We start from the raw sequence: 238,931 nt of genomic DNA on the forward strand, positions 1-238,931 counted from the left end.
CCACAACTCATCTCAGCAATCTCCCAGCACAGTGCTTAACAGCTTAGTAATAGCCGACCTGCAAAGAATTCCTTCTAGAGATCTGCCCTCATTCCCTCCCCAATAGCCTTAAGAGGAAGTTCAAACTCCTTTGCAGGCTGGTGACCATTCTTCTCCAGCTGTGTGGTTATGCTGTCCCTCCCTTAAACTCCCAAAGCTTCCACGTCTGGCCTTCCTCCTCCTGTACTAAGACGCACTGGGCCCTGCCATATAGTAGGAGCTCAGTGAACACTGCTGGATGGACTATGGTCTCCTTCCAGAGTCTGCGATCTTGATCACTGAACAAACCTCCACTCTGCCAGGCCATGAGCTCTTGTGATGCAGGACACATCTAACCCATGCTGGAGTGGGAGTGGCTGGCAGCAGGACCTTTAAAGTCGTTGTTAAATGAGGGACATTTGTAGGCCCCTCAAGAGAAGTCCATGGGCCATGGCGACAGTCAGGTGCCGTTAGAAGGGCAGATGCCCACCTTCACTATGGATGGAGGGAAGGACCCCTTACTTGGCTTGGTGGACGCTGGCCTTCCTCCAGGACAAGGCCCTCGGTTTTAAACTTGGCCTGTGCATTGTTTCTTAGGCTGTTCTTGCAGAATAAGAACCCAGGCATTCTCCCGTGGGTTCTTATAACCATGGAGGATGCCTTCCAACGGAGAGGCCACCCCTGTGCGCACCTGGTGTGCCCAAAGCGCAGCAAGTGTCAGGACAGGAAGCGCCTGCAGGCTACCCGAGCCTGGAGGGACACTCGGGCTGCAGTGACTCAGGGTGACCCTGGCGAACCCCCGCTGCCGCCGCCGGCTGGGCCTGCCGGTCGGTCTGTCTGTGGGGTCGGAACTCGGGAGTCGGTGGAACCTTCCGGCCTTCCTCAGCCCCCTGCGACCTTCCCTCCCCCTCCCCGCCCATGCCCGCCCCTTCCGGGCGCTAATCCCGCCGCACCACGTGGGCATTCTTCGCAACGCCTGGACGAGCGATGCCTTGACGGTCAATCCCGGTCCCGCCCCCTCATGGATCGCCCCGCCCCTCTGGGCGCTAAGTCCCGCCCCATGCTCTACCTCCCTCCGCCGCGTGATTGGCAGCGCGAAGCCGCGCCGCTGGCCTACTCTCGCGGGTCGGCGTGGACTTGTGGGCTGTGGCTGTGGCTTCCTTGGAGTCGCCAAGGACGCCTTCCTGGGGCTTCAGGGCCCTCGCACCGTCTTTCCTATGAGGCCGGCCGCCTGGTCGTGGGCGCTTGCGGGTGGCAGGGACCTCGGTTGTCCCATGCGCTCGCAGTCTCCGCGGGCTGGGGGCGCGTAGACCTACCTGCTCTGCCCCTGCGGGGCCGGCCAGGGCCGCTGGAAACTGCATTTGTTTTTAATTTAAATACTCTGCAGTTATTGGAAAACTTTTAAGTCTATTTAGAACAGCTTGGGCGCGTGAGTCCACTCTTCCAACTGTGAATTTCATGAAATCTAAATAAAGATCAAGTATTTCCATGAACATTTGTAGCAGGCGCCAAATTGAGATTTGCTGTAAGTGTAACACATACACGGGTATGCTCAGTGTTAGTACTTAGTGATGATTATGGTGATGACGGTGGTGAGAAAAAGTGAAATAGCTCATTAATAAAGTTTATATTGATTACTTGTTGAAATAACATTTTGGATATAATGAGTAAAATAAATATTTTTAAAAGTTCCGATTCTTTTTTTTTAATTCTTTTTTTTCAGCTATTAGAAAATTTAAAATTTCACTTGTGGCTCCCACTCCATGCATGTTGGACAGCGCTGCTCTAGACGCTCATGTATAAATCAAGACAGTGCGTCCTCTCCTGCCCTGATACTCTCTGAAACCAAGGGTGTGGTGATGGCATCTGTCATGATCACCTGGGAGTTAGAGGTTTAGCTAGCTTTCCAGGACTCTCGCAGCAGTCCTACTAGGAGCAGGTTCCATTTAGGTCCCCTGACACAGAGGAGAAAAGCAAGGCTTGGGGAGGAGAGACTTCCAGTGTCAGTCTGTGGGCCGCAGCAGGATGTCCACCCTCTCGCTTTGTCCTTCTGTAATGGATTCCAAAGTTATCTGGTGGACAGTGAGCCAAGTGCACATTGATCCTGGCTGAGACCCAAATGCCTTCATTGAAGGTGAAAGCCGCCTCCAGATTTGGCCAGGGAGTTTGCATTATAAGCCAAGACCATAAAAAGTTCCCTCGTGGCTGTAGGTGACAGGCTCTCTGCAGGGCCTGGGGGATCCCCAAAAGCCTGAATTCCACCTTTAGTCTCTGGCTCCTGTCTGTCCTCTTGGGGAAGGAATAGGAGCCGACTGAGGCAGAGGAGGGGATGCAGAACTGGCTCCTTGGTGCACAAGCTCTGTGAAGAAACTGTGCAAGTCTCAGTTTCTTCATCCACAAATGGGTTACCACTTGTAGGTTCACTTTGAGGGTGAGACAGATAAGGCATTCCAATCACAGGGAACAGGGCCTGCACACAGCATACCTCAAAAGAGGCTCACTATTATTTTGTGAAATTGCTTGAAAAACTGTAAGGTGCTGCACACCCCTGGGTGGTTGCTGTTATCGGCAAACGGCACCAGGATAGAGCAGTTGAGCGGCTAGCCATTCATTCACGCCACACATGTATTGAGATGGCAAACTGGCAGGAGCAGGACCCATGGGATGGGATGGGTTCTAGGGAAGTTAGGGAAGGTCAGATATGGCTGTGGTCCAAACTCAGAACCTATTGCAACTCGAATCACTTTTCGGAGTGTGGTGAAAATGGTGATGATGATGGTGGTGATGATAAAGGTGATGGTGATTATGGTGATGATGGCAAGTCCCATCTATTTTCATTGACTGTGGTCCCAGCATTGTGCTAAGCATTTGACCTACATTTAATCCTCATAAGCTCCCTATGAGCCAAGTATTATCATTATCATCCCTTGTTATAGGTCAGAAGACTGAAGTTCAGGGAGGTGCAACCAGATCCACACAGCCAGATTCCACTTGGGCAGTTTGACTGCAGGTCCTGGAGTTTACCCATAATCCTCTCCTCATTATAAGTTAGGTCTAGAATCCAGACCCCAGCTCTGCTCCATGGGCCATACACTCCTAAAAATTACCGAGGACTCCTAAGGGCTTTTGTTGATGTGGGTTATATCTATCAATATTTCCCATACTAGAAATTAAAACTGTAAAGGCTTTTAAAAAAACATTTATGTATGAAGTCATTAAAAACAACAATAAACCCATAACATATTTTTTTGATGAAAACAAATTGTATTTTCCAAAACAAACAAAAAAATGTAGTGAAAAGAGTAGCATTCTTTTATTTTTTGCCAATCTCTTTAATGTCTGACTTCATAGGGGACAGCTGGATTCTCACAGCTGCTCCCCATCCAGTCTGCTGTGATGAGCTGCTTTGGTCAAAACACATGAGGAAAATCCGGCCTCACGTAGGAGAGTGGCTGGAAAAAGAAGGAATATTTCAATAGCCTCTCCAGAAAATTGAAGACATTCTTCTTTGATAAGTTTATGAAAACATTTTGGACCCCATGGGCCCACTTTTGAGATCTACTCAACTGTACATATGTGCCTCTGTGTTTACACACACATGTGAGGGTAGCAAACACTCATGGTAGCTCGCCCCAATCTCCTTGGTGAGTAATCTGAGGGTTACTGGCAGGAAGTTTCCCTCCATGCGGATAGCTTCCTGGGTCTCTGCCTAAAGGTGGAGCCGTTCAGACGCCAGTGGTGGGCATGAGGGGATGGCTAAGGACGCTGGAAGCAGCCCTCGTTCCGTGAGGGTGAGATTGGTGTGCAAACACTCAGCTTCATCGGTCCCAGGTGGGGCAATGCTTAGAGCGTTCTCTAGCCTCTCCTGGAGGTCTCAAAGGAACAGAACTGCAGTCCTCCTTGGGGGTTGCCCTTGGGAATACACCTTGTTTGGGTTCCTTCTCTGTCTCACTTCCCCACCCCCTACTTCCTGGGACCATCTGCCAAATAAATGATTTGCCCCCAAATCCTTGAGTCAGGGTCTGCATCTGGGGGCACGCAAACGAAGACTGAGAACTATCCTGTGTGTGTATGTCACAATGATGAAACTTCAGTAAGTGCTCTCTAAAACTACAGATTTTCTAATTAAGGGCTGAGCCCAGCAAGGTGGACACAGGGACACGGTGAGGAGCAACGGCAGCCGTCCAAGTGAGAGAAGACACCGGTTAGAACCAGGGCTCAGCGACAGAGCAAGTGAGAAGCACCAGCTTCCCTAGGTCTTTAAGGTACAGCTGCACGATGATGTAAGACCGAATATGGGGTGAGGAACTCTGCAAGAAAAGCAAACTGGAGACCATGAAGTCTTCTAGGCCAACCTCTAGGTTCACAGTTTAGGTCATGCTACAATGACTGAATGCCAGACCCAAAACAGGCCCTGCTGGCAAAGCAATGAAGCTGACAAGCCTTTTAGGGAGCTGGTAGAGGAAAGACCCAGGCCACTCTAGCCCAGGATGGGGACCACCTGGGTAGGAAGAAGAGCTCTGGTTCAGCCCACAGGGGCCACCCAGCCAGGTGGGGCCTGGGTTTGAATGTCAGCTCTGCCACTTGTAGGCTGTATGGCCTGAAGAAAATGGCTCAATCTCTCTGGCCTTGATTTCCTCATCCATGAAATGGGCATATTTGTAGCATCCACATCCTAGGTGGCTGTGTGAATTAGACATGTCAATATATGTAAAGTTCTCAGGACTATACCCAGCATGCAGGAGGCTTCCATGCTTTGACAGTTAACATTCAGTGCTTGAATCTCTTCTCCCGGTCGAGCGTCATCGCCAAAGCTCACTACCTCACCTCCAGACAGTTCTTCCTGAAATGTGACCACAATCTTGCTCCATCAAGAGGCGGGGCCTAGGACACCTCCCCTGGAGGCTGGGTGAACCTTTGTAACCCTTTCAACCCTCAGGAGGGGCAGAAACCGTGCTGCAGGACTTCCGGGGCTCAGTTGTAAAAGGGGATACGGCCTGCATGCTCTCTCATGGCCTCAATTGGGAAGTCCCAACTCTCAGGGAGTCATGCTGGAGACCTGGAAGAGACACCCATGGAGGGAGAGAGAGAGAGGGAGAGAGAGAGGAGGCCCACACAGTCCCCACTGTTCCAGCCCTGGGTGCTGGACTCTTCCCATGTGCCACACACGGGAGGGAGGGAGCTCCCAGGCATCCCCAGCCCCAGATGCCATCTGACTAGCAACAGGAGACCTTGACTCAGAACCACCCAGCAAAGCCTCTCCTGAATTTCTGACCCACAGAAACCATGCAACATAACACATGATTATTTTAAGCTGCTAAGTCTGGGGCAATTTGTTATGCAGGAGTAGAGAACCAGTGCACCTTCTTTGGGGCCACAGATATTCAACACATATTTGGGTGCCTGCTACATGCCAGAAATGAGTTAAATCAAGGCATAACCCTGATTCTTCATTCACTGGTTTAATATTTTGTACTGTGTGTTCAGCACTATGAACTAAAATCGTACTCCTCTCTGTGTACGGATACACACATGATGGAAGTTCGCTGCCCTACTCCATCTCACTTCTTGCAATCAGAGGAATCAGACTGGTGATTCCAGCTCCAGAGTCTCGGGTCGTAGGAGAAGATCTGATTGGCTGGCTGCGTTCCTCTTGTCCAATCAGCTGTGACTGTGAGGCAGGGGTCACACAATGCGAATTCCATCATCGGTGGATGGGCAATTTTCTGAGAAGGTGCCACCCCCAAAAGATCTACTCCCCAGGGGTGACACTAAAAATGTGTAACAGTGGCCCAGCCAGACCTTGCGCCAGGGAGAGGTTGCTGAGGCCCCTGCTGTGCAGTACAACCCCTTTCAGCTGGCTGGTGATTGCAGACCACAATGTGAAGTCCCCAGACTACCAGTGCTTCTTGTCACTCGGCCCACATGGGCAGACTCATTTTATATTCACGTTCTAGACTCTACAAGACCCCTCTGGATGGGCCTTCTAGGATTCAGCTCATCCCCAGAGCCATTGGGGCTGTCAGGACCTACTTATACCTCCAGGCTCATGTCCCAACGCTAGCCAAAATGACAGCAGCGCTGTGTAAGACTTTCCTTCCCAGGAGTTCCCTTAAGGTGGACGCGCTTGGCAGTTCATGCCTGTCACACAGCCGTGTGGTGGCCCGGTGGGGAGTCACCCTCTTGAGGTGGTCTCCCTGGATTTTTCACAACCCTGGGGCCTGCCTCTAGCCCCTTCACAGAGCAGTGGGAGGGCATGAGCCCAGCGCAGCACTCAATGGTTCCAGGCTGGCTGGTGGGCAGGTGACAAATGAAATGCTGGGGGAGCCTGCTCAGCGTTTTGGAGGCCCTGGGGAGGCCTCCTGGCCACACCCTGCCCATCAACCAACTTATCTATAGAGTGCAGGGCTGGGCCAAACTGTCAGCAGCCAGATATTGACAGGTCACTTGTGGTTAGGTCCAGCTGCCTCTGCCTCTCCTAGACCAGGTGCTTCTTTAATTTTCCAAATGTGAAATAGAGAGTAGGGAACCACCATGTTGCTGGGAGAGAAGACAGCTTCTGCTGAGAAGCTGTCAGCTAAAAGATTATGCTCCCATTACAGTTCTGGAATCCTGCAAACTTTCCCTCTTCAATGCACAGCAGGCTTAATCTGTTTGATCTAGGGCAATTCCTGCCTCCAATCCCCAACCACTGTTTTATTTTAATTTGATTTTTTATAAATTTTATTGGGGAATGTTAGGGGACAGTGTGCCTCTCCAGGGTCAATCAGCTCCAAGTCGTTGTCTCTCAATCTAGTTGTGGAGGGTGCAGCTGAGCTCCAAGTCCAGTTGCCGTTTTCAATCTTTAGTTGCAAGGGGTGCAGCTCACCGGTCCATGCGGGACTCGAACCAGCAACCCTGTTGTTCAGAGCTCACACTCTAACCAACTAAGCCATCTGGCCGCCCCATCTACCACTGTTTTAAGAAATACATTTTAAGTGGTGGCTCACAGCACATATACCAAAACAAAACTGTATAAAAATGTAACCTTAAAAATGCTGATTGCAACCTTCTATGTTGATTCTCATCCTAATAACTTGCTACTGGCTGTTTACAAAATATGGGTCTAGTTGCCACTCCCTTTATACATATGGGAAACTCCATGCTTCACCCATCTGTTGCATCAACCTCCAACTTTCTCTTGTCATTTTGCAAGAACCAATGGCATCACCCAACTGACATTTCTGTGTTTTTTAAATATGGGCACAATTCATGCTCTTTACAGAAAACGTGGAAAAGTAAAGCCCCTCTCTCAGCCTTCACCCCTCCCAAAGACAACCTTTGTGATTTTTTTTCCTCCCAGACCTGTAGACATACTCGTACTTCAGGACCGGAGGAATAGCATTTTTCTGTGATGGGAATTCCACCAGCGGTGAACCTTGCTTACCTGGCATTAGGGTCTCAAGTTTTACAGAAAATCTAAGCTTTAGGTTTTAAGAACATTTCAACTCAGCCACTTTGAAAGCAACGTTTTTAATAGCTTGAGATGTAATTCACATATCAAAAGCTCACCCTTAAAAAAAAGCGTACAATTCCGTGGTTTCAGTACGTTCCTCTAATTCCAGAACATTTTTCTTTCTGAGGTGTCTCCCCTCAAGTTCACTCCCCAGCTGGGGGACCTTGGACAAGTCGCCCAAGCCCCAGGTTGTCTAAGGACACGCTGAGCTCCGACAGAGCCCCGCCGCGGTGGCGTGCACAGTCGGGTCAGGTGCGTGGCACCTCCCCCTAGTCCACCGGCCCCGCACAACACGTTACCGTTCGATTACACTGTAATTAAACTTAAGCTTGTAGCATTTTTCTGTTAAACACACTGTAGTTTTCCTGGACTGCACTGGCTTGATGTCCACCTAGAGCCGCATTGTTCCCCGCAAACTGCTCGGGGACCCTGAGACCGTACAAACAAACAGGCGAACACACCCCAAACCCGCCCAAAGGGCCGCGCTGCAGCGCAGACGCAGCCTGAGAGCGTCAGCGCGCATGCGCCCAGGCGCATCCATTTCCTATCCCACCCCCGCCGTCGCGTCGATGGTTTCGTCCGCGGCGGAGGTGGGGCCACGCGTGGCGCGAAAATCGGCGCGAAGCGCAGCCCCACTTCCGTCGGTGGCTCCGCTCCCGCTCTCGCCCTCGCCATGGCGCAGCGCCGTCTCACCGACTTCTTCGCGCGTCGCCGTCCCGGAACTCGCGCCGCCTCGTCGCGGGCCAAGCCGATCTGGCGCACCCCTAGCCCCGCCAAGCCCTCGCCCCGCGCCTCGGCCCTCACCATGGGCGGCAGCCGCAAGCGCGCCCGCCCGCCAGCAGAGCCCGTGCACGATAAGCCCTCGCCGCCCGCACGCAGGAAGCTGAGGCTGCCCGCCGACGCGGTGAGAGCGAGGGGCGGCCGGGACCGTGTGTGCGTGGTGGGGGGGCAGGCTGGGGAGGGGCTTCTGCAGAGACACGTCCCAGAGGAAGGGCACAGATGGGGGGCTTGGATGCAGAGTGTAAACCGAGGTCCCAAGTGGGAGTTCTGGACTGTGGCTTGGGGGTAGAGAACTGGCCGGGAGTGTCTGCAGGAGCTCAGTTCCAGCTGTCAGGCTGTGTCCTCTGGCCACCGTAGACTCCGCTTGGAGAGGACTTGCAGTGAGTGGGGAGAAACTTGGAGCAAGGGAGCTGGTGGATCTGACTGATAATTGGGAAAGCCAGAGCTGGGCACTCTGGTAAATGCTAAACCTGTCTGCAAGGCTGTTTTAGGGCTCAGGCCTGAGTAGCCGTCTTGAGAAGAACCAACAGATGGGTGGGCCAGGTCCCTCTATTAACGCAGTGCCCCCAAGAGGCTGGATTGTGGGAAGCAGAAAATCCTCTTTCTGCAGAGCCAGTGTATGGCAAGGTCTTGTCATTCATTCACCTTTGGGGTCCTTTCCCTCAGGTCTGTGGTCCTGGCTCCCCAGCTGCCCCTGGCTCCCCGTCTGCTCCTGGCTCCCCAGCTGCCCCTGGCTCCCCGGCTGCCCCTGGCTCCCCAGCTGCCCCTGGCTCCCCGGCTGCCCCTGGCTCCCCGGCTGCCCCTGGCTCCCCAGAGCACTCCTCTCCAAGGAAGAAGACAAAGAAAGCTGCTCTCTCAGCTGGTCAGCTGCCCAGACTGACACCCCAGGAGGAGAAGGTAAGGAGGCTGGATCAGGGGTGGGTGAGGAGGGCATGGGGGTGACTGGCCAGCTGACAGCAGCCTGTGTCCACAGGTCCCCTCGAAAGTCACCTTCTCTGAGCTCAAGTCGTGCCTGCAGCGGGCCCGGGAGCTGGGGGCACGGGTCCAGGAGCTGAGGGCAAGTGCCCAAAGGAATGAAGCTGGGGAACCAAATGTGCCGGAAGCCGAGAGACACCCAGCAGAGACATGGTGAGTCCTGAGTGGGCAGTCAGGTACCTCAGGAAAGGGTAAGCCTGGTAGGGCCAGGGTTGGACAGAGGGCAGGAGCTGCTCCTTCAGGGAGCCAGTACAGTCGAAAGGGCTCTCAGATCCCAGCACTGTCCCTCACTAGCCCCGAACCCTCCTCTGTCCGTAGGAGGGTACCAGTTCCTGCTTCAGTGGGCCCTTGTGAATTTCAAATTATATTGACAGCCAGCGGTTATTGGGTATTTGTGTCCTATTGCCGTGTCAGTCCTCCCCAGGTCCTGTGGTCATCATGTGCCTCTTAGAGGTAAGGAAACCAGGGCTGGGGGTAGCCAAGGACCTCCCTCAGTGACCAGGCAGGACATGGCAGAGCTGGTTTTGATGCCACACTTTTCTGTCACTATCTCCAATAGTACTTGTGACGGGGAGGTGGGCATACAGGGAATTTGTAAATTGGTAGCCATGTGTCATGGGGGCAGTTTTGTAAGCCCCAACTCTGAGGTCTCCCTAGCCATTTTCCTAGCTATTGGGTGCTGGGCAGGGTGTGGATCTGGCACTTCTCTCAAGGCCTGGCTTCCTCCCCTGGCAGTGGAGAGAAAGCGCCTGCGTACCAGCGCTTCCACGCCCTGGCCCAGCCCGGCCTCCCCGGCCTCGTGCTGCCCTACAAGTACCAGGTGTTGGCCGAGATGTTCCACAGCATGGACACCATCGTGGGCATGCTCTATAACCGCTCTGAGACTGTGACCTTCGCCAAAGTCAAGCGGGGTGTCCAGGACATGATTCGCAAGTGAGCAGGGCCCTTGAAGGGTTGGGGGTCTCATCCTGCCGATGGAGGCTGACCTGTGCCCTGCTTTGCTCTCTTAACCCCTGGCACCCTCATCCCATAGGCGCTTTGAGGAGCGCAACGTGGGCCAGATCAAAACGGTGTATCCCACGTCCTACCGCTTCCGCCAAGAGCGCAACGTCCCCACCTTCAAGGACGGCATCAAGAGGTCTGATTATCAGCTCACCATTGAGCCACTGTTTGACCAGGGTGAGTGGCTGTGGCCGAGTCCACTCATCTCTGAGCCTCAGTTTCCCCACCTGTGGTACAGTGTGGCTTTAAGCATGGGTGTGAGGCATCGGGCACTGGGCCTCATTTGAGACCTGTGGTTTTGGGGCTGGGCGACTGGGTGGGTTTGGCGCCGGGGCTCAGGCCTGGACTTGTCCCGCAGAGGCTGGCAACATGGCCCCCCAGCTCACGGCCTCACGACTACTGCGGCGGCGGCAGGTGTTTAGCCAAAATCTGGTGGAACGCGTCCGAGAGCACCACAGGGTGAGCTGGCGACCCCAAGGTGACCAAGTCAGCCCTTGTATGAGGTGTTTCCCCTGTGGTGGGCCATGTGCTGTCCTATCCTTTAGTACTTACTTGTCCCCACTGTCACAGCGCCGTCTTACCCAGCAGGAGCCGGGCTCTCTGGAGAGGCTGAGTTCTAGAATTATCAGCCACTCTCTGAGCCTGGACCGTCATCTCATACGGAAGGGGTAGGCGTGGTCAGATGGGGATCCTGGTCCCGGCTCCCAGCTGAGGCGTGGGGAAAGGGTTGGGGGGGTCTGCCCTGAACAGAGGAGTGGGGAGCTCAGTATTGTAGCCTCAGACTTTGCGAGGCTTGTGATGACTTCAGTGGGTGCTTTACTCCATGCCCTCAGCCCAGCTGAGCACCTAGGACCCAGAGAGGAAGTAGCTTGCCTGAGGGCACCCAGCTGGGATAGGAACCAGGACAGGCAGATGTGCCCAGGATCACCTGGCACCCCTCCTTTCTTGGACAGGCCTTCCTGGCCTCCCTGAACCCCCCCATGGTGGTGCCTGAGGACCAGCTGACGCGCTGGCACCCCCGCTTCAATGTGGATGAAGTGCCTGACATCAAGCCTGCTGAGCTGCCCCAGCCACCCACTACCGAGAAGGTGGCCACTGCCCAGGAGGTGCTGGCTCGTGCCCACAGCCTGATGTCGCCCAGGGTGAGGCTGGCTCTGGTCTCCCGGGGCGGGGGGGGGGGCGGCAGTCTGACCCCCACGTGGGTACCTGACAAGCTCCATGCTCTGCCATGTGTTGGGGGTGGTGGGACATGCCCTCCCCACATTCAGAGCACTGCCACCAGCAGGCTCTGCTGTGGGGTGCCCAGCACAGGTCCCCAATGTGCTGGGATGAACTTGGGCTGGACAGACAGGGCCTCCTGGGCAGTGGGTCCATGCAGACGGGCTTGGAGGGGCCTCCCCTGTGGCTGGGCCAGGGGAGGCTTCTTTTGACTTCTCCTTCTCCCTCGCTCCAGATGAAGAAGGCCTTGAGTGATCTGGCCCTGCGCACAGCCGAGCCCAGCAGCCCAGGGTTCCCTAGCCCTGTACTGCCGGCCACCCCCCCAGCTACTCCACCTGCCCCCCTGAAGGGGGTGTCCCAGGACTTGCTGGAGCGGGTGAGTGTTTGAGGTCCCGGGGGGAGTGGGGCTGGACTAGCCGTCCACTGACCACTCCCCCTGCCCACTGCAGATCCGGGCCAAGGAGGCACAGAAGCAGCTGGCCCAGATGACACGGCGCCCTGAGCAGGAGCAGCGGCTGGAGCGGCTAGAGCGGCTGCCTGAGCTGGCCCGGGTGCTGCGTAGTATCTTTGTGTCTGAGCGCAAGCCGGCACTCACCCTGGATGTGGCCTGTGCCAAGATGGTGGACAGTTACCACGTGGCCATGAGCCCAGGTGCGTGCAGGGGCAGGGGCCCGTCCCCCGTCCCAGATGAGGGTGGTCACCATGAATTTAAACTATCCCCCACACATGCTCTGGGCACCTGTTATATGTACTGGGTGAGCACCGCTCCCTGGAGCTCACCTCCTGAGCCTCTATCTGGCCCCTTCACTCCTGTAGCTTCTTGAGGCTCCCTCCCCTTCACAAATCTGGCCTTTGCCCTTGCAGTCCCTCAGTTGGCTGAGATCCCATAGTATTGCCCGTTCCCCCTGAGGTCTCTGGTCCCTTAGAGCTGCAGGACACCTCTGCTGCGGGGTTTTCAAATGCTGGGACCCGCGACAGGCTCCGTGGGAGGGCTACCTCGTTGGGCAGGCTGTGCAGTCACTGCACTGGCTCCAGCCCTTCTGTGTTCAGTTTATTCCTTTGCTCCTGGAGACAACATGTGTCTGGCCTGGGGAGAGGTTGGGGAGCAAGGGCTGGCACTAAGGAAGGCCTCTTAACAGGGCCCTGAGGTGGGAGCAGCACCCCCTTACCGATGTGCACACAGGCCTACAGATTTGGGGGGCCAGGCCCTCCAGCTCATGTGTCTCCCTCTTTTCAGGGGAGATGGAGAAGCACGTAGAGCTGCTGTCTGAGCTGCTGCCTGACTGGCTCAGTCTCCACCGCATCCGCACTGACACCTATGTGAAGCTGGATAAGGCCGCTGACCTGGCGGGTGTCACTGCACAGCTGGCCCGCCTTGCACGTGCTGAGGCACTGTGAGCCTGCCAGCTGCGCAGCAAACACCATCGTGGGCTGAGGCCCTGGCCGGGCCCGCTGGGCCTGTTTTATTCCCTTTACGAACACGCACTTCTGCTCTCGCCTCCGAGTGGCCCTGAGCATCAGAGGCTGGGCTGGGCTCTGGCGGCAGGGCCTGCGGGTCTCTGGCCAGGGTGGGTGGTACGCCCACCTCGTACAGCACATTGTAATTAAACTAGTTTCTCTTGGCTTTGTCTTGGCTACACTGGAGGTGCAGGGATGTGGGGTGTTGGGGTGGGGAGGATGGCTTTGCTGCCATCGGGTCATGCAGTGTGGTTGACAGGATAACATGCCTCCCAGATCGATACCCACGAAGGGATCTTGAGACGGGAGTTGATCCTGGATTATCCGGTTGGCCCAGTGTCATCAGAGGGCCGTCGTAAGAGGGAGAAAGGAGCAGAGATTGGAGGGTGGTGTACCGTTGGCTTTGAAGATGGGATGTGGGGTCATGAGCCACAGAATGTGGGAGGCCTTTAGACTGGGAAAGGCATGGAATGGATTCTCCATGGGGCCTCCAGAAGGCACCAGCCCCGTCTATACCTTGATGTTTTAGTATAGTTGGCATACTGTATCTGGATTCAACTGATCGAAAATTCAAAGGGAAAAAAGTTACGTTGTTGCTGACATGTACAGTGGTACCTCGGTTTTCGAACATAATCCGTTTCAGAAGACCATTCGAGTTCTGAAACGGTTGAAAATAGGCATGGTTTCCCCATAGAAAGCAATACAAAAGGGATTAATCCGTTCCAGACCTTTAAAATCAACCCCTAAAACTGCAAATTTAGCATGAATTTTACTATCTAATGATACCATAGATCGATAAAATTTATGGCATTCGTAAACCGAAACGTTCATCAACGGAGACGTTCGAAAACAGGTACCACTATACTACGTAGTTGGGCCCAGAATGTTTGGTCTGTAGTGAACACATAGGGACTTGTCATTATTCCCTAAACATATTTACATTGTATTTATGTTGTATTAGGTATGTTATGTATAGGTTACACATAACACCATTTTATACAATACTTGAGCATCCTGGTATTTTGGACACCAAGAGAAAACTAACTGTACTTCTGACCTCTAAGATAAACTTATTTTAAGCCACCAAATTTGTGTCATTTTTTATAGCACCAATGTGAAACCAATTTGGGTAGCATCTGCTTCCTAAGCTTGTCTGCCCCCCGACCAGAGAACCACAAACTGCTGCAAATGCTCTGAAAGCACCATGCAAGCACACCCAGCATGGGATCCCAGCATCTTCCTCCTACTTCCAGGCTCCATGTCCCAGATCCCCCCCTAGGCACCTGAAGAAACACCACTCTCGCAAAGTTGATTATTCATGTCATTTCACTGTAAAAAGTCAAGTAGCTGGACTTGGCTTTTCCCTGGGCCATCAGCTCCAGCCCTTTTCACTTCCAGAATTTGCGGGAAGGGCTCCAGATACTGGAGAGAATCACTCAACCATAAAAAATTTTAAAAAGCCTAGGTGGGCAGTCAGTGCCCCCTGGCGGCCAGTGGAGGTCACTAGCCACTTAGGCCGGACCTTTCCTTTTACCAGTTGGTGTGGGGCAAGGTGCCTGGGTCACTCGTACTGCAAGAGGGAAAAAAAGGGCACGGCCCCTAGCTTCTCCCTGCCCTTCAGCGAGGTCAGCTCCACCAGGCTCACACATTCCAGCACCTCGGCACGCAGTTGGACCAGCAGATCACAGGCTGTGCGCATGGTTCCTAGGGTGGGGAGGGGCAGAATGAGGCCCCCATGCAGCCTGGGTCACCCAGGTGGTTGGGGGAAGAAAGAATTGGCATTGCAACCAGGCTCCCATCTGGCACACAGGTAAACTACAGTGACGAGGCCCTAGTCCACTTCACACACACAAATGGCGAGGTACTTTCTCCCACCCCCACCAGCTCCCTGGTGCCAGGCCCTTTTCACTCGGGGGAGACGCTCACCGCCAGTGGCCAGCAGATCATCCACGATGACCACCTTCTGCCCCGGCTCCAGGGCATCTTTCTGGATTTCCAGCTCAGCCTGTGGATAGGAAGCGGGCGTTGGTGTGTGGCGCTCAGGAGCTGACAAGGGGTCACCACCTGGGCCCTGGTTTCAACCCACCCCATTGTTTCCTGGCTATGTGAACCTGGCCCAGTGTCTTAGCCTTTCTGAGCTCACATCCACTCCAACCACAGCAGCTCTACTTGACTCCACAACTCTCCCTTGGGGAATGGAGGGTCCATGGCAACAGCCCACAGCTCTCTCACCTTCCCGTATTCCAGTGTGTAGGAGGCAGACACGGTGGGACCCGGCAACTTCCCTCGCTTTCGGATGAGCACGAAGCCCAAACCAAGCTCCTGGGCCAGGGAGGGGCCAAACAGAAAGCCTCGCGAGTCTAGGCCTGTTGGCAAGAGTTGGGATGTTTTGGGGGCAGCTGTGTGGCATGGCAGCATGGGCGTCCCCCCACAGGCCAGGGCTGGATAACGACAAGTAGTCACCATAGTGACACACAGTGCCTGGCTTTGCTGGCTCCAGCTAAAAGGCCAATGACATCCATCCATTCAAGGAGTGTTGACTGAGCACCTACCACGTGCAGGGACTGCTGGGTGCTGGGGAATAGGAGGTTAGGAGCTAGGGCCAGGGACAGGTCCGTCCTACAAGGCTGAGTAAATAGCCAGAGCAGCGTGGCCTTGGGGTAAGTCACCTGACCTCTTCCCAGCTTGTCTCTAACTGGGCTGGTAGTAACTATGAAATACCATCAGCAAACGGCTCTTTTCTTCAAGAAGCTGCCCCAAGGAGCTTCTTGTCCAGGAGAGGCAGTGACCGGGCACTCGCCACCTGTTGCAGTATACTGGGAGGGGAACAGCAGGGCTGTGCTCTCAAGGCAGCAGGGAGTCATGAGAGCATCAAAGTTGGGGCTCTTCCAGATCTCTGCTGGCCTTCTGGAAGCCCCACAATGGGTCAAGGGCCTGGCACAGAGCAGGGGCTCAAGACTCACTTGTAGAAGGGAACAAGATAGCTTGCCTGGCCCAGTGGACTCCGGTCCGACATTCCTCATGGAAATTCCCTAGTGCTGCAGACTAAGAACTGGGTGGCGCAAGCCTTTTCTCTGCTGGTACCCACCCAGCAGAGGCCATTTCCCAGGCAGCTGGAGAGGCCTGTGCCCCTCTCAGAGCTGCAAAGTAGGGAGGCAGCGGATCTATCCCTACAGCTCAGGCAAGAGTTATTACTCAAGCAGTTGGCGGCTCCCCTAAACAGAGGTGGGGCCGTCCCTCTCTCCGTCTGCTTGGCTCAGGGGAAAAGAACCCCACCCAACCGGCCTCCTGGCCCCTGGCCCAGACCCAGTAACCTCTCCACCCCACGGCCTCCCAGGTGAGGACGTGGAGGCAGAAAGTGCTGGCCCTGGAGATCCCGCGGCGGCCAGGGTCCCGTCGGCCCTGGTGCCCCCACTTGCCCACAATGTAGTCGATCTTGTCGCCGTGGGTCTTCTTCAGGTGGTTCGCCAGGAGACTGATGGAAGCGCGGAAGGAGTCAGGGTCCTTCAAGAGGGGCGAGATGTCCCTGGTGCGCAAGGACAGGCATGGTGACCTCGGGGTCCGGCACGGAGTGGGGGCGGCAGTCCTCCGGGGCAGAGCCCACGGGCACGCCGATAACCCCACTCTACCGGCGGGACAACGGCCCGGGGCCGGCGCCGGCGCGGCCCAACTCCCCACGTGGCCCACCCGCGCCCGCACCTGAACAGCACGCCCGGGATGGGGAAGTCCGGGAAGCTGCGGATGCCCCGCGCCACCAGCTGCAGCTCGGAGTCCACCATTGCTGCGTCCGCGCGTGTCTACGGGCGAGTGGAGAGCTCGGAGGCTCGGCGCCTGCGCGGGGCGGGGCGTAGCCCGGCAGAAACGACGAGCGGGGCGCGCAGTCTCCCGCAGGAAGTCCGGTGTTTCATCTCTTACGTGCCCTCGAGTTTAAGACGCCTGCTTATTTCTTGTACCCTGAACTGATGGCGTCCCTGCCTCAAGGACACTCGGCAGGGGCCGAGGTGCGAGTTACGGCCGACGGAATGTGGCGTCTACGCAAGCCCCGCCGGGCTCTCCGGGGTATCGTCGCGCCGTTTGGGCCTCCCCGAGAGCTCCGGCAGGTCCTCAGGACAATTCTGGCTAGGACCCCAGGCCGAGGCGGGTGCTCGCTGGCCCTGCCAAGCTCCCGGCACGCACCGGCCTCGGCCCCCTTCCCGGAGGGTCTCGCCCGATCTGCGGCACCGCACGAGGGGGCGTAGGCGCACGTAGACGAGTGCGGCCCAGGCCTTCCCGCCGGGGAATGAAGGTGTTCCTGGCAGGAGTCAAGTGCAACCTGGAGGGGTGGAGCAGCCGAGGGAGGGGCCCAACCGGGGGTGGCGGCCCTTAGTGACGGGTTTCTCGGGGGCCTGCGGTGGGAGGAAGCTCCTCCCAGCCCTGCGGACCGGGCAGTTGGGGAGAGGGAGTGCTGGACTGCTTGGCCGGTGGGAAAGCACAGCGCCCTGTGTCTGCAGAGGAGGCTGAGGGGCACACCATTGCAGACCCCTATTATGGTACCCAGGGGTGGACGACTCCTCTAAAATGATCTTTTAAAAAAGCTGAAATGCCTGTTACTTTATTTTAAAACTGTTTTCTTCATAATTTCCCAATCTGAATACAATTTTGGCAAGACTATCACTGCAGACTTGAAAACCCCATTCAGTGGAAGGAGCTCCTTGTAGCTTCAGGGCGGGGACCTTGGATTGTTCGGGCTCTTGTGATGTGGGCCAAAGGGCTTATGCTCATGCTTTGCCACACCAGGTGCCGTGGGGAGGAGGGTGGGCGGGGGTGTGAGGAGCAGACACACCTCATAGTGTGCTGGGGGTAGGGGTCTAGATCCCTAAGCAAGGTGGAAAATCGAGGGTGCTCTGTTCCCTCCTGTCCTCAGGGAAGCAGCGGCATCAGCTGTCCCCACTGGGTGGGGGATGTGTTAGCTGTTGAGAATCTGGATTAGGGAAGCCCTTTGCCTCCTCCCCCTCCATGTGGGGTGGTGCAGGGAGGTGGAGCTGGGGTGCCCCCTCTGTGCAGCACCAAGGGGCTCAACACAGGATTGGCATAGCCTCCCTTGACACTGGGCAGAAGTGCTGGAGGGGCAGCTGGGGGCAGCTGTGGTGAGTCACGCCCCCTGCACCTGGGAATGGAGGCCAGGCCCCGGACAAGGCCAGCCGGGAGGTGGCAGGAGTTGAGTGGGAGGATGGGAGCCAGGTAGGAGTACTGAGACCTGAAGGCAGCAGCTGATGTGGGGTGTCACGGTCAGGCAGCCAGGAGGAGGGCTGAGGAATGACTCCAGGGCCAGGTGCTGTAGCCTTGCAGGTTCCGCTCCACGGTTGCAGGTGACGTCTCTCCGGTGGTGGGCAGGGCAGAGGGCAGTTGGGGCTTCTCCAGTGTGGGAGCCCTGAGGCCAGACCCTTCCTACCCCCCAGGCACTTGCAGGGCCAGTGGGAGGCACCGGGCCTGTTCTGACCCTAAGCAGGTGCTAGTGGGGCCAGGAGCACTTCTTGGGGACAGATTCTGGTGGCGTCAGGCACTTTCCCAACTTTTCACAGCCTGGGGGTGCCCAGTTCTGGAAGTGAAAATTCAGAAAGAGAATGTGCAGTTATTCCAAGCACTTCTGGACTCAGCAGTTTCCAGACTCCTGACCTGGCCAGGCCCATCCAACTGGCTGTGGTGTGGAAGCCACTGTCTCCACTGCAGCCCAGGTCAGACCAGCACAGGAGACACCTGGGCTCCCCAAGGCTAGTGATGGGCAAGAGGGTGAGGCCTTAGGGTGTGGGTGGCCATGGAGTGGGGCCTGCGCCTGACCCCTCTGTTATCCAAGGGGACTGCGTGCTAACTGCCCCAACCCCTGGCCACATTCCAAGTGGAGGCAACTCGGGGGCCTGCACACGCCCCACTGTGATAGAGAAGGAGCTTCACGTTCCAGGCAGGGCTGACTGAGAGGCTTCATACACCGCCTCATGATTTCCCACAGAAAGCTCTGTCAGGAACCCTTTCTCCAGGGGGGAGCCGGCCTGTTTCAGTGCAACCCTCGCCCAGCTGTGCACTTTGATGTGCAGACTTCCTGGCAACAGAAAGGGATACCCATGCCCCTAAGAGGGAGCTTTCCTGGTTTTGCCATGTTCCCCCAGTGCCCAGGGGGTGTCCCTATATGCCACAGTTGGGAGACTCAGAATCACTCTGGGGGCACTCACCCACGACAGGACCTCAGAGTACGCATGTTACTGAATCAGAGCATCAGCGACAGGGAAAGCCCTCTCCCGCCCTGGACCACATCTCTTGGCTCCTGTGGTCATGTGGGTCCTGGGTGCCCACATGGAGAGGAGCCAGGCATCTGGGCAGGACCGGGTTTTGATAAGGTACCTGTTCCCGACTTGAGGCAAAGCAGGGAGAGCCGCAGGCGCGTGCAGGACACAGATTCTGGGCCCAGCCTTCAAATCGGGGGGTTTGGGGAGGGCCAGTGCCTCAGTGTCTGATGCTCAGGAGGATAGCCAACTACTGTGAGGCCTACAAGGTGCACGGGACTGGGCTTGTCAGAGACCAGAGGACACCACACCGAGTCCTCGCCAGGGCTGAGCTAGGGGGTGGACGTATGTGTGTGGGGTTCAGGGCTGAGCTGGGGGGCTGGAAGTATGGGGGCCAGGGCTGAGCTGGGGGGTGTGTTTGAAGGAGGGCTGAGGGCTAATAGTGGAACTTTCCCTCCATCTAGGGATCAGGGAAACCCAGGGGTGTAGAGAGAATGAGTGGGGGGACCCTCCGGCTTTGCACACACACATGCCCACACCCCTCTCCAGTGAAAGCGCTCACGTTAAGTCTAGGGGCTAACCCACACTGTTCCCACTTGTCTTCAGTTCATTTTTGGGGTTTGCGGGGGTGGGTGTCCCCCACGTTCTTCCATTCAAGCGGCAGCCAGACTGGCAGTTCCTGCGGCGCTCAGGAGATGGTGGCAGTGCCCTGGCCAGGTCAGCCGCCTCTCCTCTCCCCTACCCACCCCTCCCCTTCCTGAGACCCTCTTCGTCTCTAAGAAGCTGGGACTCTGCTTGCACCGTAGCGCAGGTGCCACTGGGGGAAGGGAGACATTGTGTTGGGGTCGGGCACAGCATTGCTTTCACAGAAGGACAAGATGGGGTCTGGAGCAGGCACCAGGGGTTCTTCCCCAGGTAGGGTGCTCTGAGGCTCCTGGGACCTGACGGACCTTGGGGTCCCTGACTCTTCTACTTTACTGCTGAGTTTACAGGCCAGCATACCAGCCTGGCACCCCTCTAAGAAGCGGGGGGCCTGCTGGTGCCCGCCCTGAATGTCTTCCTGTGGTGAGCCCCAGATGTGGGCAACAGTGACGAGCCCGTCCCCTCTGGCCCTGGTGGCTTCGTCCAGCTCAGTCCCCGCAGCCACTGCCAAGGCTCTCCCCCCGCTAATAATCCTCACTGCTAGGAAAATGCTTCTAATATCCCGACTCCATTTTCCCTGCAGTTTCCTCCCATCGCACCCCCTCTGCACGCTGACTGCTCACACAATCACTTCCCTCATGGGGGCAGGCACCCTGGGCTCCATTTGGCCCGGCTGCACTTCAGGGTGCTTAGCTGCCCTCACAACGGCCTCATGGGTCCAGGGAGTGGGGTGCTTGGGGAGAGGGGCTGACAGGCTGGGAAGCCAGGCTAAGCCATCCAGCTTTGCTCTGTGGGATTTGAGGTGCCACCGGAGCTTCTGACACTGAGACACGTGAATTGCCTGTCTTTGTGGAGATGGGTGCCAGACACTTCCAGTTACCAGGTGGGCCCCCCACGTGCTTCAAGGAGGTCTGTCCCTGCAGGGACCTGCGTCTGCTGTGCTGAGAGGTGGGCCCCATGGGCAGGCCATATACCCAGGCCATGTCCACACCCCACAGGTCTGGCTTGTCCTGCATCTGTAGAGGGGTCAAGTGGCCCCTCACACCTGTGAGACCTAAGACAGAAACAGGAGGGAAGCGGGGTTCTGGCCGGCAGCCCCAGCAGCCTCTGGAAGCGTGCTCTCTGCTGGTGTCCAACACACTGCCCAGTGGTCACCCTGCATCCAAGAGGCTGCCAGACTCGCCGCAAACCTCTGGGGCTTGTGTCCAGGATGAAGGTGCAGTGCTGGGCGTACAGCCCCACGGCACTCACATCGCACCCTCCCAGCACTGACAGCCACGTAGAAACCACTTACCATGACCGCCTGGTTGCACACGTTGAGCTGGGGCTGTCCAGGGACCAAGGCCTCCTGGTGCTGCTCAACGACTGGGGTGATCCTGCGAAGGACGTCCAGGTACTCGGTGCTGGCAAAGCTAGAGGTGAGAGTGCATCAGATCACTGAGGTGGGGAGGAGAGGAGTAAGGTGGGTGGGGTAGGACGCCCAGGTAGGCCAGGAAGGGGCCTGCGGACCAGAGGACCCTTCCCAGATGGTGCCACCATCCAGCCGCCTCCTGGGAAGAGATAGCTGAGAGGGGCCGGGGCCTCCACCTCTGCCCCACTTGTCCTTCCCTATAAATAAGGTGTCAGGCAGAGCCATGGGACAGGGACAGCAACCGTGACTCTTCAGTCTTCCTGTTTAGGGCCTTGGCCGATGGGTGGACCAGAAGAGCATCCTGCATCCCTGCTGGCCCCAGGCTGTACCAGATCCTGGCAGGTTCCCAGAGGCCTTTTCCCCACTTTCACGGTCCCTCTTTAATCTCTTTGGCCCAGGTTTCCTCCTCTCAGGAGTGACAGGCCCTGCCCCCATTGCTGCTGTCTCGGAGCACGTCTGACACTGTCACCCCCAGGTCAGCCCTGCTCCTCAGACCTCCACACCAGTCTGACACTGCCTGCTCTGTTGGCTACACTCTCTCCACACAGCCCCCATGCTTCTCAAAGCAGGTCTCAGGCGTATTTTCTTTCTTTCGAGGATTCTGTGGCCAAATGCACTGGGAAGGACTGGCTTCACCAAGTTCAGCAGTTTTGGGGACAAGGCTTCTCACACCGCTGTGGGAGTGCAGGCGGGAGACTCCAGGAGGCGCCACACTCAGCCCTGGACCCTTCTGAATAAGGCGGCGGCTCCAGGAGCTTCTTGCCCACAGCTGTGTCCCCCAGGGGACCCTGGGCAAGTCATGTCCCTACCCAGGTCCCCGCCTCCTCTTCTGTAGCCCAGACATGAGGTGTTGCAGGCTTCTGAGGGAGCAGGGGGTGTAGGTGGGTGCCCAAGGGAGCCTCCAATTGGGGCAATAACCCTGAATGCCACAGCACCCCCAAACAGTGGTGACATGAATCTAACGAGGGCACTCTCGGGAGGGCGTGTTCCACACATCTTCGCCCTATGACCTTGAATTTTGGGGGCTGCTAAGGTGGGGAAGTGGTGATATCTGGCCACATTCACAGCCAGTGAGGGGGAGAGGCAGGATTCGAACCAAGCCTCTTCCACCTTAGCTACCTCACTGTGTCAACCTTCTGCACGTTGCCACTGGGAGGGGGTGCTCAGCGGTCGTCTCTGTCCTTATGATCTACCTCGATGGAGCCTGCGCCCAGGTCCCCAGGTTGGCTCTAGCCATGGAGGCACCAGCGAGACGGGCTAAAGGCCTGGGGCTGCAGGGGCAGGGCTGTGTGCCCTGACTACAGCCTGGCAGTCTCCAGGCCTCCCTGCGCCCCGCTCACCTGAGGGGATACCTCTCCCCTGGGTCTCGTCCCAGATGGAAGACCAGGGGCAGCTTCGTGTGCTCTTCCTGCGTGTGGGTGGTGACTCCTGAGATGTTCTGCCCAGGGCAGAAATCAATGCCCTGCAACAAGAAGCAGGGAGGACAGGTGAGCACTGTCTGTGTGAGTGTGTGAGATCCAGCCACGAGGCTGGCCAGTCCATCCTGAACGAGTCTGAGCGGTCAAGGCCCGAGCAGGCCTGAGGATGGGATCCTACAGGGTGGAGCCTTCCCACCCTCCTGGGCCCCACGGCTGCTGAGCGGTCATGCCCTGTGTACTATCTCCTAGTTTTTTGGAACCTCCCCCCCTTTTCTGGGTGTGTGTGTGTGTGTGGGTGTGTGTGTGTGAATCTCTTTAAACTATTCAAGCCCATTTCACATCTTGACTGCCTCTAATTTCCAGAGCAAAGCTTTACACCCTCACTCTAACCACATCAATGCATGGTGCTCAACAGTCCTTCAAGACCCTTCACTGGTGAGGAGGGACCTTGGGCCTGAAAGCCAGAAAAACACAAACACAGGAACGGCCCAGAGGGGACCCAGATGACCAAGTTAACAGGCAGGGACCCTACAATGACTATGGTTAATATAGTCAAGGAAACAGGAAAAGATAGAGAGTGCAGATAATGCCAGGCTCCCCCAAGGCTCAGGTGTGGCCCCCACGGCCCCACGGGCGAGCCCCGCTCAGGCCTCCTCCGCCTCCTGGGTTCTTTACAATGTGGCCTCTGATGTGTGTCTAGAACGGGCTTCCTAGATCAGAGTGTGTTCTGAGCTTTGTCCAGGTCCTGGGCAGCCCTGAAGCCTGAATGTGGCCTCAGGCCAGATGCTCCCTCAAAGCTGTGGCCTGCAGTCTGGAGCTCTGGGCCGCCAAGGCCTGAAGGCTGCCTTTGGGGCTCCCTGACTTGGGAAAAGGAAAAGCTCCCTACCATCCAGGGGGAATCAGATGAGGCCAGGGGGACCCCAGTCTCCAGCTAACACAGGGCAGTGTTGACAGACAAGTCTGGAGAGGTGGCTGTGATCCGTGCCCTGTGAAAGGCTTTCTGTAGGTGTTAGTGCCACCTGACAGGCAAACCATTTCTAACCCCTATGTGTCTGTAATGGACAGCTGGGCAGTGGAGCACTTAATATTCTGCTTTTCAATAAAGCAGGGAAGTTAGGAGCCCGTGAAATTCCATTTATCTGCACTGAGCAGTCGAGTCCCGAGTCAGGGGCTGTAGTCTAAGTTACTGAGCACGGCCAACAGTGGACACGCAGGGCTTCCAAAGGAGGTGACCCTTTGACCTTCTAGGAGAACTGCCAGAGAACAAATACGAATTTAACAGTGGGAGAGAAACAACCACATTTAGCATAAAAATGCTGAGCGGTTAATGGAGAAGTAGCTCAGTCTAGACAGAAGACAAATTATAATTTGGATGCAAATCAAATAAGCTATTTAATTAAGATCCTGCTAATTAGTATAGGAGTTTTCTCTTACAACTGTTGTCATGTGAGTCTCACCCTGGGGGCACTGCAGCTGAGCCAGCCCCCTCACCATGCAGCTTTCCTTCTCCCCTCTTCCCCTGGAGTGGGAGCAGGCGCACCTGCAGGTCACAGCAGGCTTTTTGGAGGGTGGGAGGGAGGAGGGGGATGAGCGTGCACTGTGGCTAACGCCTGGCATTGAGTCCAGAAGTGCAGGTCACATGGGTACATGTACCTCCCTCTGCCCTCTTTCCCATGGCCTCAGGCAGCCTCCATGGTGGGAGGTCGTGGACTTGTCCGGGACAGTGACCCCAGGTTCGGCAGGGAAAGATGCTCACTCCCTCCTCCTCCTCCTCTAACATCCACCAGTTGTGAGTGGATGGAAGACCTGGGGCTCAGGCAGGTGGGGCACCACACAGCAGGACCCCAGGACTGGGGAGGGGGTACCTAGAGAGAGTGAGACACCCCAGGACAAGTGTACAGCCAGGTCCACTCACGTGACCCCCAAACCTGGGAACCGCAGACAGTCACACACCCAGCTGAGTTGTACCCCAGGCCTCTCCCGGAGCTGGGCTCCATGTGGCCTCTGAACAAAGCTGTCCCTAATGTGGTAACTGTCTGGAAGGGACGGGAGGAGGATCAAAGTCTCCCCTGGTGCTCAGGGGAGCTGTTGATGGCCGCGGGGTCCTTTCTTTCTGACTTCACGCGCCCCGAGCTTTATTGATCCCTGGGGGGAGAAGGGCCATCAAACGGCAGTGTGGCAGTCCCCGTGGCATTTAAATCAAATTGTGACTGCTGAGATGCAATGTAGTGAACCCACAGCTGATTCTGTGTCCACCAGCTGCCCTAGGGCCTCCCCTAGTCTCTACACACATTGGAGAAGGGAGTGTTTTGTGCTTCACCTACCAAGAAAACAGAAGCCATGCAGACTAGAGCAGCCCAGGTGCTCTCACAAACAACCCTCAGAAAATGGAAGACATGCATCCGCTGGACACTGGGTGGGGGCTGGGCAGTGAGGGGAGTACCAGCCGACTGTTCTGGGGTGGCCTTTCCTGACACATCCTAACCCCACCATAAACATGGTCGAGTCAGGACAGGCTGTACAGGTGCTGGACTTTTTTGGCGCTCTTTCTGGAAACGCTCTCCCAGTCCTTCTGAGTTCTGGGTGAGTAGAAGCTGGGCTGTGTCTCACTTGGCCCAGGGCTGACAGGACCCTGCCCCAAAAGGCCCTGAGAGCTCACAGGACAGGGAGCTGCAGGGAGGGCTGAGGGGTGGTTCTCAGAACACCAGCCACACCTGCCAGCTGGGCCACCTGGATTCTTAAGCAGCAAACAGTGGGGACCCCAGAGGCCCCGGGCAGTCCCTGTGTGGATGGCAGGGAAAGAAGGGAGAAGCGAGGCCACATGGCTGTCCCTTAAGGTCCCCACACTGCCAGCCTCTGGGTGCCTTTTGGGTGCTGCTACAGCTTCTTAGCCCCTGGGTGTCTAAAGGGCAAGCCAGGCGTGGCCCCGGCAGTTGGGGGATGGGGAGAGGAGGTGGTGGCCATAAGTCAGGAGGGCCGAGTGGGGTCTGGGAAGACCAGAGACAAGAGCACAGGCCAGGCCATGCCGCTCACTGAGGGAGAGTTCCAGAAGAGGCCCGATTGGGGGTTGTTGTCACAGAGTCTGAGGGGCCCATAGAAGGCAGAAGAGAAGCAAAGGCTCGCTGGGTCCGTCTGAGCCCGCCCGCTGCCTCGCCATGCTTCTGATCACCATCGGGAAGTTCACGGGCACTGGCCGCGTGGCGGAAGCACACATTGTGCTCGGCTCTGCCCGAGTGCCTGGGGTCCCCGCGGTCGGGCATTGCACAGGTAGCCCCTGGGCCCAGCCCAGGACCAGACAGACCAGTGATCCACTAAGTCTGCAATCTGCATCCCAAGTGGTGCAGAGTGTTCTAGTATTTAGATTTTTCATTAACTTAAATTGCTTTTCCTCCCAATTAAGGCACATTAGCAAGTTTTTCCTGTGTCTAAAGACCCAGACGCTGGGAGGGGTGGGGGCTGAGAGACCTGGGGGTGGGAGGGGGTGTAGGAGGAGGCAGCAGAGAGAAGATGCAGGAAGACGGAAGGGTAGGCAGGATGGCAGTGGAGAGAAAATGCCCTGAGGGGCAGCAGGAATCTGAGACCATGTGCTAAGCACTCTGGGGTCCATAAGCCCTCGGGGCAGACACTGTGATGCAGACACTATGACAGCCCTTCACAGAGCACCTGGCCAGGCCTCGGAGGGGGAAAGTGGGGCGCGGGGAACATGGAGAGGGAGTCGGGGGAAGGTACCCTGGGTTCATCTGGGCCCTGAGGCGACTGGCCTGGGTCTGGGTCTGAGCCTGCCCTGAGGCCTCCTTTCCCCAGGCTCTGGGTGGCCTCAGAGAGGGTGGAGCATCCAAGTCCCGAGGTGATGTCCTTATAACTACACCATGGCGACCCCAACCCCTTATGGCGGGAAGCATGCGACCTGTGAGGCCGACAGCACTCGGCAGAAGCCTCCTGCCGACCTCCTCTGCTCAGATGCACCCTTAAGGATAAGGTGGGGGGTGGCGGTGCAGAGTCCACAGCCCCAAGTCCCCTTACCTGTCTGAACTCCTCCCATGAGTTGGTCCAGGTCCAGAAGTGGGCCTTGTACTGGCCCAGGGTGACCGCCATCAGCGTGTTGCCACGGTAATAGAATATGGGCCTGTTAGGGAGGGAGGGGAAGGCTCAGGTGACTGAAGAGACCCAGGCGCATGGTTCGGGCTGAGATGTTACAGACACGACCGTGCTGAAATCACATGGGCACAGGTGCAGAGGTCCCCCAAGCTGCGGGGTGAGCCCACAGTCACCCATCGTTCTTGGCCTTGTGAGGCTAGGTGGGGAGGGAAGCTAGTAGCAGATGGCTGCCAGACAGAGGCTCTGGCCCCACTGAGGGGAAGACAGCTCACGGAGCCTGTGGCCTCAGGCACCTTCCCTCCTCCACAGTCAACAGGCTTTTGTGTCAGGTTTCAAGGGAGAAAAAAATAAGCAATATTGAAAACAAAACCAAAAACAAAACACAAGCCTGTCTAATCCCTGCCCTAAACCCCGAGATGGGTAGCTGGAGAGAAACTGACTCTGGACACAAAGCATTTTAGTGCAGAGGGGGAAGGTAGGACCTGGCTCCAGAGGTTTGGGGTGGCTGGTGACTTGGGCAGAGGGACCCATGGCCAAGACAGAAGGGATGGACCCTGCAGGGAGGATGCATTTTGTATTGGAAGGTCCCAAGGGTCTCGCCTTCCTTTGCCCTGAGCCAGCTGGGTGAGGAAACCTGCTTTGTCAGCCAGTTCCGGCTCTGTCACCTGGTGCTGGGGGGAGGGGCAGGGGTGCGTGCCGTCTAGAACTAACCTGTCCATCAGCTTGCCCTGCAGCATGGCAGGGAGGAGGTTGAGGCCATCAATCACCCTGTCGCTGGGCGGCTCCAGGCCCGCGAGGGACAGGCTGGTGGTGAAGAGGTCCATGACGCTGCCCAGCTGGTGGCTCACCTGAAATGAACACGGGCAGACACGTACTCAGGATGACGACCTGCCCTGACCAGAAGGTGGTCAGGGGCCAGGGGCCAGGGGCCAGGGCTGTGTGTTCTGCTGCTGCCTGGCTGGGTCTACAGAGGCATGCGGGCTCACACACACATGGCCACGCAGCCGCAACCTGTACAGTGTGTTCATACACGAGAACACGACGTACACACGTGTTTGCACACGCCCGGCCCTAGCTTGGTCCCAGTCCCACCCAACCCCAGGTTCTTCTGGAACTCCACATGTCCGTGAGCATCTGGCTGACTGAATGTGGCGACCACACAACTCTCCCACCTCAGGGCCTGAGAAGGCGGGACAGGCCCTGTCACCAGGAGTGGCCTCGGGGAGATCAGGGGCTAAGTGGGGATCAAACCGGCTGTCTGACCACAGCACAGGCAGGGCCCCGCCCCCTCCCCAGCGCCTTCAAATGGGAACCAGACAGAAGGGAGAAGACGTGCCCTCCCAGGGAGCCACCTGCGGGGTCCCACCTCAGGAGGCCCTCCCTGAAACGACTGTTAAAACGACTGTCATGTCATTTTAACACTGTCACTGTGAATTGCCAAGTCAGGTTCAAGTGCAGGTGGAAGAAAGACCCTTGAGACCCAGAGTAACATGGAGAGCAAGGGGAAGAGAGGTGGGAGGGGGAGGGAGGGCAGACGGACTGGACTGGGGGGTGAGGACTGGCTGGCCTTTTCTCCAGAGGCTGCGCCTGCTCACATGTAATGGTCCAACTCCACAGAGCCAGCAGGAGGTGGCCCTTTGGACAGGCCTAAGGAGTTGTGGCTGGGGGCTGCCCACTCGTCTCCTCGGACACACATCTGTTCCCTACACACAGCTCTGCCTTGTCTGGAGCCCCCCCAGTTCCTTCACTCCTGAACGCTGGATCTGGCGGCAAGGGCCTTGTTAGTGGGGAGAACCCTAGAGGGCCTGTGGGCAGGTTTGGCAGAGCAAGCATCCTCCTGGGCCACTGCCCAACTTCAGGATTCCCACGCCCCAGGGCACTCTCGCCTCCATTCCTCTCCACAAGGAAACGGAGCACACTCGTCAGGGCCACTTGCATCATCTGTTTTTGCAGCCCAGTGCAGGGGGGGCATGAAGGTCAACGTTCGGTTTAAAGATTCTTTAAAGCAGAGGGGAGGAGAAACATTCCAGCGGCTCCCCTCCCTTCTCACTATTTTTTTTTTTTTTAAGGACAAAAGAGAGAAAAGAAAAAAAAAGAAAGAAATCCAGATACTTTAACCGTCTGGAAAAATAAATAAGGAGAAGAGATTGCAGTGCCAGGTGGGGGTGGTGCGGGAAGGAGCGGATATCTAAAGTCCTCATATCAGCACAGAACAGCTGGGCGCACTCATGGAAGATGCTCTTTTTGAAAAATAGACACTCACGACGTGCACATAATGTCTTTAAGAAAACGCAATTTGTCTGCCATGGGCCCGTGGCAGAAGTCACCAAGGCTGTTATCAGCACTTTCAAGACTTAACTCTGAATCAAAGGCTACAATTAATAAAGTCACCCCGCCAGGCATGAAGGGGAGAGCTAAATATTTGAAACTGGTTGGACAAATGGCAGGGAGTGTTTAAATAAAATCCTCTCCCAGTTATCACAGAGTACAGTCCTGATAGCCCCGCCTAATTCAATTTCAGTGTGTGTCATGGGATGTGGTGGAGAGAAGGCAGCCGCATAGCTCTGTGCGATCTGTTCTTTCTCCTCCAGGGAGCAGGACCCAGAGGGCCTGGGAGACAGGCAGGCAAAGGGCAGAGGATCCCAAAGGCTGGAGCCTCCCACAGGCAGAGGGGGTGGGGAGAGGGGTCTCCACAGGACCGTCCCAGGAGGGAGAGGCTGTGCGCGTGTGTGGAGGAGGAAGGTGGGCTCCATGCCCTATGCCTGCGGGTCTGCCCCAGCTCTGCCACCTGCCAGGTGGTAGGTCCCAACAAGTGACTGCCTCTGCTGGGTCTCAGTTTGCTGACATGAGGAATGGGGACGATGATGATGATGATGATGGTGATGGTGACGGCGACAGGCTGAACAAAAACGCCCAGGGACCTCCACGCCCAATTCTGTGAATGTTTCCTTACACTGCGAAGGAGAATCAGGCTGTCAATCAGCTGACCTTAGAAGAGGCGGCTCCTGGGTCCCTGGGCAGGCCCAGGGTAATCATAGGGTCCTAACACTGGGAGAGGGGCGGGAGGGCCTGAGTCAGGGTGCTGGCCTAGATGATGGAGGGAGGAGCTGAGGGCCAAGAAGCCGGAAAAAGACCAGGAAACGTGTTCTCCCCTGGAGCCTCCAGGAGGAACCAGCCCTGTGACACCTGATTCTAGCCCCGGGAGACAGGGCAGGACGTCTGACCTTCAGACATGTGATAACAAACATGTGTGGTTCCAGCCCCTCATGTGGCGATTGCTTCAGCAGCCACAGGACACTCAGAGGCCCCCAAGGCGCTGCTGTGAGGGCTGAGGTGACACCAGTGCTGAGAACAGTGTTCTCCGGAGAAGCTCACAAGGGAAGAAAGACCAGCTGAGACAATGAGTGACACACACGCCTACAAATAGCCGTCTTGACACCCTGAGGGCGTCTGAACCAAGGTGCCCAGCTAGAGAAAACCCCAAGTTCTCAGCCAAGTCAGGAGTAGAGCAAGGGCTCTGAGGAGCATGACACACACCGTGCTCAGCCAGAGGACCAGGTCACCCAGCCCTGCAATCTGCACCTGTGCGCTGTAGACAGCTACCAGCCATGTGGTCCAGCTGCTGCTATCTCTAGGAATGTGTCCACAGAGCAGTGGACTGGGAGACGCACTTTGGAAAAACAGGTTCTATGACCAAACAAGATTTTAAAAACTCAGCTTGCTCTATGCCCCTGCCAGAAGTCCATGATACTCATTAGCACACTCAAGGCTCTGACAAGTCCTGCAGGAAAGAAACTGTTCTAGTCAGTTGCACTCAGGACTGCCACATTAATTAACTATAGATGCCTCCTTGCCCCATGGCAGCTACGAACATCCCATGCCATGTCTGTGGGGGATTTCCAATGCCCAACCCATGTATCCTTCACCAGCTGCCTCCTCTGGGAGGGGCCCTGTTTGGAGGAGAGCAGTGAGTGTGACTCCAGCGTTTCCTGGGCAAGGCAGAATGAATAGAGGGAGGAGGCCCACGGGGGGACTGAGTCTCCACACCCCATGATGACCACAGGCCTGGCCACCTGGCCAACCTCTGACTCACCTGGCCTGCAGGGATGCGTCCGGGCCACCACACGATTGCAGGCTCCCTCATTCCACCTTCAAATGTGGTCTGCTTCCCGCACAGAAAGGGGCCATTACTACCGCCTGGGGAGGGAGAGGTGTCACGCATCAGTGGTCTATCCTGAGTCCCCAGGGCCGCACATGCCCTGCTGGGCACTCGCCCACACCTGGCTCCCGACCAGCTATTCAAAGGTGCCACTGATGAAACACTGAGGCACCGAGACCGTCATGAAGACAAAGGACCAGCCATGAGGTCAGGATGCCTTGAGATGGCTCTGACCCAGGTGACTGTCCCAGAAGCTGTGGTTGTAACATTGTGCCCCTAAGGAAGAGTGACTGCTCAGAAACGGAGAACGTGACCACGCTTGTTAGACAAGGCGCAGATGCTCTTCAAGCAGTCATACAGCAGATCCCAATAGCAGGCCTATGGGATTCCTTGTCGCTTTTCAGGTACAGCATTTCTTAAATGCTTGCGTTCACAAGTGTCTCTGCACTTGGGGTTGGGGAGTCAGTCCCTGGGCCTCACGGGGGTGTCCCATCAGGGATGGGACAAAGACTCATTTCTGACAAGCATCGCTCTGAACAGGTGGTCCCTGAACCACGCTTGAGAAAGTGTCAGAGGGCAGAGCCCCCAGCCCTGACTGGTCACATGTCCTGCTCAATCCCAGAACACAGAGGAAGGTTCCTGAGAACAAACAGGGTGTCTGCTGCTGCAGCATGAGCTGCCCAGGGCTCACCTGAAAAATGCCCCCTGATGCCCCCTGAAAAATGAGGAAAACAAAACAGAGCAGTGTTTTGCTAGCAGGAAGCCACAGCTTGTCCCTGGCACCGGAAGCTGAACTCCACCTCCAAGCATCACTGCAGGCCAGTCTTGAGGGAAGAGCAGCGATGAACACAGAGGGACAACATGGGAGGGCAGACAGATTCCGTGTCACGAGTCTGAACGCAGGGACCATGAGGAGACGAGATGCGCCACTCCGAGGATGGGCTCCTCCTGGGGGTCAGGGCTCAGGGCGCTAAGGAAGGCCCACTTCCTTTCTCTTTCTATTTCTCAGGCGGGGTGGTGGGTACATGGATTTTCACCATATTGCCATTTGCACCTTATAGGTACGCACAGATGTTTCTGTCCATATGAACTATTCCACAGTGCAGAAACAAAGACTGGGGTGATTAAGCCCAAGCCCGGCTGGAAGGTTGGTGGTTCCGATGAGGCATGGCTGTCAGGGAAAGGCTCTCCTGGGCACCCCATTTGGGAGCCAACAGAGACATTGATATCCAGTGGGGCCCTGGACTTTTGCTAGGAAGGTCCACCCATGCTCCGGGACCATCAGCTGTATGATGAGAGCCTGTGTGAGAACGAAACCTCTCCAGGAGTGGGGCTGGGCCATGGATGGCACCGCACAGCACCCTTGGGGACCTGGACGCTGAACTGCTGGTCCGTTGTCAACAGGATTCCCTCCTGGCTTGGGCCAGCTGTGATGTTCCTGTCACTTAAGATCCCGAAGCCCCTTCTGCCCCCGGACTATAGGTTCACCCAGAGCCTCCTCATGCAGGCCTGTCCCCATGGGGTTTCCTGCTGTCTGTGGCCTTCCATCCAGAGCTGTCTGAGTGACTCAGGACCCTGCTGAGGCACCGGAATTTTTAAGAATGGGATGAAAAGATATGCTACCACTAGGGTGAAACTCTTACAGGTTAACGAAACAGCAGGGTATGGCCACCTCACACAAGCCGGGAACCAGAGCTTAATGAAGGACCTGGGGTCATGGTCCCCAGGAGGCCCACAGGCCCAGCTCAGGCACAGAAGCACAGAGCGCGTCTGGAGCGGGTGTGGGGTGAGGGCTTGTCCCTTCCCTCCTGGACACCTACCCCCACGAGGCCTTGTGAGGGAGCTTCGGGAGTAGGGGGTGCCCTCAGCCTGGGCCTGGTTGCTGGGGAGGCTGGGAAGTGCGTCTCCTGCATTGTTAGCTCCCAGGGGAGGTGGTCATTGCCCTCACCATGAAGGGAGGCTCCCTCATCTCAGAAAAAGGTGCAAATGTGGCTGGGCAGACACGTGACAATGGCCACCATGTTAGATCTAAGTTTAGAATAAAAACGCTGATGGAGAATGTCAGAGCTTTAGAGGGAAAAGCCCAGAAGTGACCTCATTCTGCCCGTGAATGTGCAGGAGGCAGAAGTTACCTGCTTTCAGGGCCGGTCAGTGGCAGAGCTGGGACAGGATGAAGACCCTGGCCGTGGTCTCCACCCTCCCCCACCAAGCTCTCCCTCCTAACCAGGCACCTCCAGGAGACCTAGAATCACCAAACAAGTTGAGAGAGGGGTGTCAGGCAGTCACTATTTCACACACTGACACATCCCTCATGCGCCAGAAAAGGCCAAGTTACTCCAGCTTTTCAGGGGAGGAGAGCGCATCATGGAATGTGGCCCTGCCGGTCTTGTGTGTGACCACCCCACAGAGCAGCTCTTGGGTCTCCTCATGTCTGTTCCCACTGGATGGGGTCCCAGGAGGAGAGCCGGTGTCTCCCTCAACTGGATGGGGCCCTGGGCTGAGCCCCCTCCATGCTCTGTCCCAAGAGTGGCTGAGGGGACCCTGAGTGAGTCTCAGGGGTCCAGCCTTCCAGAATGGAGCCTTGTTTGAGGATGTGATGATAGGAACACTCTGAACACCTGCCTTGTTTGGGAGCAGAAATGAGGGCAGCACCGTTGTCAGAGGTGAAGAAAACAAACGTGTTCTCTGTGATCCTCAGGTCCTGAAGAAGGCTCAGGATTTTCCCCACACTGTCATCGATCTCCCGGACAGCGTCCCCATACCTATGGGAAAGATGGCCAAGGGCATCGGTGTGATCAAAGAGCAGTTAAATCATAACTTCAGGGATGGACAACAAAACAGACTGGCTAAATTCACAGAAGAGGAGGAGGAAAGTTCAAGTTCCCAGAGTTAATCCGAACAGAGCTGACCACACCGCTATAGTACTCCCCCTACTAATCTTGGGGTGACGGATAGCTTCAGAGGCACAGATGCTTCAGTCTTGTTCTACAATTGATCATTAAAAACACAATGGTACTGAGCACCCTGTCCGTGGAGGTAATCAAGCACAGCTGAATCCCCCGCCCCCAGGTAAGGGTCTATGTCTCTACGATCAAGGACTCACCGCCCTCGCTGACTGGTGCCCAAGAAAGGCTTAGAAGCATAAACAGGTGCATGTGTGGCGTCGATGGCCCAGTAGAGAAAGAAGGGGCGCTGAGCTGCCTGCTGCCTCTTAATGAAATCCAGGGCTTCCTGAGGAGAAGAACATACCATCTGCCTCTGCCTGAAGGCTGACTTCCCCCCACCATAAAGCCTGCCCAGCACAGGCTTCTATTACCTGTAAATAGATCTGGGTTAGGTTGGCTTCTCCAGTCTTCTGGTTAATCGGAAATTCTTCGTAAAATCTGAAAATAATCCAGATCCAGGCAGAAATCAGATTTCAGGCCAAGAAAGCCCCATCTCCCTGATTTCAGAGGCAACGTCATGGGCCTCATTTAAAACAACGATGGAAATGTTCAATTTATAAACAAATGAAACTGGAAGCTCACACTGCTCCTGAGGGTCTCAGTCTCCTCAAGGACGAAGTGGGGCTAAGACTGGGGGCCACGGTCACCATTTGGGAGAAGGATAAGGAGCAACGTGTAAGGACAGAGAGGGCAGTGAAAGAGAGGACAACAAGAAGGGGATCCCCATTGCTCAGGGCTGGGGTGACGGCTGATGAGATGGGGTTTCTTTTTGAGGCAGTGGAAATGTTCTGAAACTGGCGATGGCTGCACAGTGCTGTTCGCATACGAGAAAGCGATGAACTGTGCACTTCAAAATGGATGCCCTGTCTGGGATGTGAAGGCTCTCAACAAAGCTGCTATTAAAAAACGCGACGAGTTGGCTCGGCTTCTTGGTCCGTTGATATATAATGAGCTTCAACCCCAAATTAATGGTAATAAAAAAGGAAGAAAAAAAAGAAAGGTTAAGCCAAACAAAAATCAAGAAAGACCAGGGCCCTGCCTGGCGTGGCCACGCTGCAGGCGCCCTGCTGCCAGGGCATGGACAGGACCAGGGCAATCCTGGGGCTCCTGGGAGACTCACAAGCAGGGTTCATCCCATCACGTCCTCTGTGATGCTGCCGATTTCCTCAGTGCCTAGTGTGCAGCCCACCTGCTAGCTTGGTGCAGGCAGATGGCCTCTGAAGCTGGAGCCCAGCATCTGCCAACGGGCTGCAGGAGTCTGAGCCCAGAGACCGTGTGAATGGCTACTGTGTGAATACACCTTGTTCTGGAAAGCATCTTTGGCTCTCATATTTTTGAAAAGGTGAGAGACCTCGTAGGTGTGGCTGAAGCGGTGGCCTAGGCCAAGTCCTGTAAGGCTCTAGGCAGGACAATGAGCTGGCAAAGCAGGGCCTGGCCAACTGGGATGCCAGCACTGGTGGGAAGGTGCTCCTAGAACTTCCATCCAGCTCCCGGGCAGCCCCGAGGGCAGGGACTGGGCTCAGCGTCACAGGGTGGGAAGGGAAGGGACTGTTACCTGCCAACCATCTCCCAGTCCCGGTACACGGGGATGTTAGGCCTGGCCCTGTTGTCATAAGGTCCAAAGTGACAGTTGGGGGATCCAAACCACTCATCAAATCCATGCTTCAGGGGGTGGAACTGAGGCCTATGGCCCAGATGCCTAGAAACAGGAACCCAGGACACTTCAGGGAGCCCCGCAGGGGGACACTCCAAAGTTCTGTGCAGCAACACCCCAACACCTTCACAGAACATTTCATGAAACAAGCATCCCTCAGCACCCAAAGTGTGCTAAGCCTGGACACAGGAAGACCTTGCCCTCCAGGAGATGTCAGGACCTGCCACGCTCTCCCAGCGACGCTGCCACACATCACGGGCTGGAACAGCACCAGGACCAGTGCTCACCGACCCAGCACCCTGGTCAGGAGTGGGGATGGGCCTGATAGAAGAAAACATGGCAATGTGCACATAGGCTGACAACTGCCAAGCTGTTTGGAAACCCCGGTGCTCTGCAAGGTCCTACCATACACTGCGGGTGTCATCTGAAGCCGAGAGGGCCTCTTGCCTTGTGCTCCGGCACCCACATGCCCCTTCCCCTTGCAGGCACCTAATGTTGGGTCCTCCAGCCAATGGGAGGTACTGACAGGCTCCCATCCAAATCAGGTTCCAGTGGTCCTGGAGCATGGCCCCATCCGTTCTTTGGAACGTGGGGCTTACAGAGGTGGTTCTGGAGTGCAGTGGCTCTGGATCTCAATCCCTGTGGAGTGAGCTGACTCCATCCTGGGAAGTGGATGGGTTCCTTAGGTTTTCATTTGCAGAAAGCCTCTCGCAGTGATGCGGTTTGGAAAGCCGTGTCCCTGGAGCAGAGGGTCCTGTTCCTCTTCTGCCCCTGGGCAGGCCCCACCCTGACCGCTCAGAGGCCCTGCAACGGGTCATACAAAGCCCAGATTCCTGTGAGCTCACTGTACTGCTCTGCCACTTGATCAGAGAGAATGCAGTGGGGCAGCGGGGGTGCCAGCATCTGAATCTGGGTGACACTAAGTGCATCTCTTGGGGCCTCGGTTCCCCACTGCTCTGCCTCCAGATAGCTGCCTGGCGCCCACCTTGGGCCTTTCTGGTCTCTCTGACAGGTGTGTGAGTGACGGCTCTGCTGTGACCTCTGTTTGTGCTTCCTGTTTTGTGGCTCGTGTCTTCTCTGGGCTGTTCCTACATGTCTAGTCCCTTCTCAACACCTCGTTCCAGCACTGGCTGTGTGTGACTCTTGTGTACCCACATCCGTCAGCTCAAATGGCCTTTGCTTAACAGAAACACTAGCCGAGGTCCTGCTCATGTGAAACTGTCAATTCAAAATGCTTGTTCCGAAATAGCAGCGGGGCCAGCCCTGCCTGAAGGTGAGCTGGAGCGGCAGGGCGTCGCAGGCTCCTGGGACTCAGGGCAGATGGAGCAGCCTCTCACCGTCCAGGTTCCGTCCACCCCAGGCGTTGGTCAGGCTGAGGAAATCCAGGTCCGTGGTGCTGGGGCCCAGACGCAGGACGTCAGGGCAGTCATAGCCATATCAGCCAGCACTCCCCACCAGTGCTATGAGGGGACCTCGCTGAGACTGGGACCTCCACCTGGCTGAGGAGAAGCCGAGCTCTCTGCCCCAGGCCCCCAGAGCCTGTCCTTGCTCTAGCCATGGCTGCCATGGCCCTGGTGTGTCCACTGGCAGTGTATCCACCTCTCTGAGTCCATGCAGAGCTGCCTCTCTGGGCCCTGTCCTCCTCCTGCACCAGTGTCCACCTCTGTCCTCATGGAGACATGCTCCCATTCCAGCTCTGGCTGCCCCAAGTCAAGGACTATGAACGGGAAGCTGCCAGACCCCGGGCAGAGCTGCCAGGCTGGGCACAGAGAGCTCTGATCTTCGGGTGCTCTTCCTGCTTCTGGTTCAGCCCTGACACGGCTCTGGCAGGCCTTACAGCCAGCCTCTGTCCATCTCCCTAGGCCTTCCCGGCTCTGCTTGGGACCATGCAGGCAAGGAGGGCTCTCTTGGTTCAATGCGTCCCCACCAGCTCTGCTCTGCAGCCACCACCACCACCTCTGAGCTCATCTGCTTGGCAGGTGCCTCCCAACTTGTCTCTCCTGGTTTCTGTGCATGGAGCAGCAGTTCCCAAGGGGTGCAGACAAGGCACTCATCCTTGAGAAAGAAGTGCCAGTGAGTGCCAGAGGGGCTAAGGGCACAGGGGCCACGGCACGTTGAAGGAGAGACAATTAGAGCTGGAAAATCATGGAAGGCTTCCTTTAGGAAGTAGGCTTGCTGCTCTCCCAGGGCCCCAATACTCAGGAAAGAAAAGAGGACACTGAGCTTTACACCAACCCTCCAGGGCTGTGCACTTGGACGACCCCAGGGAGTAAGAGACAGAAACTGCATAACATGCTTAAAACAGCATAAACAGCACGCACAGTAACGTGAGCTTCTACAGTCATGATCATTTGAGCCCAATGACTCCACACTGCATGACTATCCTGTACTTCCTGTTTCTTCATTTCACCCCCAGACAAAGCCCTTGTGCTTGCTGACAAAGTGTCATCTGCTATGGCAATAATGTGGCTCCTTTGTGACGCTGTGGCAGCAGGCAGCACAGGCAGAAGAATGGAGAGAAGGGCAGGTGGCTGGGACGTGCGACATACAAGGAGAGCGATGGGCTCTCAGACGATGCCCAGCCGCAAACAGGAGGTCCCACCAGCACGGCCATGCCGGCTTTTAAAGGAATGCTTCAGACACCTACGGATCTGGAATTCAAAGACTCCACTTCCCACCCAAGAAGTTTCCCCCATGTGGAAATGTTTAGCAATGACTCTGTGCAGATGTGCCCGGCCAGACGAGTGTCAGGACTCACCACTTGCCCACGATCTTGCTGACGTAGCCGGCCCCCTTCAGCAGCTCAGGCAGGAGGAGCTCGGTGTCTGGGATGCCGCCCACGACCTCCTGGGGCGTGTAGGCTAGAAGGACACCGCATTGCATGAACTACTCACACACGGGGCAGCCTGTGCTGCAGAAGGTAACAGATTTGAACACTGGCCCTTCAGGGTCAAAAGGCAAAGCCCTGGGGAAGAGCTGGCATTGCCACACATTTTTGGGGTCTTCCAGGCACCTGCCCTCTGGAACATGTCATCTGTTACTATGAGGGTCCCACTCACACCAGGTTCCCTGGTGCTTTCTATTAGGTTGGTGCAAAAGTAATTATGGTTTAACAGGTTAAAGATAATTGCAAAAACCGCAATTACTTTTGTACCACCCTAATATACTGCCTTTCTCTGAGGGCAGTTCCCTGCTGAACTCACAGCAACTGGCTCCCTCGGGTCTCTTTGTGGGTGTATAGCTCGCCCGCACAAATGGGCAGCAGCTCCTTGGGGTGGAGGGAGGGGGTATATCCAACTCGCCAGGCCGTGCTGGGCAGTCCCAGGACAGGACACGGCAGGGAAGGAGCAGTGATCAGTGCCTGTTGGCCTTGGTGTCGTCCTCAAAGCTGGAGGGGGGAGGGCGCTGGGCTGTGCCCTGAACCCCTGAGACGACACGCTAAACTCACCATCCTCTCTACTTGCCTAAAATGCGTAGTTTTTGATGGAAGCACTGTATCAAAATGGCATGTTATAACCCAAACAAGGCCCTTGACCTTGAGGAATGAGTGCCACACTGGAGCAGGAAGGTCACATGTAAGGATGAGTGACAGATGCCCCTCCTTTGCCCTCTCTGGTCCTCGGCCTCCCAAGCCTGCGGCACAGCCCACACGCACACATACCATTCCGGGCCTGCCCGTTGGTGGTGTAGAAGCCATTGCGGATGGGCAGACGGCCAGTGAGCAGGGCCGCCCTTGCTGCATGGAGGAGAAAAACCAGAAACACCATGAAAATGCGTCATACATCAGGCCCCGCCAGCCTCCTAAACCTGGGTGGGCAGACCGCCCCTGTACTGACGGACTCAGAGATGGGTCACTGGGGAGCGCTGGCCAGGCCCCGCAGCTCAGCATCGTCCAGCCCCCCAGTCGCTCTTCCTGGCTCCCAGGACAGCCACCAAGATGTGGGGCTCACCCGGCCCCTCATGCACTCCCGCACCCAGCATTCCTTCTCTTTAAGACCAGCATTTATGCAGGAGGCCCTCAGCAGCAGTGATTCTCATGGGGGTGGGGGGTGGGGGGCTGGCTCACGCCTGCAACCCCGACACCCACCCTCATGGCCAAGAACCACTTCCCAGCCAAGTGCTTCTGAACCAGCTACAGCACTCGTGCCTGGACATCAGAGCCACCACATGCAGCAACTTTGGCCTCAGATCCTTACAGGGGAGAAGCCCACGGTAGCTTGATGGCCCCGCGCCCCATACAGCACAGAGCCAGGGACCCAATGTGCCCGGCAGCCGACAGAAAGGCCGCCCAGTCCTGGGCGGAAATATGAAGCTTAGGCCTCCGTCAGGGCTGCCTGCTCCCCGTGCCCCTGGTCCCCACCCCCTACCTACTCCCTGGTGGCCAAGGGCCAGCCCTGATTTACATGGTGAGCACAGCGGGTTGGCTGTGTAGAAGTTCGGGAAAAGCATGCCCTCGGCGGCCATCCGGTCCAAATTCGGGGTCTCTCTGGAAGGCTCTCCGTATACTCCTAGGTCGCCCCACCCCATCTGCAGGAAAGAGCATGGAGAGGTAGCTGAAACCTCCTTCCGTCTCGGGGGCCCGTGCCACAGAGCTCCTTCTTGACTCAGTCCTGGCTTGGACACGGGGAGTGTGGGCAGTGGCTGGGCTTCGAGGACCAATTAGTGGAGACGTCGTGTGCTCACCTGCACCCTGGCCTTGACATAGAGAAGCCCTCATAAGTCTGCTGTGCAGACTGAGATTTAACAGCAAGTGAAAGGATCCCCACAAAGCTAAATGGAGCGTGGCCATGTGACCCAGCTGTTCAATTTCTGAAACGAATGTCATACAAAACTACCCGCATGTCCACAGCAGCGTGGGTAACGATGGCCCAAAGGGAAGACCCCAGAGTCCATCAAGTTGATCAGTGGATAAACACAACATGGTCTACCCACCCAGCACTGGGTTGAATAGCAGCCTCCAAAATTTATGTCCATGCAGAACCTGGGAATGTAACCTTATTTGGAAATGCAGTTGTAATTAGCTAAGATGAGGTCATTCCGGAGTAGCCTGGGCCCTACTCCAGTGACTGGTGTCCTTCTCAGAGGAGGAGACACACAGACACACAGGAGAGAAGGCTTTGAGACGAGGGAGGCAGAGACTGGAGTGATGCATCTAAGCCAAGGACACCCGGAGCCTCCTGGGAGATGGAGGGGAGGCAGGGAGGGTCCTCCCTCTAATTCTCGGGAGGAACCAGCTCTGCTGACAACTTGGTTTCAGACTCTGGCATCCAGAGCTGGGAGAGAAAATATTTCTATTGTTTTAAGGCACCAAATTTGTGGTAATTTGCTGTGCTCCAGGAAAGTAATACACACATGATAGAATATTACCACAACCTGGATGAACTGTGACAAGGTCCTTCCAAGCTGGGTCTCCTTAGACGTTCTCAGCATGAGACCCCAGGTTGTCACTTCTACAGTGACTAACTGCCGTCCCCTCTTCTCCTGAACAAGGGGTGGGGGCAGAAAAGGGCTCTAGCTGTGGAGCAGGGCCCAGCGAGCCAAGGTTGCTCCAGCTCCCAGACCCATGCTGCGGCCCCTTACGAGTCAGACCTTCCCTTGGGGAGTGACACATTACTCTCTCCTGATATAGTATCTGAGATGATATAGTATCACCAAACCTGAGACGACCATCTGACCTAATGATTCCACTCATGGGTGTCTCCCCACCAGAGTCTAAAACAGACGTCCACGTGAGACCGTGCACACGACATCCACAGCAGTGCTATTCCCAGTCACCAAAATGTGCAGGCAACCAAGTGTCCAGGTGATGATGTGTCCATCCACACCCTGGAATATTACTCAGCCATAAGAAGGAGTGAAGTATCGGGTGGCCGGTTAGCTCAGTTGGTTAGAGAGCAGTGCTCTTAACAATAAGGTTGCGGGTTCGATACCCACATGGGCCACTGTGAGCTGCACCCTCCACAACTAGATTGAAACAACTACTTGACTTAGAGCTGATGGGTCCTGGAAAAACATGCTTAAAATAAATAAAAGTTTTTAAAAAAATTCTGATTACTGTAAGATAACTATTAAAAAAAAAAAAAGGAGGGAAGTATCGACACACGCTCCAACGTGGATGAGCCTCAAACACACGATGCTACACGAGAGCAGCCAGTCACAAAAGGACAAATGTGTTTGATTCCATTTTTACGAAATGTCCAGAACAGGCAAATCCACAGAGACAGAAAGCAGACTGCTATCTGCCAGGGGCTGAGGGAGGAGAACAGGCAGTGACTGCCAGTGATAACGGGACTTCTTTTTGGGGTGATGAGAATGGTCTAAAGCTGACCGTGGTGAGGCTGCACTGTGCTGTGACTATACTAGAAACCGCTGAACTCTCACTGTGTGAACTGCAGGTATGGTGAACTACATCTCAACGGAGCAGTTAGCACAGAGAAGTGCAGGTACCCGCTTTTCTGCTGAGCCCTGGGAGGACTTTGGCAGTTCCTGTTTCCAGGAGCCCCTTCAAGCCCTTCTGACTCACTGGGCTCTGGTGAGTCAGCCAACAAGAAGTCTCAGGCCTGTATGAAAGGACAAGGGTCTGAACTGAGAGGAACGTGCCTGCCTGGTCAGCACGCGCTGACCTGGAAAACTCCAAAGACGCTGGGTTGATTCTGTAGACGTTTCAGTTGGGCCTGTTGATCACGAAGAGATCTGGCAACTCTAGGCCATATGTGGTGGTGGTAGGCCCAGGACAGTCTCATTTAGGTCTATGGTCTGTTGTTGTTGTTATTATCTTATTATTATTATTAAACATTACTCTTTTTAATAAAAATTTTAAAAATTTTTAATTGGGGAATATTGGGGACCAGTGTGTTCCTCCAGGGCCCATCAGCTCCAAGTCTAGTTGTGGAGGGCACAGCTCAGCTCCAAGTCCAGTTGCTGTTTTCAACCTTTAGTCGCAGGGAGTGCAGCCCACCATCCTATACAGGAATTGAACAGGCAACCTTGTTATTAAGAGCTCACACTCTAACCAACTGAGCCATCCAGCTGCCCCTCTGGAAGCTCAGTGGCAGCTCGTTGTTTTCAGTCTAGTTGTGGAGGGCACAGCTCACTGGCCCATGTGGGAATCGAACCGGCAACCATGTTGTTAAGAGCTCACGCTCTAACCAACTGAGCCATCCGGCCATCCCTATTATCTGTAATTATTAATGCTCCTTCTCTCTTCTCTGCAAGATAGTTTATACAGCCACCCTCCCCATAAGTGTGAGCCCAGGAGGGTGACACTGCCTCTGGTGAGATTCGGCCTCCATGCTTCTCCCAGGCACTGACTTCTCCCCTTGTTCTTGTCTCCCAGCTTTAGGCTGGTTGAGACATAAGAGGGTCCGAGAGCCCACTTAGGGCTTTTGCCTTTGGATCGTGTAGTCTGCTCTCAAAGGCCCTTCTGGCCATAGGGTCCTAGGTTTGGCCCTTTCCGCTTTGGATTCTTTTGGAGATGGTTTATTTTGAAGTCACTGAAATGGCTTTTCCATTCAGTGACAATAGGAGCTGGAATGAAAAAAGCGCCTGGAGAGAGGTGTGGCTGACAGAAGAAAGGAAGGTAGGGTGCTCGTGGGTCGAGAAGGGACAACGTGCCTCAGAGTCTGCCAAGGCCCGCATGAAGTTTGCATGTCCAGGGACAGGGCTACATGTCTAAGTTGGGGGCAGGAGAGAGGGGCAGGGGAGCATTCTCAGAAGCATCTGCTGACCTAGCAGGAGCCCCAGTGCAGGCTGAGATGGCACAACTTGCTTGAAGCCTGGCCTGGAGAAGGCTCCCAGGCTCCTGCCCTCACCCTACTCTGCCCCGAGTGTGGATTTGTCCTCACAGGTACCAATGGGCTGTTGTCCCTCTAAGCAGGGCACGTCCCAGGTCAGAGGAGCAGAGAGAGACCAAAGGGCTTGTCACGTAGCACCCTTTGCCTGCCACCCACCACAGTTCTAGCCTCCCACGAGGAAGGCAGGTGTCCAACATAAATCACAATGTTTGCATAAACAAAGTGGGTGCAGGGAGCCCCTCTTGTTGGCAATGGTGGGACACTCTCTAAATCCCAGGTCCCAGATGCTGACCCAGGGACCAGCCTGCTTACAGGTGGGCCTTTCTGAGGCCAGCAATCCCTGGCCCACTGTGTTGCTTGTCTGCTCAAGACCATTCTATTATTACCTGTTGATTAGCTTTCTTAGCTACAAAAATAGGAATATTAACATCTATTTTGCAGAGTTACTAGGGGTTAAAGGGAATCATCATCTCACACATCATATTTAGTATCTTTTCCCCTCTCCTACGTCACTGCCCACATGCACAGAAGGCAAAAGCCACTGGGCCCCGGGGATGACGGGCCTCTTCCCACCCGTGACCTTGCCTTCACTTAGAATCTCAAGACGGTGGAGCAACGTAAGCATCACACACTGCTGGCTACAAGGGATTCTTATAGACACACACACATTGAAAGACCTGCAGGGTCTGCTGACTGGCTCTGGAGGCTCAGGTTGGGGGCGCCCACTTGCTGGGCCCACCGTGGTCACACTGGAGCTGGCCGCTGTGCAGCTCACCTTTAAACTTCCTGGGTCAGGGCAGTTCTGCTTAGTCCTGTTTTACAAATAAGGGACCCTGACACAGAGAGCGCTAGGGCCCCTGGAAGTGGTCTTGGGCCCAGTTAGGCTGGGATGCCCTGGGAGGGAGCTCTGTCTCCCCAGCCCCATCAGCCTTGGAGAACATAATTGAATCAGCTCCACTGACGAAATGGTTCTCAACATCTTCTAAACTCATGCAATGCATGTCTACCCGGGCCAGCCCTGGGTCTGAGGACATACTGGGGGAAAAAGGAGGGAGACGCCATCCCTACCCTCACCAGGTGCCACCCTGGACGAAGGCGTCTGCACACCCTGCCACAAATGCCCCATCCCGCTCCCCGACTGGTCCTCTGGTGGGGCGGGGCATTGGCCAGACCCCTCCCCAACCAGTAAGCCTGGCTCAGGGGTATGGACTAAATCTTCAGCGCACCCTCACACTGGGCCTGCCGACTGTCAGGGCAGGTCAGGACACAGAGCAAGGGAGCCTCTGGATCCTGCCACCTGAAGCCACTGCCGCCCTAGCCTGTCTAGTCAGGAGAACTGGGTTTCCCATTTTTGCTTAAGTCACTTTGAATGCATTTTCTGTTATTTGCCACCCCAAAGTCCTAACTTATCCACGTTTGCTGACCAGGACAAAGATCTTGCAGACTTCTCTAGTTTCAGCTGCCAGAGAACCCGAAAGCCACAAGAAGGAACCTGCACCAGAGGGGCCTGGCACTGGGGCTCCTGGCCGCAGTTCCGGTTCCTGCTGCCCCACCCCACGTCAGCGCCCCTTGAGAAAAAACACTACCAGCACTGGTCATGCTCCACCATTCAGAACCTCCAGGGCCTAAAATGACACTTCCAACAGAAATACACAGGAGCCACCTGTGTAAGTACATTTTCTAGTAGCCCCATTAAAAAGGCAAAAAGAAATAGATGAATGAGGGCTAAGTTATTTGATTTAACCTAAATACGTACAGGCATCCCTCGTTTCATTGCACTTCGCTTTATTGTGCTTCACAGGTGTTGCGTTTTTACAAACTGAAGACAAGATCCTCCAGCAGCAAAAAGATCACAACTCGTTTTATTGCGATATTCGCTCTATGGCAGTGGTCTGGAACCAGATCTGCAATGTCTCCAAGGTATGCCTGTATGTATGTCCAAAAATATTATCATTTCAACAAACCTTCAGTGCACAGTCAGGAAGGCACATGACTTGCTTCACACACCCACTGCCACCCTGGAGAGAAGGGGAAGGGGCAGAAACCCGAAAAAGCACTCAGCTAGAGGCTTGCCATCCAAGAGACTGCTTGAACGAGCCTTGATGGGGACCCCAGTTTGGAGAAGACTGAGTATTGAAACAGGAAGCAAGCATTTCCAAGACTGACATATTCATTAAGGAGTAGTTTCCCTACTGGTCATCAGAATGGGGCTGGCTAAGGGGCTGCAGAGCCTGCTTTTGAAGCAGTCATCGTGTGAGTAAGTCTATGAGACCAAAAAGAAGCATGTCCAGGGTTATCTCTGGGTGGTGGAATGATGGCTGGGTTTCTATGATCTTTGCAGGGTCATCTGAATGTTGTTAATTTTTTATATAAAGAATCCTTATTTTAACAATAAAAAAATGACTAAACGAGATTGTTTTACATTTTTTTTTCTCGTACTAAGTCTTCAAAATCCAAGTGTATTTTACACATACAGCAGCTTTCAATTCCTGCCCGCCAGGACCGTCTAACAGCCACACGAGGCTCCTGGCCTTGGTCCAATGGTTCCTGTGATGTCTCTGCTGGCCTTTTGGGGAACTCTGATCTATATTTACTCACTTCTGACACCAAATGTGGGGATGTTTCCACACCAGCCTCTTCTCCAACTCTCCGGTCAACAGTTGGGAGTACAACAATTCGGGTCAGTTCTTCCACTATATACCTGGAGCTAGCCTCAAATCCCACAGGTCACGGGCTCAGTCCCACAAGATGGCCCCCCTTCAGCTAGCCACAACTCCCGGGCCTCCCGTACTTCTGACCAACTTGCTCAAGTTCTATGATTTGCTAGGATGGCTCACAGTACCCAGGGAAGTGCTGTATTTACTATTACCAGTTCATTATGAAGGATACAACTCAGGAACAGCAGATGGAAGAAGCGCCTAGAGCAAGGTACGGATAAGGGAGCTCCCAGCCCTCCCCCCGCTCTCCCAGCACCTCCATGCAGCACCTCCATTGTTTAGGGTTTTTGACGGAGGTCTCGTGACACAGGCATGATGGATAAAATCATTGACTCGATGGTGATGGAACTCAAACTCCAGCCGTTCTCCCCTCCTGAGGTCAGGGGCTGGGATGAAAGTTTCAACCATCTATTCACATCTTGGCCTTCTGGGGACCCCATCCTGAAACTTTCCAGGGCTCCAGCCACCAGTCGCCTCATGAGCACACCACAGACACCCCTTTCCCTCCAAGAGTTTTAGGAGCTGTATACAGGTCACTGACTTTTGTCAGATCACTGGACCTGACAGTACCGAGCACCACGGCCTGCCATCTGCCCTGCCTCAGTCCTTTCATCACTATGAGGAGAGCTGGATGGGGAGGAGGTGAGGCCCAAAGAGCTTCCATAACTTCCCCTGGCTCGGAGGGGAGGAAGATCCTCGAATCCAGAACCCAGGTTTGTCTGCATCCCCACTTTGCCCCCATACCTCACAATAGCTAATTTCAGAATCTCCATTTCACTCCTGGCTTCCTCAGGAAAGGAGCACATGGGACAAGGCTGCAGAGAAACAAGTGAATGGCTCAGCTCTAATCTTCACAGGGCTGGACCACCAGTGTGACGATGTGACCTGGCCTGGGCTGCACACAGACCTGACGGGATATTCCTTCTGCTTCAGTTAAAGACCTGACATTTGGCCAGAAATCTCAAGAGGGCAGGAGCATCCTGCCCAGGTGGTGCAGTGCAGTAAGGCAGGTGCAGTAAGCCAAAGGCAGGGGAAAGCGACTTTCTAGGCAGGCAGGGACTGGATATTGGTCAGCTTGGCACCCCCTTCCGTGCCTGGATACCCTGGGCACTGGGTGGGAGGGCAGGAGTGAGCAGGCCCTGTCAGGGAGCTGGACCTCCCCAGGCCAGGGCCGCTGCTGGTCTGGGCTGCCCCTCCATCCTTCCAGAGCCCGAGGGACAAGAAAGGCAACAGTGCAGGAGGGGTCTTCTCCAGGCCTGGACACCACTACCTCGCTTCAGCTTCACCCCTCTGCGAGGCTGTAGCCGTCAGGGTCAGGCGCTACCCTCACGTCAGCTGAACGCTCCCACGGCCCTCCTTGCACAAGTCTCCCCCCACTCACAATCCAACCCCCACGGGCTTTCTCCACCCACGGTCGCCCCCCCGCCCCGAGCGCGCTCCCCAGGAGCCCGGCCCACACTCACGTCGTCCATGAGCAGGAGCAGGATGTTGGGGGGCTGTGGGACGCCCGTGGCCCCCAGCCCCACTGCACTCAGCACCAGTAGCAGCCGCCACCTCATGGCCGCATCAGCCGGCGTCATGGCAACCCGCCGGGCGCCGCCGAGTCCCGGCCTGCAGCGGGAACAGGACGACTGCCTTTCCGGCCCGGCGGCGGGGCGGGGCGGGGCCCGGCCGGCTGAATGACAGAAGGGGCGGGGCCCCGGGGGATGCGTGACTGGCGGGGGTCACGTGACGCCGCTGGCCGGGCCTCCCAAGATGGCGGTGTGCGTGGCAGTGATCGCCAAGGAGGTGCGTACGCGGGTGGGCGGTCGGCCCTGCTCTGCTCTGGCGTTCGCCCTCGCCCTCCGCCTCCCCGCTTCCCTGCCCCTGGGACCCCGGAGGGATGAACCCGCAGGCTTGGAGGAGCCGAGGGGTCAGGGCAGTTCCGGGAGGCGCCGCCCACACCCTCCCGTGTACCTGCGGGAGCGTCAACGCCGGGTCCCCACAGGCCAGGACCTCCTTTCCTGTCTTGCTCCCGAGTCAGCTGCCCACTTCATCCTGCCGCACCGTGCACTTCCGTGGGCCAAGCCATCGCCCACCCGGACTAGCGACGCAGCACACAGTAGTCAAAATGCTGCTTTAAAAACAAACTAGATTGTGTCACGCCCCTGCCTAAAATCTCTCCAGTTCCGTTTCATTGCCTAAGGATAAGTCGGAATAACGTGGTCGCCTCATCTCCTTTCCCTATACCATTAGCTTCCTTCACTCCAACCCAGCGGAATTACTTGCCAGCTCCCCACTGGCTCGGCTCTCTCACCTTCGGCCTTTGCACCTGGAAGCCCTCTCTCCCTCTCCCATTCCCTTTGTTGGCCACCATAGATTTTATTTCCTGTAGAAAGCTGTTTCTGAATCCTGAGACTGAGTGGCCGTCCGCATACTCCTATGACACAAAGCCTGGGTGCCCTTTCTGTCTTTCATAAGACCAGGCTTATGAGGCATCCATGCTTGGAAGCTCCTGGGTGCTTCCCTCTTAGCACTATGTGCCAACACATTCTTTGTTGGCAGTTTTGCTGACTGTCTCTGTCATCAGATGTTTGTTAGCCCCATTAGGGTAGGGACAGTGTAGTGTTCACTATATCTGGGCAGCGCCAGGAACAGGACAGAAGCAGTAAATTGTGACATGTGGGAGCCCCAGGAAGATGCTGTTAACTAACTCCAGGGTTAGATGGTTGGGAATGGATCTGCTGAAATGAAGGGAGGTGTGAGCCATGCCTTGCAGGATTTAGTGAGAGGGCGTGCCAGTGCGTCTGCGAAAGTGAAGACATTATAGGGGGTGCTGGGTCAGGAAACAAGCAGTATTGTTGGGCCAGAGGAGAGCATGTGCTGGGACTGTGCCCCACACACAAGGTGAGTGACCTGTCCAGATGGCAGGATTAGTTGTCACGCTGTGCTCAAACCCATTTTTCTGAGCCATCTTTTTTCTGCCCACCCTGGTGATGCCCCTTTGCAGACAATGTGTAAACTTCCTCAAAATAGGTTGGGTCCTCTGAAGGCAGCAGTCTGGTGGATGGGGCTATTGGTTTTAGAGAAGGAGAGCATGTTCCCGTGGCTAGTTAGCTCTGAGGCCTTTTATTCAGAGTTGGCGCACACAGTGGATTGTCATCACTTCAGTTGCTGTCACCCTTTCTTGCAGAATTACCCTCTTTACATCCGCAGCGTCCCCATGGAGAACGAGCTGAAGTTCCACTATATGGTACACACGTCCCTGGATGTGGTGGACGAGAAGGTCTCTGCAATGGGGAAGGCCCTGGTGGACCAGAGGGAGCTCTACCTGGGTCTGCTGTACCCCACAGAGGACTACAAGGTGTATCCTTCACACCCAGTGGGGGCCTGTCAGAGGGCCTCTCCCCGCAGGGGATTCTGCCTACAGTTGTGCCATGTACTGTAGAATCAGATAACCCTGAAAGGCATTTTGTACTGTCAACGTAAGAAACGTCCAAACGTGCAGAGAATTTTTATAAGAGTTTATTTGAACCAGACTGACAACATATGCCAGGAGCAAGATCTCAAATGCTCAAGAGAATAACAGTTTTGCAGCTTTTTTTATGCATTTAACATTAAGTGGGGAATGTAAGGAAGATTATGTGGAGGGGGGGGAAAGCAAAGCGGGGATTGGATTACAGGATAGTTAAGAATATGGGCTCTCTTGAGGGCGGTTATTCCAAAGGTGTGTTAACCTAATGCATAGATACGATGGACAGGGCTTGCTTAAAGCAAAGAGAAACCTCTTACTAAAAAGTTATATGCCTGGAGTGTGTGACTACACTCCACCGTGACCTGCCCAGTTAGGTGTTTATGATCAGATCACCCTGTTACTTTCCATGGAATGGAGGTTACTTGCTTATAGAATTAGGAGGTTACTTGGTTATAGAATGCTTTTTTTTTTCCCCCATCCACAGTACCAACACTTGGAAAGAAAAAAAGGTGAGGGCTTTTAGCCGTGGGGGGAGTTAGGGCAGCTTGAAGCTAATTAAGACCTTATGTACTTTTTCCCTTTAATCAGGAGGATGTGGGAAAATCCAGGCTTGAATTACATGGAGAATTGTGACAGTCTACACATGTCCCTCGTCTGGTTTGTAGAAAAACGGGTGAAGCTCCTGCTTCATTACTGCAGGGATTCCTTTCTCAGGAGGGCCATCCACTCTGAGCAAGGCATAATTGGTTCACTCATTTCCTTATCAGGCTCAGCCCGAGTCACTCTAAAACCTTGACCACTCCCTTGGGACAAATGGCTTGAAATCCATGGAGTTCAATGATGTTCCCACAAGCAGTAATGTAGCTTGTCCAAACCTGTAGAAAATTTTTAGGAGAGTTTATTTGAGCCAAACTGACAACATATGCTGGGAGCAAGCTCTCAAATATGTTTTGCCCAGGAGCTGCTGTTCTACCAGGTGAAGTGGCCGGTAGAGGTGTTGATACCACAGGCAGGATTGGCCATATTTGTGAGACCTCTGGTTTTGTAGTTAATACTCTCAGGCTAGGCATTGATTCTTAAAGAAGGCAAGGGGCCCCAGGCCCTGGGCAGGGCAGCCCTGGCGTTTGAATCAGGATGGGGTTTAGCTGCCTGCCCTTTGCTCCTCCAGTAAACACCAGAAGCTGCCCCAAGGAAATGTCCAGTCACATCCAACGAGGTCCAAATGGTCTGGCATTGCTGGATGGGCCCAGCTTGGGGCACTTCCTGTGATGAGAGGTGGTCATGTTTCTCCAAAGCAGCTTTGGAGTAAGGGCATGTGCACAGATGGCCCTCTATTCACACACTCACCACAGCGAGGCCGTGTTTCATGCTGCCACCGAGTCCCTGTGTTGTCAGCATGTTCTTTAACCAGTTGTGCAGATACGGCTATGTGACTAACTCCAAGGTGAAGTTTGTCATGGTGGTGGATTCCTCTAACACAGCACTTCGAGACAACGAGATTCGCAGTGTAAGGGCAGGGTGTCTGCGACCGGTGCCTGGGCCTGTTTCCCCATTTTCACTTGTTTTGAAATGATTAGAAGCCATAAATCTTGTGCCCCTCTAGCTCTGCTCTGGGCACAGGAGGCTCTACATACCACCCCACCTGGTTGACTATGTGTACATGTGAATTAAAAATGTGGGTTCTTGTTTCAGATGTTCCGGAAGCTACACAACTCCTACACGGATGTGATGTGCAACCCCTTCTATAACCCGGGGGACCGCATTCAGTCCAGGTGGGTGGCTGCTCTCGGGTCTGCCACCTTCAGCAAGGCCCTGCTTGCTGAAAGGCAATGATTCTGAAAGGGAGGGAAGGTCTTTGTAAGCAATGAACACTGTTCCCCTAAGGCAGCAATTCTGAAGGAGCAGAACCCTGTTTTATCAAACAAACTCTTGCGCAGATTTCCAACATATAAAAGGGTTGGGGGGCAGGGTGTGGGGCAGAGCCTGCCCGTTTGGTTTCCCAGGTGTGCCCAGCAGGCACATGTGCAGGCCTTCTGGCAGGACATCCTCCCATCCCTGCCTGAGTCTGTCTTTGATGTTGAACTTGGATGGTGAGGAAATTGGATCGCAGATGTCTTCAGATAGTCTTCAAAATAAACAGTCAACATCGGAATGTCATGAAGATGCTTCATAAAGAAGGATTCCTGTGTACACACCCCAAGTCTGCTCCTAGGAATTCCCGACGTTTCTAGACACGTTTCCCAAAGGCTCCTGGTAGCCGGCAGGGGAAAGGATACTGCACTGACCGGAGCCAGGCCTTTCCCATGGTGCCTTCTCTCAGCTGTGACACTGTGCTTTGGGTCATCCTGGGTTCCAGAGGGGAGAAGCTGGCAGCATTATGCTGACCCCTTGTCTCCTGGGCTGTTCATGGCAGGGACAGCCACTGTTCTCACTGTACCACAGCCCGGCAGTGCCCACATTGCAGCTCCTCCTCCTCTGCCTGGAGACCCAGCCAGGGCAAGGTTGAATCTAGTGAGCAGGACCTCGGGAACCTGTGTAGGGAACCAGGAGGCAGGAAACCTAGATTCTAATTGCTGAGTGTGGCAGGACACACATCCTGGCCTCTCAGCCACGTTTACTTACTTGGATGTTGGAGACTGATGCCTGGGGCGTCCTTGGAGTCAGGCAGTGCCACAGCGCCTGTCTGCGGGCAACGGGTAGAGGGCCGCGTCTCCTCTGCATCGGTCTGTTTCTGTTTGCAGGGCCTTCGACAGCATGGTGACGTCTATGATGATCCAAGTCTGTTGAGCAAGAACACTGCTGCCTGTGGCTTGAAGAGAAGCATTTTGTATATAGCCGTGTTGTGTAGACGTGTATTTATTATCATTTGTCTTTTCCTGAGTGTCACAGACGTGCTGCGTGGGGGCAAGGCCTGGTTTGGTGCATGTCTACTAAAGGTCCGTGACATCAGGTTTGGCATTTTCTTTTTGTGTCACCAGAGGGTTTAACTAAAGAGTTTAATGCAAGACTTCAGGGACTGGGGCAGAGGTCAGGGACTAGACAGCTGGGAGCCACTGTGCCCACTAGGCACAAAGGGGCAGGGCGAGCAGGGTGGCCGGAGCCCACAGTGCGAGGGGCCCTGGAGAGGCTGCCCTGGAGAGGCTGCAGCCGTGAGCTGCTGACAGGCCCCAGTGGGACTCAGGTGCTGGCCTCTGCTCCACCTGCTACTCCTACTGTGCCCTCCAGAGGCTGCCCAGGTGGGGTGGGGTGTAGTGCCTCCTGTGCCTAGAGCGCCACAAGGGACAGCCCACACACCTTCCTCTACAGGGATAAGTCCTCTTGTCTCGCATCCGGCCCCACATCTGCACTTGTCCCAGCCTTGGGTGGCAGCCCTCACGAGATCTAGGACACCGCGTGTGACTGCAGCGTCTCATCTGTGGCTGCTTGCTTTGTGACCGTGAACGAGTCCTCTTCCACCTGTTAGTGCAGGGAGCTCCTAATGGCCAGAGGGCCAGATGGGGTTAGGAGCTGAGTCCCCTGCTGCCCCAAGCTGCCTGGGTGGTTGGGGCAGGGGGGGCTTACGTAGGAGGAGCTGATGTAATCATTATGTTTGCATTTTGCTTTCCCGGAAGCCTGCTCAGCTAAGTCCAGAGGACAGTCCTAATAGTTGACATGACTGAAGTGACGGCCCCTTTTGGGGTCAGGCATCCCAGGTTCTAGTACCCTTTGTCATTTGGGAACATGGCCCATGAAGTGGGAGAGGTGCCAAGGACCTGCTGGGCCTGAGCCCCACCTGCAGTCTGCTCTGCATTGTTTTCAGGCTAGTGCCCCAAGACAGTCGTGAGTGCCCCCCTGTCTCCCTCAAACGCTGGGGAGGGGGTCTCTGACCAGGAGGAAGGTGGCGCAGTTCCCTCTGGGGAGTGGGGAAGGCTGTAGCATCAGTCAGCCTGGGGCTAGAATTGGGATATGAACTCTACTCTGCATTCCTTTGGATGGCCTTCCCTTCTAACAAGCACAGGATTAATTTTTTAAATTACAAAAGTAAAAAAATAATCAGGAGGATGTTAAAAACACAAGTGCAGGTGGAATTGGAAAACCTAGAGTAGGGCTGAGAAGTACCAACCAGCAGGTGTTGGTTGTGATGCTAGTGGGCCGTGGGCCGCTCTCACACAGGACTTCTTCCCTGCAGTCCATGGTCGAGGTTTTAGTAGTGATCTCTGCTGCCTGACTAGTGACTCTGCAAATTAAGTAGGGACTGCAAGTTGGGACTCCCAACATCCACTGGATTCAGGTGGCAGGTGGCGTACTCTTCCTTGTTCATCTTTTTCCTTCTTCTTGCCTGGAACTTGGATGTGATGGCTGGAGCTCAGACAGCCATATTGAGAACATGAGGATATGATTTATCCACTACGGACGGGGAGCAAAAAGCTAGCAGGAGCCTGGATCTTTGCTGTCATACCAGCCCTGAGCTATTTGTGTTCAGCAATTTTTTAATGTGAGAAAAATAAATCCCTATCTTGTGGAAGTCATTGCTACCTGGGTTTTTCTGCAGGTACAGCCGGACCAAACCATACATGTTTTTTCTACATTAGGGAGTTTTCACACACATTGTTAGGTAGCATCCTATTTTCAGCCGGAGGAAATAAAGGATTACAAGTAATCTGCTAGCCTTTGTGCTGTCAGAACTGTCAGCAGTTTCAGGTTATCTTTTTGCAGCTCTGTACATGAGGCTGGCCTCATTGAGGGCTGCCTGCCTGCCTGTCCCTTGCCACTCCAGGACTGAGCCCCTTGGGTGCTGCACCTAGTCAGCCCTTGGCTGTTGTTCTGGGTGATTTCTCCTGCTTAAGTTCACCACCAGCAGTTCAGTCTTCCCTTGGGCATCAGCACCTCTCCCTCTCCTGCCCCAGATCAGACGGGGGCAAAGGGAGCCGTGCGTCTCAGCCTTCTTAGGCACAGCCACTCAGAGCCCTCGCCAACCCTTGTGGTGGCCACATCCAGGAGTGCTTTCCATCCTCCCTCCACTTTAGCCTGCTCAGGTCTGAAATCCACGGGAAAGGAGCGAGTCCTGGGCCCAGTCTCTCCTTGAAGTGGCCACACAGAAGGGATCAAGAAAATGCTTTCCAAAAGGAACTACTTGGGGTAGAAGACGCAGTGGGGCCTTACAGAAAAGCCAGCATGCACAATGAGTCCATCAAGAGCAACACATGACTCCCCTTACTGAGGAGGGGAACAGCTAAGGTGTTGAGCAGGTAGGAGCTGGTGGCATCTGCCTGGTGCTATATAACCTGCAGCTCAGGGAACTACCCCTGGTGGCACGCCTCCCCTGCAGCCCCCCGGCTCATGGTGCTGACCACGCACAGAGACCCCACGGCCAAGCCTGGCTCTGCCCTGAGCTGCTGGGTGGCCTTGGCAAGGTTCCCTACCAGCCCTTCTACCCACCTTTTCACTAGGAAGGAGGGCTTAAAACAACAGAAGTTGAGTCGCTCACAGTTCTGGAGGCCAGAATCAGGAATCCAGGTACAGCAGAGCAGGCTCCTGGAGGTTCTGAGGCCTCTTCCCAGGCCTCTTCCCAGCTTCTGGTGGCTGCCAGGGCTCCTTAGCTTGTAGACACATCACCCCAACCTCTGCCTTTATCTCCGTTTCCACGTCATCTTCTCTGTGTGTCAGTGTCTCAGCTCCAGTGCTTGTCGTTTGATTGAGGGCCTACTCAGATGATCCAGGATGATCTCATTCCAACTTAATCACATTTGCAAAGACCCTTTTCCAAATAAGGTCCCATTCACAGGTCCTGGAGATTAGGATGTGGACATATTTTAGGGGAGGGCCATCATTCACCCTACCATGAGAGCCAACCAGGTCACAAGGGGAGTGTGAACCTGGCCTGAGGGAGGAAGTCAAAGACGCATGTAGGTAGAGCGCAAAGAGGTGACCCATCCTCCCCAAAGAATGTTGTCGTCGCAGGTGCTGGAGAAGGGGGACCAGGGACAGAGACAGGGACCAACCCACGTGTGGGCTAACTGGGTGGCCACCAACCTATCTGTAAATTGAAGCACTGAGCAGCTCTGTTAGAAGCTTAAGGAACCAATAATCAAATAAGCATAACAAGGCAGAGTTCCTTTAGAAAAGTGCAGGGAGGGTTCTTTAGTAGTTATTTAACACTAGAACACAGTGTGTTTGCACTTGGCCCCAGGCTTCTTTCCCAGCTCTGAGTGCAGTTAGGGGATAGACTACATACTGCAGCTTCAGGGAGAAAGCCAGGTGTGCCTGCTTCGGAGAGGATGGCAGTCAGAGTACCCAGTATGGAAAACTCCCCTCTGCTTCCTGAACTTCTGAGGAGGCCAGGCCTTTGCCCGGGGCCCCAGTGCCCGTCCTCCTGCAGTGCCTCACACCACAGTGCCTCACAGGTGAGGACAGACGGAGGCAGGTGTCTGAGTCACTTGCTGTGGGGGAAGCGTGTGCCCTGAAGGCCCGCAGACCTAGGTGAAGACACCGTTAGCCTCTAGTACTCTGTAGCACAGGGCCAGTGGTGACACTGCCACACAAGCCCTAACACTGCCCGCTGGTTGTTAGCTGTGAAATGAGGTAGAAGCGAGTCTCGGCCCCACAGCCACCTCCTATCACCCGCCTTTCTCTGTAGAATCTGCACCTGAGAAAGACACAATGAACGCGTGTCCGAGAGAGACGAATAAAGGGAGGTCTATTGTCACGTGCTTTTAAAAAATATTCAAATTTAATAATTTATGCTTTACCATTAAAACACACAGTGCTATTTTTCTTTAAAAGGAGTTAGTCAGTGAGCCCCGAGTATGCCAACCCCGAGCTGAAGCAGCACTATGTGGGCCTCACCTGCCTGAAGCTTTGCCCAGTGCCCTCCAAAGCCTCAGTAGCGTCTCCTGCCAGGCCCACACCTGTACCCTGCTTCGTGACGTGGTTTTAGCCGTGGGGTCTGGGCCATTGTGCGAGGCCCTGGTGGGCCATCCTCCTGTCCGAGTGAAGAGGGGAGGAGTGGTTCTTACAGATGTGGGGGCAGCTTTCCACTGGCCCCGAATGTCTCCTCTGGCTTCATGCTCTCCTGTCCACCATGCCGTAGGACCCCACAGCACTCCAGACCCGCCCCCGTGGAGTAAACGGTCCCATGTGGAGCACAGCTGTATGTTCCGGATCCAGCCCTTCTTTCAGTATGGTGAACACCATGGTGAGACTCTGCCACATCCCCTGTGCAAAGAGAGAATGGGAGATGAGTGCCCACCCAGGGCTGCGCCCTTCCCACCTGCACTCACCTGTTCCGCCTTCGTGGTCTGAAGTGGGCCCTGCCCTGGAGACTGCTGTGGGGGAAGGGTGCTCCCCTGGCACCTGGGTGTCCCCGCAGGCCCCCTCGGTCCGTGGAGCTGATCCCTGGTAAGTTGGTCCTTTTGGGCAGCACCTGAAACCAAAGGCCAAGTGGCCCAAGACTCCTGTTCTCCCATCCTCCTCCCCCATGCAGCCTAAATCCCCTCCCTAGGGTAGAGCCCAGGGCGAAAGCTGCCTCCAGGAAGGCTTCCTGGGTTTCTTTGCTGGAGGCTCACAGTCAGGTGTGCTCAGTCCCTAGAGCCCACCAGGCTCTCGAGGCCCCAGGGCATGGGGCCTCCCAAGGCATCAGACCCTAACCTTGTTCTGGACCTTCTCAAGATCCCCACTTAGGCCTAAACTGTCCAGCCACATCTTTGGTCTTGTAATATGCCCCTGAGAGCCAACATCTCCCCCTACAGGGGCTGGGGTCCAGCTCCGGAGGGGAGCCTCCTCAGAGCCACACCCAGGCCAAACCCCTTGGGGTCTGAGTGCTTCCACCCAGCCCCTGCTGCCCAGCAGGTGTGCCCAAAGACGCTGGGAGATTGGAGAAGGGTCAGGCTAGGCAACTCCCTGTGCCTGCATTTCCTGGCATCTCGGGGATTAATGGGTTAATATAGAGAAGCTCAGAACAGAGTCCACACACCACAGTGCCCCACCTAGAGGTGCCCTGGTGACTCATGGGGGACAAGCACCTTGATGACCCGGCCTCGGAAGATGCTCTCATCCAGATCCACAGCAGCCTGGGCTGAACTCTCAGTGGCAAACTCTATGTAGGCATAGCTGGGGTGGGGCAGGGACTGGTAAGGGCCAGCCCAGGTCGCCCATGCCGGGCACCCGGTCCCCTCCCCTGAGGGGACCCTTCCCCTCGGCCCTGCACTGACCCTTTGGGGTGTCCGGAGAACTTGTCGCACAGGATGGTGACACGCTGCACCTCCCCGCAATGGTTGAAGTAAGCCTCCAGCTCCTCAGCGGTGCCCCCGTAGTCCACCTGACACAGGCATGGCCCTGGTGTTGGGGGCTCCTGCAGAGGCCTCAACTTCCCGGGGCCTCCTGTACCATGCTTTCTTGGTAGAGAGAGGTTGACTGGCCCCCAGTGTGTGGGTGGTAGTGGAGTCTTCTGATTCCACCCCTGCTGGGGGTGGACTGGGGACTGAGACAAACATGAACACCCCCACGTGTTAGGGGACCCCGCCCCCATGTTTATGTGGTCTGTGCAGACTATGTGGCTTTTTCAAGTGGAATTCGTTGCCAAAGATTGACCAACTGGGAGATGTCGTGTGTTAATCCTGGCTCCTAGCTCATGTTGGGAAATCAGAACACTTGCTGACACAGGCCCGAGGTCCCGTCCTACCTCTTCAGACCCCACCCTCCTGCTTCTCTCCTCTGGCCTCTGTGGCTTTGAGTTTGCCCCCCATTCATGTCCCTTCCTTTAATCCTCATAGCCAGGAGGAGGCAGCAGACCCAGGGTGCCCCCTGAAGGGACCCCATCTTCCTTCTGCACTCACGTTGCCCACATAGATGGATCTGTGGTCCACTTCCACCTTCTCCACGGGAGTCCCAGGGCAGGGGCAGTCTGCAGAGAGAGCAGCCTCAGGAGGTGAGGGGCGGGGGGCTTGCCTTGGGCTCGGGGCTCTCAGCAGCTGCTAAGGGTAGGTACCTCACATTTGTGGCTCATTCCTCACTCCTGGAGGAAGAGGTCATCCTTTGGGCCTATTCTAGAAGGACTTACAGCCGCCTGCCCGGCCAATGCTAGGGAGCATTGCCCATCCTGATTTACAGAGGAAGACTCAGGGCTCAGAGCCGTGTGTCCGAGGACTCGGGGGCCCACCAGCCCAGGGAAGGGGGCCTGCTGGCTCCTACCTGTCTTGGGACTCAGCAGCTGCCGGGCCAGTATGGCCCCAGCGCCCTCCTCTTTTCCTGCGTGGCCCTGCATCCTAGGTAGCTCTGGCCGCTGGGCCTGCTCCATGGCCCACAGCTTCAGTTTGATGGCCTCCAGCTCCTGTCAGCACGCAGCCCCACGCTGAGCCCCAAGGAAGGACATTCCTAGGCTCCTCTTGAGGGAGGGCAGAGGGGGGCTAACCTGACCCCTGCTGTCCTCAGGGACGTGCTGGGGGCTTCTCCAAGCGGAAAGGGAAGGTCACATGGACTGGGGCTACAGAGAAGTCCCTGCAATACTTCCCCAACACAAAGGCCCCTCCAGCCCGTGCAGGGGTGGGCATCCACACTACCCTCCTCCAGGCAGGGGACAGTGGCTCTCTCACCTCCAAGGTCAAAGCTTAGCAATTTGTTTCCTGTCCCTCCGCCCACCCCCAGGCACAGGGGCCCTGAATTCCCTGGCCAGCCTCCGCCCAATGCTCCGCCACTGGGATCCATGAGGCTGTTACCTGGTTAGGTACTGGCTGCCCGCTCATGTCCTCACTCTCCAGTAGAGACAGAGGGAAGCCTGCATCTTCCTTATCTTCCTCAGTGTCCTCTGCTTCCCAGGGCTCCTCCTCCTCCTTCCTGTCCCCACACCCTGGCCCCAGAGGGGTCTTCTCGGTCCAGCTGCAGGCCCCCCAGCCCTGGGCCTCAGGGTCTGAGGAAGCCCTCTGGAGCCAGGCCTCGGTGGGGGGTGGGAAGAGAGCACGGCTGAGGAAAGGCCACATGGTAGATGAGCGGGTAGGAAGGAGAGACCTCCAGCACTCACCTGCACACCAGCACCTACTGGTGCTCTCCTGGGGTTTTAAGCCCTCCCCCAGGTCAGCTGCTCCCACTAAGCACTTAAAAGGCTTCCAGCTGCAGCCAAGCTTCCAGTCCTGGCTTCTGGGCCCTGAGGGTCAAAGGCCGTTTCTTTACCCCTGGCCCTGTCCCCTTCCTCACGGGGTAGGCACCTCCAGGACACTCAAGGTGGGGAGAGAGGAGTGCGGCTGGGCTGCAGGGAAGCCTGGGAGAGCCTCCCCTATGCGTCAGCTCAGCTAGGCCTGCCTTGAGGACTGAGCTAGGTGTGGTGACAACCCAGGAAGCTCACTGGAGTCACCATTCCACACACCTTGCTCAGTATTATATCTTGCTGAGTGGTAGACAACTGTTAGGATGACATGGGCACAAGCAAATTATCCAAGTGTGCAGAAGCCAGAAGGAGGCATGTGGGTTCAGAGCAGGCTTCCTGGAGGAGGTGGCATTTGAGCCAGCCTTGATGGACTGGGTCAGGCAGAGCTGTGGCCAGGACAGCCTGAGCAGAGGGAACAGCTTGGGCAAAGGTCTGGAAGGGATGAGGACCAGATGGGTGCCTGGGGAGCAGAGGTCTACCTCTGTCCCTCCTCCTGACCCCCAGGGACTCACCAGGAGACCTGCCCTCGCCCACTCCCATTTTGGACCCTCTCTTAGGTGAGAGCCATTTAGTGAAGCCAGAATCCTGCCCTGGCCACAGGGCCAAATGGTTGAAGTTGAATTATGTGAAGAGCAGGCGGTGCATACTGGGGGGCCTGACGGTAATTTGCAAAGCCTGCCTCTGTTGTCTCCACTGCTCTTCACTTGCTGCCCACAGAGGGCAACTGAAGACCTGTGTCCCTGTGTGCCCTGGTCTCCTGCATCTGTCTTTGCCTGGCTCAGTCTTGGTGGAGATCCTGTTGTGCCTTTTCTGTTGTGCCCCCTGACATGTTTACGGGGAACCTCTCTAGCGTGTTTGCCCACCCCAGCCCAGAGCCCACCTCCAGGACACAGCAGGTAAGTCAAAGTTGGGCCAACTGGGGTCTCTTCCCTGGAAACTTGGAATTGGGGGCTCAGGGGTGGGGAGAGTTGCAGGCCACAGTAGAGCTGGACTATGAGCCCGGAGCTGGAGCAGCATTCCTCTCCTGGGACTGTGGGTGTAGGAGGATGAGGCATGTGTCCTGGAAATGGGGAGACTTGTGGCTGCTACTCCAGCTTTGGGTAACTGAGGTCCCCTGCCTCTTTGCCTGGCTCCCCCTTCCCTTACCCCACTCGGCTCTGTTATCACCTCCATGGAGACTGTGCTGAATACTGCATGGTGTCCCCTTGGCCCCTGAGGGATGGTGGTCTCCAGGCAGAGTCTCATGGCCCCAGTTGTCTGTGCCCCTTTATGTGCAGGCCTCCCAGCTCAAATGCAGGTCGTCCTTCTCTCTTCCCTTTCCATCCCACACTTACATGTAAGGACTCCAGAGGGCGCTATTGCCCCTGTGCCACTGCTTCCAGGGAAACTCCCTGATTGCTCCTCCTCCTTCTTGTGGTGACTGCGCCGTGGCCTCGCCCTCTGCCTGTCCCGTGTAAATTACACATCCCCAGGTCTCCCCTGGCAGGCCAGAGTGCCTTCAGGGCAGCGTCCATGTCTGCACGGAGGACAAGGCCATGGTCCCAGGCTGGCTGGACAAGGATGGATGTGCAGCCACAGTCTGTCTTTCTCCCCCAACACAAGGCAGTTGGTACGCTCCCTACTGTGGTTCTGAGGCCCCAGGGAGGGTCTCTGGGCCTGGGCCCTTCCCTCTACTTCCATGTGGGAGGCAGGGCACTAAGTTGAGAGCCGCTGGACTCAGGCCCGGCCTCCGGCAGCCTCCCTCTGAGCTCAGACTTCTGCAATGGAAAAACGTTGTCATCCCACTCTATGCCGAGATTGCTGACACACCAGGCCCAGCTGGGGCTCCCGCCAGCCGCCTGGCATGGGGACAGCCTCGCCCCCACACTGGCCTTTCCAATGACGCCTTTCAAAATACACCATGTTCCAAGCCTGGGCCTGAGTATTAATAACACCCCTCCCCCAGGGGCCACCAGCGAACCAGGAGCTCTGAGTCCTGGGCACCCAACCCTGGACGGGACCCGCCCTGGGAGCAGGGACACTATGGCTAATATCCTGGCGACTTCTGGCCAAGGTGTCCCTTCCCTTGGTGTGCACCCTCAGGTCCCATGTCCACCCTCAGGGTCTTGTGGGAGGTGCCTAGCACTGCCAGAGGCAGTGGGGCTTGGAGCCCATGGGTGCCATCTGGGGTCCAAGGTTGCCCAGATCACCTTGAGGACACAACCTTTGCAAGTTGACCCCACTTGGCAAGAACATAAGAAGCTGTGGGTGGACTGAACCCACATCTGCCCACATCCCAGTCACAAGCCAACGTATGTCACATGGTTGTTCACCCCCTTGGGGCAGGGCCCTGTCTTTCTTGCCTGGAATTGAGAAAGCCCCCAGTACGTATTTGGTGAATCAGTGTGTGAAACGGGGCTCAGCCGGAGTTACCTGGAACCCAAGGAGAGGCAGAGCCGTGATGGCAAACGTTGGTTTTATTACACGACACAGAGGTAACTGGTGACCTGAACTGTAACGTCTTACAGCATTTAGGTCAAACAGAGTACATCAGAGGACACACGACGGGGACAGCATGCCATGGATGCTACACAGCTTCGAGGAAAACCCGTTACAGGAAAACGACCCAACACTCAAGGTCCAACTCCTTTGGGGGAATTTGAAAAAAAAAAAAAAAAGGGAAGAAAGAGAAAGTGGCAAATCAATGCGTTCCCCACGAGGTTGCGCGAGGCTGTGTCTGGGCTCTGTTCCCACAGCCCGACCCCCTCGGCCTGAGGACACAGTGGGTGAGCCAGCGGCCGGCATGACTGGGCCCCTTGTCCAGATTGCAAACAATGGCGCCCAATGCCTTCATTCTAACATTTAAACACCAGGATCCAGTTTGAGGTCCAACATCGCATTACTGCTAGGGGTCTTTGGGGTGGCACTCTAGGGGCCGGATGAATTGAAACAAAAGGAACAGAAGCATGCAAGGTGGAGTTTTCTAGAACTTTGAGGGACCAGTACAGGTTGCTGTCACAGACACCCAGTTCCCCCAGGCCTTATCTATGAGGTGTCCTGGGAGAAGATGGATCCCCAAGGTCCAGCTCCTATACCAACACTGCTTTCCTTGTCTTGCTCCTCTCCTGCTAGCATGGCTGTAAGCCGGGGCCTTGATTCCAGCCCCAGTTTTGGAAAATGCTCTGTGTGGTGAGAGAGCCTGGAGGCCCAGGGAAGTGGGCCGTTGGGGCTAGGGAAAGCCTCTAGGGTCCCAGGAATACCCACCACCATAAGCCCAATTCAGCCTGGGAATGGCCTAGTCCTGCATCATCCAGAACTCTCCAGTGCTAATTTCCAGTTGTCTAGAACCCCAGGATGGAATGTGAGAATGGGAGTGAGGCAGCGTGACCACGAGCATCCCGGGGGAAGGGGGGCTCCAGATGCTGGTGTCTGAGAGACCAACATTGGGTTCTTTCTTCCCCTCCCCCTCCTTCCCTGGGGACACTTCCTCCCAGCAGTGACCCCTGGAGACAAGGAGGGGAGAAGGCAGCCCTGCCCCACAATATCAGGGTTTTGCCAGGGAATGTGCTCACCCTGACTGGTGGCTCTGGTCACAGGGCCCTGAGTAGGTGTGTGGGCTACCTCCCAACTCGTACTTCTGGCCCACGGCCATCGCACTTGCCAGGTGGTCCCAGACTGGCCGGAGCTGTTGCTAGGACATTGGTATAATATGCACATAATGCCTGCAGCAGAACCTTATCTGTCCCTAGAGCAGGCCTGGACCAATGGCTGGAGCACTGGGAGGGGGGTGGCCGAGCCCACAGGCAGATTCCTTTAGGGCAGCCAAGGTCATGGGAAGATCCAAAGCGCCCGAGGCAGCTTTGGAATATTGCGGGGGCTGATGGTGTGACTCTGTGTTCAGTGGGTGGAGAGATGGTTGGGTGGATGGGCTGAGGCATGGTTGTGTGGGTTGGATTGGAGGATGGATTGATACACACATGTGTGGTGTGTACAGGGGTGGGCGGTAGAGAGACAGGTGGATGGATACAAGGTAAGAGGATGAGTAGGGGAGTGTGGGATCAAGTGATAGTTGGGGTAGAGTGATGGATGATGGATGGATGGATGGGTGAGTCAGTGGGGGAATCAGTGGGTGGGTGAAAGGCAGACAGACGACTGGATTGGTCAGAAGGATGAACTGATGAAAGGAAAGAATCAATGAATAATGGTAGGTGGGTTGAGGGGATGGGCAGAAGGATGGCTGGACCTGCTAACTAGAGTGGGCTGGGACAGGCAAGATGGGTGTATGACAGAGACAAGGCTTTGGTGTCATTTTGAGGACATATTTGGAAAAATTGGCAAACAGGAAGAAAGTTAGGGCCTGAGCCAATCCCTTTTCATGTCATTGGGATGAAACCAAAAACAACACCCCTTGCCCCTGTCCCGTTTATCTCCTTCTGCCACTGAACTTCTTGGGGCTCTGACGAACGACCCCACCTGCCCAGCCCACAGCAAAGGGCAGTCCCCTGCCGCTTCCCGTAGGTCGGCTCCCCTTATCCTACAGCCCTTACCCTGCCGGACCCCAGAGGCTTTCTCTAGCTCTCCTCTTTGCACCTGGTAACCCAAGGCTTCTCTGCGTTCTGGTGAGCCATGGGGATGGGGACCCTCTCTATTCAGATGGAGTCTGAGGTGTGTTCACACATGGAATGGGAGGCACATGGTATTCTTTGCCAGCAGAATACCCCCTAGACACCACCTGGGGATGGTGACACATCCTAAGAGAAAGGCCAGCCTGGGTCCAGGCTGGGAAACAAGGAAACGAGAGGAGGGAGTGGGAAAGGTTGATGCTTTCCACATGGGAGTGAAAGAGAGGGGCCTGGGTGCCAGCACTTATCCTGCTGTCCCCACCTGTGGCTTTGGACTCTGGCTGCTGCCTTCCTGTCATAGTTTTGGCCTCAGAACGGGAGAGGTAAAGCTGCTGTTTTGGTTTGATTTGGGGGGAGGGAGGCTCTGAGAGCAGCCACATCTCACAGAGCTTTTGGGCCACCTGCATGTTTGATTTTGGCTGCGGCCTGTGGAGAGGAGACCCTCACACACGCACTGGTGGTCAATGGTGTGTAAGCTCAGGAGGTACCCGGGCAGGACGGCCTCTGAGCAGACAGTAGGAGGCGAGATCCCCTCTTTGCAAAAGAAAGGCAGGTGCTTCAGGTACAGATACCGGTGCTACACAGACACTCATATTTAGCACCACCAGTCTAGCTCCCAACGCAAAAGCTCTGCTCGCACCCCCTGCCCCCCCAAAGCTATTGATTCTGTGTTTGGTTCTGCTGTGAGGTCATTAGCCAAATGGGGCCTGAGCACAGTGATTGACAGAAATACCAGCTCCCAAAGCATGGAAGGAGCTCCAGCACCTTTCTCAGGCCTCCCTGGGCCGGAGGAGCTGCCTGCTCTGGCTGATGCAGCCCTCACCAGACTCTGGATCTGGCTTCCTCATTGCAACCCCTCCACCCCACCTTGCTGCCGTCCCCTCATCCCGAGGATACTCTCAGCCAGTGGGGGCTCCGTCCATGGGACTGTAGGTAGCCCCTCATGTCAGGTTTCTGCAGCTCCCACTAGTGGTGGCTTCTTGGTGTATGGGATCTGGATGTGGGAACCATGCTGGGAGGACTTTTATAATTCGCTTGAGGGGGCCATCTTCTCAACAGCCGGGGTGGGAAGGGCTGCCCCACCTCAGACCCTCAGCCTATAGTCCTTTCCTGGAGGTTGGTCTGGCCTGGGTGCTGCCTGCAGGCCAACAAGCTAGTGTCCCTGGAATACTTGCTTGTCCCCAAAGGGGAACCAGGAGAGGAGAAGGGAAACAGAGGCTGGCAAGACAAACCCGCGGGTCTTCAGGTGAGGGTTTCCTCCACGACTCACTTCAGACCATCGGCCTCAGCCCCAAGTCCTGACAGCAGGGACGTGAGTGATCAGAGGCCTTAGCCCTCCTCCCCCAAACCCTCAGCATACCCAGGGTAGATGCTCTCCAGACACCCCCGTTCACCAGCACAACCTTGTGGGAAGAGTCCAAAGGGGAGGCAGGCCCATTTCACTGCACATCCAAAACTGCCGTTTTTATAGGTTCAACGCTTGCAACAGAGGAAGACAGCAGGCTGGAAACACGACAGGCAGGCATCCGCTGTCTCGACAGCCCAGATCCCAAACTGGTCCTTGCTTTTCTGAAACCCACAAAAGTAAACCTCTGAGAGGCTGATGGACCCACAGCACTGGGCAACGGAGAAGGTGGCTGGAACGGGGAATTTTCTGGAGGATAAAATAGATCTATCTCGACTTTCAGAATTAGGTTTCCACTGTCAGGCGTGGTTCGGGATGGCACCTGGTATGTGTCAACCAGATGGGATCCTTCCTTTCAATACTCAAAGAATGAATTCTTACAACTCTGAAAAAATAACAGCAAACAAACCCATTGCTCCCCGTAGGACCACAGTTCAGATTTCTTTGAAAATCGATTTCCTAAACTTTACATACTTTTGCAGTTTCTCTTAATTTTTTTTTTATTTGGCAAACATTTCTTCTTTATTATCATCATGAATATCATTATTTGGACCTCTGCAAGGACTATATACATTCACATTAACGTACACTATTGACTTCTTGCCTCTCGGCGGGGTGCCCCGGGAACCCCGGTTTCAGTAGCTGGTCACTGCCCATATTGCACTCCAGTCCTGGGAACTTCTCACAGCGATGCAAGAAAATGCCAAATCATGGACCATGTCTGCTGTTTGTTCTTCCATTGAGTACAGGTGAGAATTTCCTTACTCCTTTATTTCCTCCTTGAGATCGCTGGGGGAGTTGAGTGGGGTAGGGGTACAGAGCTAGAGTGGGGGGACCTCCCCCCTGAGGATCAGCTGGACAGAAACGCAGGGTTATCCACAGCTGACCACATCTCCAAAAGGTGTGGTGAGGGCGGACTGTTCTTGTTTGTAGTTTTTTTGTTTTGTTTTGTTTTTGTTTTTTTCTTTTTCTGCAAAAGTGTGAAGGAGAGTAGGTGCAAGGAATACTGGGGGTGGGTGGTGACGGGGCAAAGACGAGTCGGGTAGGGGGGCATTGAGGAGGGGGAGAAGAGGTAGAGGAGGAAAAACGGAGAAGCAGTTCATTAAAGGCGCAGTTGCTGTCTCCTTGTGCTTTGAAAAGCACTCAAGAATCAACCCGAAAGATTGTCACAGTTTTGTTTCGGAATTATGCTCTCTCTGGGAAGGACATGTTAGCACTTTTTTTCACAAGTGGAAGAAATGAAATGTGATGAAAATTCACAGAGGGCGTGAGGACAGACGGAGTTATCTTCTGCACACGCTTACCACACGGCTGGGCATGCCCCGTGCGCACACGCAGACACTCTCACGTACACGGCAGGTGGGGTGCTGAGGGCTGCATTGCCCACCACTCTGTGCCCAGTGAAGGCGCTGCCATCTCGTCGAAAAGAAACAAAAGTCGCTTTTTGTTGGGCAAAACCCTTCAAACCCCAATATCCCAAACTCCAAAAACAGAATCAAAAGGAAAGACCGACATCTGAACAAACCCAAGAGTGGAGGAAAACAGTGAAAAAAATACTTTGGCAGTGACAAACAAATTTTGGATTTTGACTTTTCGTGTTTGCTTTTTGGATTTCCTTTGGAACAGAGGTGTGTGCGGCGTCCTTGGCTGGCTAGCTGGCAAGGTAGTTTACAGGTATGTTTCCTTTATTTAAAAAAAAAAAAAAAACCTTTTTGGATTTCTACTTAAAGCCAAAGAGTTTGACATTAAAGGGAAAAAAAATCTGAAACCAAAAAATGCTTCTTGGGTCAGAAACTGAAGTCTTTCTTACCGTCTTTACCCAATCGGCCACATACCCTTGGGGTAGTTTCTGTGACACAGCGGCTCAGATCTCCGGCTATAAAATAACAGTTTTCTTTCTCCCTTTTTAATGAGGAAGGGGAACAAAAACCCATAGTTTTCTTTGTCCATTTCTGAATAGCTCTTTTTGCCATAAAACCTCCCAAAATTCTTCACTGAAAATATAAGCCACCAAACAATTAGTTTTTTTCATTAAAGAGAAAGTGTGTAAAAGTCATAAAGACAGAAGAAAGGAGAGGGAGAGGGAGAAGAAAAGGAAGAAGGAGAAGGAGAAAGAGAGGGAGAGGGAGGGAGGGAGAGGAAGAGAGAGAGAGAGAGAGAGAGAGAGAGAGAGAGAGAGAAGGAAGGGCAGTGGACCAGCCGGTGGTGCTCAGGCCAGCGGCCAGCGTCCTCTCCGTTGTCTAAAGCTCAGTGGGAGGTTCTGAGGATGCTTGAAGAGGTTGTTGCGTGAGATCGTCAGGTAGCTGAGGAAGTTGCGTTGAATGCAGTTTTTGTTGGTTTTGTGTTTTCTTTTGGAGAGAAGCAGTAGCAGCAGTGACTCCAATGGTTGGGCTCCCAGGGCCGGGCGCAGTGTCCGGTGGCTGGGGCCTAGCGGGGTCGGTGGATGCGTGTCCGTGGGCTGAGCAGCGGGTCTGGGAGGGGTCAGCGGGGTGCGGCATCCAGTGGGCCAGGGGAGCCGGGGCGAGAAGGCCCCGTGGAGCCAGCTTCACTGGGGCTGGCGGCGCCCGTGGGCAGGCAGGAGCCCAGGCTGGCAGTGGCATCGGGCTGTCCAGGCACCGGGTCGGCCACCACGGCCGTGGAGCCCTGCAGGCTCTGGCCACACACGTGGTGGTGCTTTTCCCAGTCCTTGTGCTGGCAGAAGGAGCCGCAGTAGCGCGCTGCATTGCAGCCGCTGCATGTCTCGCTGGCCTTGCGCCCACAGTTCCAGCAGCTCTGGATTGGGGTGGGGGGAGGAGAAGGTCGGGGTGGTTCAGGGCTAGGCCACCCCAAATCCCCAAAGTACCCAGCCCAGCTGCAGAATGGGAAGTGTATACTCTAAATAAACCAGCTCAGACCCAGCCAGGGCGTCAAGTAAGACAGAAAGACCCGAAATGGTGACAGCCTGTGGGGGGACGCTTGGTGGACACAGCCCTTCAGCTGGGCTATTTTGGGAGGATGGGCTCCCACTACTGTGCTGCACAACTCTAGCCCCCCCCAGACAGATTCATGCGGGGCGGGGCTTATAGGACCACAGGGTCCTCAGGAGGGCAAGGAGCCACAGCCCCTTCCCTCTCTGCCAGGAAGCCCTCCTGACTCACCGGGGCTCCAATACAGAAGGTGGGGGCCCCCGACAGACTAAAGACTGCCACGCTCTGACCTGGGGTGCATGGCAGGCCTTCCCCTACCATGGGGCTTCTCCTCCCTTTCCATGGAACTAGCCTAACCCAGCTGGCCATGTGAGCAGGGACACTGGTGAAGGCCCCAGGCTGTGGGACAGGGAAGCCCAAACCTGCCCTGGAGAAGGGCCCAGGTGCCCATTAGCCTCCAAGGCCTCTAGGATCCCAAGATCTCCTGCTGTCCCCTGCTCACTATGCTGGACCACACTGGCTTGCTCGGTCGTCTGCCAGGCATGCCCCGCCCCCACCCAGCCTTTGTCCCTGCTGTTCCTCCTGGGATGGCACTGCTCCCCTGATTCCTGTATGCTGGCTCACTTCCTCCAGAACTGCTTAGACATTACTGCTAGCGAGCTCTGCCTGACACCCTCGCCCTCCTTCCTACACACGTCCACAGCTTGAAATGCCCCAGGCTTCATGTCCACCCATCAGCATGAAAGCAATCTCACATTCTTCCCAATTGCGTGTATGTACCAGGAGCTGAGGGGGTGCTTTCAATGTCACCTGGGGTCTTCATATCCTCCTCCTGCTGCCTGCTCTCACAGGTTAGAGACAGCCTGAGCTTTGGCATCTGCCAGCCTGGGTGTGAATAATGCCCCCCACCCCACTTCCTAGGGAGTGACTGGGGCAAGCCTCCTCCCCCTTGGAGCCCTCAGTTTCCACATCTGTACAATGGGGACATCCACAGGACCTGCCTCACCAGTCCATGGGGGGTCAAGAGAGTTCACTAGGCTGCCAAGGTCAGAGCTGGGAGGAGGCAGAGGGGCTCAGGACCTGGAGGTGGGGTGGGCTGTGGGGCGGGCACCTACCTCACTGGAGTCCTCCTGCTGGTTGATGACGGTGAGGGCATCCTCTGAGGCCTGCCGTCTGGCCTCAGCCAGGGCCCGCTCCATCTTGGCGCGCTCTGTGCTGATGAGCTCGTGGGCCTTCCGCTCGGCATCCGACACGGCTTTCTGCAGCTCAGACATCGCCTGCCGCTTCACTTCATTCACCGCCTCCTCTGGAAAGGACACTCGGCTGGGGTCACGTGGGCCAGCCTAGGTGGGTCTCCCGGGCCTCCCTGTCCAGGACTTGCGTACAAAGGACCTTGTGCATCCCTGCACTCGTGTGCAAACATGGTCATGGGGGAGATCTCCAAACTCACCCTCCCCTGCAGGGTTCTCAAACGCTAGCGTGCTGTGGCACCTCGAAAGGGTAGGGGCCAGGCCCACCCCCAGATTCTCATTCAGGAGGCCTGGAGAGGGCCTGAGAATCTGCATTGCTAACAAGTTCCAAGTGACGCTGCTGGACTTGGCACCCACTTTGAGAACCACAGCTGTACTGGTTTGCCCCAAGGACTGTGTGTCTTCCCCTGCGGCCCCTCCAGAATCCGTCCAGAACGCCTGGGTTAGGGCTCTGCATTGCTATTTCCCCCCAAAGCCCTCTATTATGTCCTCCACACTCAACACCTCACGTCTGAGGATTCAGAGCACTTACTGTTCTTGCTGTGGCCAGAGCATCTGCTCAGATTACATTGCACCCTCCAACACTGGAAACATCACGGCCCCCAGCCCCCACTGAACCATCCCCAATGGCCTTTCAGACCTGCTTCAGTTTACCTGGCAGTGCCGTTCTTGCAGCATTGTGTGAGGGAGGCTGGGCTGGGCTCAGCAGGGCTCCCATTGAAGAGGCTGAGACAGACCTCGAGCCTCCCATCCAGTGTTTGCACACTGTGTGCTGGCAGCGCCAGCTGCAGCGCCTGCCCCCATGTCAACTGTCTGAGCTCCACATGGTTGGCACCAAAGTTCCCATAAGGCCCTGCCACAGGCCAGAGAGAGGCAAAGGGGACAGGCCCAGGGAAATAAGGGTCTCTGTCCTCCTGTCTAGGCCTGCCCCCTGCATCGCTCTAAGCAGCTGCTGTCTGTGGTCCCTCAGCCTCCAGCTATGGGCTGGGACCCTCCCTTCTCTGTGCTTTCAAATTCCTGAGATGGCCTCCCTCTAGCTCACCCTGCACACTGAATCCATCCGCAAAGCCAAAGACATCTGGGACCCCACCTCTTTTCTGCACTGCCACCACCCCTTCTGAGCTCCTGCCTGTCTCTCTCGCTGCCCCCTGGCTCTGGCTTCTGCCCAGCCCATCCCTAAAGTCCGTTCCCACGATGCAATAAATGTCCCCCACAGCAGTCCCCTGTTGCCGTGTTCAATGCTATGCCCAGAAGGCCACATGAACTCCAGCTCTAAGTGCCTGTCTTATGTGTGTGTGTGTCTTGTGCACATGCGTGTGCATGCTGGGCCTGAGGCCCTGCTTGCTCTACTGAGACATGGTGCCCCAGGAGGTGCTGGGTGGCAGTCGTCCTACCCTGGATACTGAAAGCACTATAACCCCGCTGGGAGCCCCGTCTGCGAAGCCCTGTGAGCTTTGCCCTGAGCCGGGGGCCCAGCTGAGCAACCCACCAGACGGAAGCTCCTTGCAGACAGACAGGGCCAGAGGGTCTGGGTCCCAGCCCCCAGCTCCCTCTCCCACCACCCTCACTCACCAGCTTTCCTCCAGATCTCCTCGGGCATGTAGCTGGAGAGGGTCCTAGGCATGAACTCCCGGTGCACGTCTGAAACACAAGGGCTAGCATCACACACAGGACGGGGTCACATTCCGCTGGGCCACTGGACCATGGCACGAGTGTGCTCTTGGTGGGGGTCCCAAGAAACCCATAAGTGGAAACGTTGTATCATTTCTGGGATGAGGGCAGGGCAGCATCAGGAAGGGGAAGGCTCTGGAGCTGAAGACCTTGGACTCAGCTGGGAGCTGGGCCCAGCCTGAGCCTCTTTTGGTTTCCACGGTCATCATCCAGGGGATGAGTGGAAAGCATCGGGTCCTCCCAGCTCTGAGCCCCTGGCCCACCAGAACTGTGCGTCTGGGCTTCCTAGTGGGTCAGGTGGTATCCTTGTGCAGAGCAAAAAAGGCACCTCTTTTTCAAGTGAAACTGTTTTGGGTGCTATTTTATTGCAGCGCCTCTATAAGGGGCCTGCTCTCATGGGCACTGGCTCAGTCCTGTACCCCAGCTTCATGTGCCCCACAGGCTCCCTGCACTCCCCCTGTGCGACTCCCAGCATTGCTCCCACTGCCCCTGCCCCAGCCAGCACGCACCTAGCTGAGACCCCTCTGTGCCGGCAGAGCTGCTGAGAGGCCGGGTGGGGGTGGGCGCAGGGCCCTTCTTGGTGTCCTCAGCGTCGCTGTAGCGCCTGACCCAGTGGTTGAGCTCCTCCCGGTCAGCCTCCTGGCACCGGCGCAGCACCGTGAGTGACCGCCGTGTCTTCTCAGCCATGTCCATGATACAGTTCAGGAGCTGCCGGTGAGTGGTCGGGTAGCCTGAGTGTGGGGCTGGGGAGGCCCCTGTCCCACACTCTGGGCCTTGGCCAGCCTGCTGTCCAAGAGGGCCGGCCCTGGGGGACTCAAGACAGGGGTATGAAAACCCAGCTCCACTGCCTGGAAAGATCCCTGAACAACTGAGGTGGCGCTGGAGATGGCCAACTGGTCTCTCCCCGGAACCCCCAGCATTGAGGGCACTTCATTTGAATGCAGGGGGCTCAGGGACCTCCTTTCCAAACTCGAGGTAAGGTCTGTCCCGCAGAACACACCCGGCCATCACCACCCTGAAGACCACACCTTCTGCCTGGGCTTCCTCCCAAAAAGGGAGCAGGGGTGAGCATGACCCTGGAAATGGTAGTGAAGGGTTCCCACCCCCATGCCAAGTGACCTTCCCCTGGGAGACTCTCTGCAGGGGCAGAGAAGGGAAGGTTCTGAGGGGCTGACCAGAAGTGGAAGGCGGGCTGAGATGGTGCTCCCCCAGGCCCCGCCCCATGCCCCCCAGGGTGGGCACAGAGCAAAGGGGAGCCCACGTGAGCCCTGCCCCTGCAGCCCCACAGGTCACCATGGCGCGCCCGTGTCCCTGGCCTGGACACTCACGTTGTTGAGGTGCTTCCATTCCTCAGCCCATTCTCGCTCTGTAAGCCTGTGGTCAATCACTTCCTCTGGCCGAGACCCGTGGACTGCTGCAGGAGGGGAGTGGATGTTCATGCCCCACCCCACACTCCCCCAAACCCTGCCCGTGCTCCCCAGCCCCCTCCACAGGTTGTGCCCACCCAGGTAAGACGGAGAGGGTAAAGAAGGGGACCCTGGGTACTGACCCTCTGCCCACTGCCCTACAAGTGTCAGGAACAGGCCTGGCCTCTACTCAAGGCTCGGGAGGAAGAGGCCCTTGTCCCCATTCCTTGCTCTGGCTTTGGCCATCCTTCCCCCACCTCCCTGTCTCCAAATCCTGTTGCTCTCACTCTGTCTGGCCCCTGCTGCCAACCGAGCCTGCCTCAGACCTCACTTCTGGAGCGTCACCACTGCGCAGAAGCCCTCAGGGCCTCCATGTGACTGCCTAGCTCCAGCCCAAGCTTTACCACTTCCTCTTAGCCAGCTGGACTCCTGTGTGTCTGTCAAAGCCCGAGTCACAGGCCCTCTCCTTCTCAGAACTGGGCCCTTAGAATTTCTTGAACCCCGCGTATCTCTAGTTGTTTAGTAATGGTAGGTGTTTCCTTGTTTATTCTTGGTCCCCATCCTCCAACAGGCTGTGTCAGTACACAGGCATATCCCGTTCTCCTCAGTGTCCACTGGGCTAAGCTCTTAGCCCGGCAAGTGTTCCAGCTTATCTGCTGGGTCTCAAGTGAGCCGGTTCAAGTGTGGTCTTCTGGGAGACAGGGGGTGTTGGGGAAACCAGCAGTCTTGATGCTATTCCCCATGGGACCTGGGACCCCCATCTCACCTCTCCAGGCTTCAGTTTCCCTACCCTGCCTACCTCTGGGGGTGTGAGATGACTTTTAAGAAGGCACGTTGGTGGGGAGAGCCCGAATACAAACAGGCTTTGTGCCAAGTCCTTTATCCCTTTCATCCCTGTGTTGACCTCCAAGGGAGGGTCTGCTATCATTTCCAATTTATAGATGAGGGAACTGAGACTGTTTAAGGGGAAATGTTTGCCCAAGGTCAGCCTGAACAGAGCTGTGCCCTCCACCACTGGCTGGTGCAATGGGGTGTCCTCCACCCAATCAGAAACAAAACCACCGTGAGCTGTGAAATAAGCACAAGTGCAGCAGCGTCTGTTCCCACCAGGGCTCCTATGGTTTTTGACCCACGGAATGCTCTCACTGCTGCTGTTTTGGGTGCCCCTGCTTGTACTGGGGGACCCAGTACCCATCGATGCTTTTGGGTTGTGGTCTCTCTATTTAGCCTTTTTCAGCCCCTAAGGGTCTTTTAGCCCCCGGAAGCCAAAATACCTCCCAGATTGCAGCAGGGGTGGGAGGTGGTGGCCACAGTCCACTGTCCACGACCCTGCCCTGCTGCCTGCAGAACCACGGCCTGCGCCAACGCCCCAACCAAAATAGTGGCTGAGATCTGCCCAACAGCTGGTGTCTATTTTTGCATTAGCAGAAGCGGGTGGGAATAGCACCTGCCTGACTCGGCCACAGGGAGCCAGACGCTGTCACCTGCTGCCTGGGCCCGGGCCCTGGAAGCTTCCGCAGGGTGGGGGCAAGGAGGCCTCCTTGTAGGGAGCGAGGCCTCTGCTGACCCTGCCTCTCGGCCCCCCATTGGTGCTCTGGGCCTCTGTCTCAGGGGCGGCTGTTTCTAGGTACACTGGGGGATGGGGGCGACCCTGGGGGAGGGGCTGATCTGTTCATCTCTTTGCAGTCAGGCAGATGTGGCTAGAAGACTTTGGGCATGTCAGTTATGCTCTCTGAGCCTCAGTCTCCTCATCTGTGATGTGAGCGTGCCCACATGTCACACACATATCAGAACACATCAGGGCCCGCTGCCTTCAAGAACTGAGTAATGGATATAATGCAAGTAAGAGGCGGGTGCTGCCCAACCAGCCTTGTTGCCACTATTATTAATAACAGCTGGGTGTCACAGCACCCACTGTGCACTGGGTTAACTTCCTCCATCCTCACACAACCCTGAGGGGTGAGACTCCTGAGAGACCCAGCCGACAGAGGAGGAAACTGAGGCACAGAGGTCACGTGACCCGCCCAAGGGTGTACTGTGGGGGAGTTATGGGAGCTAAAAGGACCAGGCAGTCCCAAGGCCTTGCTCTCACCATGAGACCTCCCTTCAGTGGCTGGGAAGCGCGACGCCCAGCGTTCCTGGGGCCTCCCTCATCTCCTCTCACACCGCAGGGCTCACCCAGTGACCATGCTCTTACGGATCTGGTGTTCATTTTTGTCCAGTTCCAAGAGCAGGACGGGCATGTGTGATCAGTGGGGCTCAGTGAGAGCTCACGAGTCCTAGAGGGTGCCCATTTTCCCTCATGGTGCCCAGACACACCTACGGGAGTGCCTTGGGGGCAGCAGGGGCTGCAGCTCCTGTGACCTGGGGACCCCACATGCCAGAACTCGCCCACCCACCCTGCCCATAAATGGGCTCTTTCTGGCTGGCCTGTGCATACCACCTGCGATTTTGCGACTTATAGGAAATGAACATTTGGTCATTCCGATGACCTAAATGTATTTCTTATATATGGTCTTCATCCAGGGCTCCTGGCTCACAGCTCCCCAAACCCTTGGAATTTCCTAAGTGTAGAGAGTAATAAAGGTGTCTTTTGTTAACGTTAATGAGGTGACTTTGGAACAGGATGGAGGCTGGTTGCCCAGAGAACCAACCACGTGAGCAGAGGGTTGGAAGTCTCAGCCCCAGCCCTCACCTCCAGGCTGAGGAGAGGAGCTGCAGGTTCAATAACCTACGGCCAACGATTTAACCCATCGCGCCGAGGCAGTGAAGCCTTCGCGAACCCTCAAAAGTATGGGGTTTGGAGAGCTTCCGGGCTGAGGAACACGGAGATTTGGAGAGAGTGACTCACTCAGCGTGGGCCTGGACACTTCACACCCTTCCCCCATATCTGTCCCTATGCATCTCCTCCATCAGGCTGTTCCTGGCTTATAACCTTTTATCATAAACAGGTAACCTAGTCAGTAAGTGTTCCTCTGAGTTCTGGGAGCTATTCTAGCAAATTAATTGGACCCCAGGGGAATCTCTGATTCACAGTTGGTCGGTCAGAAGCACAGGTGACACCTGGGCTTGTGACTATCCTCTGAAGGGGGGAAGGCAGTCCTGTAGGGCTGAGCCCTTACCCGTGGGCCCTGCTGCCATCTCCAGGTAGATAGTGTCAGAATTGAATTCGATTGGAGGACACTATTCTGGCGTCCAATTGCTTGGTGGTATGTGGTAAGCACATGTGGAAACTGGGCCCAGGACGTAATTTACTGCCCTTTCCCTGCGCTAACCGCAGAGCTCGTCAGCCTCCCCTTTCTTGTCTCTATAAGGAGATGAACACTTTTGTGCAGAAGCTGCAGGCGACTGAAGGCTGTGTGCCTGCAGACAGCCAGAGCCCTCAAATTGACTGGCTCCAGGTCCCCCACACCCCATACCTGCCCGTACCTGCCTCTGTCCAGCTGGAGGCCCCAGGACCAGGCACATCTACAACCCTGTCCCTGGGGAGGGAGGGGCCCTCCTGAGCCCTCAGGGTGGGCATGTCAAGCTGCCTGCCCCCCAGATGGATGTTCAGGAAAGATGGCTCTTCCTCAGCTGCTTCCCAGGGCAGCCCAGCCAGGGTAGGGCTCCCCTCTGGGCCCTGGGGCCAGCTCCCCACTCAAATCCTTTCTCTACACCCATTTCCTCTGCGTCCTTCCTGGACAGACACATGTACACAATAGCACTCAGATGTCCTCCCCCCGCCACAGGCACACAAGTGCTCCTGCCAACATGCATACTCGTGCCCCCCCCCCGCCCGCCCCTGCCCCCCAGCACACTGCTCACTGAGTTGTCGGTGGCGCTCCCGCAGCTCCCGCGGGTCAGGGTGGCGGTAGGAGTCCCGGGAATGGTGGGCCAAGGCCATGTCCTCGAGGCGGTAGTGTGGAGGCGGTGTAGGGTGGGGCAGCCCATTGCTGGGGCTGAAGCGCTGGGCGGGGCTCAGGGTGCATGGTCGTTTGCTGAGGTGGTCAGGGTGCATTGGGTCGCGGTCTGACCCATTCTCTTTGGTCCTGGCCCAGAGAGCAGGTAAGGAGCCAGTGGTCACGGGACCAGGAGCCATGGGCAGAGGTCCAAGCAGGAGGGGTGAGAGGGAGACAGAGGTGGTGGGCAGAGAGAGAGGGAGAGACAGAGACAGAGCGAGATTAGACCAGTCCGCTGGGGGCCCAGCCTTGACTCCGCCCCTGGTGTGGAGGCTTCGGGGCCCAGTGGTCAATAAGCCTGAGCTTCTGTCAAGAGAATGGGGAGAGGGAGACACCTTCTCCTAGCAGCAGGACAAGCACCTATTTCTGTCACCCAGCAGTGAGGGCCAGCCCAGGTGCCTGGGGACCTCAGGCTGCTGGATGATCAGAGTACATATCTAGCACAAAGGGAATAGCCCATAGGATTTCCTCCGGACAGACTCCTTCCTGCTTCTTTTCTTGTCCTCAGGAGGCCTCACCACAGCCCAGCAGGCAGCCTCTCGGAGATTCAGCCTGTGCAGTGGCCTCGCAGGTAAGGCTGAGCTCTACCAGCCTGCTCACTAGCTGCAGGCGACGGTATTGACCTGAATGCTCTCAGGCCTAAAATGAGGGCGCCAGCTGAGCTGTGGCACCAGAAGCGGCTCTGGACCCGGTCCCTCCACTGTCTCCCTCCCCAGCCGTAGGAAGCCCCTGCGGTACCTGTCAGGTGTCCTCCTCTTGCCGTTCTCATTCACTTCCAGCAGGAGCTCCGAGGAGTCAATGGGGGAAGAGGCATTGGCATCCAGCAGGAGCTGCTCGTGCTGGGCCAGGTACTGGGCAGGGGTCTGCTTGGCCAGGCGGGCGCAGTGCAGGAGTTCCCGCTGCAGCAAGGGCAGGTTTGCCTGTGGTGGGGAGAGAGGGGGGCTTCTATTTGCTGCTGATGGAGTTCAGAGCACGAGCTCCGCTCTGATGCCAGGCAGGGAGGCCGATGGCCAGCCTCGCTGTGTGACTTTGGGCAAGTTGCACGACCTCTCTGGATCTCAAGTTCCTCCACTACAACCTGGGAATGAGGGCAGGAAGGCAGGCTAGGCAGGACTATGCCCCCTAGGGCACACAGTGATTTGGGGCGCAATGGGATTCAAGACTCGAGCCCAGATCCTGGTCTCCCAGGCTGGGCCTCTTCCACTTTACCGAGCTCCCTCCCACGGTGGCATCTGGGGAGTGTGAGGAGGGAACCATGATGAGGATTCCTTGCCTGCACCCCATGTAAACCGTGTGGAGGAAGAAACTGAGGTTCCAAGAGAGGAAGTGGGCAGCCCCCCACACAGCTAACTGTAGATGGAGCAGCAGGGAGCAGGACTCCAGCATGTCTGCTCCAGACCCCCATGTGTGCTGGTGGGAAGCCCCTGCTCTCCCACTTCCTGGAAGTTCCCAGCCTGGCCTTGAATGAAGCTTGGAGTTCAGACTACGCACATTAGCATGCCCGTATCCTTCTGAGCAGTCACACAAGTCACCGCCTGTGGCTGTACCACCCATGATTCTTATAACCATCGGGGATGGACATTGCCACTTGGTTTCACATTTATGGCTAAGGACACTAGGGCACAAGGGGTGAAATGCTATGTGGGGTCGGGTGGGGCATAGGATTCCAACGCAGACCCTGCCTGTAACAACCGTGTGTAATGGCTACGCCCTCTTGCCTGTGCCCTGTCCTGGTTCCAGGGCCTCCCAGAAGGCACTGCTGAGGGTGGCGAGTGGGCTCCTCACGCGCCTTCCAAAGAGCCTTCCGAGAGCCACTGTGGGGGTGTGTGTGTGTGTGTGTGGGGGGGGGAGGCTGGCTGGGGGCCCAGCGGCAGGCCGCTTGGGAGAGCCAGAGTTCTAAGTATTTGTAAATAAATACAATTCTCCAACTTTCTCATGGCGTTTTCAAAGCTGCCACATAGCCCTCTCCTGCCTCTGCCTCCCCAGAACTCATTAGCGCATCCACCCGGACCCGATCAAGCAGCCAATGCAGTTTTGTGCAGCAGCACCGGCTGCCAGGCCTGTTTTTCTATTTGGATAGCTGAATGAGGGCCAGCCCGCCATCTGTCGAACACGTTAGGAGCATGAGCTGGGAAAGGAGGTCCCGGGAGGTCTGCAGACGCCAAACATCCTCCTCTCCCTCGATGGCCCCTCCTCTCCCATGCTGTGTCCCCTCGGCTGGCCCAGCAGGGCGGGGACAGCACAGGCACCGGCTGGGCGCTGTTAGGGCGGTAGAAACATCTGGATTCCTGGCCGGCTGGAGCCAGCTGGGAGCCGGGACCACGGGTGGAGGCTGGCCGGGTGGGGCCGCCTCTCCCAGCTTCTGGAAAGCCCCACCACTCAGCTATGCACAACGTTGGGCTCAGAAGAGGGTGCTGGGGACCCAGGGTCCCTGGGTGGGGGGAACAGGGACTCCAACCCAGAAGGAATGAGTGGAGACTGTGGAGAGCCGTGTCTCACAGATTCCCGTGGTGCAGCAGTCTCCACTGTGTCCCCAAAGGCCCAGGATGCCAGGAAGGCCTTGTCACTTCTGTGCTAAACAGACTAAACTGGTCTCAAAAAGCTCTCTGGATCCCAATTCTGCCATCTGAAGGTTCTGATGATGCAGGAAAGACCGGAACTACCCTCTTCACAGATGGGAACTCTGGAGAGAGGGAAATTGGTGTTTGCAGAAACAACCACAGTGGTAGTTGAGCTGACGACTCCCACGTAACAAGGTTTTACGATGTTTCTGCTGCTTCACCAAGCACTTCATCTATTGCCCACACAGCCTGCGTGACTGTGGGCCCTGTGGCCAGCCCACTCTATTCTGCTGTGTGATCTTGGGCAGGTCACTTTAACGCCTCGGACTTCTGCCTCATCTGCGACTGGAACTGTGAAAAGCACCCGCTCCTCCCGCCCTGGGTGTAAGAGGCTCCTGTGAGCTTCGTGCGAAGGAACACATGCATTCCCACCCGTGTGAGGCGGGTTGTCACATCCCGGTGATCGGGCAGAGGACTGAGGCTGGAGTTTTGCAGAAGCCTACCGTTGGAGCTGAGGTTTGAGCCAGGTGGTTAGCCCAAGCTGCCCTCTCAGCCACAGTGCCTGCCTCTGTACAATGGGACAGCTCCAAGGGCTGCTGTGAGAGTGCGTGGCTGCTGCCCACACTGCGGGCCTGGTGCACTGTGAGTCCTTAGGAAGACGCCAGCACCATGCTAGCAAAGGTCACAGAGGGGAAACCAAGTTGGCCCTGTGGGCTGAGCAGGGGGCACTTCTGCTGGGTTCCCCCACAGTGCTCTGCATTTTACAGCAGCCAGGGCTTCTGCAATGAGGTGGTGGGGGCCGTTCCCCAGGCAGGACCATGGGGCCAGCCTAAGCCTCGTCAACAAGCCCTGGAAACAGAACTGGCTGCACCCCAGGAGCTCCACGTCACTGAGAGGAATGGACTCTGTGACCTTGACAGTCCCACGGCCCAGGGCCCTGGGTGGGATCCCCGGCTCCAGGCATGGCGGGCAGGCCCCTTACCCTATTCCCCTTGCCCTATTGGGAGAACAACTGAGGCATGAAAGCCCTAATAGCATGTGAGAGACACTATGGACAGAGGGGAAACCGAGGCAGAGAGGTACCTGGGCAGGCAGTGCTAGGCTGGGCGTGTCCTGTCTGGTGCCTCTTTGGGGTGTATCTGGAAGGATGCTAGGGTGTGACGCGTCGTGGGCAGGGGGCTGCAGACCTGGCTGGGGCGAGCAGGGGACTCAGATGTTGGCCCTGCCTCTGCTCCTCGGATAAACAAGGGCAGCTGACGCGGGCGGGCGGGACATCTGCTGTAAATATTTGATCCGACAGAATAAGCAGGCGCACTGTGTCCCCAAAGATGGGGAGCGGTGGAGTCAGCAGTAAGTTGAAAAGAGGAGAGAGAAGGGAAGGGCTCCTAATGAATTGCAAATGACTGCCAGATGGGCCCAAACCCTGCTCCATGCCAGCAGCCTCTTTGTCACCACCTCAGGAGTGTGAGCACAGTGGGGTGTGGGCAGGAGGGCAGGAAGGAGGGAGGGAGGGAGGGAGCAGATGTGGGGGCACGACGTGGGGTCCCCTTGGTGAGAGACTGCAGGGAACAAGGTGCCGGTCTGTGGCGTGGCCTGTGAAGGCCGGGGCAGGGGTGGGGTGGGGGTGGGGGTGGAGTCTGATAAATCCAGGTTCCAGCCTCAGCTCCACCAGCGGGGCAAGACCTCACGGCCTCAGTTTCCCTGCCTGTTCATTGGGAATGGTGCCTGCTGGGGGTCAGCAGGGGCAGCTTTGAAAGAGTTTTGCGAAGCATACCTCGTCTGCAGAACATTTTTAATTCCCCCGATGAGGATAACCCACATGAATTGAGCCTGTGCCCAATTCTTCACGTGCATTTTCTCAACAGCCTCAGAATGATTCCTACTTTACAGCTGCAGACACTGAGTACAGAGGAGTGAACCAGCCTGACCCAGGCCACCAGGGTGTTTCAGTGGCAGGGGCAGGGCTCAAACCTGGGAGCGTTTGCTCTGGTCTGTCCTCAAGATCCTCTGGAAGGCAGCCCCACCAGGCCTGGCCATGCAGTGAATAGGCCCGGGCTGGAAGCATCTCGCAGGCTCGGGCAATGGGAGCCCCGAGGAGAGTCCAGCAGCACTCACTGTGGGCGTCTCCCAAGTGCGACCCCTGACACTGACCTTGGGAGGTACACAGCAGCAAAGGGTCAGGGGGTCAAACACATTTGGGAAGCATTTCATCTCGGCCCCTCTGAGATGTGTGTGACCTTTGTTTGGGGAAGTGAAGACCCTGAAAAGCACCACAGTGAAGACGCTGAGCTAACATGGTCTAGACCTGTGCTTCTGCTCGTTAACAGGTTCTGAGTCAGTGGGCCGGGAGCCGAGCCCAGGAACCTGCACTGCTCACAAGCCCCTGGTGCTGCTGCTACCCCAGTGCCAGCTATTCCCACTGACAGGCCTTGGGGCATTGTTTGCCTCCCGTGTTTGGCCACACGACCTTCTTTTCATCTGATAGCCATTCATCTATCCACGTTTCCATCCACACACCCACCCACCGTCTGTCTGTCCAGCCATCTATCCCTCCATCTGCCCACTGTCCCTCTCCTCCTCACTGTTTCAGCCACACGGCCCCCTTGCTGTCCCTCGAACACAGTGGGAACCCCCTGCCTCAGGGCCTTTGCACATGCCTGGAAAAGGAAGGCTCTGTGCTCCGCTATCCACCTGGCTCCCTCCCTCCCCTCCTCAGCCCTTATCATTTGTCCCCTCCTTGTGGTTGGGCACAGAATTTATAGCCATTCCTGGTTACCTGCCTCTTCTCCCACCAGCCATTGGCTCCAGGAGGGATTGTGCCTGCTTTGCTCACAGCTATATCCCCAGGCCTCGCACAATACCTGGCACATGGTAGGTGCTCAAAAAATAGCAGTTCAGTGGACGAGTTGCTTTAGCCAAAAATAACAGGACTGACTGGGGAGTTCTGTCTTAGAGCAGTGGGGGAGGTGGCTGACTAATCCAGTCTGGCAACTAGTTTGCAGCCTTAACTAGTAGGAATCGGTCCTGACTGGTCCCGGGTGGGCTTAGCATGATGCCTGGTCAGAACTGGCAGGGAATGGACTCAGGGCTCCTGGGGGAGGCCCCGGTGTGAGGGAGCAGGGTTTGCCATTACCTTCAGGAAGGGGATGACGAATGGGCGTAGTGGGAAGTTGGTAGCCTCCTGGAGCTTGGAATGAAACTCCTCAATGGTCAGCGTGGAGTTCTGAAAGGAGAAAAGCACTATGCATCAGCCCAAGCCCCGTCCGTCCAGCCTGGGGAGGGCGGGAGGCCTGAAGGCACGGCACGGCCCAGTGTCACCGCGACCTCGCTTAGCAGCACATGGCCTCCTTGGCCGTGCTGCCTGGACTCACCACAAGCCCCAGCACTAGCGTGCGCACGCGCTCCCCGATCTCTGGGGAGATGTCGCTGCCGAACTGCTGCAGGGTGGTGAGGAAACGCTTGAGTTTGCTGAGCTGCCGTGCCCCGCAGGCTGGGGGCAGGTGCTGTGTGGACAGCGAAGCCGTGGATGAGGTGGCTGGGCCATTGCTGAAGCCATTGGGCGTGGATGGGGTGCCATTGATGGCCGTCGGTGAGTGGCTGCTGCCGTTCATCACTGTCGGGGGGAGAAGCGGGTGTGAGAAGCACAGCAGAGAGCTGCCGTTGCCCCCCACCGCCCCACCCCAGCTAGAGCCACAGGGATGCCCCATGGGTACTGACACCCTTCACAGATTTGCAAACTGGGCCTGGAAAGGTGTGGCTTTGCCCCAGGGCCGCAGCAGGTGGTGGGCTTCGCGGTCAGGCCCTTCACACCCCAGGGAGATGCCAGGGTGCTCACACCATCTGGCAGAGGCCCACCAGGCTGCTCAGTGTCCGCTGCAAACAGGCAGAGGGACTTCTCTACTATTAGAGATCTGTCAGCCCACTTCCCCTCTTCTTGGGGAAGAATCCTAAGAATTACCCTAAGAATCTGGTGATCCCACCTCCACGACGATGGCCCTGAGAGCTACCCACTCCCACACAGGCACCATTGCCTGTACAAGAGCCCCAACGCCCGGGCCGATGGGGCTGGGGTGGGGCAGCGGGACCCGGATGCCCCAGGACAAGTGGAGATGGATCCTGGAGTGGGACGCACTACGCTGATGCTGTCTGAGGCCGCTACACTCATGGATATGTGTGCATGTGGGTCCCAGACTGCGTGGAGGACAAGCAAGTGACCTAAGGGACACACGATGAACACAATGCAGGGGCTCCGGGAGCAGCATCCCAGGGCTAGGAGATGCTGGGGGCGCTGTGAAAGGTCCCAGGGCAGGACCTCCTCCTTCAGCCTCAGGGGACAGACCCGTCACACTGGAGGCTGGGGAGCCCTCCATGCCTGGCCACCTGCATCTGGTCCCTAGGCCTCAGAATCCTGACAGGTGATCACAAGGGTCTACAGAGAGGTCAGAGGCCACAGGTTCCCGGGGAATTTGGTGACAGGGGAGGGGCTCCAGATGCAGGGGGTGGGGGCAGAATGCCTCTGGGAGGCCTGAGGCTCAATTGCTAAACCTGGCGGCCACTCACATCTCACATCCTCGGCCACTGCACAGGCACCTGCTCCAGGGAGGTCGCTCACGTTCACACACTCAACCCTCCGCATGCTCACCTGCCTGCTCCCTCATTCTGCAGGGTAGGCACTCCCTGCGTGGGGGTTGGAAGACACATGGCACCCACGGGTGCCTACACTAGCTCAGACAGGCTGTATGTGTATGAGACTAGGGGCCTGGTCTGTTTCTTCATCTGCAAATGGCCCTTGGCCCAAACCAGAGGTGGATGGTTCTCCACTCCACACATGCCTGGCCCCTCTGCTCCAGGTTTCCCTGGCTTACAGAACTCAGGTTGTCCTTCCACCACCGGAAGGAGTTCAAAATGCTTCACCCTGATTGCTTTTACATGTGCGTGATCACTCATCAATAATTGGCCCCCACTTAGCAGAAGTCTGGAAACCATTGATTGAAGGCCAGCGCTGACAAAAACAGATGTGCTGCCTCCCTCGAGGGAAGGGACAGGCATAGCAATGGAACCTAGCGCCCTGCTCCTGGGGCCCAAGTCCTTCTCAGCATGGCCTTCCCTCCCCCAGGGATGGAGATGCAATGCAAGCTGAAACCTGTTTGCCCCTCTGGTCTTGAAGATCTTAGAAATGCTTTCTGGGCTGCAGAAGTGACACACCAGCTCTGGAAAAGTCGCACAAGAGAGGTGTGCCTCGCTTGGGCCTTCCTTCTCACTCTGGGATGGAGAGTGAACGCCAGACACAGGACAGGAAGAGGACTTGCCCCTCACCCTGTCTGAGGCATTGTCCAGAGGACGCTTAGAGAGACCAGAAGACCCTGCTGTTGTGCTAATTTTCTGTCTCACCAGTGAGCTTCTGCCAACCCCGCGGCGAACGCTGACACACACACACCCTGGTCAACACTGATGACAGCCACTGGCGGTTACTCCAGCTGGGCCAAGAGATGGCCTGCTGCCACGGGAGACCTCACCGCAGCGGGGGGCTCACTCCTCCAGGTGGAGCTAGGCTATCACCTGGGGTCTGTACCTTCCAGAGGCTTCTAAGACGTGCGGCTGTCCACGCTGTCTGGGCCCCCACCCACCGGCCCCTGGCCTGGCCTGGGCCTGGCCTTCCTGCAGCTCCCTTACCAGCCTGCCCTCGGTGCCTGGGTCCTCCCGGAGGCCTGCTTGCCCTCGCTGGCCCGTGCTCCCTCCCGCAGGCTGCTGGGCAGTCTCAGCAGCTTGCTAAAGAGACGCCGAAAATAACCCCCTGCCACAAGTGCTTTCATTCCACAACAGGTGTGTTACTAAGTTAGACCACACACGTGTCCCCAGCTGAGGTTTGGGGGCACACACTAGCACCCCCACGGCTCTCCCAGCCCTGGGCCTGGGCGAGGGTCAGGCTGAGATGAGGAGCCAACAAACAGCCCCCCGCCCCCACCTCCGCTACTAGCCCCTCTCCCGGCTGCAGGGGTGGCTTAGGGGCTGGGAGTTACACAAGCCTGATAGCGTTGCAGCTCAGCAGATGAGCCGGACACAAGAGCGAGGCCAGGCATCACAGAATGGCAGGAGGACCACAGCATCACAGGACATAAATAATGCATAACCGTTATGTCACCTCCTCTCAGAGCCCAGAGCTACATGGCGGCAATGCCTGGGCTGCGCAGCGCAACTGGCTTGAAGTGGGGGCCTGTCCTGACACTGGCTGACAAACACTCTGACCGTCACCCCATAAGAACTTCCTGTTATGGACACCGGCTGTGGCCCAGCACTTTGATGGAAATGTCCACTAGTGACTAATGTCCACTGAGCACCCAATGTGTGCTAGGCCTCGTGCTGACTCCATCAGCAACATCTTATGGTCCCTTGTAGTTGCCCTGGCACCAGAGGCAGTGATGACTTCCGGGGGGGAAACGGAGGAACAGGTGGTACCTACCCAAGGTCACCCCACTGGGAAGAGGAGGCACTGGGACTTGACTTAGGCTGAGGTTTGCCCTTCAGATGCCAAATCTGGACTTGCATTGACAATGTACCTTCTCTCAATGCTGGGGTCTGTCACGCTTGCCCTGTTTTTGTGGATTGGGACAAAGGAGTACAGAGAGGGTGTCCACCTGCCTAAGATCACACAGCTTACAAGCAGCGGGGCTCGGGTGTGAACGTGGGTCTGAGACTTGGGGACCTCAACTGCCCTGCTCTCCTAAGCTTGCCCCTTGAGCCCCTCTCCTCTACATGGGAGGAAGGCCGCAGGGACACAGCAGGTGCAATAGTGGGTTGTGTAGTCAGTGGCGTCATTGCCAGGGCAGAGTGTGCAGGCGAAGCCCTCCTGGGAGGCCCGTGGTTTTTGTTATTTTACTTACAAAGACAGACCATAGACCATTTTAAGCAGCCATGAAAACGGCCATGGGGCAGAGACATCGCAGGCCCATCCTCTCGATCTGTAAGCAAAATAAGAAAAACACGCTGTCAGGAAAGGGGCCACGGGCAGGTGGCTCTGCCCTGTGGGATGTCTACAGTTGACCCCTCCCCTCTCTGCCTCTTGACAGCAGTTTTGGGGATCAGGACCGTCACCACCTTTGGCCAGTCATTTCCTTCTTTGGGCCTCAGTTTCTTCTGTAAAATGACGGAGCTGGATTGGGGGATCTCTTAGGATCACTTCTGGTAGGACTTTCTGGGGGCCTACAAGAATTTTGGTATCTTCACCGGCATAGGTGGGACACCCTGGTTTTTAAAAAGCTCTCTTCCTGGAATGTGCCTTGTGACCCCCACTCAGCGCCATCCTCAAGGGATCTGGAGCTCAAGCGGAATTGCGATTCAGGGCTTGGTGTCTATTGACAGACAACCCCATTGTGGTTCCAAAATGAAGCCCAGGACTGAGCTGCCACGAGGGGAGGAAGCACCAAACAGGAAAGGAGATTTGATTTGTCTGAGCTGGAGTTAGTGGGTGGAAGCCACAGGGAGACAGGCTGGATGGCTGTAATCAGAGAGTGAGCCCCCCATCACAGGGGGGTAATCAAGGGCAGGATAGCGTGTTAGCTCTTGGAGGGTCCTCCCAGCTGCAGAGTAGTTCCTTACATTCCTTTCCACAGTTCTCTCAGCCCCCCTGTGCACCTCCCTGGCCAGACTTCAGCTTCAATTCCAAAATGAATTTGTGCCCAGGGCAGTCAGTGGGCAAAGAAAACCACAGCCCTCTAGCCATGGTTCAAGGTCAGCCTCTGGTAGCTTGGCTCACAGGCTGGTGCCGGGGAAGCCAGGGAAGCTCTTGGCAGGAATCCGTGGCTGAGTGCAGAGGCTCCATCCATTTGGGCTGCCACCAGCCAGGTGCACAGACGTGGTTCACCACCTTGCTTTCAGGGAATTCATTGGGTTAGGGAACAAATCCCAGGTCACCTTGGAGGTGGCCTGACACTCAGATGGCCCCAGCATCCTGATAGAACTAAAGCATTGGCTTAGAAAAGAAAGAACCACTCGTCTCTTATGACCTCTGTGCTCTAAATAGAGCCGGGACCTTGAATCTAGGAGCCTGAGCCTGAGGTGGGTAGGGGCACGTGGGGACGGGAAAGGCACGAGGGGAGGACCCTGAGCCACACGCAGGCTAGCTGCCCACATGCACATCTGTTCACAGGCCTCATGAAAGCACACGCGGACAGTATCAGCTGACCCAGCCCCGTCCCCAACCTAGAACATCTGGTTTCCAGACCAGTGCTTTCTGGATCATGGACTCCTGGACCAAGAAGAAAAGTAGGCTGAGGAAGACGTGCCCATGAGGGTCGGGGACCCGGCTCAGAGACCCTCGGCCAGATCATCAAGTGTCTGCTGGTTTCTCCTGCTTGGAACCAAACACAGGAGGTGGGTTGTTGCTTTAAGTGGAGGTCCATGGCCTTGTTTCCTGGGAGCTGCTGCCATCCTGTCATGAGTAATTCTTTTTCTCCCCGGCCGAGGTAGAGGCTGGTGAAGTTAAACGTAGTCTAAGCCTCCCCACTCGACCTACGGGGCCCAGACGGGGCAGCAACTGTTTAGTGGACGGAGATTCTGCCTGTGTTTCAGTCAGAGGTGAGGACTGACTCTTCCAGAAGAGAGGGAGGGGTGGCCTGACGGTCACAGTGGCCATGAGAATGGAGTCTGGGAGAAAGCCCAGTCAGCCTCTAGCCCCTTCTAGTGCGGCTGACATAGGCAGACCAGGACCTGTGGGCTAAGAACTGTGGAGTGAGTGCCCTGCTGCCTTGGGCCCCATCCCAGTGCAGGAGGCAGGGCCGGGGGCCTGGTCCATTCTCTGTTACACATGGGGACTCTGGCTCAGACCCGGCAGGAAGGGGGAGCTGAAACCTTCTGTGCCAAGTGAAAGTGCAGGGAGGGGTATTTGGTAACTAAGCTCCTACTGTGTGTTGGGACATCCCTGCTTTCAGGCAGTCACACCTGGGAGCAGTGATATCACCCCATTTATCAAACTGAAGCTCAGAGGGGTCAGGAGACTGGCTTGAAGGCAGCACCCTACAAACAAGGGGCCGAGCCTGACCCCACAGCCAGCATCTTTTTCCAGAGGGAGGCTGGGTCATGATGAAGCTGGGACTGGCTTTGGGTGGCAGAACCAACACCCTTCACATCCAGGGATAAAGGGAGCCAGGCTGTGTCCTGCGGTCCACCCCGGGCTCTGGGCAGAGCTGTGGGCCCTGGCTGGAGGCAGCAGCTTTTACTTCTCAACTTAGTGGGGACCAGGGGCCACCAGCTGAGGAGTCTGAGGTTCCTGCCACACAGAGGGATTTCTCTTGTGTTTCAAAACCTGCAGAACGGTCCCTGGGTATGGAGCTTCTGGCCTCTGAACATGGGGGTGGGGTGGCATGTGCATCCTCTCCAACACCCACCAGAAACCCTTTAGGACGCACTGCTAAGCCTTGAGGTTAGGGAACACTGGCCCCCACAACAGCCCAAGCCTGAGGGTTTCCTTGCCAACTGCTCAGGACCCAAAGTCACTGAGTCCCCAACTTCTCCAACTCAAAGGAACAGGGCTCTAGCCGTGGTTGTGGACTCTGGAGGCTTAACCAGAGCTGCTGTGAATTCCGAATCCCTCATTGTGGATATGCCCAGGGCTGGCGAGACACTGCCTGAAAGTCTGGTCTACCCACCATGTCACCGGCAGCTCAAGCCCTGCTGACCCAGTTCCTGGCTGACCCTCACATCCCACGGAGGCCTGGCAAGAGAGCCCCTGGTATCTGAGCCAGTGTGGAGCTCCTTCAAAGGCAGAGTCACCTCTAATGGGCTCTGGCCTGATGGTCTCTAGCAGGGCACAGGCCTGACTGAATTCACCTGCACTATAGTAACCTGCTGTGTGACTGTGGGAAAGTCCCTGTCCCTCTCTGAGATCCAAATGTAACAGCTAACTTTGATGGAACACTCACAATGTGCCAGCCTAGGTAAGAACTTCTATTAACTCAGTTGTCTTCATAGCAGCTCCGTAAGGCAGGGACTATGGCCAGCCCTGCATTATAGATGAGGCGTACCAGGCCCAGAGAGGTTAAGTAACTTGCCCAAGGCCACACAGCTACAAAGTGGAAGAGCTGGGATTTGAACTTCAAAGGTTGGACTCTGAGGCATGATGAAATCCTCCCTCTCCAGGGCCCAACGGTGAGTGTTTGAGGGTTCAGGGCAGAGGGCCCACAGCACTGGTTTGATTCACATGCAATGACGTTTGGAGACTCAGACAACTCGAGAGGCGCCAGAGGCACCTCTCTGCTATGACCCACTCAGTGCCCAGCCCTAGGGTTACTCACTTGTGTGGGGCGTGAAGGAAGGGTGCCGCGTGGTGCCCTGGGATGCAGTGGGTGGAGGGGGCGGCATGCTGGGGGGCGTGGACTGGGGCTGTGTCTTCACCTCAGCGGGGGAGTCAGGCATCGCTGCGGCCTTCTTCTCCTTCCTGTCCGCTGCTGCAGCCCGGGGGAGGGGAGAAAAAGAGAGCCAGTGAGGCAAGTTGAGAGGGGAGGGGGCCAGCGCCACCCCAGTACACCTGGTGCCCAGACAAGGCCCCAGGCCAGCAGCTGTTTGGGCCTGTGGGGGACACCCAGCTGGACCCCAGGTGGCTCCTGGCTCTGCCCACAGAGCCAGGCCTAGTGCCAGGGCCCAGTCCACCTCAGATAAGCCCTAGGTATGCTCACAGGTGGCTGACATCCCACCCACCTGGGACCAGAGGGCAGGCTTGGGTCTGCCCATGTCAGTTGGGCTGAAGGGTGTGGCTGCAGGAGCCCTGAGCTGGCCAGACTGGGACGGGGGTCCTCACTGGGGGAGTGGTCCTGGACCTGCAGACCAGGGAGCTGCCAGCACCCCTGAGGCAGCCTCCACCAGCACCTCCTGAAGGGCCTGTTCAGACATACACGCCGGCCTGCCCACCCTCATTTCTGGTTCAGCAGATGTGAAGTGAGTCCGAGAATCTGCATTTCCATCAGAGTCCCAGGTGAGGCTGCTGCAGCAGGTTGGGGCCCCAATAAGGCTGGTCTGGGGGGGGCGGTATTCAAGGAGAGACGAGGTGGCAGGAACCTCTGTTTTAACCATCTCTGACCCTAGGTCATTCCTGGCAGCTGCCAGGCTGAGGACGCAGTTGAGTTTAGACGGTTCCAGGCCTGGCCACTCCAAGTATGATCTGTAGACCGGCGGGTTTTGTCCCTAGGCACTATGGCAAGAGTCCCAAGTGGTCTGACGCTCTGCTAGGGGTCAGATGTGAAGAGAGGGTGGAAGTGGCAAAACTAAGCCTAGGGGGCCTAAGCCCCTGGCCCCATAAAGCAGGACCCCGAGGAAAAGGCCCTCCAGGTGGATCTGACCAGCTGCACATACCCCGGGCCAGTCGCTGTCTGGGCATTCTTTGCAGGTGGAGAGGGGCGAACCCTGGGCCTCCCCCTGCACCTTAATGCAGGGTCAGCCAACGCCCCAGTAAACCATGAAGATCTGGGCACAGTGGCTGGGAGTTTGGGGGGCCCAGCTGCCTGGGGCCTTCGAGGTGGACGTCCTCTACCTGTTCCGTACAGAGCTGCAGCCCACGCTGCCGCAGCCACTGCCCTGAGTTCGTCCTGCTAAAGCTGATGGGGTCTCAGCCAGTGCCGGGGGAAGGTGGGTGAAGCCTCTGTCAGGGCTCAATGACCCTTAGCTGTCACTATGTGACGACAGTTCTTGTCCCCTCCGGCCCCCATTCTCCCCTCCTAAGGGCCCCACATGGTCAGGGCAGACACAGAGACACACGTGCACCCAGAGCGGTCCGCCTCTGGGGAGGGCGATGAACAATGCGAAAAAACGGCATTACCATTGTCTCGTGCCCCATACTGTGGAGAGCTCCCTTCATCTCCCCCCATGTCCCCCTTCACAGAGTGGAGATGCCCACCCACCTGCAGCACCGGGGTGGGGCTCTCACAGCCCTCCACAGCCCAGGGCCCTGGGGGGTGACAGCAAAGCCCCCTCGTCGCTGGGCCCCACGGAGGGGAAGCAGCCGGAATCCGCAGCCACCAGGCCTCGCAGCACCTGCTGTCCACTCAGCTGTAGCCGCTGGCCGCCCTCCCGCTGGGTGCCCTGCCCCCTGCAGCCTGCCTGTCAGGAGGCTGACGGTTGGGCACACGTGCACTGCAGCTGTGGGGCCCGTCAACACTGTGCCTGGCTGCAGGGCCAGTGGTCAGTCCCCGGTGACAACCAAAGAAGGCAAGCGTGGCCGGTCACTGTGGGCCTCAGGCCACCCCTGAGTGCAGTCCGTCCTGGCCAGCCCTTCATCTGACCAGGCCACCCCAGGGCAGGCAGTCCCACCAGCACGCCTGGGAGGGCATTTCGGATGCCAGGCTGGCCACGGGATGCAGGACCTGTTCCGACTTTCCAAAGCCCTTCCACACTGGGGCTTGGTGGGAGCCTCAGCGATTGCACATAGCAGAAAGGCAGATAAAGGAAAACCCCGATGGGGAGGAGCTGGGGGACCCTGCCAGGGCCACCCCAATGGACCAGTACTCCTCACATGGCGCTTGTTTAACAACCTCACCGTTGGGGAGGCAGACACAGGGGCCGGGCATGGCCAACTCCATGCATCACACGTCTCCACAGCCCTTGAGGGACAGGTTCTGGACATACTCATCCCACGATGCCCACTGGGTGGGCACTGAGGATGGAGCAGGCAGTGCTCTGTTGGTGCCCTACCTCCTTTGGCAGAAAAGGAAAGGTAGGCAGGCCCGAAGCTGTCCGTTTACTTAGGAGAGGAGGCAGAATCATTGTATGTAGGCCCTGCTCTCAGCACTGGACAGTCATTGCTCCTTTTATTCTCACCAAAACCCTGTTTTATAGGCACAGAGAGGTGCAGTGATCCACCCAAGGGCACACAGCAAGTATGGGTGGGTCCTTGTAGGGTCACATGGATCTGTAGGGTTTCAAAGTCCCTGGCTGTCACCAACAGGCATCCTTCTTCTAGAAGAGGCATCAGGTCTGAGATTCAAACCCAGGTTGACTGAGGCTGCAGGGGGAAGGGGATTCTTCTGTTGTCCCACGCATGGGTCCCAGGGGCTTCACATGGATCCCAGGGGATCACAGGTGCACCATACAGGGCCTCATGAATCTTTCTTGAATCTTGAGTCCCAGCTCTATTGCCTCCTGACTGTGTGACCTAGGGCAAGTCACCTCACCTCTCTGAGCCTCTCTACTCTGTAAATGAGGCAAGGATGACCTCCTTCTATCAGGCAGTCAGGAGGTTAGATGAGATAAGGTAAAGGGTCTGCACATGAGAGCACTCAGTGAAATTTAGCAAAGGTTTATGGAGAAACTCGTGTGCTGGGACCCTCCTCTTGAGGCTGCCCTCAGCACAGACCCCGCCCCAGAATGCAGAAAATGACAAGGGCTCTCAGGGAAGAGCAGAGGTGGTGTAGAGATAGTGAGGAACAGCATTTGTGGTCATGGAACAGAAAACGCAAAAGCCAGTGTGTTCAGGGCCTCTGGTTGTGTAGGAAAAAGGAAGGTCAGCTAGGACTGGGCTGGCTAGTACCGGGTTTCCCCGAAAATAAGACCTAGCCAGACAATCAGCTCTAAGGCGTCTTTTGGAGCAAAAATTAATATAAGACCTGGTATTATTAAGACCTGGTATTATTATATTATACCATATTGTATCATATTATATTATATTATTACCATATTATATTATATTATATTATATTATATTATATTATATTATATTATATTATAAAGACCCGGTCTTATGTTATAGTAAAATAAGATCGGGTCTTATATTAATGTTTGCTCCAAAAGATGCATTAGAGCTGATTGTCTGGCTAGGTCTTATTTTCGGGGAAACACTGCATGCAATGGGGAGCCACTGAAGGCTTTGCACAGCAGCTGAAGCGGGTCTCGAACATGCACATTTTCTCTCCTGCTTAAATCCCTTCAGCAGCTTCCCTGCACGTGGGGCTTCAACAGGCCTTACCAGGCTTCTGTGGCCAGAGGGCAAATTGCAGGTGCCTCTCCAGGATGTTAGGAGCCACCAGATAGGGGCAGCCCTGTTCTCTCTGTGCAGGCTTCCTGCCCTGTCCCTGCTTCAAGGCCTTTTACTGAGCCAAGCCTGCTTGTGGGCCTCCCAGACTCACTGGGAGGCTTAAAGCCCTGGAGGCTCTCACATGACCTCACTGCCCTGGGCACCCAGCATAGGGCATCCAGGCAGAACCCTGTGCCCATAAGCAAGTGAGACTAGGAGCTGGCCAGGGCAATTGGGGTGTGTGGTATGGAAGGGTGCAGGGGAGGAGACCGACCATTGGATGCTGAATGCCGGTGAGGGGGGACAGCTCCTGCTTCCCACCAAGGCTGCGGAGGGTACCAGCAGGCGCCGGCTCAGCTGGCACAGATCACAGCAAGTCCAGACCACCACCACCAGGAAAATCTGGACCTGCCCTGTGAGATACTCCCTCCCCTTTCTTAGATTCCCACACCCCAGTGTCCACTCCCAGGCGTCCTCAAACCCATGTGGAGCTGGGCCCGTGCCCTGCATGTCCACATAACATCTCGTTGACTCCTCACTCCCTTCCCAGAAAGCAGTCAGGGCCCACGTGTCGGATGTCCAAGGTCACCTGCCCATGAGAGGCAGACTAGGCCTGACCTGTCCATTGAACCTTGAGCTTGCACTGTCTCCTCTGCTTACCAGGGCCTCCGTTTCCCTGGCTTCGATCCTGGGGTCATCTTGGGGCTCTCAGCATCCACAGACCCTCCACCCAAAGGTGGGGGTCTCAGTGAACATGCCCTCCCTTTAGGAGGTTCTGATTTGGCGGGTCTGGGGTGGGACCCAGGCAGCTAGATGAATGTCTTTTCACTTTTTTCTTTTAAGATTAACATATAATAATACCAGCCACCCTCACGTAGGGCTCACCAGGTGCCCTACACGCATCAACTCCCCCATCCCTTACGTCAGGAGAAACGAAGCGACCCCCATGACTGGCTTTTATTAGGAACCCCATATTCCAGCTGCTGGACGCACTGTACCTTCACAGCAGGAGACAGGTCCTGTTATCACGCCCATTTTATAGCTGGGGAAACAGGCTCAAAGAGGGCAAGTGACTTGCTCAGGGTCCCAGAGCCAGAAGCACGAGCCTGACGGGCAGTAGGGCCCGAGCCCAAGGGAGTCCACAGACCCTCAATCTCCATCCTTAGGCACCACAGTTGCTGGGGAGATGAGAAAGTTCTCTTGCCAGACCAGCCGGGCTCGGATCCAGTACTGCCCAGGATGCCATGTGGGCTGACACAGACACGGCAGGGGCAGCTGCCTGAGGTTGGGGGTGGCAGGCCCATCATTGGTCTGAGTCAGTGGGGCATGTCCTGATGCTCTAAGTGAGCAGGTGAGCATGAGGACCATCTTTCCAAGTCCACGGGAAGATGAGCTGTGCTGACGCAGATCTTAGAGTGTTTTCAGACCTCTAGGTCTTAGAGCGCCTGGGAAGAAGAAATGAGACCCGGCCACCTGCGTCCCCGTGCCTCTCCCAGCCCCGTTAGAAGCCAGGGGCTAAGCCAGTGTTGGCAGCAGTCCTGGGACCCTGACCACCTCGGGCACCCTGGTTCTTTCTTTCCAAACAGCCCACCGGGCCCAGCTCTGCAAGTGCAGAAACCTGCCTTAGTGGAATGAGGGCCCAACCTTGCAGGAGCTTGAAATCTGAAGAAACACCTGAGCCTTGTCACTCAACGCTGGGGGGCTCCTCAGCCCTCCTGGGGTCCTGTACGGTGTCACAGCCAGAACCATGGCTTCGTGCTGGTAAAGGGGGGGCACAACTCTGGGAGTGCCAGGACCCTTACCTCATGGTTCTGGCTTAGAGGAAGACAGCAGGAGGTGAGGGGCCCACAGTGCCAGGGAGCCCCAATGTGCATGTAGCCTGCCCACATCCCTTGGAGGCAGACAGTGCTCCTCTCCTTCTTACAGATGAGGAAACTGAGGCACAGAGAGCCTCGGAGGCCTGCCCAGCTCACACAGCTTAGAAGGAGGCTGGCCGTGGACCTGGTGTCTCACCCACCTGCTACAAGGCCTACTACTCGAGGCACCTTCCCTCCCTCATTTGCTTTTGCCTGTCCCCCCTACCCACCACAGGGGCTTTCTTTGTTGTGTTTCCCACCCTGAGTCCACGAGGGATGGGGGCCTGCTGGCCTCCAAGTGGCTGGGGTCTTGATGTGAGTCTGAGCGTGCAGGAGCTGATTCATGACGTCCTAGTGAGCGAGAGGGGAGAGAGGGGAGGGTGGGCAGAAGGACTGTCCTTTCCAGCCCCAGGGATCTGGGCTTCCTCCTCTAGCCCATTGTCGCAGCTGCCCCCCCGCCACGCTGCTCTCAGTCCTCAAGAACATTCCCAGACCCTGTGTTCCCAGGGCCCAGGGGACACCCTGAGTCTTTCCCAGACGGCGTATCCAGTTCCCAGCTAAATGTCACTAATCCATTGACAGAGGAAGCAGCTCTCCAAGGCCAGTTGGAGTTGGTGGGAAAGAACACGGAATGTGCCGGAACAAGCCACCCCATCCATCACTGTCCCTGTCCGCCTCTGGTTCCCAGCCCGCCTTGCCCGGCTAAGCATTGGCCACAGCCCAGTGCTCCCAGCCCTGGGGTTCTAGAACCTTCTGCAGGAGGAGGACCTGCTAGCTAGCTAGCATCAACACAACTCACCTTCCCGGCTTTGCCCTCCTGGAATCCACATGGCCACAGGAAATCACAAGACCCTGCTTTGATCTTTTACAGTCTGATTTCTGCTGTTACTTCGTTGGACCCGCACAAAAGTCATGGGATGTAGAAAGGTGGCAGGTAACGACAAGCAACCTGCTTCAGGTCCTTTGCACAGGCACCGATAGGTACTGACAGGTAACAAAGCAATGGCCCTGACCTGAGCATTCTGCATGAACCACCTCATCTCGTCTATACAGCAAGCCTATGAGGTGTGCAGACGAGGCAACAGAGGCTACTCTTTCTGTGGGATCTTGGGAAGCACTCCCACATGGCTGCAGCCAGGCCCCAGGAGCAGCAAGGCAGGTGCTGCTCCTGGGGCCTGGCTGGGTGCAGTCCCACCTCAGATCCCTTTCCTGGAGCTGACCTGCAGGCAAGGGTTCCTGAGGCCCATAGGAGGGTGAGGAGGGGCCCCAAAGGTCGCAGGTCCCCCTGGTGTTCCCAAGATGATGGAGAGGCTGGTCTCAGAAATAGCGAATGTATGAGCAGAAGTCTTTCCTGGGGCTGCTGAGCAGGCAGGGAGCTCGATGTGTGGTGTGCCTCAGTTTCCTCCTCTGTAAACGGGCAGAACAGGGGGTTTGGCAGGGATTCTGGGCACACTGCCCCCAGCTTCAGTTTCCACATTAAGTAGGAGTAAGGAGAGATCACTAAACATGTGCAGGAATAGTCACCGATGGTGGTGAGAACAAAAGGAAACCAACGCTGTAACAGTTGTCCAATTATTTTCCTTTTGCATCTTGCAAATATTGCATCTTCCTTGTAGGGAAAGTGCAGATGAGCAAAAGGAAGGGAAGCCCCACTGTGAGGTCATCTGGCCAAGACCACCCTCATAGCATCCTCCACAACTGGGGGAGATGGACGAGCCTGTCCTCACTGTCCCCCGAGAGGTGAGGGCTCTGCAGGTGGGTGCAGAGAGAGCCGCAACTGGGCCCCAGTCTCTGAATTGCCAGCTTCTGCCTTGGTGGGCAGCAGGCCACTATCCTGAAACTCCTGCCAAGGTAAACCCATCTGCTTGACTTTCTTGGGAAACAGAGGGGTAAGCCGCCCTCTCAGGCATATTTCCTACGATGGGTAAAGGTGGCTGCCCTGTGCCTCAGCCAGTACCCTGAGAGTCCACGGGGTCCTTTGTGACTGGCTGTCCCCTCTGCCAGAAGTTCCTTCCCCTGGATACCTGGAGATCTGCTCTCATCCTCCACATCTTTGCCCAAACGCAAAGCTGAGAGTCCAGGACCGTGCCAGGCACACGGTAGGTACTCAATAAATACTTGTTGAATGATGACCAAGAGGACCCAGGGAGACAGTCCATCGTCATAGATATTGTTCCAGCCGTCCTGACCCCCCAGGCTCCCTTTTAGCAAAGTGAGTCCTGACCCCTCTGCCTCAAAGTCCACCCCTAAATACCGACCCCTTCCTTGGCTACCTTCTCTGTGGCAAAGTGCAGGTTTAGGCGGGCGTCTGGGGTGGGGAGGTCAGGGGTTCATCCAAGACCACAGCACAATGAGGCTGCCTGTCTCGTAGTTCTGACTTCTTGACACCGCTGTGCCCCCCCAGGATTTTCATCCATTTGCTCATTCATTCATTCATTCATTCATTCATTCGTAGACCTCCTATTACAATGGCTCTTGACCCACTCAGGCCCAAAGCCGCCTTCTAATCACAAATAACCCCTGGCCCCTGCCACAAGTCTAACACCAAATGACTGGAGGAGATAGAAAGTGTGTGTGTTTGAAGAGAAATCAGGCCAAGCATTGCACAGTGAGGTCACCTGTGCATCAGGGTACCCCTCACAGGTAGGACCCTCTAGAGGACATAACGGGGCCCGTGGACACCAATGTCACACAGTGAGCACGGGGTTGCCGGATTGGGGACAGCCATCGGGGAGCCCATCTTCGGAGCAGTGAGCAGTTATGAGAGGTGGAGCCAGGTCCCCCGGTTCACGGAGCAGCCCTCCTGAGAGCTTGGTGTCCACGGGGTCCCTTTGTGTCCATGTGAAGAATGGACATCCGTTTTGGCTCGTGACGTCCCAGGCAGATTTTCTGGCTTCATAACTGGGGGACCTTGAAATCTGTGAGAGATGCAGGGCAAGTCCTTACAATGAAGGCCTGGCTGCTCTGAATGCCAGCGGGGCCCTATCTCTGAGGTGACCCCAAGCACCCCTTGGTGACAGAGTCACCTCCTTTGAAGCCCCTGACCACCTTGGACTGGCCGCTGTGTGGGGCCTGGGAGGAATGAGACGTGCTGTATTACCAGTTCATCGAGGGGCCCCTGTCCCCAGAGTGGCTAGAATTCAAGATTCAAAGCGGGCGGGGCGGGGGGGGAGTTGGCGAGAAAGTGGGGGCCAGATCTGTCTCTTGAAGGAGGAGGCATTTGAGCCGCTAAACGTTTGCTTAGGCAGTTCTGGCCCCTAGAATGCCCACCCTCATTCCTTCAAGAGTGGGTGGGGGGCTTCTCTCCTGGACTCTGTGGTCTAGCCACAGCTCTTGGACCCTTGCAGTCTTGAGTAAGCCAGGTGATCTCTCCACTGAGAGCAAACATCCTGGCGGGGGTGGGGCATCTCAACTCTTCTGGACCCTCTCGATGGGAATAAATGGAGGAAAAAGTTAGGCCCAAACCCCTAGGAAATAGCCATGTCTCAGGGGAGTCTGTGACCAGAGATGGTTGGGGGCTCTCAGGCTGGGACAATGGTGAAAGGACGTGGGTGTGGGGGTGCTGCTTGCATTCAGGGAAAACCCAGGATATCAGCGACCCCCACATCCAGATGGGACGGTCTGACCAGGAGGGACCTCTCCCCTACCACCAAGGCCAATGTCAGGGGACTCTCATCTTTGATCCCAAACCTCTGCAAAGCAGGGGATTTGGTGTGTTTGTGTGTGGGGGGGAGGGAGGGGGGTGGGTGGGCGCAGCCTAATGAGTCCCAGGCGCTGGAACTTGAGTCACTTCCCACATCTGGTTTCTATTAAGGCCTCTGCCGTCCGATGAATAAGTAATAATATAAAAACACAAGGATTAGTATTTTCCCTTCCATTGGTCCAGGCGGGCCTCCCACCCAGCCTTTCCCGGTCCTTGGGGCCTGACCTGGGTGGGCTGTTCTCTGCCTGCCACTGCCCTTCCTGCAGCATAGCACTGAGCCACCCCTGGCTGCCTGCCCCCAGGGACCCTGACCCCCAGGCCTGTGGGTGATGACTATGAAGGTCACAGGGAGCCATGGCAATAGCGCTGGGTCGGGAATCAGGAAACCTGAGTTCCAATCGTGCTCTGCGACCGGCTAACTGTGATTTAGGGGAAATCACCCCAGTTTGCCTCTGAGCCATGGTTTACCCATCGGTAAAATGGGGCCTGTAACTTCCACTTCTCGGGGTGGATGTGGTGTTAGACAAGAAACCCAGAAGGGCTTTGTGAGCTAGAAGCCCGTGTGGCTCTGGCCATTAGTCTCTCGGCAGAAAGGTCAGAGGCTTTTCTACTCGGGGCCTCACCTGTGAAATGGGGATGAGAACAGACGGTCTCTCCCCCCACCAACTCCACAGAATCAAGGAAGGGTGAAACTCACTAACCCACAGAAAGCATACAGCATGCATGGGGCAGGGCGGGAACCCTGCTGCAGGGTCCCAGAAGGAAGGTTCCGTCCTCGGTATGCGTGCACAACTTCGGTTTTAAATAGCCTCTCTTTTGCTGAGAACTATTTCTGTGCCTAGTGTGGGGACAGAGCCCCAAAAAGCAGTTTCCAGGCTCTCAGCCTCACATAGAAAGGTGCTGGCTCAGGTAGTAAATGGCCATCGACTGATCAAATGGCCATCAGCTGTGGCTAGTTGGCCGTCAGCTGTAACCAATGAGCCATTGGCCACTAATATAACTGCCGTGGCTGGGCTAGCAGCGAAGAGGCTAGCAGAGAAAAAAGAGAAAAGGGGGGAGCTAGCAAGAAGATGGTGGCTGATTCTGCAAGCGGCACAATGAGGGTTGAGAATTGTGTTGCTCCGGGTTCCTGTGTCTCCAACCCAGCCGCCAGTGAGAGTATAGTGGTGTGACTCCCCTACCTATGGCTCCGTGGGTGTTCCTTTTTGGCCTCACCATGTCCTGCGTTTTTGTGTGGGGAGTGGGACCAGAGACCCCGCCGGACGCCCTGCACGACACTTGGCGTAGTCGGCAGGATGCCCCGCAGGATACCCCACCTGACACCCCGCATGACGCCCCGCGTGACACTTGGCGTAGTCCGCAGGATCCCCTGCACGACACCTGGGCTCAGAAACTCCTCTCTCATTTGACTCCTGACAAAGCCGTGAGGTGTTAGAGCTACAGATGGGGAAACTGAGGCACAGATTGGTGACATCACTTGCCTCGGTCACATGGCTATCACGCAGATCCCATGTGTGTCCAGCTTTAAGGTTGACGTCACCAGCTGGTCAGTGGCAGAGCTAGTCTCTCACTGTGGATGTGTTCCGAGCCCTCCCAGAGGGGTATCAGTGAGCCTCTGTCCAAGGGTCAGGGGGTCCACAAGAGAATGTCCAGGGGCACAGTGAAGCCCCCTCACTGATACAGGGGGCACACTTTGCAGTGGCCGGGCTGCCCTTCGATCATAAGCAGGAGCTCATGACTTCCCGTCAGCGGTGAAGGGAGCCGGTGTTCCCGGGTGGAAAGGTCCCTTCTACCACCAAGATGACACAAAACTGGATCAGACACAATCTCACCAGAGCTCCCTGCCGGCTGGGCCCACACACCCCTTCTGAACTGGAAAAGCACAGCCCATGTTACACCTATAAAGGAGCCTGGGGCTCATCAAAGAAGCTGGGAAGACGGGGCAAAACTGCCTGGTGGGCGGCAGATGGACCGAGCGCCTCTTCCACGCCTCCCATGCTGTGTGCCTTTCACTCCCTCCTACTCACCACGCACTGTTGTCCTGCATGGAGCTTCTGCACCTGCTGAAATGCTTCCCCACATCTTCACAAGGCTGTCTCCTCGTCATTCAGGTGGGGGCTCAACTGTCCCTTCTCAGAGCAGCCTTCCCTACCTACCCAAGTCAAAACGGCCCCCCACCCCTGCGCTTCCTACTACATCAGCCAACGTTATCTTGTGGGGGGCACTTGTCAGCACTGGCAATCATCAACTAATGTTGGTCCTTGTGTCCACTGCCTGTCTCACGGATGACATGGTCTTGATTTTCTGTGCACTGTCCCCAGACAGAGCCTAGAACAGTGCCTGACGTTTAGTAGGTGCTCCTTGAAGGTTTGCTGGCTGACCGCTGACAAAGAGCCGGCGTCTCACCTGCCCTCTGCTGCCCTGGACCCTGCTATGCATGTTCGAGAGTTTGGCTCCCTGTGGTGGGAGAGAGCCTGCGCTAGGCTTGGGTCAGGACCTACGCCCCTGCCAGCGGCCCCAGCAAGCAGCTCCCCTGTGTGTAAATGGGAAGGACCACGCTTTGTGGTGTGTCTGAGTTGTTAGAGCCCATCCCACAGCAATGAAGCTTGGTTATGGCTACTAAGACCCCCTCCACCGGTGAGGTGAATGCATCGCAAAATGGCCTCAATTCTTTGCTCTTCCTGACCCAGGCCCTTGTAATGTCACTGCAGCTCTTCCCATCCAGAGATGGAGCTGCTTTCCCACCCTTGGGTCTGGGCTGGCCCTGGTCCATGCTCTTGCCAATACGATGTGGTGGAAGTGATGTCAGCCAACTGTGAACCTGGACACAGAGGCCATCAGCTCCACTCGTTCCCTTCTTGACCCACTCTGCTGGGGTTGGGGGTGAGACCCAGGTGGGGCAATTGGGTCAGCTGTCACAGCTCAGTCCCAGTTATATGAGGGAGTGGTCAGCCATAATCAGCAGAGCTGCTGACCATGAACCCACGGCTGACCACAGACCCAAGCAAGCCCAGCCGGGACCAGAGTTGCCCAGGTGAGCCTGCCTAAACAGCCAGCCTAAAGAACTGTGAGCCAAATAATGGTGATTGTTTGAAGCCACTAAGTTTTGGGGTAGCTTGTTACACAGCAGTAGCTAACTGATACATTTTTGTATTTAGGACTACATATCGGAGGTGGAAGAAACCTTAGATACCAACCAATTGGATTTTACAGATGGCCAACTGATTGAATCAGGGCCTCCTATCCTCTTTGCTCCCACTCCTCCTGTGGTGGCTGCTTGGCGTGGACAAGCAGGTCTACCTTAGCGAATGTGTTCAAAGAACATCAGGGTGCCTGCTGACAGTTACCTACAAAGATGTTCATCACAGCATTGTTTATGAGAATGACAAACAAGGAACAAATAAGATGACCCCAATAGAGGGTTGGTTAAATAAACTCTATGGTCAATGCAATACCATGCAGCCTTAAAAACCGCACTGCAGGTACATTCACTTTGGAAACTGTTTCTCAGTACCGACTAGCCTGAACCATCACACACCCCATTGCACAGCAATTTTACTCCTAGGCACAGAACCAACAGAAGTGCAAACACATGGGCATCAGTGGCAAGGAACAGGAGTGTTCATCAGCCACCTTGTCACAGAGGCCCAAAGGTAAGCTATCCAAATGCCCATCCAGACTCAAAGGGGCGCAAGTCATGGCAGATCCACAGGGCAGAATATTGTACAGCAAGGAAAAAGGACAGATAGAACCATGTGCACCAACACGGACGCATCTCACAAACGTGCAGCTGACTGGATGACGCCAGACCCCAGAGAGCATATGCCATGTGCTTCCATTTATATGAAGTTCAGAGACAGGCAAACTGGTCTATGGCGTCAGAGTCAGGATGGGGGTTCCCCGGACAGGGAGTGACTAGGGGCACACGGCCTGGGGACAGGGCGGGTAACGTTTGTTATCTGGCACACTTGGTGAAAACTCAAGTTGTACACTTTTCCGTGTGTTGTAGTGCAAATACCCCCTTCCTAGCAAAAATGATACCATGATAGATGGAATGCTATTTAATGATACGAAAAAGTGGCCCACGAGTGAGAATCAAAAGAGGTGACAAAATCATGTAATTCCATCTTGTACGTAAACATATTACACAGAAAAATGACCAGAAACCCAATCTGTGACCGAGGTTCCTGGTAAGAAAGCAGGTCAGAGCCATGATGTTCTTACTTGTGTCTTCAGAAGAGTCTGAGGTTTTGGCTGGGCCGTGGAGCCCAGAGCGCCAACTAACCACAGATGCCCCAACCCCTCAGACCTCAGCCCTGCGGATGGTTCTGGAGTCTGGTCTATAGCATCCTGGCATTGAGCAAAGAGTTAAAAGGCGGGGGAGGGTGGAGAGCTCAAAGCTCTGGAATGAAAACCTTCCCTGCTCTCCAAAGGGCAGCAAACACGATCCAGATGTCAGGCCTGCTCACCCTGTAGCCGCCACACAAAGGAAGCACATTCTTCACCCAGCTGCTGGGGCTGAGAGCTGAGGGGGAGGCGCCCCGACATCTGGGCTCCTGCTGCTGAGGAAGGGGGCTGCCAGGCTGGGGGAAGGGCAGCAAAAGCAAGGGGCGCCCTCCTCTCCCAGCACCGGTCCTGGCACTCTGGGAGTCCCTTCCTATTTTTCCATGCACAGCTGCCTGCCACCAAGGGGAAGTGGCCCATCTGCAGGCTGGTGTACCTAGTTGAGTGTGAATGGGCTGTGACGATAAATGTGGTGGTGTGGTTGCCTGGGTGGGTGGGCACCAGGGAGTGTGTGTATATATAGAGAGATGAGTGGGTAAGCAGGAAGTGGATGGACGGGTAGAGGGTGGGTGAATCGTGCAATGGTGGAAAGATGGACAGATGCCGGGTGGATGGATGGATGGGTCGGTGGATGGGCAGATGAGTACATGTGTGGGTGAGTAGATGGATGGCACTGTAACCTAAGTGTGATGGACATGAGTCCCTCCGGGGTACTCACAGGACACTACACAGTCATACAGTGGTGGGAAAAGCCCACTTTGGGATCAGGCAGGCCCAAGTTCAGCTCCTGGCCTCATCTCTTGGGTGGCTGTGGGCAAGCTTCCTTGTTTCTCTGAGCCTCGGTGTCCTTATCTGTACACTGGGGGCAATGTTGTGAGGATTAAGTAGGTATCTGTTAAGGGAACCTCCACAACTGCTTTGCTCACACACACACCCCTAGCTAGGATGTTGGCTGGGGGGGGGGGGACTCCAGGAGGGTGCCTCTCCTGACTAGGGGGAAGTCAGCAAAGGCCTCCTGGAGTAAAGGACACCTACGTTGAGATCTGAACAGAAGAGTCCAATGGGAGAGTTTATCCCCCACCCCCCACCCCTGCTCATGATGAGCTGTGACAGAACCCAGGGCAGAGGGAGAGGAAGAGAGAGAGAGAGAAAGAGAGAGAGAGAGAGAGAGAGAGAGAGAGAGAGAAAGAGAGAGAGAGAGAGAGAGAGAGAGAAAGAGAGAGAGAGAGAAGTGTGTGTCCTATAAGGAGGGGGGCATGACCCCAAGAAAGGTTGGAAAATGCTTCTGGGAAATTTAAAAGATGATCTGATACGTACACGGTATCTCTATAAGGAAACAGAAACTGCCCCTGGGGAAAAGACTTCCTTCTCTCTGCATTCCCTTCTGTATCAGACCCTTCCTTTTCAACCATGTCCTTGATTTATTTTAAACTGCCGGCTCACCAACACTGTGCCCCCGCAAGAAGCAGACAGTAACAATAAGTAACAGGTAATTACAAGCTGTCACATAAGTTAATAAACGGATCATTAGTATAGTTATTTTTAAAGAAGGAATTGATGAAATCCAAGGAACTCATGGGGCCATGGACGTGAGTGAGCGTGGGCCCGTCCTCCGAGCTCATAGTTGGGATAAAGTGGGAAGTCCTATAGACAGCTGCAGGCACACCCTGGGCTAGGGGATAGAATGTCAGAGAAGATTCTAAGAAGAGGTGATGCTGCAGCTGTGTCCCGAAGGCTGTAGAATTTGCACACCTAAAGGAAGGTGGAGAGGAAGGGCGTCCCCAGCCGAGGGCACAGCTCAGCCACAGGCACGGCATGGAACTCAGGAACAAACAAGAAGTATCAAGTTCCGCCCGCAGACGAAGGTGGGTAGTGGGCAGGAAAGCCGAATGGAAGGTCAGGTCAGTCTGTGGAGGGTCTGGAAAACCAGGCTAAGCAGTGAGGATGTCCCTCTGCCAGCAATGAGGCGCCACTGAAGGCTTTCCTGATCCCGAAAGTGTTTTCATTGTTAAAAAACGTGCAAATTGCCTGCACATCACCTTGAACTCTCCGGAGGAATGCTGCCAAAATTTAAAATAATAACGCTGCTCACATGAATGCTAAATAATAATTAGGGACTGGCGCATTATCCTGCACGTGTTTCTCCTGAGTGCCAGATGATTCTCCCGCCAACCCCCAGGCACAGAACGGCCACCCTTGTCTGCATGACCTGTGGGGACCCAGTTCGCCCGTGACACGTACATGCAAGGCATAAAACACTGACGAGGGGTTGTGGCATCCAAGACGCAGCGACTTCTCTGAGCTTTATGCCCCGAGGGTCCCCAGGTCATGTATGATGTACATACACACCCTCCAGTATGAGCGGCTGAAGCGGGATTTTATAGAAATAAGCTCCTGGGAGAGGCAGAGATATGAGGAGGTGGCTTAGGCTGGCTTTGCTCCTGGGATCGTCCCTAACCTTTCACCTCCCTACTTTCACAAGGATGACCCTCGAGCTGGTGTGACAGAGCTGTGGCGAGAGTCGGCCACCTTGATGTCCCCCCGCAGGGAGCACCATGTGGATCCAGGACCTGGGAAGGAGGAAGCCTGGGGCTCTGTCTTGCCCTCACCCAGAGGCACACGCAGACCCAACTGTCCCTCTGTGTCCTCTCAGTTCCTGGACATTGAAGACACCAACCAGAGCCTTCCTTGCCCCTGCACACCGAAGGACGAAGCCAAGCCCACGAGAAGAGCCCACCACGGCTCTCTACCCCTGGCATCACACGGTGGTCCTCCTGCCTCTGCCTTCATGGGAGAGGCTGGGGTCTGCTGGGAAAGCTCACTCTTCCTCTTGCAGAGAATGGGTACACGCAGGAGGGCAGGCCCTCCAGGGGCCAGCCCCACGCTGGGGGCTTTTCAGCGAAATCATTATTGACGTCAAAGCCATTACCATCCTCACTTTCCAGATGTTCAGAGAGGCGCAGGTCCTCACCGAAGTCACACAGCACTAGCCCGGGGCTTGAGTTCCCAAGGACACCACAGGCATTGCTGGCCGCAGTGTGCTGTTCACCTCCTCAGATATCCATGGCTGCAGTTGATTTTATGATTTAACCCCAGCAGCACCCTAGAGCCTGGAGTCAGGGTGGCCTTACACCACCTCCAGGAGGGAGGGAACTGAGCCCCTGCCTCCGGGCGGCTGCTGACATTGGGCATTCTGAGCTCAGAACTCTGGGGTGCTGTCTTCTCAGGGCCCTGCTCTCTGATGGATTCCAGAATGTTCCATCTTCTTGCCCAAAGAACTATTGAGATGTCTTAGAAATTCCACTCGTACTTCACCCAAAGGGCATAGCCCAGACTCCTCCATCGCAGGTGGTACCAAGAGCCTCAGGGGCACCACACATCCCCAGTTTTCGGTGCAGAGCTTTTTGTGCGTTTGCTGCAAACCTCGGGCCAAGCTTTTCATCTGCATCACCTCTCACATGGTCACATGAACCCCATTAGTTACCTATTTTCAGAGAAGTCAGCAACGTGCCCGTGGTGAACCTGGCAGCCTGGCCCCGACAGGAACTGTCATCACTCCCGCAGCAAAGAAAGAAACAGGGGGCAAGGAAAAGGGCCCCCACTCCTGGGCCCGCCCACCCGAAGTCCCCTCTGTTGACAGTTCTCCCGCATCCTTCCAGACATTTCTGTGTAAATACAATCCTGGTTATGTTTACCCTTTAAGAAAAGGCAAACACAGGTGCTACAAGTCAGACACTTCTGTTATCGGGGTTTTTCTGCTTGATGCTGATGACCTGGAGGCCAAGTTTAGTCTGCAGGTCTCAGTGTCCTCACCTGGACAATGGAGATAATTATCTCCTCCCTCGGGCGAGCATTAACAGGAGAACCAAAGTAATACCACATACGCCCAACGCTTGCCGCAGCAGCCAGGCATACAGCAAGGGCTAAGTTAATGCCAATCTCTAAACAGGCAACTCCCTGAGCACTTGCTTCCTCAAGGCCCTTCACTGAGCTCTCCACGCAAAAGGGCTCGTCTGCCTACTCCTGAACCCAGGTGGCAAAAGGCTCAGACCCTGCGAGCACAAGGCAGGGGGTGGGGGGACAGGCCCGCAGTTCTTGCCCAGCACACGCTGGACCCACAACGCACCTCCTTGGTCATTGAGAAGCTACGACCCAGCACTGATAGTGTCTGATGGTGGACAGTCTAGGTCTGCACTATGCGTCAAGGTCACCATGAGAAAGTGGCCTTGTATGTGACAGAGGAACATGGGGGTGACTGTCTGAAGATGTGGCCCCACTGTGCACCACCGGGCCACCAAATATGCAGGTGGAAAAGGGAAGCCTTCCCTTCCCCACTCAGAGGGGCACCAAAGTTGGCAAGACAGGGTCCTCTGCCCTTTCCCGGCCCTGCTGGCACCCCCACAACCTGGGAACAACATCTCCTTTCTCTGAATTTAAGGAAAACAGCCTCCTCTGGAAGAAAAGCTTTTAACCAGATGTTTCCTCTTGGCCTGAACCTCCCGCACCTCCCTTAGCCGGGCCTCCCCCCCGGCGGGCGGGCCTGCTTGGCTCCCACACTAGGCAAGGCGCAGGGGAGACCAAGTGATTTCAATTCTTCTTTTTCAGAAGGGGGAGGAAAATATTAAAAAAACGTGTTTTACAAGCCTGCCTTTGCCATTGTTTATGTAAACAGGTAAATTGTTTCCTGCCTCAATTAAAAACATCTGCCACATAAATGAATACCAATTAACTCATCCTGTTTTTAATTACTCTGTTAATTACACGCAGGCAGCAGAAAGGATGGCTGGAGTAGGGAAGCTGAGTGCCATCCCTCCCCCTGCTTGGCAAGGATCCTGAATGTGTCTGGCTCCTGGAGGATGAGGGTGGCAGGGAGGTGGTGGCACGGTGCCAGCCGGGATTCCCCGATCAGGACTGCTGAGTGGGCACCTCCTCACAGGGTCTCCCTGGGTGGGGGGCCAGCGGGGAGGGGGTCCTGGCTCACACCAGGGAGGGTGGAGCCCCCCTTCGGCATGCCCTTTCTGCCTTCACCCCCTTCCTGCATCCCAGCCTACTCCAGTCCCAAGGCTCCACCTCTAGGCCCTGTTGTCACTGCAGAGGGAGGAGGGGCCTTAAGGGCACTGCACTTATGTCCTGGCCGCGTCTTGTTGGGACAGGTAGGCGGCCAGAGGGATGGAGGCCTGGTCTCATCCAGAAAGGCCCACCTTGGGGTGAGGGAGATCAGAGACCCCTAAAGGGCACCTCTGCTCACTGGACACCCACTGACACCCTCATCCCCCTCCCACGCCCGCCACCAGCGTTTCATTTGGCTTGTCCTCCTCCTCAGCCTTCATTGGGTTTAGTTGATAAAGACACATCCTCCTTTGCCAGGTCCAGGGCATTCTGTCTGGAGGTGCTCAGCACATGCTTACCGAGTGAACCAGGAAACCTCACCTATGAACACTCACTAAGGATGCATTATTATTCCTATTTACATGGGAGGCCGGGAAGGCAATGACCTGTCCAGGGTCATACCACCTATGCCTGCCAGAGTAGCATTTGAAACCAGGGCTCCTATTCCAGGGCTTGTGGTGAATACACCATCTATATCACAGTGAGCCAAACTCACATGTCGATGTTGTCCCAGGCAGCTGGGAGTGGGGTGGACCCTCAAGTCTGCGTGTCTGACAGGTCCCAGGGGGGGCTCCACCTCCACGCCCCAGGTCTCTCCTTCCAGGGGCATCTCCTGGTCCTTGCTCCACCCGGGACAGTACATCCCGCCTCCCGTGGAAAAGTGTGGTTGTCAGACTCTCTCCCCATCTTTGCCCCCAGGTTTCCATGGCTTATAGATACCGAGATGGTCAGAGCTGGCTGGCCCTCGGAGCCCATCCAGCCAGAGTGGCCAATAGGTTGCCACTTGCATGCAAGTTCATTCAAGCGGGGGCACCAGAACAACTCCAGGGGAAGGACGCTGCTGTCTCAGGCCGGCTCAAAGGGAAAGGAATGCCACAATCGATTGGTGATGTCTGCCACTGGCATCAGACTGAGCAGATTGATTAGCCATGTCTGCCACAGGCATCAGAATGAACAGAAGGAAAAGGTACCTTATGGGTTGGTGCATTACAATCCAGTCCACCCCTCACTTCACAGATGAGAAACCTAAGGCTTACAGTGTTCTAGAACAGTCTGCCTCTCCTACTATCCATGGGTGTCTGCTCAGTGGGGTGTCTGCACCAATGGTCTTCTCTGAGGGATGAGTCAACAATACATAAATGGACAGATCAGAGTCCAACCCATATCTGTCCCTAGGGGCAAATCCCTTCCACAGACTGCTTGTAGTTCTTAGACACCAGCTGCGAGCCCCTACTTGAAATGCTGTCCCAACTTTGGAAAGAGGAGAGGGAACAGCCAACACTAAGTGTCCAACAAAATATTAACTCATTTCATCCTCCCAAAAGCCCTGTGAGGTCGTTCTGTTACATAATAATAGAGATGAAAAAGTAAAACATATTACACTCCAGTTTTACAGGTGAGACAACTGAGGCACAGAGAGGTTAAGTAACTGGCCAAGGTACGTAGCTAGAAAGGGCAGAGTTGGGGTTCTGACCGTCAGTGCAGCTCTGCAGAGGCCCTAGCTTGAGCTGACACAGCTGCCTGGATCCAACATGTATCCAAATATCCAGTCTCCCCAATTTGGCAAATGGGGAGGGAGAGACCAAGAGGAGCCCTAGATGGTGAGGGCTGTCTGCAGGCTAGCGAGGGGTGGGCACAACTTTTGAGTTTGAAATCAGGTGTCTCTTCACTGTCTGGCCACGGGCTGTGAATGGGTCCCTTTACCTGGCTGGGCCTGAGTTCTCCCTGTGACATGTGGGGACGTTTGCCTCTGCCTCCCAGAGTGGGCATAAAGATTCTGGGGCTTTCTTGCAGTTCTCTCTGCCCACTGCTCCCCTGCCTCTCCTTCCAGGCAGGCTACCTGACTGAACTCCTGCATGTTGCCTGGTTATTTCCTGAGCCACTGGGGGCCTGCCTTACATGCAGCTGGGGGACTTGTACCTGAGACCTCACCAGGGAGGGAACCTCTTTCAGACCTTCTGTAATGTATGTTTCCATCCAACACCCCCAGCTATTGTAAGGACCGGGGGGGGGGGGCATTTCTCTGGGGTCTCTTCACCAATTTGAGCAATAAAGCAACCTTGTAGCAGTAAAGCCATTAAGGGGTGAGAGCTCCCCACAGCACAGTGTGGCCCTGGGCTTGTTGGAGCGGGAGTCCTAAGCCAGCTCTCCCTGACACAGGCAGAGCCACACCCACACCCGAGAGGCTCTGTGAGGAGCAGCCGGGAAGTAGAATCCATCCCCAAGGCCTGTCCTTCAGCAAGAGACACCCCACTGGCAGTCCTACAGCCCTGGGTGGTCCAGACAGCAGGGAGGTCTCCCTGCTTGTGGGAAGGAGCCCAGAGACTCGCTGGTTGGGACTTCAAATTGGAGATGGCCACAGGGAAAGGACTGCAGGGAGGTCGGGTCCATCACCACCCCACTCGGGGATCTGAGTACCGAGGGGTGAAGGGCCAGGCAGGGGCTTATGAGGGTGGACCCAGAGTCGAGACCCGGGACCCCTTGCTGTGGAGAGAGCTGCACCGCTGGGTTTAAACTCCAGTGACCTCAAGCAAAGAGTTAACCTCTCTGTGTGAATGAGGGAATGAACCAGCTCAGGGAATCGCCTGAATGAATGAATGCAGGGGGCTGACCTCGGAAAATCTCCTCCCACCCCACGAAACATTTTTCCTCCAAAGTCGCAAAATGACGATCTGCATCCCCTTCATGGGTGACATGGGCAATGGGGTGGACAGTTATAACAGAGGGGCAGTCCTGGGAGAAACTAGAAGCCACCAATCAATGAGTGTTCACTGTGGTCAAGCCCAGCGTTCAGAGTGTCCACACGCCGCATCAGCCCCCTGAGCTGATTCCAAGGAGCACAGAGAGGGCAGGCGCCTGCCTGGGGGCACACAGCATGGCCCCATCCATGAGCCCTCACTCCCCTGAGTCCTCACTCCCCTGACCCTGGAACAATAGACCATGTCCGCAGAGGCATGGTCTGTTTCCAGCAATGCCCAGGCCCCCTCCCCCCAGCCTTGGGAAGGTGCCAGGCAGGCAGATGGGCCTGGCGCTGGTGCAGCCGTGGTGGCAGCTGCTTTTGGGTACATGAGCAAGGAGCCAGGCCCCACTGCTTCTCTCCCGAGCGCGGGAACCTTCTGGATGTTTCGACTCTTTCCACCAAATGGTGTCGGAACTTTGAGATCTGGGTGGGGCCCTGCTGAGTCCAAACAGCACTCGAGGGGTTTTCTGTGGAGGTGTCAGGGTACCTTCCTCCTGCTGGCATCCTGAGGGGAGGCTCGGAGGCTGGTGGACAGCAGGGAAAACTGAGGCTCAGAGAGGGTAGAGACATGCCTGAGGTCACACCCCTGGCCCCAGGGTTTCCCCTCTGAATGCTGGCAGGTTGGGCCAAGGCATGTCCGTGAGCCCCTGTGGCACATACAGAATTGGGCCATGCATTTTTTTCTGGGGGTTCCAGACCTACATCAACTTCTCGGGGCCACTGCATCCCCATGTCCTGTGTACCCCTCAGGATGGACTTTATGAGGCTGAGAAGTGGGGGTCCCTGACTGCCATCGAGGCTGTGGGGTGCACACGCTCCCCACCTGGGTAGTGTGAAAGCTTCCATGATGACTGTTTTTAAGAGAGAGGCTGAGGAGGATAGTGGGCAAAGACAAAGTTCCCTGTCATATTCCAAAGGGTCCTCACGCCTGGACTGCCCCTGCCAGTCCAGGGGCGGGAGGCAGGAGAAGCATCTCTGGCTGCAGAGTGGCCTCTGCCAAGATGAGTGCTCCAAGAGTATTTGTAGGACTCACTTTCTCCTTCTGTGAAATGGGGACAAACCTATCATTGTGGCAAGCTGCAGTGAGGGAGTTAGCTCAGAACTGATATACCAACCAGAACACAGAGCTTCCTGAAGCTGAAGCCAGCGGTCTGATCAGAGAAGTAACATGCCTGATGCCCAAGAGGCGAGGAGCGGATGTCGGCTCAGGTCAGGGTTATTCTGGCTCCTAAAAGGGATAATGAATTCCTCTTCTGATTGCTAGCTGGACAAGCCTCTCCCTCACTACCAAACTCCTTCGGAATGTCCGGGGCCCAGCCTCGTCTCCAAAATGTCTGTCTTTGGACCCTCGTTGCACAGGACAGGTTTCAGGGGATAAGCAACTGTCCCTCCATCTCCTCCCGCTTGGTGGTGGTCACAGGCCAAGCGGTGGGAAAAGCTTTGACACCGAGGTTCGCCAGATGTCATACCAACACAGATAACCTGTGATCACCCAAGGGCTTTCTTCAGGAAGGACATGGGTGAGCACTGAACCTGCCACACGCGGACCCACAGACAGACCAGGGGGACTGTCCCAGGTGCCTGTGGGGCCTCACACTCAGCAGGATTCAGTGACCCTGGAGTCCCCTTGGGGCCTACCAGCTGGAGATGCTCTACGGTAGGCCTGCAGGCCTGGGACGGTACAGCTCCAAGTGGGAATCTTGCTCAGGGACAAAGTGGCTGCTCCTGTGTGAGGAGTCAGGTAGACCCCACAGGAGGACAAAACCTCACGGCTGGATCAGCGCAAAGCTGGGCTCAGGAAACAGTCTTTTCATGCCTTAGTATTCATGCCAGCACCTCGGATTAGACAAAGTCCTCAGCGCCCACAGTGCGGCTCCCATCCTGGCCTTCTGTCACCTCCCTGGACCTTCCCACCTATACGGCCTGCTCGTTGGTCCTCAGATATGCCTCAGGACCTCTGCGCTACTGTCATCTATGCCAGACAGGCTGTGCACCGACGGCCACCTCTTCCAGGCCTTAGCTCACTGACTTTATCAGCGAGGCCTGACCTCGCCAGACAGCGACCTCCCACCTACTAAGACCCTCCCTGTGGCCCTCCTGGTCTCCTTCATTTATGGTCTGACTCTCTCCAGAGGAGCAGCCCCTTAAGGGCAGTGGTCTGTCTACTTGATTCTGGAACAGTGGCCACGAGCAGCAGGCGCTCAATGGTTATCTGTGAAAGGAGTAAATATGCACCCAAATCAATTACATTATAATGGAGACATGTCTCAGTTAAATGTCACCTAGCTCTGTGCCAGTGTCTCCTGGGCTGGGCAGCAGTGACCCCCACCCCAGGCCAGCCTCTTGAGCCTCGTCTAGGGAGAAGATAATAGACGGAAACAGGGCGACGGTGGTCCATTCGTCGCGCCACTCCCACCACAGGGGTGGTCCGAGGAAGGAGGGACTGAATTTTTGCTGCACATAGAGAGCTACATTGTCTTCTGATTTGGAGAGAAATGAAAAATAATCATCTCATGCACCCTAGCCAGGATCTGGGTGTCTTGATTTTGCCCTGTATCCAGACAGGCTGGGTCCTTCTCCAGGGATCTCCCCACCGGCCTCCTGCCTGGTGTGGGGTCAGCCCGGGTTCCCAGAGGGACAACAGCTGCATCAGCTGATGGGGGCCACACCACTACGGTCCTGTCCTGACGTCACATCTGACACCTTCCATACTTCTCTGGGCATCTCCCTGCAGGAGGTAGGCTCTGGTCCCCTCCCACCCACGCCACATGGGCTCCTTATTGTGTGAGGACTCCCCTGTCCTTGGCAGCCAGAGGGAGGGCCACGTGGAGGTTCTCTGTCAACAGTCGGTCATACCTGGCACCAACACTGGCCCAGGACACCCTGCAGAGCCGGGCTTTCTGTGGCAATACGCCCAACCGCCAAGGCCACTGGCCAAGGCCCTGGACATCCGGAGGCAGAGACACAGCGTCCCCTTCAGGCCCTGTCCTAACTCCTGACCCAAGCAACCCAGAGCACGGTGTGTACGTGGTTGTTCTGAGCCATTGAGCTTGAGGTAGGCTGTTCCACAGCGGTCAGAACTGGATGACTTCCCCATGAGCACGCAGGGCCCGTTCTAGTGAGTGATCCTGGGATGACTTGCTGTGCGGATGTGCCTTCTCCTGCCTCGGAGTGAAGACTGGCCTGCAGTGAGCCCTCAAGAAACGTTTGTTTGAGGGTGAACAATGTCAGGTGTGCCAACTGCCCAGGTTGGCCCCAAGCTGCCTCCCTCTGTGGGCCCGTGCAGGCAAGTCTCAGGGCTGGGAAGCAGACTCGGTGATGAGATAACTCTTGGTGGAATCAAATACAGTGACAGCTTGCAGGCAGACGAGCTGCTGCTGTTCAAACAAGCCTCTCCAAGTACCCGGCAAGGGCGTCCCCAGCAGCCAAGGACCCTAGGCATCAGTGCCTGTGAGATGTAGTGGGCGGCCCCCAGGTGGTACGTGTTCCTGTTCCCCAGGGCCTCCTGCCTCAAGTTCTTGGCTGGACTCTGGAGGTCAACAGGGAACACACAGACAAAAGTCCTGCCCTCACAGAGCTGACCTTCTAGGAGGGAGATGAGCAGTGACGTGTAGACGAAAAGGCACGGCATAGGGACGGTGGGGGAGCTGTAGAAAAACAGCAGGTGTTGGGGGCAGGGCACTGCAGCAGAGGGTCTGCCAGTGCAAAGGCCCTGGGGTGGGAACATGCCTGCGCTTGAGACATAGCAAGGAAGGTGGATTTCAGTGAACAATTGTGGGGCAGGCTTGTGCGGCCTCAAAGCCACCCTGAAAATCTGGTCTGTCCCTGGAGGGGCCACATCTGACTGGCTTTGAAGGGGCTCTCTCTGGATGCGATGTGAGGAGAGCCCAAGCTACCTCCCCCATAGAATAGGATAGAAGCTGGGAGACCAGGTGCAGAATCCTGTTCATGTTGTGAAGGTTAGACACAGGTGCCGGGGAGATTTAGTAACTGTTTGTGGAACCAAATACAGTGACAGCTTGCAGGCAGACGAGCTGCTGCTGTTCAAACAATCCTCTCCAAGCACCCGGAGAGGGCGTCCCCATCAGCCGGTGACCCTAGGCAACTTCATTCACCTCCCCAGTCCACGATGTCACCTGTGGAAAGGGGATGGTGGTGGCCACCCTCACAGACTTGTGGGAAGACCCGGTGACATATGCAGGGAAGCCCAGGCCACCAGGGCAGGTGGCCCTTCTTAATTCATCGCTTGGAACCCAGTGGACAATGAATTAAACCTAGAGTGACCACATGACCCAGCAGTCCCTTTCCTAGGTATACACCAAAGAGAACTGAAAACACATGTCCACACAAAACCTTGCACATTAATGTTCACAACCGATTATTCACAATTGCCAAAGGGTCGAAATAACCCAGATATCCATCAGCTGATGATGGATACACAAAATGTGCCTATCCGAGCAGTCAAACATTCAGTCATTAAAAAGGGGTGAGGTACTGACGACACATGCAACATCACGGACAAACCTCAAAAACATTACGTTAAACGAAAAAAGTCACAAAAGGCCACATATTGTATGGTTCTAGTTATATGAAAGGTCCAGACTAGGCAAATCTATAGAGACAGAAAGATGAGTGGCTGCCAGAGGCTGGAGGTCGGGGGATGGGGAATGAATACTAACGGGTATGAAGTCTCTTTTTGGGGCGATGACAATTTGGGGGATGGCGAGGGATGGTTGTACAACGTTGTGAATGAGCTAAATGCCACTGAATCGCACACTTAAAAATGGTTAAAATGGTGGTATGGAAGTTCCTCAAAAAATTCAAAATAGAACTATCATATGACCCAGCAATTCCACTTCTGGGTACACATCCAGGAGAAATGAAAGCAGGATTTCGAAGAGATATTTGTACGCTCGTGTTCATAGCAGCATTATTTACAATAGCCGAAGGGTGGGGCGCCTCAAATGTCCATCGATAGAAGGGAGAAACCAGATGTAGTCTCTCCATACAACGTAATATCATTCAGCCTTAAAGAGGAAGGACATTCTGACACCTGCTACAACGTGGACGAACCTTGGCGACATCATGCTAAATCACAAAAAGACAAATACGACATGATTCCACTCATATAAGGTCCTTAGAGGAGTCAAATCCACAGACAGAAAGTAGAACGGAGGTCAGCAGGGGCCGGGGAGTTAGGACTTAATGGGGACAGAGTGGCAGTTTAAGAAGTTCTGGAGATGGTGGATGGCAATGGTTGCACAATGTGAACGTACTTAATGTCACCGAATTGTACACTTAAAAGTGGTTAAGATGGTAAATTTTATGTTCTGTGTTATTTTAGCACAATTAAAAAACACCCAGTGGGGAGACTGAGGCCAGGCAGGTTGGGACCTCTCCATCCCGTCCCTCCAGGAGCCTGTTTGCGTTGCTAACAGCACAGGATTGGGGAGCCTGAGCTCAGTGTGAGGGACACAGGTGTGTGATGGGGCCAGGCTGACCTTTCTCCCTTGGCGGCTGGGGCCCGACCTGCGGGCAGCACTAATGTGGGAAGACCATAGCTTCCCTTTTCCCAGGCTCTGTGCTCTTCTCCACCTGGGGGACTGAGCAGGTGGGCAGGGAGGGTGGCTGCCCTGGGGCTGCTGGTTCTGGGAAGGAGGAGGACAAACCAGGCCCCAGCAGGCTGGTGATGTGAGGGCCTTATTATCTCTACTTCAAAATACACACCCGTATACGTAGGGACCCCATCTACAGGAGGGACCCTAAGGGAAAGTCTGACCAAATAACCTTCTAAACCAAGAGGGCTAATTAGGCGGAAGGCCACTGTGGTGTGAGGAATGCCACACAGGAAAGGGGTCCAGGTGGCACCTGGAGGAGGTCTCAGGCTCTATTAAAATCAGATAAAAGCCCTCCGTATACATGACAGTAACACAACTCAAGTCCAGGATCTCACAGCTATCCTGACCTATCTTCTCAACCTTGAAGCTCCCAGGGCCAGAACAAGCTCTGACTTTGACTCAGAAAGGGAAATCGAGTCACCCCAACCAGACGGTGCCGGGTACTATGGTGGGTCCCTTGACCAGCTCTGTAATGACCATGATTGTTGAAATTCCAATCGTGGACAGAAAGGTTTCACATGGACAGAAAGAAAATGAAGCCCCAAGAAGCCACAAAAATGCCGAAGCGAAGGGCTAGCACGTGGGCTGCTTTGGAATTTGGGAGTCTGATCCCCAGAACTGGGCTCTCCTGTGACTGATCCATGCACACGGAGAGTCACAGGCATCCCGGGACAGTGAATGTAGACGTATAGTGACAGGCGCCATGGGACAGTCCACATAGATATGTAGTGACAGGTGTCCTGGGACAGTTCCTATAGATGTATAATGACAGGTGTCCTGAACAGTCCATATAGGTGTGTTGTGACAGGTATCCATCCTGGGACAGTCCATGTGTATGTGTAGTGACAAGTGTCCTGGGGACGGTCCATGTTGATGTGTAGTGACAGGCATCCTAGGACAGTCCTTGTAGGTATGTAGTGACAGGTATCCTGGGACAGTCCATTAGGTGTGTTGTGACAGGTATCCTGGGACAACCCATGTGTATGTGTAGTGACAGGTGTCCTGGGACAGTCCAAATAGGTGTAGAGTGACAGGTGTCCTGGGGACAGTCCATGCAGATGTGTAGTGACAGACGACCTGGGACAGTCCATTAGGTGTGTTGTGACAGGTATCCTGGGACAGCCCATGTGTATGTGTAGTGACAGGTGTCCTGGGACAGTCCAAATAGGTGTAGAGTGACAGGTGTCCTGGGAACAGTCCATGCAGATGTGTAGTGACAGACGACCTGGGACAGTCCATTAGGTGTGTTGTGACAGGTATCCTGGGACAGCCCATGTGTATGTGTAGTGACAGGTGTCCTGGGAATAGGTGTAGAGTGACAGGTGTCCCGGGGACAGTCCATGTAGGTGTGTTGTGACAGATATCCTGGGACAGTCCATGTTGATGTACAGTGACAGGTGTCCTGGGACAGCCCATTAGGTGTGTAGTGACAGGTGTCCTGGCACAGTCCATGTAATAGTGTAGTGACAGGTGTCCTGGGAACAGTCCACATAGCTCTGTAGTGACAGGCATCTAGGGACAGCCCATGTAGCTGGTAACAGGCGTCCTTGGACAGTCCATGTAGGTATGTAGTGACAGATGATCTGAGACAGTCCATGCCAATGTATAGTGACAGGTATCCTAGGACAGTCCTTGTGGTGTGTGGTGTCAGGCATCCTGGGGGTAAAGTTCCATCTCTGAGGCCATTGCTGGGGACCTTAGTGGACTCCGACTTCAGTCTCCAGGGTGTGGGGTCCTGGGTGGGGCAGGTCTGTTCTAATTCTGTGCTGGGCCCCACCTGAGCCCTGGTCATACTTAGACAATGTTCCCCTATTGTCACAATGCAGCGGGGCCCAGATGGGTGGGTGGGGCTTAGAACCTGGCATGCACACTTCAGCTGTTACCAGCTCTGGCCACCTAGACTGGCCATGGACTCTCCTACGAGTGTTCCAGGGCACTCAGGTGGAGGTCACACTTCCTTCTTCTGCCTGTTTTTCACACCTGCACACATATACATTATATGCTCCCATTTACATATACCCCCACTTGTGCAGTCACACACACAAGGACCCCTGAGGCCAGGTGACAGTCCAGCCATGGTCCACAGAGGGAGCTGCTGACCCTCTGGCAAGAGGCAAGGGCCTTGGAACCCCAAGGACTGGTGGAAAGTCCCTGCCATCTGTTTGGAGACCTGGTGTGGCAGAAACACAGAGGCTGTGGAGTTAGATGACGGGGTTCCTGAGTTGAAATCCCACCTCTACCACCAAATAGCTATGGGACACGATGAGCCCAGCCTCAGTTTCCCCTCCGTGAGATGGGAGGGGAATGAAGCGTGTGTCCCCAGGTGGCACAGAGCACACAGAGCTTGGCTCTGCACGTGCTGTCTCCCCGGGTGTGAGGAGGTAGGTCAGTAGGCATGGGGGCTTGGACTGCGCAGGACACAGGCACAGGGACAGGAAGCCCCCCGCACAGGGCGGACTGGGAGGGAGAAACAGGATTTGAGTGCAGAGCCAGCTGATGCCCTACCCACCAATGAACCCCAGGATGGCACTTGATATCCTCCCAGAGAGACGTGACAGCCATGTCCACAGGCCAGACACATATGGACCTTTCACACCTCATCACAACCCGAAAAGACAGGAGCCCGGTGACTGCATTTTGCTTTTGAAACCAGAGACACAGAGAGGGTGAGTGATTTGTTGATGGTCACACAGCTACTGGGAGCGGAGTAGGGGCTCAAATCCAATCAGGGGGGCTCAAAGAAGCCAGCGTGCTGCCCATCCCCCCTCCACACTGCTTCAGTGAACGGGGTCGAGGCTCCTCAAGCCGGGCAGGGGACTGTGGCCTCCTCTGGTCCTGATGATCTTCCCTGCCTCTCAACACCACCCCTCCCTGCCTGTAAGAGCGGCCCAAGTAGCTGGAGGACTTCCCTTTCCTGGCTGCTCCCAGGTCAGGCCCACCAGAAGAGGGCTTCCTTGTGAGTCCCACACGTGGCCCAGGGCCACTGGGGCACGAGGAACCTTCCTGCCCTGCCCCTGGGAGGTCCAGGAGTGTCTCCAGCCCGTTTTCCTCCTGCCCTGCCCCCATTGTGGACTTTTCTCTGCCTAAGTAAACAGAAGAATGCCTCAGTGCCCAGACATCTTCCCCAAACCTCCTCCTGCCACGTTCACCACACTCAGCCTCAGGGGCAGCCTGAGAGGCTCTGAGCACCTGACTCTGGGAGGCTGACAGTGTGTGTGGACAGTGAAAGGGACAGACACAGGCGGCCGAGAGTGTGAGGCTGAGCCGCAGAGGGGGCGCTGGCGTCTCGGCAAAGAGACATCGTCCTTATTACGCATCTTTGTTTTCCTTCCAGTGACATCTGGCTCACCGTGAGGTCCCACGAATTACGAAAAGCAGAAGTCTTAACTTCTGTTTTATTGCTGCAGGAAGCCGTGCTGCAAACAGCAAGGCGGGAAGCACGTTCTGGTTCTCGCACGTCTGAGGCTCCAGCCCAATCCTACACCCCGCTCCCCGGGTCTGGCTGTGAACTCAGAAGTGGGAACCAGGCACCAATTATTTATCACTTTCATCATCGTAAGTTTCCATCCCGAATGCCAGGTCTCCGCCTGGGTCTTTCCACCCAGTGATGCTGCAAGGGCGCTTCCACTCCAGGAATTTGCTTCCAGACAGCAGAGCCCTGCTTGCATTAGCGTTCTTGGCTAAAGGTGGCCCTCAGAGGCACTTGGGGGCTGGGCCTTCCCCTGCAGCCCCTGTCCATCACAAGCCTTTATCTGGGCCCCGTGTAAAGGGGGGACTCAGTCTCAGGGAACTGTAAAAGCAGAATCAGGCCTGCTAGTTTTGTTAAAAAATCTGGGGGCATGACCCCAAGGAAGGATGTGGAGGTGTGATTCATTGTCCCAAACAGTCTTGGGAAAACCAAGAGCTGTAAGAATAAGCAAGAATAAGCCAGCAACGACTGATTTCTTGGAATACACAGAATGGTGCCCGTCCAGCCTGGCCCGGATCTGGGAGACCCAGTCCCCCAAAAGCTGTGACACAGTTCAGAAAAGAGCCTCAGTCAACCCCTGTGAACTGGTCCCAGGGAGCCCGGGCCCTCAAAGACCACACCCCAGATGGACACCCAGCAATCAGGAGTTTCCAGCCTCTTCCTGCCCCTCCCTCGGGCACAGTGGTTCCTGATGTGATTGATGTACTTGGGATTTGCAGGAACTCTGAGGAAGCCTGTGCTTGCAGGCCCCACACTGTCCCTCCAGATTCAGAACATGGGGAAAGCGCCAGGGGCCTGCCCACCTGCCTCTGACGGAACTCTCTGGGCCTCAGCATCTCTGTCTGGAAAACGGAACAGCAGCGGTGCCCACCTTCAGGGTTGTTGTAAGGTCAAATGAAAGGCAGCAGCATGCCAGCGAGCAGCCTGGCACAGTGTAAGCTTTTGTTGGTACTCATTAATACTCCTCTACCCCCTGCCTGGCACAACATAGGACTTCATTCACTATCTGCCCAGTGGATGACGGACACTTATCATGGCCAGTGCAATAAGTGAAGTCATGCCAAGGCCATACTCTTGCATTTACAAGTGACAGAACTCAGGATGCCGCCTTCCCCCAAAGCCTGGGAGGTGACACCAGCTGCCCAGATATGGATTCCTACCAATGTTATGCTATGTTTGGATGCCCTGTTATAGTAGCCAGACAGTGTCCAGTGGCTCTTAGAGGGTCTTGAACAACAATGATCTGTTCCCAGCTCTCCCCCTCCCCCACCTGGAGTAGTGGGAGAGGATGGGGCTGGTCAGAGCCCAAGGAGAACTGGGAACAGATGGGATAGGGCTGGCCTTGGGCCTCCGTGATCCAGACAGGGCAGAGGTGTTCTCCCCCCCTCCTGGCCCCAGCTAGCTCCTGATGTCAGTTACAGCTGTGTCCCACTTGCCTGAGGCCAGTCCAGGTGAGAGTTCTGACATCTGGGGCATTAACCCCTGTCAGCACCAAGCAGCCAGCCACCTGTCCCTGCAGGTGTGGGAGGAATGCTGACATGTAGGCCAGAGATGAGGACAGGAGGGCCTTGGGCAAAGGAAGGCCAGTGCAGAGGCTGGGGCCAAAGGCCAGGTGGCCACTGTCATGCAGTGTGGGGCAAGGGGGAGGGCAGTCAGACCCGGCTCCCTTCTTGAGCTTGATGGACATGCACCTCTCTGGGCATCTGTGAAATAGAGAAAGTTCCAGCAGCCTCACAGGTGTCACACACATTCAGACAGTGAGTGTGAGTGCTGAGTGGGGCTTGGCCAACAGTAACTGCTCAACAAGATGCTGACACTCGGACTGTTCACGGGGACAGACACACGCACAGGTGAGTACAGCGGGTGGCATGAGTGCAGGAGGCAACAAGCACGACAGAGTTCTCCCACGGCAATGCCAGTTCCCTCCCTGAGAGTGCCACTAATTAAGAACCTACTATGAGCATTTCTTCACCTTACCCCAGGGAGATGGGTCACAGAGCCTCTTCCATGTTTTGGATTCTAAACACATTGATGTGTGCGCACACGCACACAATGAGAGATTTCAGATCAGTTAAATTCAGCCACCATCCTGGATATCCTGGTGCCACGGGAAGCTAAGGATGAATCAGACGACCCCACACTCAACCCACTTACGGAGCCACAGGGGAAGGGGAGGTCGGACAGGAGCCCCACAATGGTTTCAAGCGGTAGGGAAATGCCTCGCCCAGACCCCACCCTTCCTGCCACCCCTGGGGAGCAGCGGCTGGCTGGCCCTCTGAGAGGTGCCAGCCCTGCTGGCTTGAATCTTGCGGATTAGTGACCCAGCCTTCCGGCGTCTCCAGATCCTTGCGTAGGAAGGAAAATTAATTTCTTCCAGTCATGCAGAAATGAAAATATGTGGAGCCAAATCAGAGAGATTTCCTGGAGGTGGTAACTCAATTATGAGGATAACCCGGTGACAGTGGAAGAGCTTGTGGACCCGAAAAGGCTGGTGGGCAGCCGAAGACGTTCTGCTGAAATCCTCCAGCCCACCAGCCCTGGCTGGGCTTGTGAGCAAGCGGGTACCATGCGCACGTGACTGTCCCTTCCTCCCATCACACATAGATCAAGGCACCGCCAGAGAGAGCCGGATTCCGCCAGAACACTGGTCCTGATGTGATGTTCTCCTCTGCCCTGCATCTGTCTAGCTATCGGGGAATACAGAATGCCACATCTGTCCCCAAGGCTCAAGTTTGTCCTCGTTCTCCCCTTTTCCTTTTCAACATACAAGAGTGGCTTGGCAACATAGCCCCAGACAGCGTGGCTCTTTAGGCACAGTGTGCTTGGCTGCACAGAACAGAACCCTCTGTCTCCTGGGCCCAACTAGAGTTTTCGGGTTTCCCCCATCCAAAGGACAGACGGTCAGGGTGGGGCAAATGACACAGCTCCATTCCAGTGCATGTCACAGTGCAGCTCTCTACTACCATGCCCAGGAACTGTGGGCAAGACATGCCCCTGCCCCTGTTGGAGAAAGGATGCCAGGGCCTGCCTTGCTTTTGGGACAGGTGAGGGCTAGGCCCGACAGGGTCCAGCCCACCTCTCCTCTTGGGGTCCCAACCTCAAGAAGTTTCTCAAACCTTGCAGCAACTTGCAAGAGCAATGCTAGGACACAGAATAGCTAGCCCCCTTTGTCCCCAGCCAAACCCTGTCCTCTGAGGGTGGCCGCCCTGGGAACCTCCTGTTTCTGGGTCCAGGGGAGGAAACACACGCCCATGTAGACATAATGAAGCAGCATCCTGGCCACAGGGTCAAAGACGGGACCTGACAGTTATTCAGATCACCCTACACAGGAGCATACGGTCTCCTCTGTTCTCAAAGAAAATATTTTTCTCCCTGGCCTCTCGAACAGACCTAATGCCTTGGACCTAACAGTGGAGAATACAGGCTTTTTGGGGGGTTTTCGGCAGGGGGAAGCAGGGATCCCCATACCTACAGGGATCTACCTACTACGCTGTGGCTGCTGGGTCCAGCACACAGTTCCCAGGGGCCAGAAGGAGGGACAGCCTGGGGCTGTGTGTTCAGAGCCCAGTGGCTCACAGTGTGGCTTTCCACCAGCCCCACTGCCTTCTGTTCCACGTAAGCCCGTCTAGGGCTGAATTTCCAGCCATCTGTCCCTCTACATCGGCTCACACCTCCCTCCCTGCCATTCCCACAGCCTGGCTCTCAGCCTGCCCTACACGCAGATGGACGGTTCCCAAAGGGTGTGAGCATAATCGCTGCCACGGGGCTGCACCGGCGGCACCAGGGATGTCAGGACCCCAGGGAAGGTCTTTCCAGCCCCTCTCCCCACGCATGGGCCCCCTGGGGGTGTCTGAGAAGACTTCACCCCAAGACCGCTGAACCCCTGACCACCACTCGCCTGGGTGGCAGGACCAGGAACCAAAACAAGAGGGGGAGGGGCTGGACGGAGCTTTGGTTCCCCTCTCCAGCCAGGCCACTGGCACCTCCATCTCTCCTAGGGTGACTCTCTTCGCCCCCTCCCAGTCTCCTGTCACTTGGTCCAGGGCCTTTGTCAGGAAGCCCAGACACCCCAGGGGAGCCTGCGGAACTCCCCACCCTTCCAATGCAGTTCCCACCTTAAGTTTGACCACATGTCTGGGCAGATCAAGCTCTTGGCTCACCTGGGGTGGGGGGACATTCAGCCCAAGTGGGTGGGTGCTGAGTGGGCTCCAACTTTGCAAAGTGGGGAGGGGGTGTCGCGGCGGCCGGTGCACTCGGTGCGGCTGCGAGAAGACCCCGGGACGGCAGCCACGGGCAAAGTCGGGGTGAGAACGACAGCGGCGCGCGGGACAGACGGGGCACTTACGGTCCTGAGGTCCGGCGGACGGAGACGATCGCACTCTCGCGACCTGGCTCCTGAAGTGGCTTTTCCTTCGAACTCGGTCCCCGCCTCCGTAACTTGGGGGCGATCCGCGCGCTGTCTTCTCCCGCCGCACCAGGCTCAGGCGCGCGGCGGGGCCGGGGCGCGCGGGGCGGCCGCCTGGGCCATTCCCGGGCTCGGCTCCGGCCGCTCGCTCCGCCCGCCCGGCCGCCCGCGCGGGAACAAAGCGCGAGCACCGCCCCGGGCGGTCTCCGGCCTCCCCGGCCCGCGCCCGGTCCAGCCGCCGCGCCTTTGGCTCGCGGGCGCCAGGCTCCGGCTGCCGCGCGCTCACCCGAGTGTCTCACGGGGCCCCGCGGCCCCCGCCCCGCGCGCTCCGCCTCCGCCTCCTGCCCCCCGCCGCCGCCGCCGCTGCGCCACCTGCCTCCAGCTCGGCGCCCATCGCGCTCGGCTCCGCCCCGGGGCGCCGGCCGCTGGAGAGGGGCTGGGGCTCCGTGCGGGGCCGGCTCTGGAGAGGGGCTCCGCGAGCCGCCGCCCCCGTCCCCGCCCTGGGGCAGCCGTGGACCCTAGGGCGCGCCCTGCGAACTCGGCTGGGGGATCTAGGGCGCAGCCAGTGGCCCTGAACGCGGGTGCGAGTGTGGAGGGCTGATCCAGCGGGTGGGAGTGGGGTGTGTGTGCTGATCCGTGGAGTGCCGTGCGGGGGGGGAGCGCTCTTCTGTAGTGGGGGAGCGCAGGGTGCCTCAGAGAGAGAGATGCGCGCTGCTCTGTGGGGGAGGGTGCCCGCTAGAGTAGCGCCGGGTGCGGCGGAGTGGGGAGCGCTGAGAGAGTGTGCGGGAGCGCGGGGTGCTGTGGGGGTGGGGGGACGCGGGGGTCTTGTGGGTAGCAGTATGGGTGCAGTGCAGGGAGCGCGGGTGCCGTGCGTGGCGGGCCCCTCGCTCGCGCCCACCCCCGCCGGCTTGGCAGGCCGCGCCCCGGGCGGGCGGGCGGGGGCCTGGAGCTGAGTGCGCCGCTGCACACACCCACCTCGAGCAGTCCGCCGCGGCCCGCCTCACAGTTTTAGGAGTCGCGGCGTCTGGCGTCCAGGCGGGAGGCTAGAGGCAGGCGCCCCTCCTCCCGCCACCCGGCCGCCCGCCGCGTGGCCCGGGAAGGGCCAGGTCGCCTCCTCGCTCGGCCGGCAGGGGGCGACCTCCCCCGCCACCCGTCCCGGCAGGCCCGCCCTGGCCGGCGCGCCCAGCGCGCCGGGTCCTGCCTGGAGTTAACCCAAGCGAAAATACAGAACGCGCAAGATCCCGCGCTTCTGGGCCGCTGCGGGCCCAGGCAACTGCTTGTGCTTTGCGCTCATTTGCATATCATTCATTTACTGTCAAGCCGCAGAAATGCCCCAGGTCTCTCTTTGCCCCGGCCTATCCTCACCCCACTTGGCTCCCCCCACCAGCCGATTTACCTCTTTCCCTGAAGTGCTTTGAGGCATATCTGACCCATTTGCCCGATTACAGCATTTTAGTAAAATTGGTGTCTTTTCCTTCCTCCCCCAACTCACACTCACTTTATTTCTTAGAGACAAGCTGGGGTCCGAGTGTCACAGTCTTAGGAGACAGAAGGAACTTCAGAACAGCAGGACCCTGATTTGCATCTCATTTGGCATAAATCTGCATGCGAAGGTCCAAGGTCCCCAATTCTCAAGTATAAAAATACAGCAATGTGCTAAAAACTGTCCTCTTTCCTGGTTTACTCCACGGACCTGTTTCTCCCTAACCCTTGGCCTCTTTTTGACTGAGCTCTGTCCACCAGAACAGCTGGGTAGAGGAAGCCATCAGAAATACAGACTGAGGGGCTTTGGGGAAGGACCTCATCTTCCCGTGGCTACCCCCAGGGGCCTTGAGCTGGGATCTGGTCAGCTGAGTCACCAAGTAGCTGTGTAGCGTCCCTCACGGGGCCTCTGTCCTCTTAGAAATAAGAGGGGGTGTGGTGAATGATTTAATTGTAACACAAATGTCCAGTATCTACATTCCCCTGGATTTCAGAATGTGCTTCAGTGTAAGCTCAGTCCAGTCCCTGAGGAAGAGCAGAGGGTCCTGAGCCCCTCTTCACAGAAGAATGAGGATCTAAAAGCAGCACGTATGTTGCTTAAGCCCCAGTCTTTATGCACCAATATTTATCGATACTGATTCCCTTATTTCATGGACTCTGAGACAGCATTGATTTTAAGATGCACCATTGTTTTAGGTGCTACTAAGAAAGAACATGCTCCTTGCTATCATCCTTAGATGCCTTTAGATTTTGGAGATGTTAACGTGCAAAAAAGTGGGCCAGGTGGGGTGATTTAACAGCAAACAGACAGCTTGGAGCAGCCTCAGGGGCTCTCAGCTGGATAGGGAGGTAAGTGCTGCCCCAAACAACCACTGAATTCAGGTGGAGCATTAGCTGAAGCTGGACCCGACTTGGGCCTGGGGTCCCCTGCAGCTCCACCCCTACACACAACACATTATTTCAGTTCTTTGTGCTAAATTACCAACCGCAACTTCGCTGGTTGAAGCAGGGTGCTGTAAACCGTTTGAGACATCATGGATCCCTAAACACTGAGAATAAAACTGCAATCATCGGAGGCCACGCTCCGGGCCTGTGTCAGTTCAAAAGGCTTCTTTGTTCCCACCTGAGAGAACTGTGGCGGGTGGGACGAAAGAAGCCAGCAGAGGCAGGGCTTCTTCCTGTGCTGTGACTGGGTCAGACTGACAGCGAGTCCAGCCCAGCCGCATCGCAGTCACAGGGAGTCACCACAGTAGCTGTCAGCATGGAGGAGGGTTTGCTAGGGGCAGGCGCTGAGCTGAGTACCATCTCTGCATTCTCCTACTTTTCCTCCACTTGCCAGGAAGATGTTAGTGGAACCCTGTCATGCAGGGTCTCTGGTCCCACTCCCCGCACAAGAACGCAGGATATGGAGAGGCCAAAAAGGAACAACAATGGAGCCATAGATAGGGGAGTTCATACCACTATATTCTCGATGGTATTGCGGCTGGTCGAGACACAAAAGCAAACATCCGCCAGTACCTCAACAGGGGGTCTTCCTGAACCCCAGTCTCCCTGGCTGCCAGCGAGATACAGGAAGTAGGATCAACACAATCTGCACTCCGCCCTCCGCTTCTCTGTCGACCAACCAACCCAGCCCCACTTGCTAGCTGCAATCCGCTCTCTGCCCACCAACCAACCCCCTTGCCAGCATAGCCACAACAGTTATATTAGTGGCTAATGGCTAACTGGTAACAGCTGATGGCCACCGAGCCACAGCGGGTGGCCATGTGATTACAGCTGATGGCCATCTAATACCCGAGTCAGCACCTTTCCACATGAGGCCAAGAGCCTGGAACCTGCTCTCTGGGACTCTGTCCCCACAAACCCCTATTTTACAGGTAGAGGGACTGAGACTAACAATTTGCACGTTTCATCCACAGCCACACGGCCCACACAGGTGGAGGCTGAATGTCCATGCCGCCCTCTCACACACTTGGTCTCCCTATTGCCTCCCATGGATTGGTTTCTCACGTTGGAAACGACCCAGTCACAACTCCTGGGCACTGTGAGATGACATTGAAGTAGAATCCCATCCCTGCCCAAAAGATATATGCAGTCTGGTGGGCAAGGCAAAACTCACTGACCAGGAGACCCAATCATGTGCAAGTGAGCACCAAGGCAAGGAGCCACCCTGAAGTGCTGGATGGAGGGGTCCAGAGCAGGATAGCCACAGCAGAGAGCTGTGGAGCTGGGAGTCAGGGTGCCCACCCCTGTGCAGCCCCAATGTGTCAGTGTCTATAGAGGCAGGAGTCCAAGTCACTTAAAAGTCACTGTCAGGGGGGCTGGATGGCTAGAGCGCGAGCTCTGAACAATAAGGTTGTCGGTTCGATTCCCACATGGGCCAGTGAGCTGTGCCCTCCACAACTAGATTGAAGACAACGAGCTGCCGCTGAGCTTCTGGAGGGGCAGCTGGATGGCTCAGTTGGTTAGAGTGTGAGCTCTTAACAACAAGGTTGCCAGTTCAATTTCCACATGGGATGGTGGGCTGCACCCCCTGAAACTAAGATTGAAAAAAATGGCGACTGGACTTGGAGCTGAGATGCGCCTTCCATAACTAGATTGAAGGATAACAACTTGGAGCTGATGGGCCCTGGAGAAGCACACTTCCCCAATGTTCCCCAGTGAAATTGGAAAAAAAAAAAAGTCATTGTCCTTCTTCCTGGATTGTGGCCTCCCCAGGTGAAGCCAGCTCTTCCTCAGCTTCTAGTTCCCCCAACCCTCATCCCCCAAAAGCAAACATGTTCTGCCTGAGGACAAAGCTGGGCCAGCACCCAGATTTTCTGACTTGAAGCTGGGTGCTCCTGAGGCCCTGCCCCTGAAGTATCTTAGAAAACAACCCCTGTCTGGTCTTCTCCAACTGCAATTTCTATTGCTTCCACACATGCTGTTCCTCCTGGATGGGGAACCCTAAAAAGCTGCACCCACATCTAATCTCTTTCCCAAACCCTGCAGTTCCCAGCTCAGGGTTTTCACAAAGACACAACTTAGAAACATCCCTGTGCAGTAAAGGCCCTTTCTTCCCCCTGACACTGGCAGGAACTGCCATACAGAGCCCTAGCCAGGTGCACCAAGCTTCACCTGCCATTTCCATGTGGCCCTCACCACCATCCTGGGAGTGGGTCTTGCCACCAGCCCCGTTTGCCTGATGAGGACACTGGGGCCCAGCGTGCTTGGGTACTCAAATGTAATAGGCTGGCCTTCGGCAGAGCTGGGCTCTGACCAGGCCACCCTGGCACAGGAGTCCATGCCATCAGCCACTGCAGACCCACCGGTCTCTAAAATTAATTTTGAGTGACTACACACTCCCTCAGATATGTTTTTGTTACATCTAAAACACCTCAACAGAAGTTTAATAGCTACCAACAGTAGAAAATCTGACATACTGCAAATATGGGTATTTTAAAATAAAACGGTGGCTGATGAAACCATAGTGATTTGATAGCCACCATTATCTACTTAAAAATGCATGAATAAACTCTTCTTTAACACCTAAATTTTCACACAGCTCCTTAGCTGAAACAATGAGCTTTTAGATACAACACCAAGAGCACAACCCATGAAAGAAAAATTGGGTAAGTTGGACTTTGTTAAATTTTTACACTTCTGCTTTGCAAAAGACATTCTGTGTTTCCCTAAAAATAAGACCTAGCTGGACAATCAGCTCGAATGCGTCTTTTGGAGCAAAAATTAATATAAGACCCAGTCTTATATTATGTTAGATAAGACCCGGTCTTACAGTAAAATAAGACCGGGTCTTATATTAATTTTTGCTCCAAAAGACGCATTAGAACTGATTGTCCGGCTAGGTCTTATTTTCAGGGAAACACGGTACTAAGAGAATGAAAAGACAAGCTACAGGGTGGGAGAAAATATTTGCAAAATACATTATCTGATAAAGGACTGTTATACAAACAACCCTTAAAACTCAACAGTAAGAAAACAAACAAGCCAGTTAAAAAATGGGCCGGAGGTCTGAGCAGACACCTCACCAAAGAAGATATAGAGATGGCAAATAAATACATGAAAAGACGCTCATCATCCTATGTCATCAGGGAAATGCAAATTGAGATACCACTACACACCTCTTAGAAATGGCCAAAATCTAGAACACTGATAACACCAAATGCTGATGAGGATGTGGAGCAACAGGAACTCTCATGCACTGCTGGTGGCAATGCACAATGGCACAACCACTTTGGAAGAGTTTGGCAGTTTCTTACAAAATGAAACGCGTTCCTGCCATATGAGCCAGCAATCATATTCCTTGTTATTTACCCAAAGGATTAAAAACTTATGTCCACACATAAATCTGCACAGAGATATTTATAGCAGCTTTCTTGCCCACACTTGGAAGAAACGGAAATGTCCTTCAAAAAGTGAAGAGGTAAACAAACTGTGGTCCATCCAGACAATGGAATATTATTCATCCATAAAGAGAAATGAGCTATCAAGCCATGAAAAGACCTGGAGGAAACTTACGTGCATATTGCAAGTAAAGAAGCCAGTCTGAAAAGGCTACATACTGCATGATTCCATCTCTATGAAATTCTGGAAAAGGCAAAACTACAGAGACAGTAAAAAAATCAGTGGTTGCCGGAAGTTGTGGGGGGAGGCATGAATAGACAGAGCATAGAGGCTTTTTAGGGCCGTGAAACTACTCTGTATGATACTATAATGGTGGATACATGTTATTATATATGTGTCCAAATCCATAGAATGTACACCAAGAGTGGGCCCTAGTGTAAACTGTGGACTTTTTTTTTTAATGTTTATTTTTATTTTTATTTATTGTTCTTTTTTTTTACATTTATTGGGGTGACAATTGTTAGTAAAATTACATAGATTTCAGGTGTACAATTCTGTATTACATCATCTATAAGTCCCATTGTGTGTTCACCACCCAGAGTCAGTTCTCCTTCCATCACCATATATTTGATCCCCCTTACCCTCATCTCCCACCCCCCACCCCCAAACTGTGGACTTTAATTAATAATCATATATCAGTACTGGCTCATTAATTGTAACAAATTGTCACACCAATGAAAGATGTTAATAATATGGGGAACTGGGGGGATGGTGATATTTGGGAACTCTCCATGATTTCTGCTCAATTTTTCTGGAAACCCAAACTAATCAGAAAAATAAATTACATTAATTTAGAAAAACAGCAGATCAAAGAAAAAAAGCGATATCAATGACATTTTAAAGGGTATGTGCAATAGTCAAAACATACACGAATTGCCTCTTCTTTAACACCTGGATTTTTACACAGCTCCTTTTTCCCTCTTAATGCATATTTCCATTTCACCTGACAGAATCTTATCCTAAGATATGTTCAGTTTGCAAGCCTTTTGATTCCCCTATCACACTATGTAAATAAACCCAAATGTCAAGATTTAAATATTTTCTTGTGTTAAAATTTGTTTGTCTTCTGGTTTGGGTTATCATCGTAATTATCAGTAGTATGTAACTGATACAAACAATGGGAGCTTCATACACATTTTGAGATTAAACACAGAAGTATATTTTTATTGAAAATACCTCTTCTAAAAAGAGGGATGAAGCAGAGTGTTTTTTTTTTGAGTAGTTTGTGTATTTGTGCATGAACATTACTTAGTGCCAGGAAAAGACAGGGTTCAATATTAATTCCATTCCTATTGTGGGTTTTTAAAGTGAAAGCCCAAGAAACCTCAATCATATAAATAGATCAGGATGAAAGGCTGCTGTGCTCTAGTGACATCACTGTGGCCTTCTTCCCACAGTTAGATACCTTGAATAACTATCAGCTGACAACTCCATCGGCCTCCTTCAGTTTTGTTGCAAGCAGAACTTGGAAACCGCCAGAATTGTTAACAGATGTGTTTGCTGCAAATGTGGAGACTATGGGACCAGACCTTCTTTTGGGAAACGAGAGAGGGGTGACTAAACAAGGGAAGCTGAGAATAAGGATAACATTTGGGGCCAAGCCTGTGGCGTCCTATCCTGGCCATCAGCTGAGGTTGCTGTGGGCATCAGATTCCAGGGCTTTACGTTGACCATGAAGGGAAAGAAACCTAAAGCAGAGAAAGTCCTGGCTCCAGCCAGGAAGCTTCCTGCCCCTGCAGAGCCTCTCTTGGCTTTCTTCCCTGGACCCTCACCCAAGACTGGCCCAACCCAGCCAGCTCCAGGGATGGCTCCTTTTCGCAGAAGGGGAGGTTCACCCAGAGCCCATGCACAGACACACCAGGAAGGCCAAGAGGAGGCTGTGGGATCATTTTATCCACCTGGCATTGGGACAGCTGTATAAAGTTGTGCAGGGAACGCACTGCGCCAGCCAACAGGCAAGGGAGGCAGGTATAGCAGCCTCAGGGGCAATGGCCCTTTCTCCATCCGCACAAAGGTGGCTCTGCCTGTCAGCAAGGAACTCACTGTCAGATTCATCTGAAACACCTTCTTGGAATCTCCACCGGCAACCCTATGTGCCTGAACCCCTGGCCCACCACCTTACTCTGCACTATCCCCCTCTTCTTTCTTGTAAGCACAACCCCCACTTAGTTTAAATCTCCATCCCTTTCAACTCCAGCCATTCCTGGGCCTGGTCTTGCACTGGACCCAGCCTGGCCAGCTCCCAGCCCTCTGCCTCTTCAGAAAGAACCTATTCCCTTGCTGGTGATTGGCTCAGGTGTAGCCATGTGATCCAACCCCAGCCACTGAGACATGAGGGGAGGGGCTTCTGGGGACTTCCCTGGCTCCCACATGCAGGGAGGAAACTCTCTCCACTGCAGTGTCTGGAGGTGACCCTGAAATTGCCACTGCCTTATGGCTACCACCCTGAGGATGACGCTGACATTGGGGGACACAAATGGATGGAAAGGATGGGGTCCCTCAGAGCACTGTTGAGCTGCTGAATCAATCAACCTTGAAACCCACCCTACTTCTGGACTATTTGATAATAAATTTCCTTATTATTTAAGCCAGTTGTAGCTGAGGTTTCTGTTTCTTGCAACAAAAAGCACCCAGACTATATGCTTTCCTTGATCTCAGCCATTTGAGGTCTGCTGTGACTTATTAATCATCACCATTGATGCAGAGGGTCTCCAACTTTAATATATATCAGAATTACCTGGAGCGACTGTGAAAAAGAAGACTTGCGTGATCAGGAGTAGGGTGGCAAGTGCTTAGGCACAAAATGTAAGGGGGGGCACCAAAGAACTCAGTATTCAAGATAAATCATTTTAACCCAATATTGAAAATATTAGAATCAATGACAAAAATCCATAATGAGCAAAATATCAAAACTTTAAATGAAGACAGATTTCTATTACAGATTTCTCCCTTTGGGTCAGGCTCCCCACATGGCTCAGCCAGACCCTGCCAGCTTCTTCCCCTGGGATGAAATGGGATTAAAAGGACGGCAGGACCAGGAACCTCTTATAATCATCAGTCTGCCCTTTCCTGGAGATGATTCTGGGTAGTCTAAGGCGACAATTTGGGAAACAGCGCCCCAAAGCCTCAAGCCATTCACAGGCAGTCTCCCCGTCCTGATCACATCAGCCTTGCAGGTGGGCTAAACTCCTACCTGGATTCTGAGAATGGAAAACAGGCTCTGGGAGGTGGAATGACTTGTCCGGGAGCAAGAGGCACATGAGTGGCCAGGTGCTATCTTCCTTGCTTCGCCCAGAGGTAGACACAAACAAGGCCAGAAGTTGCCTAGGGGTGGCTGCTAGGAGGCCCAAGCAGGAGAGTAGGAGTGAGGCCAGAAGGGAGGGAACCAACAAAAGTAGCCTATCCACCTATGGCTGCTGGAGCTCCATCCTCTGGAAACCCCAGGAGACCCTACGAGCCCCGGGAAAGGCCCTCAGAGCCATCTCTAGAGAGGCTGGAGGACATGTATTTATGCAGCAGCTCCTGTCCCTTCTGGATGAGGGCTGTTCCAGACCCTCACCCCCTGCCTGAGACCTCCTGTATGGTGGCCAAGGAGAGTCATAGAGTAGGGCACAGGGACAGGTGGCCGGGAGTCAGAGGGTGTGCGCAGAGGTCGGGCATGGTGTGTGGGTGGGGACTAAGGATGTGGGCACCAGCAGTACCTAGACAGACCCTGCCAGACAAGACCCCGTCTTCCTCCGTGGGGCTCCCTCCACTTAGCTCAGTGTGCCTCAGAATCCTGGAGTCCTGAGAGATGCTTCTGGGGTTCCCAACCATTTGATTCCAGATCATTTGTTTTTACTGTGTCAAAGCTTTAGTTAGGAACACCCAACAAAGAATCAGGATGGCGGTCACGTTGAGAGAACTGTGAAGTTCTCTGGGCAGAGTCATTAATTATTGTGTGTGCAAAGCCAGGCAGCTAAAATCCCAGTTCCAGGCTGGGCCAAATGCAGCCTCCAGACAGACGGCCTCAGAGAAGCTTTCCCGTGCAGAGCAGCTGCCTGCTGTCTCCCACCTGTGCAGGTGCAGTGCTACCATGTTTCCCTGAAAATAAGACCAGGTCTTATATTAAGTTTTGCTCCAAAAGACGCATTAGGGCTTATGTTCAGGGGATGTCCTCCTGAAAAATCATGCTAGGGCTTATTTTCTGGTTAGGTCTGATTTTCAGGGAAACATGGTAGGTGATTTCAAACGCCCTCTCATTCAAACCCCAGAACAAGCCCTGTGGCAGGTTACAAACAGATAAGGAACAAAGACCCAGGAGACCCAGGACTTGCAGGGATGGAGGCTGCTCGGCCCAGGGCCCCCGCCCACACCTCTTTATGCTGCACTGCTGCCTGCTCTCCCCTGCTTCTTCCTCTTATTATCTGGCCAGTGACCCCTGCCCCCCGGCCCCCGGTCTGCCTGTCCGCCAGCCTGTCCATACCATGAGGGACGGTCATAGGAAGGAGCCGTGGAAGGGCTGCTGATCTCCCTTCCAGATTGCAGGGAGGAGCCAAGCATGAGCAGCCCAGGAGGAGGCAGCTCTCGAAGGGTCTGGGGGCTGCTGGGAGGGGCTGCAAGACCCATATGTGGCCTCAGTGCTCTGGGCGGAAAACCTGCCACCGTCTTAGGAGGCTCCTACCTGCAGGACTGGAAACTTTCCAGCAGTTGGTTCTCTACACCCCTGCACTTCTGGCGGCATTCTCACCTCCAGTTCTCCTGAGGGATTCTGGATGAAGTTAGAGAAAGGTTTCCACAGACTTCTCACCTAAGAAGTGCCCAGAACCACAAGGTGTGGGGAAACAGTGAACCTCTCTGTTCAAAGGACCATGGGCTAAATAATCTGATAGTGTTTCTCACTTATAAAAAAAGGCCAGATTTAAAAATGGAGATATCCAGGGGCGGCCAGATGGCTCCGTTGGTGAGAGTGCGAGCTCTGAACAACAGGGTTGCCGGTTTGATTCCCACATGGGATGGTGGGCTGCGCCCCCTGCAACTAAAGATTGAAAATGGTGACTGGACTTGGAGCTGAGCTGTGCCCTCTACAACTAGACTGAAGGACAACTGCTTGGAGCTGATGGGCCCTGGAGAAACACACTGTCCCCCAATATTCCCCAATAAAATTTATAAAAAACAAAAAAAGAGATATCCAGTGTGGGTGACGGTGCAGGCTACGGGAATATTCACTGATAATATTCCCTCACGGGGCATTCCGGCAATAGTTATCAAGAGCTGTACATCAATCCAGCAATTTCTACACTCAGACTTACCTACAGAAGATGTGTATTATATCAACAGCACTGTGTAACAATGAAAGTTAGAAGTGATGTCAACGTCCTCCTGAAAGCTGTAGTTAAATTAAAGACTAGTATTAGGTTGGTGCAAAAGTTATTGCAGTTTTTGCAATTATTCTTAACCTTTTAAACCACAATTACTTTTGCACCAACTTAATACCTCGTGTGGACTACCATCCCTCTATTTAACAAGGGAACACGGCAAGACAGCCATGTTCTGTCATCAAATGACGAGTAAGGAAGAAATCGGTGTGGAGGCGGAGGCCTAGGAACTGTCAGGAGGGGACCCCCGCTACCCAAGGGCTCTGTGCGTGGCCAACTTTGCCCCCACCTTCCCGCTTCTGTCATTCTTTGGTTTTTCATGCTGTTGTTTCTGCAGCACGAGGCAGTCTTCGCTGTAAAGCAGGCTCATTCACTTATCTCTTCTTCCTTTCCTTCACTCTCCCATCCTGACTGGAGGTAAGGTACTGAAACTCTCTAAGCCTCCGTGTCCTCACATGAGAAGGATAGTTGCTGACTGGCTCCCACATTTGTGGTGTGGCCCAAAGACGAGTTCTGAGTTCCCTCGCATCTGTTTTTGTTCAATTTCAGTGGGAAACATCCTGCAGGAAAACTGGCCACTGTGTACACGTAAAAGAGAATGTCAGTGGGACCAAGGTGGCATTTAAAATCCCCAGAGAAGCGTGCACTGTCCAACAGATGCTGTCAGGGCAATTTGCCATCTCATTTTGGGGAAAACACTTATATATTCCCCACTTCATTTGGGAAAATGTGAAAAGCAAAACAGTGAAAGTATTAAAAGAAAATATAAGTCATCGTATAATATTCGTCTATAATAAAGGAAACCCAGAAACCTGGAAAAAAACCTTGGAATGACTTGACTACATAAGTGTAACTACTGTGAACCAAAAGAGGCCATAAATAATCCTACAAGGGAATAGAATATTAGCAATATGTACAACAAAGGACTAATAGTGCTGTATGCAAAAATGCTTTGAAGAATTAATAAAAATATAAACATACGAGATAAAAATAGGCAAAGTATATGAATAGGTACCACAAGAAGAAATACAAAAGAGACAATAAACTCTTTCACTTTTAGGGTTTTCCTCCTAAAGTTCCCCTGAGGGCCAGTGATTGGAATTGGATTACATTTCTGTGGGTCTCACGATCATGAAACAATAATAGCAGGTACTGTTCTGGAGCGCTCAGCTTGTGCTGGGATGTGGCCTGCCTGATGGCCCACCTGCGTTTCCCTCAGCGCCTTTGCACAGGTTATGCCCTCCACCAAGAACACGCTCTGGGCCCTTTGCTGCAGCCTCAGAGAGGCCAGGGCCCTCCCATTGAGCTGGATGGTGGGACCTGTTCTTCCTTCATCGCACTCCTAGCATATTTATCTGTGGTTTATTTGTTTACTATTTCTCTCTTCCCCAGGCAGGGGCATGCCATCGTGTCCTGAGTATTTGTTGAGTGACTGCATGATCTCATGCAATCTTCACGTAACTCTCTCTGAGAGGTATCACTATTCTCATTTTAATTTTCACCTTCTTAAATCTTATTTGCATATTTGGATTTTTATCAGTATTTTTTGTTTTATTTTTTGGTTTATTAAATAAGAAAAACAACAGTTTCAAAAGCACCGTTGCAGTATGTAACTGGGATGGCTGTCCCCTCTTTTCACCCACTGCCAGGCAGGGGCTTCTCAGCCCCTGTTCAGGTCGGACAACTGCTCCTGGCCCCAGAGCACAGCAGGCCAGTCTCAGCCACTCACCCCTACAGCTGCAGTGAGTGAGCCAAGAAGAGGGCATGTGACCCAAGCTGGGCCAATCACAATCCTTCTCTGGAATGTTCTGAACTGGAACAGAGGCACTTTCTCTTTGCTCTGTTCAGGAGGCACGCCTAGAGCTGCCCGGGGCCATCTCCTCTGAGAGAGCTAAGAGAGCCATTCTGCCCTTCCTTGAAGTCTGTGACTTGAGCCAGCACCTTCCTGGTCCTGGGTCCTGCCTGAGCTATGCCTGAGCAGGGTTCCTGTCACCTGCCACCGCACATCCTGACTGACATACTTCACCCCCTGGTCACTGTAGGGAGGTGGTTTGTGCTCTCCCCTGGCCCTGGCAGCCCCACTGTGCCCACTGAGCTGGGAGCTGCTGTGGGTAGCTGAGCTCTGTGAGTACGAGTGATAAAAACGGGCCTGCCTGCTGCGGTGCCAAGGTAGAGAAGGTCCATTTGTCAACCTGAGACCTGGGCAGGCCTCGGGATGGATGATCTCCAAGCCCACATGCATCTTCCTCTCCGACAGGGCCATTTATTACCTCTGGAGCCGGGATGCCCTCCAGTCCTTGTGCAGGGCACCGGGAGAGCTTTTGGAAAGATGGATCTGGTCCTGTCACTCCACCTGAGATAAACCTCCCTTCACTGACGCTTTCCAGCTCCAGCCCCCTCAGGTACACACAAAGCTGTCTCTGTCTGGAACATCTTGCTGGCAAGCTCCTCCCCGCTGCTGTCCTGTGAGCCCCCCACAGCCCAATCACAGCTGCTCACATATCTGTGGCTTCTCCCAGGACGTGGGGGACCCCTAACGCTATGGCTCTGGCTTCCTGCCCCCATTGTGTTCTGGGGTACAAAGAATCCAGAATCCACACAGGATACTGTCAAGTCCCCTTTGTTGTGTTTGCTGTTAAATGAACGGCCGAAGGAACGAATAAGGGTCATCCTCACCCTCAAAGAAAAACCCAGCTGTGCCCCATTTATTCCTTAACTATTCCCAGAAAACAACCTGCCTCAGGGGCAACAACACAGGAACCAGGGCGGGAAGGGTGTGCCTGGGGTGCATTTCCTGGACCCCCTTCGTCCTCCCTGTCCTTCAGTCTGTCCACAGTATGTCTGGGGCACCATCACTGTCCTGGGTCTGTGACCCTCAACAACAGGACACAGACAAAGAAAGATGCCACCTGCCTGGTTCTGAGGAGAGGTGGGGAGGGGGCTCGTTATACAGAGGAAGAGACCCCTGAGTTCCCCAGGTGCAACCACTGACGGCACAGACAGGGAAACAGCCTCAGAGAAGAGGCTCTCTTCTCCCTCCACATGGTCCCCATGTCTCAACTCCATGAGGAGAACCACTGCAGGGGTCTGAAGGGGAATGGGATCCCCAAAGGCCTTTTCTTGCCGGAGTCCCAAACTTGTTCAGGGGAACAGGAGCCCATCCAGCAGAGGGTCTGACCAGGGCAGCCCCTGTCCCTCCTGCCTGTCAGCTCTCCCGGTGCTGCCAGGAAAGCTGTTTCCTTGACAGAAGAGACTAGCTAAGGATGGCAAAGAGCCCTTCCTCCCCTTCTCCCTGCCCTGCCTGGGGTGGCAGAAAAGACCACAAGCAAATCCCTGGGTACCCAAAGTCAGACACTCCCAACTGATGAGCCACTGTCCTTATTTCTGCCTCGTGTTCCTGGTCCAGCTGGCACTCGGGGATTGATGAAATGAATGAGTGTGCGAAAAACTGAGCCCGTGCGCCCAGGGTCCTCCCAGAAAGATGAGCCATGACCCTGCCCTTGAGAGGCTGCGTTCAGCGGCTGACAGATTTCTAGAAGCAGCCCCGAGGCAGCCCCTCCCCTGCACCCCCTGCCCTCACCCCCACAGCTCTGGATGTGGTGACATTTGAGCTGAGCTCAAGGATGTGGGCAGGATCTGAAGGCAGAGAGGGCTGAGGGGCTCCTGGCAGGGGCAGCGCAGGCGCAGAGGTGGCTGGGCAGGGGTGGGGTGGGGGGGGCTACCCTGGCTGGGGAAGGGGCACTGATGGGGTGAACTTCTCTGTTCTTAGGCTGTGTGTGATGGCCAGATGGCAAAGCCCCTTTCATGGCTACTCAGTGCCCAGGGATCAGAATCTCGGCCTATTGAAGTCATAATTTACTCCTGGGAAAATAAATACTTGGGATTGTTTTTCTGTGACTATAAATCTTAACAGCATAAGATCTCTGGATGCCCTTGAGGGAAGCAGCTCCCACTCTCGCTGTAGCCTTTGGACCTTGTGGGACCTAGTATCTCCCCAAGCCTCAGCCTCCATGTGTCACACAGGGAGATGGGCACCCCCCTGACCTGCTTTTAACAATGTGTGGGCAGCACCTGGTAGGGGAGATGTGTGGTGTGGGGTACCCGCATTGCATGGTGCCCCTCTTCTTCTGGAGACACACCTGCCCTCTGGCCACAGTCAGGGCCTCTGACCAGACGGTGCTCCTGGCAGGACACCTTCCTTCCGGTCACCTCGGGGCTAGCCAGCAACACCCGGATCCTTCCCGGGGGTCAGACATTGTTCATGGAAGAGAAGTTTGCCTTCTGCTGTGTTGCTGAGCCGGGGAGATTACAATTAGGGTTCCCAGTGGTGCCTGCCTGCTCTGGGACTAGTGCTGGTTTGCAGAATCAAGCCTTCCCGGGAATGAGAGATTAGCAGAACCGAGAGATGCCCATCCCCCACACACACTGGCAAGGCTTTTTTATCTTCTGAGCTAAACAGTCCAGTTTCTTAGTGATTCTTGTGTGTATTGCATCTTCGACATGCCTGAGTGTGGTCACCAACACTTCCAGCTTCCACCAACCCCAGTGGGGCCCCACCACCACGACAAGGCTCCCACCCGTCACAACGACACACCTCCTTCCATCACAACAGCCGCCCAGTCAAGGATCACCTGTGACCCTGCCCTCAGCCACAGCTGCCTGGTCCCTGACCCAGGCCAGGCCATCACAGTGTACTGTCCCCTGGGAATTCAGGGAGGAAACTCTGGGATGTGGTGGAGAGAACAGTGGCCTGAGCTTCTGTGGCTGTCCTAAGGCCAGGTCCCAGCCCTAGAGGTGACGCAGACCCTCCGGGTGAAGAGGTTGAAACACCTGGGGAGGAGGGTCTTATTTCTTGTGCACGATGAAGGATAATCACTGAGTCAAGGTTAGGGGTCATGACCACCCCCATCACGGGGAACGTCCTGTAAAAGCAAAGCTCGCAGCAATGGGGGAGGTTGCGCTGCTCACCTGACCACAGTGGGGAGCTTCGGAGGACTTCACCCAACCTCCTGGCCCCATGGACACAGCACGTCACTGGGGAGCTCTGGGGTCAGCTCTTTGGCCCCAGAGACCACCCTGCTGCCCCAGAACACGGTCGGACGCTGGAGGCTGCTCACATTTCTGTCCAGGGCAGAGGCAGGAAGACCTTGAGCCTCTGTAGACTCTCCCTTTTTGTCCCATGGGTTTACCTTTTCGTTCATTGCCAGGAGTCAGCCAGGGCACCTTAACCCAGAGTCCTAGAACACACGACCCATCCCCATGGTCGTAGCTGGAGCTGGGGGTGCCCCTCTGAGTAGCTGTCATATTCTCCCCCACAATATAAGCCATCCCCGGACTTGAGCCCTGTGACTGTCTGTACACCACGGCGGCTGCGGGTCAGACCCACTGAGGACGAGTCTCTTCAGGGAGCCTAGAATCTTCACTCTCACCAAGTGCTCCAGAAGGCTCTAGAGCTCACTAATCAGGAAACCCAGCCTGTTCCTGGAATTGCTCTGCCACTTGTGGCTGCCCCTGAAATACCTCCACCCCACAGCTGGGCTCCTTGGGTCTCCAGCTGGCAGCAGGCCTGGAGGGGCTGAGATGTAACTCAGACAACAGTGCCATGCATGGAGCACAGACTAGGTCAGAGTTTAAAGTACCTCTTGTCACCCCTCAAAGCCCAGGTACAGTGGTGAAAAGGTGACAGCCAGCACCCGCAAGTCACCTACGGCCCAAACAGAGCCCTCCACCCACATCCCCCAACTGAATCCTCACACCAGTCCTGTGTGGCTGTTCTCATTGCCCCGTTGTACAACTTGCAAGCCAAGGCCCAGAGAGGGACGGTAACTCGCCCGAGACACACAGCATGTAGACATTCGGTCTGGGTTTATATCCAGGTTGTCGCACTGTCCCAGCTGAGCAAAGTTATCGCAAAAGATGGCATCGTCCAAACAATGGAGTATGATTCAGCCAGAAAAAGGAATGAGTCCTGACACATGCTACAATGTGGATGAACCTTGAAAACATCATGCTGAGTAAAAGAAGACTGGTGGTTGCCCAGGACTAGGGGTGACTTCTAAGGGGTTCAGGGTTTCCGTTAGAGGAGATGAAATTGTTCTAAAATTATATGGTGATGATGCTTGCACAGCTCTGTGACTATACTCAAAACCACTGAACTTGTGCACGTTAAATGGGTGAATCGTATGCTGTGTGAGTTATCTCAACAAAGCTGTTTTAAAATCAAAGTAGACCCAGAACTGAAGCACCTTCTGAACCACAGGCACTTCCCCCAAGGGGAGAAGCGATGGAGCAGAAGGGGTGAGGGGAGAGAGGAAAGGCCAGACCCCAACCCTCGGGGAGGCTTAAGGAAGACAGGTCGGGGTGCTGGGAGTCCCAGAACCACAACAACGGTGCCTGTCCAGAGAGGAAAGCGCTCTGGGCGCAGGCAGTGTGGGGAAGAAGACCTAAAATAACTAAGAACCTGAAACTCCAGGGAGAAGTTGAGGGTGGTGTGGTCACCTCAAATGGGGAACTCTTCATAGAGGGAAAGGAGAAGTTTTTTTAAGGCGAGGGTCTTAGGGTGAAGGGGGATGGAGGTGGGGATGGAGGAAGAAAGATTTCTCATGTGGAGACACTCAAGTTCTTGAGTGTCCTTGAGGACCACACACTGCTTTGTTCGTGGAAGAACCCCAGGGGTGGAGAGGGAGAAATTCCCATTTCTCAGATTGGGGGACTGAGGCCTGGGGCAGACAGAGAGTCCAACTCGGTCACCCCTTACTGGCTTGCCAAGGCCTTCGGAAGGGATTCAAACTCATTCCCCTGGGCTCCACGCAGACTCCTCTCGGAGCCCCCCTCCCCCAGCTTCACCCTCCAGGTGTGTTCATTTGCTCACCCACCGTGAGCTGAGTGCCCAGCTGTGCCAGGCACTATCCAGGGCTGCAGATTCGAGGTGAGCAGAGTGAAAACCTTGCCTCACAGTGCTCACGTTCAACAAGCATTGGAGGAATGAAGTAGGAATGGGGCCAAGACCATTTCCATTGATAAAGGGGTTGGGTCACTCACCCCTTTATCTGTTTACTTGCAGCCATTCCGGGGCAGGCTCTATGCCAAGTGCCAAGAGCACTGATCTGTGGGACCGTCGCTGCCCTGGTCTGACAGGTGTGAACTAGACAGTCACAGAGATAAGTGCTGTGACCATTGATGGTCTGTGACAGATGGGGGCACCTCCCCACTGGAGAGCAGAGGGGGCCTGCTTGGGGAAGCGAGGTTAGAAGCGCCCTGGCAGATGATGGCGGGTTTGTGGGTAGGGGTGTGGCAGAGATTGTGAGTGCAAAGCCAGGTGTGGAAGGAGTGAGTGTGGGGTAGTCAGGGCACGAGAGGAGGATGGTGGGCTGTGGGCAGCACCCGGACGGGTTGTCACAAGGGTAGCAGCACCCAGCTCTTATGGGGCCTGGAGGTCTCGGACAGAGGACAGAGGCAAGAGGTGGCATGGAGCGTGCCACCCGTCAAAGCTGAGTCACAGGAGACAATGTTCTAGAAATAAATCAACACCGTACTGTGATTGTCAGAGAGACCAGGAAGCAGCTAGGTAGAGGAAAACCAGTTGAAGGAGAGAAAAGTTGGGAGAGAAGGGCCCCAGGGGAGCTCCTGGTCCTCCTTTCCTCTTGGTAACTTGGAAAGGTGATGGAGAGAATATGGAAAAGAGAAATGCTGCTGTTCAGAACCCCAGGGGCAAAGGCTGGATCTTTATTTTAAAAGATCAGTCAAGTTCCAGGGGCACGAGTCTGCTGCCCCCTCAGATGACGTTCAGTAGAAACCTGCAGAGAAAGACCAGAACCTTTGGGGAAGAGCCTGGGGACCCCAGATCCCTGCTCCCACTGCCTGCTCTCTCAGGACACCCCTTTAGACAAGAATGGTGTGGTAATGACTCCTCAGCCCAGGGGTTGTGGGCATGTGGTCTGTCCCCAGCCTCCAAGTTCAGTGAGGATGGTCATTGTCAAAGGGTTGTGGCGCCACCTGCTCTACTGACCCTGTGGGACCACAGCTGGGTTGAGGGGGTCATGGGTGTGGAGGCTGTTTGAAGACAGCAGAGAAGATATGAAATTAGAAGCCAGAAAGTCCTGGTTTGGGAGGGGCCTTAGAGTTGGGGACTGGGACCCTATCATCAAATCTGCTGAGTAGGGTGTCTACAAAGGCCTTAATTTTCCTTATAACAAGGGGCTGGCCCAGTTTTTGTCTTCCGCACCTTTTCTCTTGCTCTTTCTTCCTGCTTGGGATACAGATGTGACGCCTGGAGGTGGTGCAGCCCCTTTGCAGGTAGGAAGCCACAGGTAAGAGGATGGTGGAACAGAGATTGCAAAAAGAGCCTTGGTCTTAGATGGCATCATTACTGCACCAACCTGAACCACTTGCCTCTGGGCTTTTGTTATGTGGACAAAACCAAATAACCCTGTTTATACTGCTATTAGGTTTTCTACCATTTGCAGCTGAATACAATCCTATTAGATGCAGAATTCAAATCCTTCATGGTTAAGGCTGCCAGATTTAAGGAAATAAAAATACAGGATGCCTAATTAAATTTGATTTTCAGATAAATAATGAAGAATTTTCAGTATAAGTGTGTCCCAGTCAATATGTGGGACCTACTTATACCAAAATATTGTTTATCTGAAATCTGACTTTAACTGCAACCCTATCTGTGGATGAAGCAATGGAACCCAAAGAGATTTGTCCAAGGTCTCGTCCTAAACAAGTGATAGGGTGTAGGCTGTGTCCTCTTTCTTCTGGGCCTCCTTTATTTTCATGCTGCTCTGCTGTCTCTAGTACTGTCTTAAATCCGCCATAATGGATGTGCAAAGAAGACTCAGAAAAGTCATGTGACTCCTCACCCAGGACCGAGCACCCAAGGGTGATGCTCAGACAGGAGTCTGGCAGAAAGTGAGAGTGGTGGAAGCTTCTATGGCAATTTGACCCTGACTCAACATTTTAATTGCATTTGGCAACAGGATCAGTCATCCATGGATGGGGGCGGTGGGGAATAGCTGTTCTCCATGGATAGGGTGTGACAGCTGACCCAGGGCTTGCAGGAAGTGACTTAGCCCTCGGGAGCACTGCTGTTGTGAAGCATGCTGAGGCCTCATCCGAGCTCAGCACAAAGGTACTGTGACAGATTAGCTATACCTGCACCCAGGGCACTGGACGGGTGACCTGCAGCCTAGACCAGTCAGCGGGGACAATCACCCAAAGGTCTACTTGAAAGGACCGAAAACAGACATCCAAGAGGTTGTTGTCAGGAGTGGCATTTCAGAAGTGACACTCCTTGAGCCCTGCGGAGCACGGATCATGCCCAGTGTCTCCCTTGGGGCTGGAGGTGCTCAGCACGGCCCCAGCACAGACATCCCAGAAGCCTGGTGTTACCATGGGGAAAGGCACCCTGCACCTGAGGGCCGCAGCCTCCAACTCCTGGCCTGATTTCTGCGCACAGACACACCTTGCTTCTGCCGGCTCAGAAGGCGAACTGGGTATACACCCCGCATAGCCGGTGAAAGGAAGTGCTTCTGGGAGGATGGACAACAAGCACGTGCAAACATGCTGTGGAGGAGATAACCGTGCAGAGGAGGAGATAAAGAAGGGACCTCTGCACCCTGTCTTCTCAGCCATCCCAGGGCAGTTAAGCGCCTGGCTGAGGGCAGGAGGGCAGGATGCTGGGGGCTGGCTCCTCCCACAGCAAATCTGGAGGGGAAGCCAGAGGAAGCAGCATAGGCCCAGGGCAGGAGGGAGATAACACCGCCCAGGCCCTGGAGAGCGGATGTAACATAGGGGCCTCTGGAGCGAGGCCACTGATGAGTTTCCATGTCTGCAGGATACACGTTGCATGGGTCAGTGGGAGCCCTGAGGCCTGGATTCAGTGCTCATTTTGCCATTTTTCTTTTTTAAGAAATTGGAGATTTTTTTTATTGTGCCCAAATAACATAACATTTACCATTTTAACTATCTAAAAATGGGCAATTCAGTGGCAGTAAATATATCCACATTTGTTGTGCAACCATCACCTCTATCTAGTTTTAGGACTTTTCATCACCCCAAAAGTAAACCCCGTCCCCATTAGCAGTCACTCCCTGTTACTTCCCCTCCCAGCCCCTGGCAACCGCTAATATATTTTCTGTATCTGTGGATTTGCCTTTTCTGGACTTTATGTGAATCTAATCATACACTGTGAGGCCTTTTGTGTCTGGCTTCTTTCACTTACTATGATTTTTCCGGGTTCATCCCCACTTCTACCAATCCAAGTAGTCTCCCACATTCTCTCTCTCAGAGGATGTCGCTTGAGCACTGGTTGTGTGCCAGGCACTGTCACGGCAGTGAAATGATCAGGCAAACCTCAGACCTGGGTGAGAACTGCCTCTTGCTGAATCACAGCCGGTAGCAGCTCCTGGTGTAGGCAGAGCGGGCGAGGAGGCAGCAGGTAGGGTTCCAGGCCTCGCCCAGAGGCTGTGGGTCTCTGAGCCCCTGTGTCCTCACCATGAAGGGGAGACAATATGGGTGGAGGACAATTGGTTTGCCGTGGTGTCCTCAGAAAGAAGAGCGGTTGTGTCTTCCAGTGAAAAGTGAATAGAGAACTTTCCACTACCCGCTCCCCCAAGCCCTGCCCCAGGCAGATTAGCTGTTGGCCTATAGCCAGGGTCTTCAAAACTGGCATGCGCACAACTTTCCAGGTACCTGGGTAAGATAGCTGAAAGGAATCCGTGGGGTCCTTAACTTTCAGATTATTCTGGCCATTCTCTTTCCTCCTCATCTTCTTTCTCCAACTCGTACGGAGTCACACCTCTCCTGTAGCCCAAATCCAGCCAGGGTGCTTTTCCTCAGGGTGTAAAACCCAGTAAACCTCCATACCTCACCTACCTCTCATGTCCTCTTGGGGCCAAGCCAGGCTGCCAAGGCTCAGTGGCCCTTAGAGGACATGCCTGTATTGACTTCCTATTTCTTGCTGATTGGGTCCCAGACTAAGTTAAGTGTTAACTTGTAGGAAATAGACAAGTGGCAAACGATTTTTGTTTCACAGAAAAGATTGTGCTTTACCGACTGGTTTAGCGGTCTTAGGGTGTCATTCTTCCTTCATGGGACCTAGAACTGCCCATGTCTTCCCTTGAATCAACTTGGCCATCCTGCTGGTTCCTTATCCATGAGGGAGACACATCTTTGACACGTGCTTGCTATATGTTCATGTAAGAATTATATATTTAACTTTTTGAAAGGTATACTTTGAACTTTCGTTCCTGCCTATCTTCCTACTTCCTTTTTTCCCTGTTCCTTCATCCTTTTTCCATCTATTCATCCAATCACCATCCATCTACCATCCACCATCCATCCATCCATCCATCTAGCCATTTAGATTAGAATTGGAATTCAGAAGTGAGACCATTGGGCCATTTCATAACATGCTTATTTGAATTAAAAGCTGACAAATGTCAGTCTGGGTGAGATGGTTTTCAGTGAAGACCAGCCCTGCTAGTTTGGTTTTGTGGCAACATTTTCATTCATCAAGTGCACTAACACTGCAGCGTCAAGGTTTTCATGAAAATAGGCCCAAGCGCGTGTATAGTATAAAGTATACAACACACTGAACAACACGACCAATATTCAGAGGTTGCAAACTGGCCTATTGGTAGCATTGCCGAGGGTCCTGCATCTGGCCACTGGTTTGAAGGATGTTCAAGGTGTGATACTTCCCAGGGGCCCGGGCTCCTGCCTCTGTCGCGTTTCACACCAAGTGGGCTGGGCGCCTACGGGGCAGAGAGTTTGTGAAAAAGGAGTGAGCCTGGTGTACCTCCCTCACACATGTCTCCATGGACGGGGGTCGGGGAGTGTTAAACCTGACCCACGGTCAGGTTGTGGAGTGTAGCTAACCATTACCCTTGCAAACTTCTTCAGCCATGGACCACGGTTATCCGCCAAAAAAGAAGTGGCCCCAGGGTAGAGTGTGACTGAGCTGGGCAAGGCCATTTGGTAAGAAATATCATCTTAATGGGGACTTGGCTTTTTAAAAACATGTTAGGGGCACGCAAGCAAAAATAAATAAAAAACCACCCAACCACTGGCTTTGACAATAGGCCCTGTCATCCAGCCTGTGACAGGCCCCCTACCCCACCAAGTGACTGCTGTGCTATCTCGATGTCATGGGAACAAAGCTGGGTGCCAACATGCCTCCTTCACAGACACAAGAGGATGAAGGAAAGCGTTTCCCTAAGAGCTCGGCGACTGGGAAATATGGTTACCAGCATTGCCACCGTTTATATTACAATGCCCCCTGCCTTGGCACCCTCTGTAGGGTCCCTGCTAGGCTCTCACTGCCCCCCGGTAACCCAGCCTGCTGCTTTGATGCCAGAGGCAGCTGCAGGCTCATCTTGCCCACTCCAGGCCCAGTGCAGGAGCTAGGGCTGGCCCACAGGAGGACATTTCAGGCCCCAGAGTGAGGTGCTGCTCTGTTACACGTTCCTGGCCTCATCCCGGGACCCAGAAACGCATCCACTCACTAGCTCAGTCTCCTGACATCTCCAGAACAGGCCAAGGCCCTTTCCTTTGTACTGTGGACCGATGTGGGGGCAGCCAGGGAGGGACTCAGACAGCACATGGCAGATGCAGAACCCCGCTCTGCCACTTCTTCCCTCTAGTGTCGTGGAGGGGCCAAGGCATTCCCCGGCCACTCGGAACCCTGTTTCTTGCTTCCTGGAATGGAGTGGGGTTTCCCAGCTTGTCGGAGGTCTCATGCTCCAAAGGTCGCATCTCTCATGCCCACACAATGCCAGGACTTTCCACCACCTGAGAATTTTTGTGGCCCAGAGCACTGCAGGTTTAACCTGTCCTCAGCAGAAGTATGGCAGGAGTCATGGATGGGGACAGCCGCCCGTACACAGAGCAGAGTAGGACAGGGTCACTGCCACCCTGGCCCCTTTCCCACCTGCTCATTGCAGCTGGACCTCCCCCAACGGCCTCAGCGGGGTTGACCACTGAACCTGTGTTCAGAAAGGATGGGGGTTAGTTCACCTGAGGCCCCCCATGTGCTCAGCGGGGGGACCAGTAAAAGTGCCCAGGAGTCCAGCGCCCAGCCTAGCGCCCTGCCTCCTGCCTCACCTCCCGTGCTGGCGCACTAATTTTCCACAAACCGGAAACTCCCCCACGAGCCATGGGTGCTCACAATCTCCAGAAACATTCCACGCCATTGCTGGACACTGTGATGGTCCGAAAGGCTTTTCCTCAGGAGCTGGGAGGGACTCTCCTTGCAGCTCCATCCTCTGACCCTGCCTGGGCTCCTTCACTGGGACACCGTGAAGGAACCACCTCACCGATGCCAAATAAAATGACCACAGGGGGAGAAAATGGAAAATTACAAAAGAATACATAGCACATGTAACAGTGTAAAACACGGCACATCACAATATATCTGGGAAAGACACAGATAAAAGCAGTCCCTTGGATGAGTGGAAGCAAGCAAACTTGCAGGTGAGGCTCTAAGTGCTGACGTGTGTTATTGGTCCCATTTTACTGATGAGGAAATGGGGCCCGGGGGGTTGGTGTTCGAGCAGCTTAGCCAAGAGCCCACTGAGAACACTGAACTGCGTCCTGCCCCAGCAGGCTGGCTTTAGACAGCTCCTGACCCCATCTCACCACTCCAGGGTGGGGCAGCCTCAGAAAAGGGGGGGGGCACCAAATCTATAATAATTCATTTTTACGAAGAAGAGACAAGGAAGGAGTGGGCTCTGAAATGAACGCTGCGTGCTCGCCCTGTTTCCTCCCTGTGGTGGAGCTTTTCTGGTGTGTATGAATTATTTCATAATTTAAATTAAAGAGAGGCTGCAGTGACAAAGAATGAGATGTACAGGGAGCACGTCAGAGGCCCAGCTGCTGCTGTTGATGGGTGAGACCTAACCCTCCTGTCTCCCAGGCCCCGCGGATTCAGAGCAGCCAGTCCAGTGGGAACTGGACGTGAGCCGGGTGTGAAATGTTTCATATTCTGGCAGCCAGAGTGAAGGAGAAAGAAGAAACGAGCAAAATTGGCTTTAATGTTCTGTTAAATGTGATCTATCTGAAACACTATTATCTTCACATGGATTCCAGTTAAAAATGATTAAGGTACTTTGCATCCTTTGTTTTGCACAAAGATGTTGCAGTCCTTCATCAGGGTGGCTCAGGTTGGACTGGCAGCCCCAGGTGGTGGCAGAGCTGTGAGGCGCCCAACTTGTCCAGGGAGCAGAGGGCCCTTCAGTCCATTTCACAGGTGGTGAACGGAGGCTCAGAAATGCATGGTGTGGTGAGAGGCGAGAGGCCTAGTTGGGGTGGACGAGTGTGCTTGCCTGAAAGAGGGGCTGTCCGCCCGCCTGGGGATAGCAAGGAGGGGAGGGGCTGCAGGCGGGCGGTCCAGCTGTCTCTGGGTTACCTGGGAGGGAGGGAAGCACCTGGCAGTTTCAGTTTCTGACAGGAAGCTGCCTGCTCCTATCTCCATGCACCAGCTGCATTCTCTGCCCTGAAGCTCTGGGTGGAGCCCCTGCCTGGAGAGCCCCCCAGGGACAGGTGGGGGCTGTCCCTCCAGCTGCAGACAAGGAAGCCCTGGCTGAGAGGCCACGGCCAAGCTCAGCCCCTTAGCCAGCCTCTGGGTCTCAGAGGACTTGGGGGAGCAATGCTTCTGGGGGCCGAGAACAGGGGAGTGACATGAGTTCTGACTTGCGTTTTTTGTCACCTGCTTTGTCACCTGCTTTTAGGATGTGTGGTCCCAACCTTGGTCTAGAAATGCTGCGGTGGTGGAGGGTGGTGGAGGGCCCTGACGTCTGTTGTTCTGTCTGTCGGTCTAGGGCAACACCCTGCACTGAGGCTCCCTGGGAAACAAGCAGGAAGAAGGTAGGAGCCACCAGGGGAGGAAACCTCTTTCCTCTCATGGCGGAGGCAGGAGTAAGTGCCTGGCCATCAGTGGGGGCGATGGCAGTGTCCTGTGGGAAGCGGGCCCTGGGACCCTCGGGCAAACAACAACCTCTCTGAGCTCTGGTCTGAGCTCCAGGGTCTGGGTGTTGGGGTCCCATGCCCTGGCTGGCAGGCGCCCTGCACAGAGTGGGAGCTGGAAACCTTAGGTCCTTTCTCTTAATAAGAGAACCCAGCTGTGAGAAAACCCCAGGTAGCCAGCTCCAGATCTCGCAGAGGGAGCCCGGTTTCTGAGGAAATCTGGAGCCTTCGATGGAGACGGCTGAGCTGGCCCTGGCTGGCCTGGTATCTGAGGTCCCAGCAGCCTGGAGTGAGGGGCACAGCCAGGTGGGCCAATGTGTCACGTCCCTCCTGCCCCTTCCTGCGTGTTTGTCCTTCCTCCCACTCTGCTCCCCCCTCGTAGGGTCTGTGAAGTCGGGGCTTTCCATAGCACTCAAAATGTACCCCAATTTGGGAGAAAGGAGGAAGCGCTGGGAGTCTGCAGGGCGGAGTAAATCCCCTACTTCCTCCTCCATGGGCTCCCTCTCGGCACCCCCAAGTGTCCTTTGCCAGGGGAGAGACTGCAGAGGGTCACAGCCAGGATCCTGGGAGGGATTAAGCACGAGGATGGGGGAAGGAAGGGAAGTTCTAGACAGTGGGCTGGGCACGGGGACAGGTGGATGTTGCTTGGGGGGACCATCCTCCAGACTCTCTGGATGCTGGCTGTCCTCCCCACATCCCAGACAGGCCTGCCGGATTGTGGGGTGAATGGCGGAGCTGTTCCCCAGCCCAGCCCTTCTATTTCAGCCACTGATCTGGTCCGGCCCTCTGCCCTTGCAGATGAGTAAACTAGAATCAGGGAAGCTACAGCACACAGACCAGAGCACAGACCCTTGCCAGAGGTCATGTCCTCAGAGCAGCCTCGCATGACTCCCCCCCACTCCTCTCAGGCCTTCTCGCACTGCACCGTCCAGCCTCTCGATGTGTCTGTGAAGCTGTGCAGACCCAGGGAAGGGACGCAGCCACAGGCCCCCTTGGGGCTGTGAGCCACACACTAGCAGGTGGCCCTCTGAGGGAGGGACCCCTTTCTGCACCTGCCGCCAACCCCTCAGAGTGAAAGCCGCACCTAGAGGCCCACACCCTCCTAGAGCCCTCAGTCGTGTGGAGGAGGCAGTCAAAACACCCACGTACACTTCAGTGGTGGGTGGTGTGAGACCTGGGCAGGGATGGGCCCACTTTTCAATAGGTTCCAAAGCAGCAGCCAGCAGGGGTGTGGGACCGGGTGTCTCACCCTCAGGACCCTGGGACAAGCAGGCAGCTCTGTCGCATCAGCTGGGATGTGCTTAATCCAGGTGTCAGCTGTGGGCCTCAGGCTGCACCTGCCTTGGGCTCCCTAGTGTGGAGCGTGCAGACCCCACTGCAGGCTCTTGGAGGGTCCAACTGAAGGTGTGGGCTGCTGAGGGTGACTTTCCCAGGAGGAGTTGTGGGTGCAAAAGAGATTTCCTTCCTGAGGTCCCACCTTGGCTACATCTCTTCCTGAGGAGGGTGCTCGACAGACAGGGAGGACCCCAGCTCTCCTACAATGCTGTATGACCTCAGGCAGGTTCCTTGACCTCTCTGATTTGTGTCCTCATCTGTACAACCAGATCAATCGTGCCTTGGAGTATGGCTGTGAGGAAGCCATACCTGGGGCTAGGAAGGAGTCTGGAATTGGATGGCCACTCCCACTCTATCAGCCCCCTCCCCTCCAGTAGCCCGAGTTTTTGGGGAGTAACTGCGGAGGCCCTCTCCTGTGTCCCCACTATCCAGGGGTTCGCTGAGTCCGAGGCAAGTCGCGGTCCACTCGGAAGGCCTCCTCTGTCCGAGAGACAGGCCCCTGGGTGCACACCCAACTCATCATCCAAGGATTGCTGAGCCCTTGACAATGCTACCTGTGCCCCCCTGCCTGGAGCAGAGACAGCCACGCCTGAGGAGGGTCCTGCCGCAGGTCTCTCATGTGCCAACGCAGGAGGATGCGCCTGAAAGCTGGCTGCACCCTATACCTCCTGATCCACCAGCTCTGGAGAAGGGGTGTGTGCAAGCACGGGCCTCTGACCCAGGCACCCCGGGCACTCTGGCCGAATGGGGCTGGGACAAGGGGCGGGAAAATAGCCCACCATGGCTGTGCCAGTGGAACATGCACGTAGTAGTTTGATGATGAAAATTTCATTACTGCAGCTCAACTTCGATGCCATAACAATCAATATAAATGACCCAGAGTCCATGGGCAACTGGCTAGCCTGGAGTGCCCTCAGAGGTGGGTGGGTGGTGGTGGGAAAGGCCCCTCGTCTCTCCCTGCCATGGCTGCCCTTGGCCTTCTCCCTTCCCTCAGCCCCATCCCAAGTGGACACCTCTGGGAAAGAGCACAGGATGGAGATTCCAGGCTCAGCTACACCCCAACTGGGCCTCTCCCCAAGCTGCCCTTCCTGGCTGTGCCTCCTCTGGCCAACTGCAGTCACGGAAGTGAAAGTGCATGAGAAAGCCCCGCGCAGCCCAGAGCAGGCAGGTTAAGGATGCCTTTCTTCTTAGTCAGGACATGTCAAGAAGTGAAAGTCTTCTTTGCTACCTCCAGCTGTCCCTGTGGGACCACTTCCTCCAGGAAGCTGGCCTAGATTGCACCCTGTCCCCCTGGGTGACATCCTGCCCTTTGGCTGTGTTTTCCTAGACTTGGATTCAAGGTCCAATGGTGGGAGGACGTGGGGGGTCGGTGTCCTCTTGCTGGCCGGTCCAGAAGGCTGGCGGGATGGGGAGAGCAGTGGGAAAGAATGGGCAAGTTCTAGCAGAAATTGCGGGTCCCAGGAAAAGAACAATCCATGTTTACCAAGAAAAGAAAGGAGTCCACTTTCCCAGAATCTGGGGCGGAACAAAGTCCTCCCTCCACGGGCTTCCCCTACGTCCTGATACAAAGATACAAGGATGGGGGCTGTGCACTTGAATTTTCTGGGAGACTCAGTCCAAAGCATCCATTTGTCCCAGAGTCAAGCCCTGCCCCCCTCTATGCCCTGGAGGCTGGCCCTGGACCATCCCGGGGCTTCAGGAGATGTGGGGTTTAAGAAGGGAGAGAGGTTGGTGTTTATTTTTCTGTCCACTCTCCTGAGAGCTTCCTGGCTCCCTGGATGGTCACAGTCCCTTACTCCACTACCTCTCCCGGCCCCTCTCTCAGCTCCTTGTTTCTCCCCTTTCTACTCCTCAGACCAGGAGGTATAGGCGCCCAGACTTCTGTGCTGTCCCTGCCACTGTTTGGCCTTTGTAAATGGTTTCTCTGTTACCTAGCCACACTCCATTGCCCCATCCTTGTGCTCCTGGTTTCCTGCCCGGATTGCCTGACCTGGCACGGGGTCTGGGGCTAGCTTTCCATCCTAAACGGTCCCCATACCCATGTGCCTCTGCATCTGTCCTGCAGGGTCAGCAGAGCCGGGTTCAATGGCACCTCTGCTCTTGCTTGCTGTGTGCCCTTTGGAACGTCAGTATCTTTTTCTGTGATGGCAGTTCCAGAGGCATGCAGGACTTGGCAGGCCCTGAGCTGCGATCCCGACACTGAAGGCCCCAGCACTGTGTAGTCAACAAGGAGGGCATAGGAGGTGGGAGATGAGGTCTGCCGCTTTGGTCTGTGTCAGACCTCCGTGCCCTGCAGGTTATGAGAAGAGTAGGGGCAGGAGCAACTGTATAGACAGAATCAAATAAGTGCTGACAGTACTTTGCACAGACACAGATGGTCAGTCATGTCACAAGTCAGATGGTCACTGTGGCTTGGCCCTCATCCCCCATCGCAGACAGGAGCTGTGACTCCAATGTTCTCTCATGCGTACTCTGACCCCAGACACTCTGGGCCCTCCATGTGTGAATCTACCAGCATCTACCGAAGAGGACCATCTCCCCAAAGGGGTCAGGGCTGAATAAAAAGTGGGGTGGAGGGGGATTGGAGTAGAGACCTCTCAGGCTTTAGATTGCACCACTTGCCCAGAGGTACCTGGCCTCCCTGGCAGATGCTGGCCATGTGCCCAAGTCCTAGCCATAGGCTGTGACAGAAATGGGCTGTGCAGGCTCTGGACATCTTCCCCCAATCCTGCTACCTGGGACACAGATGGGACAGTTGGAATGCCATTCAACTGGATTAGAGTGGTCCTAAATCCAATGACAAGTGTCCTTATAAGAGGAGAGGACACAGAGACACACACACAGAGGCCAGGTGGTGATGACAGAGGCAGAGATTAGAGTGATGCGGCCACAAGCCAAGGACTCCTGGAGCCGCCAGGAGCTGGAAGAGGCAGGAAGGCACCTCTTCTAGAACCTTTGGAGGGAACGTGGCCCTGCCCACGCCTGGATTACAGACTCTGCCTCCAGAACTGGGAGGGAATAGATTTCTGTTGTTCTAAGTCACCTGGTTTGGGATAATGTGTTACAGCAGCCCCAGGAAATGAATACAGCTGGAAGGGCATTCTAATCAGAGAACATTCCATAGAACAGCCTGTGGTCAGGTAGCAGCTGAAGGAGGAGGCAGAGCGTGAGGGAGGGAGTGTGAGGTGGGGAGGAGAAGCCCATGCCACTTGGTCTCTGAACACTGACCCCGAGCCAGGTGACCCAAGGCTGGATTCTGGCTTCTTCACAGGATGGTGCCTTCCATGGGAGTTTGCCCAACACCTCCTAACATCCCACCCTGCCTTGGTTTGCACTCCTCTGATGACGGGTTGCTCACTATCTAGAGCTTAACCTGCAATCTGCTACCTGGATCCCACACTAGCCTCTCAGATGATACTGAACAGGCCTGTCTCAGGTGGTCACAGTACGTTGCCACCCCGCCCCCCCCCAGCATCCTCTGCTTTAGGCTAAATTGTGAGATTTCAATGACTCCATCCCCTGCACCTCTGCCAGGTATCCTGGTTCCCACCTCTCCTTCCTGTGGGGGCACAGCACGCTGACCTTCAATCTTCTCATCTGGAAAGTGGTCTCATGGGGACAAGCCCCTAATCCCAGCGCAACTCCTAGTACAGACAGTAGGCCCCCGATAAATCTGCGTGTAGCAAATCCTTCTCTAGATGAGGCTGTTCCTTCCACCCTCCACAGTTGGGTTTTCACCTGCCCTCAGAGGATCCACCACACTTTGGGGTCCTGATGGGTCCCGGACCCTCTGCCACAGCAGGCCTGGTGAGGGTCCCAGTCCCTGAAGGCATGGGCCAGGGAGGGGCCCAGATGCCCAGGGTTGCCCTGTGCTTGGCTGTGGGATCCGATGGTCAGAGGAACAAAGGCCACATCTGCGCCCCCATTCTCGGCCCCTCCCCCCGAAACCCCCTCCTCCTCAGCCTTGTACCAAACAGGAGGGCAGCAGAGCTGCATTCACATACGTTTGTTCTCAAACAGAAAGAATTTTAACACTTCAGCCTTAAAAGACATGACTTATTCTTTTCATAGTTTAGAGACACTTAATGTCGTTTTGGGTCTCAAAGGTCTTCAGACACTCTTGGGAAGCCTGTGGGCTAAGAAGCTGCATGGTGGAACTATGCCGCCCACGGGCCTATCCTGGACCCCCAGGCCTCAGGTCCCCCAAGGGCTCCCTCCAACCTGGCCCACTACTGCTTTCCCTGGTGGTGCCTTCTGGCATTGCAGGGTCCAGGATTTGTCCTCCTGGGAGTGAGGGGTACTGGGCCTCTCCCGGAGTGGCTGTGGCCGTCTATGGGGCCAGATGATTTAGGGAAGATGGGACATGAGCTCCTAAAAGCCAGTGGCACAGGCTGGGACCTCCGTGCCCAATGCACTCAATGCAATGCCCCAGTCAAATGCCCACTTCTTTCCCTCCTCCCAGTGAAGCCCCCCAAGTGAGCAGCGCCCCTCTTGGGATGGATGCTCAGTGACCATGGGGCAATAAACCGATGGCTGGGATTCTGCATCAGAAGTCCACCCAGACCACACGTCTGCAGCTCAACCAATACCGCGGGTGACATTGTGAGTACAGCCGGATGCATGGCCACCTCCTGGCCTCAAGCTCCTTCCCTGGGTCCTCCAGCACCCTCCTCCCCGCTCCGTTCCACACCATCCAAACGAAACAGCAGCCAGAAGCTCTCATGCACACCTCACCCGGCTTTCCCCTCCCTTCCTGGCCTGGCTTTTGAGAGCTGCTTTTGCACTCCATTTGGGAGCAGGTAGATAGGATTTGACACACAAGGAAACTGAGGCATAGGTGAGGAAGGGCTGGCCCAGGGCACAGCGACGGGTGGCAGAACCAGGCTGCTGGTTCCAGGACAGTGGGGTGTGGTGCCCATCTGAAGCTGGATGGGACCAGAGCCTCCAGTCAGCTCAAGGGGCAGGGTGACCCGCTCCTAGGGCCGGTGACCTGGCACCTCCCCGTAGGCATCCTTGAGTCACCCACATTTGGGAGAAGCCACTAACACACTCATTATTGTATATGAAGTCGGGCCATTCTAGCTTTGGATGTGTCTGAGGTGACTGACAGAGCCCCAGGTCAGGGGCTGGCCCTTAGGCCCCTAGATGGCGGCAGGTGGGGACCTGCTCACGGAATGTGGTCTCTGTAGAGGAGGCAGTGCCGCCCTTTGGTAGGGGTGCTGAGTGTGGGTGTCAGGGGCCCGCTTAGACCTTGGAGATGACTACAGCAGTGAGATTTAGGGCTGTGAGCTCCAGAAAGTTCCAAAGGCTACTACTCGGAGCCTGACCACATGTCTGTAGGCTAAGGAATAGGGTCATCTGCTTACAGATTCTCTGGCCCCTGAGCCCTGGGATGAGTTCCTGTTAGACCCCCAGGGATTTAATAGCTGGAGTCAGGGTGTCAGGAGGGAGACGGGGGCCAGGTTCTCCATGTCCCCCACTTCCCTCTGGTACTAGCTGCAAAAGGCGGGAACCCTGGCAGGGCTGCTCCCTGTCTGGACCATCACTCGCTCCTGGGGCCCTGGGCTAGGCCCTCTCCCCACTGGCCTCAGTTTCCTCGTCTAACCTCCACGTCTTGGGCCGCCCAGGAGGAGGGCTCTGTGCTCCTTACCCGTCTGCACACCTTCCTCACTGACTCTGGGACACTGACCACTGAGGAGGACAGAGCCCACCCTCCCATATGGAACTCAGCAGCCCCTGCCTCCAGCATCTGCTCTGGGTAGGGCCCACACACCCAGCCTGGCACCTGCCAGGTCCTCCCTAGGCCACCTGCCCCAGCTGTGTAGGACTGTGCCCTATGGGGAGGCTGTGTGGATGTTTGACGTGAGTCAACACAGCAGGCTCTCGCTGTCAACAGAGCTGGGCAGGCAGCAGCTTGGAGATGTCACTCTCCGGCCACCTGCTCCAGCTGCTCCCCCACCCCCCATCCCCTTACCTTGGCTGCCCTTCCTGGGACCCCGGGGAGCCAAGCAGCTGGGGGACGCCAGGAGTCTGCTCTCCAGCACAGGGGCTGCGTGGGACATGGAGCTGGAGGTGGATCCTGGAGACTGAATCTTGACCCAGGTGCGAGGTAGGCAGCCCTCCAACAGGGGCCAGTGTGGGGCCAGGGTCAAAGTCGGCTGTGAGTGCCTTTGCCGGCTGACCTCGTGGGGCCTCAAGGGACAGATGAAGAGTTCTGGCCAGCCTGGGTTTCTCAGAGCCTGAGGACTCTGTCCCCCATAGAGCTCTGGGTCTTCTAGCAGCCACCGCCTGCCTGCTTGGGGAAGGGGCGGGAGGCGGCAGGGGCTCATGTGATTCAGGGCGGGCTTGGGAGGCAGGCGGTGGGGGAGGTCTCCCTACAGGCTGCAGGCAAGGCAGCCAGCTGTGTCCCTGCGATACTGCGGCTGGGGGGCCAGGGAGCAGCCATGCAGCTGTGCCCACACCGCTTCCTCAACAGGAACCATCTGGGCCCAGCCCTGCCCGGCCTTCCCTTGTGGCGATTCCGGTCTGACTTTCCAACAACTTCCTCCTACCGCCAGCCGGTGACACCCCACCCACCTGAGCCCGGGCCTGCTGGGCGTGTTTCCTTGACCTGGGAGGGGCACAGGTCAGCAGCACATGGGGTCAGTGACCATCCCGGCTGATCCCCCACCTGCATCCCTGCCCACCTGTCTCCCCACCCTCCTGGGCCTGGCCCTGCCTTCAGCCTGGGGTGGTCTTGGGCTCTCCTCCGGCTCCTGCCCTCCGCCGGAGACAGTGGGAAGACAGGGGATAACCTGCGGCCTCACCAAGGAGACAGTCTGCCTCATGCCCTATGCCCCTCCACTGGCCCTGAGGCCGGCTCCCTGAGGACCAACTATGGCTGCAGCCTCAGCAGCCTTACCCAGGCCAGAGGGTGCAGCCTGCAGACCCAGGGCTGGCACACAGGCGTCTGTGCTATTTTGATTGAATTGAGTTGAGTTTTGAGGTAATGCCTGCACATGATGACTAATTCAAGCAGTGCAGAAGGGAGCACGGAGAAAACTGAGACTTCCTTTCCCCCGTCTTTCCCCAGAGGCAACCCCTGTCACAGCAGTTGGGCATCCTTCTCCAGAAACGAGGTTGTGTTTGTTCCTGGAAGAGGCTACCACGTGCATGTCCTCCATACACGACCCCAGGGCTCAGGGAGAGAGGAGGGTCCTGTGAGAAGCGCCAGCCCCTGGGCATCACCGTTGTCCTCACGGCCCCTCCTTGCTTCCTGTGCTCTGATTCAGGGTCTGAGGGTCAACTGTCTTCCCTGGTCAGTGATCACAGTAGTCCCAGCTCCCAGACGGTTTCCAGGAAGTCAGATCCTGCCCTGAGATGCTGAGCATGGTCTGCCACATGGTTGGCATGCAGCAATGCCGCGGTGACTCTGATGGCTGGTATTAGTATTCTCGTCGTTCCCATTGTTGTTGTTTTCCAGGCTGCAAGAAGTCGGGGGCAGGAATCAGAGTCAGGAAGTAAGGGGTCTTGGGGAGGCACAGTCCCCTGTGAAGGCAACAGGACAGCAGCCTGGGTGGGGCAGCCCCCACCCCCAGCTCCAGGCAGATGTTCAGGTAGCTTGCACCTGTGGGGACCCCCCCCCCCCACAGATGGGACACTTCCACTTTCCTGATGAGACCTGGTTTTCAAATTAGCGGGGCTGACAGAGTTTGAGTTGGAGACAGAAGAAAGTTGCCCGTGAGTGTGGAGTGGGGGTGCTTGCCTACTCCCTGCTCCCCCAGGGCTGGACAGTTGGTGTCTGTGGGGAAGCGGACGTTGGCTGTGGCTTTTGGAGCTGGGCGGCCTAGGAGATAAGGAGTTGAGAAGGAAGTAGCTGCAGCTGGAGAGGGTGCAGGGGGGTGAGGTGCTGGGTTGATCCCTCCTGGTCCCAGGACTGCTGGCTCCAGAGACCACTGCCATTTGCATGGGGTGGGATGGCGTGGAGGGAGCCAGGGACCTCCCCTCCTTCCTTTCCCCCACAACCCCCACTCTCTTTTTCCCTCCTTCCTACAAATACTATGCGAGTCCACTGTGGGGTTACACAAGTGCCCCAGACAGCCCCGTTTCTGCTCTCTGGGAACTTATAGGAGACAGACATTCAACCAATAAGGCCCCAATAGATGTGGCCCGTGGAGCAGTCAGGGAAGGTGATTTGGAAGCTGTGTTTGACGGATCAATTAGGAGCTGTGCCTAGCGAGGTGGGGAGAGCGTTCCAGGTAGAGGGGCCCTGAGGTTGTCTCACCTTCAGGCTTTTAGGAATCTTCAGGATGGCCAGAGAGCTGGACGGAGGCCAGTGGGGGACAGTGGGAGAAATGACAGTAGGTGGAGGTGGGCCGGGAAGCCTGCCAGGCTGGGTTTCTTAATTCTGCCTCCTCTCCTAGCATATAGGAGTCCCCAGGACTGCTGGGTGGATGAATGGGTGGATGGGTGGATGATGGTGGATGACAATGCATGGATGAATGGGTGGATGGATGGACGGACGAACGGATGGATGGAAGAATGGGTGGGTTGATAGATAAATGATGGGTGAATGGTGGGTAGGTGGATGGGTGGCTGGATGGATTGGGAGATGGATGAATCTGTAGGAACACAACACTATGCAAATCTCAGGCCAGCCCTTATTTACAGAGCAGGGAGCTACTTTACAGGAGTGACATCCACAGTCACAAAACCCAAAGAGGGATGGATCTAAGTCACAAGGCATCCCCAGAGAAGTCTGCGGAGCTGTGGACAGTTCTGTGTGAGCCATGCCAGGCCAGCGCCCTCCAGTCCAGTGCGGGCACCAAACTCTGCTTCTGGTCCCAAATGAGGTTGGTCAGATGGTGGTGGGAGACAAGATGGGCAGGAAGAAACCTGCCCCCGTGTTCTTGCTCAAGCCAGAACGAAGGAGGTCAGCCCCCGATTGGATGCCCCGCCTGCTACTCCTTAGCTTAGGGTGCCGCTCAGCAAGCTCAGAGCCGGGAGGAAGGTGCCACATGCGTGATTGGGTGAGTCTGAGGAAGGAAATGAGAATGCTAACAGTGACAGCTATGACAGCAAAGCTCCTTTACTGAGTGCGGAGATGTGCCAGAAGCTTCTTGAGGTCTTGTTGAGTCTGCTCAGCACCAATGAGACTGGCACTGTTAACGCCCTGTCACTAACAGACTCACAGCAACCTGCCCACGTCACCAGCTGGTGCTCTGGCAGCCGGGGGTTGGGACCCAGGCTGGATCCAAGTCAGAACCCCGAGGGTGACCAAGGAACAGGGTAGAGGACCCTGCTGCAATGATTACCCCAACCTTGCTGCACACAGTCCCTCCGGCACCCATCCTTGGTCTCTTTGCTTCTCACCAGCCCCCATCCTCCTTGAGTGGCATCAAGCTTGAGCAAAGCTGCCCATTCAGCAGAATAGGAAACCGAGGCTCAAAGAGGGTTGCTGTAGAGCGTCACCTCTGTGTGACCCGGCACTCCTGGGGGATGGTGAGCCAGGCCCCAGCTCGCCTGCCTGAAGAGTGGCATCCTTTGGGTCCTGGGGCGCTGCCCACCCTGCTTCCTTGAGCAGCCATGCTGCAAAAGGGGAAAGCCCCTCCCCAACACTTTCCCTTTGAGGAGGCCCAGGTGGAGGGGGGTGGGGTGCGACCCCAGGCAGATGGCCCTGTCCTGGCTCCTGGTTTCTCTCTGACTCTCTGGGCTGAAGTTTCCCACGCCCCACGGGGCCGAGCTGCCCTGCCTGCAGAGAAGCCGCATCCGGTCCCCATTTCAGCAATCGACCATAACTACATTCCCTTTGAGTCCTCACGGCCATGAGCTCAACCAACCTGGGCACAGTGTGTTTGGTTCAGAAAGAATAGAAAGAAACCTCCTCTGGGCTTGGATGTTGTGTTTTCCTTTTTACGCTCCCTTCCCCTGGCCCCCATCCTGCCCTGGGGCTGGCAGCCACTTAGGAGGGGAGGAGACTGGCTTTGGCACACCAACCAACCTTCCAGAATATTGATTGTCATCAGAATATGTGATTGTCATCAGCTCCCCTGGAAGGCAAGACCCTCCTTCACCAGGCCTCACCTCCTCCCAGTTGGTGAAGATAGACTCCCAGGCTGCTTGAGGCAAAAATATGGCATATCAGGATGTATTTGGATGTAAATATTTTCAGCCCCAAGAGTAGCTGGGAGATGAGGTCTTGTTCCTGTGTGTCTCGGTGGAAGCCGGGAATGCGGACCATATGGTTCCTCTTCAAGCTGCCTCCCTTCCTTGTGGAGGCAGCGGCAGGGAGGGAGGCCTGCACGGGACAGACGGCATCTCCACCTGTCAGGGAGGGGTGAGCGGCTGCCGGGGCCCCTGGGGGTGTTTGGAAGACCTGGGCCTTCGTCCTGGTCCTGCCTCTTGCCAGCTGCCTTGTCACCTCCCTGAGCCTCACTTTCCCCATCTGCTGACCAAGCCTACTGTCCTGGTGGTGACCATGAGATGGAGCAGTGTAAGGGGCTCGGCCCAGTGCCGGTCACAGCGAGTGCAGGCACGTGCCTGGCAGCCCCGAGCAGCGTTGTTGTTATTTTTCTCTTCCTCACTCTTGGCTCCCATCCAGGCCAGGGGAAGAACCAGGTGTTCGTCTGTGGCCCCGCGGGGAAACCAGATGGCCTGTTGCAGGATCGTCTTCTCAGGGGAGAAGGACGGCTCAGATGCCTCCCCTGGCCACAGAGAGGACCTCAGAATTCTTGCCTCCTTCCCTCCCAGACTGCGCATCCTCCCAGCACAGCTAGGGAGTCACTGGGAGGCCGGGGAGATGCAAGCAGAGTCAGGACGCAGCTTGGACTAAGTAGAAGCCTCCACTCAAAATCATTCGCTGGCTCCCCATCTCCCACTGCAGCAAAACCAAGTCGGAGCTCAGCATTCCAAGCCTTGAGCAAGCCACCCTCCATGTTCGTCTCCATTCTGTGGCTCCAGGCAATTTTGATGAAATCCCCTCCCCTAGGATGTCCACCACCATCTTTTCCTCCATAGTCAGTTCAATTGTCCTCTACTAAAGGCACGGGGTTATGGGTGATTTGAACTGGAAAATCAGAGAGGGTCCAATGCTATGGTTCCAGACTGGGGCACACTAGAGGGGGTTTCCTTGGAGGGCTGCAGGGCCCCTCCAATTTCCAATGGGGAAACAGAAGCCCAGTTGGGGAGTGGGGGTCAGTGACTTGCCAGTGGTCACCAGGCAGTGAGCAGCAGAGCCATCCTGATCTACTCTTTCTGTTCTCCCTCCATCATTGGACCTTAAGCAGGGCTGGCAGTGGTCCACATTGAGCCCAGGGGTTCATGGGCACAAAGGTTTGCATTTCCATTGGGATGCTTTCAGCTGCAAGTAACAGAGTATCCAGCTAACAGTGGTTTAACAAATACAGACATTTTAAATCTGGCAACCTGGAGGAAGGGATGCTAGATTAGCTGCAGGGAGTCAATGATGCCATCAGAGACCCTGGCTCTTTCCATTCTTATGTTCTGCCATCCCCTGTGTGCTGGCTTGTTGCCTCATGGTTCCAAGATGGCTGCTGTTGCTCCAACTGTCATGATTTCTGACCACTGTTTTCAAGGACGGAAGAAAAGGAGCCAGGGAGGAAAGTCTTTCTCAGAAACCTCCAGACAGTTCTTCCCTTCCAGTTTACTGGCTACGTAGGTCACATGGCTGTGCCTAGCTGCAAGGGAGGCTGGAAACATCCCATGTGTTCCTTGCCTTTGGGAAGGGATGAGCTCTCCGTGTACATATGGAGAAGAAGGCTCAGAGGAGGCAGAGGTGGCAGGACTGGAAGGAGAGGTGGAGCTACCCTGAGGCTCTGGCACGGTGGGTTTAGGAGAGAAGGGTGGAGGCCAGGACCCTGCTGGCATTTAGCTCCCAGAGCCATGGGAGGCTGTGGGTGTGTCGGGGAGGTGATACCAGGCCCCTAGCCTCAGTGACAGTGCCCTGGGCCCTGCTTGGCCCTAAGGGCTCAAAGCTGGAACCTTCACAATAGACCGGGTGCATGGCTGACACATCTTAGGATGGTGACAATGGGGTGTAGGAGCCTGTCCTGGAGAGCGGCTTAGGGTCGTTTTGCTAGAACCTAGACAAGTGAAGCATGTAACCTGGAGTCTGGGAGCAAATTTACACCTGTAAAGTGAGAGTGCCCTTTTCTTCTGGGCGGAGGTTAGGAGGTAGCAAACTGTGCCCAACAGACATACATCATAAACTCTCCACTCCAGAGTTCCCTTGGGGAGCTGCTGTGGCATTTCCCCCTGCCTGGGGTGGTCCCCCGATGTCTGGCCAGACTCTACCCCGCTGCTGGGTGTTGCTGGTGAGGGATGTGTGCTGGGGGCCTGTGGGAGCCCAGTGTCCGCTCAGTGATGTCTTCCTCCCGGGCCCTCCAGGAAGCCCATGTAGTTTCATGTCAATGTGTGTCCATTGTCTGGTGTGTACTATGAGCCCAGAGGAGGATAGCTTTATTATCTCCACTTACAATCTCAATTCTTACTTTTAAAATGATGTGTTCCTGTTTTCTTTAGCCGTTCATTCAATCACCAGATATTGATATTTATAATTATGGAGGGCAGGCATGTCTGTTTCTTCATGGCTGTGTCCCCAGCAAATGGGGCTGTGCCTGATACACAATAGGTGATCAATAAGCGCTTGCTGAATGAATGAAGGAATGAGCTGCAGCCTCCTCTGTACTAGACCCTGGAAGCCAGATGTGATTAACATATGTCCATGTCTGGTTCCACGTGGTGGGGTCCTACATGAGTCTTTTCTCTCTGGGTGGGCAGGTAGGAGCTCGTTCCCCGATGCCTCCCCAGGACTGAGAACTGCACGTGTGGCTGCAATCATGGGGGTCCCAAGAGATGGCTGGCTGACCCCTGGAGAATCCCACCTTCCTTATGAACAAGGGAATATGCACAAAATGCTTCAGGTCTCATAGGGCCATCAGGGCTGGGGAGAGATGTAACACTGGTTACTGGTGAAGAAAATGGCTTTGTACTCAGCCCGCTGCACCTGCAGGCCTGGCCTGCACGGCTGTGATTAGGGCAGGCTCCCTGACTGCCTTGGGCCTCCATTTCCCCACCTTCAGCTTGGAATAACAGGGTGCTGTGAGAGGAAGCAAGCTGTTCTCTGCAGAGCCCTGAGTGCAGAGAGAGCTGTGGGTCAGCTGGGCCTGCCACGGCAGCTGACCCGCTGGAGGATCTTGGCTGCAGGACATCTTCCTGTCCTGGGTTTCACGTTGCACCTCGGCCAGCAACATCTCCCCGTTCCCATCCCAAACAATTGCCCTTGGGTTGCTGCCTGCAGGATCCTGGTTGGAGCTCTGAAGTCGGAGGCTGCATCCGGCAGCCTTATCTCGGTTCCTGGGAACTTCCCTTGGGCCTGCGGCAAAGGTGGCCCCAGAGATACTCGGTGTGGGGGTGGGTGCTTTCCTGCCTGTGACATGATTAAGTAACAAAAGCAGTTGCTGGTGGGAAAATCAGCCTCGACACTCTCCATCTGGCCCTGCCCAGCCTCTCTCCTGTTTTATCTCCCTTGGCCCAGCCCTGCTGGCTGCCTGTTATCACCGTCAGGGTGGATTGGGGATTGTAGTGTCCAGCGTCTTTGCAAGAAGCTTCTACCAAAATCCTCAGCCAAACCCAGGGTGCAAAATGAGGATCCTGCCTCAGAGGCCCCTGGAGCTTCTCCAGCCAGATTCCCGGGTACTTGCCCCAAGCAGGTCCCTTGTCCCTCCCCTCTGCCCTCCCCCATGATAATCTCCTCCCATCTCACCCCACCACAGGATGCTGTTTTGCTCACACCTGCGCTCTGTATGGGTTCACATCAGCCCCCAACTCTAACCGAATCCAAAAATATTAAACCAGGGCCCATCTGTCGGCCAACTGATGAACGCAGATGTGCTCTGGATTTCAGAGGCGACTGGCAGCCAGTCAAGGCTGTTAGAAGAGGCACCTGCTACCCCATTCCCCCCACTTCCTCAGCCCCTCCCAGCCTCAGGATCCTGGCAGCCAAAACAAACCCCTCCTCTGGAAGGGGCTGGCTCCTCCCCGCACCTGGGGCAGGACCCACAGAATGCCTCACCCACCAGCTGGGAGGTTGGGACCACACCCTCCATCCCCCTTTGCTCTAAGCTCTGACTGGGAGCTTGGCCGTGGAGGTACAGCAGGGACAGCGCCAAGCGCTCTGCTCTGAATGGAGAGAGACAGCAGCCCAGCACCCGGCCCAGCCACCTCAGGGCGTTTTCACCTGCAGTTCCCTCTGCCTGGAACACTCTCCCCAGAGGGCCATGTGGTCCACTTCCCCATCTCCTTCAGTCTTTTGCTCAGACGACGTTGGGACTAAACAAATATGATTGCTTTTATCTTGCTTTGAGACTCCCATCAAGACCTGTCTACTTCATGTTATGAACATCTTTACTGGTTTTATTTCAAGAAGGGAAGACAAAGGAAAAAGGAAATTATTCCTCCCTCCTCTCCTCCCCTTGTCTCCCCTTCTTCCCCCTCCCCCTCTCCACCCCCCTTGAGGGAGGATAATGGCAGAAGCCAGACACCAGAGAGGAGGCTGTGATTCAGGAGGCTGGACAGGGAGGCAGTGGTGGGGTGGAGAGAAGAAACAACAGGGCTCTGCAGATGAGAAAGCTGAGGCCCGAGAGGCCGCAGCCCTGCCTCCTTCCTCCTGTCAGGGGTCTACCCCCACCCCCTCCCCAGGCACAGGCACGAGCCTCCCCTGTAGTCACCACCTGTTCAGTTCCAGGGAGAGCTGAGTGAGTGGTGGTCCCTGTTCCAGGAATTTGGGTGGTGGGTAGGAACCAGGGTCTGCTCAGAGGGAGACTGGCCATCGCAGCCAAATGCTGGGGATTCAACTCGTCACTGCATTGGGGGTGAGACTTGTCTCCAGGCATTGGGAGCACAGCAGATCTTGAGCACCTGTCCATTCTCTCAGCTCTCACCTTGGTTTATACTGGGGTGCAGGTGTGCAGGGGCCTCTGACAGTGGATATGGGGGCGGTGGGTGAGCAGAAGGGCTGTCTCCTTTTAAGGCACTTTCTTCTCTCCCTCGTTCCCTTCCACTGAACTGAGGAAGGTATTAAGGGACACAGTCTCCCAGGCAGGAGAGAGCAGATGTGGAATTCGAACCCAGCACCTCCTCCAAGTTCTAGACATCTACGCCCTCTGGTCCCTGATGGCTGAGATATGGGACCCAGGCCAACCCTGCTTTGCTGAACAGCGGGACCAGGTGACCCAAGGTTTGTCCCACTGGCAGCAGTGATGGCCGAGAGCCAGGGGGAGAGGCTGTGAGCAAGGGGCTCATCAGTCAGTGCTCTTGCAGACTCCACGGCTGGGCTCAGAGCAAGAACTCCCCACACAGGGAACCTAGGACACCTGCTTTCATCCACTCTTCAGAAGCCTCAGTTTCCTCTTCTGTTAAATGGGAATCCTGGTTTTTATGGATTGCCCAGATCCATAGTTTTCAAGCCTTTTTCAGTACAATCTATAGTGAGAAATATGTTTTATATCCTGTCCAATATGTACATGCTCATGTGTGCTCTATAAATAATACTTATGTTGCTCATATATGTGTGTGTATGTGTATGTAGATATAAAATTTGTGTGTGCATTCATGTGTATATGTTTATGCTAAAAATGTTGTGTTAAACCCTATAGTTACACTTATGGGAGCAGTGATGCTTCTATTTTATGTATCTTAGCGTTTCTTTAATCATTTTTTGTTGTGAAACAAACACACCTTTCTGTCTCTGTGACCAGCACCCTCCAGAGTCGCCCTACACTGTCCCCTTCCTCCTGTAACCTCTCTCCTGACATCCGTGATGGTTATTTCTCCCCTTTTTTCCTGCGTTGTTTAGCCTGCTCTCTGTTCTTCCCTAAGGGGGAGTGTCGTTTTGTCAGTGTGTGACTGGGCCCGTGATAGCTTGGTTTCCTCTGTCCTGTATTGATGAGTGTAGCTGCTGTGTGTGCACGGGCATCCCACCTGACATTCCTTTCTCGGAATTTACCTCTTTCTCTCTGTTCCCAAGCCGCTCCGGGTTTCTACCATTACAATTGCCTTCACAAGTATTCTTGTCTCCGCTGGGGCACAGGTGACAAGCTGGGTCCTAGGTTTGTGCTTCCCAATTCTCATATCTTCCATTTTATTCTATAGGATTTCACTATAAAAATACTGGTCATAAAACATATGTTGAGTGAAAGAAGCCACATGTTATAGGAGTCCCTCTAGTATATGACATGTCCAGAAGAGGCAAATCCATAGAGCCAGAAAGTGAATTTGTGGTTGCAGGGGCCAGGCGGTTTGAGGAAAATGGGGAGTGGCTGCCAATGGGTACGAGGTTTCCTTTTGGAATGATGAAAAAGTTCTGGAACTAGATGGAACTGTTTCGGGTGTGAAGATGTTGAAACATTCGTGAATAGTTGCTGCACCCAGTCCTCTGACACCCCTGGGGCCCCGACCCGGTCATGGCCACCCCAGCCCCTCCTCCAAGACCCCCAAGATTCCCCACTATCAGCAAATAAAGGGGTGGTGCAGGTCGGGGTGGGGCTCTGGAACCCTGTTCTAGCCCCATGTTAACAGCTGAGCCTGCTCTGATGGTATGTGTGTGAGTGTCTCAGGGCTGCTGTAACAAAGTCCCATATACTAGATGACTAAACCACAGAAATGTATTCTCCCACAGCTCTGGAGGCCAGAAGTCCGGGACCAAGGTGGCCGCAGGGCTGCTTCCTTCTGGGGCTGTGAGGGGGAGACTGCCCAGGCCTCTCTGCCCGCTCCTGCTGGTTTGCTGGCAATCTTTGGTGCTCCTTGGCTTGTAGAAGCATCATCCCATCTCTGCCTCCATCTTCACATGGGGTCCCCGCTGTGGGCGTCTGTCTGTGTCCAAACTTCCCCTTTTTATTAGGAAACAAGTCATATTGGGTTAGGACCTACCCTAAGGATCTCCTGTGACTACATCTGCCATGACCCTATTTCCAAATAAGGCCACATTCTCAGGTACTGGGTGTTAAGACCTCAACATGAGTTTATGGGGACGGGGACGGGGGGTGGGGAGGGAACTCAGTTCAACCGATGACAGTTAAATATCCTGAATTTCACCTCTGTGCCAACCCTGGCTTCCCAGAGAGTCAGTGCAGCGTGGGGCCAGGGTAGGATTTATACCGGCAAGATGGGCTCCCGCTCTTGGGGGTGGGGGCGTGAATGAGTTTAGCTGTGGTGCAGTAACTCGCTGCACCCCTGGCGCTGCTCTCCTGGCTGCCTGCCTTGCAGACTTCCACATTAGTCTCACTCAAATGGCTTGGACAAACCCTCGAGGTCACAGCCCATTGGGCCAATAACACAGGTTTTGAGACTGAGTCAAAAGCAGCATTGATTGAATATGCCCCTATGCCCCACTAGTGTCCCTGACAGGTTACTGATCTGGGCTGCAGCCCCGGGCCCAGCAGTGTGCCTGGTGGGTCCCGTGCAGGAGGACACAGTTCTCCTGCTGGAGCTCAGGAAAGGCAGGTTGGGTCCCCCAAGGGCCGTGTGGGAATGAATTTTCTCTTCCTTACCAAAGCTGCTTGCACTCAATTTAAAGACCAACTTCTAAGGCCTTGTGGGGTCTGAGATGGGGCTGCTGCCTGGGGAAGGCCAGGATTTGAGAGGCTGTCAACCAGGTTTCCCTGTCCTGCCTCAGGCTGCCCGAGATTCCCACGGTGATGGGGCAGAGTGGAGAGGTGGACTGGCTGCTGTGGAATTGACTTCCAGTCTTTGTCTATGCCATTTCACCTGCCTGGATCATACTGCTAACCGCCTGATCGTGAGCTCAGGGGGCAGGCTGGCCTCCCAGCCTCTAAAGGCAATGGGAGCTCTTTAGACATTTGCCCACTTGTAGGAGGGGGGCTGACCTCTGGGTCAACAGGTTCCCATCAATTCTCTCTTTCCGCCTCCATCTCCTTGTCTCTCTTCTTTCTCTCTCCACCTCTTTCTTTTTTCTTTCTTTTTTCTTTTCTTCTTTTTCTTCCTTTCTTTCTTCTTTCTGTCTTTTCTTTCTTTCTTTCTTCTTTCTGCTTTCTTTCTTTCTTCTTCCTTCCGTCTTCCTTCCTTCCTTTCCGTCCTTCCTTCCTTCCTTCCTCTATCCTTCCTTCCTTCTTCTTCTTTTTTCCTTTTCCTTTTTTTTGTCTTCTTTCTTCGTTCTGTCCTCTCTCTCGCTCCTCTCCCTCAGTCTCGCTCTCTCCCCTGCTTCCATTCCTCAACCTGCCACACATTCTCCTCCTCCCAGCTGTGCTAAAGCAGTACCATGGCTGTGTCACTCTTCGTCACTCTGGCTCGTCACGATTTCTCAGCCAACTTTCCCTCGTGACTGGGAATTATAAGAGAAACCTCCCCCTCAGAAGCCCATGAGTGTCTGTGTGTCTTTAGGACGCATGGGCGGAACTGTTGCTGTTGTGCCCTTCACAGATGAAGAAAACTGAGGCCTGGGCATGGAAGCCCTGTTCAAGGGCCACATTGGTTGGTCACAGAGCTGTCATTGAAATCCAAGCTTTTCTGGAGCCAGAGCCCACCCTCTCTCTGCTTTGTCACCCGAATTCCCTGCAGTTGTGAGCTGTCAACAGAATGAGTGAATCAGCCTTGAAGATGGGGTTTATGGAAGCACAGAATACCCACCCCTTGAGCTGCGTTTAGCTGTGGTGCAATAACTTGCTGTACTTGCTTTTTATGGGAAATTTACACTGATGGAGGAAAACTTTTCCTGATTTGGGGTTGGTCATGTTTTCTGGGAAATATGTTTTAAGAGACAAAGTGGAGTAGAACATCCAACACTGATGTGCTTGATCCTTGGACTATGTTACCACCACCCCCTCTGGACTCACTCCCCTCTATGTACATCTCTGCTGCTTGCGCAGCTTGCCCAAGGAGGGAAGGAGATCCTGGTTATTAGGCTCTTCTTTGGTGTGGCTGTTGTCTTGCCTCCATTAAAATCAGGCAGAAAATCAGCACGAGGTGCCAGGGATCCCCTGAGGGTACACATGTGTTTCTTTGTCTCCTGATGCTCAGATCAGACTCCCATGAGAAGTTCTGGAACTGCTATCAACCCAGCATGCCTGACTTCCAAACAACAACAAAAATACATGGCGGCTGGTTGGCTCAGTTGGTTAGAGCACAGTGCTCATAACACCAAGGTCGCCAGTTTGATTCCCACATGGGCCAGTGAGCTGCACCCTCCACAACAATCCAGACTTGGAGCTGATGGGTTCTAGAAAAACACTGTTCCCCAATATTCCCCAATTAAAAAAAAATACAAGGTAGGTCAAACAGCAAGAAAAAGCACAGTCTGGAGACCAAGCAGGCATCAAACCAGACTCAGACATGACACAGTTGCCATAACTATCACTTAGGGAATTTAAAATAACTACGACTAATATGTTAAGGTATCTAATGGGAAAAGTAGGCAACATGCAAGAACAGATGGGTAATACGAGCAGAGGGATGTAAACTCTGAGAAAGAAAAAAGGAAATGCTAGAAATCAGCACCATAACGAAGTGAAGAATGCCTCCAAAGGGCTTGTTAGTAGATTCAACAGGACTGAGGATAATCAGTGAACTTGAAGGGAGGTGAACAGAAAATTCTTAAACTAAAAAAAAGAGAAAAAAATGAAAAATAAAACCCAAGAGCACATCCAAGAACTGTGAGACAATATTAAAAGGTGTAGTACACACATAATGGGAACTGCAGAAGGAAAAGCAAAAGACAATACAGCAGAAGAAATATTTGAAGTAATAATGGCCAAAAACTTTCTACAATTAATGACAGGCACCAAACCGCAGATCCTGGAAGCTCAGAGAACACCAAGCAGGATAAAACAACAAAACAAAAAACACACACCTATGCATATATATATCAAACCACAAAAACCAAAGACAGAAAATCTTGAAAGAAGCCAGAGGGGGAAACTTACCTATGGAAGAACAAGGGAAAGCATATAGTGGATTTCTTGCCAGAAGCCATGCTAGCAAAAAGAGAGTGAAGTGAAATATTTCAAGTGTTGAATGAAAAAACCGCCAAATCTAGAAGTCAGTGAAATTATCCTTCAAGGTGAAGGAAAAGTAAAAACTTCTTTAGACAAACAAAAACTGAGGGAATTCATCACCAGCATACTTGCCTTTCAAGAAATGTTAAAATAAGTGCTCAGGCAGAAAGAAAATTATATAGGTCAGAAACTTGGGTCTACAGAAAGACGAGTATCAAAGAAGAGATAAATGAAGGCGAAATACAACATTTTTCTAATTCTTAATGGATCTAAAAGAACTGTGTAAAGCCATAATGATAAGAATGTATTGGGTGACTATAGCACATGGATTAGTGAAGTGAGTGACAGCAATGTCACAGGGACAAGAGGGAGAAACTGGGAATACTCACACTACATGAAGTACTTGCAATACACATGAAGTAGTCTAATGTTATTTGAAGGTGACTTAGGTTAGTTTAAATTGTGTATTGTAAACTCCAGAACAATACTAAAATTTTTTAAAAGTATAATTGACATACTAGGAGAGGAGATAAAAGAATCATAAAATACTCGATTAAAACCAAAGAAGGCAAGAAAAGATGGGGGGGAGGATCAATACTTTTTAAAGGAAGAAATAAAGTCAAAAGTCTCTATAATACACCATTCGCAATACTCAATATACAATAACAAAATCACTAGACATGTGAAGGAATCGCAAAACATAACCCACAGTCAATAGAAAAATCAGCTAATAGTAGTAGACACTCATACGACCCAGATATTAGACTTAGTAAATGAGGACTTCAAAGCAGCTAATACAAATGTGTCCAAATGCTTAACAAAAAATATTCATAATGAATGAACAATGGTATTTCCCAGCAGAGAAATAAAAACTAAAAACAAAACGAATAGAAATTCTAGAACTAAAAATTACATATCTGAAATTAAAAAAGAAAAATCACTGAATGGGATTAACATCAGATTAGAAACTTCAGAAGAATAGAAATAATGTTTTCTAAAAAGAGCGATTTAAAAGAAACTGAAAAAAGGGAACAGAGCCTAGTGATCTATATAGATCAATAGAAGACTCTCTTAATACATGTGTAATTGGAGTCTCAGAATAGGAGGAGAGAGAAATTGGGGCAGAAAAAATACTTAAGTAATGGTCAAAACTTGCCTAAATTTAGGGAAAGCATCAATTTACAGACCCAAGGTTCAGCGAACCTCAGGCAGAATAAATAAAGAGAAAACCACACCTAGACGTATTGTAGTGAAACTGCAGAAAGCTCAAGAAAATCGTGAAAGTAGCCAAAGAAAAAGGACACATTACAGACAGGGGAACACAATCTTCAAACTTGGCACCCCACTCCCCTGTGTCCATCCACATGCCCCACCCCAGACCTCCTTGTCCCCAATCTTCAATCTCTCTCCTTCAAGGCCCCTGACCAGGCCAGGCCATTGTCCATTGCCCCCGAGTTCATGCTTATTCTTACCTTGAGCCAGTCCTCTCTCCACTCGTGGATGACGGTGCACCATTCAGAGCCCTGCCCTGGGAGGATTCTGCTCACCATGGTTTGTGAAGGTGACTTCCTAGTGGGGCTGTAATACAGCTGCTGGCCACTGTCACCTCATAGCAATACACTGGAATGGCCCATTTGAAGACGTCCTCTGTCAGGTGATCATAACAGCCCCTGTGCAGCCATAGATGCATGCTGAGAGAGGGATGCCAGTGGATGATGAGGGGGACTGCCCCCTCGTGCAGCTTTCTGCTCGTGCCCAGTCCTGGATGTACACTTCCATCAGATGAGGGATGGCTGACGGCTTTATGACTTGTTGGGGCAGATGCAGCCTTGCTCATGCTGGGTAGCGCTGGGTGCATTGTCGCTTGATGTACCTGGTCAGTTGTTCTGTCTTTATCAAGACCTGGCAGCATGAGGAAGCTTCTTTTTGAGTGGGATATAGTTCCCTGCTGCAGAGGGCATGCCCTTGCTCCAGAACCCTAGGGGTCTGCATTTTGGTTCTCCTGTTGGTGTTTGCCATGAATGCCACACAATGTCTTTTCTCACCACAGATGCACTGTGCTGTAGAACACACCAGGCCATATGGTCAGCGGTAAGACTGCTTCCATCACAGCCCGGGCCTGCTGCTGAGCCCGTCCCTGCCTGGGTCCCTCAAAGCTGGCAGCATTTGTGTCCCTGGAACATGGTCCCAGCACTACAGCACTATTCTCAAGTATGAAATCAACTTCATCAATTGATCAAGACCTCCTTCTGAGTGCTGGGACATGCAAGATGCAATGATTTGTTCTTCACTCTGGAGGGGACATCCTGACATACCCCAAATGACTTGATTCTTAACATTTTCACTAATGTGGTGCACCCTCGAATTTTTGCATGATTTATCTCCACCCCCTGAGGTGTTATGAATCTTACCCAGGCCTCCAATGTGCTTCTGCTCATCTGGTCCAGTTAGCCTGGTGTCATTGCTCTATCGACCACTGTGATATTCTGCTGGATGTCCAGATGAACTAGAGTGGGCTGGAGAGTCATCACCGCCTGGGGCAGGACCTGAGATGCACACAGCTGACCTTCCTTCCTGATGGGAATGAAACGAATCCTCATTTCCCAGGTGAGGGGTTGCTCCGTGGGAGCTGCACTGATGTTCCCAGCAAAGACGCCACAGCTGGCACATTATCTACAACTTGGGCTACTTGCTTAAATGGGTGCAGTCCACTATTATCTGCTACTAACCATTTGGCTTTTGTGGGGACCAGACTGGTGGGTTCAGTGGGGATAAGACAGGGCCACCCCCTGACTTCTCTAAGTCTTTGAGGATGACACGGATCTCTGTCCATTCCCTGGCTTTGAGTTACTGTTTTGTAGAGGGTGGGGCTACAAATTCAGAGACTTCCCCTTGGCCTTCCCCCCTAGGAACCAATGGGAGGACTCTGCAGCTCCCAAGTGTATTGACCCAATGACACATTCAGCAGCCAAGGAGATGACCACCAGACCCCCATATGTCCCACTCTCACGGCTGGGTGATGCCTGGCTCTGTGTTTGCAATGACCCTCAGACTGGGTGCTCCCTTCCTCAGGGACTGAGTACTCAGTAGATGGCCTGTGGGTTCGAGTGGACAGATTTGCTGTGACATGGAAGAGCCTTCCTCGTCGGGCCCGGTGCTCCTTCTGTCAGTAGGTTCTGGAGCTGAGAACTGGCTCAGCTTTGACAGTTGGGCAGAGGAGCATCACTTGTTTGAGAGGAGGACAGTGGCGCTTGGCCCCCCTGGTCAGCCGTCCTCATGGATTAGCAATGCCTGGTGGGGTGCTCTGTTCTATTAACTCCACAACTCTCTGCAGCTTGAGCCCCACATGCTGCTCCGACCTGCGCCCATTGTCACTTCCGGTCTGGCTTCTGACAGTCAGGGCCCACCTGCCCTCTGTTCCTATGGCCCCTGTAGCTACCAGGGAGGCCACCGCTGAACACCATCTCCTCTGACCCGCCGGCCCGTGGAGAGCAGCTGTTACCGAGCTTCCCCCGGGTTCTGGTGCTCCTCACCGGGCCTTCTTTGTCACTGCACACGGAGTGTCCTTGGCTCCGGCTGCCCTCCCTCGGGGCCTTGGGGCCTTCTGCACCATCCTCACAGCAAGTCTGACACTTCTGCCCTTGGGGAGCTCCCCTTATCGCCGCTTTCTAGCACCATCCTGGCTGGAGGAGCACCGACTACCTCTGGAATTCTCGCCAAGGTGACAATATTGTGTCACGGAGCTGCGTCCATATCGATAACTCCATCATCCCACTTCCCTCTATCAGCAGTCTCAGGTCGGATCCCGCCCAGCCCCCAGCCTTCCGGGTACCTGTCCAACCAGGTATCCTCTTCCGCATAGGACACGCCCACGGTGCCTCCATCTCAGCCTCTGACTCTGCCCTTCATTCAGAAATGGTCTTCCTGCGAATCTGTCTCCCTCCTGAGCTGCATAATTGTGAGAAACTAACTCAAGTGTTCATTGAGCGCCTCCTGTGTGTCAGGTGCTGTTCTATGCACTGGGGACACAGCATGAGCAACGTGGACATAAATCCCCACGATGAGAGACAGAAAATAAAAAACCAAGCAAGTGGGAATCTATACTCTGCTGGCAGGTGATAAGCTCACGGAGGAAATTGCAGCCAGGAAGGAGAGTGGGGTGCAGGGGACACAGGGGGCTTGGCTGCAATTCCCCAAGGAGTGGACATTAGAACAAAGATATGAAGGAGGCGAGAGAGGAAGTGGCCCAGGCAGAAGGCGCGGAAGGAATGAAGGGCCCAGGGCAGGAGGTGGAGGTAGGAGAGTGTGGGAGATGGGGTCAGAGGTCGTGTGGGGGCCACAGGACCTTCCAAGGGTGAGGCTATTGCCGAGGTGGAGCCATGGCCTGGTCAGGCTGGCATGAGGGGAGCGAGGCTGCTGTGGCGAGAGTCCCACAGGAGCTGATGGTGGCCTGGAACTGGTGGTGCCAGGGAGGGGAGAGGCTGATTCTGGGGCCGGTGAAGGTAAAGCCGACAGATGGGTGTGGGGGTGTGGGGGGTTAGGATGTCCCTGAGGTGTGTGGGAGGGTAGCCTGCCCACACGAGATGGGCTGATGGAGGAGGATCAGGAGCTTACCTGTGTGTTCTGTTGGAGACACCTTTTGGTGAGATGGCCGTGCAGCAGAACCCAGAGCAGCTCTCCCGCACCAGAAGTGTGGGAGTTGCCAGCGGGAAGGTTGTATCTAAGCCATGGAGGGAGCAGGTACAAATGGGAGGGAAGAGACCCAGGACTGAGTCCTGGACCTTCCAAAGTTTTGGGGGCCAGCAGAGGGGCTCTGGGGGGAGCTGGGAAGCATGAAGTCCTGAAGGACAGGTGGCAAAGGTACTGCCAGAGAGGAAGGAAGAAGGAAGACCAGGGAAGGCAGACAGGGGGCTCAGGAGTAGAAGGGGCAGCCAGGCCTGGCAGTGTACCCTCGCCAGCCTGCTGGCATCTCAGGCCTTGGACCCAGCTAAGCTCCCCCTTCAGTGGGCACCCCACCTGCTGAGCCCACCCCAGAGCTCTGAAGGCTTGGCTCTAAAAATAGGTGCCACCTGGGAGAGGAGACAGATGGGAAGCGGTGCCTGCTGGCCACTGGCATTCTGGCTCACAGCTGGCCGGCCTGGCAACTCACTCTGCTGGCAGCAGGCCGGGCAAGCCAGAGCTGGCTCTCATGTAGTCCATCACATCCCAGCACGTCCCTGGCCAGAGGAAGAAGCTGGCAACACATGCCAGTCTCAGGGGTGGGGGCTCCAACCTCACCTCCACTGTCCACACTCCAGAACCGGCAGCAGACCAGGCTAGCCACTTGGCCTCATGCTGACCTTTCTGCTCACTGTACACCTTTGGGCAGGTCCTGTGACCTGTCAGTGCTTCTAGATGCTCCAGGTAACATCTACCCTGCGGGGGCCATGTAAGAATCTAGGACTTAAAATTTGCCGGGCTCCCAGCACAAGCTGGGTAGAGCTTAGTAAGTGCAGCGACTATCATTCTTCGTGACCCACTGGTACCTTCATCTTCTCAGCTCTAGGGGCCCTCCCTCCACCAGACTGCCAGTCCCTCCTTACCTGGCTCCTAGCCCCAGCTCAGAGTCCTGGGAGGCCTTTGGTGGCACCCCAGATGGTGGGTGTTGCATCTCCGATGACTTGCTCCTTGGCTTTCCCTGGACAGGATTACAGCTAACCCCTGCCTGTGACTCCAAGGACCCCTACCCCTCTGGAGAAGGGGATTCATCCTGTCTTGGTGTGGCCATGTGGCATTTTGGCCAGTGGAATTTGGGGGGGGGGGGGACTGACGTTTGCTACATCTAAGCAGCAGCTTTGGGAGTCACCAAGGGTCTCCACCACCAGCTCATTCTCTTCCCTTTATGTGAGAAATTAATGTTGCCTGTGGGGTTGGTTCTGAGAACAGACACAGCCAACTTGTCACTGCCAACACATAATGTGAGCAAGAAGTAAACGTGTCTGGTTGAAAGCCTCAGGGGGTTGTTTGTTACTGCAGCAAGGCTGACTAATACACCAAGCAGTATAAGCTTCCTTCATGCTGCACTGACACTTGTTAAAATCAACTTTATTGCAGTGTAATTTATATACAGTCCACTGCACACATTTTAAGCACACAGTTCAAAATGTAAACCTCTGTATTCATTTCTCCAGTGAAGATAGAGAACAAGTCCATCACTTCATACCTCCTTAAAATCAATTCTCCCCACCCCCCAATTCAATCACCAATCTGATGTCTATCATTATAAGATTAGTTTCGCCATTTCTGGAACTTTTCATGAACAGAATCACGCGGTGTGCTTTTGTAGCTGGTGGCCTTGGCACATCACTGTGCTTTAGAGATGTGTTTGTGTTGTGTGTCAACAGTTCATTCTCTTTATTGCTGAGCAGTATCTCAGCATTTGAACACACCACATTACATTTAGCCATTCGTCTGTTTATGCACTTTGGGTTATTTCCAGTTTTTTACTATTATGAGCTGCTATAAATATTTCTGCATAAGACACTTTATGGCTGTACATTTTAATTTCTTTCAGATATATCCCCGTGAGCAGAATTGCTGGTTATATCACAGGTATATTTACTTTTATAGGAAATTTCCAAATTCTTTTCTCAGGTGGTTTTCCAAATTTTATATTCCCACCAGCATGTAGGAGTGTTTAAGAAGCGACACATCCTTGCCAACAGCTGCTATTGTCAGGTTTTGCTTTTTTTTTTTCTTTAATTTGGTCTTTGTAGTAGGTGTGCAATGATAGTCTATTAGTGTTTTAATTGGAATTCCCCTGATGGCTAGTGAGTGGAGCATCTTTTTACAAACTTATTGGCCATTTGTATGTCTTCTTTTACTGACGTGTCTTAGTGTTTGGGCCACTTTTATTGGGTTGTTTGTATTTTTACTATTGAGCTGTAAGAGTTCTTTATAAATTATCAATACAAATTCTTTGTCATGTATATGTACTGTGTTTATTTTCTTCTTGGCTTGCTTTTTCATTTTCTTAATGGGTGTCTTTGATGAGCAGATGGCTTTACTTTTGATGAAGTCTGATTTATTGTTTTTTTCTTCCACAGTGCATGCTTTTAGTGTCCTAACTAAGGAGTCATTGCTGGTAGGTTTTTCTCCTGTGTTTCCACCCAGAAGTCACATATTATTAGCTCTGACAAATTGATCTCTGACCCATTTTGCACGAGCCTCCTTCCCATGGTGCCAGGCTCAGGTGGAGGCTGCTTTCCTGCGTGGACACCAGTCGTCTCAGCCCAGTTGTTAAGGAGGCCTCCTTTCCTTATCAAGTCCCCTGGTGCCTTTGTGAAAGTGACAGTGTGGGTGCTGGCACCCCTTTCTACCCTGAGTGCCGAGTCTTCCTTCTCTCATCCCAGCATGGACTCTCGAGTCCATGCCCTGTGTGCTAAGAAAAATATTCAGCAGCCTGGGTCTCCGCTATCTTGCCCCCTGGGGGAGTGTCCCAGGGTTGCCATAACCCAGGACCACAAACTGGGCATCTTAAAACAACAGAAATGCCTTCTTTCACAGCTCTGGAGCCAGAGGTGTTTGGGTGGCCCAGATGAGGGGCCTGAGGGACCTGGTCTGGGCTCTGGTTGGGTTGACCCAAGAGGTGTTTGGAGGTGGAATCAGTGAGGCCTGATCACTGCTGGCTGAGACTGGGGCAGGCGGCGGGGGCGTGGGGGGAGGACCGGGGCAGGCAGCGGGGGGGGGGGGGAGGACTGAGGCAGGAAACTGGGGCGTGGCATCATGTGAGGTTGTTCCCCCAGCAGACAAGGGAGGAAGGAAAATTAGAAAAGTTTAGAAGCGCTGTCTGGTTCTGGGAGTGAGGGTCAGAGAGGGGAGAGTCCAAGGGTATTAGCCAGGGAGGCCCCCGGGGTCAAACAGGGTGAGGAGGGAAAGAAAGGGTCATCCAGGGGGGCTCGGTGGGAGGCTAGGAGGAGTGGTGGACGATGGTTTCTGAGGAGGATCAGGCAGATTTAGGTTTAGCTAGAAAAGCAGAAAGCCCCAAATCACAGCATATTGAGCAGGGTTGCAGTCTGAACCCCTGCTGGGGGAGAGGGAACCCCCCCACACCGCTTCTGCTCCCATTCCTTGGTGGGGGGTGTCCATGGGGACGGGCAGGTGGGAGGAGGGGCCCCTCTGAGGCAGAGGTGCAGGTAGGTGAGGCTGGGGGTCGCCTGGTCCTGGCTTCTCTGCGGAGCTGTGATTGTGGCCTCTTGCAGTTTGGACAGAGCTTAATTGAAGTCCTGGCTCCCACTAATTATGTGACAAGGGAGTGCAAGTGCTTTTTATTAGTTAATGAGGGCTTTTCATTAGGCGGCCTAAGAGCCTGTAATTGTAGAGGGGCCCTGGCCTTTTCTGGGAGCAGGAGGGCTGCCCCCGTGGCTCTGCCTTGTCCTGGCTGACAGGTATCCCAGCTCCTGGCCTCCATATTTCTGGCTACACAATGGGGTGATGACAGTATCTGCTGTGTGTTACATGTGAGGAGGCAGGTGGTGGCCAGGCAGCGGGCAGTGGTCCTGGGGGCTGTCATCCACACAGTTGCCAGGCCGTGGAAGGCCTGTTCAAGGCTGCGTTGTTGCTGCCCTGAATGACATGGACGTCCTTTGGCTTCCTCCAGGATTTCCTAGCTCCCAACTCCTCCGAGCCTGTTATCCTGGGCATGCGGTACCTGCTTCTCCCATCACCTAGTGCCCTCCTGGTACAGGACCCGTGTGTGTGTGTGTGTGTGTGTGTGTGTGTGTGTGTGTGTGTGAGAGAGAGAGAGAGAGAGAGAGGAATTTGGATGGAAGCAGCTCCCCCAGACCTACCCCTGAAGCCTCTCTGCGGTGCCTCCTCACTGGGACCCCAGGGAATTAACCCAGGAATACTCATCCTTTCCGATCCGTCTGCTCTCTTCTCAAGTATCTGCCATCCCAGCCAGATGGATAACTCCCCAAACATCCCCCCAAGGGCACCTGGATCCTAGGCTCAGGCGTTTCTCACTCCCATCCTCCCAAAGGGTCCCTCCCCTCCAGCCGGTGCTTCTCTCTTGCTCCAACCACTTCTGAGTATCCTACACCCTGTCCCCCCCCATGCAGTCACCCAAGGCCGTTTGAGAGTGGCTCTCAGGTATCCTCCCATGTGCCTGGTCCAGCAGTGTCTGAAAGCCTGGGGGACGCGGGGGGTGAGCCCTTACCAAGTGGCCTCCTCAGGCGACTGGCGGGAAAAACAGCTTAGCCAAACACCTCTGCAGCGCCCACTGATGAGGCGATGCATCGTTTCCAGCCTTGACCTTTCTCTTTTTAGTGACAGAAACCACATCAATCCCTGCCAGTGTGTAGCCTTTCTGGTCCTCAGCATGAAATCGGGAAAAGAACACATCCTGAATGGCGCACAGCTGCCCGCCCCACGGACTCTGACTTCCGCTCTGTAGAGCAGCTGTAGCCATTTCCATCCCAATCCCTTCCTGGGGCAGCCTCTGGTTTCACACCATTTATGAAAAAGATTCCAGAAGATTCTCTCTCGAGTTTGTGCCCATGTCCCGTGGGTGAGGTTCCAAGCCTATAAACATGGGACCACTAAGTCCCTGGGCATGACCCTGGGGAACAGCCGCTGTGTTATTCAGGGCAGGCTCGGCTTGCTACTGGAGCCAACTACTCTCAACATTTATTTTCCACTCATGCAAATGTCCATGTGAATGGAGCACCCCCACCCAAGCATCTGTCCCCCCACGTGGCCGCTTGGGACTGAGTCTGCTCAAAACTCCACAGCTGCCATCTCAGCATCTCCAGGGAGGAAGTGGAGCCCTGAGATGGTGCGTATCCCCCCGATGCAAGGAGCTGGAAATGTGGGTGCAGGTGGGACTCAAGGAGCAGCATGCTGTCCTGTTGCCTTTGGATTTCCTGAGCTCGGCACCCCATAGCTTTTTGTGCATGGGTTCCAAGTCACCTGCGCTCCTCCTTGCTCAGGCCTGATTTCTACCCTCGGGTTCACTGGCTTGTTCCACAAACTTTCACCGAGCACCTTTGTGGTAGCAGGTGCCAGGCTCATTGCTGCTTTGGAGTGGGTTGGGACACTACCAGCCATGCCTGAGGGGCTCTCAGCCTGGTGGGGGATGGTGGGTTTGTCCTGGTGCTGCTGTAACAAATAACCACAGATGGGGAGGAGGCCTAAAACAACAGGAATCTATTCCCTCCCAGGTCTGGAGGCAGAGTCTGAAATCCAGGTCTTGAAACCCAGACGTCGCAGGGCCAAGCTCCCTCTGGAGGCTCTAGGGGAGATCCTTCTGCATCTTCCAGCTCCTGGGGGCCCCAGGCATTCCTTGGCTTGTGGCAGCATTCATTCCCTCCAACCTCTGCCTCCTTCATCCTACGGCCTTTCCCTGTGTGACTGAATATTTCTCTTTTATAAATACTTTAGCTGTTGAATTTTGGGCCGCCCTAATCCAGGATGACCTTATCTAGAGATCTTTATTTAATCACATCTGCAAAGACACTTCTTCCAAACAAGGTCACGTTTCTGGGTTTCAGGGATTAGGATGTGGACATGTCTTTTTGGGAAACTATTCAACCCATTACTGGGGCACTGATGACCCTAAACTAGGGACATGGAGGAGATAGGCCCCCCTCTGCCTCCTGCGGGCTGGGCCCCTATGATGAGCTGCTTCACATACCGTTGGTTCCCTGTGTAATAGGGGTATGACCTTCGGGCCTCACAGGTGAAGGAGGACACACAGGTGAGGTGAGCAGACATTGGCCGAGCGCCCTTCGGCGCCAGCTCTTAGCCAGACGCAGACTGTCTCTGCAGGCCTGGCCACTCTGCAATTCCTCTCTCTGTCACAAGTTGCCAGCTCAGAGCAAGGTGACTGTGACTGATAATCTCTCGGAACCTCAGCTTCCTCGTCTGGGACAGGGAGATAATCACGGCTCGCCCCTGTCCGTGGAGGTGGTGGCAGAGGGAATGAGGCTTGACGCTGCCTGTTCCTTAACCGTGACAGGCTCCTTCCAGGGACAGGCGTGATCCTGCCTGCCTCGCCCCGGCTCCTGGAATCACTCTCTGGGGCTGTGGGTTAAGGCTCCTTGTGATTAATCCGTCGTCACTGGGGCTGGGCTGGGAATTCAAGATCCGGGTGAGGGTGAGGACCGCCAGAGCCAGGGGCTCGGATCTGGAGGGTGTGAGTCATTCGGGAAAGACCCCACCAGGAGAGGGAAGAAAAAGACAGACAGAGAGAAGTGGCGGGAACTGGGAGAAGGAACAGACTGAGGGCAGGGAGGGGAAGGATGAGACAGAAGCCCCTCACCCCTGTCCTCACCCCTCCGTCCCCTTCTCCCAGCCTGGCCAGGGGCAAGGGCAGCAGAAAGATGTAGGCGACCATCGGCCTTGCCTTGGTGCAAAGAAAATATTCCCTGAAAGACATTAAAATGAAGTAAATAAAAGAGATAAAAATGGAAATATCAAGGCAGCAACTTCTTCTCTTCTGATTACAAAGCAGGCAGCGGGAGGCGGGGCTCAAGCCCTTGAAGATGCAGCTGCAGCAGCCGGGCTGGCCTGATAAGGGCCAGGCCGCCTGTGCCAGAAAGATAAAGCTGGTGCCACGCCGCCTGTCCTCAATCCCGCCCGGCCATCAATATTCACATGGCCCGACCAACTGGTGTTCCAGATAGAATAAATATAGACTACTGCTGCTATGACCGAGACCTTATTAATCCGCTTGCAGGCATTTAAATGCCGTGGAAAATACAGAGTTTAGAGCACAGCCATCAAGAGCTTGACGCTTCCTCACTTTCCTTCCTTTCCGCCCCCTCTTTGGGCATTGTCTCCATGTCTCTAGTTTCACTTGGAAGTAAAGTTTCCAGATTCAGGTGGAGAGACCAGAAGAGGATAGAGGGTCCAGACAGCAGATGGAGGTCACTCCTGCCAGGGGAGACGGGCTGAGTGGCATCCTAGCTAGGGTCTTTGGGGGCTGCAGTGATTCCGGAAGGAAATGGCTTGACATTGGCACAAGGCACTCTGCAGAGCCAGGATGGGGGCCCCGAGGGCAGCCTCACCCTTCTGAGTCCTTTGTGTGTGGGGTGTGGCCTTTTCCTCCTGAGCTGTCAGCCTGCTGGCAGAGATAAAAGCTGAACAAACAACCACACAAACAAACTACAATTACGGGAAAGGGAAAGTAAGGAATGTGACGAGGGCAGAGGGTGGGACTGTGGCAAGGAAGATGCCACGCCATTCTGCTCAGTCCCCTCCGTGGCTCATGTGTCCCTTAGTGAAAAGCCCAAGCCTCACTCCCCGCAAGCCCCAGCCTCCTCTCCTGGCTTCTGGTGTGCTTGTTTTTGAAATGCCAGGCTCGCTCTGCACAGGCCCTTTGCACATGCTTCACTGCCTCCCAGGAGCCCTCGTCCTCCAGATGTCCACTCAGCTCCCTCCCTCACCTCCTTCAAGTCTCTGCTCAAATGCTACCTCCTCAAAGGGGCCTTCCTGGACCACTCCCTCAACTTCCGAACCCCTTTACCACGTCATCTCCTTCCCCCCCGTACTCACAATGGGTCAGCACCATGGAAACAAGGATTCACGTCTATTTTATCCGCTGCTAGGACCTCAGATCTTAGAAGAGTGCCTAGTGCGTAGTAGATGCCCAATGCATGTTTATTGAGTGAAAGAGAAAGACTGTCATGAAGGCACCTGGTCCAGATGCTGGGTTGGACGGGAAGATGGGATGGTGATAGGACGGGGAGCTGACCTTGGATACATGGCGAGAGGAAGAAAAGGGCCTCCCGGTAGAGGGAATGGCGCGTGCAGAAGCCCTGAAGTGAAGTCTGATGTGGTTGGGGTGGCTGCAGTAGAGAGAGAGAGAGAAAGAAGGTGAGCAGACAAGTGGGCCAGGAAAACCGGGCCTCAGGCTATGGGAGACTTTGGGGATGTGTTTCCCAAGAGAAATACAAGAACACATCCAGCTTCTCCTGGGCACATGGCATCCTGGTATTCCACACCCATACACACAGCACCCCAGCACACAGCACCCCAGATCACAGCTTATGCTCAGCTGTCTTCGTTCGGGCTCCCCCAGAAGCAAGCTCTAAAGTGGGCTCCAGCAGCTGGGTAAAGGGATGTTGGGACTGGCAGGTGAACTCCTGGCTGTTGTGCACTGAAAAGGCAAAGGACAAAGAGATATATGCAGAGCACTAGAGTGTCTCCATGTCAGTGAATGCTGGTTGAATCCCAGCCCCAGCGAGAGTTGTTGAATGAGTGGACGAGGTGGTCCTATGAATTGGCACCTAAGGAAAAGACGCTGAAGCCACTCTGTACACCTCCTCCAAGGCTGCTCCCGTCCTGCGGCGCAGCCCTTCGCTGTCGACCGCTTGCCTGCTCATGCTTCTTTCGATATTATACCTCCTGGGTTCTTCCGTCAAGCCTGTCATAACCAGGTTTCCCTGGAGTGGACCAAGGGAGAGGGAGCACTCCTATTTCCCAAACAAAACACCAAGTCCCCCTGGCCGAACAGACTGGACCTTGAAGGGAGGCCGGTGGGTCCCAGGCTCTGTCTCAGGGGGCGCTCTTCTTCCAGGTGGGGTTCTTTCACTGTCATCAGCAGGGCTTTTTAGAAGCGTGGTCTGTGAGATTAACTTGAGAATTACTTGTAAGACCAATATTTAAACAAACAAAAAAACTCTGAGGATGCATTGCACATGGAAAAAGGAAACTGTATTGGTGAAACTTTGGTTTTGGGGACATACCTACGTCTGTGTGAGTGTAAGGATTGCCAAAACTGCTCACTAGCCACACTCACTCTTCTCTTGCTTTTCACATTCACTCATCAATGCTCACTGAGATTCTGTGAGGTGGGACATCTCAGTACCTCCATTCCACAGTCGAGGAAACCGAACTGCAAGATTAACTGCCCTTGGACAGCTGGCAGCTTGGAGTCGACAGACTGGCTCCACACTCCTGGTTGGAGGCACCCCCACATAGGCCCCCGCTCCTCTTTGAACCTCTGTTTCCTCATCTGTAAATGGGCAAAACACTGGGGACTGGCCGAGAAGGATGTCTTGAGAGGGAAGCGAGACACACCCTTGAGACAGGGGCGCTGCTGCTGGGAGGCCTGCACACAGCACGTCTCCACTCTTCTTGCCTCCTGCGTCCCAGTGGCAGGCAGGACGAGGTCTCACTCTTCCTGGCTGAGCTGATACCAGCAAGCACATTCACAGGAAAATTGACAGAACACAAAGAGGAAATGTTTGAGAAAGCACAGGACGTAAGAATAGCCAAATTCCCAATTCCCCTAACTCTCCAGGCACACATTGTGGTTGTGAAGAGCCACCCCCCCCACACACACACACACACACATCCTTGGAGGTATCAGACCCTGAACATTAGGACAGCTGCCCTCTGGCCCGCGGGGGCTGTTCCTCCCAGCGCCCGCCCTCGTTTCTGCTCCTGCTCTCCTTCACTGCCAGTGCCATCTCTCCCCTCCCTTGAGGCTGGTCTGCTTCCGCATCTGGCTTCATTCATAAGCAAATGCCAACTCACCCAGATCCAGAGCTCCTAGTCAGCAGGAAAGCTCTGTGCAAATATCAGCAATCATTAATAATCATTAATGAGAATTATAAATAAATGAGAATTATAATAGGAAGGTCTCTCTTGCGAGTGGGCACGGGAGCTGTGGCTAACCCACCCGCCCCCCCCTTACAGGCCCGGCTGTAGTTGGTGCTTGGTGGTTGGGATAGTCCCTGAGGTTCTGGGACAGCCCCACCTCCTCTACAAGGTGTGGCTCTGATGGATAGGTGGCCACAGTGTTCTTAAGTGTTAAGTGTAGTTGGTGAATGAGCTGGTATCTAGACTTGGCTAACATTCCACCATCGTCCTCTAAGCCTTGCAAGGAGGATGCATGAAACGGGAGGGGGTCTTGTGTGGTTGATGTGACCTCTGGCTCCTCCTTTCTCCAGCTGTGGGACCCTGGGCTAGAGTCTTCCTGTTCTGAGTCTCAGTTTCCTCATCTGCAAAGTGGGCATAATAGTGCTGACCTCACAGGCTGTTATGGGGACTACATGAGGTAACGCATGTGGTACAGGCAGCACAACCTGCGCCGAGGGGGTCATAGCTATTTCTGTTGTGGCCAGAGCCCCGTTGCCCTGGCCGAGCTCGCCCAGGGAATGACGAATAAATGGAGTCCTGGGTCGTGATGCTGAGGGATGTGGGGTAGGAACCCCAAAGGTGTAAACTGTCTGGGGGCAGAAGTCCTTCTAGAACTACACCTCTGGCCATGGTGCTGAACCACCGTCTTGTGGGAAACGTTGCTCCCTCACTCTAGCACCCAGGCACCCCCTTCCAACCTCTCCCAAGCAGCCTGAGCCAGGTGAGAGTCAAGGAAGTGTCAGGGAGCTACAGGAGAGCAGAGAAAAGAGAGAGAGTCAGAAGGAGAGAAAGAGAGATGCAGAGAGATAGTGACAGAGAGAGAGAGAGAGAGAGAGACGGAGAGACAGAGAGACAGAGAGACGGGCTGAGAATCACACAATGGGGGCCTGCCTCCACTGATATGCCTCCAGGAGAGAAGAACAACTCTTGTTTTGACATCATTTTTCAACAATCATGATTCCTAAGGAGGATATTTTTCATACGGTTAACTTGCCACGATTCTCCTTTCCACATGATCCACTTGTGGGTCCCCAAGCAGGTCTATGCGAGAATCCGCCAGAGCTCAGTCAGAGAAGCAGAACCATCATGTGTGCATGTGTGCACCTGGGTGCACATGCATGTGTGTGTTGTTAGGGATATATATATATATATACACATGTGTGGAGATCTGTATGGATTCGTGATGGCGAGTTGACCACACGCAATTTGACATCTGGTTAAACAGCTTCTTAGGGCTGTTGTCTGAGGAAAGGTGGCTATAAATTGGGGAATGGGGACATGCTACACCCCAAGTGTGAGCCAGAGCCCCAGGAGGACAGCTCCAGGATGTCTCATGGCTGTACCTGTCATCTGTGAGTGAGGGGTCCCCTCAGGGAATACTTGGCCCAGGGAGGGACATGGGGCAGCCTCCAGCTTCAGCCTTCCCATTTTGCACCCCACTGCCCCCGTGTCCGAGGGTCCTTCCCAGGTCCCCAAGGAGCCTTGGTGGGAGCACAGTGGCCCCCTGGCAACCTTGACTCTGTCTCTTCATCCCTGCCCAGGCCCAGCTTCCAGCCCAGAGAGGAGGGGAGAGATCCTCAGATTAAGAAACCACTAGGGAAAGCTTTTAAAAATGCAATTAGTTGGAAAATAATTAAATCCAATTAAAAACGAACCATGAGGGGAATTCTGGGGACTCCTGGCCCGCTGCTGATTTCTGCTGCTTTTCCAGTGAAAGTTCAGGCCGCCTCCACCCTGTCTTGGCAGCGTTCCAAGTGCACACCGGGCTGGACTTTTAAGGTGGAACGAAGGAGGCCAAGCTCCCCACAACACCTGTGGGGACCCAGGCTTCGCTCTCCTTATCCTGCCCCTTTCTGTCCTTGCCTGCCTCCTGGGACTCCCCCATGTTGCCCCTTCTCCCTTTGGGGTGCCTGGTGAGTCCTGCTCTCCCCCAGTCAACCCTGAAGGCTTCAAGAAAGCATCTAAATGCGTTCACTTAGGGCTGTCTCCAGACACTTCGAGATTGTGGCCTTCACACTTGTGGCATCAGAGCCACCTGGGAGCTTGTTAAATGCAGATTCACCGGCCCCACCCCATCATGGCTGGTGGATATTGGGACTCTGTGAGCCCCAGGTGATTCTGGCGCCTGGTGGCCCTAGTCTTGTGCTCTCCCTTCAGAGAGGATTAACCCGTAGCCCAGAGAGGATGCCTGGCCTGAGGCTGCATCGGAGCCTGTAGCACTGGGATGACAGCTGTGGAGGGATCTCAGGCAGCGGCCAGCTCCCTGGGTGCAGGGTAAGAACTGCACGGATGTCTCCTGCATCTGAAGGCCCACGTAAGAACCGTCCTGCTGGGATGGGCTTTCTCAGGAATCTGGGTACATTCCTTCCCTGAAGCATCCATTATTAGGCGGGGCCACAGCTGTTTGCCAGGTGAGGACTAAATTCCGGGCTGTGTTCCATGAGGCTGTCTCCCCAGGGTCTAGCCTAGAGCAGGCCTGCGTCAGTGAGACGGAATTGTTCAGGGCCCTCAGCAGGACAGGCTGTGAGGGGTCTAGGGACCAGCTCCTCCTGGGGTCATTTGCATACCCAGAGCAGCATCTTGCTCTTTACTTGATAAGCTCCTACTCCTGGTGGCTGAAGTGGACACCCCATAGTGGGGGTACTAAGGGGGTCTCTCTGCCCCCAAATAACACTTCAAGGTAATTGCTGTCCAGAAATCCATTCTCGGAAAGAGGGCAATGCTTGAAGGAGGCATCCTTTTTATTAACAAATTTAATGTTAAATGAAGAATAAGTGTCTACAGTAACAAAAGCCAAGTAACCAGCACTGTAAGGTAGCCTCCAAAATGTCCTCTCTATCCCCACCCCAGGAGCTCGGTGTCCCCGCACCCTTCCAGAGACAGCCATGCACAGGCAAGCATCTGTGTAACGGTGTGGTGTCACATGATACTCAAGTGTGCGAGTGTGAGTTTGTGAGATCACGTGATACCCGTGTGAGTGAGTGTGAGTGTGTGAGTGCAAGCTTGCAAGCTACCTTCCCGTGTCTGGCGTCTTACATCCTGTACCTGCCCAAATGGCAGTGAGTCCCATTCCCCCAAATGTCACACTCACCAAGGAAAAGGAGCCCATCCGTCCCCCACCCCCAGAGATTCTGAGCCCATCCCAGAGGCGTCTGAGGCCAGAGTTATTTTGTATTTCTAACTTCTCAGATAATTTTAGTGCTCAGCCAGTGCTAAGAAACCCATAGTGGAAGCCAATTGTGTGACTTGCCATTTTTCCTTTGACATATCTAGTTCTGTTTCTACCATTTCTACATGCTCTCGAGCATGAGCTTTTTGTTGTATTTAATCCATAGTTGTTCCTCAGTGATGATGTTTGGGGTGTTCTCACCCGTCTGCCTCCACAAACATGCTGTGTGCCCCTGGGCAAGCACATCCAGGGTGAATTCCTGAATGTGAAATTGGTGAATCAAAGGACATGTGAATTTCAAATTCATTTGGATATTGTCTTTTTATGTTGTAATTGGGGAGAATACGGCACAAAACCTTACACGTTGGGGAAAGGGCAAGCGTCTTTTCACTAGCTCGTGGGAAAGTTGTGTTAGTTGGGAGCACACTTCATTGCTCTCGTTATATGGAAGTTCAAGTCTGAATAAAATGATGGCTTTGGAGCTGTCATGGGGTCGACTGGGGAAAATATTGTAGACCTACTCTCTCAACCTCCATTCCATCCTCTTTCTACTTTGGAGAGGCTGAAAAGCTGAGGTCTGATTCTGGACTCCCTTGCAGCTAGCTTTCTGGCTGAAAATGAGGCCCCACCAGTTAGCTGTTTTCACAGAAGTTAGACAGGCCCTGGTGACAAGCAAAATCATGAGACACAACTATCTCCAGGGCAAGATTTTAGGGCAAGTGGACACACACACACACACACACAGATATACCATATTATATACAGATACACACTCACACATATATCCCCCCACCACATACACACTCATACATACTACACATAGACACACACACTACATGTAACACCCACATTACATATAACACACACATAGATAGATACATATTCACACATACACACCACACTACACACACACACTCACACACCACACCACATACCACACTACACATCCACACACACATGCATAGACACTCCACACTCACACACACCGCACCTTGCACTCCCTGGGTGCTGCTGTCCAGCATCTGGGCAGCACAGCACTGGTGCTACTGGGCCTTGGTGATTGTCCCCCTCCATGGAAGCTTCCCCTGCACGGGAGCTCCCCCTGCAAAGTCTTCCTCTATCCTGTGGGATCTCAGTTCTTAGGAGCTGGGGTCTCTGCATCAATAGGGGTTGAGGATGGCAGCTGGGCTTTGTCAGCCCACATCTTGGGACCTGCCCAGAGGCCCCGTCTGGCAGCCCAGCCTCCTATCTCCCAACTCAGACCCCATTCTGTTATGGGCCTGGGGCTATGGGTCTCCTGGAGCCTCTGAGGCCTCGCCCCTCCCCCTCCCCCTTCCCTTCTCCCTCTCTTGCCCCCTTTGCCAGCCTCCCCATGGCTTGCTAGAGGCTGGCTCCTCCACGCATCACATTCCCATGTTCGGCAACAGCTGGCTGAGCTTAATTAAGCCCCACAGTGCCAAGTTCCACCTGGCAAGGAATTAACAACAATAACAAAATAGCAAACATTGGAGGAGGGGTGTGAAGAGGCAGGCGGAGGGGCGGAGGCCTCCTGAGGCAGCCTTCAGGTTCTCTCTGTTCCCAACCAGTCCAGGGATGAAACAACCAGTCCTTGACATCCTTGGTGCTGGCATGGTGACCTTGGTCTGCAGGCATCTCTGTGTCTTCACTGCGTGAGAGGTGGGCTGCAGGCAGCCTCACTCCACAGGTGAGGAGACCCAGCTCTGGAAGGCTCTATGGCATGCAAGGCCCCTGTGTGGTTGTCCAGGGCACAGGCAAGTTCCCAGCTCATCAAGGTCCAGTCAGAAGGACAAGTGAGCTGTGATGGAGGCCCCATGAAACGTGTTTTGGGAGTGGGGAGGCTGGGCACTGTATTTTCAGTGGAAATCAGAAGGCTTCCCTGGTGATATATTGGTTCTCCATAGGGGAGTCACGGAGGCAAAGTTGGTGCCAGTGGAGGGGCCGGAACAGGGGCTGGGAAGAGCCACCGAGCCAGCAGGATCCCTGGCTTGGCTCCTGGCCATGGGTGCTGTGGATCCTTTTGCTCCTGGATCTGACACTCTGCAGGGGTGGCTCTGGGAGGATCTTGAGTCTCGTCCTGCAGGGCTGGATGGAGTTCCGGGAGACATGCTTGTCTCCCAAGCTAGTGCTCTGTTTCCTGCACCAGAGAGACCCAGCACCTCCATGGTGAGGGTGGAGGCTCCTCCAGGAAGCAGGCTAGAGTTGACTCAAGAGAGGAGGGCTGGCCGTGCAGACACATTCCACTTGCCAGGAGACTCAATGCTGGCAGGACTGATTAGTGAGGTTCACCTGTGCACTCAGATGGGTTCCATTAAAAATATTATTTATATCTTGTACCCCATATACTTCCAAAAGCAGTTTGGGAAATGGAAGAAAACAATAGAACTGTGCAAATAGAAGCGGCAGGTTGATTACATAGATTATTATATTCCAAATCAGCCTGAAGTTTTCTGAACTTCCTGTTACCTGAGACAAAAATACAGGCAAGAAGGATGTGTTAGTTATAGATTTATGTCTGTGTGCTCAGATTTTTCAGGAAATTGTAGGAGAGGAAGGAGCTCTCAAGGGAAAGCCATGAAAGGCCTAGAATGGGTCCCTGCTCTCTGACCTCATGAAAATCAATTGACCTGCCTGAAGCAGGAATAATAATGTCTCCTGCTTCCCCGGGGTGGTGGGCAGGCTCAGGAGCTGATGGTTCTGAAGCACAGTGTAAACTGTAAAGTGCCGTGAACTGTTAATATAATGGTTATTGTATTATAGTAAGTTCTTGAGAGCAAGGATAGTGTCACATTTCCAGTTCAGGTTGACCATTCATCCTAGCTTTCTCAGGTCAGCCCTGGTCTGTACCTGTTGTCATGACCACCCCCCCCACCCCACCCCACCCCCACCCCGCTTCACTCTCCAAGTTTCTTGGCCTGGAAGACAAATTTTATGGTTACCATATATATATGTGTGTACATGTATGTGTCTATATTTCTGCTTTATTACTAATATATTAATAAAATGGAGTCCCTGTTCTCCAGAGGAACATGTTATGAAAGAGTTATAAGACACTAACTAAGTCCAGAGGGCAAGCAGGGATGTAGTCTGAAAGATGTTGCTTTGAAGACATGGGTTGGTTCCATAGCTCACAGGGGCCTTTATTCTCTGTCTTGAAGGCTGGGAGTGAGAAAGTAAAGGAGATGTAGGAAGCAAGCTCTGGGCAGCTCCATATATGTTCCTTGCTGTGGGTACCTGGAGAGAGCTCTGCCACCTCCTGTGTGACTTTGGCAAAAAAAAAAAAAAAAAAGAAAAAAAAGAAAAGAAAAGAAAAAAGGAATCTCTCTGAGCCTCTTATCTTCTCATCTGTAAACTAAGGTTGCTGTAAGGGTGAGAAATGGTTGGATAAATCGCCAGGCATAGTGCCTATGGCAGACATGGAAGAAAATGTAGGTGGCTTTAGGTTTCCTGTTGCAGTATCACATGTGCATTAACTGCATTAACCTTTCCACATTTCATTCTTCAACAAAACTCATGACTCACCCTTCCTGGGACTTAATGGCTTCCAACTTCTTCTACGTGTGTGTCGGGTTAATTATAAGTTTATTTTGTTATCAGATATATGCCTTTTCAGAGTTTCTATTTCTTCTTGTGTCAGTTTTGGTAATTTGTGTCTTTCAAGGGGCTTGTCCATGTCCAACAGTTGTCTAATTTATTTACATTAAAGTTGTTCGTAATAGTCTCTTATTTCACTTTTATGTTTATAGGATCTGTGGTGATGTCCTCTTTTTCATTTCTGATACTGGAAATTTGTCTTTCTCTCTCTCTCTCTCTCTCTCTCTCTCTCTCTCTCTTTCTCTCACTCTCTCTGTCTCTCTCTCCCTCTCCCTTCTTGAATAATCTAGCTAGGAGTTAAACAATATTATTAATCTTTTCAAAGAACTAACTTAAAAAAATTTTTTCTTTATTGTTTGTCTAATTTCTGTTTCATTGATTTCTGCTTTTTATTATATCCTTCCCCCTACCTTCAGTTTAATTTGCTCATCTTTTTCTAGACTTTCATGATGGATGCTTAGATCATTTATTTAAAACCTTAAATCTTTTATAACACAAGCATTTAAAGCTATAATTTTCACTTTAGGTACTGTTTTGGCTATAGCACACAAATTTTGATGTATCAGGTTTTCATTATTATTTAATTCAAAATATTTTCTAATTTCCTTTGTGATTTGTTTTACTTATGGGGTTATTTAGAAATTTTTGTTTAATTTCCAAATATTTGAAAGAATTTAACAGATATCTTAGTGAAATTGATTTCCAACTGTACTACCATTAGAGAATACATTTTGTATGATCTTAATCTTTTCCTATTTATTGAGACATTTTGTGGTGAATACTCCATATGTATTTGGAAAAATACATGTGCAAAGAAGTCTTTGTTCTCACCTTTATTCCCTTATATGTGATGTGTCTGTTTTTCTCTGGAAGCTTTTAAGTGGCCTCTTTATTTTTGGTTTTGGTAATTTTTTTTTAATGATTATGTGGTTTGGGTTTTATGATTTGTGGGTTATTTTTTTGTCAAATTTGGGAAATTATCAGTTATTATTTCTTCAAAAAAATTTTTTCTTTCCCACTCTTTCTACTCTTTCTGGGACTTAAGTTATATATACATAGATTGCTTGGTATTACCCCACAGGTCACTGAGGGTCTGTTATTTATTGATTTTTTTTTAAGTCCCCTTTTCTCTCTGTGCTTAAATTTGAATTGATTTTTTTTGACCCATCTTCAAGTTCACAAGTTATTTCTTCCATAGTCTAATCTGCTGTTAGACTTAACTAGTGAATTTTTCATTTCAGATTCTGTATTTTTTCAGTTCTACATTTTCCATTAGATTCCTTCCCCCGCCCCGCCCCCCACCCCATAGTTTGCATTCTGTGGAGAGTCTCCATCTCTTCACTCATGTTTTTCTTTTGTTTTAAATCTTTACTTCGTAATTCCACCATCTGTGTCATCTGTGGATCTGTTGGTTAGTGTTTATTTTTTCTGGTTAAATGTCCTGCTTCTTTGTATATCTGGTAATTTTTTATAGTGTGCTGGACATTGTAAACCCTATATTGTTGAGCGTCTGGATCATATTGTATCCTTCCAAGAGTGTTAAATTGTGTTCTAGGAGAGAGTTTACTGGAAGCTTAGCTTCATCCGTCAGGGCTTGGTTTGGGGCTTTGTGAAGCCAGATCTCAAGTAATCCTCACCCAAGGGCTAGAATAGTTCTACTCCTGAGTTCTGGGATGTTCAGTGTGGTGTCTCTGCTCTAGCTGTTTGGACTGCACAGTGTCTCCCACCACTGTATCAACTCCAGACTCTCCAGTCAACTCACAGCCTTTAGTGGTTCTCTGCCAGGTCTTGTGGAATCCCACCTTGCACATGTGCAACTTAAAAACTCAGGGAACACCTGTGTAGATTTCTGGGCCCCCTTCTTTGTACAGCTTCCTCCTCTCTGTATTCTGCAAATTTCAGGCACCTTGGAACCCTGACTTTCACTTGTGTTTCCTCTACTTGTTGAGACCACTGCACTATGCTGGAGCTCTGCTTCCCTGGGCTGGTTTGAGAAGTGCTTCAAGACAGAAAGTTGGGATGAATGTAGAGCTGTCTGTTGTGCAATGCCTGAAAATATTTATAGCAAATATTTTGTCCAGTTCAGTAGTTGTTGATAGCAGGAGGGTAAGTATGATGCCCACTGTTTTTATCATGGCCAGAGCAAAAGCCCACTCTCTATTTTTGGCAATCTGTTGCCTTTCATTTGTAAGGCTCTTCCTGAGGACACCCAGTTCCATCAAAGCCCCTCTCATTCCTCTGGACCTCATTCAGATACTATGCAACCAATTACTTTTTCCCAAATCCCTTTAGGGTGGAACAGTCCCCACACTGAACCTTATCCCATTCTCCCAGGTGTCTTAGCTGTTTGCACATCCGATTCTGGACAGCGAGCACCTCAGACTCTGCACTGTGTTCTGCAAAAAGCCTCCACAGTGTCTGGAGCATTGTAGTTTCAAAAAATGTGGATTTATTGAATTTCTTTTACTAAAGCAGAGGGAGCTGCTCTCCCTCCACTGCTGACCTCTCAGTCTGGAGTGGACATTGAAAAGAGTAAGGTTGAGAGTCCTTGGCTACAAGAGATCTAATCCCTTCATTTTCTATATGAGGAAATGGACCCAGGGAATTTTGGTGTTATATTTCAATTATGTTATTCATTTATTCATCGTTTAACAAAAAATTATTGAACATCAATCATAGGCAAGGCTCTAGGGCTACAGATAAAATACTTTGCCCTCAAAAAGCTCTGAGACGAGGGTGAGATGGGAGAACTAGACAAAAAAAATAAGTGATGTCCACCCAGGGACCCTGTGAGATAGGAGCATGGAGGGCACAGCCAGCCTGGTGCAGGCGTGGAAGACCTTCTGGAAGACGGGAAGCCAGAGTTTGGTTGTAAAGTCATCAAGGAAGAGGAGTAGAAAGATAATGGGTGGGCCAGGGAGAGGCCCTAAGGGGGTAATGTCAGGGGTTTACATGTGGGCTCACCAATGATTTGGAACTAGAGCCTCATGTGCCAGAATAGGAGGTTCAACTTGGTCTGATGGCATTGAGGAGCCATATAAAGCTTTCAACCAAGGTAGTATGGTCAAATGTGTGCATCACTCCAGCTGCCATTGCTGAAGCAGGGAGGAGCTGGGAGGCAGGGGAGCGCTGGGAGCTCTTATAGCAAGGAGCTGTGGGATGGAGAGGAGAAGGTGGGCTCAAGGGGGGACGGGAGGTAGATAGGGAAGCAGATCCACTCACTGAATGCCAAGTTTCTGTCCTCAAGCTGAGACCAAGCCTGAGGGCACAAAAGAAAGCAGGACTTCACAACTTCTCATTCAACACGTGTTGTGGAGTACTTACTGTGTGCAGGTGCTCCATGCACACAGATGAAGGTTTTACTCTCACTGAAGAGACTGAGGCTCACAGACAGGCGGTGTCTCACCCAGGTTCTCACAGTCTAGGTCACTGAGCTGGGGCCATACCCAAACTCCTGACTCCTGTCAAATTCTCTGCTGTACACCGTCTGTTTGGGTGTCCATCCCTACACTGCAGGGCTGAGCAGAGATGAATATACAGCCAGAACTCCATACACACACATGCTTGCATATGCACACATGTACACACACACACATGCATACATGGTCACACATATGTGTGCACACAGGTATACAACGTGTGTGCATATGCACACTCACACATGTGCACTCACACTCACATATATACACATGCACATAGGTACTCACACGCATACACACATGTGCACACACAAATGCATACTGTTACATGTGCACACTATCACACCTGCACATGTGTGCACACACTTGTGTGCACACTCACACACATACACACATGCATATATACACACACTCTCCTGTGCCTTTGTGCACACTCACATGTGCATATACGTATACTCACTCCCACAAATACACACATGCATGTACACACACTTCCACACACTCATACACACGTCATGCACATGTGTGTGTACACTCACACACAAATGCACAATGTGTGCATACACTCACAGGTGCACACACACTCTCTCTGAGTTTAAGTGGAGCGGAATCACGTGAAGAGCTTCCCTGGCACCCTGAGTCTTGGCAGAGCACCGGAGGTGCCCACACTCTTGAGCAGGTGGTGGAGGCTGGGCCAGCTGTGGGCACCTGGTGGGAAGAAAGGGTGGTGGGGGGGTGGTGGTGCACACTAGGAAGAACCTATCAGGTGTGGGTGTCACATACACATGCCAGGCCAGCTCTTTTCAGGGACCTGGCAGGATGTCTCACAGTGAAGGCACAAGGGCACCCCAAGACAGCAGGACCAAGGCCAAGCATGCCCTGCCTAGGTGTAGCCACCCTCTTAGGAAAGTTGGTGAGAAGAAGTGGATCCCCACAACCTTATCTGTCCCTGTGCTTGCAGATAATGGAAAACCATTTTGTTTTGACTATGCTTGTCAATAAGAGAGGGGCAGACAGAACCAACACGTCCCCCTTGGCATGTCCCTGACCCCAGGGTGACTGTGCTCTTGGGGTGCTGGGGGTGCCTGCAAACAAGTGCCCCCCCCCACCCCTAGCCTGCCTCTGCCCCTCATCCAACTCCCTGTTCCACCTGCAGTTTCTTCTCTCCCTTTCCTTCTCTTTCTCCCTCCACTTTTGTCCTTTCCTCTTTTCCTCTCCCTTCAGACCCACCCGCTCCTCCTGTAGCAACAAAGAAATCGACTGTCAGCCACCCCTCCATTCCCACCCCACGGCTCTCTCCCAGAGACACTGATGCGTAGACCTGTTTATTAACTTGCCAATCTTTCTCTCTTCCCGTCCCTTCCTTCCCCCCTCTCTCCTTCTCCTCTCCCCTCCCCTCCTGTCCCCTCTTCTCTTCCCCTCCCTTCGCCTCACTTTTTCTTCTCTCCCTTGTTCTTTCTGTATCTTTTTCTCTCTCCCCCTTACTCCCCTTTCTCTCTTACTCATTCTTTCTCTGTTTCCCTCATTCTCTCTTTCTTTCTTTCCTTCCTCCTCATCCCCCATCTCTCCCCTCTCTCTCTCTCCCCCTCTTGAAAGGCAAGAGAAATGGAAGTCAAGATCTTCTCTTGGTGATAATTATTGAAAAGTTCAGTGCAGAGACAGACAGCAATGCTGTGAGGAGGAGAGAAGGGGGAGAGAATATTAAAATGCATGTGCACAGCTTGGCTTTGCAGCAGATGTTGGCATAATTAGAGAGGAAAAAATTATGAAATTAATTTGTAGTTCAATGTAAATTTCAGCAATGGGGGAAAGCTGGGCTCAGTCACCTCATGTGCACGAATAGACACGCACACGCGCACACACGCACACACACACACACACACACACACACGCAGCACACCCCAGCTGCCAGGGAAGTGGTAATTGTCAGAACCTATCCAGGGGGAGAGACTGGCATGAAAAACAGGGAGGAAGGAAGCCGAGGGGGGATTCCTCTTCTTAAAGGCACAGGAGCTACGATGGACAGGAGGAGAAATGCCCCTCCCCCAAGGAGGAGACGGGAACTTGACTGGACTGTCCAGCTGGTCAGGGTTCGAGCTCGAACCCTCTGATACCACAACAGCCCAAGGAGGACACTGTTGCCCCTCTTTGGGAGAGATGCACACACAGCTGGGTGCCACCTCTCGCCCTTTGGGTGTCCCCGCATCCCCACTGTGGGCAGCTGTCCTCCGAATACAGGGAGAGGAGAGTGGGCAGCGTGATCACTCAGGGCCATCATCATTTCATGGCAGATCCGAAGGGAGAGAAGTACACTCTGCTGGGGGGAGAGAAACTCAGCTTGTTCTGGGCGTTCAGTCAGGTAGTCAGGGTAGGGTGACAGCATCCAGGTGCAGAAACCCTGTGAACAAAGGCAAGGAGGCCAGAGCATGAAAGTTTGGGGGCAATTTGTTCTCACTCAGTTTGGCTGGTGGTGAGATGCACTGAGGAGCGGGTGCCCAGTCAAGGCATTCTTCGTGTTCAGGTGGCACTGGGGAGCCATGGAGTGTTCCTGAGCAGGGGAGGGGTATGAGCAGATCTGTGTGGCACTTCTCACTGCGCCTCCTAGCTTGGGCTTCCTCTTTCTGCCTCTTTTACTCCTTTACTCTCTGAGCTTGCTGCCTTCCTGGTTCTCCTCCCACTTGCTCCCCCAACACCCTCGAAAGGTGACTGTGGGGTCACCAGGGCAGGCAGCTGGGCAGAGGCATCATCTCCCACTGCTGACATAGGCAGCCTGGCTCTCTCCGCCCGCCAGGCTGGGCCACCCTTCTCATGCTGCCTTCGACCAGGTTGGGCTGGCTAAGACCCTCTGGGCCTCAATTTCCCTATCTGCTCAATGAGGGCTGGGTAATGCTTTCCATCTGTGCCCTGGGTGTCCCAAGCTATGTCAGAGGAGGGGGCAGTGGCCCTGGAAGCCTCTGCCCTTCGCTCTGGCTACCACCATGGCGTCCCCCAGCCTGCAAATAATGACAAGTTATTGGTAAATGCAGGACTTGCCACCTTCTCAATGCACCCCCATACTGAGAAATCACCCCACAGCCCAACTTGGGGGCTCTGACCTGAGCCTTGGACCCCTAGGGCCTTGCCCCCACTTCCCGTGGCTTCTTCGTGACTCTGAACCTTCTCATCACCTCCCTCACCTTGGTCATTGCCAGCACGTTTCCTTTCAGGTGTATGTCCCTGAGCCCAGACATTGCACCCTGTGCCCCTCATGTACCGTTCCTACCTGTATATGTGCCTTTCCCTGGTGCACTCCTAGTCACCACCCCTCCACCTCACCCTCCAACTCACCTGGGTGTGAACTCTCCATTGGCCTGGGTCACCCGACCCCTACAATCCCCAGAAGAATCTTCATCCTGATGTGTTAGGCTTTATGCCTTCCTCCTCCAGGAAGCCCTCCCTGACCACCATCTGGAAGGCGAGTGCTCATCCACGTTGTCAGCGATGTCTGTGCCCCTCCCCACAAGGCCACGGGCCTCTTCAAACACTGCAAGATGCACTGCAGGCCCAGAACAAGTGCCTGCAGGTTTTTGGTTCTGCTCTGTCCTCTTGGGAGCCATGTCCACACATCCTAATATTCATTATATCACTGGTTCTCCTTTGACCCTTCTGGGACCTGAGGAGGCTGAGAAGATTGGCCTCCCCAAGACTCAAGCATTGGAGTCCACGGGGGCATTTGCCCGAGGGGCATCTGAGCAATGATTCTGCAGGTGTCCAGCAGTGGCTTCAGCCAGGTCCCATGGGGTGGTCAGTGGTTGCTGCGTTGTCCAGTAGTGGCTCTGTCACAGCACAGGTCAGGGGTGAAACATGGCCCCAGGGAGCCTCAGGCCAGTGCAGAGGAGGCAACTGGGTGGTGGATGGCCTCCATGATTCGTCCAGAGCCATTTGGCTCATGGGGGCTGGAGGTGATGCTCGGTCACAGGGCCATGTGAACCCAGTGCCCCTGCGTCTACTCCTCCTCTGCACGGGGACAGACCTTCCGCAGCACTCTGGGCAGAGGACGGAGCCTCTCTTGAGACCCTCCTAGTAACTCAAGCCCTGAGTGGGTTCAGGGCTCAGCCCTCACACACCCTGGCCCTGCCTGGGATCAGGGCACCGGGTAGGTTTCTGACCCTCTCCAAGGTGCTGAAATGATACCAAGCTGGGCCGAGGGGCCTGGGAGCTGGGAGCATTGGTCAGCGTCTTCTCGCTGCCCCTCATCCCTGCCTGGCCAGCGGAAGGCTGATGTCACCTCCACGTTTGCTGATCTTGGCTCCCAAGGATGCGGAGAGGAAAGGGCACAGGCTCTGGGGGCAGATAGCCCACTCCCCACGCTGCTTTCTCATAGAACCGCCCTATGTGCCCCAAGCAGACTACATCACCTCTCTGAGCCTCAGTTTCCACTGCTGGCCAGTGAGAGTAATGCTGCCTACCCAACTCAGATTTGCAGAAGGAGGGATGCGGGGGATCAGGGCTCAGGTTCCTGGAGGTGAGGAGTGGAGGGGTGATATTTGCTACTTGGGCCAGCAGCAAGGGGCTCACCTGCGTCCCCCCAGTGCAGCCCTGGGCTCCCTCCAATCCCTGGCCAGGGGAATAGCCTCGCTGCTTTGTTGCTCTGGATTCTGTTTCATTGTTTAAAACCCTCTAAGCTTATACCCTTACTTATTAGCAAAATAAGAAGCAGCAGAGAGGGAGGCTGAAGCTTGGGGAGAAATGTGACTCCATCTTAGGTAGGAGTTTGTAAACCTGTGTGTGCACATGGATGTGCCCACATTTGAGGGCAAGATGGGGGGGTGAGCTGTGTGTGGAGGAATGAGTGTGCCAGTCAGGTCACGGATCTGTGCGTCCACCCGTATGCGTGTCTCTGAACATGCATGTTCCTGGGGTTATTCCCAGCAGCCCCCACCCCGCTTCACTCCCCAGCTCATTAAGGCTCTCCCATTATTCTGACATTTGTGCGCGTCACGTACCGGCAAGAAGTAATTTACTTAGAAGAAATTAAAAGTTCATTTTAATTGAGCGCACACTGCAGTATGCAAATGAGCACATTATGCACCCGATGCAGAGACAAAGCTATAATCAGTGGTTAACCCTACACATGCCGGCTGCTCAGCTCCTGAGCTGCCTCTGCTCTGGGGGTGGGTGGTCCTGGCCTTGTGGAGGTCCCTCTGTCCCCACGTGGGAGGGAGCCAGCCAGGCTAGGATGGGCACATCCTCCCAAGCCCTCTGTGAACTTTTTCCAGATGTTGACAAGTGCGTGAGCACCCGCGCCCTAAGACTCTGAGACCCAGGGTCTGAGCCCACCTCAGGCTCCAGCCAAGGCCCTGGGCAGCGGGAACTCAGCCAGTCCCCAGGCTCTCCGTTGGGCTGGCCTCGCCCAGGGTCCCAGTGGACCCAGCCAGGCTGAGCACAGCAGCAGAGAATGCCTGAGGCCTGATGCTCCTGTCCCATCACAGAGAAAGGGTATCAGGGTGGTTGGTGCTAAGGACAGATTTCCCAGATCTGTGACCTGAGAGCCACACTCCAATCCCACGAGAGAAAAGGATGGTGTCAGGCTCCCCTGAGAGGTGAGTGAGTCACTGGAGCGCGGGTCTGGTGGAATGAAGCCAGGGCAGGATACCAGGGTGATCTGCAGGGGCCAGTTCCACCACACAGGCCAGGGCCCAACACCTTTCATGCCCATATCAGGCCCTTCCACCCAGCTACCACTCTGTATAGTTCGGCCTTGGAGGTTCAGAAGGGGGGAGTGATCTGCCTGAGTGATGGAGAAATCTTAAAAAGCAGGGCTGGCATCTGTCCTTGTGACATGCTTCAGTGCCCCCAGGGCCATGTGACTTGGTGGGGGCACCAGCCTTCCTCACATTGCCCAGGGAGATACATCAGGTTCTTCTTCAGGGCCCTTGTGGATGCCTCCTCCCCCAACAGGTGCACCTCCCTTGCCCAAAAGAACTGGGAGGTGAAAAGCCTCAAGGACAGTGGGCAGAGTCTCAAGGCCCAGAGGCCTCTCCCAGGAGGCCCAGTGAGGTCAGAGGCAGGTAGGTGTTGGGGTTCAGTCGTGTACCCCTTGTGTGTGCACAACCTCTTGTTTCTCTGGTGTCTGGGGTCCCGTGTAATGTGCAGGTGCGGCCCAGGGCAGGTTTCTGCCTGTGTTCGCGTGCCTCCTCCTGCATCCCCTCCCTTTACCTTCTCTCCGTGTCTCTTTTTTGGTCCTACTGTGCTGATGGCAGGCCAACACCTGTTCGGCTTACCCAGCCCACCCCAGAACAATGGGGGCAGGGCAGGCTCCCCACCCTGTCTCCCAGAGGGGCTTTGCCCTGGACTGGAAGTTGGGCTCCCGCTGGAGCTACGGTTGGTCCCTGGGTGGTTGTTTTTGCGTTGAATTTTCTCTACCTGTCAGACCTGGGATTTTTAATGACAGTGAAAATGAAGCTGGTTCGCAGATGTGAGCTGACAGCCAGCTGCGGGAGGCAGACAGATTACCTCCCGACCCAGCCCATGTAACCCACAGCGCCAAACAAAGAAGTCGTCCTGGCTCGCTTGGATGAGCGGGGACAGCAGGGGGCCGAGCAAGCTGCTCCTGCCCAACTGCTGGGCAGCACCCGCCCAACCGGGCACGGTCCCTCAGGGACCTGCATCCACACACTCAGGGGTCCAAGCTCTACCGGCTTTCTTCTCCCAGCGACAGCCCCCCACTTTTGCCTGTGGTTCAGCTTTCGAGTCCATTGCCGTTTCATCTCACAGGTTCCCTGAAGGAAGAAGTGCAGGAGGGAGAGGCTATCGCCCCACATGAGATTTGAGGGCACTGGGCTTTCAGACCCTGGGTAGAGAATGGCCCTGGGAAGGTCCCAATAATCAGACAGTAGGACCCTGAAGGTGGGTCTCCCTAGACCTGGGTGGGCCCAGGAATCTACCTCCTCAGCAAACATTTTAGGAGTTCCACGAGGGTGGCTGGGACCACCCTGAGAAGCCCTGTGGATTCCTGCCCTCAGAATCACCTGCTCTCATCCCCGGGGCTTCCTCACCTTTCTTTGCCAGAGGCAGGGGATGAGGGGTGGCGATTGCTGGCTTGGGCAAGATTGGGTGCAGGGTTGGGCTTCTTTCTCTTCCCTTTTACCAACTCTGTGAGCCAAGCATCCCATCCAGGCCACAGGATGGTCAGTGGCAGAGCCCAGGCCTTCTGGGACCCAGGTATCTGGCCCCAAGCCCATGTGCTTCGTCACAGTGTGCTGCCAAGCCAGTGTGCTGGGCAGACCTTGCATCTGGTGTGGGAGGCCAGCCTGCCAGGTTGCAGACCCCGAAGTGCACCATTCATTAGCTGCTAGCAGGGCTGGCAGCCACAAGAAAGCTTAGAGGGAGCGGGGCCTACAGCCCAGTCCTTCAAAGCTGGCAGCCTTGCCCGTTCCTCAGTGACCTGCATGTGGGATGTAGACTAGCCCTGATGGGGCATTTGGAGCTCATCTAATCTAGATGGCAAAAAGCAGCTCTTGGAATCCCCCACGGCTCTTGGAATCACCCAGAGGCACTGTGATTGATTAATGATGTCTGCCCTGGCTCAGGATGGGCCAGGCTTCTGTTGATGCCGAGAAACTAACTGCGTCTCTAAGAGGGGAGGTGGCCGGCGTGGCCTGAACTCTCCCCTGTGGATGCCGGTCTCAGTCCATCTGGTCGTCCCTCTTGCAGGAGCCCCCACATCTTGTGATTCATGCCCACAGTCCCCATGGATTCTCAGGGTGCCCACAGCAGCTGCCCTCAAGTCCCTCACCTGGCTGCTTCCTGACATGGGGTACACTGTTCCAATTCTAAAGAAGGTACAGCTGCAGTTTAGGTGTGTCTGTGCATTTTAGAAAACGCTTTTCAGTGTCCCGCGTGTGGCATATGTTCCTAGTTGCCATCAGGCGCCGTGATAATGGGTGGCTCCTATCCAGATCACCATGTGTGGAGTGGGCACGGGTGGGCTCTCTGCAGCTCGCCTCATCCGGTGCTCACCAGGCCCTGGGGTAGGGGGTAGGGGGATGGAATATGGTGCCTGTCGTCATGCCTGCCATGGTGAAGATCAGGCCTTCAGCTAAAAACACAGCCCCGTTAAACATTGTCTCTGGGGAGACAGAGCTGCCTGCATCACTGTGATGCATCGCACCTTTTCTGAGTGGACGCTGTGGTCTGTGTGAGTAAGAATCTCAACCGCAGCAGGTGGCGGCATTGCCTGAAGACACGACTGTGCCAAACATTTCACAGTGTCTCATTCCATCCTAAAACAGCGCTTGGAATTATTATTATCCACCTGACAAACTAGTCAGAGGCTCAGAGCGGTTTAGTTATTTGCCATGGCACATGCCTCATTCAGTCCGTCATCAGGGGCCTTTCACAAACATTTCCAGCTTCTGAGACCTCACAAGCCTTGAATCTGGTCAGAACAAAGAACCCAGCTCCCCAGATGTCTCCTGTGTGACCCCCCCTCCCCAGGTGCTTCCTGTCACCAGCTCCATCACTTAAAGAGGCATCTTTTGCTGCCAGTGAGAACATTCTTCCTGCTAGGCCCAGGGCAAATGCTACCTCCTCCAGGAAGCCTGCCTTGACCACTCCAGCAGAAGCTTGTCTTAACTTATGAAATCAGAGGGCTCTCAGCAGCGCCTCACCTTCTGCTGACCCACCTGGTGGGGAGGACAGCCACATATCCTCCCCATGGCCCCGCACTGTGCTGAGACTGGATTTGGTGTGCTGTGGAGGTTGTGGAATAAATTATTAGATAAAGAGGATGGGGTGGTTAAAGGGACCCAGGTATCTCCAATTCCTCAAAACCATAGGTGAGGGTCAGCGGAGGAGGGAAGCTTGGGGTCATTAGCATATCCCCAGCAACACCAGTCCCTGTATCATCTGGCCCCAGAGGAGCCCCCATGTGGACCCTGCAAAGAAAGGGGGCTGCCAGCACCCCTGCGGGTGGGACATAGCAGGAGGCCTAGGTGAGGCAGGAAGCTTTGGCTGGACTGGCTGCGGCCCCTTCACATTATCTTTCCAAGGCTCCAGACAGCAAACAGGAAAGAGTTAAGTCCTCTGTGAGCCACTGGAGAAGGAAGTGGTAAACAATTTTTCTCTCCCTCGGCTAAATTAATATGCAAATTCCTAAGCCCCCTCCACTCTCTTCCCCTGCCTTGAAATTAGCGAGGTAGACTGCTCGGCTAATTACGCATTCAAACGAGCAGGCTGCGTGTTCGTGGAGCTAAGAGGATGCTGAAATGATTGTGAGAAGATGGAACTGACATTCGAGCACGGCCCTTCTGGTACATCTGGAGCTGCTCCCGTGTGCCCCGCAGATGTGACCTGGCAGTGACCGCCAGCCACCCAGGCTCGGGAAGGGGGTGCAGGGTCCCCTCCACACTCTGGCCCCAGCAAGGGGAGACCCTGAGCACCGTCCTTCTCCCCTACCAGCCAAACCCCACATTCCCCCCTGCAAACAAGAGTGCCCCCCCACCATGCCTGCTGAGTCTGTGGTCAGGACCCCACAGTGGCCAGAGCCAGGCAAGACGGTCAGTGATGCTGGCCTGGGTCTAGGACTGTGGTTTCAGGCTGTGTTGGATGAGCCCTGGAACTGCCCAAGAGGCCTCCCTGTGGGGTGGGCAGGGGTGGCTGAGCACACGGGATCCTCACTTCTAACCCCCTCTCAGCAGAGCACGTCTCACAAGCTGTTTTATATATTGTGGTTCTAGGTTATATTTCATCCCCAAAGGTGTTTCCTTGCAAAGTGCGAGTTTAAACAGCAGGCGAGATCAGGGAACAAAGGCTGCTTGAGCACCAGGGGTGGATGGTGTCAGCGGGAGGCAGGCAGGCTTAGGAGCTAAAGATGGGCCAGACACCTCCAGTCTCTTTTCTTAAAGGGCCCGTCCTTCCTCTGCCAGAATGCCAAGCTCCCTGCCCGCCCATCCCAGCCTTCCTGACTCATCCCAACCCATTGTTGTAGCCTCCTCCTCCCACACACCCGTCAGCAGCTCTCGGACACACTTCCTGCCTTGGGTGGTTCACCTGGGACCATCCCAAAAGTCTTCCCCCCACCTCCACCTCAGTCCCCCACCCTGGGCCTCTGACCCTTCCCCCAACTCCCTGGTCCACTTCTGAGAAGCCTCGTGATGCTGCTTTTATTCTTGTCGAGTATGGGGTTTAATGTCCCGACATTTGAGAGGGTCTCCCCAACTTGTCTCCAAGCCCTTGCAGGACCCCTCCTTGTGCTAGATTTTGTAGCACCCACGGCTCCTGGCCCTCGGCTCAGCACACCTGGAGATCTGCCCACGGAGAAGCCCGTGAGACTACTGATTTTGTGCCCTGCTCTGCTGGACACACTGGTGGCCATGGAGAAGGAGGCTTCCTCTCTGGTAGCTTCAGTTCCCCGATCTGTACTATGGGACCGTCGGACTACGTGCACTCCAAAGATCCTTCCTTGTGCCAAGTTCTGAGTCCAGAACCCTGTGAATTAACATGTCCATCTGTCCACCCATCACCCCCTAAGCATTGACTGAAGGCCTCTGCGTGCCCAGCACTGACCTTAGCAAAAGGAATAGGGGTTGGGTTCCTGAGAGACGTACAATTCCAGAATGACCTTCCTCCCCACAGAGGAGGGAAACAGGGGCTACAGGGAAAGCAAGACCAGAAAGCAGAGAGGACCCCAATTCTGCATATCATGGGTTCCTTGGCCCCTTGGTTCCAGCAAAGACCAGCAGGGAAGACAAACACCCCTGCCCTGTGCACCTGTCCTTTTTCTGCCCATCCCAGAAACAGCCTAGATTTCCAGAGTTTGGAGGTTCAGGAAGGTGGCCCCACCAGTGGCGAATGGATGACGTGAATGCATGGAGTGTTCACAGGTGCAGAAACGTGGCTGGCATCCCCCACGAAGCTGTGATGTGAGATCCAGCCTCCCCCTCATACCTAAGGCAGACCCTCGTCAGGCAGACAGACAGGGTGGGTGGGGGTGGGATGGGGTCAAGGAAGACAGATCGCCCAGGAGAAGCCGGGCATCTGGGAGCTGCCAACGTTGCTATGGATCAATAGGGAGCTGCAGCTCTGAGCAGCAACAGCAAGTAATAAATAAATAAGACAAATAGGCATTCGGGTTAACTGGACCCTGGGAGGGGCCAGGAGCTGGAACCTTGGGTGACGAAGGAGACAGAAGGAGGGGTATCAGTCAAGGTTGCCAGGGCGAGGGGGCCTGAGAGTGCAGTGTCCAAGGCAGGACTCGCCTCAAATTCATTTTTTGTGCCCAGTGGGTGAGGCGGCCACTGAGAAAGGACAAAGCTGCCCGCCCTCTCCTGTGCCACCAGGCATGACACAGGTTCTAGAAGAGGGGATCCAATGGGCAGCCATACCAGACCCTACACATGATCCAACATCTGACCCCACACTGGACCCTGGGGGTGCCGTTGGGGTGGGCCCAGCAGTGGGCATTGGCTACTCTGAACAGCGACCTCCAGGAGGGGACAGGGGCTGGAAAGGTGCTCTTCTTGCCTTCCCGGAAACTTCCTTCCTCCAGGAAGATGCAGGGCTGCCTGAGTTGAAGTTTGGGGTACTTTGTGCCTCTGATGGTGATGCATGGCCTCTCTAATTTGCCGCGCACGGCTGTTAATTCTGGAGCAGCTGCTGCCCCCACCCTCTAGGCACTCAGTAACGCCAGGCTGTGGAGCACGCTGCAAATTAACACCATTTGTTCTGCAGAACATGTTTTATTTCTACACTACACGCATAGCTTATTACCTCACCAACAGTGCAGGAGAGAGGCAACAGGGGCCAGGGGCTCCCCTAAGCCCACTGCCTGTGAAGGGAGGGCACTGGCATTGGATCTTTGGACCATGATATTTGGAGGGCTGGGATTCAGCTCTTGGGATCAGCTCTGGGGGAGGGTCCTAGCTCCGGTCTGCCGGTCCGGGTGACAACACCCAGGGCTCCAGGCCTGGCATTCCTGGGCCGCTTCATTCCTGCACCATCCAGCTCTGTGGCCTTGGGGAGGTGACTTGATCTCTTTGAGCCTTGAATGTGGAAGCCCCATGCCTGCCTCCCAGACAATTAGACAAAACCACTGGGGCAAAGCTCAAGCTTGGCTCTCAGTAAATGGTACTATTATGGAGTTTTTATCTTGTCACTCTAGGTGACAGTTACCAAGGTCACCTAGTTAATGACAAAGACTCAGCTCAGAGGCCAAGGTGGGTGGGCAAGTCCTGGTGTAGACTTGGGGATGGCTGGAGCCCTGGAGCCCCCGAGAGCCCCTCCCAGGCCAGGACCGGCCCCCGTGAGTTGGCAGAGGGGAGGCCGGGTTTGGGCCCTGATTCTGATCCTGGGCAGAGTCTCTTAGAGTAGGCAGACCCCTCAGAGCACCCAAGGATGGCATGTTGTTCCAGGGAAGCCCGTGGGGCAAGATTCAGGCCCCCCTGTGACCACCACCTGCAGACCAGAGCCCAGGGTCTTGTGGACCCCATCACACGAGGCCCTCACTGTGCATTCCCAACCCCTGTGGGGATATCAGGGGACAGCCATTTGCCCCCACTGCCCACCTCTCCTCCCCCCAGACCAGGGAGACCCTAGCTGAGCAGAGGGACCAAGCACAGGAAGGCAGCCCTCGGCTCTGCTGATGACAGTGTGGCGGATTTCGTTCAAGGCCCCCACAGCATCTTTCTTTCCTTAGACCCCGGGCCACAAGGACCACCTCTGGAAGAAACGCATCGACTGGTCCCTTCCCCGCCCCTGAGCCACCCACTGTTGAGGGCCAGCTGCATTCTGTCTCTCCAGGTGTGGGGTCCGGAGCAAGGCGGTGCTTGGGGAGGCCACACAGCATGGAATAGCTGCTGGTCTCCCAGCACCCTGTCCCCCAGTGACAGGAAATGGGCCCCTATAGGAGGCCAGGCAGCCTCAATTGCCCTTCAGGGAAGGATGGTTGGGTCCAGAGTTCAAGGGTTCCAAGCTTCTTTCCCTGCCAACAGTACCAACGCCTCTTGGGCCCTTCCTTCCTGGAAGCAGCTAAATTGGAAGTTTCCTCTGGACCCAGGCTCCCCCGTCTGCCATGAAGGTGGCAGAGGGGTTGTCTAGACCTAGGGTGGCTGATGTCAGTGACCAGCCTTGGCTGAATAAAGCCTGGTCACTGCCTGCTGGCATTTCTTGAGGGCAATTTGAGCCAGGCACCAAACCAAGTGCTGTCATTCCATGAACTCTAGTGTGGCTGGGACCATTTTACAGATGAGAAAGTGGAGGCTCAGAGGAGACTAAGGTCACACAGCAAGCAGAAGCTGGGGCTCAAACTGGGCTCAGCTGGCACCAAGCCATATGCTCAGTGTCTGGCACTGCCCGTCACACTTGGGGAAGGTTATATGCTCCTCCTGCGCTCCTCCATCCCCCACCTTTTCACTGCCCACCCCCTGTACTTGACCGTGAGCAGAGCACTAAGCTGACATGCACACCAAGGTACACAGAGAATGTGTGGGTCACCTGTGTCCTGGATATGCCACCCTCACCCTCCTCTCCTCTCCATCCAGCCCCTAACCTCTCATCCAACAGCCCAGCCACAGGGACAGACAGAGTTTCACCTTCCTACACAGACACACCCCACAGATCCATGTGGTGGGAGAAGATTACGTCTTGGAGCATGAGTCAGATTCAGGGAGAGGAGGGTGGGGCACCCCAGGTTCAGTCACTGTCTGAACAGAGGTACAGACGTGCTGGCTGAGGGGCCAGGGCGGGGCCAGACAGGAGGGTGCGGGCAGCCGCCTCACAGACTTCAGGGACGTACCTAGCACCATCGGGGAGTGTCTGCCACAGGCTCAGCAGGCAGGTGGCTCTTGGGTGGCCACCCACATGTGTTGACAGGGGGGCTTGGGCCCAGAGCCCTGGCAGCAGGGCTGAGGGGCCTGTGGGGCTGGGCACAGCAGCCCACCTCACCCCAGGCCAGGAAGCACACACGTGGAACACCTGACCCACCTATGGGAGCAGTTTGCACCGCAATGGGAGGGGGAGAGCTGGAGAAGTGACCCCAGCGAAGCCCCAGTACCGGTCCCGACCACAGCCTCCTGTCTCCCTGTCCTCACTCCCCGTAGGCACGGCTGGGGAGGTGGCACAGTGATTGACATCCTTTGCATTGTCTTTCAGGGACCTAGGTGGGGCACCTGAGCTGGCCCCTGGGAGGCTGCAGTGTGGTTGGGGTTCTCCAAGGATTTTGCCCCTGAAGGATGCCCAATGTGACGAGTGCGTGGAAAATGTCACAAGGGTCTGGCCCAGAACACAGGGTCGGTTCGTTTCACTCAACATTATGGAGCCCAATCTCCATGTACAGAAATAGCACTTAGTAGACTTTCCGCTGATACTGAACAAACAGATGGATGGACAGATGGAAGGATAGATGGATGGATGGGTGGATGGACAGTCGATGGACGTATAGATACATGGATGGATGGATGGCAGGTGACTGGAGTGCCAAGTAGAGCCCTGGCCACCACACAGCAGGAGGGACTTTGGTGGGCCATAGGTCAGGTCCTTTTCGCATGGGACGTGGGTCATCAGAAGCTGTGGATCCCTGTCTGGCTGGGATGCAGTCGGATGGCTTGTCCCCACACTGGGTGGCCAGGGTTTGGAGAGGGCAGGGTGGGTGGGGGTGCCTGGTGCCTAGTCATTCCCAGGACCCTCTGGGAGGCCGGGTGCCAGTCTCACTTCCCATGGTGTGGGAGCCTCAGAGGCTTTTCTGTCAAGAGGCAGAAAGATTGCATGAATATTTCATTAGGGAAGCAATGTGTCGGCCAAGGAACATCTGGCAGGACTCTCCAGGGAGCTGGGAGCCCGTGCAGGAAGTAGGACTGTGAAATGCGGTGGCGATGGGCGGGGGCGCTGGCCTCTGCCACTGAGGGCAGATCTCTCCCTGTCCCCACACTGGCTCAGGCCACCTGCCCCAGTTCCGTGGACAAAGACCTGCCGGTAGGGGCAGCTGTGGGCAAGGCTGTGGGGGTAGACGTCATGGGTCAGCTCCCTGGTTCCCCCACAACAAGGCTCCCAGTGTCTGCTCTCCCCACCCAAGCCCATGGTCAGGTCAGAGCTCCTGGCAGAGTGGCCCCTGAATCTCCAGAGGAGGCCACAGACTGGGGCAGGACTGGGACCAGGGGAGCCTGAGGAAGCAGAGGAGCCCCCCTGCACTTGATGGGGTTTGGGCGGTGGCATGAAGCTGTGGTTGGGGACGTCCTGGCCTCCCGTTGCTGGAAGCATAGTGGACGGTCACCACTGCCCACAGCCCCTCTGGTTCTGAAACCTCCCACTGGGAGCTCAGACCAGGGCTTACCTGAACCAGAGCAGCACCTGCCCTGCTAGTGGGGGTGTTGGGGCCAGTGATGGAGAGTCCTAGGGGCTGGGGATAAAAGGAACCCCCAGGTACAAAGACCAGAGCAAACTTGCACTGGTGCCAGGGTATGACCCACAGGACCCACCTGGTGCACCAACCTAACCACTGAGGGCGGCCCACCCACCACACAGCCAACCAAACCGACGATGGAAGACCTCAGGGCAAAGCTCACACTCGGCTCCTGGCCAGCACCCAGGGCCATCATATTTGCTCCCCAGAGCATTCCATGGAGAATGCTGTCTGCCCAGTGCTCTGAGGTGTGGCATGCACTGAGGGCCCCGTTTTGGGGCCAGCCACCCTCTTCAGAACCCCTCCCCCCCATTACTCGCCTGGCCGGGAGGACGTCCCATCACTGACTGGGGGCCCCCCTCCTCTGCCTGAGCGATCTCGTGACTGGGCCTCTGCCAGGGTCTGAGCCCTGTCCGAAGCCCCAAAGCACCTCTCATTCCATCTCCACCCGCCTAACTCCAGACCCTGTGTTCCCTGGGCCACTCAGCGCGGGGTCACCCCCACGTCGCTGCCCCTCAGCCACCCCAGACCTCGGGGGCCCCTCATTGTCCTCCCAGGGCTAGGCTCCTCAACGTACTCGCTCCCACAGCCTAAGCCCCTCCCGATTCGGCAGAGCTGGGACTGGCCACTGCATGGGACGTATGCCCCATGGGTCCCCACCCATGCCTTTCCCAGCCACGTGCTCCAAGCACCCTCATGTGGCACCTTCTTTCTGGATCTACACTGGCTGCTCCAAACATCACAAAGGACCATCCTGCCCAGAGTCCGCAGAGCGGCAGCTGTGTCTCCCCTGTTCCTGTGCCCCAGCCTAAGGCATGTGTCCGATGTGCTTGGAGGCTCCCTCCCACCTTCAGCCTGGGTCTCAGCCAGGGACGGGGAGCCAGGCACTGGGGCCAGTACCACTCTACACGAGCACTCTTGCCACCACCTCCCGGCAGGCGAGAAGTCTGCTTAGCCTCTCCCGCTGCCTTGGCCCTTTCTGCCCAGCAGGGCTTTGTCCTTGGAGCCCCCCAGGCACAGCTCCTCCCTACCCAGGCAGCTTGCCCCTGTGCCCTCGGCAGCTGGGCTCCTTGGCACAGCCACCCGAGCTCCCTCTGATGGCCACGCTTGGCTGTAGTCCCAACGGTCTGCACACAGGCACCTCCGTGCCAAGCCAGGCTGAGGGGCTCTGGGCAGACGGGAGGGAGGGAAGTAAGATGCTTCTCTAGGGATCTCCCAGCCCCTCCAGGTGTCACCCTCCAACCTTCCTTTCCTCCCCACCTGAGTCCCCGGGTTGGCCTGCGAGTAGAAACAGACATTCAAGGACGGTTTGGGGACACCTTTCCAAAAACAAGGCAGAGAGGACCTGGCCCTGAGAGCCAGCGGGGCATGGGGTGGAGGTGATGTAGCCACAGGAATCCAGAAGGAGGGGCCTGAGCATCAGAGCCAGAGGTGCTGCCATGCAGGAGACCCTGGGTGTGGCTGCTGTCCCCTCAAACCCCGATGCTCTCCATACGCAGCCGGCCAGCCCTGCTTTATTCCTCCGTGCAGGGATGGTTCCTGTGCCACCTGGACGCCTCCCGGCCATCACACCTGGATAAACAGGCCTGGGGTGGTGGACCATCTCGTGTACGCAGAGCATTGTTCGGGGAGCCAGGGGATAAGAGAGCAGATCGTGCTGGGCCAGAACCCCGCTGGACGCAGCCATCCCTGCCAGCTTCTGTACCATGTCACCCGCACCCAGGCCGAGACCCAGTCACCTGCCCAGCACGCCCCACTCGGTAGTTACCTGTGCCGCGCCGGCCACCACCGTCCACCTGCTCCCAGTCGGGTCCTCTGTAGCTCCTCTGCCAAACGGCTGCTGCCTTCCTGAGATGGGCTGTCAGCGATTTGCTGTGGTTTTTGTTTGTGAGTTTTGGCCCCAGGAGCCCGCGGGCACCCGGGAGGCGCCCAGCCCGCTGCTCGTCCATGGCAAGCGTCCATCTTCCCCTCACAGCAGCTCCTCACCTCTCCCTCCTCCTGTCCCCACCGTGCCAGCTTGGAGGGAACTGGCACGGACGGAGCCCGGCCAGCCTCTCGCAGCTGGGTGTAGCCACGCTCCTTTTTTTTTGTATTTTAAACACACACACATACTCACACACGCACATGCACACACACCAAGCCCCCCGCCCCCGACAACATGCATCCCTTCTGTCAGGAGCAGCCCCAGCCAAGAAAGCCCAGAAGCGGGCGGCGGCAGAGAGCCGGGCTGCAGAGCAGTGGAAACTCCAGCCCCAAGCTCGTCCTTTCCTCTCCCATCGCCCTCCTCTTACGTAAGAACCTCACATTCATGTCACACTTCGGAGCCTCCTGATTGGGTCCACCTTGTCACTGGCCTGGTCTTTCCACTCACCCTGGCTCCAGCTGCCCTGGCCCCCTTCCCAGCCCCCAGCCCCAGCCTCACTGCTGCAGTGCCCGCACCCGGCTCCTGTTCCTTCTGTAAGGTGTATTGATTTATAGAGTGCCCACTCCAGACCATGTGCTGAGCAGCCAACTAGACAGACGTGGGCCTGGCCTCCTGGAGCCGAGAGTCTAGCAGAGGGTGTGATTAAACATGCTGCTTCGAGGATGCATGCTGGTGCTGTGATGCACGAGACGGTCTACATGGTAGCAACTGAGTCTGCCTGGGGGGTCAGAGCAGAGTCCCAAGTGGCCATGAGGGTCAAGGCCAACCTCGAGGCAGAGATACAGGAAGAGGCCTTGGTCAGACCTCCAGCTGAGAGGGCAGCAGGTGGACGCTGCCAGCTGTCTACTCAAGGCCGTTAGCACGCTCTCCCTCGCTGATAGAACCCTACTGGGTGAGCCCCCCATCTGCCAGGTCCCTGGAGGAGGGATGGGCTGATTGTGAGCACAGGGAGAGGTTGGGGGCAGATGCAGTGGGCACATGGCCCCATCCTTGCCCTCCCTGCCTGAGCACAGGGAGGAGCTGGAAGGAGCCGCCTTGGTGACCCTGGGAGTGGCCCCCAACTTCCTACCTCCTGCCTTCTCATCTCCCAGGAAAGACAACCCACGCCAAGGCTCCCCTGAGCCTGGCAGGTAACCAACATCCTCTCAGATGCAGGTGGGAGGGAGGCACCCGTGCCAAGATGGTGATGAGTCAGAGAGCAGGTGTGAGGGGTACTCTCAGGGCCGGGCCAGGTTGTGTCTGGGTCAAAGGTCACCCCAAGCCATCTCACCTGATCCAGATGGCCTCACCTGAACACCTCCCTTCAGCTGTGATTAGAAAGAGCACTGGGCTCCAGGTGGCAGAGCCTCTTAGAAGCCTCTTGTGTCTTCAGGTATCTCTTTGCTATTCTGGGTATCAATGTTTTTTCTTACACATTACTCTAAGGATTTGACAACCTTAATTAGTTTCAAAACTCCTTGAAGTGTCCCAAATGGACAAGAAGGAAAAGCACCACCGGATGCTCAGACTCCCATGGGGCTGAGGCCCAGTGACCACCGGTCAAGTTCTAAATTGGGTAAAGGCTGATTTTTGGCCCAGATTCAATGCCCACCCAGACTCCGGCTGGTCCTGGTCACAGGTGCCATTTAGGCTCTAAGATGACCTTGAGGGGCAACCTCTGATCTCTAGGCCACTGAGCCTGCCTCTCTCTAGGCTTTGCCTGGGCCCGAGGCTGGAGGAGGCTCTGGAAGAAATGGCCTCACCTGGAGGCCTCCTGACCTTTCAGCCTCACCTTACTGAAGGCCCTCCTCCCCGCTGCCTCCTCCTACTAGGCTACCAGCTATACCCAGATGTTCCCCTTCGCAGGGCTCAATGCCCCTTCTTCATTCAAGGCTTGTTCACACGCCCCTCTCAGGGGGTCTCCCTGAACATTCCTTTTTTTTAAAAAAAATTGTAAAATACACATGACGTAAAAGTCACCATTGTCACCCTGTGAAAGTGCACAAATCAGTGGCATCTAGCACAGTCAGTGTTGGGTACCCACCACCACCTCCTGGTTCCAGAGCATTTCTGTCACCCCAGAAGGAGACCCATCCCCATCCACAGTCACCCGCTCCCTAGCCCGGGCCAACGCGGACCCGCTTCCTGTCTGTGGATTTGCCTGCTCTAGGCATTTCATGTCCCTGGAATCATCCCCACGCAGCGTCTCTCGTGGGCATGATGTTTTCACAACTCGTCCACATTGTGGCCTGTGTCAGAGCGTCCTTCCTCTTTGAGGCTGATTTGTGTCCTTTATACACGGCCTGGGATGCTTATCCTCCTTGCAGTCACACGTCCAACTCCTTCCACGCAGGTGAAGGGCTTCGTGTGTCAGGAGCTGGGCCTGACCTGTGCTCTGTCCACGTTAGCCAACTGCCGGGTGCGCCCGGGCGGCACCAGCCTCCCTCTGAATGACAATAGAAGCAGTTTTAGTAACAGAGGACGCTCAGGGCAATGACCACGGGCTCTGGGTGTGGCTTAGGGACGGGAAGACTGTGCGGTCACCTTGTGGGAACACAAAGCCATGGTCTGCACAGCTCAGTAGGGGTTGAGACGGTCACCCTACACCGGTCCATGCCCCGTGGACGAGGCTCTGCTTCCTGCATTCTCAGATGCATGAGAGGGCCAGGCACGCTCCTGGGCTGTGGGACCCGAGGTCCATGGCCACTCTCAGCTGCCACTCTGCCCAGCCAGGTGACATCTCCCATCTGGCCATGCTTGTGGGAGCTGGGATGGGGTAGAGCTCCCATCTCCCTGCACCCTTTTCCATTCTCGGTCCATATAGAAGTGAAGGATGGATGATGCCAGAAAGTCCTGCTAAGATGAAATAAAAAGAGCTCACTGACCACTGAGCTGACATGGACATAGGGCGATGGACGACGAGGCATCCAGTGTGGTGTTGGGACTGGCCTTGTTTAGGGAAGGTTTTGGGGAGGACAGGACACAGGGAATGTGGACCCGCAGCCATAGTCTGACCACAGAGCCACACCAGGCACAGAGCGACTCCAAGCCCCATCCCCCTAGGGATGCCTGTGTGTGAGCCGACTGATGGTGCAGCCGCTCCCACACCTGCCCACCCCCCAATCCCTCTGGGCTCCACCTGTCACCCTGACAGATAGGCCGAGTCAGGGGACCCCCAGTGGGGGTCAGCACCCTGCTGCCTGTGGGACTTGAGCCTCATACATCATCAGGGGCTGCTGGCAGGACCGGCCTCAGGCACTGCCTGAGCCTCCCTGGTGCATGCCTGCAGAGGCCGCCAAACAGGCAGTAAGTGCCTTTCACCCCCAGCTCCCCCGCAGCCACGGTGGGTGGGCAGGTGGCCGGGCCACACCTGCCTCCCTTGGCCCCCAGAACCCTGGCCAGGTGCTACCTGGTGTTGCCTGCCTTGGCAGAGGGGCTTCTTCTGGTGACTGGGCTGAAGGAAGGGCATTCCCCAGGGTACACTGTCTTGCCCACTGCTCCCCTCAGGGGTTCACAGCTCTGCAGCCCGCCCTGTACCTAGGGCTGTACAGTGAACAAAACTGGGAGGCGAGGGGGAGGGGGTCATCTGCAGCTCTGTCTGGTGACCACACACTCAGACACATGCTGACTAACAGCCTCAGGCAAGATCCAGCTTCCCCTTGGTGCAGCCTTGCAGCACTGCACCTTCTGTAACCTTCCACACCTGAGTTTCCCCCGGTGTATAATGACAGTATTCCTCACAGGCTAGGTGAGGCTTCCGTGGAGCTCCAGACACAAAGGTGAGAGCAGGTGTTATACGAACGAAAACCACTGTTTTCACATTTAAGCACTGGCGTGGGCTGTGAGGTACGTGCCTGCCTGCCTGAGCACGCTTGTAAGCATGTGCATATGTGAGCATGCGTGGGCATGCCTGGGAGAAGATATGTGAGTCTTCAAGTGAGTGAGTGGACAGTGTTCCCGTGTCTTCCTTTCATACCCTCCATCTCTTTCCACCATTGGGGTTCCCAATGTTGGAAGAGATCTTGGGGGTTGGCCCATCAATGCTGCAGGTATCTATGAGTTCTGAGGCCCCCCAAGCTCTTCTAGCTCTGCTGGGCATGAGCAACGACATGTTGGGGTGAGATGCTGCTCCCCAGGGCCTTGATGCATGTCCTTGAATCTCCCACCTCAGACTGGACAGGAGGGTTGGGGTCACTCCAAGTCAGCCTTTCTGGCTACACGATCTCGTGTTTATTTCTGTCATGATTTGCCCTCAAAGACTTGAGGAAGCATCAAGTGCAAAAAGTGATGGAGACTAATCGCAGCCATTCTCTCTCCTTTCCTGCCTTCTCCCTTCTAGCCACCCGGGCCCCCGTGCTCTTCCTGGAATACACAGTCCCAGCTTCTGACCCAGGGCCTTTGCACGTGCTATACCATCAGCCTGCAAGACTCCTCCTCCAGAAATGCCACATAGGTCCCCTCACTTCCTCCAGGTCTTTGCTAAAGTGCCCACTTTGCAGTGACACCTTTCTGGAGGAGCCTCCACGCACTTCACACACGCCCAACCCCACACCTCCACCCTGCTTTATTTTCCACTTAGTGCTGCACTAACATGCTCTATTTTATTGACCCATCTTCTTTACTGCCTGTCCTCCACTACAATGGCAGCTCTGTGAGGGGAGGGGACTTTCTTCTGCTCTAGCTGTGTCTCCAGTGAGAGAATGGGCAGCAGGTGGCAATTGAGTCAGTGGAGGGAGAGCTCCCAGACAGGGTGGCCAGTCCCCCTTCACAGAGCTCCTGTCCCCCGATCAAAGCAGCTATGGGGGACAGAGCTGCCTGCAGACAGTGGTGGTGTCTCTGCCCTCGGTGAAGGCACCTGCCCTGGGGCTGGCCTGTGCGAGACCTACAAGGTTCTCCTTAAGGCTTGCACTGAGATCTGACAAGAGGAGCAGGGTGGACGTGACAGCACCAACTCATGGAACGATGAGTTAACATCTAAGGGGAGCTTGCCCTCCCCACCAGGTGGGCTACATCCCTGAAATGTTGGCATTGTCATCGACAGATGAGGAAGGGCTTAGGATTCAGTGAGTGGCAGACGTGAGTTCCAAGCCCAAGCAGTCTGATTCCAACACACATCTAGCCCCCTGCTCCACCTCCGTGGGTGGGTGGGGCTGTGCACCTCCTCCCAGCTGAGTTTTATGGCTGTAGGTGCACTGGTTTGTATGAGCTGGATTGCGGTAGTGTGCTGGTAAACAAACTCTCCCCAAAACATCAAAACTCTGCTTGGCAGCGTTTGCCAAATTCCCGGTGTAAGTCTTCCCACTGTGGCTAATTCTTTGCCACCAAGGTGACCTCCCTGAATGAGGGTGGGGGAGAGATGAACACCAATGGCTCTCTCGAGCCTGCCCAAGCAGGATCCAGGACCACTGGCTGGCTGTGCATAACTGCCCACACATGTGTGCGCCTCAGCGTGTGTGATGGTCACCGTTCAGGTGGCAGTGTGGTCACCTCTTCTGCAACTTGGGTTTGAGTCTCCATTCAAGCCTTATTTTATGCACTTCAGGAAAGTTCTGTGGTTCTGCAATCACATCTATGCTGGGAGTTTATTAAGAAGGTTGCTGTTTTTCATTAAGAAAGGATGTGACACAGAAATGTTTAGGGGTGAAGAGGCAGTGTGTCTGCAACTTCCTCTCAGTGTTCAAAAAAATATAACAATATGTTTATATTGGGGAAAAGCGATAAAGAAATGTAGTAAAATATTAAAAATTTCGGAAACTGGGTGAAAGATGTATAGACATTCTTTATACAGTTCCTCAAAATTGTCTGTAAATGTGAAATTACTTCAAAATTTAAAAGTTACAAGATAATAAACAAACACACCCTCCCCAAGAAAGAAGAAATGGATGATAATGTTGCCAAATGGAATTTTCTCCTTTGGTGTGTTGTTATTTAAATAGATTTCGTAATATTGAACTATCCTTGGATTTCTGAGGGAACAAAACTTGGTCCAACTACAGTATTCATTAATATACTGTTAAATTCAGTTTCTAGTACTTATTTCCAGTTTATTGGGTTTATTTCCATGGTAAGGGCAGTTTGTGGTTTCCTTTTTTTGCATATTACCTTTGTTTGGTTCTGATAACAGGGTTAAGCTATCTTCATAAAACAAATCAGGAATTGATTTTCCTTGACTGTTTGGAAGAACTTGTCTATAAAACCTTCCAAGCCTATTGCCCTTCTTGGAGTAAATTTCTAATTATTTTTTTCAGTTTCTTCTTTGGTTATGGTTATTGTGTGTTTGGACTTTCTACTTCTTTAGGTTGATATCTACTTCGAGATATCGGTTTCTTATTTTCTGGATTAGATTAAGCATAATTTAAACCATTTTATCATTTGTTTAATCAATTTCTCGATTAAACAGTTGCAACTATCAATATGACTTTTTCTGTCTCCTAATTTATTTTTCGTGCTTTATGTTTATTTATTTATTTCTTCTACTTTGCTCGGGTTTAATTTCTCTTTTCTAACTTTTAACTTGGATGACTTTTATCCCATTTTTAATAATGAAAATATTTCAGGCTATGACTATGTCTTTCAGTCTCGCTTGAATTGTGTGTTTTAAGCATAAAAATCTAGGAATTTCATTATTTTATTTTGTAGATATTTGGTAATTACAGTTTGGGTTTTGTTTGTTGTTGTTGTTGTTAAAATAGTCAATTAGATTATGTTTTAAATCCCAATTGGGAATTGTAACAAACTTTATTAAGTTGTAACAAAATTATTAATTTAAAATGTTAATGTATTGCCGTCTCAGAATTCTGCCTGTATAATATCTGGGGCGTCCATCTATCCTGGTTTTCCTGAGACCAAGGGGTTTCCCAGGACACAAGACCTTTAGTGCCCCGCAACCTGGAATGAGTGGGTCACCTTAGTAGTAACCAAGGCTTTCTTTGTCACTAAAATGTGACTTGTTTTAGTACTTGCTACAAGGGAACTTGAAAAGAATGTGTTTCCTGATTACAGCGTTCAGAGTTTAAATTTAGATCTACTTAATTAACTTAATTAATAATATTTCTCAGTTCCTCTATATCTATTTTTTTTTTCTCATTTGATTAGGCAAAAAGTAAGAGAAGTGTACATCACCACTGCTATTCTGTCCGCCAATGTTTTTCACATTTTCTTCAAACAGATTTTGCCTTATGAATTTCAGCACTGTTATTTTTCACGTAAAAGTTTATTATTGTAAAATTTATAAACCGCTTGCAAGACTGACTAAAATGAAAGAAGACTGAAACTGCCAATATCAGGAATGAAACATGTACTACCACCACAGACCCTGTAGCCATTAAAAAGATAATCAAGGAAGATCACAAGAAACTTTACACTCATACATTTGACAACTTGGAAGAAATGGACCAATTTCTTGAAAAGAACATACTACAAACACTCCACCAAGATGAAACAGACAATATGAATAGCTCTACAATCATTCATGAAATCAAATTCATACCCTAAAAGCTCCCCAAAAGTAAATTTCCAAGTCCAGATGTTTTCACTGGAGAATTCTATCAAACATTTAAAGAAGAATTAACATCAATCCTTCTCAAACTTTTCCAGAAAATAGAAGAAGAGGTAGCTGGGTAATTCTGGCCTCATACAAAACTTTTCAACATATTCTATGAGGCCAGAATTACCCAGCTACCAAAACCAAAGACAGTACAATAAAAGGAAACTACGGACCAATGTCTCTCATGAGCTGGGATGCAAAAATCCTCAACAAAATATTAGCAAATCAGGCCTGGCCCGGTGGCTCAGGCAGTTAGAGCTCCGTGCTCCTAACTCTGAAGGCTGCCGGTTCGATTCCCATATGAGCCAGTGGGCTCTCAACCACAAGGTTGCTGGTTCAGCTCCTTGAGTCCTGCAAGGGATGGTGGGCTCCACCCCCTGCAATTAACAACTGGACCTGGAGCTGAGCTGCACCCTCCACAACTAAGACTGAAAGGACAACAACTTGAAGCTGAACGGCACCCTCCACAACTAAGATTGACATACTGTTCCCCAATAAAGTCCTTTTCCCCTCCCCCAATAAAAACATTTAAAAAATTAGCAAATCAAATCGAACAAAGTATAAAAATAATTAAACATCATAACCAAGTAGGATTTATTCCACCTATGCAAGGCTGGTTCAGCATTCAAAAATCAATCAACTGGCTAAAGGGAAAAAAAGCGATTATATCGATAGATGCAGAAAAAGCATTTGACCACATCCAACACCACTCATGATAAAACTCTCAGCAAATTAGGAATAAAGGGGAACTCCCTTATGTGACAAAACGCATCTATAAAAACCTTCAGCTACATTCTGCCTAATGGTAAAACACTGAATCTTTCCCTCTGAGATCAAGAGCAAGACAAGGATGTCCACTCTTACCAGTCTTATTCCTGGCTGTGCCAACGGTACAATAAAGCAAGAAAAAGAAAAATCAAATACTTAAATAAATGGAAGACATACCATGTTCATGGAAGATTCAGCATAGTAAAGATGTCAATTCCCCCCACATTGATCTACAGAGTTAGCACAATTCGTATCAAAACCCCAGCAAGGTGTTTTGTAGACAGACAAGCTTATTCTAAAATTTACGCATAAAGGCTAAGGACCTTGAGTAGTTAAAAACAACCCTGAAAAAAAGAAGAAGAAGAAGATGGAGGAATCATTCCATCTATATTAAAGCCTAATACACAGCTACAGAATCAAGATAGCATGATGTTTGAGGAGGGATAATCATAAATCAATGAAACAGAATGGAGAACCCAGAAATGGACCCACAGAAATATGCCCTGCTGATTTTTGACAAAGGTATAAAAGCAATTCAATAGAGGAAGGATGACCTTTTCAACAAATGGTGCTGGAACAATTAGACATCCATAGTCAAAAAAATGAATCTCATACCTTACACAAAAATTAACTTAAAATGTGTCCAGAATAAGAAATTCCATAGCGGTAAGCACACTTGTGGCTGCCAGGGATTGGGGTAGGAAGGAATGGGGAGTGACTGCTTAATGGGTACAGGGTTTATATTTAGGATGAAGAAAAGGTACTGGAACTAGTTGGTGGTGATGGTTGCAGAATATTGTGAATGTACTTAATGCCACCTAATTGTGTACTGTAAAATGGTAAACTTTATGTTATGTGCATTTTACCAGAATAAAAAAAATTAACTTAAACTGGATCATAGATTTAAATGTAAAACTATAAAACTTTTCAAAGTTAACACAGGAGAAAAATCTCTTAGGGCTACCCGAGAGGTTTTGTTCTTAGAGTTGACACTAAAAGCGTGATTTATAAATGGGAGAAATTGACACACTGAACCTCATGAAAATTAAGTGCTTTTTCTTGGTGAAATACCTTGTTAAGAGGATGGAAAGACAAGCTACACACTGGATGAAATATTTGCAAACCAGGTATCTGACAAAAGACTGGTACGTAGAGTACATAGAGAACTCTCAAAGCTCAAGACTATGAAGACGATCCAATTAGAAAATGGGAAAAAAATATGAACAGACATTACACCAAAGAGGGTATGGCAAATAAGCACATGAAAAAGATGTTCCACCTCATTGGCCTCAGGAAAATGAAAATTAAAACCACAGTAACGTATCACTATACATATCTCAGAATGTTTCAAATAAAAAAAAAAATAGCGACCACACCAAATGTTGGTGAGAATGAGGAAAACCTGGATCTCTCAGACATTGCTGCTGGCAATGTCAAATGGTACAGCCTCTCAGGAAAACAGTTTGGCAGTCTCTTATAAAACAAAACATGCAACTTCCATATGACCCAGCATTGCACTCTTGGGCATTTATCCCAGAGAAACGAAAACTTATGTTCACACTAAAACCTGTGTTCATAGCAGCTTTCATAGCAGCTTTACTCGTAATAGTCAAAAACTGAGAACAACCCAGCTGCCCTTCAATAGGTGAAGGGTTAAACCAACTGTGGTCCGCCCACACCAGTGCAATGAAAGAAACAAACTATGGACGCAGGCAACAGCTCAGATGACAAGGGAATCAGGCTGAGTGAAAAAGAGCCAGTCCCAAAAGATTACAAACTGCATGACTCCGTTTGTATATCATTCTTGAAATGACGAAATTATGGAAATGGAGAGCAGACTAGTGGTTGCCAGGGGTTAAAGAGAAGGGCAAGGTGGGGGAAGGCTGAAGGACAGCACTGAGGAGTCCTCGTGGGGGTGCGAATGTTCTAAGTCTTGACTGCATCATGTTAATATCCCATTGTGACATTGTACTATAGTTTTGCAACATGGTCCTATTGGGAGAAATTGGAGAAAGACCACAGTCCCTCTGTATTAATTCTTATTGCTGCATGTGAATCTACAATGATCTCAAAATAAGTTTAACTTAAAAAATTGCCTTAAAGACTAGAAAATCTTGGGAACAGTCCATTTGTGATGGTTTAGTGACTCTGCTTCAAGATTGTCAAACACTAGATATGTGGTCTATGCAACTTATTGTCCATTAATGAATTTTCACAAGCAACTTTAAATATCCATGAGCACTGGTTTTCAGTTGTTATGACTTTGCTATAGTTTATACCCTTCATCAGTAAGAATTGGTCTCTTTTATTTCTTTTAAACTTTGTGTGTAGAATTACACTTTTCACACTGAAACTGTTATTTCTTTTGGTTTGCATTTCCTGGCCTGTCTTGTCTGATCTATAAATTTTAACCTTTCCGATTTGCTTTCTTTTAGGTATTTCCTTATAGATTTCAGTTAGATTTTGATTTTTTACCAAGTCTAAGAGGCTTTGTCTTTTCAAAAAGGAGCCAAATATATTTAAATTTTGGTGTCACATAAGCCAGTGATATATTTGTTATTACTTCTGTTATCTTGGGACTCTTGTTCTGTTTTTGTTTTTCTGTGTGTGTGTGTGTGTGCGCGCGCGCGCGTGCGTGTGTCTGTGTACACACGTGCACATGCCCACGTGTTTGCTATTTCCTTCATTTTCTAACTATTGAAAATAGACTATTCTCTATTTAATTTATGTTCACTAGTTGCTTGGGAGATATTCTTCCTGTTTTAAATTACTCTGTGGTTACCTTATTTTGAAAAACATATCTGACCTCCTGTTGTCCTCAGGAGCTGCGTCAGTTATGAAACCTCTTGCTGTGACTTGAGGAAATTCACCCACATTGACTCCTGCTCCCGCTCCCTCCCAATTCCACCTTTCCTTATTTTTATTGGCATATTAGGAAAAGGAAGATTCAGTTGGCGGATGTTATTTGTTTTAGCATATTCAATTTTCTTTTTAAATTATTTATGGTACTCGTATCCTGTATTTTACCCACCTTATAATGATTATTTGGATTTGCCTCTATGTTTAAATTATTTTACTCTCAGATGGTCCTCAATACTGCCACTTCCTTATTCTTATGGGGACCCTCCTCGCCCCCTCCCGTTCATCTCTTTGTTAGACGGTGGTTCATCTGTGGCATTAATGTCTCAGTTTTAGCCTAATGGAGAATGTCTTTGTACTAACACCGCATAGGATAACATCTTGGTTTTGTATAAAATCTTGGATCAGAATAATTTTCTCTCAAAACTGATTGTACCACCCAAATGTTTTCAGACTTTATTATTTTTAGGAAGTGATGAATTTAATGTAATATTTAAAATGTTTTCTGCCTGGAAGTTAATAGCGTTATTTCATAAGTCTCAACATTTAAAATATTTTTTTCCTCTGGGAATCATCTAAGGTTGTTTTCTTTGTTGTTCATTAATTTCACCAGATGCAAGTTGAGCCGTTCCACTTTCAGATGGGGAAAGTTCCCTTCTGCCGCATCACCAATTGTTGCTTCTGTTTCACTTGTCCTTGACTCTTCACAGGAAGGTCAACCGCCTGTGCAGGACCTACGTGCTGCCCTATGTATGCTCCATCTTCTCCCTTACAGTCTCATGGTATTCTAGCATATTCTTCAGGTTTGCTCTCCAGGCCACTAGCACCATTCTTTAAACAGTGTTATTGATACGTGGTGAACTACACGTATTAAAAACGTGCAGTTTAAGCTTTTTCATATGCACTCAGTCACGAAACCATCACCACAACCATGACACTGAACATATCCATTTTCTTGTTTCCTCTTATGCCCCTTTGCAACCCTCCTTCTCACTTCTCCCACCCAGGGGCAGGGTGTGGAGCCTGGGTGACTGTAATGAATGGGCAGGTGGGGGTGGTGGAGGCTGTGAAGGAACTGAGAGGGGGTCCCAGGAGCCCAGGCCATAGACAGCCCCAGAGGTGACAGTGGGGAGTGCCATGGGCACAGACAGGTGGGATGAAAAGGACAAAAGTGTACCCTGTGTGTGGTCATTGGAAACACAGTGACAGAGCAACCTGGGTGGGTTGTGGTCAGACCTGGTCTGCAGGGAGTCCAAGTGGGAGCTAAGGAGAGAGAGGATCTTTAAGAAAGTTTCTAAGGATGCGCGTCAAGGCCCTCCAGAGAAACTGAAAATGCTGGTTTGTGGGTGTCCTCACGGAAAGAGGCCCCAGAGGCAGGGAAGGGTGTCACTCTTCACTATGAGCTTGTCTGAAGCCACCTGGAGGGTGGCAGTCAGTTCTGAGCTTTATCTTCAAGGGTGTGGGCACCAAGTGTGTCCAGGGAGGGTTGTGGGATGTGGCCAGGTCTCAAGGACGGTCCTGGAGGACACGGGGACTCTGAGCCTATCATTATTTTCAGAGGCTCTCTGGTTGCAGGAAAGAAGCCCAGCCAAGTAAGGGGAGGCAGAAAGTGAGGTTAGCAGACTGGAGGGTATGTGGTGGCCCAGTCCCTGGTCCGGCTCCTGGGCCTGGACGTTTTTCTCCTCTCTGGCAGTGGGTGCATGTGGCCTTGTCCCGTGAGCATGACAGCCACCCCAGGCAGAGCACTGTCTAAAGATGGGTCACTGTGAGGCCACTCGCTGGCCACAGGGTTGGAGGCAGGTGGTGGTCCCCGTGCTCTGGTCCTCAGTCTCCCTTCTTTACTAGGAGGGGTGCAAGGGTCTCATGGGACCCTCCTTCTTGTGGGAGGAGGCTGCTGACTCTTGATCATTTGGGGCGTGGGCATCCACAGAACCCCCAGAGGAAGGCCTGGGTGGGTAGAGGCTGAGAAAAGGGAAGGCACAGGCAGCAGGCCATGGCCACCAGGTGTGGTCCAGCCAGGCCAGGCCAGAAGAAAGAGGAAGGGAGGCTGGGCATAGGGAGGGCCCGGCACACGGGAGTTTCCCCCGCAGCTCAGCCAGCCCCTGTTAGATACCCAGTGAGGCCCCGGAAACGTGGGCTGGCCTGCAATCAAGCCGAGCCCACGACCCACCTCCGCCCCCTCATCCTAGACTACAGAACAGCAGGACAGCTGTCCGCCAGGCTCAGGCCATGTGTCCCAGGGGCACCTGGGGCCTGCTGGGAAGGGAGACCACCGAAAGGCCCGTACTCTGACTGGAGTGCCCTGCTGGTTAGCCCAGAGAGGAATCTGGGGGTAGAGGAGGAGATTTGGGCGTCCTGTCAACACCCAGCTTCCTCCAAGACCCTCGGAATCTTGCTGCTTTGCTGTAGGAGCCACATCCCTGACTCCGCCTGGGCCCTGAGCCCCGAGCCCTGAGCATTGTAAGCCCCCACAACTCAGCCCTGCTTCCTGCAAGGGTGGGGTGGAGAACGGCCAACGGCTGGTGTCCCAGATGCTCTGTGGGAAGGTACAACCCCTCAGCCAGCAAGTAGTCCATCTGGTCCCACCAGCCCCCTCATTGGGCCCTAAGCAAAGTGGGGCCCAGCTGGATAGGTGATGGTTGGAGTTTAAGACCTGCTGCCCACTGGCTGCCTGAGTTCCTCTCTGAATCTAAGTCTCTTCATCTGCTGGCTGGGAATGGAGGTCCCTAACACAGCTAGTCCATCTGAGATGTTCCCCATACTAGTTCCTGTTCCTCCCCTGCCTGCATAGCCATCAGTTCAGGGGTATGGGAAGCTTCTCCCTTCTTTCACCCACGAGTGAACTTCCTTTGGGGAGGCCATGTGGTGATTCAAGGAGAAAATGTTTATTAAGCGAGTGTCTTCTCTATGCCTGTTACATCTGACGTTCCAAGTTTTACAAACCTTCAACTGTGAGCACTATGCACTATCACGACTGTTATTCCTAAGACACCCACTAAAACCCCTTTCAGGCTCCCTTTGCGTACAAACCCCACTGGCCTCTGAGGACCAAGGCTCAGCCCCACCCCTCAGCAGGGTCAGGGCCTGGGCGAGTTGACTTCTGACTGGACACTCAGCTGTGAGAAATCAAAGGCATAGCCTGGCCCCCAAGGACCGTACCACTGCTCCCTAGGCAACTGGCCTTCAGGGAGCCAGCCCTCTGCCATTCTTCCATGGTCATCCTGAGTTGGGAGGGCCCCTAGCAACCCAGAGTGAGTGCTTGTCTGTCCATGGTCCCCCAGCAAATTCTTGGCCATGCCTGACTAAGCCCAGGCCTCGCATCTCACAAAAGGGTTTTCCCTCTGGCCTATGGGGTCCTCCTTCCAGTGCCTAGGAAGACCCAGTCACTGCAAGTGTTTACAGAACTTATCCTGAAGAGCTCTGATGATGGCCAGAGCCATATCTTGTGAGAAGGCTCAACCTCAGGCCAGGTCACTGCTTCTAGAAAGTTCCATGAACTTGAGGCATATGAAGGTGAGCCACTTGTTTTGCTAATTATGCACTCACTATCTAGTGACCCCAGGCCCAGGGCCTGGTTGGGAGCCCCCGACTGGCCCCTTCTCCAGCATGTCTCTCCTGTTGCTGTCAGCTGGCTCTGCAGGTTGTCCCCTGCCTTGGGAAGGGACCATCTGCTCCTGCTGCAGCCCAGGCCTATGAGAGTGGAGGGACGGTCCCAGTCAGCCCCATGTGCTGGTAGCTGGCCTCATCTTGTGCAGCCGGAGGCCGGCCTAGTCCAGCTGCAGCTGAGCTGATGCGTGCAATGCGTGGGCGCAGTGCTGTTCCGCCCGCAGTGCCCCCCACCCACCCAGGACCGGGAAGTGAAATTGCCAGGGCTGCAGACGAGGGCCGGTAGGGTCCACAAGCGGATTTTCAAGGGAAGTTTGGGGATTGGTCTTCAATCCAGGCACCTGGGTGGACTCTGCGTACCCTCCACACAGGGTCTGGAGGGGCTGCACTTCACGGGTATGGGGAAGAAGCCCCACTGTGCCCAGCCTGCTGACAGCCGGATCTCCAGCCAGAGGAAGAAGTGGTGCTGCAGCCAGATCAGCGGGGCGCCTGTGGACGTACATGGATGGCTTCCATTTCCTGGGGTCCCACGTGGGGAGACTGATGGAGAGGGTCCACGTGGCGAGACTCCTGTGCCAGGACCTGTTCTCAGTGCCCAGCACATGTCACTAAGCATAACCCCGCAGCAGCTGTCACTGTTACCACCCTACCCCCTTTTGCAGATGAGGAAACCGAGGCCCAGAGGCAGGGCCAGCTACATCCTCTGTGGGGCCCGTTGAAAATGGAAGTTTGAGCCACTTGTTTAAAAAGCATGAAGCATTTCGAGACATCGATAGTGGAGCATTAACCAAGCTTGGACCCTCGTGAGCCTTGTGAAGTGCTCAGGGCTTGCTCTTGCTCAGACCCTGCCCCAGAGGGAGCTTGGACCACCACACACTCCCAGGCCAAGCTGGGAGGGTCTGATTCAGGGCCCAAACGTGTCCTCAGACTGGATTTCCTAGAGAACAGGCCCCGCAGAGGCTGCCTTGAGGGGCTGGCCAAGCAAAAGCCCCAGGGTTCCCCAAATCCCTGGAACTCCAACTGTCCAGTTTACATATTCCTGGTCAATATGGTTTGGAATAAGTCAATATTGAACTTCCATGTAAAACACTTTCTTTTGAGGGGGGATGGTTCGGAGAGATAGATGTGTTAAAAATGTAAACCACGGATTTCATCCAACCTCATATTTCAACATAAGAGAAACTGAGGCCCAAGAGTAGACTACAAAGCTGACCCAGAATCCAGGTCCCTATCTGGTCACTTGAGCTGGTCTCTCAGAGCCTGGCTGAGATCTGGTCCCCCAAGTGGGAGTCTGTGGGCTCCACGCTGGTCTGAAGTTGGTCAGGAATTTCCCTCCCACTCACAGGTGCAGCTCCCCAACTCGACTCAGGGAGCCCTCACACTGCTTGCCCTTGTGGCATTTGTATATCTGCATGTGTGAAGGCTAATTAAGGTCCCTTCCTGTGTGTGTGTATGGGGGGTGGATGAGAGCTGTGTCCCTGTGTCTTGAGGTGCCTGTCACCTTTAGGAAAGCAGGACCTGTGTGGAATCACCTGGTTCAGGGAGGGGCAGGTGACAGGAGGCTGCCTGTTTCTCGCACCTTGCTGCTGTTCCCATATTCACCAGCCTCCAATCAGGAGCAGTGACAGCCAAGGAGGGGCGCAGCCAGGTGCAGACCAGGAGGTGACTGGGGGTGGGCGGCAATAGGATGTCACACCCCACCCAAAGAAAATCAAACTTTTGAAACATAATCATTGTACTGGCCAAATAAACTGCCTCCACAGCTGGATTTGACTGGATTTGCAGCTCAGAACTGACCTGGTGCCTCTGGAGTCCCTCCTTCCTCTGCACGTGGACATGGGTACACCCCACCCACCTTATCACCACCATCAGCAAATATTTGCAGGGCAACATTAGGCACCTGCCCTGTGTTCTGGACCACCAGGAGCAGAGGCCGGACCTGCCCCGTGGGGTCTGAGCTTAGATCTTACTCTGCTGTGGACTTGCTGTGTTGCCCGGGCAAGCTACTGGACTTCTCTGAGCCTGTGTTCTCATCTGTAAAATGGGACACCATGCTCAGCGAGGGTAATGAGCCGGCCAAGGGTAGGCTCATTCAATGGGAATTTTGTCTAGTTTTTGGCAGGGCTGGTATCCTCATGAACCTTGTGGCTACAGCAGGATGACGGGGCAGTGAGGGGAACAGCCACCAGGAGGCCCACAGCCACCCACTCTGTCGCTTTCTTGTCCCAAGGATCAACTAGGACAGGAGCGGGATGTCTGTGTCATGTGCTCTGGGAGGCTGGACGGCAGGTGCGCCCGGGATCCCTGCTGGCTCCTTCTGGAGCTTTTTCTTTCCAGTCAGCCTTTGTTTGAGAGACCGAGGAAAGACAGAAACAATGTTTGTCAAGCTTGCCTCCCTCAGACGTTCTCATCCAATCCTCCCCCCACCCCGGGCGGTTGGTGCCGTGTTGGACACATTTTACAGAGGAACAGACCGAGGCTCAGCGAGGTAGGGGCCATGAAGTGGTGGAGCTGGGACTCAACACCCACATCTCTCTGCTGCCTCTCCCAGCTCCAGGGGCTGTTTCGCCATCTCTTGACCCTGAGGGCATCTGGGGCCTGTACTGTGGCTACTTCTGGTCCAGCCAGTGGGGCTCCCTCGCTTCCCACCACTCCCTCAGGGATGGGTCCTCGGGCCTTCGCTCGTGGGGCTGGATTGGACTTTAATGCAATGGGACCTGGGTGTCTCCCTTAGGAGGAGCGCCTGCCAGGAGCTGGGCCCTGCCCGCCGCTCACCGTGGTGGCCTCCCCGTTGCACCTTCCTCAACTGTAGAAATCCCTTCTGTGGGCTTGAAAACTTTTCATGGGCGATTTCATGGAATCACTTGGCCCATGTGGACACAGGGTTAGGGCTTGGTGAACTAACTACCCTCAGCACCATTCTCACTGTTGTCACCATTGTCACTCATCATTGTCACTCTTACCGTCATTGCCACCTTATCATGCTTGTGTCTTCTCCAGTCCCCTGAGGGCACAGTACACATTGCCTCGGATACTCAGTGGACCAGCAGCCTCTGCACACAGCTTCCAAGTGTCCCTCGACCCCGTCTCCCTGGATGACGTTCTCCGGGGCCAAGAATCGGCTTGACCCTGCATCTGTGACAATGAAGGGTGCCCAGGGTCTGGCTGGCTCATGTGCTATCTCCCAAGTGCAGGTATCCTAGGGGCAGCAGCTCCTGTCTGGGGGTACTGGACAGGATCCCTCCAAGGAAGGGCCCTGGGAGGACACAGGACTATCTGGTCCCATCTCCTGCCTTCCAGGAAGGGAGACTGAGGCAGAGAGGGCCCCAGGGGGACCCAGAGGGGAGGCTGGAAGAGTACAAGGACAGGATGGCTGTGCGGCAGACTGTCTGGCACCAAGCCCACTCCGGAATGGCCTGGGGCAAGGGGCCGAGACCGCTCAGCTGTCATTCTGATTAAATCCAGATGCCTTACTACGGATGCAAATGTCCTCTGGGAGCATGTAAATGAAAAGCACAAGGATGGAGAAGTGTTCCCAGAACTGTTTAATGGGGAGCTGGGATGGGGGCACGGGGGCGGTCCTAGGGAGGACAGAGCAGGCTGTGGAAGACCCAGGCTCCTCCTGATAACTGGAGGCCCAATGCAGGGCAGCCTCTCCACCCACTGGCCTCTGCCCACTGCTTCTGGCTATTAGAACAACCCACTCCTGCTGGGGGACCAGGAGTAGGCAGGTGCTGGGACTGAGCCCAGGGCCACTTTGCCCCCACTGAGGCTGCCTGGGGAGAAGTCTGGATGGAGCGTGGCGAGCTTTTTCCAGGACTCTGAGCTGGGTCTGAAAATGGGGCATTGAGCCCAAAGTGACCTGAATTCAAAAATCATTCCAACAGAGAACAGCAGAGGCAGCCAGAAGTGGAGGCTGAGTCTAGGCCCCAGGAAGGGAACACGAATGAGGGCAACCCCAGCAGGACTGCTAAATGGAGGCCAGGCCAGGCGCTCTGCTGCCATGCCTCCTCAGGGCCTGGTCCTTTGCAGTGGACTTGCTGAGAGAGCCGGGCAGGCCTCCGTGGGCCAGTGCTGTACTCAGCTCACCACCTGCCCCAGGCCCATGCTGGGCCCAGGATGTAAACATGAGCCAGGCAGGACCCTCTCCAGGGCCTCCTGCTGGGTCAGATTGTGGCAGAACTGGGCCATGGACTGGTCTGGAAGCTTCCCAAACCTATCATTTTTCTGACAGTGCTCTTGGGAGCTGAGCTTGAACATAGAGCCTCTGTGGCCTCTCCAGCTACTCAGGCCCCTGGCTTTGCCCTGGGCAACCTCAGAAATTCCTGGATCCGGGAGCACTGCAGCCTCGTGGACATACCCCCCGGTGGCTGTCCTCCTCTGAGAGCTCTGGGCCACTCCAACAAGTCTAGGGTTGGTGGGTAACCCTCGGCTCTTTGGCGGGGGCATCCTGAGAACACTCTGCCAATGAGATGGTCCCCAGCACCTGACTCACGCCCGCGCCCCACTGCACTCCCTAGGTTACTCCATTTCCATCTTCAATCTTGCCTTCCCTCCCCCACATATTGGTCAAGTGGAAGAACAAATAAATGAGTATCTTACTTCTCAGACACTGCAAACCCAGCCAGACTTTGGCTCATAGGATCTGTCACTGTGCCCAGCCAGGCCCCACGTCCCTCCCAGTGCTCCCTTCTCTGACCTTTTGTGGAGATGGAGGTAATTCTGAATACTTTGGAGATAAAGTCAAGTGGCTCCGCATCTGGGAAAGAGCTTTGTAAATTGGAAAGTGCCCAGTGAGGACACGTTCTTGTCATCTCTGGGGCTGAGGGGCCATCTGGTTCACACACACTGAGACTCAGGGGAACTTCCCTCTTGTCACTGGCTCTGGGTTTTCCCATTCAAGTCCAGATTTTCCTTGGCTCGGGAAGAGCTTTCTCAAGGTTTCCTTTCTCGAGAACCACTTCTGGATTCCTCAGGTGCCCTCCCCTACAGTGCCAGCTGTCCCCTCTCTGGAGGACAAAACCAAGGCTCAGGGACCCTGGGCACCATGTGGCAGACAGGGCCTCAGCTTGGGGCCCTTGCAGGAGACGCTGTGTCTGCCCACCCTGGCAGTGGCACATACACATGGCACTGAGCAGTGAGAGGTGCATGGGATGTGCTGGAGACAGGTGGAGGTTTGGGGTCAACAATGGAGGAAGGAGAGAGGGCCTGAGGAGGAGAAAGAGGAGGAATATGGCAAGAGGAAGGAGGATTTAGAAACAGGTCCAATTCCCAGTCTCCAAGAAACTCAGCCACGTCTCAACCAGCACAACTGAGGAAGGCTGGGGCCACGCATGCAGTTCTGCCAAAGTTGGCCGCTGTGCCATGTGTGACATCTATATAACATCCATCGGCAGCCCCGAGACACTGGCAGATACATGGACAGTTTTGCGTCTCCTGGCTCTGTGGAGGGAAGTGTTGCCAGCAGGGTACTGGGGCTGTGGCACGTCCCTGCTGGGGGCTGCTCTGTCCCTCTGGGCCTTCCCGTTGGCGCCCACATTCATGGCGTCAGTCCTGAATGGTCAGCCTTGTTTGTCACATCTCTGGGAGGAAAGTTAGACATAGGGCCTGGTCCCCACAGTTTGCTTGGCTCTAGGCAATTACATGAACATCTAGTGGGGCTTAGGCTCTCTGCATGGTGCCAGAGAGGCTGAGCCTGGAAAGTGTGAGGCTGACGTAGGACACTCCCCAAGTCCAGGTGGATAGACGCTCTGGTCAGGTTCATAATCCTCGTCTCCTTGACATGGGCCTTAAGTGGAAAAGGAAGAAGTCAGTGGAAGACAATGGGGAGAGACTCACAGAGGTCCCTGTTAAGTGTGCCCCCCATACATATATGTGCACCTTACCTGTGTGCGTGGCATAGGTGTACATGCCATACACATATGTGTCTATACACATGTGTGCACCCATGCATGTGTATATGTGCCCATACATAGGTTTGTGTGCCTATACATGTGTGTGCATGCCGTGCATATGTGTATGGAAGCTGAGATATCCCACGATCTGCCGTCCACAACCTGGAGAACTAGGAAAGCCAGTGGTGTAATTCAGTCCAAGTGTGAAGGCCCAAGAACCAGGAGCTCTGTGGTATGAGGGCAGGAGATAGGGGAGGTCCCAGCTTCTGCAGAGAACAGATTTGCCCTTCCTCTGCCTTACTGTTCTGTTCAGGACCTCCGTGGATTGTATGAGGCCCACCTCCCGGGGGGAGGGCATGTCTTCTGTACTCAGTCTACTGATTCAAGTGTTCATCTCTTCCAGAAGCATCCTCACAGACACCCCGGAAATAAACTTTACCAGCAATCTGGGCCTCCCTGAGCCCAGTCAGGTTGACCCATAAAATTAACTACCAGAGCAAGAGAACTGGTTTATGTGCACTTCCCATTTTGTCACAGAAGATATTAAAAAGATGATTAGCCGGGGTTGAGATTTAATGTAAATCGTCATTCCGCTGCCTCATCAAGGACAGTCTCAGGGGAAGCCGTGTGTCTTTGTATGTGTGAGTGTGAAGGACGCAGTGACCGTGAGCACAGCTCAGGGCCGCGGCCTCCATGGAGTGCAGGCAGCCGCAGTTTTGCCACCTTTGCGTCTGCACCATCAGTGCCAAAGTCAAGTTGTGAAAAAAATGGGTGACGTTATTGTGCAGCTGGTTTTGACCCGATGAATCCTCAGAAAAAGCTCTGGGGTCCTTGGAGCAGTAGACTAAGGAATGCTGGTGCAGAGGACCAAGTTTCAGGTCTCTGAGTACCTCCTCAGTGCTAGGCAGACCACAAGAACCAGTTGGGGCGTTGCCAAGAATTGCCTTGGGGTTCCCTCCAGCTTCCCATAGCTGATTCACCGCCCTCCAGGGGCTTCCTACTTCCCACAACGTAGATTCTAGCCTCCTTATTTCCACTACTCCAACCTGACCCCAACCAACCTTCATAGGCTTATCTCCCATTGCACTTCTTCAAGCCCCGAGCTCCCATTGAGCATGAACTGCCTACAGTGGGCCCTGCCTGCCATCTCCTCCCCTCTCCCCATGTGCAAATCCTGCTTGTTCTTCAAGGACCAATTCAAAGCTGCCTTGTAGAAGCTACAAAGCCTTCTTTGAACCCACCTGTCTGAACTGAGGTCTTCCTGATCCCTTCCTATCTTATGATACAGTTATTTATATAGATTTTTTATAATAATGGTGATTATTTATTCAGTTTTGTTATATTACAGGCACAGTGCTAAGAGCTTTATGTGGAATATCTTATTTTTTATAACATCCATTGGAAGTAGGCACTCTTATCCTCAGTGAGAAACTGAGACTCAGAGACATTCATTTGCTTCGAATCACACAGCTATAACTGAAGCAGTGTGTCAGTTCTTTATTGTTATGTTCAAATTACCCCCAAAACTTAGTGGCTAAAAATAACAGAGATGTATTATCTCACAATTTCTGTGTGTCAGGAATTTGAGCACCTTAGCTGGGTAGTTCTGGTTCAGGGCGTCTTGAGAAGTTACAACTGGAATGTGATGAGTCTCATCTGAAGGCTCAACTGGGGCTGGTGAGCCTCTTCCAAGGTGGCTCCTCACACAGGTATGGGCAGGAGGCCTGTTACTCCCAATGTGGACCCTTCCCAGGGCTGCTTCCATGTCCTCACGACACGGCAGCTGGTCCCCCCAGAGAATGTGGTCCTAAAGAGAGCCAGAAGGAAGCTTAACGCCTTTCATGACCTCATCCAGAAACCACTCACCATTCCTCTAAATGCTGTTGTTGACACAGTCTTACTCAGGTGCCATGGGGACTACATGTGGGCACAGATGCCAGGAAGCAGAGTCCATCGTGGCCGTCTTAGAGACTGGCCACCACAGGCAGGGGCAGAACCCAGGTGTCGTCTGACTCTAACACTGGGGTCTGTCACCCCTACCCCAAGCTGCTGCTGATGAGAAAAATCCTCTGTACGCGCTTCCAGAGCTGACTCAGCGCCATGGAACCCCTTCTCGGTTAGCAGTGCGAGGGCCTGCAGCAGGAAAGTAATGTGTTCACAGTTTGCAGGAGCTCCCTTTGTGAGGAAACTGCTGCCAGACAGATTTGTATTTTGCTTTAATCAAGAGAAAAGGTGTGACCCAGACGCCCCCAGCAGTTTGGGCTCATTAAGCTGGAGGTGTAAACGGAATCAAGGGAAGGGGGGTGATTCCTACACGCCTCTGCCAGTTCCCAGGATGCTCCAGTTGGAAAGATTTCCTGTGGGAAAGGCGAAGGGTTGGAAGTGAGTGGGGTGCCTCAGAGCAAGGCTGCACCAGAGCGCTGCCCAAGTTACTGTAGCAGGAGGGAACCACCAACCCCATGCAGAGGCCATAGCCACTCTCGTCTGCTTCTGGAGAAGACCTCCCCATTCCTTCAGCATCCATTTACTAGTGCCTGCTCTGGGGTTTCTGTCTGAGAGGCTGGCCATAAGGATACTGAGAGTGACAACAGTGAAGAGGGGCAGCAGTTAATATTTATGAACAGCTTTAAGTGTCATGGTTCCTCGATCCTCACTGCAGGATTAAGCTTGGAACTAAGGTAGTCGCTGTCATTACCCGCTTTTATAGATGAGAGCAGTCAGCCACCAACAACGCTCCCTTACATTTTCAGGGGCCTCCCACCTGGAAGCAGCTGCAAACTGAGAGGCCAGCACCACATAGCAGAACGGAGGCCACACCTACCCGAGAGTCCCTCCCAAGGGCACCTCTCCTCCAAGATTCAGATCCAAGTGCAGCTCAGGTCCGGAACAGGTGGGACTCTGTCTGGAGTGGTCCAAAGGCAATGAAGAGCTCAGCCCAGTGGGCCCATTTCCTCCCAGTGACATGGGACTCCCAGGTGATATAAGCCTCCCAGCTCTAAGCTACGGAGGTGCAAGATGGCTTTCAGCACTTTTACATGGGGGGGGCCAGCTCCCCGCTAAATTGAAGGCCCCCTGAGGCCTTGCCAGACCCTGGCCACACATGCAGCTGGTGGGGAGAACACGTGGGTTCCCACAACAGAGCTAGGAGCCATCTCAGAGTTCAGAGTTCACCTCTTGGGAAGACAGCAGCCTCCATTTTTCACACTATCCTTTAGAACTTGTCCATGTACATCGTGGGAAATCCTAGCGTATACATAATTTTGTGTCTTATTTATTTATTTATTTTTTATAGAATTAACTTTTTTTAAATTGGGGACTATTGGGGAACAGTGTGTTTCTCCAGGCCCATCAGCTCCAAATCGTTGTCCTTCAATCTAGTTGTGGAGGGCGCAGCTCAGCTCCAAGTCCAGTCGCCATTTTCGATCTTTAGTTGCAGGGGGCGCAGTCGTCCACCATCCCATGTGGGAATTGAACCAGTAACCTTGTCGTTCAGAGCTCACACTAACCAACTGAGCCGTCCGGCCGCCCCTCCGGAAGTTCAGCGGCAGCTCATTTTCTTTAGTCTAGTTGAGGAAGGCGCAGCTCACTGACCCATGTGGGAATCAAACCGGCAACCCTGTTGTTCAGAGCTCGCGTTCTAACCAACTGAGCCATCCAGCCGCCCCTATGTCTTATTTTTAAATTGTAGGATTTAGGAAATTATTTTATGCTATTTTTAATTCAACCATAGATAGCTATGAGCAATTCTAGTGGTTCTATATAGCTTCACTATTATCCTTTTAATGGCTATGCAATCTCTCATTATTTTGCGCTTCCTAATTTACTAAGCCTGCAGTAGGGTACTTAGGTTGTTTCCTGGTTTGTGGTTATAATAAATAACACTGCCATGGACACCTTCGAGGAAATAGCTTGTGGAGACAATGCATTCTTTATGGAAGGAGTTGGTCTGGCATTGTGTGCGGAAGAGCTTGGTTTTAAGCACAGGGGCACACATGTCTGTCTGTTCATTCAATCTCACAGCCTATGTTGAGAGACATATAGCAGGGAGGCAGGACCTGGAGTTCTGGG

General features: G+C 54.3%; 6 protein-coding genes across 12 annotated transcripts; 2 read left to right on the forward strand and 4 right to left on the reverse strand.

Annotated features, from left to right (window-relative positions):
* Nucleotides 1-7,562: 7,562 nt before the first annotated feature.
* On the forward strand, nucleotides 7,563-13,628 carry CDT1 (chromatin licensing and DNA replication factor 1). 3 transcript variants are annotated; one of them, XM_033129519.1, is made up of 11 exons: nucleotides 7,563-8,417; nucleotides 8,960-8,980; nucleotides 9,035-9,190; nucleotides 9,267-9,421; nucleotides 10,004-10,201; nucleotides 10,302-10,447; nucleotides 10,629-10,729; nucleotides 11,224-11,412; nucleotides 11,724-11,864; nucleotides 11,938-12,139; nucleotides 12,726-13,628. In XM_033129519.1, exons 1-11 carry the CDS (start codon nucleotides 8,187-8,189, stop codon nucleotides 12,884-12,886), a joined length of 1,701 nt encoding a protein of 566 aa, XP_032985410.1. In that variant the 5' UTR covers nucleotides 7,563-8,186; the 3' UTR covers nucleotides 12,887-13,628. The 3 variants fall into 3 exon arrangements, with proteins under 3 accessions (XP_032985410.1, XP_032985411.1, XP_032985409.1); XM_033129520.1 differs by having other exon boundaries at nucleotides 9,071-9,190; nucleotides 12,726-13,627; XM_033129518.1 differs by having other exon boundaries at nucleotides 8,960-8,967; nucleotides 9,004-9,190; nucleotides 12,726-13,627.
* Nucleotides 13,629-14,254: 626 nt separating this feature from the next.
* On the reverse strand, nucleotides 14,255-17,267 carry APRT (adenine phosphoribosyltransferase). The gene is made up of 5 exons (XM_033127406.1): nucleotides 16,646-17,267; nucleotides 16,366-16,472; nucleotides 15,179-15,312; nucleotides 14,873-14,951; nucleotides 14,255-14,650 (listed from the first exon to the last, which is right to left on the reverse strand). The coding sequence occupies exons 1-5, from the start codon at nucleotides 16,723-16,725 to the stop codon at nucleotides 14,508-14,510; spliced, it is 543 nt and encodes a 180-aa protein (XP_032983297.1). The 5' UTR covers nucleotides 16,726-17,267; the 3' UTR covers nucleotides 14,255-14,507.
* A 397-nt stretch (nucleotides 17,268-17,664) lies between these two features.
* On the reverse strand, nucleotides 17,665-47,725 carry GALNS (galactosamine (N-acetyl)-6-sulfatase). 2 transcript variants are annotated; one of them, XM_033127405.1, is made up of 15 exons: nucleotides 47,504-47,641; nucleotides 45,088-45,249; nucleotides 39,934-40,057; nucleotides 39,192-39,266; nucleotides 38,289-38,391; nucleotides 35,432-35,575; nucleotides 34,248-34,314; nucleotides 34,035-34,162; nucleotides 33,554-33,693; nucleotides 30,866-30,969; nucleotides 27,484-27,620; nucleotides 26,698-26,800; nucleotides 22,597-22,718; nucleotides 21,140-21,257; nucleotides 17,665-18,524 (listed from the first exon to the last, which is right to left on the reverse strand). In XM_033127405.1, exons 3-15 carry the CDS (start codon nucleotides 40,055-40,057, stop codon nucleotides 18,438-18,440), a joined length of 1,452 nt encoding a protein of 483 aa, XP_032983296.1. In that variant the 5' UTR covers nucleotides 45,088-45,249; nucleotides 47,504-47,641; the 3' UTR covers nucleotides 17,665-18,437. The 2 variants fall into 2 exon arrangements, with proteins under 2 accessions (XP_032983296.1, XP_032983295.1); XM_033127404.1 differs by lacking the exon at nucleotides 45,088-45,249 and having other exon boundaries at nucleotides 47,504-47,725.
* A 20-nt stretch (nucleotides 47,726-47,745) lies between these two features.
* TRAPPC2L (trafficking protein particle complex subunit 2L) lies at nucleotides 47,746-53,999 on the forward strand. Its single transcript, XM_033127407.1, has 5 exons — nucleotides 47,746-47,828; nucleotides 49,213-49,385; nucleotides 50,914-51,001; nucleotides 51,187-51,266; nucleotides 52,236-53,999. Exons 1-5 carry the CDS (start codon nucleotides 47,796-47,798, stop codon nucleotides 52,279-52,281), a joined length of 420 nt encoding a protein of 139 aa, XP_032983298.1. The 5' UTR covers nucleotides 47,746-47,795; the 3' UTR covers nucleotides 52,282-53,999.
* Nucleotides 54,000-56,019: 2,020 nt separating this feature from the next.
* On the reverse strand, nucleotides 56,020-59,447 carry PABPN1L (PABPN1 like, cytoplasmic). The gene is made up of 7 exons (XM_033129229.1): nucleotides 59,187-59,447; nucleotides 58,663-58,801; nucleotides 58,308-58,375; nucleotides 57,684-57,790; nucleotides 57,495-57,582; nucleotides 56,754-56,896; nucleotides 56,020-56,119 (listed from the first exon to the last, which is right to left on the reverse strand). Exons 1-7 carry the CDS (start codon nucleotides 59,445-59,447, stop codon nucleotides 56,020-56,022), a joined length of 906 nt encoding a protein of 301 aa, XP_032985120.1.
* Nucleotides 59,448-66,574: 7,127 nt separating this feature from the next.
* CBFA2T3 (CBFA2/RUNX1 partner transcriptional co-repressor 3) lies at nucleotides 66,575-158,430 on the reverse strand. 4 transcript variants are annotated; one of them, XM_033128322.1, is made up of 12 exons: nucleotides 158,055-158,430; nucleotides 89,642-89,794; nucleotides 86,234-86,311; nucleotides 82,724-82,965; nucleotides 82,486-82,575; nucleotides 77,530-77,711; nucleotides 76,658-76,881; nucleotides 72,773-72,855; nucleotides 71,954-72,152; nucleotides 71,346-71,414; nucleotides 69,639-69,829; nucleotides 66,575-68,389 (listed from the first exon to the last, which is right to left on the reverse strand). In XM_033128322.1, exons 1-12 carry the CDS (start codon nucleotides 158,407-158,409, stop codon nucleotides 68,099-68,101), a joined length of 2,157 nt encoding a protein of 718 aa, XP_032984213.1. In that variant the 5' UTR covers nucleotides 158,410-158,430; the 3' UTR covers nucleotides 66,575-68,098. The 4 variants fall into 4 exon arrangements, with proteins under 4 accessions (XP_032984213.1, XP_032984211.1, XP_032984215.1 ...); XM_033128320.1 differs by having other exon boundaries at nucleotides 72,773-72,858; nucleotides 158,055-158,426; XM_033128324.1 differs by lacking the exon at nucleotides 158,055-158,430 and adding an exon at nucleotides 124,473-124,663 and having other exon boundaries at nucleotides 68,099-68,389; nucleotides 72,773-72,858.
* Nucleotides 158,431-238,931: the final 80,501 nt, after the last annotated feature.

The sequence above is a fragment of the Rhinolophus ferrumequinum genome, chromosome 15, assembly GCF_004115265.2.
Source record: "Rhinolophus ferrumequinum isolate MPI-CBG mRhiFer1 chromosome 15, mRhiFer1_v1.p, whole genome shotgun sequence".
Taxonomy (NCBI): Eukaryota; Metazoa; Chordata; class Mammalia; order Chiroptera; family Rhinolophidae; genus Rhinolophus; species Rhinolophus ferrumequinum.

Bases quoted from the DNA above. Each gene is read 5' to 3' on its own strand.
- CDT1 (XM_033129518.1), top strand. From the start codon at position 8,187: ATGGCGCAGCGCCGTCTCACCGACTTCTTCGCGCGTCGCCGTCCCGGA. The intron at 11,413-11,723 runs GTGAGGCTGGCT...CCCTCGCTCCAG, and splicing joins ACAGCCTGATGTCGCCCAGG to ATGAAGAAGGCCTTGAGTGA. The intron at 12,140-12,725 runs GTGCGTGCAGGG...CCCTCTTTTCAG, and splicing joins CCACGTGGCCATGAGCCCAG to GGGAGATGGAGAAGCACGTA.
- APRT (XM_033127406.1), bottom strand. From the start codon at position 16,725: ATGGTGGACTCCGAGCTGCAGCTGGTGGCGCGGGGCATCCGCAGCTTC. The intron at 15,313-16,365 runs GCAAGTGGGGGC...TCTTGCCAACAG, and splicing joins CAAGATCGACTACATTGTGG to GCCTAGACTCGCGAGGCTTT. The intron at 14,952-15,178 runs GTGAGAGAGCTG...TCCTATCCACAG, and splicing joins ACACACTGGAATACGGGAAG to GCTGAGCTGGAAATCCAGAA.
- GALNS (XM_033127404.1), bottom strand. From the start codon at position 47,620: ATGACGCCGGCTGATGCGGCCATGAGGTGGCGGCTGCTACTGGTGCTG. The intron at 38,392-39,191 runs GTATGTGTGCGT...GTGTCCTTCTAG, and splicing joins CAACGGGCAGGCCCGGAATG to CCTACACGCCCCAGGAGGTC. The intron at 30,970-33,553 runs GCAGGTGTTCAG...CTCCCTCCCCAG, and splicing joins CATTTCTGCTCCCAAACAAG to GCGGTAGTAATGGCCCCTTT.
- TRAPPC2L (XM_033127407.1), top strand. From the start codon at position 47,796: ATGGCGGTGTGCGTGGCAGTGATCGCCAAGGAG. The intron at 49,386-50,913 runs GTATCCTTCACA...CCAGTTGTGCAG, and splicing joins CCCACAGAGGACTACAAGGT to ATACGGCTATGTGACTAACT. The intron at 51,267-52,235 runs GTGGGTGGCTGC...TTCTGTTTGCAG, and splicing joins GGGGACCGCATTCAGTCCAG to GGCCTTCGACAGCATGGTGA.
- PABPN1L (XM_033129229.1), bottom strand. From the start codon at position 59,447: ATGTGGCCTTTCCTCAGCCGTGCTCTCTTCCCACCCCCCACCGAGGCC. The intron at 57,791-58,307 runs GTGAGTGCAGAA...TGCCTGTGTCAG, and splicing joins GATCCATCTATGTGGGCAAC to GTGGACTACGGGGGCACCGC. The intron at 56,120-56,753 runs GTGAGTGCAGGT...TGTCTTTCTCAG, and splicing joins AGACCACGAAGGCGGAACAG to GTGCAGATTCTACAGAGAAA.
- CBFA2T3 (XM_033128320.1), bottom strand. From the start codon at position 158,409: ATGAGCCCCTGCCGCCTCCCGCCCCTTCCCCAAGCAGGCAGGCGGTGG. The intron at 72,153-72,772 runs GTGAGTGTCCAG...ACTCACCGGCAG, and splicing joins AATGGAAGCACCTCAACAAC to CTCCTGAACTGTATCATGGA. The intron at 71,415-71,953 runs GTGCGTGCTGGC...CTTGTGTTTCAG, and splicing joins CACAGAGGGGTCTCAGCTAG to ACGTGCACCGGGAGTTCATG.